The sequence below is a fragment of the Seriola dumerili genome, unplaced genomic scaffold, assembly GCF_002260705.1.
Source record: "Seriola dumerili isolate Sdu_G_001 unplaced genomic scaffold, Sdu_1.0 BDQW01000432.1, whole genome shotgun sequence".
Classification (NCBI taxonomy): Eukaryota; Metazoa; Chordata; class Actinopteri; order Carangiformes; family Carangidae; genus Seriola; species Seriola dumerili.
This window is the reverse complement of record NW_019174687.1, coordinates 6,148,347-6,436,704: the sequence shown is the minus strand read 5'-3', so window position 1 is coordinate 6,436,704 and position 288,358 is coordinate 6,148,347. Positions and strand designations below refer to the sequence as shown.

At 39.2% G+C, this 288,358-nt stretch overlaps 8 protein-coding genes across 14 annotated transcripts in view; 4 read left to right on the top strand and 4 right to left on the bottom strand.

Annotated features, from left to right (window-relative positions):
* The first annotated feature begins 53,280 nt into the window (after positions 1-53,280).
* On the top strand, positions 53,281-58,615 carry pold3 (DNA polymerase delta 3, accessory subunit). 2 transcript variants are annotated; one of them, XM_022761840.1, is made up of 12 exons: positions 53,281-53,379; positions 53,926-53,981; positions 54,812-54,911; positions 55,009-55,048; positions 55,249-55,381; positions 55,520-55,760; positions 55,864-55,936; positions 56,301-56,445; positions 56,545-56,648; positions 56,983-57,068; positions 57,190-57,268; positions 57,984-58,615. In XM_022761840.1, exons 1-12 carry the CDS (start codon positions 53,323-53,325, stop codon positions 58,184-58,186), a joined length of 1,317 nt encoding a protein of 438 aa, XP_022617561.1. In that variant the 5' UTR covers positions 53,281-53,322; the 3' UTR covers positions 58,187-58,615. The 2 variants fall into 2 exon arrangements, with proteins under 2 accessions (XP_022617561.1, XP_022617560.1); XM_022761839.1 differs by having other exon boundaries at positions 57,187-57,268; positions 57,984-58,613.
* A 702-nt stretch (positions 58,616-59,317) lies between these two features.
* Positions 59,318-68,914, bottom strand: LOC111233858 (sodium- and chloride-dependent GABA transporter 2-like). Its single transcript, XM_022761758.1, has 22 exons — positions 68,908-68,914; positions 68,415-68,519; positions 68,091-68,168; positions 67,924-68,005; positions 67,035-67,164; positions 66,305-66,408; positions 65,673-65,745; positions 64,490-64,616; positions 64,240-64,374; positions 63,927-64,064; positions 63,665-63,675; positions 63,519-63,580; positions 63,209-63,341; positions 62,977-63,111; positions 62,199-62,302; positions 61,916-62,040; positions 61,703-61,815; positions 61,480-61,617; positions 61,293-61,395; positions 60,552-60,652; positions 60,239-60,409; positions 59,318-59,422 (listed from the first exon to the last, which is right to left on the bottom strand). The coding sequence occupies exons 1-22, from the start codon at positions 68,912-68,914 to the stop codon at positions 59,318-59,320; spliced, it is 2,280 nt and encodes a 759-aa protein (XP_022617479.1).
* Positions 68,915-70,000: 1,086 nt separating this feature from the next.
* LOC111233856 (sodium- and chloride-dependent betaine transporter-like) lies at positions 70,001-75,089 on the bottom strand (the record flags this gene model as incomplete). The annotated part of the gene is made up of 14 exons (XM_022761757.1): positions 70,001-70,108; positions 70,226-70,396; positions 70,642-70,742; positions 71,326-71,428; positions 71,523-71,660; positions 71,754-71,866; positions 71,982-72,106; positions 72,185-72,288; positions 72,761-72,895; positions 72,993-73,125; positions 73,288-73,390; positions 74,412-74,549; positions 74,679-74,813; positions 74,963-75,089. Coding segments are annotated over 14 exons (1,734 nt in total), but the record flags the coding sequence as incomplete, so codon positions are not given.
* Positions 75,090-76,870: 1,781 nt separating this feature from the next.
* Positions 76,871-82,699, bottom strand: LOC111233855 (sodium- and chloride-dependent betaine transporter-like). Its single transcript, XM_022761756.1, has 14 exons — positions 82,543-82,699; positions 82,259-82,393; positions 81,942-82,079; positions 81,252-81,354; positions 80,561-80,693; positions 80,311-80,445; positions 79,722-79,825; positions 79,437-79,561; positions 79,209-79,321; positions 78,979-79,116; positions 78,790-78,892; positions 78,330-78,430; positions 77,096-77,263; positions 76,871-76,978 (listed from the first exon to the last, which is right to left on the bottom strand). The coding sequence occupies exons 1-14, from the start codon at positions 82,697-82,699 to the stop codon at positions 76,871-76,873; spliced, it is 1,761 nt and encodes a 586-aa protein (XP_022617477.1).
* Positions 82,700-84,658: 1,959 nt separating this feature from the next.
* LOC111233854 (sodium- and chloride-dependent GABA transporter 3-like) lies at positions 84,659-89,737 on the bottom strand. The gene is given in 14 exon segments (XM_022761755.1): positions 84,659-84,769; positions 85,030-85,197; positions 85,588-85,688; positions 86,035-86,137; positions 86,244-86,381; positions 86,471-86,583; positions 86,708-86,832; positions 87,412-87,515; positions 88,125-88,259; positions 88,358-88,490; positions 88,806-88,887; positions 88,973-89,110; positions 89,296-89,430; positions 89,581-89,737. Coding segments are annotated over 14 exon segments (1,743 nt in total).
* A 3,311-nt stretch (positions 89,738-93,048) lies between these two features.
* LOC111233863 (kinesin-1 heavy chain) lies at positions 93,049-108,438 on the top strand. Its single transcript, XM_022761765.1, has 26 exons — positions 93,049-93,401; positions 97,961-98,048; positions 98,224-98,297; positions 98,416-98,520; positions 98,746-98,794; positions 99,305-99,360; positions 99,471-99,558; positions 99,664-99,788; positions 100,020-100,124; positions 101,536-101,681; positions 102,015-102,163; positions 102,363-102,550; positions 102,771-102,839; positions 103,307-103,513; positions 103,868-104,011; positions 104,206-104,397; positions 104,518-104,635; positions 105,030-105,085; positions 105,244-105,353; positions 105,491-105,592; positions 105,765-105,825; positions 106,031-106,102; positions 106,367-106,471; positions 106,811-107,027; positions 107,656-107,788; positions 108,256-108,438. The coding sequence occupies exons 1-26, from the start codon at positions 93,276-93,278 to the stop codon at positions 108,257-108,259; spliced, it is 2,889 nt and encodes a 962-aa protein (XP_022617486.1). The 5' UTR covers positions 93,049-93,275; the 3' UTR covers positions 108,260-108,438.
* Positions 108,439-112,834: 4,396 nt separating this feature from the next.
* LOC111233935 (rho GTPase-activating protein 12-like) lies at positions 112,835-171,164 on the top strand. 6 transcript variants are annotated; one of them, XM_022761865.1, is made up of 19 exons: positions 112,835-112,990; positions 121,098-121,863; positions 155,889-156,158; positions 158,531-158,737; positions 159,247-159,327; positions 160,178-160,306; positions 160,546-160,608; positions 161,135-161,209; positions 161,939-162,000; positions 162,583-162,664; positions 164,267-164,368; positions 164,777-164,875; positions 165,312-165,414; positions 166,125-166,244; positions 167,024-167,122; positions 167,401-167,478; positions 167,648-167,782; positions 168,631-168,736; positions 169,674-171,164. In XM_022761865.1, the coding sequence occupies exons 2-19, from the start codon at positions 121,171-121,173 to the stop codon at positions 169,846-169,848; spliced, it is 2,679 nt and encodes an 892-aa protein (XP_022617586.1). In that variant the 5' UTR covers positions 112,835-112,990; positions 121,098-121,170; the 3' UTR covers positions 169,849-171,164. The 6 variants fall into 6 exon arrangements, with proteins under 6 accessions (XP_022617586.1, XP_022617581.1, XP_022617580.1 ...); XM_022761860.1 differs by lacking the exons at positions 160,546-160,608; positions 161,135-161,209; XM_022761859.1 differs by lacking the exons at positions 160,546-160,608; positions 161,135-161,209 and having other exon boundaries at positions 166,122-166,244.
* A 63,669-nt stretch (positions 171,165-234,833) lies between these two features.
* LOC111233853 (contactin-associated protein-like 4) overlaps positions 234,834-288,358 on the top strand; it is a 128,481-nt gene continuing 74,956 nt past the window's right edge. The window contains exons 1-5 of the mRNA XM_022761754.1: positions 234,834-234,968; positions 264,097-264,207; positions 274,366-274,559; positions 281,405-281,552; positions 286,044-286,250. Of these exons, the coding sequence (XP_022617475.1) occupies positions 234,878-234,968; positions 264,097-264,207; positions 274,366-274,559; positions 281,405-281,552; positions 286,044-286,250 (751 nt within the window). The 5' untranslated portion in view covers positions 234,834-234,877. The remainder of the gene's footprint in view (positions 234,969-264,096; positions 264,208-274,365; positions 274,560-281,404; positions 281,553-286,043; positions 286,251-288,358) is intronic.

Below are 288,358 nucleotides of genomic sequence, written 5' to 3'. Positions count from 1 at the left end.
ATACTTTGGTGGTATATATTCCCTAATAAATTTGCAATTATTCAAATTACTAAATCCAACTAACATGCAGTGAACCTGGGACCTTTTGGGGCAGCCGGCAATCTCAGGTCTGAGAGTGCAGTTGCCTGCAGTGCAGTCAATTTTAGAAAGTGAAGGTAAACTACCAGGAAAAAGTCAAATCTGCTTTTTTAAAAAGTCAAATACGAAGTTTGCACAGAGCCTTTAAGAGGAACTACGACTGTCTAACACCCCATTATGGTCATTTTCTAAGAGTTGATGCACCATTATTTGTCCCAGTCTTTAACGTTTACAGTGAATGAATCTCTGTGCTGCATCTTTGGACACAATGAAAGCTGTTGATGAAGGCATTTTTATTATTTTAGTCTTTTCTCTGGCAGCTATGTGTGAGGAAGTTGATAGTTAGGGAGACTTGGAGCTCGCAAATTGATATTTCTGTGTTGTTTAATCCTTACCTGACAGGTGGTGTGAAATGCCCACAGGCTGAAAACAGCAGCAGGTTTCCTCAGAGAGGGCACTTCCTGTCCTGCATCAGATCTGAGAGAGGAGAGAAATTCGGTATTTGAAGGTTTCCTATCTCTGTCATCTACATGTCTTGACAACTGATGGATACTATGGAGACTCTGAGCTGTTATATGCAGGTTAGCACTGTAAGGACAACATCTATAACACTGCAAGTGACTGTGAAGTGGAAGCACATTTTGAAAGGCTTATTTCTATGTTTGATCAAAATGCACATGTTCAAAATAAACTAAAATTCATACTCTGTTTCCCACAATGTGTGCATATTTTACTGTTTTATCTCCAGGCACAAAAATAAGAAAACCCATTAATGTCTGTAGTTGATTTCTTTCTAATACCAATCTGATGATCTTATCAGTTGTCTACTCAACTGAGGATGTTTATTTCACTCATTCTTTGTTATCTTAAATCTCCACTTTCGTTTCTAATCTACAGGTGTGTGCTTGTGTAATATTTTCTTCTTCCCTTCAAGTTTCTGCTCAAACAATAAAATGAACACACAGCAAACAGGCATTCCCAATATACAACATGATGAAAAGTGGCTCCCACTCTCTGACTTACTGCTGATAGAAAATGTGGAGCGAAGCCTTCCTGCTCCAGACTTTGCCTTTAGATTTCAGATGTGGGTGAAGCCATGAAATGTCATCTATTTATTTTGCTGAACAAATAGCACAGCAATAATTGCATCAATACCACAGTGATTCTGATATATCATATCACTCATTTATATTTACCCAACAATGGGATTTTGTTCACTGCTTTCAAGCTAAATGCCAGCTGTGGCTTTCAATGTTTTGTTAAAGGCTGAAACAAACATTTTTTGAAGTGGTGTTCTTAGAAATAAACTGTGATCATCTCAGTTTTTGAAACCCAACCAGCTTGCCCCAGATGTCAATGTAACATCAGAAAGACGATGGACTCTAACGGTTCCAACGACTCTAACAACTCTAACATATATGAATGATGAATTTTGGTTGGAAATGAAGATGGGGTTGATGTCAAAACCCAACATTGGTTAACTGATATTGTGACATTTAGAAGACAGTGAGCAGATGTTTAGCAGACGATGAGTTTTGCTCATTGCTAAAATGTCTGTCTTTTATATGTCAAGATGGCACTGTCAAGAGACATTTGGAAGGTATTGGATTTTGGTCACTTAAAACCAACATGATATCAACATGAGCTTTCGTCAGTATTCTATGTCAAATTGACGTTGGCATTAGACATTGAATTTTGGTCGCCCGACATCACAACACACATTCAACCAGATATCCACGTTTAATGATGGTGGTGGCCAGTGGTGTGCTACAGCAGCATATCTAGTGGATGGTTCAAGGCAATCCTGAACCAGCTGTAACTATAATCTTTATCACAAAGGAAAGTTTTAAGTCTACTCTATGTGGAGAGGTCATCTGCCTCAATAGTGGAGACGACAGCTGAAGGCTCTGCCTCCCATTGTACTTGTGGAGACTCTAAGAATCACAAATAAGCTTGCATTCTGGGAGAGCAGTGTACCAGTTGGGTAGTAGGGCACTATGAGCTCTTTAAGATATCATGGTTCTTGAGCATTAAGGGCTTTTTAGGTGAAGAGGAAGATTTAAAATTTGATTCTGGATTTTACAGGGAATTATTAATTAAATATAATCCAGCATGGACTCGTTTTTCTGCCTCTTTTTGAGACAGAATGTGCCTTATTCCTTACGGTAGTGCTGGAGGCCAGGGCAATGCCATGTGATGTTGCCTAAAGTAAACATACATAAGGTGAATAGAACTGGTACAAGCATAGATCCTTGTGGAACTCCATGTCTAACTTTTGCTTGTGTAACCCTGATTTCTTGGTCACTAGCGTTCTCTAGTCTTTGGGCTGCAATTTTCTTTTAGCTGTCTTCCATAATCACAAACAACACAGCAGGACAGTTGACTCAACTTTATTCTGCTCTCTTAGCATGACATGTGCATCTCATAGACTGCCACATTCAAACCTGTCCCCCTGCAAACAATGTCAGGTGGGAACCAAAAGTGCTTAAATGTTACAACAACAAATTATATATATGAAATAATAAAGTACTGCAACTGATAATGAAATTATATAATAAACTCAATGAAGTAGTATTAATTCATATAATAAACTCAAATAACATTGCACCACTTAATATACAGCACATATTAATATGGTAAACTTATAATTAAAATAATTCAAATGTGTACATTAATTAAGGTTACACTTGTATGGAGGATTTAACGTGTACAGACTGAAATTGAGCTGATAAATAGGACTTAAACCAGTTTAGTGTGGTTTCTTTAATGCCAATAAAATGTTCCAGTCTCTTTCATAGGATGAGAGAACCTTTGTCTGATACAATTACAGTAGAACGTATTTTGTAACTTTCACCAGTGCTGTCTCTGTGCAATGATGCACTCTAAATCCTGAGTGAAAATCTTCAAATAAACTATACTATACTATAGTCACACAACTTATTGTCGACTGCTCTCTCAAGGACCTTAGAAAGAAAGGGAAGGTCATATAAAGGTCAATAGTTGGCTCACACACCTGCATCAAGAGTAGGCCTTTAAAGAATTTAATTACAGCTGCATGAAAGGACTTTGGTACATGGACCTGTTATATTAACAAAGCTTGCTCATATCATTTACACAACACCCCTGCTTCAATAACAGTTAGAAACAGCCTCAAGGTGTTTTATAATCCTGGATTTATGAAACCAGGTCAGAGAAAAATGGAGATCCAATGGCATTAAAAGTGAGTAGTGAGTATATAACTTTTCCTCTGTTTAATCCATGAAACACTGATGTTAGACAACTATAGACAGCAGCTTAACTAATCCCATTGGCTTTTTTCTTTTAGTGCAACTCAGGTTTTTTTTGTTGTTGTTGTTTTGGAACAAAGCTGATCAAACTAGCAACAGCCTCCTGAAGCTTCAGATGGTTGAGTTGCTAGTCGGTTCACATCAGCTCGTCTCTGCTAGGAACAACATGCTTACTACTGGATTACACACTCGCAGAAAGTCTTACATCCACATCACACAGTAAAAACTTTTCAAACATCAAAATAACAAAGCAGTATATACAAGCAAAACTGAAAAAGCTCTCTTTGATCGTGGCATTTAATGGGACAGACTCTGAATGCTTTCATCTACATAACAAAGAAGATAATCTAAATCCACTTCAGTGCAATAGTTAGCAGAAGAAAGTATCCAACAGTCTTTTTTTGTGTTGTTTTATGGCAAATGTTGCAAATACATAATGTTTAATGTTGTCTTAGCACTAAAATTAACAACAATGTGGAGCCTAAAATACAGCTGAAGCCATATCTTTTCAAAGGGTTCATAAGCAAGATTAAGTATGTGACATTTACTGCACTGTGTTAGTTTTAGAGAAAATATACAGAACATCTATAGCCATTCCACTGATATTGTTACAGCATTAATCCACAAAATTGTCATTTAATATACTATAAATGTAAATTTCCCTGCTCTTTACACACAGTGGATATAACACAACTTTGATTCAGGCTATGTCGAGAGATCTTTTACTCATCTGCCCTTGCTGTGACTGGATTAGATGTGCTCCAGCATAATTTTGATTATTGGCTATGTCTATGAAGTGCATTTGATTGTTGTTGCTGGCTGTTATGATCAACATTATGACTTTACAGGAAATATTACACAGTATTTAGTCAAGTAAACAGACCACTACAGTATAGCCCACTAGAGTAAAGGAGAAAGTAGTAAAATGCGGAACATTTAAGTAATGTTAGCCAAACAATTAACAGTTATTTAAAATGCTGTATTAGCAACACATTAGCATCAGACAGTTAGCTTGACTAGCAGTAACCTGATCACAGAGAAAAAAACAACAAAAAAAACAGCTGTAACAAAAGATTACCAACAGATACTGCTCCAATAGTTTGGGGAGCAGATTAAAAAAAAAAAATGGCAATTAATGTTTACTTGGTCACAAATCTGACAAAATGAAAGTAACAATGTCAGTTACAGTAACTGTGTCAGTAGTGGTTGCTGTAGCAACAGAATGTTGAACTGAAAGTAACTGCTGATGGCAGACAGTACAACCTACAGTAACATTTACACTTAGAAACATTCTTACTCTGGTGAGTGTCTTTGCTAAAGAGTCAAAGTTTTTTATCCACATTAATAATGAAAGTCTGGTTTTACTGTCACCCTGTATTTATTGTATTGAATTGACAGTGACGCACATAACATCCATTTACTACTGTAAGACAATATCCTCCCTGCTAATCCATTGATCAGCCCTGGGCAGTTACTGGAAGACACATGGATTTACCTTGACTGAAAATACACCGTTATCAACTACTATATTTTCACATCAGTAATCTAAATATGGAGGTTCGGGAAGTTCTGTGTTTTTGTGAAAGTAGATTGTCAACCTTTCTCTCTGAAAACAGTAGCAAATCGATTGATCAGGACCTTGTGGCTACTGCAACATGATAACATACAGTTTAGGCACTAAAAGTGAAGTGAAGATGCCGTGAATATTTTTTATTTATCAATTAGCTTCATCTAAAGTGCTGTAAACAGCCATTATTTCCCTTTGCCTTTAAAACAGCAGCAGTTCTCCTTGCATATGCACACAATATTTCAAGGTACTTGGCAGGTTGGTTGTTCCAGCGTCTTGGAGAAGTGGATTGAGGATGTCTCAGTGTCTTCTGTCTCTTCATGTGATCCCAGACTGACTCCATGATGTAGGGATCAAGGCTCTGTTGCAGGACTCCTTGTTCTTCTTGTCTCTGAAGATAATTCTTTGTGACTCTGTGTGTATGTTGTTGTGCAGAATGATTGTGGGACCAATCTGACGCCTACCTGATGGTGTTGTGTGAAAAATCTGAAATGCCTAAAACTCTTGCACAGGACTATACATGGATTTCACCTCGACTAAAAACACAAAAAGGTCTTTCATAACCATTGATTCCCGTAGCTAACTGAAGAGGACAATGATTTCACCTGAGCCTCACTATTTTTATCCATTAATGACCTCATTTGAGGAAAAGAGGGAAATAGGTTCTCATTAAACCTGAAAATAGCATTTCAATTCACCTCTTTCATTAAAAATGTTGTTGAAAGGAAATTCATCAGAGCCCAAATCATCAATTATTGTAGAGCAGCAGCTCAACTATAGTGAGGAAATTAATCACACAAATTGTAATTACCACCATGAATATTTGCTGGATGTGTCTCCAACCTTCAGTCCAGAGACAGAGAGTACTGAGTGATTATTTCTACTGGCGCACAAGTTTAATATGGATTTATTTGGATTGATTATTTGGTTGTTGCTGTTGTACTCATTTCAGTTACTGCTGGCAATGCGCAGTTCATCCTCACTATCAGTACAACTATGCTGTAGCAGAGAAGTGGAGGAGAAAATGTATCCAAAATAGCACAATTACCCAGTATATTGGCTGGCTAACACGGTCTGCAGGCAGGAAGACAGAAAAGAAGCCAGATAGGCCGAGGGATTGATGGCGGCTGGTCGGCCAACAGAGTCAGAGGAAGATAAATTTATTCGGAGGGAATTCATTTTAACCTCCTGACAAAATCTTATCATTACTTCACACATACAAGTAAAATACTTCGTCCAGACAGACCGGCAGAGCAAAAAGCAGCCAACCACACCAAATGTCATGGTTTGCCCTGACAAGATTGTTTATGTCGACTCTTGGTTTGGACTTTTTGAACTTTGACTCTTTATGTTTGGACATTTGTTCATTTCCTGGTTTATTTTGTAATCACTTCCCTTGTGTGTCTCATATTAGTGTTACTTCCTGTCTTTGTCCTGTTTCCCTCCAGCGTGATTGTCTGCTCCGCTCTAATGTGTTTCACCTGTGTTCAATCACACTTTCCTCCTTTGTGTATTTAAGTCTCTGTCCTCCCCTCTGTCTTTGTTAGTTCATCTGTTTTAGTTCCTGAGGTTTTCTGTTCTGTGCTCCCTTGTGTTTTTGTCATAGTTTTTTTTTTCTTGAGTCAGATTTCTGGTGTTTGTTTCCTGATGGCCTTGGTGCCTTCCTGCCTTCTGTGTTGCTTGCGTTTGGGTCCAGCCATCCTTCAAACCTGGCACAAAACCAGACACACACAAGAGTTAGACTCATGCTGGCACCACTGGATATCAGCCATTCATATATGCAATTGTAGGCTTGGAAATGATTAGCATTCATTTGTGAAGTTAATAATGAGAGTTGACCCAACTGGTAACTTTATAGAAAATATGTTAGCAGCAAGTCATCAGTTTAGCATCTGACCAACACACCGCAGCATAGCACTTTAGCACAGAGGAATGCTTTAGGTTGCAGTGACGTGCAATAACACTGAATCAGTTTAAATGACACTGGGACACTGAATATAAACCACAGCTGAATCTAGAGCAGACCTAAGTCTTAGTGGTGAAGTTTTAGAGGCTTTTCATCCCTAAAAAGTGAATTTAAAGATGCTCAACATATAAACATGTAATGTCCTGAAGAAAATATCTCGCTCAGCTGATGACAACCCTGTCCCCTGAAAACAACTGTTACTAATCTGGAACAGCAAATGCATTATGACAGAAACATGAGGCCAAATGGATCTTATTTTCTATTAACACAATGACGAAATTTTGTTAATTAGCGTATCTGGCAAATCACAGGAGTGTTGATACTGAATGAATAATGAATCACTAACATGTTTACCGACAGCGTACCAAACTTAATTTGTTTTCTGCTAAAATATCTGATCTTGCAGTACAATATGCACTTTTGGTGACCATGCTTGATACAATGAATGAGGTTGTTGCCATGGTGACTGGATGTGGTTACTAGGGTGTACTGGCTGTGTGTTTATAGTCGTCACAGAGCTCTATCATCTCTTCTGTGCTGTCTGTATGCGGTTTGTGTAATGTTGCTTGTTTTGAAGATGTAAAAACTTGTTTTAACATGAGAGCAACTTGTTCTGCTTCAGCAGCGCCGGGGCTGAAGAAATGGAGTAGAGGACCTAACACATGTACTTTGAGTCAGAATTAAACTCTTCTGTCTTCTGTCAAATAGCAGATAAATTCTTTTATGTTTTTTTAAAAAGGGCTATTTATATTTTTTGAATTTATTCAGTCTTCCAAGAGAAATGTCTGAATAAAGCATGAAATTTGAAGTGTATGTGATTTGAGCTGAACATCCCCAGAAATGGATTTGTTCTTCTTTTCTTTCTTAAAGTTGTGTATCCGATTTCTACTCACTTTCCTTACATGACATTTGTCAACACAATGTCAGATAGGAGCAAAAATGTACATGAAAATAGATTGAATGGTCTGAAATTAAGAAGCTGCGTTTGGTTTATCTTCTCTGACACACCGACAAGCCTCAGAAGTGGAAATACCTCTTTCAAGATAAGAGACATCAGAGATCTGAAGGATATACTATTATCATTTATTTATCTGATCAGGTGGTGAGAAGTTGTGACAAAGTGCCTCACAACACCTTTGACTGAAATGTCATGTTGATCTAAAAGCTTACCTCAGTGTGCATACAGTATTCCTTTCATCTCTCCTGGTATGAAGGGCAATAGGATCCTGAATTGAGTTACTCAACATGTGTTTCTGCATCATCCTCCAATGACACTTTTTTTTTTTTTGCTTTACCCTCCATTTATTTATTTGCTGAGGGAATTCATCTATTTGGATCGGACAACGCATTATGAATCAATCGTTTTCATTCATTAGCGCTCTCGTCTGAGGTGAATACAGAATAAAGAAAACATCTAATTTGTTAAGAGACACTCAGAAATAGAGTAAGAGACATACTATACTATTCTGTTTTTCATAGAAGAGAGATGAGATGCGGGAATAATTTCACAGGATTTTCCAGAGAGCCAACTGCAACAGAGATGTGTTCACTGACTGCTGAATCTATGAGAACCGCTGGCTAATCAGGCAGTGAATAGAGGATTGATCAGATAATGGACTGTGGTAAACAAACATTCTGCTGCAGGGACAGTGTATCCATGTGCAGTTACTCTGTGGTGTGTTTATGAAGTGGCAGGGTGGCCATTTTAATTCAAGCAGATTTATGGCAAAGGATCTAGTCTGAATCTAGTGAGACCGAAAGAATTTCTTTGAGTTAGGCCAAGAAGCCAGACCAACCATACAAGGAGCAGGCAGAGAGGGAGGGACCTCACATCAATCTACAGTCAGTAACCATGCCTGACTGCGAAATGTCTGTTTGAAGCTCCAATTAATAACGATGCATGTAGAGAACAAAAAAAAGATGTACCTGCACTTATCTTAGTGTCTTTGCCCTATAGTGGATTTAAGCCAAAACCAAAAGACATGCAGCGTGGTTTACTGGGGAGCCAGAGGTCCGCTGCTACACTCCACAATATAAAGTGATGTCACTAACGCCACAGGAGGGATGTTTATGTGCACAGAGGGATTCACAACTACATGCCAAACTCTGGTCAACATCACTGCTCTGTGCAATGCAGAGCAAAACAGAACATTGTCAACAGGAAACAATCCTGTGGGAAGAAGTGTGTTTTAGTTGACTATCGTTATATCACTTTGATTGATCAGTAAAAACAGAGCTAATTGTATTCCATCAGATTGAGGTGATGTGTTTGTTTGGTGCTCCAGGCCTAACCTAACCACTGCTTTTACTGGCTGATGAGCTAACTGGCTATGTTCATGACTGTGAGCTACTGAGAGTGTTGCGGAGCATGACATTAGCCCAGAGCTTCACTGCAGGACTGGATGAATGACTGAGCGGGCAACTGACTGTTTGACTGATTCTAGAGGTTCGTATCCAGCTGAGGAGCCCTGAGGGGTGTTGTGAAGCGTGATATTACACTCTGAGCTTCACAGCGGGAGGCTTCAGAGTCCTGACAACCTCTGAGCATCTCCGACCCGTCAGCTGTGACTGACAGCCGCTCTCATCTGGAACGAAATGCTGCTAAAGGAAAGAAGCTGCCTCCATAGTGTGAAATGATGAGGAGAGGGTCAGCGGACTAAACCTGATATTAGGGCACAGTGACTGTCTACAGATTACTGAGCGCTCTGGGAACACAGATAGATCTGGACAGGACAAGACCATGTGATCCTCCTAATAGGACAGAGAACTAACCACTGGACAATATCCAGAAAGCAGCACAAAAGAAAATATGTCTATGACCTCACAAAATACATGCTGCTGGAAGTTTGGTGGTATAGCGATTACTTGCAGGTCGTGCAGAGGTTGCCTTTAGTTGTCAGTAGATTTATTTGTGGCAAAAAGGAAATGAAGAGGTTAGTATCCAGCTGTGGAGCCCCAAGGGGTGCTGTGAAGCGTGATGTTAGAAGAGGAAAGCTCAGTGGGTGCTAATGTGATCATTTTCTCTATCAAAGGTTATTACTGTAGACATGTTGTGCTGCCGGTCAATGGTGTAAATGCACAAGTGAAAGTTTCTGTGAATTTCAGTTCAGGATTTTCCCTGCTAGAAGAAATGCTGCCCTTATTCTGTGACCTCAGAGTTAAGAATTTGCACCCAGATCATTTGTATTTTATCGTATGAATAGATATTACAGACTTTCACCTGAGAAACAACAGGAGTCATGAATTCACAACGCAGCCACTGAGAAAGGGTTGAGAATTGCCTCGCTCTGTGATTGTTGCTGTTGTAGGATGTGTTTACTTTTAATCTGTTGGATTCTGTTAAAAAAGGAACCTGGTGCCTTTGCCCTTTTAGTGTGATTAATTTAGGTCTGTCAATCAAACGCTGGTACAGAATAACAACCGGACCATGACCTCTTGCTGAAGGAGTATCTCCGTCTTCTTCCAAGCAAACTCTTTTAGAGCAAACTCAAAGTAGATTTGTGCTTAATTAGTAAAACTACAAATAAATCCATCTGCTCTTCATGAATTGATCAGGTAGCAGTCTTATTGATCTGTGTGTATATTCATGTAAACCACAACCTCTCATCAAACCTCTTGGTTTGTTTGTAAAAAGTCTGGGTGAACATGAAACGGACCAAAACAAAAATTCAACAATGTGTACTTCTTTTTCCTTGGTCTGAACCAAATGAAACAAACTACAGGTATGAAAGTAGCTTGGTCAAAAACAATACAGTAAAAAAAAAAAGGAAGACAAAAGTGATGGCTGTAAATGTTGATAAAGAAGTTGCTAAACTGGATTTGGTAGCATCTTTTCAGGAAGTAAGTGGTGAAGTGTCTATTTAACAGGTTTGAGACACAACCAAAGAGACAGAGTGGTGTAATAATGATGAATGGATTTTTCCCAACCTGGAAACCCAAACGTTACTAATGAACTTCACCATATCAGGCAAGTAAATTTCAGTTTTGGTGCAACACTGTAAAATCTAAAAATATCTTAAAAGTCAATTGCTGGTCTGGTCTGAGGGTTTTGTTCCACAGGGCGGTTGGAGTCGTTTTATCAAATACTGCAGTGCTGCTGTTCTGGACTCAGGGCTCCAACCTATAAAAAAGGGAATTGCTCACATATACATTTGGACAAGTATGAATTTCTAATAACCTGCTTCACACTTCTTGGTAATAACATAATTTCCTGCTCTTCACTAACTCTTAATGCATTTAGCGCTGCCTCAGGCTACATTCTCCATTTAGATTAGGATTCTGCGTCTCATGTGAAAATGTCCTCCTCTGCCTCTCCCCCTCTCTGCCTATAATGTCCAACTTCTGTCTGTCTCTCTGTCCATCAGCTCTTTCTCTCTCTTCTTCATGTCAATCTTCCACTGTCATTCTTCCTGTCAGTGTTGGTCATTTTCCTCTGCAGGGTTTCTTCCTCTCACAGCTGACACTTGTTTCACATCCACTGATCTCCTGCTGACAGCAGCAGGGCTGATCTGAGCAAACTACTTCTGCCTCCATGTAAACATCCATTACTGAACACTGAGAGAGAGAGGCAGGGAAAGAGGAGAAAAGATGCCACATGTTGTTGGTTCATCCACAGCTGATGTGTTTCAGGTCTTCAACAAAACAAACCTTGTGAAAACTTTGACCTCAATTCCACAACAGGTGAGGACGTTTCTATGCAGCAATCTTCTTCTATTACAAACACCCTGAGAATCAGCTGCTTCCAACAGGAGAGGATATCAACAAAAGCAACAGGAAATGTGACAAACAAGCTGATATGACCAGCACATATCACTACTGAGCTCATTGCGCATTTGCAGCCACAACAATGGCCAATTGAAGCATCAAGCTGGAGCTGCATTAGCATTCAGCCTGAGTCGAGTTTGTGTTAACTTCCAGAATGTTAAGTCCAATATTAAATCTGCTTTTAGCTCCACTTCAGTTCCTCAACTTCAAATGTAGCCTACACCAACTCTTATCCCTTACAAACACATTTCTACAAGATGAAAGTTCACATTATTCTCAAGCTGATGTCACAGCTGATGTGAGCACAGTATCATTGCATCTTACAGTATAGTGAGCATCTTCAAGAGGTCAGCTTTTATTCTTTTCTCGATTTAAAAGCCTCTGAAACATTATTCACACCTTTAAATGGACAGAAAACATTTCAAATGAAACCTGCACATATCTGTCTCTCCAGTCACTGAATTATCTATATGTTCAGTGGCTAGTTGCTGCCTGTCTGCTGCATCCGGAAACAACACTGATAACATAACATTGCAACTAGCTAAAACAGCTGCACAGTTAGTGATAATTCTCTGTTGGTTTGTCACAATAACTTATACATTAACACACATTCATCTGGCTGAATATAAATATTAACAAGCTAATGTGTTAGCTAACAGCTGCCCTTTTTACATCTGGAGTCATGTTTCTGGCCATCTGCTGTAAGCTCGTCTTTTAGCTTTGGTTTGGTTTCTACAACTGTGAGAGAATGAATGTGCCATAGGACGAAACTGTTAATTCTGAGTTCATCACCATGGTGCCCTCTTTCACATTACATACAGTAATGTGATTCACTTTTAATATAACAAATATTGATCAAACATATGAATAGAAATGGTGAGAGTAGATCATGATATCCTGTGGAACATCAGAAACACTTTTGACTGCATGTGATAGAATCTTGGAGATTATAAAAAACACTTTTTAGATGTTCTGTAAGGTTCAGGTGGTTTCAGCTTTAATGTTTCCTGACAAAAAAAAAAGGTCTACATCCTCCGTGTTGTCCATCATTAAAGATGTAATGCCAAACTGAACAATATGTAATAAAGCCTTGGATGATGAAACCTTGTACAGCCGTTTCCATGTAGAACAACACTTGAGTGTAAATCTGCCAGCTCCCTTTTTTTTTAACCTCATGTCAAATTCCTGCTCAGGCCCAGTCAAAGGTCAGACTCCATCTACACTGACACTAATGCTCAGACTGACACAGAATAAGTTAAACACCTCATTTCCCATCAGCACCTTCCCACTAAAGGTCACGCAATCATCAGACAATTCAGTATTTTTATGGGCAAGCTGCTCCGTTCCTCAGAGCTCAGGACTGTCTCAGTGCTCACCATCAAAATGTCACCAATCAAATGTTGAGTCAGTATCTTAATGTTTGACCTGCACAGCTGTATTTGAACTGTGACTCTCCAAGCTGAATATTTGGAAGAAGTGATGTACTCTGCTGTAAATGATCTTTTTCAGTAACTGCAGACATGCTTTTTTAGTCCACGGGCTGTTTGAGTTGTTGCCTACAGGAGCTGAGCTGCTGAATGTGGAATTAATGGAGACGCTAATGACTCTGCTGAATCAGAGTGGAGCTGTTTGTGCTTCAGTGGCTGCAGGTTCAAAGGGTTAATGGATCATTTCTGCTTTAGGGGCGGGAAGGCAAATAATGTGGTAATATAATAATCAGAGGAGACGAGAGGATTTCTGATTGGATGTAGAGATTTAACGAGATCATGAAGGTGTGTAACTGGTCTTCTACTTTTATATCTTCCCTCTGTTTTACCGCTTTTTCTCGTGCAACCTGAAAACACATTTTAATTCTCCTCAAAGGTGTTAAGTAGCAGCAGTGATTCAGTGGGTCATTTATTCATAGTTACACTCATTTATGTTCTGCCAAGACTAATTAGCTGCTTAATATTCCCATTTTGTCACAGCAGAATGAATTAATGCCCTGACCCGACCAAAGAAAAAAAAGAAAAAAATCTCACACTACATCATGTTTTTTTTCTCTGTCTCTTTCTATAATGAATAAATATTGAAGTGAAAACTGACACTGTTGTGTTGGCATACAGCAGTTCAGAATCTTAATAGTGATTAAATGACTGCTGTGTTCAGTAATTAAGAGCTCGTTTGGGTGACACTGGAATAAAGTCCACCCTCTTGCAAACCTCTTTCACTATAAGCATTAAAGGGCCAGTTCAGCCAAATTACAGAATGCAGAGTGGTTTTATGTGGTTTTATTTGTCTGAGATTTCCACCTCTGTCCCATTTAGAAACAATGGGGTAAATGGAATTTGGTTTGTGGTGTTCACTGAATTTTCTTAACAAAATTCAATCTTCATCTTTTTTTAAAAAAAAAAACAAAAAAACAACTGCTTCCTCTTTGCTCTGGATAAGCCAATTTGTTTCTCCCAAAGAAAAATTCACCTTTGGGTGAAGTGACCCTTTAAATAATAAAAGAATGAATAGTGTCTTCATTTTAGTGTTCCCAGGTTTGACGTCCCATCTCTTAAACAGACATTTCCTGCTGCACCTGCAGATTTAAAGCTGCACTGATCAATATTTTTATATTAACAATGGATCAAAGGATTGCATATGATGTAGTGACAAGATAGTCAGATAATAATCTCCAGCTACACACTTCCTGTCAAGTCTACACAATGGTTTGCTCACAGCTTTACTGTTTTGTTTCCAGCCTTCAGCCAATAAAGCTAAAGTATGTTAGCATCTAGCTGGTGAACATAGCAGAACATTCAGCTGCTAAAGACTCATTTATTCTGTGTGGACCAAAAACAGAGTGAATATTGGACTTACATTCATCAAGTGTCCAGAAACACAACTCCAAATGAATTCTAATGTTCACCTGTGTCTGCTGCATGTGTAAATAGCACACACGCTGCTTGTTAACACATAATAAGGTGATAAGAAATTTCTGTTTTTTGCAGGTTTAAGGATTTCAAGGTGATCTTCAGATCATCAGGAAATAAAGAGCGGATGCACAGAAAACACCATCTGATTGGCTTTCTAACACTTGTTACAGAGGAATATTGTTCTATGATCAGATCAATTATCAATCAATAGAAGGCAAAAAGTGATTCTCCACAATATCTATTAAGTTACACAGTGAAGACTGGGATCACAGAGATAATTGGCTCACAGCGCAGGCATTCCAGTCTGCCGCTCTAATCAAACAGAGCAGTGGATTGTGGGCCACTGCTGTCCAACCGCGCTTCCCATCAGCAGATTTGGACCGGGCTCAGTCACATCACATTGCCTGAATAAGTGGGACTCTTTCAGCTCTGTGTAATTATCACCCATTTGACACAGTCTGAGCATCTCGTCTGGAATGAGAATGAGGGAGATAAAAACACTGACATCACAGCGAACCGGAGCCTCGTACCTGAAAGAATGATCAGCGCCTCGACTCCCTCACTAACACACAGCTATCATCTTGTTTGTGGCCGCTTTGCTTCCTCACATCTTCAGGCTAGTAATTCACTTCCTTTTGAGAAGTGAATTCTTGCTGTAAATCCTAAATATCAAAAAGTGTGTCGCAGGTTTGTAGAGGCTACATGGCCCAAAGCCAGGACCTACTATTGATGTGGACAGCTTTTAGTGATGCTGCTAATAAGAGCTTAATGATTTGTGTGTTTGCGTGTGTGTTTTCAATGATTACTCTGCTGGGAATCTGTTGCCCAGATATCAGGGGTCGGGTCCAGGCAGTTTGTCCTTGCATCCTGTTTACTGACCTTTGATAGAACAAAGTAGAAATCGGGCCATTCAAACATCCTCTTTAGCCTCGACCTCCTGAATTATGCTAATCCTAAACACACAAAGACATCCTTGTAAATTAAATCCAATCCTCTCGTTTCATTTCCTTCCAAAGGCTGATATGTGACAAAAGAGACTAAATCACCTTTGAAGTAAGTGATGGAAAGTGTGTTAATTGCTGAGACTGTTTTGCTGAGTTGAAGGTTGAAAGACACGTTTTAAAAAATACCTTGTATCCCTCATTGATTTCCACTGTAGACAGAGGAGGCCTCTGTGTTATGAGCTGAATTAGTATCACTGTCTAAAAGTTTGTTCTAAATTTGTGCATCCCTTCTTTTTTCTTTTTCTTTTTTTTTTTTTACTGAAGACCATTATCCTATGTTTCACCAAAAGATAAGAACATTTTCTCCTGACATATTTTCATCAGCAGACATAATTTGTCAGCTCTGACTGTAGTTTCAAAGGAATAAATCGTGTGGTTTTCTCGTGTCAGTTGAGCTGCCCTTGGCCCTGACAAGCCTCATTAGACGTTGCAATGAAAAAACAGCCAAAGGCCCCCGCCAACTCAACTCGTCAAGGCCTGACTGGCAGGCTAATGGCCCTGCTGGCTAATTGTACCTCATAAGCTTCTACTTCAGAGATTGAAAACCACAAGTAGCCTACATCATGTCATGCATTCAAGTGCATTTAGTTGGCAATAAAAACAAAATGGAAAGTACAAAGAACATCCATAAATAGACAGAGCTGCACTTTTTGTGTGAAAAGAAGGTTTTAAGTGTTTTACACTAAGAAACAACTAAATGTAAAAGAAAGAATACAGCTGTTTTTTTAACTGTTACCCAAAAATAAAAGAAGGAAAAAAATCATTTTGAAGACTAAAATCTTGTCCTAATTTATTTAATACAAATACACAAAGCTTTGTCTTAATAAAATTAATTAAAATGATTAAAGGAGCTATCTGTAAGTTTTAATGCTACATCGCCCACTTTAAAATTATCAGCTGTTTACTTACCAGTCTTGCCAAGAGCCATCATTGCGTTTACAAAGGGTTATAATATGTCCTCTGAGCAGCGCTACTTCCTCAGGGCAGGAGGATGCTACAATGACTCGGTATTGGAACTAGCTAGCTGGTTAGCATGCTAACTTCAGTAGAAGAAAAGCTGTGACAGAGGCTGATGACAAATAAAGGAATGAAGTTTGATGCTGAACTCGCAATGTTACTTCTAGACTGGTATGTAAACAGCTGTTAATGCTAACATTGGCTAATATAGTAAAACTTACAAATAGCTTCTTAAAGTGCTTCATGGGAAAAAAGTTTTAGTGTGTGATAAATCAAGGAAAAACACACCACTTACTATTTTTTTTTTCAGAGTCAACTGCTCAGTTGTCATGAATAAATGAGTTGTCTGAGTAAATTCCATCTGCTGATAATGGCTAAATGTGTTTGAAATCTCAAAAAAAAATGTAGTAAATGGACCTTAAGTAGAAACTATTTTGTGAAACATAATTCAGATGTTTCCAAACCTGATTTGAAGTCTATTGTTGAGGCCTGGTTGTCTCCAACCACAACATCACTGTTTATGTGAAATCTTCTTCACTGCTGGAAATATTGACAGAGCTGTTAGAGGCATTTACACTTTGGCTGCTTATCGTTCACACTGTCAGTTCTGTGGATTTACATTGATCTGACTGTCCAGGCACTAAGTGACTTACACTGAGCTGATGTAAATTATACAGAACTGGATGTATGGTAAACATATCCAGATGATGGACGTAAATGCAGCACGCATTTGACATAAACACGTATTGGAAGTGTAACAAATGAGTTTTAGAGAGTACATAAATTTAACAAACAAAACTGACTTGACATAAACTTCTTGAGGTGATGTAAACCCATTATACTGACTTATTAGAGGAGATTATTCTAGGATTGAACAGACTTTGAGACAGACAAATGTCTTTCTAATTAAGAAGCTGAGAAGTTTGCAGCAGCTCTGACGAGAGAGACGACTTCTTCTGTGGGAGGAGGAATTAAAATAAACTCATCCTCAGAAAAGTAGAATGTGTTTCAGAAGCAAAACAATCATTAATTATTTGTCTCAGTCATGACCTTTACCCACTAACTCCTGCCCACACAGCACTGCCTGTCCTTAACTGTCTGTCTGGAGCATGGGAGGATTAGACTAGACACTAAAAGTTTGCTGGGAGCAACTGTGAAACTTTAATGACAGTATTTGACAAAACAAATGAAATGATTTTCTTCTGCCTAAAACTTTGACAAAGCCAGTTTTTTCCCCAAAATATTTTGGATATAAAAACATTGCTCCATATCGCCACCAGTGGTCACACCTGTACAGGGTAATTTTACATTGTGCAACAAAATTAATAAATCATATGCACAAAAATAAAAAGTAAAAAGAGTCAAATATACACTTGGCAAAACGAAACAGTGAATTAAAAGTCACCTAGATGTTGTATTTGTAACACATTAGGCTACAACAGCTTGCATTATGGCTAGCTTGGATACCTCTAGATAATGCTCCAACGAGGGCATGTGGAGTAAACGATGTCTCTTCAATTTGATGTTTGTGCTGGTTTCATGTCATGTAGGAGGCAAGGTAATGATGGGAAAGGTGATGACAGGGCGTGTTCTTATTGCACTATATCTGTTACATTTGGGATGTTGATATGAGCGTTATTTATAAGTGGGTATTTATGGTAACTCTGATTATGACGTGAATGCAGCATTAGCAGGGTTAGAGCTTATGTCCAGGACTTATTGGGAAATGCTGTTCATTAAAGGCAGCTAATAAATATTGAATTAACAGCAAACATAGCCAAACATATGAAGCAAGCCACACAACATACTGCTACATGTCAATGGGATTTTGAATGCAGTTTTCTTACTTCTGGAACAGAGCCATATTATACTGTACTCCGGCTTTTTTAAATACTCATAGCTAGGAAAGAATATAAGGAGTATTTCAACCTCATTATACAAACTCTGCTGTTTGAAGAGACATCCAGGAGGTAATTTCAGCACTTTTCTGGAGAATAGGACTCAGTTGAAAAAAGTGGTCTCCAAACAGATCAGAGAGGTAACAAAGACTTTCAATGCATTCACACTGCTGTCAGGTGCAGTGATGTGTTCCAGGCGTGCAGGAATAAGAGATGCAGAGAAAGAAAAGATAAGGGACAGAGTGAAAGGTAATAAGAAAAGAGGAGACAGAGAGTGAGAGGAACAAAGATATTCAGATGACTATAATGTAACATATTCCAACATGGAAAAGAGGGAGCTAAGAGATAGACGGAGAGGAATAAAGGCAGTTTTTGTCCGACACGTCCGCCTTCAAGGCATTTGTTCAGAAATAAAAGCGTGAGCAGGTTTCATCTGCTGGCAGCAGGTCAATGAAGTGAGACAGGACACAGGAGCTGTGTGTTCAGCTGGTGAATGCAGCTCCTCAGGGAGACCCACACATAAACACACTTATTCTCTGTCTCTCTCTCTCTCACGTTTATCAAGGTTGAATCTCAGTCATTGAATCCTCTGATGAGGTGCTGAAGAGCCCGTGAGCAAGGCAGTCATTGTGTCGCTGTGAAAGAACCTGAGATCTGATCCAGTCTGGCCTCCAGACATCAGTCGAGCTACGGTCATAAAACACCTTTAAACACATCACTGGCTGCAGTTACATGAGACATATTTTATTCTCTTTGAATGACACCAGATTCACAGTTAACACAAAAGAACATATGAGCATCATGAAAAAAGATGGTGTGATGTGTTCTGACCACATAGATATAGTGTAGATAGAATAGACAATACTCGGTTATTAACTGGGACGTGCAGCGACACGGTGTACTCGGTATTATGGTCCTGTACTTCAGTGGTTTTCAACCTTTTCAAGTCACGAGCCCCCAGAATAATCAAGTTGTTGACCCCCCACATGTTAAAATGAATACGATACAATGCATAAATAATAAATAATGCTTTGTTTGTGATGATAGTTCGGTGCAATCCTTGACATTTCTCCCCATGACCTGCTAGAGTGATATCTGATATCTAAAAACTTTTTTTGTGTGTGTGTCCCGTCATAAACTCATTGACTCTCTCTAATCTGCTCTAAAATCTGCTCTAAGACAAATTATATCACAGGTACAGGTGATGTATTGTAAAAAGCATTCCCCATTCTAAAAACATAATATTTTATTTTTGATATATTGTTTTAATTTTTTCTCCACAACCATCTGGCAATCCCCGGAAATTATCTTGTGACCCCTTCAGAGATTGAGAACCATTGCTTGACTTAAAAGCACACTGTAAAAAGATGAAGATACTCATTTAAAAAATCCTTGAAACAAGAGAAACCTGGAGGCTGCAGACAATTTGTTCTTCACTCGATGCAGACTGGGGTGAAGCGTTTAAAGCAGCACAAAGAGCTCTAATTGGACCATCTATGTCCATGTCCTCACTGTTAGGATGAGGTGACAGAGCCTGTTTAATGTATTTGTTCCTCTTTGTAAATATTCATTTTGTTGCATTTGAGACAGCTGGCTGCAAAGGATGATGAGGATCCTAAGAGAAGGAGACTTGAATCTTTTCCTGATTGTATTTTAGATCATTTTCTTCTCTCTCTTCGTCCTCCTCCTTGTTAATGAGGAAGTTTAACAATCAGAGACAGAGGAGGCTCTGTGTCGGTTTAGATGCTCGACATAATCAGATCTCTTCAAACAGAGCGCTGATTATACTTCATTTACATTACAACATACTCTACAATAAATACTTAAATGAAAACAACCTTGCGAAAACATCCTATAACATGTGTGTCACCGTGTGTATTTAGATGCAGGCCTGGATCAGGATACAGATTACAAATTTCTCTACAATTTCTATTTTCTATTATTAAAATAACATAATTAAAAGATTGTGTATGTTTTCATATGCATATGTAATATGTCCATATACTGAGTTTCCATACATGAAATATACATATCTATTTTATATGTACATATATGTACAAATTTTACATGAAAGCTGTTAGAAATTAGAACAATTTCATATATTGACATATATATCTACCCTATACAAATATGTATATTTATAGATGTGCTTATATTGCAGACAGATGTTAAGTACATATCCAGTCCTGTCAGTATATGTTGATATTATATACAGTAGGGTCCACAAGTCTGAGACCGCTTTCCCAGAGTTTGAAGTTAGACATGTTTAAAATGAATGAGAAATGAATAAGAAAAACATATATAAACATTTTTTTTTTTTACATGTGTCTTGTTTTAATAAATTGCATAAATAAATTAATTATATAATGTTAACACATATTAAAACATAATTTTTACATAGAACATATAGATATAGATATTTTTAATATATGTATAAAAGTTTTTATATGGGCATTTCAGACATGTTATAAACTTATATCTTCATATATTCAGAGGATTTATATATGTGATAATAAAATATCCCCTTATGGGTGACATATATGGCAACAACACTCTTGATATAGGGACATATATGTCATATATTACATTTCTGCATGGGTTTTGACAGCGGTATGTACTCTGGTCTCTTTCTAGTATTGTGTCTGTTATTTTTCCCACCCCCCATGAGAGCTTAGCTGTTTCCAGGACACTATCACTGCCCTGGAAGGAACCTGGTTGTGTATAGAGCAAAATGACTGTCGCTGTTTTCTAGAAAAAAACGCAGATTAAGACAAGCTGAGCTGAAATTCAAAGCAGCACTGCAGATGTTTTATTACATAAGTCATTATCCGCGTGTTTGAAGTCATACAATATATGACTCACATTTAACCAATCCTGTTGGTGTGCAGGAGGATGTCAGCAGCCGGAGATGTTATCTTTCCATTAATGCGACAACATTTATCATTATCTACCATTTTAGCTTCTTGCTCTGCAGATTATCCAGAGATGACACTGAGAACAGGCTGAAAGGGGAATGAGAGGGAATTTGTTTACAGCTGTGTTGACAGATGTTTTCACTGCAAGCTCTGGTTTACTGTCATGTTGACTGAATGTCTCTGTGGTCTGTCCAGGGAGGACACTTTCTTCATGCAGCCACTCTACACAGCATCCAGACTGTGAGAGGCAACACAAGAATGAATTTGTTTTTTTATCGTGAACTGTCCAAAACCAAAACTGACTTCTGTCAGCAAGTGTTGAATAAAATAACACAACCAGAGTGAGGTCTTTAAATAAGCTATTTGTAAGTTTTGCTATTGTTACATAGCCACCGTTAGCATTAGCAGCTGTTTATGTACCAGTCTAGAAGAAATGCTGCGAGTTCAGCATCAAACTAAATTCCTTTACTCACCAAGACCTGCCTCCAGTGGTGTCTATAGAAAACCTAATTTGCAAGGTGACATAGATTGGAATATATGTATATTGTAAATAATGGGTAACTATGTAACTGCCATATAGTTCACACATTTTGAGTTTCTAAACGTATATGAATATAAGAAAAATATGTGATAGATAGTGTATGAATAATTAAAAATATATATTATTTGCAGTACACTGAAAATATTTAAAGATGTCTAATAGTGGCCTAATGTACACTTAAATGAACTGTTGTTGCTATGCCATTCTCATTTCAAATGGTTCTGGTATGTCTACATTTTTTAAGAAAATTAACAAATGTATTTTTTCTCTCAAATTGAAAAAGATTGTTGCAAATGATCAAAATCAGATGGAGAAATAGCTCCACAGATTTTTCTTTGCTGTAACGGGGCATCTAATATCTCTCATTACTGGCTCACTGGGTGAGTTGTTTCATCAGAAAAGGAACATTCATGAATTTTTGTCATGTTTTTTAATCTATTTTTCTTCTTTATCAGCTCAGTTGTTTAATAATTCCTAAACTATGTATCTCCTAAGGGCCCAGTCTTGCAAGCATTTAATTCATATTTAATTTATACAAAAAATATGTAGCAAAAATATGAAAGGGATTCTTGTATGTGTGTTTAAGTAGAAAAAATCTACAACAGCCACAACCACAGTGAAGTGTAAGAAGTCATCTACAAAGAAATAGAAACCAAAAAACGAAGCAAAAAAATTCCAATGATATACATAAAGATCTTACAAAAAGATGAAGCAGTGTTGAAGAAGAGATCATAAACTGTCACATTACAGTTCAGTGCCATAACATCATGAATCTCAGTTTCCGCTTCAGCAGCCTGTGAGCAGAGAGAGGCTGTTGTTGTTGTTGTGTTTTCAGAGATGGGAGCCCTGTCAGGTTTAATTCAGGGTACACTGTTAAGTAATTTAACAACATTTCCCCCGTGGAGAAGTTGAGCTTTCTGTCAGCGAGCTTTAAACACCAGAGCTCAACATGGAGACCTCTTTGTATGTTCAGAGCTGCAGGGTAGAGCACACACACACATACACACACACAGACACACAGACACAGACACACACACACACACACACACACACACACACACACACACACACACACACACACACACTGGGCTCTGTGGGAGTAGATTTGATGCAGGCCTAATTAATGATTTGATAACTGTTGAGGCGTTAAACAGCGCATGGGGAAAGGCGAGAATCCCAGATGAGGAGTGAAAGCAGAGCTGAACTGGCTGCTAATATGATGTGAAAGGTTTCCCTCCACCTGCTTCAGCACACGCTGCCTCTCACTCTCCTCTTTTAAATTCCAGATCAAGTCAGGCTTATTTGTACAGCCATTAAACACTGTTCCAGTATTAAAGGGCCTCTTAGCACCCAACGTTTGAAGCAGTAAGGAAACACTCCAGCTGTTACTAAACTCCCAGGAAACCATAGAGAAGAATGGTGATTGGTAGAAGCTAAAAGTGGGAAGATGAAGACGCTGGCTCAGGAGGTAGAGCACGTCGTCCGCTAATCAGATGGTGGTTTGATTCCCGGCGTATCCAATCCTTGTGTCAAAGTGTCCTTGGCCATGACACTGAATCCCAAATTTCCTCTGATAGCTGTTCCATCAGTGTGTGGGTGTGATGTATGAATGTGTGAGTGAATAGGTGAATGTGCTAAAAGTGCTATATAAGTGCAGTCCACTTACAATGATTTCTGACAGGACTGTTTATATCTCTTTGTTTGGACTTTTTTGGACTTTGACTCTTTATGTTTGGACATTTGTTCATTTCCTGGTTTATTTTGTAATCACTTGCCTTGTATGTCTCGTGTTTTACTTCCTGTCTTTGTCCTGTTTCCTTCCAATGTGATTGTCTGCCCCGCCCTAATGTGTTTCACCTGTGTTCAATCACCCTTACCTCCCTTGTGTATTTAAGTCTCTGTGCACTCCTCTGTCTTTCTTAGTTTGTCTGTTTTTGTTGAGGAGGTTTTCTGTTGACTTTTAGTTTTTTTTGTATGTATGTTGTTATAAGTGCTGTTCTTGATTATCCTGTGTTGGATTTCTGGTGTTTGCTTCCTGATGGCCTACTTGTGAGTTTTTGTTCGGACATTGTTTTATTTAGGCCTTTTAATCGTACCTTCCTGCCCTCTGTGTTGCTTTCATTTGGGTCCAGCCATCCTTCACACCTGACCAAATTGAGCTGGTTTGGCTCCTGTAACTGCAAAGATGTCAGTAGGTCGGCTGTTCATAACCGTAAAGATCTACTACAAATAAAAATATTACACAACAGCACCTCTGCCACTTTATTCTATTACAAAATCATCACTTAGGGAACCAAAACATTTCAACACACTTTTCATCAATATAATGTTTTTCAGTTGTAAACCTTTAATTCAGTCAATCATGAACCGTGAATAATAGTGGACATCATGTGGATGCACCAGAAATAGACTGAACACACCACTGACATATCATCACCGTTCTAAGTTAAATTATGAACTTGTTAGCAAACAATTACCTATTTTTCACATTCAGCATTTAAAGAAAAACATTACTATTTATTTGGAGTTGTTTTTCTGGCCACCCGATGACTACGAGTCCAATGTTCACTCTCTTTAAATGCTCTGTAAATGCTCCACTGCGCTCACCACTAGTCACTGTCTGTCTGCCATACGTCTTCTAACATCATGAGAGCAGTGAGAGTGAACCAAAACAGTAAATCTGCCAAACGTTGAGCTGAAACTCACTATAAAGCTCAATAAAGCTGAAGGAGCTGCAGGTTCAGGTGATGATCCTCTATTGTTATTACAAGAACATTGATTATAGTTGCTTTAACACCCTGGCTCCAACTTTTAAATATTTTATAATTTACCTGGTTATACTTTAGCACATATTTACAGAAAGACATCAGAAAGACTGAAATGGGAAAACACTTCTACTTTACTTTTACTGACTGACTGGTTTTATCCATTAAAACTGTCTTTTCCATCAAATGTGATGAATTTGTGATGAAGGTGAACTGATCCTTTGACAGTCTGTGCTTCGTGGGTGATTTTGTGACGGAAGCAGCTGAATTCAGCAGAAACTGAGTTCCCTCATACAGTGCCTCTTTGTACTCTCCCTCTTATCCGACTAATATAAATTACATAAATTTACATGATACAACTCTGTACTCTTCTGATCTTTATTGCTTTTTGCTTTCTTATATCTTCTGTTTTATCTTGTTTTTAGCTTTTATCTGCTTGTTTTGTTTGGCTATTTGGCTGATTTATCTCATTTTTCGATTTGCCTCATCGACTGTGTGTACACCATGTCCTTGTGTCTGACATATTGTTGCTTTTTAAATCTCTTTATGCTGTTGTTCTCATCATAATATACAGCATATCTTGTAATTTTATTTATTTGTGGCACTTTGCTCAAAGCTATTAAATCAAATAACATAAGTATTATTACCAACTTCACATGGCTGTTACAATCCATCGTCTTTTCACACTTCTGTTCATATACAAAGCACGACGTGTAAAAGCTTTGAGAAGTAAAGACAGTGGTTCTCAGGCATCCAGGAGGACAAATGAACAAGGTGCAATTGGTTTGTCAGTTTGTCTCCTGAATCCTCAGTCTGACTCTGTTTCTTGCCTGCTGTCATTAACAACCCGGCTGCAGCTCTGTTCTGCTCTGAGCTGCGGGCAAAGTCTGCCAATAAAGAAACAGGACAATTACACACATAATGAACACTGCAGAGAGGAGAAATTAAAATTTTAACTGAGCCAGGTGTACTGCCGAATGAAAGAGAGTCAAATGTGCCACGAGGGTTCATGAAATTAGACAGAAGGACAAGAGGAAAAGGTGGGACTGAATAAATAATCAAACTGAAGTCAGGTGACAATTAGTCTGAGTCCCAGTTATGAATTTAGATTTCTCTTCATCAGCACGTGTGGTTTAACAGCAGTGATGATACAAAGAGATTAAAACACATAGAGAAAGCTTTTTGTTATTTCTCTCCATATTTGTTTTTCATTCTTATCATTGGTGGTGAAGAAAAGAGCGCTGGAGTCCAGGATGTCTTATGCTGAGGATGTTTATTGAAGCTTGAGCCCAAGGAAGAAAGGAAGATTCATCAGTACAGTCTCCTGTGCATGATGTCATCTCAAATCTGAAGCAGGAACCCCTGAGGATCGTCTTTACACACTTAGAGAGATTACTGTAGATAGTTTACACTCCATAATTGGTCAAATATCTAAAAGAAGAGGGAGAAGAGGGATGTGTTAATACACTGTTGGTTCATTAACCATAAAGAAGGAAACATGACTATACACGCCCAGGTGCTGATTCTTAGAGCACCCAGCTACTTGTTACTGACCATCCAAGGTCTGCTGTTATCAGCCCAAGGCACCAGCAGTATCAGCAGAAAACCACAGCTGCGTCTGGAGGAGCCGCCTGAGCGTCTCAAGGCCTGTAAGATTTAATGCAGTAGCTGTGGCACAGAGACCTAGGGCCTCACTCTGACCTTTCACCCTGAGTCAGTCATTCATTAGGTGGACAAGAGAAAATTCCCTCGCAAAATTCAGTGCAGTTAAAAAGTAGACAGCTGATTTCATATCATATTGGTTCAGTTTTAGAGAAGGTTTAGAAGTTTTTTAAAGTCTCCTCTTTCATCTTCCATGGTTTTAAAATCATGTAGCTGCAGACTTCTGCCAATCCTCCTCATTTGTTGCTCTTTTGTCCTTCCTACCTCTCATTTCCTCTCTCCTTCTCTCCTCTGGTCTTCTCTGACCATTTTCAATCTTCCTTTTTTCTTTCATCATTCCCTCTCTCTGCCTCTCCTCCCCAAATTTATTTTGAAATATGGCGGGGGTTTTTTTACCATTTATTGAAAAGTGTACCTGTATCCTACATAACTTGACAATTTTCACTCAGCTGATACCATCTGTTACCTACTTACTTCCTGCTTCTGCCTGCAGAGGAAGCTTGTAGTTGCCCTCGAGAACAACACATAAAAGCATTTTCAGATTAGACAGACATATCAGCAAGACAACATTTTTAACTGCCTTCCAAAACAAATCAAATTGCAAAAACTAAAACCATTTCCTGATCTGACACCACTATGGGTAAGGCTTGGTCAGGTTTAAGGCACTAAAACAATTCGGTTAAGGTTATAGGGAAACATCATGTGGACCTTGTGGTTCTATAACAATGACACGCTACTTCCTCCTTTGCACCAGATGGACTCGAGTCAGGATTCGGTTGGCCACTAGAGGTCTTTGTCACTTAAGTGATTACAGATGGGATTTGGCAGCATCTGATTCTGCTGTTTTTCGTGGGAGGACTGTATGAGAAGCAGTGTGTTACTGTTACTGCCTTAGTGCCTTATTAATGCATTTCAGTCCTCTATCCTTTTGCCTCATGAACACACTCATTGCTCATTTATTTAAAACATTGGCAAACTTTTTAATGATATTTATCCAGAACAGCTTTCATGTCCTGCAGTTGCATCTGATTACTTTCCCTGTGCAATTTTATCAGTGTCAGACATGCTCAGCACCCTGAATTGACACCTACAGGACCCTCCTGAAAACCTCACAATAAAATTTGGGGAGTTTTCAAAAGTAAAATTAATTATTTAGCATGAATTGTTGTGTTTATTTGTGATGAAACATAAATTCTCATTTACAGTGCAGCACTTAAAAACTAGAATTACCACCTCGTGGTTGTCTGCCTCCTCCACTCAGACTAGTTTCAGATTGCATCCCTGTTTATCCACATATATTTGTGTGTTTTGTCATAATTGCTCTGTGAAGTCTTGAATAACGGCTAAAAATTGTTTTCTGAGGTCACCGTGACTTTGACCTCTGACTTTTGACCACCAAAGTCTAATCAGTTCCTCCGTGAGTCAAAGTGGAAATTTGTTCAAAATTTGAAGGGATTCCCTTTAGGGAGCTCCGGAGATATTGCATTCACAAGGCCAAAATTTGTTTTGTGAGGTCATTATGACCTTAATCTTTGACCTTTGACCCCCAAGAAGGTCAGTCGAGGTGTATGTATTTTGTCCATGAGATGGGACGTACGTACGTATGTATGGACAACCCGAAAACAACATGCCTCCGGCTCTGACTGTCGCTGGCGCTGAGACATAAAAAAATATTTACAGTATTAGAAAAAGGTGCCTCTCCCTTGCTCCTTCGGGACAGTCAGCATGATTTTGACTGTGAGCCTGCTGTTTGACCTGAGTAGGTAGTTAGTAGTAGGCCAATAGTTTTGGCCTCATCTGCTATTAGCCCTTTAATTTCCCTTTTTGCTTTGAGTGAGAAATCAAACCTAATGTAAATGTGCCTTCCTCCATCTGTATACAAAAAACTCATCCTCTAACTTTTTGTGTGTGTCGTGATCCTCCCACTTGACCAAGTCTCTGCAGCCCAGCATCTGTCAGGGCAGCACTGAGCATCTGACCTGATAACGAGAGGCTGTTAATGAAATTTTATGAATGCTGTTCCGGATTTAATTGGACTTGAGGCAGTTAAAATGTCTCCGCACTTATGAGCTAAGCCTGTGAGTCAACAGTACATAACACTGGCTTCTTTTTCTGCTGGTTGTTGAAAAGGTCACAACATTCCCCTCAACACTCACATCTTTGTCATTTTTAACTCCCGCGACACCACGAATAATCCATTTACATGTTTTAAATTAACTTTAGGAAGTGGAAAGGATGACTGAACACCACCTACAACAACACCGGGTGTACCTCACACATATTAATCATTTGAATTTTAGTTATATCCATAAAGAGTATTGGCAAGAGCTCTTTTAAGCCAATGTCTAGTAGTTTGAACAGGAGCACCACTCGCTTTGCTTTTGTAAGTGCATCAAACCGACAATGCTGTTATTTTTCCCTGCAGGTTCCCATCTGATTTATCAGCTAAAAGATGCAGCAGATGTGGGACTGAAAGACGAGTTTCTCTCATGTTTAACATCACAAAAAGGAAATTAAACATTAAACCCGAAATGAAATGTAAAACTCTGATAATAGCATTTTGTTGAGCATTTTTGATTGCTTGTATATGTGAGAACTGATAATGAATTACTATTTGAGTGTACAGTAATTTGGGCTGCCTTTGTATGCTCATTATCTGCAACCTTTCTGCTTGTGTTGATGCCGGATGAAAGAGACTTGCAGCCTCAGTGGGACAACATGGTTAAAGAAGAATCTAAATGTGGGGGGGGGGACTCTTAAATGTATGCATTTCTGAGGCACATAGACACACACACACACACACACACACACACACACACACACACACACAAAGAAACACAGACAGTCGTGTGGCTGCTTTGTTTGGTTTTAGAGACAGAGTTCAGACCAGAAGGAACAGAAGAAGACATCCTCTACCACAAAAGAAGAGAAGAAGAAGAATAGGAAGGTCTCCTATTTCTCCTCTGGCCGTGCACCTGTCCCTACATGGTTTCTATGGAAACAGAGTGGAACCAATCACTGCTGAGTCACAGTGAAACAGAGCAGAGTGACCCACCCAAAATCTCTGAAGTTTCATCTTTTCAATGTTTCCTGTTCAGAATGGTTGTTGTGGAAAAGCTGAGATTAGATTTCAGGTACTTTTAGGGTGAAACAGCTTCACCTCCTCCCAGGACAGTGAAAGTATCTCCCTGCCAGGTTGAAGGTTAGTAAACAAGATGAAAAAAAAACAACACCACTACAATTCATAATGCATAATTCTCTACACCAGCCATGAGGGAAATTGGATCATGAAAATGCTGAAACCGCAAAACAGCCGATCAAAATTTCTGACCTGCCAGAAATCCAACTAATCATCCGAGAGCAGGCTTGACAATCATTCATTGGTGCAGTCAGTCAGGCTTCGTGGCCGTACAGTGTCTGACCATCTTAAGAGTTTACAGCCATACTAGCAGCTCTGTGAGGCTGTGCCTGTACACAGTGGTGCTGTGAGCTGAATGCTAAATCAGCATGCTATCATGTCTGTAGGTATGTTTGGTATGTTCAACAAGGTTTGCAGGTATTCGGTCATGAACCGAATCACTGGACAAACAGAAAGTTTGACCTCGCTTTGAGGGAGCGAGGTTGTTGAGACATCTCATTTAAAACTATAAATATTAACCTCATGGTGGTGCTGAAAAGTCAGAGGATCACCAAAGACATTAGGATTCATCTTCTGGGAACCACCAATGTTTGTACTAAAACTTCAAGACAACCCATCCATTAGTTCAATATTTCAGTCTGGACCAAAGTGACTGAGTTTTGACGTACACAAATCACTGAAATGAGCAAATGAAAAGTCTCCTTTCAAAACCATCTTAAATCCTTTAATTTAGTTTAATAGATGTACTTTTATGTCAATGTACCACACTCAAAACCTCACCTGGTAATTTCACATAAAAGCAAAAGTCTGAAATAGAAGCAGAAATACTGGGTATGTCAGCGTGAAGTCAGACTAAATGTCACAGTATAAACCACCCGAGTGAGTGTTAATCCAGTCACAATGATTTCTTTTATCTTTAATCATCTACTGTGAGAAAACAAAACATCAATTACTTAGAGATTATAGTAGGGACAAAGAACTGTGATCAAAACATGATTTATCACATTGAATCTCATCCACTCACACACACACACACACACACACACACACACACACACACACACACACACACACACACAGTTAACTGTCCATCAGCAGCTCCATCATGCACAGCTATAATCATGTTGATCCTCCTGTGGGAGAATTTGTCCTGAATGTTTGCTTCCTGTTTACTTGCCTGGCAGAGCAAGTGTAAGAGCGTCTGTTTGGAGCTGCGCACACAAGCTCCGAGAGCCCTCTGCTACTCTTTACTCTTTACTGTTGGCTACACAGCCAGCAGTAACTAAAAATCATCATTAACGTGCTGTGTAAGATGAGCGTAGAACCAGCCAGGAACACACACAGTGTTGAGGCTCAGCTGAGTCTGTTTTTAACACTGTCAGCACAGGTACAAATACAAAGTGCAGCTTCAGTCCAGGAGACACACAGGAAATGTTCAGGGGTTATAAATTATAATCTACTCTCTAGTATAGTGTGTTTTTTGTCCATTTATCATATTTAAGAAATTTTAACTTGCATATCTTTACAATGCCAACATGCTGATGTTTAGCGGGTGATCGTTACCATCTTTAAAGTCCCATATTTTACACTTTTCCTGTCTTTCATTTGAAGTGTTGATCCATAAGAAGATATATTTGTGGTTTTAATAACCAAAAACCATCTCAGTGTAGTTTTACATCTCCTCTCTCAATCTTCTCTCTGGAACTATAGAAACAACAGGTCAGTGAGCCAATCAGAAGAGAGGAGGCTCTCAGAGAAACCAAATCCTGCACAGTTGGATGGTGGGCCCAGGTGGGCGGGGCTTGTGGGAATGGCTGAGAGCAGTGACTGCTTTGTTGTGACATCACAAAGTTAGTGAAGTCCTGACGGCTGGTTTTAAGGCTCAGTTTGTGAATACAGGATGTGTGCATTTCTCTGTGGACTGAGGCTTTGATACTTTCACAGTATTAATATAGAACCTAGACCTGATCTATAATCAGAGAAGACATGGTCATTTCACTTTATACAAAATGGAACCTTTAATTATAGTGTTAGCATGTTGACATTTGCTAATTAATGCACAAGTACAGCTGAGACTGATGGGAATGTCTTGAAATTTGCAGTATGGCTTAAAACACATAGTTTAACCATTGTTGACCAAAAAGGGACAAAATATTAATCTTAGGAAAAGTATTTTATTCAGATGTGAAAATGCAGCACTTCATGTTTTTAATCAGAGCGGGTTAGACCTTTCTGTTTTGAGATGACACATATTGTAGACACAGTTTTACACATGAACTAATTATGAGATAATGATTGTCCCCCTGCAGTAAACAGTAACATGCCTCTGGCTTCCTTTAGGCAGACAGCAGGTCTGGGATATGTAACCATCCTCCCTCTGTTCTCCAGAGCCACAGACTCAGAAACAGCTTTGGACCACAATTAAAGATTCAAAAATACAGATTGAATTGATCTTCTGTTCAGAATATTTTTCTTATCTTCCAGAGTTACAGTGGTACAGAGCTCATGTGAATGCTAAGTGACTGTAAAGAGACTCTATACCCTGTCAGGAGTTTTAACAGCTCCTCTTTAATCAGAGCTCACTGTTCATTCTGTCTGCTCAGACACTGAAACTGGAGTTTAGCCAACGATGCCCGTCCACCTCGACAAGCTCCAGTCACCAAATAAGTCCAACTCCCACAGGACAGAGACACCTCCTGTTGTTGTTGTTGTTGCTCTCGCTGTGGTGAAATGACCTCAGACTTCTGCTGTGAAACATAGCCACGACATGTGTGAGGATTTGTGATTACAGACACGTTTGTTTGGAAAGCTGCTGGTTTATTATTTAGTATATGAGAGGAACAGTTGTTTCATTAGCTGCTGACCAGTGTCCCCCATGACATTATTATCTGTTAAAGAGAGGAGAGGCAGGTGTGTCTGCAGCAGCAAGCAGTCAGTGGTTACAACCCTGCTGCTGAAGTATCTGACAGCTTCTTATTGCATTCTCACCCGCAGCCCTTTAGGAGTGAGTGTAAGTGATGAACAGCTAATTAACCGTTTGCCACCTTCTTGTAACGTTTCATTCAGTTAATTGATTTCTTTTTATTGCCTTAAAAAAAGAAAAGAAAAACACTTTAATTGAAAGAGGTACGTCAATGTTTTAGTGTTGTACATTGACAAAACAACAGAGGACGTTATTCTGACTTTTGGTCCTCAGGATCTGTTAAACTCAAAAATTGCTGGATACATTCTCCATATTGCAACCAATTGGATCTTTGCATTAGACCCTCCCGGTCTGGTAAACAACAACATCTTTCAAACCTCCCTCAGGTTGCATCACTAGCTTTCTTTTATTAATTTGTAGCCTTCATTCCCCAAACACAGATAACCCTGAGCCAAATACAAATGGTCTTTGTTTCCATTGAGTGATGCTATAAGAATAAAGCTGGGTTTTCTCCAGTTCAACATGGCGACGGATTTCCAGCATCTGCTACAATTTCATCCATTGCAATAGCCATTGTAGTAGGCGACGAGGGCACCTGGTGCATGTAATGATGGAAAGGCAAACCTGTTATATCTGGCAACGGTCAGGTATCAGGGATTTTTGGAAAATAATAGTCAGCAAAGTTTTCCATTTCATTTTTGAGATATATTATTATTATCATTATTATTATTATTATTATTATTGTATATTATTGTTACATATAAATATTAAATATTATTATTACTGTTACGTCCCTTAGTTGGAGCTAGGGGTGACAGGAATTAAACTGAGTCAATGAGTACTAGAAGGTAGTTTATTGCACCCTGAAGGTCTCAACAAGGAAGTCCAATGAGGGGGAGGAAGGGACAAAGGTGGGGTGCCAAAGAAATGAACCCAATAAAACAAAATGAGGCCTAAGATATCTTCATCTGCTGAAACAAAAACACACAAAAGAAAACCTATCTACCTAATCTAAGACAAGAGCCTCCAAAACAACACAGTGGGTGGCACCCACCACTAACCTCATGTTTCTAGACAAAGGAAAACTGTGTGTTGAGATGTACAGGGTACCCCAATTTAACTCTCTCACCACATACCTTCAGTACATCCCTTCTATACATGAACACAACTGGCAGGCTTATCACTATCCAGCAAAATGAGAGAGAGATCTCCTCATTCAGGCTCCCCTTTTATTGGAGGACTCGAGGCAGATGATTGGCCACTGGGACAGCCAGGAGCTCAATAAGCCATCGTCCCCTAGTCTGCTCAGATGGAGCCCAATCACCAATCAGCACCTGGAGGGAAACCAAGTGAGAGAGAGACAGAGAGAGAGAGAGAGGGAGAGGGAGAAAACAAAAACAAACAGTCTGCCCTTGCCTGGCACATAACAATCACATATATACATCCATATGATGATAAAAGTTCATAACATATATGAAATGCCCAGAGTAAAATTCGTATATGTACATATATTAAAAATATCTGAGTTTAATTTTTACATAACACATATGCTCAAGCATATAACATTAACCTTAACATTATATATTTTATTTATTTATGAAAGTTTATTAAAACAACATACATGTTAAAAATCGTAAAAAAAAATAAAAAAAATGTTCTTATTAATTTCATTTTTATTTCATTCATTTTAAACATGTCTAACTTCACATTCTGGGAAAGTGGTGTCAGAGTTGTGGACTTTACTGTATATAATAATAACAAATACTGACAGGCTGGATGGATATATACTCATGTGACATCTGTCTACACTATAACAAACATAAATGTATATTTGTATAGGCTAGATATATATGTTAATGTATGAGATTGTTATAATTTCTAATAGCTTTCATATATAAATTTTACATATACATTTTTATTTTACATGTGGCCTACATATATTTCATATATGGGAATTCAATATATGTACAGTACAGTATATTACATTTATGGGAATACTCGTTTCTTAATTTGTAATGTCAAATTGTGCATTAAACAGGTTAATGGAAACGCAGTTACTATCAATAAGGTGGGTTGTGTTAAGACTTGCCTGTAACTACAGATCCCTTCCTGTCACATGTCCTCACGTCAAGTTAACTGTGCAGTTTGTTTCTGACGATGATGATGATGATGATGATGATGATGATGATGATGATGATGATGATGATGATGATGATGTTGATGAAAATTGCAGACTGGGCCCCAATAATGTGTCCTTTTTGGAGCTCTGTTAGTTATCTCATACTCTCTCTGAGCACTTTATTAGGAACACCTGTGCACTTGCTCATTCATGCAAATAACCAATCAGCCAGCCATGAGAGATAAGGACAGTAAAACTGATTTTCTAGAAGAGACGAGAGTGTTCATGAGTTGCCATTAATTACCCTTAATGACACTGTTAATGGGCTTGCATTAGCTTCTGCTCAGCAGTAGTGGCCGTTTTGATCCAATCAGCTACGACCACATCAGCCGTTAATGGTCACTCTGCATCGGCTCATGAAGAGTCACTCCTCTGAAATGATTCACTGACTTTAACAAAGCAGCTCCATGTGAAATCTGCAGTTCACACACATTATATATTGAAACTTTTGAGGGCTGTTGTTGCAGAATATTAGGTACAACTGCAGGACACAGGCAGTTTCTCTTGGTTCAGATAAAGTCTGTGCCAGTGTTTTGATACAGCTTTATTGAAGAAACAACAAATTCAGATTTTATGACCCCATTTATTCATGTCAATGCCAACACAACAACAACAGCGAGGACACAAAACAGTTGGTAACAAATAGACAATGACACTTAACATCCTTTATTAAACACTGTGAACATGATGCTCCCTCGGAGCCTGAGGCAGCTTTTTGGCTTTCAGCCCCAGCCTCATTTTAAATGAGATCTCATTCCCTCTATTTAATTTTTAATTTGTTTTTTATCCTTTTTTTAATTTGTGTTTTTAACGTCTTATGCTGTATTTCTTATCAAGCGTCTCTTATACATTATTAAACATTAAACTGCCTTTGGGTATGAAAAGTGTGGCTCGTCGTGCTTCACTCTTTGCTACAGAGAACCACTTCACAATCCCTCTTGTTTCCCTCTGTTTTTAATTTTACATGTAAAGTATTTCCCCCACATTTTATGAGCTTCATCCCCTTTAAATCCTTGAACACGGTGGGGTAAATCCTCTTAGATCACATTCCCTGAAAACTTTATTTCTTTGTGTTATTATCCACCTTTCAGGGTCTGTTCTCGCATAACTCCTGAGAGACTCTCAGACAGTCCTGTGGAATAATTATAAATCTTCATTCGAAATGGCTTCAAGCCACAGAGTCATCAAACAGCTCTGTCCTCTTCACTACGCCTGAGTAAACTGAGCAGACATTTATTTAGTGAGGGGGATTTTCCTCAAAGCCTCTGATTAAAGCGTGTTGGATTTAAAAGTGTCTAAATGCATGAAAAGGTGAGGACGACATTGTGAGCAAGTTTCGGTTTAGGGTGGTGAATTAAATACCAGTCAATTAACATTTTAATCATTAACATTTTCACTTCATCTGCATTGGACAAACTAAATTTATTAAGCTTAAAGCAAATACATGAAGGAGGTTGTTGAAGTATTTGCCCTTGAAATGAAATCAGAGGAGGAGATCCTCAAACCCACTCCTCAACCAAACAATCTGTGATACTGGATTTTAAGGATTTGGGGGAAGTTATGCAGCTTCACTCCTCATTTGCAGCATTTTTAGGACACTGCTTATTGACTTCACACAAGTACAAATTTCAGCAGCAGCTGCGTTCACATCCTTCACCTTTAAAATGCTGCCAGTCATGTCCACATAAAATGAAAGAAAGAACTGAGAACAAGACAGCACCGTGCAGGTGTTATTCTGTCCTTCTCTTGCCAGATTTCAGACATTACTGGTCAGTTTGATGAGGAAATTATCTTTCCACCTGACTGAAATGTTTTCAGTGTTTCCAAATGGCTCAAAAGCAGCATGTTTATGCCAGGTCATGCTGGTTTTTGATGGGCCAAGACACACACAGAGAGAGAGAGAGAGAGAGAGAGAGAGAGAGAGAGAGAGAGAGAGAGAGAGACTGCATAATTCAGGATAATATTCAATCAAACCTGCATTAATTTGTCTTGCTGCAGCCACAAAGCAACGTTAGCATTTTGTGTGTGTGTCATATTTTTTGGTTACCTGGCAAACACAAGTCCAACCCTCTCTCTCTCCTCTTGGCTCTGCAGCTTAAAGCACCACTATGTTCATTAGTAGAGTCACTAACTTTGTCTGTCTGTTGTTTGGTGCTGGTCAGTGTATTTACCAGCTGCCTGTTATGAACGGAAACAATGCTGTTGTGCAAGTGGTGAGCCATGAGACCAACACAAAGGCCCTGTTCAGGCCTGGTATTAACATCTGTCACAGGTGATCAGGTCACAAATGGACAGCTCTAAGTTCAGGCATAAACGCACCCGAGAGGCATTGAGGACGCATTTGAGATCCGATCCCTCAGACCACATTCAGAGGTGGTCTGGACCACGAGTGGCCACTTTCTTTTAGGAGTGTGAACGTGGCACATCGGATATTTATTTAATTGCCCACTCATTTCATTTGTGTTATTTTGCTCTTTAAATTTGTTGTTTTATATGTATATATAGTTTATATTTTTACACCCCCCGCTCACTCAAACTGTCTTTTTATTGTATTTATTATAACAGAACACGCACTTATTTTTAAAGTATGTCGCCCCTGGACTCAGCTTGAACTCTATGGGCGTTACATGAACGCATTGAAGGGCCGCCTGCTCTACTGACGTCCTCTGACACAGCCTCATTAGTCAATTTCATAATGAACAGAAAATGGTTAAAACCTTATTTCATTGTAGAGCTGTGCACAGCGCAGTGATTCGCTCGACCACTCCGTGCCCTGCTCTCTCTCTCTCTCTCTCTCTCATGCATACACATTGACAACAGACCTGTCTGTCATTGGTTAAAGACAGCAACAAGCAACAAAGAGCTAAGAGACAAACTCCAGATTGTGATGATCGTTCTCACCTTTCACATTACATGTAGCTATTGATTCATTATCTATATAAAAATATTGATTCATACAGCTTTAGAGGACTTGTTTTTGCTTCCCTCAACCACAAGGACTCAAATTTAAGTACCACACACTTTATATTGTAGTTTTATAGATAATAAAAATCATAACTTTTGTCAAATATCTGGATTATTTCCCTCTTTGCCTCCATTCAGCCCTTCAGTTGGTGAAACTTTAAGTAGAAATCAAACTGTCAGAAAAGTTTTTGATGGAGCCACAAACAGCAGAGAAACAGACACAGAAGTCCTGTGAAGCTCAGCAGGTGGAGCCTCTCCTCCACGGTCAGTGGTTTTATTTCCACTGGGACCATCTAAACTTAGAGTCTGTGCACTCGCTGTACACTGAGCTGCTGCAGATAACAGAGTCCAGTGAGCAGCATGTACATATGATGACACTGAGGTGTCGGTATCTGTTTATGTCTGCTGCTTCTGTCTTCTCTTCACATGCTGCATCATCTTGTTGGTGCAGAGACAAAGAGGAAAAACTACTGCTACCAACAAAAGCTCCTGGCTGCCTGTTTGGGCCAACACTTCCTGTCTGACGGCCTCCTGATAGAATCCAGTGGAGACCGGACTCTTCCAAAGGTTTATCAGCAGCAAACAGCAGCACAATTACACCACCATCTACAATGGAAACGATTACTGGAAACAGTTTCTGGAAATGTACATGACTCAGAGTGACTGCCTCTCTCTCTCTCTCTCTCTCTCTCTCAGCATCTCTTTTCATTTTCCTCTTTCAATCCTGCAGCATCCCAGCATTATTCTCAGCTCCACAGTTAAACCTGTTAACTTGCATTACACGGAGCACAAGGATTCCCCCACTTTAATTCACATGGCTGTGATTTCCAGGACTGTTGTTGTGTTTCTCTCTGGAAGGATTCAGTCATTGTGATTACAGTGATTAGTGATGGAAACATGGAGAAAACATTGTCCTTTCCTTCCAAAGCAGCTCAACCAACACAAACATCTCCAGGTTCTCTGCCAGCACGCCTCCTCCATCTTCACAGGCAACAGGTTTCAGCCTCCATTTCTTATTTGTTTCAGGAGAGAGCAAATCAGACAGTCTTCTATATTCTACACCACAAGGTTTGAAATCACAGGAAAGAGGAAAGAGCAAAAGAAACTGGCTTTTCTCCAGTGGCTGATAGTGACAGAGAGGCAGCTATTATGCAAACGACTGCAGAAATCAAAGCGTGGGATATTTTTCCACAGGAACTTGTTGACAGTAAATGACTGGAGAGGTGGAACTTGTTGGGAGTAATCAGGCAAGACAGCGAAGCTCGAAACCGACACGGTGGACAAACTTAACTGAGCATGTAAAATCACAATGTGCCGTTCCTCCTGCTTTTATTCGACAGTCTCCCTGCGGAGCAGGAAGCTCACTGATCTATCCAAGCATGCTGTGTTAGCAGATGCTGCAACGATCTGCAGAATTTATTTAATGATTTCTGATGAGGTTTAACTGCTCCCAGTGTTTTTAAAAAACAAAATAAAACAAAAGCAAAGCAACCATTCAGCCTTGAAGCCCCATGTTTAGGAGGACGTGTTTTTCCCCGTGTTATTTTATGCACTCAATTCATTCACTGCAGACAGTGTGCAGGGGAAATGTGGCGACTAATAGCTGAGCTGATTCTTGACACATTATGCTAATCTCCTCTTTCATTTGCCCTTTAAGGAGGCAGCCACACCCTCAGGCTTGTTGGGAGAAATGTTAGCATTGATCTGACGTTTTGCCTCCTAGCAGCGATTTGTGTCAGCGCTGCAGCCAGCAGACGTTTGTGAGCTCTGCAATCCAAAACAAGAGACTAACAAACAGCTGCTGATGCTCTCATTGATAGTTTCTGTGGATAAAAGCGTCTACCAGTGTTTAGAGTGTAACAGGAAACGTCTACACTGTTTTCAAGTTAATAATCCATACGCCCGCAAAGCTGCAGCGTCAGGAGGTGCAGAATACAGCTGATTGTAACTCCAAATAGTTTTCTACACTTAGACTTCTGGTTTACATGTTGTCCTATTGGCAAAAAACATTCTGACTTCAGCTTATGAGTTATTAGTATTAAAGCTTATGGTGTGACTTAAAATCTCTATTGTCATTTTATTCTGTCATTGGTTATACAGTATTATTTGGCTTTTTGTTGTATTTTGTTTACTTGTTTTGTTTACTATAAACTGTATTGTCTTTGGAACGACAGCTTCCTTCCTTCCGTCATTCCGTCCTAACCATCAAATCTCTGCAGAGAAACAGACAAGAATCTAAAGTCCGGTGCATGAAGTATACAACACACCGGTATGTGATTATATGATTAAAGAAAATGAATCAGTTACACAGTACAGAATTCATATAGAATGAAATTTTGATTTATATGATTTATTCAGTTGTCATGTCTCAGTGTGCGTCAGGAAAGGGCAGAACAGACTGTGTGATGGTGTATTTAATCTGATATAATGTCTCTTTGTATTCTGAGTATTAGGTCCCTGAACATAAACAAGCCGAGGACAAAACAGCGAAGACAAGTAAATAATAATTCTAAAAGGAAGCAAATCAGTTCTTTCAAGAAACGTGCTGTGATGAACAATATGTGGGTCTGACATCTACAACTCTAATCTAAACTGCAGTTTGGATCAGTCATGACATTGTTAACATTTGGAGCTGCTCCACATCGGAGAAAGGTAGTAGTGATAAGAGAGATTTAATTACCACAAAGTCTTCTGGTCATATCAGGTACTAACAGGCCACAACATACAATCACTGACATATACTTGAACCTACACCAAAATAATTCAAGGTCTCAACAAACAAGACAACTCTCGTGTTTCCTCCTCCCTCTCCTCCTCTTCTCTCTGGCATCCGCTCTCCTACAGGTAAGACCCATATTCTTGACGTTTGGCAAACAATCAATTAGTCTGATTAGTCCAATTAGCAACCTGTGACTGTTACAATAGAAACACAGTAAAAAAGGACCCTAGAGTCCTCTTGACTCCCTTTCCTCAAGTGCAGCAGGGCAGCCAGCACCAAACTGGTCTGGTTTAAATGTATGTAATTGAATGAAGCATTAGAAAAAGCATATTTGAATGTTTCATTCAAAACACACATGCTATTGCCCTCTTGAAAAAGTGGATAAAGAGGAATAAATAAGAGAGGAAAACATATTTTATCTCACATTAAAATAAAATAGAGAAACAGTGAGTCATTTTATTATACAGCATCATTCCTGGAAGCAACAGAAATTACACTGAGGGCATTTAATGACACACACACACACACATGATTGGAGGTTCAGCTAATGAATCAGAGGTCACCAGATTTCACGCTGAAGTAAGTTTCAGTTAGCAAAGACGGAGAGTGGAGCTACGCTGAGCATTAAATTACCATTTATTAAACAGAGAACTGAGACCATGAATTTCAAAGACTCGGGGTGAGTTTAGTCAGGGTCAATTTAGTCTTTAATAATCCATTCAGAAAATGAATATTCAAATTTGCAAATTGCATTCAAGTTAAATGCCTGTAATATCAAATTCTTTATACAGAAGCCTAGAGCGGTCCGAACCTGTCAAACATCCAGCGGAGATATTACTCTACTGTTCCATCTTGCGGATTCCAAATGTCACATCTGACAGCACTGCATTCAATATACAGTAGATTATAGTCTTATTGTTCATATCAATATAGTGCCAGTATAACTCTTGTGTTTGGACTGTTGCTTCATTTCAAGTCAGTGACAGATCTTTTCCAGATGATTAGTGTTTACTTAGTGTTCTATAACTATCACTTATTTCGTCCGAATCCTGTTCACGTGGATGTCTTTAAATATTTCCAATGATCTGCTCAAGTACGACTGCAAAGCCATTGCAATGCCACAGTCAGTTTTGGATGACTTCGATGATGTGTTTAGGCCCCAACGGCAATGACAAGTTACTTCAGCTCTGATTCGGGCCCTTTACTGGTCTTTTCCCCGTGGTAATGAGGCTCATGGGTATCGTGGTATTTGGAAGCATCTGCCACACCAAACCGACAGAAAAACATGATTTGAAATATTTAAACTAGTGGTCATAAAATACCTTCAGTATTATTCAATTATCCAGGAGACTTTCACAACTCTATTCCAAAAGAAAAGCTCCATCATTGACAGGTCCATCTAAAAAAAAAAAAAAAAAATCCAATATTAACATTCATGTCATTGATTCATATTTTTTTTCTAGGTGCTTAAATACTAAAGAGTCTGACAAGCAAGCAAATACTGATGGCTGCCCTTTACCACCTAAAGCCAATCAATCAAGGTAAATACATCTCATTTAATGCAGTAAATGTGAACATTTTTGCCCCACAGCTTAACATTTAATATTCACTGAGTGTGGAAATTACAGTCATGATCAGTTACACTGGAAATATACATGTTAAGTCCTCAGATGGCATGAACACATGAAGTCATAAATGTCTTCCCCGTCATTAGTCTCCATCCCACACGATGTGAACGCCACATGAGAGCTGCATACACAAGAAAGGACACTTGGCAGATTTGAGCTGTGTGTGGGGCCTCCCATGGTGCTTTGCATCAATAGTATGAAGCAGTTGTAGCCACACTGTGGTGTGTGCAGCAGACAGACCCAAGTATCTGATTCTCCCGTCGTCATTTGATGAGGCTTCTGGATGAGTGAGCTGCATGTCAACACGCAGAGCGTTGACATGCAGCTCACTTTGGGGAGTGTAATCATCATGCAGATCTGGTAGCAGGAGTCAGAAGAGAAGAAGCCTGTCGATCTCAAAGTGTGTGTGTGTGTGTGTGTGTGTGTGTATGTATGTGATTACCATGCAGAAATGGTAGCATCAGAAGAGAGGTCTTGTGTGTGTGCATGTGAAGGAGTTCCTGTGTAGACGGGAAAACACACACACCCAGGAGTGTGTGTGTGTGTGTGTGTGTGTATGTGTGTGTGTATTTACTGTCCACCATTAAGATTATCCTTTCCTTTCACTGTCATCTCTCTGAGGATGTTTTTAAGCACCACATCTTAATGAAATCTAAACAAATATGGAAATATTACATTAAAGACAAACAGAAAGATGACCAGCATTCATAAAGAGATGATGTTAATAATGACTTAGTGTGACTCAGTGAAGCTTGACACTCAACCTTCATGGTTGAAGGGACAAGAGGTAATGACATGAGGAGAATGCCTGCCAGGAATTAGCCACTTTAATCATTTCCTACAAATATGAAAATCTAATCAAGTGTGTTTCAGGTTTTCAGCTCCAAAATACTTCATTTTTAATTTCATTTAAAAATTGCCACAAATTGAACAAACTTGTCCAGTTTTCTGAATATGTATTTTATATGTATAATACAAGCATATTCAAAGTATACTTGGGAGCTTTAGGAACTTAAGTCCATTCAGATGGAATTTAGCTCATTGTTACAGGTTGCATTTTAACCATCTTGTAATTACAGGACGTGGTCGATAATGGAACTGAACATAGCAGGACAAAGTCAGAAGAGAATTTAAAAAATAGATTCAGAACCTGCCTGAGATTCATCACGTTTTTAAGTTTTCTTCAGTGTCGCAGTAATCCAGTGAGAGTTATCTGCACATTCGTGGGTACATTGCAAACACAAAGTGCTAATAATTAAGTTGGCATACTTATTTAATGATGCCAATTTGCCAAAATATCAACAAATGCAGGCTAAAAAATGGGGCCTCAAAGAGAATACCACTACCAGTCTGACATTACAACAGCACATCTGGTGAGCTTTTGTGGGTTCTTGTATTTCTGATTGCTTTATTTTTTACTTTTTTTAGGCCTTATATGTTGGTGTCAGCTCGTGTCCATCCAACAGACTAGCAGGAACATTACTCCATTTTCACACAATGTTAAATTTCACACTGAGCTGATAAAAAAGCAGCTTTTCATGCAGAACAAAAACTAAAAAATACAAGGACAACACACCTTTTTGAAATCCTGTCTTCAGCCCTGTTGGCAGGGTAGTTTGAAGGTAAAGTGAAATGTGTTTGGACATAGTCTTAATGCATTTTGAATTATTGTTCTGAAACTGTTCAGAACAAAAATATAAACGCAACACTTTTGTTTTTAGGATTTTTTTCTATAAACATAAAAGATATACACACACACACACACACACACACACACACACACACACACACACACACACACACACTTTGAGATCGACAGGCTTCTTCTCTTCTGACTCCTGCTACCAGATCTGCATGATGATTACACTTCCCACAGTGAGCTGCATGTCACTTTTGTGTTTAAGATTTTTTCTATGAACATAAAAGATGCACACACACACAAACACATATATGCCATGACGAGATCCTGAGGCCCATTGCCGCGCCATTCATCCTCCGCCATCATCTCACGTTGCAGCATGATGTACACAGTTCCTAGAGGTTAAAATATTCCAGTTCCTGCGTATGGTCACCAGGCACGTCACCCACCGTGCATGTTGCATGTTGGAGATGCTCTGGATCTGTGTGTACAACAGCATGTTCCAATTGCTGGAAGATTTGTTGCTCTGCATGAGGTAAATGGTGGTCACACCATACACTGACTCGTTTTCTGATCCACAACCATGCCCCCCCCCCCCCCAAAGAAATGAACAGCTGTTGTCCAAGTCATGTTTCACGATAAACCCACCGTTCAGTGTCTAATAAATGTCTTTTTTCAAAATAAAACTGCACAGTTTAAAGTGGCCTTTTATTGTGACCAGCCTGTGCAATAATCATGCTCTGAATCAATATCTTAATATGCATGAACATGGATTTAAACACATTTGTGAATTAAATTTGAATGAATGAAGCCTTTTGTGTGCTTAGAAAAACTCTTGGATCTTTAATTTCAACTCGTGAAAAATGGGAGCTAAAACAAAAGTGCTGCGTTTATGTGTTTTTTCAGAGTAAGTTTGAAAAAAAAACGTACATTTTTACATTCAGTCATTCTTACTTTGAGATTGTCTTGTTAAAATGGTAATCAGTTGTTTGCTCAAATACAACAAATATAAATACAACTTGAGCGATTTCAGGATTTCCAGAGAGATGAGTGTGATGATAACAGGAGGACAAACAGCAAACTCATGAATGCAGCCAAAGCTATTTCCTCCTAAATCCCTGCGTCTTATTCTGCTCCATAAGTTGTCAGCATCTCTTCTACCTGTTATGGCCCTGAATCCCTGAATCTGCCAACTAAAGTATAACATAAGTGAGGTGAAGAGCGAGAGGGTGCGGTGTCTCTGTATCCTCTGAGCAGATCCCTCTTCTTTTCTCTGCGGGAATCTTAAATCCTCTGACGGTGAAGCCTGCAGGTGTTAATTCCTTCACTAACGCTTCACCAACTGATTCCTGTGAGTCAGTCTCAGCGAAAATAAAACGTTTTTGTTTATTAACCAGGCTCTTACTTATCATTTCAACTCATTTAATTAATGTAACAATACAAAACAAACAACAGAGAGCTGGAGCAAAAGAAAAATCATTTGTCAGCCCAGCGTCAAGGCGAGGCAGCAAAATATTGCAAAGTCAGATTTCACTGCGTTTAGTTCAACAATATCTCAACAGCTTTGGTTTTAAAGTGCATTGCAAGTTCAGATCCCAGTGGGTCCTCAAAAGGAGAAAGCAAGAAACTTTTTTTTTTTATCTTTAATGTTAAACCCATCTGTGCACTGTAAAACATCATGCAGGAATTTAGTGCAATCAACTAATCTTGTCTCATTACATCAATGTAGAACATTGTTCATTTCAAGCTAATTCAACTTGAAACTTTTTCTTTCGACTTGAAACAGCGAGTTAAATCAATGAAATGCTGACAATTCATTCAACTTATGAAATAGCGTTTCTACAGAAACATCATCAGCATATCAACAGATATCCCAGCATGCACTTTTGTGTGAAGTGTCTCCAGAGATCCCTGTGTTTTGTAGTTTGAAGAAAATCTTTGTGATGGAAACTCGCTGTGTGTCTTTAATGCATCTTGTCTATGTTCTGGCAGCTGCAGCTGTAAATCCCTCATAGCCAGATGAAGGATTAACTCTTCAAGCTGAGAAAATCTAAATGTAAAGCAAATCTGTAACATTTGTCAGCATGACTGGTGAGTTGTTAATTCAACTTAATAGGAACTTGTTTTCTGAAGTTCTGTTAAGTTGACTGAGCTGATTTTACATTTTCCAAACTTATAAAAACCACTTTGAACTGATTGAGTCCAGTTACCTCACATTTTCAAAGCAGCAGGGAAAATGTTGTTCAGTTGTATTTCTGTCAGAGTAGCCACACAAATGTGTGTTTGCTGCCCCAAGTGACTGACGTGCATCAACAGAGCTGTGGGTCCAGTAACCACAGGTGTCACCATGACTGAAATCCTAAGGGCTGTAACTTTAAAAACACCTATTTGTAAATCATCTGTTTAACCTGTGGTGGGTTAAGGATTCATTTTTGGTCCTATTGGATTTCCAGCTATTGTTATCCAGAATGATGTATAATGGGAAATAACCACTTCATTATCTTTCTCAAGGACATTTTCAGAGTCTGGACACTGGCTGTTGCTGGGCTTGCAACCACTTGAAACCACTGAACCAATCTCTCACCTTTTCACTGTCTGGTGTTTTGTTTCAAGCACCCGACCAGGATTTCAGCTGTGCATACACTGTCCTTTAATATGGACTAACAATAACCTGAGGGAGGCTAGATTCCAGTTTCTATTGTCCTGCTGGAGTGGACAGCAGCTCAGCCTGTGTTTAGCATTTCCCATGCAGCCAGAGACTGAGCAGATATTAGCTTGGCCTTATCAGCAGGAGCCACAAAGGGCTGAGGGTGAAGCGGAGCAGATGCAGAGGGGAAGGGGGGGGGGGGCAGCTCCTTTAGGGAGGCAGCAAATGATCGTCCCCTCTGACAGAGCCTGACACTCTTGGCTCGGGGCGCTGCCACCACAGCCTCTCTGTGGAGGACCAACAGTGCCAGCAACAGCCACTGTCTAATTTCAATGTTAATAGAAGAATCTTCTCATCATATAAAGAGTGCGCAGAGTCTGTGACATCCAGACTGCTAGATTATAATTCAGGGTGGAAGCAGCCAAGTGGTTGGAAAATGAGGCGGATGGTTGCAAGGTCACTGGATCAGATTTGCGGGGAAAAATCAAAGCTGCCACCTTGAATGATTCCCATGAATATGCTGAATATGCCGTTGACCAACAGGTGGTAGTTTTGCACCTAAAATGCAGCAAAACACCAGCAAAAGTCAGAGATGAAGAAAAATGCAAGCTAGTAAACCTAGATGTAGAAATGCTGGATTTAAAATACTTAAAAAATCAACTTTGCAAATATTCTATGAGGAAGAAAATGCATTGATCAAGTTTGTTAGATTTCATCACAATGTATATTAGTGAATTTAAACAGAAACTTTGCAAGAAACCCAATCCAAAGTCTGAGCATCCAAATATCAATCGAGTAAAACAGAGTGAGAACATTTTATTAGCATTTTATTTTTCTTATCTTTATTCTTCGTGTTGCTGTTTCCTTGCTTTTATCATTCACCTTTTATTTTATTGTGAATTGCATTCACACTGCCAGCATGTGTTTATGGTTCATGTATTGTTTGAAGAAAAATCTTTGCAATGGAAACTTTGGGGGTTTTCCAGGCTTGTCAGACTGGGAGGAGACCCCGGGGTAGACCCAGAACTCGCTGGAGGGATTACACACCCATCTGGCCTGGGAACGCCTGGGGATCCCCCAGGATGAACTGGAAAGCTTTGCCAGAGACGGATGTCTGGAACCGCCCGCTTATCCTGCTGCCACCGCAACCCGACCTGAAGAGAATGGACGGATGGATGGATGGTTCATGTTTTTGTGCTGCCAAACGAAATTCATCTTGTGAGACAATCAGCTAAACATGAAGTTTAAAGAAATAGAGAAATCACAGTTTTAAAACATCAGCAATCAAAAATAAATGAAATATATTCATGTGACATGTTCACATTTTATCTAGAATGACAAGTTCAATATTGACCACATATAGCACCTTTTAGGTTAGCTTCACCAGATTCTCAGTTATCCTTCTCTGAGGTCCCAATACAGTAAAGATAATTGGAATTTAAATTACAACACACTGCCAACACACTGCCAACCAGTCTGTTGTGGATTATCCTGTGCAAATAAGGAAAAAACATTTTTGAAGAAAAACAATATTGTGCTGGTGTGGAGGCAAAAACCTGAGAGACAGGTGTCTTAAAAACCTGGACAAATCAAACCAAAACTATCACCTTGTATGTAGATGAAGTAAGTGGAAAATATGCTTTTTGTAATTTGGGTGAACCACGGCTTTAAAGTGGATTGTTCATTTCCAAAAAAGGGGACATCCTTGAGGGGTTTGTTGTTCACGCTGCTTCCTTCACAAAATGATAAACAGCTGTATATTGTTATTTTTCACTGCTCAGTAGGAGCACGCTGAGAGAAACTATCAAAAACGTTCTGATGATAAGTTTCACCTCACTCAACATGCAGTGAGGGCAGTTACAGTTCAGATCTAACGTCATATCTAATGACAACAACCGTCTCAGCTGGTGTTTGTGAGGAAAACATCTTATCAAATGGTGGTCTGTGGTCTGAAGCGGATCAACGTGGGGTTCCTGACATGAAAAACAGTCTGAGCCTCTGAACCAGACATTTGTAGGAGGCTCCACAGCATGTCACTTGTTTGCTGTGTTTCTGCACGGATCTATCTGATCTCTACATGTTATTTCACACGTCTGCTTCTGCGATTGCTGTGATGGACAGTGTGACTGCTGCCGTACAGTGGAAGAATTCGGCAGCTACGGATTTAAGCAGATAACTTCCCCTCGGAGCAGCTGGCATTTGGATGTTTTGAATCTTAAAGCCAATCAGACTTTTCTGTTGAGGGAATCCTGAAGCCTGTTGGAGAGCAAAGGCCCCTGAAATGCATCTGCAGGCAGCATGAGAGATATCTAATACATTCCTTATGCAATTCTCTAAAAGCAGATATCTCTCTGTGGATCTGATGCACCAACAGTTTAAAATGTGATATCATATACCAGGTTAAAGGAGAAAATGTTGCAGATTTCTCCAGCAAAGGTATTTACACATCAGAATAAAAAAACTCTTTCCCTCTGCCAAATGCTTTGCATTTGCTTTCTTATACCAGGATATCACTGACAAAAGAATCCATTATCAAGGTTTAACCCAGACCGGACATCAAAGATTTCATGAGACTCATTTCTAGGAGGAATACTGCTGCTTTTCTTCAGCATTCAAAAAGAAAAATTCAACTTTGTGCTTTTCAATGTGTTTCTGGCTGCTATTCTCCTTTGGAAACTGCTGCATAATGTTTGTCTACAGCTTCTATAACGTGGTCTTTGGATTTTAGATTAGTGGGTCAAAACAAACAGGAAAGATAATCAAGTTCACTGTCAAGAACTGGCACCTACATTACCCACACTGCAATTCCACTCCAATAGGTGATTCTAGTGTGTTATGCTAGTAGCAGCTAATGTAGCCATGGGCCACTAGCTTCAAGCAGTGGGCTGCGGAGGTCTGGTGACATCATTTCTTTCTATCTCCACATCCCCATTCATTTTCAGACTGATGGTCTTCAGTCGCACCTGACGCTTCCACTGCAGCCATGAAAGGCTTTATACAACTTTGTTTCACATATGCAGTATTTCTCAAGACCTGTAAACACACTTAAATGTGTAAAATTGGTGGAATATCCCTTTTTAAAACTGTCACACAAATCATCAAACAGTGCTGAAAGGTTTGCTGAACACCAGAGAAGTTTGAAGTCCACGTTAAATCTAAGATCTTTCTACATGTGACGATGATGGCAGCACTCCCATATCCATGGTGTCAAAACCATGTCTACGTGTGACAACTTCAGGTAACACTGGCTCTCATCAACATTTCCAATTGTGACAAGCTGTTTACCATTTCTATGTGTTCCCTCAACATGCTGTAGTCAGCAGACAGCATCAGCAGATACCATCCTATTGTGATGTTGCACTGGTCACATTTGGAGCCATTTTGTCTCATAACATGGTGATAACTCAGTGTTTTCTAACTCTGCTGGGCCTTAAGGCTTCAGACACACCGAGCATGTGCTGACCAAAGAAGAAGTGATTAGTCTGAAGTTACACCAGGCAAATCTAACTCATGTTCAATGGCAGAAAAGAAGAAAGACAAAGTAGATCAGACTGGCTTTGTTCCCTTGTCTTAACCAGCTCTGATCCATCTGAGGATTTTAGTTTTAATCTGTGTCTTCGAGGTGAAATGATCGCTCTCCCACTCTTTCACCATTAGGGGAATATTTTTCCCTTCTCTGCTGCCATCGTTGCCCTTCTGTTTGACATTTCTATTAGAAGCTGTCATGCAGGCTGACCGGCCTCTCAGCAGCACACAGCGAACTGCAGATCCAGAGCTGCCTCACTCGACATGTTGTATCAGATCATCTGAGAGAGCACACGTGAATTAATCATCGTATGTACAGAGTATCACAGAGGTGGACTCTGTCCTCCTGTCACATCATTAACAAGATAACAAGTGTCGGATTTGCTGGTGGTTTAGTGCTGACTTGTTTTTCTCTCACCTGCTCAAATATTAATAATATTGAACCCGAGGAGACAAAAAAGTCTGAGGAGACAAAAGCACAACATTAATTAGCATAGATACTGTTTGTCTCACAAATAATTAAAGACATCTCAGGACGAACAGCAACTCTTGTGTCTGTAGCAGCACACACAGTTATACGTGACACTCTGCTTGTTTACAGGCTTCATTTGGAAAGGAGACTTTGACCAACTCCTGTCCGCACTTAACTTTGTGCCTTAGATTATGTTTCCTGCATATGTTTCATATTTGTTTGCTGCTCCGCTTTAAAGAACTACTCCACCCAAATTACAACAAACATATTTCCTCATCATCTGTTGCCATGCAGATATAGTTTGGGGTTTCATGCTTCCAGGTTTGGAGATGCCTCCACCTCAGTACAGTGGAAGTTAGTTTGAGTTGATCATTGTCTAAGAGTCGCACTCCTTTTTTGTCCCCCTGATCGTCACATGTCAGTGTCCCTTTTGTTCCAGGTAAGATCTGATGCTTGCAGCCCGATTTACCTGCCTGCAGGTTTAGTTAATATTGTACTTAAAAACAAAACTGAAATTAAATTAAGCAGTCTTAGAATCGGTGAAGCTTCAAAAACATTGGATACTACATTTCCCATAATGCAACATGATAGCATCTTTGTCTGGTTTGGTAAACAACCATATCTTTCTTTCTTTCTTTCTTTCTTTCTTTCTTTCTTTCTTTCTTTCTTTCTTTCTTTCTTTCTTTCTCTAAGCCCAAACTGAAATAACCTTGGTGGCAACTTTAGAAACAGACCTCTCCAGAGCCAGAGAAAACATTATCAAACTGAATAAATTGATCCTTTGTGTATAAAAATGGAGGACTGCCCCTGAACTTAGGTTTATAAAGAAAATTCAATCCACAGACCTCACACACAACAGTTTTCTTTGGGACAATTTCTTTCATAGAAAGACTTTCCAGTGAAAACCTTCAGGGTTTGTGTTTTGTGATTTGGATGACGTGACAATTTAAAATGTTCTGCTTCTGTAACAGGCACACAGGCAATTTTCAATCAATTCCAGATGGTTTTACAATGTTGTATTATGATCATCTCATGGTGGCATAGGTAATAGACCATCAATGCTAAGGACAGATGAGCTTTGATTTAACAGAGGTTGCATTATTGCCTTGGCCTCAAATGGCATGCACATCCCCCAAGGTGAGAGATGTGAGCAATCAGGGCTGTTGCCGTTGTTCTGCTCAACATCGTATTCATATTTCTAAACACTCATGAAAAAGATTCATGCTAACAAGTGATGTATGAGCACTTCCACTGCTCTCATTTCCAGTCATAATGAGCTTCACCTGATGCAGACAAATGGTGACAAGCAGTGGAGCCAGGAGGAAGTCGCCCTCATGTTGACCAGTGATTTGTTTGGAAACCTACAGTTGATGAACTAAAGGTTTAATATATCAGCATTGTCCTTCCTGAATATCTCTGTCACAGCAGCTCATTAAAATTCAAAATTTACATTGACTGTGTTTGGATGTGCTAATAACTGCTACCACTCTCTGGCCTGCAGCCTGCAGAAGAGCCTCTTTTTCTCCATTTATAACAGCTGATGACGCCTATTCCCATTTCCTGGCCGGTTAGTTTCTCCATTTAAAACACATTAAAAGTAGTGATAATTATCCATGAACCACTTTACAATCTTGAACTCTTCTGTCTAAACTCACAGTCAGCATTTCTTTGTATTTGAAGAGTTTGGCCACAACACAACCTGAGCAATTAGTCTGAGCAATTAGTAATGAAATGTGCCATGAAAATACATTCTTCTATGCCTTGTCAGGGAACTAAAAATGACTTCAGAGTTCACAAACCTTGATCAAAGTCCGTCATAATGATTTCTGTTTCTAGAGTTGACTAAACTGTGAGCCGATTTGAATGTTTCTGGCATTAGTTTCATTTCTTTTAAAAATGGTTTCACTTTAGTTCAGCTAAGTTGCATTCAAAAGAAAGTTCAGTTTTTTAATTCAAACACTTGACAAATCTACCACATGCATTTTGTATAGAAATGGAAAATTATAGAGTAAATATTCCAGCCTACTTTTGTGTGTTAAAATATTTACAAATATGTAGGTCAATATTTGAATGAATGTAGCTCCTGCTATTCCAAACTCTCAGATGCTGTCTTCAGAATCATTGATAATGAATGAATGAATGAATGCATATTTGGGGGGGTGAATGGGAATGGGAATTTGGGAATTATGAAGGCTCAAAGATATGTCTGCAATGTGCAGACTGAGGTTAGAACTGAACAGTGGATACCATGCCTTCTAATGGTGCAAAAGCTGAGATATAACACCAAAAGCTGTTCTTAAAGTGCATACACATCATCACACCAGAGCGTCACCAGGGAAACAGATTTAGTGTTTATACATGTTTTCATGTCATCGAAAAAAAGAGCAGTCAGTTAAACAACAGACCACACCACACACCATTTATCTGATGTGAATCTGATGTCATTCCCTGTAGGGTTGTTTTCATGCAACTTTCAGCTCATTAACCTCAGCATATCTTGCTATATTAAGGAAATAATGTAATGCACTGCGCCCAGAGATATTTAGAAATAAAAAACATTTCTTCAAGTGCAGTTCATATATGAACTATAAAGAAAACTATCAATTACTTGTAAGTAACCTATAGTTTCAAAGGAGCATAACATAATGAAAACAAACCTTCACCTCCAGTTTAGATGTATTAAGGTAATCAGTGGGTTACATGCTCCTCTATAGGCTGAGTAAATTCTCTAAAACTAGGTTTGACAATATCTAAAATGCTTCTTTTAAAAAAAAAAAAAAAACTTTTTCCATAGTTCCTGAAAAGCTGACACAGTTCTTACCTGAACTTTTCTCTTGTCTTCATCTACAATACACATCTATACAAATTCCCTTGTAGACCTAAAGGACAGCTACAGATAGAAGTACACCAGTGCACATCTCACCATTGGTTCTACTTTGCAATACACCTGGGAAAAAATCATTTTGCAGCCTGATGCATCCTGGCAGTCTCCTGGGGTGATGTCCAGACAACGGCTAACCGACTGACGTCTGTAGCCCCTGTTGGCCTGTAGAGGGCAGCCTGCAGCCTCACAGGAAAGAAGAACAGACACGTGACATTTCACCGGAAGTAAATAAAGTGCATTCCCGCGCAGTTGAATCGGTTGAACAAGACCCCCACATTCACGGGTAATCTAACAAGATGGATGAGCTTTATTTGGATAATATTGACGAATTTGTCAATGACCACGACAAGATAGTAAGTGAGCTCTTAAGTCTCTTGTCTCGACGCCATTCTCGGTTAGCTTTGTAACGTTCGGACTGAGTCAGCCTTGATATAATTAGCCGTTGAATTACATGTTCAACGTTTGCTTGCTCTTAAGGGCAGTATACGCATCTAGCCTGGTATAATTCACAACTATATACGATTTGTTCGGGTCCTTTGGGCAATTCGGCATATGAACTATATAGATAATAGAATTTATATTCGACAAACTCAATATTTATAGTTGATTAGTTTCTGTTACTGCTGTTAGCCGCCAACGGCTGAGCTTTTGAAACAGACAAACGTTGAGGGATTTATCAAATGTCTAACAATAGTCAAAGGTTGAAATATTACTAAGGTAAGTGGGTTGTTGGAAATGATGGAAACAAAAAAAAAGCTAGAACGACTAGCAGGTTAGCTCAGTAGGTTTAGGACATACTGTACAGTAGGGTTATTGTGGTTAATTAAACATTAGTGTTTTCTCCTAGTTCCCTCATTCATGTGGCAAACTAAAAGTTACTTATGTTTTCTGTTTACCAGGTGACCTATAAATGGCTGAGTCTAACTCTTGGTGTCCATGTCAACACAGCAAAACAGTAAGTGTCTCTCCTCCTCCTCCTCCTCCTCTTCCTCTTAAGGCTTTTGGCATAAGAAATATGCAGAAATGGGAACAAGCCAAAGATTTATTTTCAGTCTTTCTTTTTTTAATTCTGGCACTATAAATAACGTTCTTTTAATCAATAAATAGTCAAGCCAAACTGAAGTTTTAACTCAGGGCAGCTGTACAAAAACCTAAATAAACTACTGTGTTATATCAGCAGCACTAAAAAAACGTGAACAACAATGTTTTCAGTGCAAAACTTCAGCATCAGACATTTTATGATACCGATAGGGACACATTTTTCTGTCTGCCTGAGGAAAAACCAGCTGTACTGGCACCTTATAGGTTGTAATAGTATGCATTGGCATGTTGTAAATAAAAACAAGCTTATGTACACTGTAAAAATAAGTTTAGAGAAATTTTAAGAGTAGAGCTGCAAGTAACAATTATTTTCAGTATCGATTAATGCGTTGATTTATTTTCTCAATTTTATTGACAAAACAATTAATTAATGAATTGTTTTGTCAATAAAATGTCAGAAAATTGTCCAAAAGGATGTCTTCAAATGTCCAAAATCAAAATATATTCATTTTACTCTTGTGTATGACAAAGAAAAGCATCAAATCATGACATTTAAGAAGCAAAGGTTTGACATTTTTGCTTACGAAGGATTAAAGCAATTGTTTGATGAAATAGTTGCAATTTCATTTTCTGTTGATTGATTCATCCCATCCAAATGAAGTATTGATGAATTCAGTGTAATGTCATTTAAAGATGTTAAAAACCCAGTAGTAAAAAGATTAAAATGTGTGTCTTGTCCTGTAGAATGCTCTACCATTACCTGGATCACAAGAGGAAGGAAAGTGCAGCTCAGCTCCATGCCACCTATCTTGTGTCGGGGAAGTTTGTGGACAATGGCCAAACAGTGAGTAATGAGACCTGTGTGAACATGGTTTGAATCCTTCTGGACATACAAATCTGCTGTTGTGATTGTTTTTATTGACACTGTGTTTGCTTTTCAGAGCCACAAGGTGTCAGTTGTCAGAGAGGACCAACTGGAAGGTGTGTGAAGAGTGTTTCCCCGAGGACCATGCACTATTTACTGTTGTAGCTTCTCTTTTTAGTCTAATAGTAAAATAATACTTTTGGCAATTTGCAATGAGAATCACTGTGCTCTTGTATCCCTGAGTTTGATTATTTGTTTTCATTTTGTTTATTTAGGGTTATCTGAAGTGTCTAACCTCAGGTGTTTTATTTTGCAGATTTCAAAGCTAAAATGAGCTTGATAGTCAGTGTTCACATCTACAGCGTCCAGAAAGCTTTACTGAAAGACAGCGGCCCGCTCTACAGCGTTGACTACGATGCCGTGAAAGACAATCTTAAGAACTGCAGCAAGTATGTAAATCATATAGTTGAACAATGTGAGAAACAATGGAAAGTCTGTCTTGTGGCAGTAGAAAAAAAAACAGCTATCCTGTTGGATTGTGGGATTACCAATATTTAGTTGAATATTTCCTTTCACTTGATTTGTAGATACAGTGCGATACGCTGTAACAGTGCCGTGCCCATGTCATCTCTGGAGCTGCAGCAGTCGAGAGAAATACCTGAGCCTGTAGTAAAAAAACCTGCCATGAATGGAGAGGCTAATGCGGCTTCAAAACCATCCACCAAGCCGCAAAAAGGCATCATGGGAATGTTTGCAAATAAAGCTACTCCTAAGAACCAGGACAGCGGCAAAGAAGTTAAATCGGAACAGAAGGAAGATGCACCTGTGGTACGGTTTTAGTGTAGTTATTTCTTCTTGCAAAAAAATAAATGAATAACCAGAGTACTACAAGGATATAAGAAGATGTTTGTAATTGTGTTTTATATTTTAGGTTGATGCCCCTAAAAGCAAACCAGCTGCAAAAGCCAATCCAGTGTTGAACTTCTTTGGGAGTCAAACAGCAAGTGAGTAATATTACCTGTGATGTACAAGAACATAGAGAGGTATTTGCTCCAAATTTAGTTTAGTATATTTGTATAAAATAGGGAATACTTTCACATGTATTAAATTCACTGACTGCTGCTGTTTGATTCCTGCTTCAAGTCTTGTTTTTTCTGACGAGACTGTTGTTTCATTGTGTAGTATTGTTAGTATAAAGTTACACTGACTGCTTTTTAAGTTCTGTTATATACCTCTGTATTTGTTGAGGCGGGTAATCTAATAATCTTAAGCCTTAGTGAAGTGAGGTCTGCTGCCAAGTATGAGAATATTAACCAGTGCAGTTTCAAATGTTACAATCAGTCGTGTTTTTCTCTCTTACTTCTCCAGAGAAACCTGACAAAACTGTGAAGGAGGAAGAAGCAGCTCACTCATCCTGCACAGCAGAGCAGCAACATCAGAGTTCACAACCTGAAGAAAAACAAGACACTGCTGCAAAGGAATCACCAAAAGACATTAAGAAAGATTACAGGAGGTGTGTGTTTGTTTAGTCATGTGGGAAATCTGCTGAAATATCCCTTTCAAATAATCAAATAGTAATGATCTTGTGCTCATAATTTCTTTTTTGATAAAGCAAAACCAAGCGAATGGAAGATTCTGACAGTGAGGAGGAAAAAATGGAGAAGAAAAAGAGGCGAAGGATTAAGAAACCTGAACCAGACAGCAGCGACGAAGATGGTTAGCTGTCTACTTTCACTTTATTCTCTTATTTTTTTATTTTCAGTCATTTTGTATTAAATGAACAGTATAAATGAAAAAGGTCCTGCCGATGTGTGACAAGTGATGAAATGGGAATAAGGAAATATGAGTTCATTTTTAACATAATATCTTCCACAGTGTTATAGTGAGTGAAGATTAGTTCCTGACTACAATGTAGGAAGATATAGTTTAGTTTATTCATATTGTAAAATCAGAATATTCAATACCTTTTTTAAAAAAGAAAGAAAAGGAGAAATTTTAAAAGCCCTTCCAAGTTTAATGTTAGAAAACTTATATTTGTTTATCTTTCCAGTCATTCCAGATTCTCCACAGCAGAAGGAAACAAGAGAAGCATCACCAAGTCCTAAAAAGGAGGTTGAGTCTGTTTCACATTCACATGTAAGTGTTTGACATTGTAGTGCTGATGTAATAATTGATTATCAAATCCATTTATTCCACCAATACAGTATTTAACACTGAATGGCTTATTGGACATTTATATGTTTTTATTTTACAGCAGGGTTCCTCTGAAACGAAGACGAGGAAAAGGAGGCGGGTCCTAAAATCTCGTACCTTTGTGGACGATGAGGGATGCATTGGTATGAAAAACACAGGAGTGAAAACTCGTCGTCTGATTGGATTAAATGTGTTGAATCTTCATTTTACAAAAAGCAAAATAAACTTAACTGGAATTTACATTTGTATCTTAACAAATCTGATATCTGATGACAATTTGTGTTAGTAATAATCACAGTGGCTCACAAAAATATTTACTACCTTTTCAAAAACCTTTTGAGTATAAGCTTTTGTTTGCTAAGTGTCTGAGAGGTGATGGTTCTACTTTGGGATGAAGCTTTAGAATTCTGCCACCTAAATATTTTATCAATAATTATCTGCTCTACAAAACACTACATAAAAATGTGCCAAAGTGAACAACGTAATATCTAAATTAGTTTTCAGATTGCTGTCTAAAACAAAAAGTTTTAACTAATAAGCAAATATTAAATATCAAATATTCACAAATATTCCTATAGAGGAAAATGGAATACAACTATTATTTGATCAAAAAAAGTCAATTGACTAATAATCAAGTATTTATTTAAACTGTGATTCAGTTCCATTGAAGTTTTGTGTCTGTAACTTTCACCCATGTGGTATTGAATTGTATTTAAAGAGGCTTCTGATTTTGTTTCCACATGTGTATGAATGGGATTTCACAAAATACTTCGAAGACCTGTCAGTATAATGCAGTTTATCATCACTGTTAATTCTGCATTATTTAATAACTCTGGTTTATCTTTTGTTTTTCCACAGTGACAGAAAAAGGCTATGAGAGTGAATCGTACTCTGAGGGAGAAGATGATTTTCAGGCCACCAAACAGGTTCTAAAGAATCCCGTCCCAAAATTACCAGCAAGAAACAAAGAAGACGAGAAGAAAAGTCAAAAGAAAACATCTGCTAACGCAAATAAAGGAACTAAACAAGCTTCCATTATGGGATTTTTCCAAAAGAAATAATAGACACTATCAGACACTTGGATCGGCACTGAGGGACAACAAGCACTGTAACAGACTTTCTGTTGATGATCATAACTGACTCTTGGCTGAAATGTATCATATGGACAGTTTAAGGGAAACAAAACACTTTTCAAAAGTACTTCAACACATAAATATGTCCAGTTCAGGATGACAAACATTTTAATTTTCTAATGTAACTACCGGTTTAAAATAATATGAATACGAGACCTACTTAATAAACATTGTTGGAAACTGAAACTAAACAAAAGTCTTGCCTCAAAATAAACACAACAGATTGTTAAAATCATAACTGTAGGAGGTTGACTGGAATTCAGTGATGATATCATAATTATAGAACAAGATGTTACTTTGTCTTTGCTTTTCAGTTACTATAGCCTGAGAACTTAGAGGTGCACCAACATTTTTTTTCATACATCAGGAGGACCTAGATAGCACACACTATTTCTGTTTGAATGGTTTTACAAGACAGTCATGCTCTAATTTATGTCTAAAACCTAAAATGTGGAAAATCAAAGTTGGTGCTTTGCAGTGCTTAACCATTTCAAACCTTGTATTAGCCAAACATGTTAACTCAATAATCAAGTGCCATGGTCAAATGTGCCCCAGTAATATTAAATAGTTGTCTTTAGTATACATATAAATATAAGTAATAATTGTAATTGTAATAAAAGACTCATACTTCAGTGAAGATCTAAACAGACAGTATCCACACAATCATATAAGAGCTAAGGATGCAACTAATGATTATTATCATTAGCAATCTTTAGCAATTCTCAATCCTTATAAAGGATTGTAAAATCCTCTTGACTAGCTCCTAGAGCATAAGATCACATCTTCAAATTGCTTAATTTTTTCTGATGAACAGTCAAACCCCAAGGTATTTGAGTTACAGTTATATACTATTAAACTGTAAAAGTCAAATGAACCTGAGATGATTGTTTGGCTTCTTGCTTAAGAAAAGGCTGAAAGATAAATCATTAAAATTGTTGATTAGTGTTATATTTTTGTCAATTAAGTGGAACTTTAAGATTGTAATCACTGAATTATCACTGATTGGTAGAGGCTAATCTGACAGCTGAAATGTTCTATAATATTAAATTGCAGGTCATATTAAACAGTCACTGCAGGCGTCCTCAGTTCAACAGTCGCTCCCTCCTCTCTGTTTTCCATCTGCCAGACTGGAGCTTCAACAGGACGACAGAGGATGGACAAACGCTGGAACACGTGGAAAAAAGACAGTGAGTGACTTTCCACAATACTGTTATCACGACACTCCCAAAGCATCTCAAAGGATTTGGATCTCTTTACGACTCCCGAACCAAATCCCCACCAACATAGTGCTGAAGCAATCCTCTGAACTCTGCTCGTTTTCACACTTTTTTTGAGAGATTGGTTTACAAAAATAGCATTATCTCAGGACTGAGAGGATGTTGCCAATTATAATGGTACTGTATATTCAGCTGTTAAGTGGTTGTGGTAGGTCATATAGGCTGTAAATTATGCTTGGTCTGACATATGACCTCTCTATGAGGATACGAGTATGTGAAGAAGAAAACAGCCTCAGATAATGATGTTTAAATTTTAAAGGGGAACTTTACATCAAAATCTGTTTACAAGTCTTAAGAAATACTGCTACTGCATATGTGAAAAAAGTTGAAAACTTTTATAAAGCGTTAGGAAGCTATGTGAAATATATATCAGCTCCTCATCTCTGCTTGAGGTTAGCAGCTCAGGGCTACATAAACCAGTACTTGCATCAGACCCCTCAATCTCAGCCCAAACTGTCAGTGGTCAAGTTGAATTGTGGGTAATATAGGCACTGGGCTTTGACAATTTATTTAATTTAATGATTTAAAGGAAAAATCATATCTGCGGTTCTGATGAATGAATTTTCTCCATTGCTTGTCTGACAGTGTCACAGGAGTGCAATGCTAATCGGTGGTGTACACTGGAGTAAAGTGAGCACTAATGTGAATGATTTACTGGGGACACAAGTGATTTTAATCAATAAATTCTTCATTGAGCACTGACCTCTCTGAAGGTTCCTGGTGTCAAACACATCTGTCCAGCTGCCCACAGTGGCACCATGAGAAGAGAGGAGAGTGTCATGGTCCATCCCAGTGTGTATGCCCAGTCAGGGTAAATGTACCAGCCGTTAACCTTGAGGTGTTGGTAATCAACCAGGTACAAGATGAAGGAAATCTGTGAGGATGAGAATAACAAAGCAAAGACCAGGGACACACATAAAAACCACAATGTGCCATTCACTAAAAAATTATGTGAAATAATTGGCAGCCAGTGGGAGATCCAAACTGTTTTGTGTTTTAATTGTTTTTTGACTCACCAGTGTCAGCAGAGGAATTATGTATTTCCAGCACAGTTTAAAGAAAATACATGGTCTCTCTCCTGCCATGTCCTCAATGATGTTAGAAAAGCGATCAGCCCCTGAGATATTTCAGATTCAGATATTTCATTCACATTTGAAGTAATTTGAATTATACTGCAAAAGATAGATAGAAAATTACATAAAGATAGATAGATATTTATTTATTGATAGATTTTTATTGCCCCCAAAGAAGAAATTTGTTTACACAGAGTGTGCGTTGCATTAAAACTTCAGATGTTAAAATCTTTTTTCAAATGTTATTGTGGTCAGTGTGATCAGCTTTGGGACCTTTTTATTGTTTTGATTTCATACAAACAAAAGAATTAGAGTATTTTAAGTACTTTGGCACCATCATGATTATGGAGGTCCTCAAAGAAGCATCCTGGGCCCTCTTCTATTTTCTTTGTTTTCTATGTTCCCCCTTGGCAACATTACACTCATCGCAATTTCAATTACCACAGATGATACACAATTGTACTGTATATCTCTGGTTTATTTGTCAACCTCAGTTCTGTGTTTGCTCTTACTGCCTTTGAGATTCTCCATCTACAACTAAAATAGAAAGGAAGATGCTGCACTCAGTATTTGGCTTTCTGACTATCAAGGTATTTCTTTCCATAAATAGTCAAATCACAACATTAAAAAGGCAAGTTAATTAAATTAAATTAAAAAGTTAATTGGTAAGAGATTTTTGCTCACCAAAAATCCAGCCCATTGCCAGGCATTGACATACAGCCATAAAGTCCTGGCAGGCTCTGGTGCAACCAAAATAATCAATAAGCTGAAATACATAAATGCCTCCCTAGAACAGACAAAGACAACTGACGTTATTCACAACAATGTGCTCATAAGTTAAAATATGCTTTTCTGTCAATATTCGCTTTACCTCAGTGACAAGGATCAGGTGTATGAGGAAGAAGAATGAACAGACGAAGAGGACAAAGATCTCGTGCCTCACTTGTGTACGCAACAGCTTCGGAAACAAGTCAGTCACAGAGGTGATAACACTCTCTACCGTCACAAACTGGGGACAAAATGAAATTAGCTAACACTGTGATTGAAGTGCGCCTTCAGTTACAATTAATTAATGGGTAGTGCAGTAATCTTACATGTGTGTCGACACTCAACAGAATGAGCATCAGGAAAAAGCAGACACTCCAGAACTGTGGCAAAGGCATCATAGCTGCAGCCTGAGGGTAGACAATGAAGGCCAAACCTGGGCCTGTGTATTAGAATTAAACAAGAAGAGAGTCAATATTGATATGCTATATGTATATCTCTCTGTTTGGTTTTTCAAACATTACATTTTTTAGGAGTTATACCTGACTCAGCTACATTATCAACAGTAACACCCTGTTTCTGTGCCATGAATCCAAGCACAGAGAAGACGACAAATCCAGCAACAAAGCTGGTCCCACTGTTCAGTAAACAGATCCAAAAGCAGTCTCTAGAGGTCAAGGTAAGACAGAGAAGAGACCCTTGTTATTTTTGTTTTGACATTTCAACAGTTGCCTTAACAGGATAGAAAAAATATTAAATATGATCGCAAAACCTTCCTGTAGCCTCTATAGGAGAAAATTCACGTGGTATCCCAATAACACTTACTTGTAACAGTTGTTGTTGTACTCATTGTAGCTGCCCAGAACATTTAGAGTCCCTATTGTCAGGCTATAGGAGAAGAATATTTGAGAACCTGCCTCTATCCACACCTGTAATGTGAACAAAAATACACACTCTCATAATTCTTCAGATGATTGTACTTTTAGCCACACTCCTGGTATGGCTCTAGGGATGGTAATGTTGGCTGAACAGTCAGTCAATTCACCTCTTTGGTCAGGAGTGAAGTATCTCAACAATACTGAATGGATTTGCATTAAATTTTGTATAGGCTTGTGCCCAGAGGATGAGTCTTATTGACTTTGGTGATCCTCTGACTTTTCCTCTAGCTCCACCATGAGGTTCACATTTGTGTTTTTGAGTGAAATGCTTGAAAACTCTTACATGGATTACCATGAAAGTTGGTACAGACATATACGTATGTTCCCCTCAGAATACATTTTAATTGCTGTTCATCCAGCACCATCCCATCAGCCTCATGTGTTTAGTGCTACTTAGCAAATATTAGCATACTAAAACACTCAACATAGATGGTGAACATGGGAAAAATTATAACTGCCAAACATCAGCATGGTGACATTGGCATTGAGCTCAAAGCACTGCTGCAGTACTGTGTAGCCTCACAATTGGGCTAAGATCTAATACACATATCTGTACTAGTGGTCCACACAAACACATGAAAGCATCTAAAATATAATTAATCCAAAAAACGTTGTGTTCCACTTTAATAATACCCAAGAAAATCTAAAGTCTTCAAACTGGTCACCTCAAGGTTAGACAGCTGGTTCAAATCTGGATAGAGGTAAAAGTAGATTCCTTCCCATGCTCCAGGTAGAGTCAGTCCCCTGATGAGCAGTATGAGGAGCATCACGTAGGGGAAAGTGGCTGTAAAGTAGGCTACCTTTGAGAAAAAAACAAAACAAAGAAAAAACACAATTTCCCTCATCTTTTTTTTAATTATGCCTACAGTTTAAAATGATTAAAGTATTTCCTCTGACCTTTCCAGAAGATCTGACACCTTTCCAAATACTAAAGTAGCAGAACACCCAACAAGCCAGCAGACACAGAGCCAGCTCCCATCTCACACTGCCCAGCTCCTCAATGCCTCCAGACATGGCCAGCACACGTCGTCTGAGAAGAGAGGAAATTTGAAAACAAAAAATATCGGCATCATGCTGTTTTATCTTTTTCATATCAACTCTGACAGATTATTGGATACTGTCTTTGCATAAAAGACATTTTTTCACTCCTGCTCACTTCATAGTGATACAGTAGGCTAATTTACATTTCATTATTAGTTAGACTCACTCCCAGAACTCGATTGCAGCAGATGTGGTCTGATTGGCTGTCAGATTAGATGAATTGAAAGGCTGAAGACCAAGACAGTGAGCTGGGTTTGGAAACAAAGATTAAAGATTTCATAATGGTTAATGTGAGAAGAATGATTTAGATGCAATACAATCATCTACACTACATCATGAAACTGAGAGAGACAAATTTATCCTGTAAGAGGACAATTTTTGAAATAGGTAGATATGAATCACATGATGAATTTACACAGATTACAGAAATGTCACATATCATAACTACAGTTATTAGTATTACCACTGTCCCAACAGAAGCCATACACTTGTACAATTTACCAGTCAAGACACTCGAGGTAAAAAATGTTGCTTGCAAAGTTAATTTTCAGTAAAATCTATACAGAGAATTTACCTGTGTTCCAGGTGTTGTCACAGTTGGCCCATGGAAGCTGAGATCTGAATGAGAACACCAGGTAGAAGAGAGCCCAGACTTGAACTAATACATAGCTGAAGTCATAAAGTTTCATCACGAAATATCCATATCCAATTCCTGAAATAGAAATTTAAAATATCGTTTAAAATGTTCATATCCGTGGAGGTAATTCAAATTTAGCTTTGTGACACGTCAGACCACCTTGAAATGTCTATTATTACATCATTGAATGTGTGATTTAGGCTTTTTCTCCTGTTGATCTTGCATTTTATCTCAACACGCATCATCTCACCTTGTGCCAGTGGACACAGTTTCCTCCAGCAGGTGATGAATCCTTCCTGGGTGTACTGACCACTTGAAGTCTCCAGCAGGAACAGAGGAATCCCACACACCACAGCTAACAGACCGTATGGCACCAGAAAAGCACCTGTAGTAAATAGAACACATGTCTTAATATTGAAATGACAAATTAAATTACAAGTTTTAAGTCACTCATCTCTCATCAACCAAAAAAAATCCCATTTGCAGTGTATAATATTCACCTCCACCGTTCTTGTAGCAAAGGTAAGGAAATCTCCACACATTACCCAAGCCGACCACATTTCCTGCAACAACCAGAATATATTCAGTTTTATTTGTCCACTGTCCTCTGTCTCCATCCTTCCTCTGATTTTCTGTTTTTCTTCTTTCTCTGTTCATCTCAAGATCAAGAACTTAATTCCTGTGTGTTTTTCCGTGTGATTTGGTTATTCCAAAGTACCAAAAACTGAACTTTGCTGCTTTTATAATGTATCTCTTACTTAATCTGTCTACACCCTGCCCTTAGTACATAGATTACAACAAGGCTGATGATTGGTTTTTGTTTTGCCAAACCCAGAGGAGCAATCACAACCTGATTACAATAACCCTGTTTAATTCCTGGTCCCTCAGAAATTCAAATTTATTTCAGTTTTATGTTTGTGGAATGTTAGGGCATGTTTTGAAATGGGAAATAGATAATAGTACAGGGCTTTTTATCAAATGTTACACAAAAACTAATTTCCCCCTCCATGTGTGGTTGCTAGTGCAGGTGAATAAATTTCAGGCTTCAAGTTATACATAAGGTAGGGAATGTTGGGTTGAGTGACAGGTGACGTCACAGTTTGCGAGTTGCTCGGTGTCTAACGGCTGGTCACATCACCTACTTCCAGTTAGTGACCTCCCACCCATGTTAGAGTTGCTGGTTCCTTTTGGAGAATATTTCATACAAAATTTTCACTAATAATATGCTTTGCGGTGTGGGTAGTTGACTAACAGAACGTGGGGAAGTCTGTGCTCCTGTTTTATGAGGTGAGTAAAATTCGAGTATTGTTTCGCTCTAGTTAGCTCTAATTAGCAGGTATTCATGTGTGCGTTCACCATACCTGGCTTGTTAGCTTAGCTTGTCAACTGGCTAATTAGCCAGCAAATAGATTAGCCCTTGAGCACGACGCCCAGCTAAGCTAATGGAGGAATATGTTTGACACAGTTAAACCTACATGACATGCACTTAAGTCTCAGCTCCAATCCTTAGTAACATATGAGTGACGTCACCAAGGCTACGTCCATCTTTAATCAGACTTCATGATTGAGACCTATTGAAGTCTGCTCTAGAAGCTTATATACAGAATGATAGCTGAAGTTTTTATTAAAGTTGACTTCTCAGGTCACACTAAGCTTTCATGGCAGATGTCCTCAGTTCCACACTTGTCCCCTCCTCTCCCAGTTTTCTCCTCTGCCAAGCTGGATCTCCAGCAGGACGACAGAGGACGGACAAACGCTGGAAAGTAGGACAAAAATGAGATAAGTCAGTTTCCATACTAACTGTGCAACTTACAGGAGACATTTTGAGTCCTTAAGCATGCTGTACCTTCACTTAAATGCAGCAAGTAGGCTAAACATTCTTATCTCCTTATTTTTATTTTTCAGTTTGAATTTCTATTTACCAACTTTTAAGTTTTTTTTGTCGCAAAAATGTTCTCAAATTCCTCCGCAGACTTATCTTCTGGTTTATGACTCGTGAAAACTCATTGAGGACTGACCTCTGAAGGTTCCTGGTGTCAAACACATCTGTCCAGCTGCCCACAGTGGCACCATGAGAACAGAGGAGAGAGTCATGGTGAATCCCAGTGCATAAGCCCAGTCAGGGTAAATGAACCAGTTGTGAAACACAATAAGACTCACAATTCGCAACACCAACTCAAAACCTGTCAAATATATAGGATAGCTCTGTAATTGTAATTTCTTTAATATCTGAGAAAAGAAAACTCTTCACAGTTCAATCCTCTAAGTCAAACAAAATAAAATAAAAGTGGAATGAAGGTCACAGTCATGCTTACTTGTAACAGTTGTTGTTATAGTCATTGTAGCTGCCCAGAACATTCAGAGTCCCTGCTGTCAGGCTATAGGAAAATAATATTTGAGATCCTGCCTCTATCCACACCTGTAGTGTACGAAAGAGAAGAAAAAGTCTTCAATAGATGACACCACAATGCAAGGATTGCACTGACCCCACATTAGAAGATGAAGGAAGTCACCCAAGAGCAAGCCAGCCAGTACACCAAACCCAAGACATTAAAGCATCCAAATTACTGCTTCAGTATGTTGTCAGTGTCAAACCCCTGCATTTGGGCTGCATTTGACAAATTTTGTAACTTTTCAAAACAGACAGTTCAACAATCACTCCTCCTTGATATGGCATTTGGCCAGGTGTGCAGAGGATCTCTCACAACATGAAAGCCTTTAAGTGTGTCCAGAAGTGTGTGCCCTTATCCCCCATTTGTACCATTCATCATGTCAAGGCAACACACAAAAGACACAGGGCTCTTGCAGAGATCATGGAGGCAGTGTGATGTAGCGTGAAAGAGGCAGTGACTGCAGGCTTTCTGCCTCTAGCATGTCCAGTCAGAACAACTATAAATACTTTTTCCTTTAGACATGTTTGGAAGACACATCGTACAGGTATGACCTAGTTTGGTTGAAACCCTGAAGAAATGACTTTAAAGGAGTATGATTTGAATTATTTTTCTCTTTAGTGATTCTTAAGTTAGGATAAAATGAACTGATCACCTTAACGTTAGCCAAACGGTTCAAATCTGGATACAGGTAATAGTAAATCCCTTGCCAAGCTCCAGGTAGAGTCAGGCCCCTGATGAGGAGGACCATGAGCATCACATAGGGGAAGGTGGCAGTGAAATGTCTGAAGGAAAAATTGTCATGGGATATTGATGATTGATGATTCATCTATTGTAGACCTTTTCTTCTCTTTAGTACATTACAGGTGTGGATAGAGGCAGGATCTCAAATATTCTTCTCCTATAGCCTGACAGCAGGGACTCTGAATGTTCTGGGCAGCTACAATGAGTACAACAACAAGTAAGCATGACTGTGACCTTCATTCCACTTTCCACAGAAATATAAGAGGTACACATGATATAACTTGGCATGACATTGAATCACAACAGCCGGTGACAGTTTTGCAAATATTAAAGGATATTTGCAACATAATTTGAGTTTATGCACAATGTAGAAAATGTTTAAATTTTTTAACATTTTCTACATTTTCTATTGTTTTACTTCTATCTTCCTTTGAATAATCAATTGTGTTAGATCTTCTTTTAATATTGTTTTCTTTGTCACAGTCACTGAAAAATGGTAAATTTGAAGTCAAAGCTGCCAAAGTTGCAAAAGTGCATCAGAATGCTACTACCTTTTAACATTGTACGTTGCAACCAATAACAAAAGTGCCACAACAGATTTCAGAGTCCTTGAAATTGTTCTGAGTACATAAACTTTCAGAAAGTTTTTTTAATTTCAAAGTGCTTGAAGAAACAGAACAAGTGAAGAAGAAATCTAGCGTAAAAACATAGAATGAAAAATAATAAATCAAAATTGAAATATTGAAACAATAGTATATATTTTATTATGGTGCGTCAGACAAAAGGGAAATTACACTTACTCCCAGAACTCAATGGCAGCAGAGGTGGTCTGATTTGCTGTCACATGAGATGAATTGAAAGTCTGAAGACCGACACAGTGAGCTGAGTTTGGGGAACAAAGAAAGATTCCATTGAGGTTAACTGGAGACTCTGTTGGGACCCTGGCGGCTTAACTTCAACGTCTCACCTGTGTTCCAGGTGTTCTCACAGCTGGCCCAGGGGATCTGGGATCTGAACGAGAACACCAGGTAGAAGAGAGCCCAGGCTTCAATTAAAATGTAGATGAAGAAACATAGTGAAATCACCAGTTGTCCAAATCAAATTCCTACAGTGAAATAAAAACCACATTTTTTTTTAAAATGGCACCTGCTGAGCAATAAAACATTAGCAAAACTCATTTCTGGAAAATATTAATTTCCTATCTTTGTGTAAAAGCCTTTTGCTTAAAGTGTGATTTGTGGCTTTTTCCCCATTTTGGCTGCACATTGTAGTTCGACTCAAATCATCCCACCTTGTGCCAGTGGACACATTTTCCTCCAAGACGTGATGAATCCTTCCTGGGTGCACTGACCAACTGAGCTCTCCAGCAGGAACAGAGGGATCCCACACACCACAGCTAACAGACCGTATGGCACCAGAAAAGCACCTTAATATGTGCACAGAGAGATATGTGTGCTCATAGTAAATTAGACAAATTAGATTTGTTTAATCAAGCTTCTGCTAAATTCATGACATGTAAGACTCATCTCCACCATTCTTCTAGCAAAGGTAAGGAACTCTCCACCAGGCCGATCACATTTCCTGCAACAACCAGAATAAATTCTGTTTTTTTTTCCCACTGTCCTCTGTCTCCAACATCTCTCTGCCTTTCGCTTTTCCTCCTGGCTTTGGTCCCCCAGAAATCAAGTAACTGGTCCATTGTGTGTTTCTGTTAGGACTCCAAAATTCTGCTGCTTTTATACATGTTTCTCCTAATTTGACTACATCCTTCCCTCAACCCTAACCTGTCATCTTTAAAAACAAAATCAGTTCTAGCTTTGAGGGGGCTACCTCCCTGTTTTGCAAGAGCCAGTGGAGCTCATCAATAACAAATTCAGTCACAACTTATTTCTGAAAAGACATTTGCGAAGTTCTGAATTTGTATAATTTACCCCCATCATTCTTGTTGCAAAGATGGGATAATCTCCAAATGCTGCCAAAGTCATGCACATTTTCTAAAACAACCAGCACCTAAAATACATGTGATATACAGTATATAAGGATTCCACTGTGCTGTGATGCCAGTGTTCCAGATGTTTTGTGTCTTAAGTGGTCAGCTTCTTTAAAGATACTTTATATGTTATGGAGAAATAGACAGTTTGTAGTCTGTTTTTTACTGCTACATGTTACAATTACAGCATATGCACACAGAAAATTGTTCTTTGCCTGGATAGTAATTAGGACATGATGTAAATTTGCTGAAACCTTTCATTTTCTGGCCCATAGCCCTACATCACAGTGAAGATGTAAATGGACTGGTTTGGTTTTGGTAATAAGTAAATTTTATTTATATAGCTCATATCACAAATTTGCCTCAAGGGGCTTTACAATCTGTACATCATATAATACCCCCGATCCTGAGACCCTTGATTTGAAACAGGAAAGATTATTCAAAAAGCCTTGAATGGGGAGGGAAAATGGAGGAAACCTCAGGAAGAGCAGACATTCTGTGGATAACCAACAATGTAAAATAGAGTATCAGGATGACAAAATTATAGATAGATTGTAAACATGCAACCCAACATTACCATTTTCATTTTATAATTTATGACAGCTAGTAGATGCCCTGCGAGATGGAAACAGGACTTTTATTTTACAGAAGCACACCAATGATTAATGATTGAAGTAGTAGTAGTAGTTAATGTGACTTTTCAGTTAAACTGTCACTGCAGACGTCCTCAGTCCTCTAGAGAAAGTACACTAATATTTGATAACTGAGATAACTTTAAAGGTTTAGGGATGCTGCTACATAGAAGTGAGAAGTAACCAGCATGTGAACTTACTTTATAACTGACCTAATGATTGAACTGCGTAGTTAATGTGACTTTTCAGTTAATATTAAGCTGTCACTGCAGACGTCCTCAGTTCCACTGTCGTCCCCTCCTCTTCCATTTCTCTTCTCTTCCAGGCTGGATCTTCAGCAGGACGACAAAGGACGTACAAACGCTGCAACACAGAGACGAACAAGATGAGTGAGTAAGTTTAACCACTGTAACTATAATGACACTCAGACAGGACATTTTGACCCACAGAGTTGCAGAAAACTCTGATTAAAGCCCTGACCTGTCTGAAGGTTCCTGGTGTCAAACACATCTGTCCAACTGCCCACAGTGGCACCATGAGAACAGAGGAGAGAGTCATGGTCCATCCCAGTGTGTACGCCCAGTCAGGGTAAATGTACCAGCTGTTAATCTTGAGGTGTGTGTAACCAACCAGGTACAGGATGAAGGAAATCTGTGAAGGTTTGAGGAATTATGGTTTAAGGTTAAAGAAAAACAGATTAATAATAGAGTTTAACTTTGAAATCGTAAGTTGTCTGATACTATGTCTAGAGTAAATATCTGCCAAAGTAATGACATCCCTATTATCCTCTGCACTGCTGTGCCAAACTGATTTGGAGGCATGGCAGCTGACTCTTAGTCTTTCAATTAGAGCAATACAGCTATATTTTGTTTCTCTTTAAAACTTATTTGACTCACCAGTGACAGCAGAGGAATGATGTATTTCCAGCACAGTTTGAAGAAAACAGATGGTCTCTGTCCCGTCATGTCCTCAATGTTTTTAATAACACGGTCAGCACCTAAGAAGTTCAGATTTTACATTTAGTCACATTATCTTAAAACATTTTTATTATATTTAATCATTATTGCAAAATGCTAAGACAAGAGTTCGATCCAAACAACTGGACGACCTGTTAAGATAAATATTTGCTGATCAGTATGAACAAAGCTAGACTGCACATAAGACCAATTTTAAAGTCATATTAAGTTTTATTTATTCGTATTTCAGAGTACTGTGGCTGATATATGACTGTAATTGAGGTGGGAGGATGAACAATCTGATCAAAATTGTTGGTTACACTCAAATAGTCAGAGGATATGTATTGGACATCCCTGGCCTGGTGTCACTCACAAGCTATTAAAGAGTTCATAGTTAGGACATGTTAAGTTTACAGACGCAAAAGGATTTACTTTTTCAATCTTCCCACCATCAAACTATCAAATAGATACAAAACAAAGACAAAGGATCGTTCTTTCATGAAGACACCAGCTATTATCAAATTATAGAGAGATGTATGACCAGGTCATGGGTCAAACAGTCAGCTCCAGAGGTTCAAGTAAATTAACATAACATCAACAACAAAAATCTCTATTTTCACTTACCAAAAATCCAGGCCAGAGCCAGACACTCAGATAAAGCCATACAATAATGACAAGCTCTGGTACAACCATAATAATCATAGAGCTGGAATATGTAGATCCCTCCCTGCAGCAGGAAGAGAGAAGATTTGAACGTGAGAAATCAAACATTTAGTGACAAACGTTTGGAAATATTCTTGGATGTGGGAATATTTGTTCACCTCAGTAACCAAGGTCAGATGTATGAGGAAGAAGAGCAAACAGATGAAGAGAGCAAAGATTTCAGACCGTCCTGCTGCACGCAACAGCTTCGGAAACAAGTCGCTTATTGAGGTGATAAAACACTCGACTGTCACAAACTGGAGACAAAATAAAACAAGCAAATTATTACTTTTTTGTGGCCACAAAGCAGCAGTTATTATTTATGCAGTAATAACAGCAAAACATCTTACATGAGGGTCAACACTGAGGAAAAAGAGCATCAGGAAAAAGCAGATGCTCCAGAACTGTGGAACAGGCATCATAGCTGTAGCCTGAGGGTAGACAACGAAGACCAAACCTGGACCTATGAATTAGATGTTGACAAGAAAGACACATTTAGAGAGTATTTATTTACTCTTCCTGTATTTGGACCTAAAACCAGACTTAAGTTGTTTGTCATTGTAAACCTATTTATTTACCGGACTCGGCTACATTGTCAACGGTAACACCCTGTTTCTGTGCCATGAATCCAAGCACAGAGAAGACGACAAATCCAGCAACAAAGCTGGTCCCACTGTTCAGTAAACAGATCCAAAAGCAGTCTCTTCATAGAAATAGAACAAACGCATTTTAAAAGTCAAGCACCCTTTGAACGTAATTTTGTTGTGCAGGTTATACTCACTTGTAACAGTTGTTGTTGTGCTGATTATAACTGCCCAGAACATTTAGAGCTCCTATGGCCACACTGTAGGAGAAGCATATTTGAGATCCTGCCTCTATCCAGACCTGTCATGAGACAAAAAAGTATCTTATATACATGAGTGTACAGGAGTCTCATAGGGGGCATTGCTTACAGTAAAAGTAATACTGAAAGTGTCTTCAGCAGATCAAAATGGTCATTTTTGTTTTGCTCTTCAGACTTAGAGTAAATGTTATAGTCATACTTTGTGACTTCACTTGCAGAAGTCTTTAGAAGAGATTTGTTTGAGGTGGTTCCACTTGGCGCTCAAACCTGAAGCCAGCACAGAAAACTATTGTAGCCAAGCTCTCCTCAGAGACTCAAACACTCATTAATTTACTGGAAGAATGTTAGTGCTTAGACAGTTTTGAACTGGTTTAAAAATTTCATCAATAGGACAACTTGAAGGTTGTTGTGTGACCAGTGGATTACCAACCATGCAGTCTGGATGGTCCATCTCCAGTGTAACATGAAATGACTCGATATACTGTACATGGTAATTGTATCATAATAAAATACCTCAAGGTTAGCCAGACGGGTCATGTCTGGATAGAGGTAAAAGTAGATTCCTTCCCATGCTCCAGGTAGAGTCAGTCCCCTGATGAGCAGTATGAGGAGCATCACGTAGGGGAAAGTGGCTGTAAAGTAGGCTACCTTTGAGAAAAAAACAAAACAAAGAAAAAACACAATTTCCCTCATCTTTTTTTTAATTATGCCTACAGTTTAAAATGATTAAAGTATTTCCTCTGACCTTTCCAGAAGATCTGACACCTTTCCAAATACTAAAGTAGCAGAACACCCAACAAGCCAGCAGACACAGAGCCAGCTCCCATCTCACACTGCCCAGCTCCTCAATGCCTCCAGACATGGCCAGCACACGTTGTCTGAGTAGAGGACAAGTTTAAGAGGTACATAACGTGTCAGTTTACTGCACTATACTAAGGGTTACCAAGCAAAAGAAAACGGTCATGTCCACTAAACTCTTTAGATGTTTTATATTTTATGGTAATTGTTCCCACTTTGCCACAAAATAAATTTGGACTCACTCCCAGAACTCAGTGGCAGCAGAGGTTGTGTTGGTCAACATTGTCTGGTTTGTTGTCATGTTTGGTGAAGGGGAATCCAAAATCTGAAGACCTATACAGTTAGCTGATTAAAGGGGACACACAAATGATGGTGATTAATATTAAGATTAAGATATGGTGATTAAGTGATACAGATTAAGAGTGGATGTTTGCAGTTACCTTGTGAATCATCCTGAAACAGTTATAGGCTGCACAGTGCAATGAAAGATCACTTACAAGTACAATTGGCAGTGCACAAATGTCTGGATTTATAACAAACAGTATGGAAGCCCTGAGAGGCGAGTGGGAAAAAAAATAAAAAATTCTGTTAGGATTTTTCTAAAAGTGTATTTGTAATACTCATTTCAACCACAAGAGTCTGAAGTGCACCTCTACCCCAGTCTTAATAGGACTAAAAACAGTCATAGTTTCTTACAGGTGATTTTTAATTTCTCCATCTACTGGAAACACAAGCTACATGTATTGTGTGTGAGCTAGCTATTTAACATTGCTGTCGTGGCTTTCTTTTAGGTGGAAACTTATTTTAATCAGCAAAGTCTTTCTGACAGGAAGGTTTTAGGAGGTCAGATGAGATAGTGTAAAGAGCTAAAAAACCCATATAATGAGCCAGCCACAGTGTATGTATGGGTAAAACATCAGGCTTTCACCTAAAGAAATTACAGATAAATTGCAAGTTTTTGTAACAAACTTAAAATTGATCAGTTACTGGTAACAGCCTTTTTGAAAATTAAAGTTTATCAAGTAAAAATGTCTCTAATATTTGCCTTTATTGTACAATTGGTGAGATTTACTATATATGATATTTTATAATTTATATTAACTAAATGCTCAAATATATGCAGTCCCTATGATTCCTGCATTTCCAGGTAACTATTTGTACTATATTATTTATTTCCAGTTAATCTCTCCTTGCTGAACTTGCAGATGTAGACAGAACAACAGGGTAATACGTGTAATTTAGAATTACTGTTTCACCGCATTACATGATCGTGTTTAATCTAACCGTGGCCACTGTAATGCTCTGTTTATATAACCTGTTTGTGTGCTTTAGAAATTGAAGGTAAAATCCATAGTGTCACATTTACCTGTATTCCAGGTGTTTTCACAGTTGGCCCAGGGGAGCTGAGATGTGAATGAAAACACCAGGTAGAAGAGAGCCCAGACTTGGATTATGATGTAGCTGAAGTCATAAAATGTCCTCACCAAATGCCCGTATCCTATTCCTAAAACACAGAAAATAATTGTTAACGTTTTCTAGGGTAATAAAGATTGAGGTCTTTCAAATATTTATTTTAGCCACATATTGAAGTGTGACTTTTACGTTTTTTTCTCTTCTGCTGACTGCATCTCACCTTGTGCCAGTGGACACAGTTTCCTCCAGCAGGTGATGAATCCTTCCTGGGTGTACTGACCACTTGAAGTCTCCAGCAGGAACAGAGGAATCCCACACACCACAGCTAACAGACCGTATGGCACCAGAAAAGCACCTGTGGTAAATACAGGGACATATGTTGTCATGGAAATGACAAATTGATACAGCGATATCCTTTAATTGCCCGATCTCACTATTAATTTTCCAATACATTATATGACAAATAATGCAGCTCTACTAAAATACAAGGTTAGTATGATTCACCTCCACCGTTCTTGTAGCAGAGGTAAGGAAATCTCCACACATTACCCAAACCGACTACGTTTCCTGCAACAACCAGAATATATTCAGTTTTATTTGTCCACTGTCCTCTGTCTCCATCCTTCCTCTGATTTTCTGTTTTTCTTCTTTCTCTGTTCATCTCAAGATCAAGAACTTCTTGTGTGTTTCTGTTACTCCAAAGTACTGAAAACTGATCTCTGCTATGGTGTGTCTATATACCTTGCTGTCAACACAGACTCGGGTTCATACATATATATTTCACACAAAACCAGTAATTCCAGTATTAAGGGCTGAAGCTTGGGGGAATATATAAAAGAGGGAAAATGAAAAAGTGACAGTAACATTTGTTTCTAACTTTGGCCATTAACATAAATTTCCTATTAAAATTAAGCCTTTTTAATGACTTAGCTGCTAAATTCGGCCTCCAACAATCAAATGTTTAGATAAATAAAAAAATGCCATTAGCCTTAGCTGTTTCCTTTGTGATCAAAGATCCAGTGACAACATAGGATGAAATATTCTTTGTTACATTAACTTTTTAGTTTGAGTACAATTCATGTCCAGCTAATAACCTCCATTTTGTTATTTTGTGATTTAATTTTAACGCAGGATGGAAAATCTATGTCACAATGAAAAAATGTTGAGGAATCAAAGCCAAAAGCTAAATAACATTCATCTAACATATGTTGTTCATTTAACCACCAGTAAATGCATCCATAAAAACAAAATACATGTGGCAACGTGTGTTGTATTTATCTTTATTTCAGGCATTTCAAATTTTCCATACAAAGGAGTCCAAACCATGAAAACCATCCAGGGAACAAAAAGTATGAGGACACAATACACACTTTAGTTTATTTGTTGAATGTCTCTTTTTGAAACTGAATTTTAAAATACAATGGATTATTTGATTCTCATTGTAACATTTTCTTTTCAAAATACATAAAGTGATTTCACAGGCAGGGAAACAAACAGAAACCCATGTACTGTAAGCACACTTTAGTCACAGCTGTAAGAACTACGACACCCAGCAGCCACTGGCTTGATGCAGACTCAGTAGCAGCCTGACGACTGTCTATCAGGATGCAGCCGTGTGTGTTGACAGATTTACTTATTTCTTTTCTGTTGTTTCGTCTCCACTTTTGTATTTTCACATCAGACACACCAAGGAGAAACATCCTGGACGAGACGGTGCTTAACGGTGAGTTTATAACTTTTTACAACATATAACAACAACCTCAGCTAACCGAGTTAACTTGAGTTCGCTTTATGAATTACAACTAAGATTGATGTCCAAATAAAAATGATCTTCTTTTGAAATTCACTCATCACTGAAAAGTTCCATACAAACTGTTAATGCACATACGTCTGTAAATACCATTTCATGTAAACTATCTGAAGACAGTAAATTGCTCTTTTAGGTCTTGAAAATTTCAGGGACTCTGATATTAAAAGATTTACACACACACTATTGTCAGAACAACTGACTCATATATATATATATGGAAGTTTATTTTTAATATGTGCATATACAATGAAACTAGAGAGATATGGGAAACTAATGCATAGTCAAACATGGGATATAATGATGAAGTGACATGATATCAAAATTCTCACAATTATGTTGGCTTGCTTCGTCAAGACATTCAAATAGTAATGATTAAAATCCAATTGTGGGAGAGCAAGACAGTCGTCAGTGACTGAACCACTAAGAGCATGTGGAGGAAGTAAATTCTGACAAAAGAAAGTACACTAATATTTGATAACTGAGATAACTTTGAAGGTTTAGGGATGCTGCTACATAGAAGTGAGAAGTAACCAGCATGTGAACTTACTTTATAACTGACCTAATGATTGAACTGCGTAGTTAATGTGACTTTTCAGTTAATATTAAGCTGTCACTGCAGACGTCCTCAGTTCCACTGTCGTCCCCTCCTCTTCCATTTCTCTTCTCTTCCAGGCTGGATCTTCAGCAGGACGACAAAGGACGTACAAACGCTGCAACACAGAGACGAACAAGATGAGTGAGTAAGTTTAACCACTGTAACTATAATGACACTCAGACAGGACATTTTGACCCACAGAGTTGCAGAAAACTCTGATTAAAGCCCTGACCTGTCTGAAGGTTCCTGGTGTCAAACACATCTGTCCAGCTGCCCACAGTGGCACCATGAGAACAGAGGAGAGAGTCATGGTCCATCCCAGTGTGTACGCCCAGTCAGGGTAAACGTAGTTATTAATCTTGAGGTGTGTGTAACCAACCAGGTACAAGATGAAGGAAATCTGTGAAGGTTTGAGGAATTATGGTTTAAGGTTAAAGAAAAACAGAATCAAGAGTTTAACTTTGAAATGTGTAATTGGTAATTTGCAAATATCTGCCAACATAATGACATCCCTGCTTCCTCTGCACTGCTGTGCCTATGCTGAGCCAAACCCATATGGAAGCATGGAAGCTCTCTCTTAGGTTTCTGTCTTACACCCAGCACGAAGAGCAACACAAGTGTATTTGCTAGCTTCAAACCAACGCAGTTGTCATTTTTCTGTCCAGCGCCCATGTTGTTTAAATAGCAAACACACTTGCGCCTATCTGAGGAAATTGATTGATCAACCAAAACCTGGTCTTAAATCAGTGGCACAGAATTTCACTTTCATTTTAAGGGTGCACTCTCAAGAGAGTAATATGTGCCAACATACAGGGGCGCACAGAGCATATACACTCTGCCAGTTACGCACAAGCAGAATGAGCTGTCATGAATGTCTCATTCATCACCTAAATTTGTCCACCAAAATTTCACAACGAACTGAAGCTTTATTCACATCTTCTGATCATATCACATAAAGTATTTCTAACATTGTGATTTGTGCTTCACTATAGAGCTGTGCGCAGCACACTGATTCTCTCAACCCCTCTTTGCCCCTAAGTGTACACAGAGCTGCTGTGTGCATGTGCCAGGACTGGGCTCACTGGTCAGTCACAATATGTGATCACCTGACCACAAATAGAATCTGACAGTGGGACACACTGCGCCGTTGTAATAGCAATATGCCAAGGTGCAAGCGCGCTCTGCTTTTAAAGGGAATGGGAGATGGCACTGTGATTGGTTTGTTGGATGTTACGCCCAAAACACTCCCATGAATAATTAAGAGATTAACCCTTTTAGAACCAGGCAACTGGAGCAGCGACTGTTTTTTCCATCATTAAAGAAGTAAAAGTGACATGGACAGGCCCAAAATGCATTGCGCCACATGCTTCAGACTATGTGCTTTGGATCATTATAATAGAGCCCTTAGTCTTTCAATTAGAGAAATACAGCTATACTTTGTTTTTGTTTAAACTTATTCGACTCACCAGTGACAGCAGAGGAATGATGTATTTCCAGCACAGTTTGAAGAAAACAGATGGTCTCTGTCCCGTCATGTCCTCAATGTTTTTAATAACACGGTCAGCACCTAAGAAGTTCATAGACTGTACCTTAGACCAATTTTAAAGTCATATCAAGTTTCTTTTATTCATATTGCAGAGTACTGCTGCTAAACTAAAACTGTGATTGAAGTGGCAAGATATACAATCTGGTCATGGTTACATTCAGGTAATGCAATCAGTCTGACCCAACCTTTAAAATCAAATCATGGACAAAAACATTCAAAAACACCATTTTATTCATCCTATATATCCTGTATAAATTAAAGAAAGCATAACCCCATAACTAATTATTCATAAACAAAAACATATGCATAAATTCATGCTGTACAAATAGTCAGAGCATATCATGAAAATGAGATTGACTGTGAATTAATTTTTAACTTACCAAAAATCCAGGCCAGAGCCAGACACTCAGATAAAGCCATACAATAATGACAAGCTCTGGTACAACCATAATAATCATAGAGCTGGAATATGTAGATCCCTCCCTGCAGCAGGAAGAGAGAAGATTTGAACGTGAGAAATGGTTTTAGAAACATTCAGAATATTCTTGGATGTGGGAATATTTGTTCACCTCAGTAACCAAGGTCAGATGTATGAGGAAGAAGAGCAAACAGATGAAGAGAGCAAAGATTTCAGACCGTCCTGCTGCACGCAACAGCTTCGGAAACAAGTCGCTTATTGAGGTGATAAAACACTCGACTGTCACAAACTGGAGACAAAATAAAACAAGCAAATTATTACTTTTTTGTGGCAACAAAGCAGCAGTTATTATTTATCACGCAATACATCCAAACATCTTACATGAGTGTCAACGCTGAGGAAAAAGAGCATCAGGAAAAAGCAGACGCTCCAGAACTGTGGAACAGGCATCATAGCTGTAGCCTGAGGGTAGACAACGAAGACCAAACCTGGACCTATGAATTAGATGTTGACAAGAAAGACACATTTAGAGAGTATTTATTTACTCTTCCTGTATTTGGACCTAAAACCAGATTTAAGTTGCTTGCCATTTTAAACCTTTTTATTTACCGGACTCGGCTACATTGTCAACGGTAACACCCTGTTTCTGTGCCATGAATCCAAGCACAGAGAAGACGACAAATCCAGCAACAAAGCTGGTCCCACTGTTCAGTAAACAGATCCAAAAGCAGTCTCTAAAGGTCACAGAAACACAAACCACCTTTGCATTAGTATAATGTTGGGTGATTATGCATTTATTTTGTAGTTTTAGTGCATTTTAAACTGCATTTGTTTTATTTTTGTTTGTCATTTAAAACATTTTAAAAGTAATTCTGTTTTGCATTTTATACTCACTTGTAACAGTTGTTGTTGTGCCGATTGTAGCTGCCCAGAACAGTTAGAATACCTGAGGAAATGCTGTAGGAGAAGCATATTTGAGATCCTGCCTCTACCCAGACCTGTCATGTGACAAAAAAGTATTTTAGGGGCGCCCCAGTGGCTCACCTGCAGCGTTCAAGGAACTACAGTTTATCTAATGTTTTAAGTTGTATCCCCCCCAAAAAAGCAAACCCATTGCATTTATCAGTTAAAAGGAGTTCGATTTGTGCTGAGGGGTTGGTCAGCTCATCAACTGGCAAATAAAATGTGTGCATTATTAATGTTTTTGTTAATGATGTCTGAGAAGAAAGATTTTCTAGCATTTTCCAATTCCAGATTATAGGAGTAAAGACTCTCTTGATAGATGTCATCACAGTGAATGTGCAGTTTAGTTTTTTGGGACTCTTTATTATGGATTTTTTACAGATGCAGCGTTTCACCGTGGTCCTTGAAGGTTGTTGTGTGACCAGTGGATTACCAACCATGCAGTCTGGATGGTCCATCTCCAGTGTAACATGAAATGACTCGATATACTGTACATGGTAATTGTATCATAATAAAATACCTCAAGGTTAGCCAGACGGGTCATGTCTGGATAGAGGTAAAAGTAGATTCCTTCCCATGCTCCAGGTAGAGTCAGTCCCCTGATGAGCAGTATGAGGAGCATCACGTAGGGGAAAGTGGCAGTGAAATATGCTACCTTTTTAAAAAAAAAAAAAAGATATAAATTCCCTTATCTTTTTTGAAACTAGAATGAATGGTTTCTGAAATGCATATATATGTGTAACACTTTATATAAAATATTTCCTCAGGACCTTTCCAGAAGATCTGACACCTTTCCAGATACTGAAGTAACAGAACACCCAACAGGCCAGAAGACACAGAGCCAGCTCCCATCTCACACTGCCCAGCTCCTCAATGCCTCCAGACATGGCCAGCACACGTCGTCTGAGTAGAGGACAAGTTTAAGAGGTACTTTAAAATAATGTGACGGTTTACTACACTACACTAGGGGTTACCAGGCAAAAGGAAACGGTCACGTCCAGTACACTGTAGGGTAAGCTCCTTAGGTGTTTTATATTTTATGGTAATTATTGTTCCCAGCTGTTATTGACTCCTGATCAGTGAATGAAAAGGAGTTAGGTCATCAACACAGTCAACACATCATTAATTTTCCACTGATTTACATGGATTTCTTTGAAATATAATGAGCAGGCAAGTAGATATACGACTTTGATTATTATTTTTAAAAAGTTTGTATCTGGTTGTGGGCTGTTGGGAGAAGTTATACATTTCTAAACTAAAAATGGGTTGTTGCGACAGAAGATGTCTGTTGCTACTGTTGGCACAGACACAACTATTTTCATAGGCTAAGCAGTTCCCCTCTTCAAATTGTATAATTACTGTTTATTTAAGGTTGATATAATATTTACTATCTTAAATGGGTCACCATTATACAGTAATATTTAATCAATGAAAAGTAATTAAAACTGAATTTGGACTCACTCCCAGAACTCAGTGGCAGCAGAGGTGGTGTTGGTCAACATGGTCTGGTTTGTTGTCATGTTTGGTGCAGAAGAATCCAAAACCTGAAGACCTATACAGTTAACTGATTAAAGGGGAAACGAAACAAAAACAAATAATGAAATGAAAAGAAAAGAAAAAACAAATAATGCTGGAAGTCAGGTAAGATAGTATAAAGAGCTACAAAGCCCATTTAAAGAGCATTGGTTATAGGACTTTTACCTGAAGAAATTACAGCTAGAAGTTTTAGTGACAAACATAAATGTGAGCTGGTATTGGTAACAGCTTTGTGAAAACTCAAGTTAAGCAAGTAAAATATGTCTCTGTAATATTTGCCTTTATTGTGCGATTGGATTTGGAATTTTACTATATATTATATTTCATAATTTATATTTACTATATTCAGTAAATGCTCAAAAGTATGCTATCCCTAAAATTACTGTTTTTCCAAGTAACGTTACTTCTATATTATTATTTATTTCCAGTTAATCTCTCCTTGCTGAACTTGCAGATGTAGACAGAACAACAGGGTAATACGTGTAATTTAGAATTACTGTTTCACCGCATTACATGATCGTGTTTAATCTAACCGTGGCCACTGTAATGCTCTGTTTATATAACCTGTTTGTGTGCTTTAGAAATTGAAGGTAAAGTCCATAGTGTCACATTTACCTGTATTCCAGGTGTTTTCACAGTTGGCCCAGGGGAGCTGAGATGTGAATGAAAACACCAGGTAGAAGAGAGCCCAGACTTGGACTATAATGAAGCTGAAGTCATAAAGTTTCATCACGGCTTGACCATATCCTATTCCTAAAACACAGAAAATAATAGTTATGTTTTTTCGGGTAATAAAGATTGAAGTCTTTAGATATTTATTTGAGCAACTTTTTCACAGCTATTTGAGTTTTTGACTAGAAGTGTTTAATTTCTGATGTTGATGTTATAGGAACATGTACAAAGTTTTTTCTCTTCTGCTGACTGCATCTCACCTTGTGCCAGTGGACACAGTTTCCTCCAGCAGGTGATGAATCCTTCCTGGGTGTACTGACCACTTGAAGTCTCCAGCAGGAACAGAGGAATCCCACACACCACAGCTAACAGACCGTATGGCACCAGAAAAGCACCTGTGGTAAATACAGGGACATATGTTGTCATGGAAATGACAAATTGATACAGCGATATCCTTTAATTGCCCGATCTCACTATTAATTTTCCAATACATTATATGACAAATAATGCAGCTCTACTAAAATACAAGGTTAGTATGATTCACCTCCACCGTTCTTGTAGCAGAGGTAAGGAAATCTCCACACATTACCCAAACCGACTACGTTTCCTGCAACAACCAGAATATATTCAGTTTTATTTGTCCACTGTCCTCTGTCTCCATCCCTCCTCTGATTTTCCGTTTTTCTTCTTTCTCTGTTCATCTCAAGATCAAGAACTAGATTCCTGTGTGTGTTTCTGTGTGATTTGGTTATTCCAAAGTACCAAAAACTGAACTTTGTTGCTTTTATAATGTATTTTTATTTATTCTGTCTACACCCTGCCCTTGGTACATAGATTACAACAAGGCTGATGATTGGTTTTTGTTTTGCCAAACCCAGAGGAGCAATCACAACCTGATTACAATAACCCTGTTTAACTCCTGGTCCCTCAGAAATTCAAACTTATTTCAATTTTATGTTTGTGGGATTTTAGGGCAAATCCAGTTGCTCATTTTGAAATGGGAAATAACAGTACAGGGCTTTCTTATCATCTTTCACTTATTGTTTTGGATTCATTGCATATATACTCTGTGCTGCTCTCATGATAACCCCATTGTACGCTACCTGCACAGAGCTGAACAGCAGGCGGACAAAGTGGCTGGTAGTGGTTGTATAAAAGCAAAAGTAGTACTAAAAGTATTATTTTTCATATATTTCAAATATGACAGCTGCCCTGATTTAGTTTTTTGAAGGAAATGACAATCCAGTTTAATTAATCAAAGATATTTCAAACTCAGTAATTCTTCCTCTAAAGAATAAAGAGAACAAAGTTTTCACAAGAAAACTTCTGCAAATATAACTAGACAAAATAAAAAATACTTCATAATAGGATTTGTCTGACAGAAACGATGGAGGATGGTGTTATTTATTTATTTGTATTGAGGAATAACAAACACTGCTACAGACTTTATATGATGATCTTTATATTTTTCAGTGTTGCCCAGTAAAACACATGACAGAGAAGGGATTTCAGTTTGAGAACAAATTACAGTAGAAAATCTACACCCACATTCTCACAGATATATTTACTTTTTAAAATTTAAATTATGTTGTACATCATTTGCACACACATGGAAACTCACTGTAAATTGCTATGTGTCTAACCTAATATGTGGAAAATGACACTGTACTTGTTATGCTTAACTAAGCTTTCACCATCACAAAGCAATGTAACTAACCCAAACTTTGTCGCAGCCCAACATGTTAACTTTTATTCAAAACTTTTAAGTGTAAGACCCAAACAATGTGCAAATCAGAAGGGTTGCTTTACCACAATCATACATGAACTAAGCATGCAGCCAGTGGTTATTTTAATTATCAATTCAACATGTTTGATTAACATATTGGATTTGCAACTAACAAAATATCAAAAAATAATAATAATAAAAAAATACTGAGAAACACCCATCACCAGGTCCCAAAGCCCAAGTTGACATCTTAAAACGACTTCAGCTGTCATCAACAAAAAGTTGTTTGATTTAAAAACGTTTTAAAAAGTAAAAGCTGTTAAATTAAAAGTGAATAAAACTGCATTTCCTCGAGTGGCCACTTGAGGATGGCTCCAAAAGCTAGTCAACTGTTACAAAAAAAATTAATTTCCACCATAATGACTGGCAGGGGGTAAATAAATTTCAGGCTTAAGGTTATTCATAAGGAAGGGCGTGCCAGTTTGAATGACAGGTGATGTCACAGTTGGTCTAACAGCTGGTCACATCACCTACTTCCAGTTAGTGACCTCCCAGCCATGTTAGAGTTGTTGGTGCCTATTGGAGTATTTTTCATGTAAATATTGGACTAATAATATGCTTTGCTATGTAGTTAATTGACTAACAGTCTGTGCTCCTGTTTTTTGAGGTGAGTGATATTCGAGTATTATTTTGCTTATGCGTTAGCTCTAATTAGCACGTGCTCCACATGCCCCAACTCTGCCAAGATGGCAACGGCTTGGGTCCCACTCTGAGCTGAGCTTTAAAACCACTCTTCAGTAACATGAGTTATGTCACCAAGGCTACGTCCATCTTTAATGAGACTTCATGATTGAGACCTATTGAAGTCTCCTCTAGAAGCTTATATACAGAATGATAGCTGAAGTTTTTATTAAAGTTGACTTCTCAGGTCACACTAAGCTTTCATGGCAGATGTCCTCAGTTCCACACTTGTCCCCTCCTCTCCCAGTTTTCTCCTCTGCCAAGCTGGATCTCCAGCAGGACGACAGAGGACGGACAAACGCTGGAAAGTAGGACAAAAATGAGATAAGTCAGTTTCCATACTAACTGTGCAACTTACAGGAGACATTTTGAGTCCTTAAGCATGCTGTACCTTCACTTAAATGCAGCAAGTAGGCTAAACATTCTTATCTCCTTATTTTTATTTTTCAGTTTGAATTTCTATTTACCAACTTTTAAGTTTTTTTTGTCGCAAAAATGTTCTCAAATTCCTCCGCAGACTTATCTTCTGGTTTATGACTCGTGAAAACTCATTGAGGACTGACCTCTGAAGGTTCCTGGTGTCAAACACATCTGTCCAGCTGCCCACAGTGGCACCATGAGAACAGAGGAGAGAGTCATGGTCCATCCCAGTGCATAAGCCCAGTCAGGGTAAGTGTACCAGTTGTGAACCCTGAGGTGTTTGTAATCAACCAGATACAAGATGAAGGAAATCTGTGAGGATGTGGAGACAGTTTTTTACATAGATAAATACCATTATTATGTTATTTCATAAAGATTTTTAGGAGGCTATAATAAACAAATCAAGTCAATCTTAGTTTCTTTTTTTATCAGTCATACCTAACCATTAGTAGTTAGGTCGATTATAAATATTATCAGCTAAGCTAGATAAGACTGAATAGATATACAGGGTTCAGAGACCATTCACACAACTTGTTATTTCTAAATTTTGTTTTATTGTAGGATTAATTTCACACAACTCCTGGAAGATTAATATGTAAAACCTGCATGCAAAAATCCATTGGTACCAAATTCACCCATACTGGGAGATGAATCTCACTCAAATTTAGTATACCTAATGGAATTATGTAAAATCTGACTCACCAATGACAGCAGAGGAATGATGTATTTCCAGCAAAGTTTAAAGAAAACAGACGGTCTCTGTCCTGTCATGTCCTTAATGATGTTAAAAAAGCGATCAGCACCTGATGGATGTTCAGATTGTACATTTAGTCTAGTTTCACATTACATGAAAATATTTTGATTATAATGCAAAATACTAAGACAAGAGTTTCATCCAGACAACTGGATGACCTGTTAAGATGAACATTTGCTGATCATTCCTAACAAACCTACTGGATCCTTTTTTCTAATTTATTTTATTATTTTATTTTATTATTTTTTTAGCTACAGACAGGGTATGGAAGTCAGAAAGTATTTAGAGATGATATAACAAACTTGATGATGTTGTTTTTATAGGATTTGTTGACAATAACAAAAATATAGAATAAAGCCAGTTATATACATTTTTAAAAAATAAATGATTTTTACCAAATATCCAGCCCACAGCCATGCACTGAGATATAGCCATGAAATTCTGACAGACTCTGGTCGAGCCATAGAAATCAATAAGTTGGAATACGTATATACCTCCCTAAAGCAGGAAGAGACAAGATCTAAATAATACACATAATGTAGAAGACGGTGTATTTATTTTAATACAATAATATACATTTCTTTGTAAAATATTTTTGTTTTACTTCAGTAACCAGGGTCAGTTGTATGAGGAAGCTGAATAAACAGATGAGGAGAACGAAGATCTCATGCCTCACTGGTGCACGAAGCATCTTTGGAAACAAGTCGGTCACCGTGGTAATAAAACTCTCCACGATCACAAACTGCACGAGATATTATGAGTAAATTTGAGTTCTTCATTCCTGAAATGTGCCTGCTATTAATCACTAGGTAATTCAACAAATGATCTTACATGTGTGTCAACAGTCAGCAGAATGAGCATCAGGAAGAAGCAGACAGTCCAGAACTGTGGTAAAGGCATCATAGCTGTTGCCTGAGGATAAGCAATGAAGGCCAAACCTGGACCTGTGATTTGGAGAAAAAGATTGATACATTTCTTCATTTTGAGACCTGGAAACATCACATTCAACTGTGGTTCAATTGCTGTCAAGATCTTAACCATTGCAGACAAATTAATGTTGATATTTACCTGATTCAACCACAGTGTCGACAGTAACACCCTGTTTCTGAGCCATGAATCCAAGCACTGAGAAGACGACAAATCCAGCAACAAAACTGGTCCCACTGTTCAGTAAACAGAGCCAAAAGCAGTCTCTAGATGTCAAGGTAAGATGAAATACCCTTGTTAAAAATGGGAAATTCCTATGGCTATAGAGCAATGTAAAAGTAAATAGGTATTGGTGTAAAGTGTAGTATTTACAGAAATATTGTATTCATTCAAACATTTCACAGTGTTGACTGTAGTCTGTTATTTGATTTTTGACAAACTACCTCTTTACTGTTTTATTTATTGCTTTATTGACATGTGTCTATAACAACAAAAATGTCTTGTATAACCAAACTAGTAGGACATCAGAGTTGTTGTGATATCTGATTTACTGTTTACTTTCTTTCTTTTTATTAAGATCCCCCTTATCCCCTGTATTGTAACAGTGGCTATTCTTCCAATAATACTTCAGTGACAACAGATACATCAAGACACATCCATATCATTCATACTCACATTAAGACTCACAATACACAACACCCAACACCAACTCAAAACCCATCTAATACATACGATAGGTCTGTAATTTCCTTAATATCTGAGAAAAGAAAACTCTTCTCAGTTCAATCCTCTAAGTCACAAACAAAATAAAATAAAAGTGGAATGAAGGTCACAGTCATGCTTACTTGTAACAGTTGTTGTTATAGTCCTTGTAGCTGCCCAGAAAATTCAGCGTCCCTGCTGTCAGGCTATAGGAGAAGAATATTTGAGATCCTGCCTCTATCCACACCTGTAATGTACGAAAGAGAAGAAAAAGTCTACAATATATGACACCACAATGCAAGGATTGCATTGTAAAGACCCCACAATAGAAGATGAAGGAAGTCACTACACCAAACCCAAGACATACAGCCTCAGTATGTTGTCAGTGTCAAACCCCTGCATTTGGGCTGCATTTGACAAATTTTTTATCTTTTCAAAACAGACAGCTCAACAATCACTCCTCCTTGATATGGCATTTGGACAGGTGTGCAGAGGTTTTTACAATGGATCTCTCACAACATGAAAGCCTTTAAGTGTGTCCAGAAGTGTGTGCCCTTATCCCCCATTTGTACCATTCATCATGTCAAGGCAACACACAAAAGACACAGGGCTCTTGCAGAGATCATGGAGGCAGTGTGATGTAGCGTGAAAGAGGCAGTGACTGCAGGCTTTCTGCCTCTAGCATGTCCAGTCAGAACAACTATAAATACTTTTTCCTTTAGACATGTTTGGAAGACACATCGTACAGGTATGACCTAGTTTGGTTGAAACCCTGAAGAAATGACTTTAAAGGAGTATGATTTGAATTATTTTTCTCTTTAGTGATTCTTAAGTTAGGATAAAATGAACTGATCACCTTAACGTTAGCCAAACGGTTCAAATCTGGATACAGGTAATAGTAAATCCCTTGCCAAGCTCCAGGTAGAGTCAGGCCCCTGATGAGGAGGACCATGAGCATCACATAGGGGAACGTGGCAGTGAAATATGCCACCTGAAAACAAAAGGAAATTGCTGAAGAAAAAATTGTCATGGGATATTGATGATTCTATGCACCACAAGTAGATAAAGAATTCAGATATTTCCACTGACCTTTCCAGAGGATGTGACACCTTTCCAGATACTGAAGTAACAGAACACCCAACAGGCCAGAAGACACAAGGCCAGCTCCCATCTCACACTGCCCAGCTCCTCAATGCCTCCAGACATGGCCAGCACACGTCGTCTCAAGAGAAATATAAGAGGTACACATGATATGACACAACCACTCAGGTCTACTTAGTGATAATTTGGCATGACATTGAATCACAACAGCCAGTGGCAGTTTTGCAAATGTTAAAGGATATTTGCAACATAATTTGAGTCTATGCAAATTCTTTGAAAGTTTTTTTAATTTCAAAGTGCTTGAAGAAACAGAACAAGTGAAAAAGATTCTTTCCTAACATAGTATAAAAACATAGAATGAAAAATCAAAATTGAAATTGAAACAATAGTATATATTTTATTATGGTTCATCAGACAAAAGGGAAATTACACTTACTCCCAGAACTCAATGGCAGCAGAGGTGATGTGATTTGCTGTCACATGAGATGAATTGAAAGTCTGAAGACCGACACAGTGAGCTGAGTTTGGGGAACAAAGAAAGATTCCATTGAGGTTAACTGGAGACTCTGTTGGGACCCTGGCGGCTTAACTTCAACGTCTCACCTGTGTTCCAGGTGTTCTCACAGCTGGCCCAGGGGATCTGGGATCTGAACGAGAACACCAGGTAGAAGAGAGCCCAGGCTTCAATTAAAATGTAGATGAAGAAACATAGTGAAATCACCAGTTGTCTAAATCAAATTCCTACAGTGAAATAAAAACCACATTTTTTTTAAAATGGCACCTGCTGAGCAATAAAACATTAGCAAAACTCATTTCTGGAAAATATTAATTTCCTATCTTTGCGTAAAAGCCTTTTGCTTAAAGTGTGATTTGTGGCTCTTTCCCCATTTTGGCTGCACATTGTAGTTCAACTCAAATCATCCCACCTTGTGCCAGTGGACACATTTTCCTCCAAGACGTGATGAATCCTTCCTGGGTGCACTGACCAACTGAGCTCTCCAGCAGGAACAGAGGGATCCCACACACCACAGCTAACAGACCGTATGGCACCAGAAAAGCACCTGTAGTAAACACAGAGACATGAGTTGTCATGGAAATGACAAATTAATTCAGTGATATCTTTTAATTGCCAATCCTCAATATTCATTTTATCCAGTCCACTATACAAAAAATAATGCAGCTCTACTAAATACAAGGTTAGTATGATTCACCTCCACCGTTCTTGTAGCAGAGGTAAGGAAATCTCCACACATTACCCAAACCGACTACGTTTCCTGCAACAACCAGAATATATTCAGTTTTATTTGTCCACTGTCCTCTGTCTCCATCCCTCCTCTGATTTTCCGTTTTTCTTCTTTCTCTGTTCATCTCAAGATCAAGAACTAGATTCCTTGTGTGTGTTCTGTCATTCCACTGTACTGAAAACTGATCTTTGCTGCTTTTATAATGTGTCATTTCTTAATTTGGCTTCACCTTTCTCTCAAGACAGCAATTGGATCATAGATTATACACAAAACCAGTAATTCAGGGCTGATGTTTTTTTTAACCAGAGGCCTGTACCACGAAGCAGGATTTGAGGTTAGCAAGGTAACCTCAGGTTTAACTCTGGGTTTTCTGTCCTACGATGGAGGTTCACTTCTCACTGGGGTAAATCACCATGGTAACTTAGGCTGAACTCTGAACCTGCTGACTTTAATACTTCATTTCTACTGTTTCTTTTCTATTCTAATTATGTGATCATATTGTTTACATATCACCTTGTTGAATAAATGTGTAAATAAATGTGTCAGTAATTAATAGACAGTTATGTTGTAAAATATGTTATTCTGAAATTAGTCGTCCTGCACCGAAAGTAAGAGTACTCATTATTACTCTTACTTTCAGTACATTGTGATGCTAATTAATACTTATGTACTTAATTTTGAATGCAGGACTTTTACTTCTAATAAAGTGTTTCTACACTGTGGTACTGCTACTTTCACATGAGTAAAAAAAATGTGAGTACTTTATCCACCACTGACCAACTGTATGAATTCTGCTTTATTCTTCAACTTCACCTCAAACCTCCCTGAGGGCCCCTGTTGATGAAGTGCCAATACTTTTACAGACTTTATATATCACATATTGAATGATGATTTTTTTTCCCCCTCTACCCATTGTGGAAATAATATGAATGACATGGAAATTAAATGGTTATTTCCTCATCTGTAAGCACTAATCAAACATTACAGACAATGTAGATGAATGTATTTGCATTATCCAAACAAAACCATGCCTGCAGCCTAATGCATTAACAATGAAAGTAAATCTACGTGCTACAAGATTATAATAACTAAGACAGCTGTCAAGTAATAGGCTTAGATGGATGCTGAGCCCTTTAGTACACAGTTAGGATGGGGTGGGGTGGGGGGTCTGAAAGAAACAGCTCACTACCATCAATTAACACCTCACGCTGTATTCTCATTCTAAAGCATCGAACTATGAAGAAGAGTAAGTATGAAACTAGCTCATACTCATATTACTGAATAACCTTTCTTTTATTCTTTCAGACCCATATGTGTGGAACAGTAGACAATGTGGTCTTTGGGGACTTGTTGCTCTCTGACAACCAGACTACCCTGTTAGCTCACACAGCAGCACCACGCCCTGTCGCTTCCTCGGTGAACACACAAGTGGGCCAGTAGAACTGGTATTTGGATTAGCTAAGCACTCCCCACATGAAAAATGATATCCCTTAGTGTTTCAGGGAGTGGCCAGAAAATGTGTTCAGCCACTAGTGGTTTACTGTGGCTTTTGCTCCATTATGACATCTGTTGAATGAAGTCAGACATTATGCATTTTTATTTAGGAGGAGGTCTCACAGCTGCAGCTCCTACAGCATACGGTCTTAAAGACAGCTGAGTCACAGGCTACAGTTATATCCTCTTTTGGGTGTAACAATAGCACTAATATTTTCCTTACATTTCCCTTAAAGCGACATAGATAAAACATGTCCCCCCATAAACTGTGTCAGCTTGCTTCACTGAAGCTTTATAATACTTATACTAAATGAAACATTCAAATCTAATTGATAGTTTTTCTATATTAAATGGAAAATTCCAGTCAACTTGTGCTTCGTTGCACACATTTTTTCCAGTAATTCAGCGCAGCGTATTTGGTATCCTTGAAAACCCTGGTATCTTGAGTAGGAATTATTTTTATGGGTTTTAAGCTTTTCCACACAACGTGATTTTGTAATGTTTGACATGCAAAAGTTTGCTGTGGGGTTATAGAGGTTATAAAGCATGACAAATAATTGCAGGCACGTTTTCTACATTTTCTCCCTAAATCTGTTGTTTTCCTTCCTAGAAGTGTAAGTCAACTAAATACTTTTATTCTAGTATTTTGCTGGAGTCCTTAAAAACAGCATATTTTCATCTTGTTGGACTTCTTATTTTGTGTATTGTAATGTTTACAAGCATGGAGTAGATGGAGTAGTCAGACACCTACAAAAGCTATAAAATGGGTTCAAAAGAGCAAAGGGCTTTTCAGAAACTTTTCAATAGACTTTTTCAGTTAATTATTTAATTCGTTTTAGTGTTCATATGACAAATTCCCATTTTAGATTACAAATTCCCCAAATTAAATGCCACACATCCTGGCTCCATTGGCCTTTCAAGAGTTAGAAAAACTTTCATTTTGTCAGTTGTTTGCATATTTTATTAAATGGGTAACACTTTATTATGAATTTTACATTGTAATATTCACTGAATTCTAGCCACTGAATGGGACACTTTTACCTAGTGTCCTCTGTGGGAAACATGGGGACCAACTTAATCTGCTTTTTATGAAATTCAAGGTATTTCAGGAAAAAGGAGTAATTGTACATAGTATTGATTTATTGTATTGATTGCTTTTTAACTTTTAAACATACTAATTGTTTGACACCAGGCTCCAAGTTCCTCCGCATGAGCAGGCCAGTGTCTGTGGTTTCATTGCCTCAGGTGTGTGCATGGTTGAAAGTAAAGCATTGCAAAGTACTTTGCCCTGTTCTCAGCTGAAAAGTGTAATACAAGTGAAGCTCTTTAATTATGTCTATTGCACTTGTTTCACTGGGCAATGGGTTGTATTTGTACTTCAGCTTCTCAGTGCTATGGTGAAGGGCTCTGAGCAAAAGCTTAAAGTTAAAATCAGTGTATTGTCATGGAGTTATGTGAAGGTTTTGCTTTGTGTTTGTTTAAAATTCATTTTGCATTTAAGGTCATTTTTGTGTAAGGGCGTGATATTCTTACTACAGCCTGGAAGACTGAAATGAGTCTACTCAGGCATGTACGATCCCAAGACCTTCTCTGTAACACAGGGATCTGAGGCTAATTAATTTAATTTATTCAAAATTTAAGTGAATATTATTTAATGAATTTTAATTTATTTTATTTGTTTTACACTATGTAGTTGTTTTTGTTTTCGTCCTGATGCAATATTGCAAAGAGGAGAGATGAATAATGACCTGACAACGAAAAATAAAACACTTTTACACGTGTTTTTGATCCAATAAACTTATTTTATCTAAAAATGGCTGAACTAGACACACTTTAATGCAATGCTATATTGAGGATTTCTGAACAATAACACAGTGAGGAGGGGAGCGCCGGGGTGACGTCATGGTGATCCACATCCACAGCAGCAGGAGGGGTGAGGTGGCCAGCCGCTGATCCACCGGTATCATGGCTTCCTAACAGGAGGGGGAACCGATTGAGAGGAAAACAAGGATTTCTGTTGAATGCCCGACAGATTATTATCGCCCTTTCCAGAACCTGAGATTGGGACAGAGGGGCTCGGCCTCCCTTTTAGCCCCCCACGGCCGCCCCTGGGATCCAGGATATACTTTTTATTTTATTGGTGAATTTCCATTCGTGAACCGTGGAAGATGGCCGACCCGGCGGAGTGCACCATCAAAGTGATGTGCCGTTTTAGGCCCCTGAACAGCTCCGAGGTGACGAGAGGCGACAGATACATTCCCAAGTTTCAAGGGGAAGAGACCGTTGTGATCGCGGTGAGTTATTTTGTCGAGGGGCTTCGGTTACCTGTGTGACAGAGTCCTCTGGCACAGTCAGCAGTACGCCATTTTTGATTGTCTTGTAGCTACGGTAGTTAGCACCTTAGCTTGTTAGCTAACGTTAGCACGGGCTGACCTGTTCACCGCTGCGTTGTTCCGCTGGCCCTCAACTGCAGCCAACTTCTGCCGCCACCCAAACATTCAGTTACATATAACTTGGTACATATTCAGTCCAGCTCGTGGAAAATCGACAGCAGCGTTCAATTCCACATTTCTAAAAGCTAGTCAAATTGCTGTTACCGTAAAATGTCACTATTCGCAGTTGCCCTGTCATGGCTAAGGGAGCTGTCATTCAACAAAGCCACAAACACATCGGCTGGAACGGGTTAAAATGTCGCCAGCGTTAGCTGTACAATCCTGCACGCTATTTACTGCATTTATATCACAGTAATTCATAACTAACTCTGCATCTGTAACAATAAAGCTATTAATTATGAACAGTTTGCGTCAGCATAAAGCGTAAGCCAGCTTTGATTTAGTAGTAGCTAACAGACTGTTGGCTAGCAGGCTAGGCCAGCTGGTAGTTGACAGATTAGCCGGCCTTGGCTAGCTGGCTAGTTTTAATACTGTAGCTTAATTAAAGCTAACATTAGCTAGCTGACCAGCTGGCTATATATACCAACCCTTATGTAGACCAAGTAGAAATTACTCTTGAGTATTGAATATAACATGAAACTGAAAATATGCTTCCATTCAAGAATAGGAAACAGACAATAGTAACGTCAAAGTAATGTGAGTGGCAGTAGAAATGTCAGATTATTTGCAGGCTAGAAGTAGTCTGTTGGCCTTCAGTGACTGGACGTTTTACAGTTAATAACCCAACTGGTTCAACTACATTTTGAGTAAATAGGTTATCTGTTTTCTTTTAACCAGGACGTTCAGTTTGGGATCAAACCAAAGTTTGGTGTCTTTGGTTGAATTGTCCCTCTAGTGATACAGACCCCTCCACCACCTGATAAGGATAATTGCATGGGCACAATCTCAATTATAACAAAAGAAGGAAATGCCTTTACTAATGCAGTGCCATGTTACCTCCACTTTACTGAATCAACCCAGAATTTGCCCTGAAGTCAGTTTGCAAATGATATGCACTTGATGCTTTGTCATCAAATGCCTATACACTGTCTTCACAAGTCACTGTTTACACAGTCTGGGTTCATGCCATTACGTGTCTCTGCACCATATCTGCATGGCAGGATTGAAAATTATACACAAAAGGAGAAAAGTTGTTCTTTTCATATGCTTTATGACTGTAGTAATTTACAAACATAGCAGCGTAAAAGCTTGGCAGTCATATGAAGTTTGTACATGCTAAATGGGCAAAAGTCATTGGTCTATCCATATGAAAAAGATCATGGTTAAACATTACTTTTCCTTTCCAACAAACTGTCGTTCTCTATGCAGACTTTGGTATCTTTATAATGTGCGCACCTGTAAAAATACCTCTTTAAAAGACTTTACAAGGCAATAGAAACTGATCTCGATTTCCATCCATGAAGTTGCAAATGGATATGAATCACATCCCCTTTACAGTTTAACCACTTATTTAGGTGGTGGATTTAGAATACAACAGGACTATTCATTTTCTGTCTCGCAAAACAGAGAAGACTATTATAGCTGTGGTGACTTCTTGAATGGTTTTGCTGACACTGACTTCAGGCCTTTAACTAATAGCAAGCATACTGTCTGTGTCCCTCAGGCATGATGTGGCCCTGCCCATTTCAGAATACCAGTCAGTAATAGTGCCAAAATACCAGTGCGCATTGTGAGAGCCACAAGTGTCGCAGGCCAGAGCCTAGTCACCTCTGCTGGTGCATCTGCTTTGAGAGGTACAACACTTACAGTGCCCATAAGCAGCAGCTGAGGCCTCCTGGGTAATCCCCCTGTGTTTTCTCTCCTGGTTACCAGCTGTTGGACCAATCAGAGCAAGCAGTTGGCTGGGCGCTGGGCAATCTCTCCGGTTGGGGAGGGTAATTATTATGGTGATGTACTTTGTTTTGCAGATGCTCTTATCCAGGGTAGCTGACTCACTTAGCTCATATTTTTATCCATTTTAAAACAATCCAGGGCGTGGACCGTCTATTAGAGCTGAAGCCTTGGTACCAATGCTTCATTGCTCAGCCTGTGGTGGAATTGACCACACTGCGTGTTGTAAAGACATCTGACAAGCAGCTTTATCATTGCAGGCCTTGGTGATGCTGCTTTGATGCCTTCTTATATTCATGGAGGGTCACTGATTCCCTACATCAGAGATTTTGTTTGTGTCTGGAAATAGAGGAAGATGAAGTTTCCTGATGAGGCAGTATGAGTGTCATAACTAGCTCAGTTTGCCAAGCCAGCCTTGCCAGTGTAGTGTGAGTGTGCAGCAGGTGAATAATTCATGCATCCATTACGTCCCTGTCAGCTGTGCATATACATGATCAAGTAATTTTCCCATGCTTTGCTGTCACATCTCCTATTTGCACATAGTAGCCTGGGTTGTCCCGTAACAACACGACTGAGCTACTTTTAAATAGTGTTGCGGTGGAAGTGCGTGAGAGATAAAAAGGGAAGAAAAGGATTAGAGAGATAAGTAAAAGTTCTCCTAATGCATTTAAACAAGTAAATAACATAGAAGCAATCAACTCCTGTTTTTTCCAGCCCGCTGCGTACCAGGAAGCAAACCCAAATTGATAAATTTTGGAGGGCTGACCTATTTTGCCTAGCAACAAAATCCAATTAGAGTTCATGCATCATACAACTAGACTTACAGTATATGGGTGGTGCAGTAGAACCTTGGACTGTGTGTTATTGTCTCTCCTGAATAGCCTACCCTTGGCAGTATCATAACAAGGCCATCAGGAAGCAGGAACATGACAGAGCACTTATGAATACTCTAACAATGCATTTCACTGTAATTACATTTTCAGCAAGTAATCCCATTAGAGAGAAGTGTAGGTAACGAGGCCAGTGGCAGCAGTAACAATGAGGAGTTGAAACCTGGGCTGTGCCATTGTTTGCTGACAGTGTCTGGGTGGCCCGATAGTGGCTCAGCGCTCTTGTTTTGGCCAGGGTTAATTGCCAGGATGTAGCTAGCTGGAGTGAATTATCAACGTCTTAAGATGCTGCTGGTCTGTGCTGCACAGAGCTGTGCTTTAGATGTGACCGTTATTTTGAAGGGGTGGCGGATTATGAGCCAGGGTGCAAATTGAGGGCATCTGAGCTGTAGTAGTTTGAATAATTCTTGCACTGCTAAAGGTGCTGTAGCTTTCAATGTCACACAGTGAGATAATTTGTGTTTCACTTTAAGTTACGAATGTGTTTACGTGTACAACTGGTCCTAAACAAGTAAGCACCAATCAGTGGCATCTCCAAGGTGACACCCGCATTCTCAGCCTTCTCTTGCTCTTACAGGTGGGAACACTGAACCTGGCAATAACTAATCTTCTGCCACTCAGGCATGTATATTTTGCAACCAATTGTATTGCATGCAAATGGGGCCGTCTTGTTCCTAAACCGTTAATACATCAGAGGTAGGACCCCACCCATCAGACTGGAAACGAGATGAGTCAACTGGGACTTCAAACCTCCCAAGATGGAATGCCATCTCAGTTGAACCTCAGAATTGCTTGTAGCATCAGTTTTATTACCCTGTGGGGGCCTTCATGAGTCTAGCTATTGATTTCTATCTCACTGGAATTGTGCTTTGAAGTTTTGTCAAGCCCATGGGATATCACAACCAGCTACACGCTGCTTCTTTGAAGCAGGCTGGCTCTTAAGCCACTGGTAAAAACTCAGGGTCAATTTTAGTTCGTTATAAATGGTGTGCTGAGGTCATTGGAGGGAAGTTCAAATGGGATGAGAGAAGCTGTATCAGAACAGGGATACTGCTTTTCTGAGGTGAACTAGTATGCAGCCAGCAGAGGATGAATTAGATTGAGAACATCGAGTTTGATCATTTTGGGCGTACTGTTGGAAAAACAGCCCCATGTACTCGCACCATCCCCTGTTTGAGTACAGCTAGGAGTTGTTGTCATGTCATCCTTCCTATATACCCTCATGTGTTGTCACCTCTGTATTGCTGCTATTAAACAAATGTGTGGGGGCTGCATGCATATGTTTTTTCTGGTAAAGAGTTCCTGTAGGTAGATTTGTTATCTTTGTTACCTCAGCCATGGTGGCTCGTGCTGCTCACGTTCATTTAAAAGAACATGTTATTGCTGCTGGTGGTCATATAAAGTGCATAGCTTCCTTTTTGCAACAACTTTATTTCACAATTTAAATGCAAAATGCCAAGAGGAATACAATAATAAACAAATGTAAACTAAAACAAATAATAATTCCTAAAGACAGATGCAATTTTTATTCTTTAACGCCTTTCTGTTTGAGTAGAGGTCGAGTTCCTCTCTGATACAAGATTTTTCTCATGAAACACTAATCAGATCTTTTTTTATGTGTTGCACTCATGTTGAAACACTTGTATCCATCATTCACTCTTCTCCCTCTGTTTATTCCAGGGTAAACCATACATGTTTGACAGAGTGTTTCAGTCAAATACAACACAGGAACAAGTGTACAACGCCTGCGCCCAGAAGATTGTAAAAGGTGAGGTCTCCCTTTTGCATTTGTCAGCATGTTTATATCCCAGACTTAATATGTAGAGACATGTACACTACACATGAAATGACATCAGCTCAGCCTTTTTTAAAATCTTGACTTAAATACGACCCTTGTGTCCTTGCTTCAACATGATCTGGGTTTTTTTTATTTTTTTTTATAGATGTTCTGGAGGGATACAATGGAACAATTTTTGCATATGGACAGACATCATCTGGCAAAACACACACCATGGAGGTAAGGATTACTTCTATGAACTGGTGTTTTTTTTCCCCGAAATAAACTGCACATTGTTTATGAATACATTTTTTCTCTTGACTTGATAACATTACATTTATTTGCTTTCTGCTTGCAGGGGAATCTCCATGACACAGATTCAATGGGCATCATCCCCAGGATAGTTCAAGACATTTTCAACTACATCTATTCCATGGATGAAAATTTGGAGTTTCATATCAAAGTAAGCAGAGCGGGCAAGCCAGTGGTTTTTCCTCTTATCTGTTCATTAATAGCATCTATTCTTTTCAGTGTGTTTTTTTTTTGTTTCTTTTAGCTTTTGTTTCTTTGTTTCCTTTTTTCTATTCTGTACAATGCAGTAAATGAAGCAACTCCCAATTTTATTTGATTTTCCAGTCTTATCTCTTAGCTGGATTGTAAAATAATGAGGTTCTTCCTCTGTTTACAGGTTTCATATTTTGAAATCTACTTAGACAAGATCCGGGACCTTCTGGATGGTAAGTGGCTGAGACGGTGGAGTGAACGAGCTGCTAAAATCCTGTGAATCGTGGAGAAAATGAATGTGCATCAGTGTCAGGAATATGATTGATGAGGGTGTTAGCTGTAGTCGGTATGTCTATATGGACATATATGAAAATTTATTACATTAATTTGACGACATGGATCTTATAATGCTTGGTCCTGATTAGATATCAGGTTTATCACTGGAAGTTTTCCAGTTCAAATGCTCAAAACTGGCCAGAGTGGAAGAATTTGAGAAGTTATTTCCTGTTGGGAGCCATTGAAGTCAAAGCCTGTTTGAAGTGCACTGACCACAGGTTGTCTAAAACTGGCTGTATTAAATATTTGAAGCTCAAAGAAGGACATTTTAATCACCATCTCTTAACATTTTATGTTTAAATTTTGAAGTTTTAGAGTATTATTTAAAAACAACAATATACTGTCATATGATATGCGTTTGCAGTGCAAAGTCGATCTCTCACATATTATTTCCTTCTCATTTTCAGTGTCAAAGACCAATTTGTCAGTGCATGAAGACAAAAACAGAGTACCCTACGTCAAGGTTAGACCTAACCTCCTTTCACATGTCAAAGATCTGGTAAAACCAGTTAGAGTGGATCATTAATCTAACTCAATGTTCTTGGGTTTTTTTTTTGTTGTTGTTTTTTTTAGGGCTGCACTGAGAGGTTTGTCTGCAGCCCAGAGGAGGTCATGGATACAATCGATGAAGGCAAATCTAACAGACATGTAGCAGTTACAAGTGAGATGCCATTCTATTCTTATCCATTAATCTGTGTCATAAATCCATAGACTTTCCATTTGAAGCCGATATCTTTTGGTTACATGGGTGTTATTTCTCTCACAGACATGAACGAGCACAGCTCCAGGAGTCACAGCATCTTCCTGATAAACGTCAAACAGGAGAACACTCAGACAGAGCAGAAGCTCAGTGGCAAACTCTACCTGGTGGATCTGGCTGGAAGTGAAAAGGTAAAGAGAATCAAAGGACAGTTAAACCATCTGTTAAACATATTGGTAAAATTATGCATATTCATTCTAGTCCAGGAGTAGTTTTGTGATAAACTTCTGTAATCTACATTTTTGGAAGAGCCATTTCCCCATTATGGTCTACTTAATTCAATTGGGCCAGCCTCGGATGACAGTTTGTTCTTTGTCAGCTGCGCAGGATCTTGCTGAGGTTATTGTCCATGTGATTTTCAGGTCAGTAAAACAGGAGCAGAGGGAGCTGTCCTGGATGAAGCAAAGAACATCAACAAGTCTCTGTCGTCCCTGGGAAACGTCATCTCTGCTCTGGCTGAAGGAACGGTCAGTAACTCTACTTCATGTCTAACTCAGTGAATGTGCCTGTTGATGTTATCATGGAGATCCTTTTGTTGAATGTGTTGTGGTGTTCTTCTTTTTCTGGGTTTTGGTCTTTAAATTTGCACCTTAAGAAAAAGTGAATTGCCTTATGGGATAATTGAGGTTACTACGACACGGTTAACTGTCTTGTCTGTTGATCTTTAATCTTTACTACAGATCGTAATGTGCCCCAATCTGTTTTAGCATTATCATCTAGCTTATTCAGCTCAGCAAATGTTAGATCAGTTATGACCTCAGGTGGATTTCTTTCAAAAAGCAAATTACTGTTAATGTAGCAGACAGAAGTGAAGTCTGGTCTGTTTACCAGCTGCACAGCCCAGAGCTGTGCACCGGTCTATCTGGAAAACCAACATCTTGTTCAGTTATCTTAGTGTGAAAGTACCATTTTTACCCGTCTGCAGATCCTTTTTGCTGCAGAAGTAACTTTAGCAGATAAAAACTTAACTCCAAGCAATGTTTTGCTTTAGCTGTCTCACACTAATTTCACACTTTTCACTTTGATCAATGATTGGTTTGTTCTAGTGCCCCTTCGCTCTGTAAACAACCTGGGGCGGACAGCTGCTGTTATATTTGTGATGGTCTAAAACAAATGAGCAATTGTACAGAGATGTCTCACTCCCAACTGAGCATAGTGGTGTCTGAAGAATTACAACAGACTACTACAGCTCAGCTTCTTGTATCAATAATAATAGAATACTGAGGGATCAAGTTTTCATTTCACTGGCATCTGACTTTATTCAACTCGGGAGAGCTGTAACCGAAGCCATCACATCCTATTGGCCTATTCTTTGGTTTCAGGGCAGAAGCAGAACATTACAGTGAATCATCCTGGCTTAGAGAATAACACACTTTGTTTTGTTTGTTTTCTTCTTTCTAACTCTCAAGTCTGATATATATGTTTTTTTTGTTTTTTTTTGATGACCCACAATTACAGGGTTTTCTCCTAGAAAATTGTCACTCTTGACCTCAGATCTCTACCCATCTAGTCTGATGGTCAATATAGTTACAAAATGACGCCTTAAACAATAGCCACACTTATTTAATATGACATTTTTGGTGTGAAAGTTAAAGTGTAAAGTAATTTTTTCATTATGTCGGCAGAAGTTGTCTATGTTTCAGGAGAGTTTATACAAGTAATATAAAATACCATGGGAAACCCTTTGTTTTGTAACAAGTGTTTCAAGTCAAGAGTGCTTTTTGTTGAACTATTTACTGTTGACTAGAAAAAAAGATTTCATCAAATTCTCTGTTTCCTGAATTGTCATGGGGCCCATCACACTTCAATTTATGTAGTGCATTTCTCTAATTTAATTTTCTAAATATATATATATATATATTTGTGTGTGGTTTCCAGGCCTACATCCCATACCGAGACAGCAAGATGACCCGTATCCTGCAGGACTCGCTGGGTGGTAACTGTCGAACCACTATTGTTATCTGCTGCTCGCCTTCCTCCTTTAATGAGGCCGAAACCAAATCCACTCTCATGTTCGGACAAAGGTTAGTAGGCCAGCAGAAGGAAACAAGTCATACTGCCCTATGTATTTTAGTTTGACATATAAATAATGTTGTTTACTGGAAAAAAAAAATTAAGGCAATTTTTTAATTAATAATCTAAATTAGAGTTTAAGAAGTCCACATACAGGTATAGAAAAGATTTGAAAAGCCATATGTAACACAGGAATTGTATTACAATCATTGTCACAGTTGGTCAAGTGATTGTTCAAACCTGTTTGTACATTCAGGTGCCGTTTTTTTAAGGAATAGTGTTGCGTAACATTTGCTTAAAAGGGTCCTTTCAGTGCAATAAGATAATGTTTTTTCTGCATCCAGAGCAAAGACTATCAAGAACACAGTCACTGTCAATATTGAGCTGACAGCAGAGCAGTGGAAGCAGAAGTATGAGAGGGAGAAGGAGAAGAATAAGACCTTGAGGAACACCATCACCTGGTTGGAGAACGAACTCAACCGCTGGAGGAATGGTGAGGGAGCAGATCTATGTCTTATTCCACTGTTTCATCCCTGCCCATCCAGATTCTAATCTAATATTTTTAATGTGAAGAGCTGGTTTTGGTCTATAGTGTATAAGGGACAATTTATTTGTTCGATAGTACAGATGGTGTACAAGAAGCTCTACACCTTCCACACACACTCAACATAATTTATAAACTCCCACCCCAGGTGAGAGCGTGCCAGTGGAGGAGCAGTTTGACAAGGAGAAGGCCAACGCCGAGGTGCAGGCCCTGGACAACGTAATTAATGACAAGCCAGCCTCCACGCCCAACGTGCCCGGTGTTCGCCTCACCGACGTGGAGAAGGACAAATGTGAGGCTGAGCTGGCCAAGCTTTACAAACAGCTGGATGATAAGGTGAGAAATAGATGCCCCTAACAACATCTTATAAGGTTGAATTAGAAGAGCCGGGGATGAAATGAATGAGAACCGTATTCTCAATACAAAAAACAAACATGCTGGTCACTTTATTTCTTCCAATGATTTTGTCGTTTCAACATGTACTGTCTTATCTGCAGTGAGCCCTGCGGCGCTCTGTGTGAATACTAATGTTGCTGTGTGTCTTTGCACTTTACAGGACGAGGAGATCAACCAGCAGAGCCAGCTGGCCGAGAAGCTGAAGCAGCAGATGCTGGACCAGGAGGAGGTGAGTACTGGAGGTCCAATATGTAGGGGGGGGTTGGTGGGTGGTTGGGGGGGTGTAGTCTCAGAGATGTGGGAAGACACATGGAGTTGTCAGAGCTGTCAAGTCATTATTATATTTTACTTACTTCAGTCCTGTTGTCTCATTCAGAATAGCTATTTATAAAAAAATTTATTTTGTGGAGTTTACTTTCATGATTCTGTCTCATTAGAGTAAGTCTTTCACACATGCACACATCGTTACATTACTGCTGAATTCCCCTAAATCCCTTGTTTTACAGACGTGCTTTATGGCTTCTGTCTGCTGCATGTTATTAGTTGTAAAATCAGTAAAATCCTGTTTGATATCAGGCCAAATAAAAATGCAACTTGCTTATTCATTCATATTGTATCAAACACTGAATAATTGCTGTAGCCCTAATACATTTGAAAGCAAACAGCATAATTACACTTCTCTTCCTCTGCATACAGCTTCTAGCCTCTTCCCGCCGTGATCATGAGAATCTACAGTCAGAGCTGAACCGCCTGCAGGCAGAGAACGAGGCCTCCAAGGAGGAGGTGAAGGAGGTGCTGCAGGCTCTGGAGGAGCTGGCTGTCAACTATGACCAGAAGAGCCAGGAGGTGGAGGATAAGACCAAGGAGTTTGAGGCCATCAGCGAGGAGCTCAGCCAGAAATCGGTAAGCCGGGGACACATATCAGCACGCCCAAAGTCACTGTGATGCTTTCATACTAGTCGTGACTTTTATTTGATGTCCCTCATTTTGGCTATGTTAACACACACATGCAAAGCTATAATGAAACTCATACAACCTGCAGAGATAAAAAGAACCACTCGCACATACAAACATTTAGCGCTGTAAGGCACAAATTAAGAATGTAGCAATTATGATTATGTTTACCGCTAGTGACAATTTCAGCACTGGGTAATAATAAAGTTAAAGTAAAAGTGGGAAACTGAACTTTGAGTTTTGTTAGTATGTGAAAATAAATATTATGTATATTTGATATTTAAATCTTCTCTTTCCCTTCAGTCCATCCTGTCGTCTCTGGACTCTGAGCTCCAGAAGCTGAAGGAGATGTCCAACCACCAGAAGAAGAGGGTGACTGAGATGATGTCATCACTGCTCAAAGATTTAGCCGAGATCGGTATCGCAGTGGGCAGCAATGACATCAAGGTACTGAGATGGTTTTTCTACACTGTTACCATAGCAACGCAACACCAATGCCAGCCTCTTAGAAAGTATGAAGAAATTTAGATCTCCTGTTCCACTTCCCTCTATCAAACTTTACCGTCTTATTGGTCTATGTTGCTCTCCCTCTTCCCCCTGCTTCCTCTGTATGGTCTAACCTTCCTCTTCGGGCTTTCCAGCAACATGAGGGTGGCAGCGGCCTGATAGACGAGGAGTTCACGGTGGCTCGTCTCTACATTAGTAAGATGAAGTCAGAGGTGAAGACCATGGTGAAACGCTGCAAGCAGCTGGAGAGCACCCAGTCAGAGAGCAACAAGAAGATGGATGAGAACGAGAAGGAGCTGGCTGCCTGCCAGCTGCGCATCTCCCAGGTACTGAACATTTACATCTGAGTGATATCTGTGTTTGCATCTACAGACAGAGTCATATTGTTTCTGAGTCCTCATAAGGGTTATATTAATAAACATCTGCATTGTGTCTTCTGTCTCCAGCATGAGGCTAAAATCAAGTCGCTGACTGAGTACCTGCAGAACGTGGAGCAGAAGAAGAGGCAGCTGGAGGAGAACGTGGACTCTCTCAATGAAGAACTTGTCAAGCTCAGTGCTCAGGGTATGTTGCTGTTCATGTTGCTGTTCAAGGACAGAGCAAGAGATACAGCAGTGAGCCCAGCACCTTACTTCAAGTCAACTTAAATACTGCTACTCAGGGAAATTAATCCTGGAAAACATCAGCATAGTTATCAGCTCAAAAAAACGTGTTAGAGTCAGGTTTTAGGAGCTTGTTCTGTTCTGTTTACAATATAGTAGATCAGAGTTAGTGCTGTTTGCGCAAGACTACAGCAGCATGGTGAAAGTTATAGCAGAATAAGTCTAGGAAAGCCTGAATCAGCATAAAGTCAATTTGATCGTTGCTTTCAGTTTATTTTGGCTTCTGTTTTTTGTGACAAAAGTCCTGGATTTAGCAATATTGCATGTGTTTATCCCTCCACTTTTCTGTTTTACAGAGAAAGTCCATGCAATGGAGAAAGAGAATGAGATCCAGACTGCCAATGAAGTCAAGGTATGTTCCTCTGCCCCATTAAACATTAGACACAAGAGCACACTTTGAGCACATCAGATTAGAGTCTCGATCAACAGCCACTTGAAAACTGTAACTTTTGAATTTGCATCAGCATGCCTCAGTGTGTAAATTTTGTGTATATGTGTTTGTGTGTTCAGGAAGCAGTGGAGAAGCAGATCCATTCCCACCGTGAAGCTCACCAGAAACAGATCAGCAGCCTGAGAGATGAGCTGGACAACAAAGAGAAACTCATCACTGAACTGCAGGAGTAAGAATTCAGTTTCTGTATAGAAAGCTCTATACTGATGTCTCAGTACTGTATTCATTCAAGATGTCTGTCATAGCTCCAAATCCATGCACAAAGGATGGCCTCTTTTAACCATTATTGTAAATTATTTCTTCCAGTCTGAACCAGAAGATCATGCTGGAGCAAGAGAGGCTCAGAGTGGAGCACGAGAAACTCAAATCCACCGACCAGGAGAAGAGCCGCAAGCTACATGAGCTTACGTATGTTTCACACACAAACACATGCACACACTATTACTGGTCATTGTCTTAACTTTGTTGACCCAGTCTGGTTCAGTGCATTGGTCAAATACAATAAAAGAGCCGCCATTTATCATCATATAATTTCATACCGCACCAAGTTTGAACTATGTTTTTTGTTGTTGTTGTTCAGGGTGATGCAGGACAGAAGGGAGCAGGCCAGACAGGACCTGAAGGGTCTGGAAGAGACAGTGGTGAGTTGTGAATACACTGATTGACAGAACTATGTTTGGAGCAACTATTAGGGACAATCCTCTTAATGTTTGGTCTATGTCTTATAAACCAGTGTGGTAAGCTCCCCTTGCTACAACTTAAATTCATCATGTTAAACTTAAACACACATATCCAGAATTATTTTTATGATTGAACTTAAAATTGACTTGTCCTTTCCCACTCCAGGCCAAGGAGCTGCAAACTCTGCACAACCTGAGGAAACTCTTTGTCCAGGACTTGGCCACCAGAGTGAAAAAGGTGAACCACATTTTCATAGATCAGCAGTTGATAGTCTGGTAGTAAAGAAAAACTTTCATTAAGGGGAATCTGTTTTGCAAAGAGTACAGCAAAACAGACACAACATACAAGGTCCCTCCTTTCATAAGTAAAACCACAACTAATGAGTATATCACAGCAATAAATTATAATAATGTGAATCATTGAAGTGGCACATATGGCAAGGCTGTATATTGATCTGTGATGAATGAAGTTCTCCTAAACAGTTGTGTTGTTCTTGTGCAGAGCGCTGAAATGGACTCAGACGACACAGGTGGGAGTGCTGCACAGAAACAGAAAATCTCCTTTCTTGAGAACAATCTTGAGCAGCTCACCAAGGTTCACAAACAGGTACGCAGTTACACATGCAGCCAAAGATCACTCCTGTCCCTTTAGGATCTCACACTGCTCATCTCTGACTGATCTCTTTTTTTTTTTTTTTTTTTTTTTTTTTTTTTTTTTTTTTTGTAGTTCTTTCTCCCTTTTCATTTAATTCTCTACTTTTTTCCTGTTTGCGCTGCCATCTTCACATTACTTTTCTCCTTTCATTATAATTCCTCAAGCGATTTTCCAAAGTATCATTTAAACGTTTTAATAGCCACTTTTTCAGGGTGTTTTAAGTTCATGACCACAAAAGAGCACATTGCAAAATATGAGTGATGATTTAAAACGATGTAAACTGTCTTGCAGCTGGTGCGTGATAATGCAGACCTGCGCTGTGAGCTTCCTAAACTGGAAAAGCGCCTTCGTGCTACGGCTGAGCGGGTCAAGGCCCTGGAATCTGCTCTGAAGGAGGCGAAGGAGAACGCCGCCCGCGACCGCAAGCGCTACCAACAGGAGGTGGATCGCATCAAGGAGGCCGTCAGAGCCAAGAATATGGCCAGAAGGGGACATTCAGCCCAGATCGGTTAGTAGTGACGGATGAGAAACACACACCTACATTATACTTATTTTTATTCAGGGAGGAAAAACAATTTCTGAATGAATTAAACATGGGTTGGTTGTCGACAGTAAAAAACAGATCATAAACATTAGTCTTCAAACTATATATAGAAGTGGCGAGGCTCACATTAAAGTTAAAATGAGTAAATGTGACTTCAGGCCAGGAGTTCACGTTTAGTGATGTAAGTAATTATTAGACAAATAATTCAGACGTACAGTATGTACATGTTTCATCAAAGTAAACCTCTGAAGACACACTGGCTGTGAATCTGTAAATCAGCAAACCAAACTCTTTGTATGAGCAGGTGCTCTCTTTCTTCTGCAACAGCTTCTCATTGACAGAGACATTGGCAAGTCAATATTGTCCGAAATGAAATGCAGATCTCTGCCTAGTTTTGCACAAGATCATCAAGCATTGTTTTTCTCGTGCTGTTGCAAACAAACAATTAATCCTATTGGCTTTGGTATGGATTCATTTCAGTGACTTGTTTGGATCTATATACAGATATTAGCCAGAGTCTCCATGAGTTCAGCTATTAGGATTCACATGATAAAAAACACAGTCCTCAGTCTCGTCTTCATCCCGTCTGCAGCCAAACCCATCCGGCCTGGGCAGCAGCCAGTGGCATCTCCCACCCACCCCAACATCAACCGCAGCGGAGGAAGCTTCTACCAGAACAGCCAGACGGTGTCCATCAGGGGAGGCAGCGGCAAACCAGACAAGAAGTAAGTGGACCGCCACTGTTTGTTTTTCGTGGCGCTAACGAGATAATGTTGTTATTTAAGAGATGCAGTGAACATGCTGTAACTAAAGGGAGGATTTAGCAAGTCAAGTCACTGAATGATGTACTGATGCATTCCCTTCATTAAATACAGTAACAGAGATGATTCAGCTGAAGGTAAGAAAAGCGGGGAGGGCAGTAAACTCAGTAAAAAAATTAGAATAAACATACGTTTCACTTTTTAGACAGATAAATTAAAGAAACCTCTGTTGTAAATAAGCATTTTTGGCTAAGACTAGTGGAACACACAAAGTTTGTGAAACAGCATTTACGTCAATTCAAAATGTCAATTCTAACTTTAGCTGACGCCGCGTTGATATAACTTGTCAGCTGCATGATGGATGGTAGCCACCTTATGAGCAGAATGTTTGACTTTAGCTAACAGCGTTGTTTCTTTCTGTTCCTCTGCAGCTGAGGAGCAGCGGGATAGAAGGACAACACCACAGAAGAAGCCAATATGACACCCCCCTGCCCAACCTGACAACCTGTCATTCCATTACAGCGAACAGGCTCCTCGTCGCTGCTTTGGAGCCAAGAAGGAGTTTCTGAATTATAAATATATATATATAAATATTCCGGCCTGCTACAGCTCCACCCCCCCCCCCCACCCCTAAATTTCCCCCTCCCCCTCACCACCACCTCCACCCACTCTCCCACATCCCCCAACTCTCACCATGACTTATCTCTTTTTCTCTTACTGGATATAATTAAAAGAAAAAAAAAACAACAAATTTAATTTACAAAAAGGCAAGATAATATTCTTATCCACCGAACCAAACGCAGTCTTGAGCGCAGCCTCGGCGAGCGAAACCGTGTGCGACTCAAATGTGTAGCTTCGGTTTCGATTTTGTTTTGCACAGTCTGTCGTCATCTGTCGTCATCGTGCGAGTAGTTCTGCACTGTGCCAAGCTGAATGTAACGGTAGCATCCGAATAAAAAAAACAAAAAAACAAACACCTTAAACAAAAAAAAAAAAAGGAGACCCTACCAAGAGAAATAGCTTGACCCTATAGGCTAACCTCTGTACATTTCACGATTACTATTATTGGTTGTTAACCACACTTTTCTCTGGCTAGATTTTACATGCTTCTTTAAGGAAAAAAAACTACAAAAAAACTGTACGGTTTTGAATTGACTAGGTGGCGTTGAGCACTACTGTTCTGTCCGGTCTTGTTGTACAGATGTAAAATTGGCACTACTGCACAAGCCTCCCTGGAGAGAGAGCTGAATGGAAATCAGGGAACAGCTGAAGAGAAGGATTAAAAAAAATGACAGCCAAGACGTGCGACAGTGTACTGTAGTATGTATTTAACTAAATACCTGTGGAGGCCAATTGTTTTTATCATTAAGTTAAAATAAAACCTATACTCGTTATTGGTGACTTCATGCGAAGGATGTAAAGAATGTAGGAAGGAAGGAAGGAAAGAAGGAAAGAGGAGGATGATCCGGTTGTCAAAACAAACTTCCACCTTTTTTAGCATAGCCTATGCTAAGTAGCTAAATGTACTGTTTTTACTCCTCTCAGTGGTTGATAATGCTGTGTTAATGGACGCTATTTATATCTCTCTGCGCATTGGAGCACATAGTCTGCAGGCATATAGACTGAGATAGCACACACAATGCTTGTCCTGTCCTAGCTGGGTCGCTGTCACTCATCCCCATTCACTCGGATATTCAGGATCTTTTTGTTTTTTGTTTTTTAGTTGTAAACCTAACCTGTCAGGAACTGTTTGATCCCTGCCGTATCACGATATCTTTCTCAAGGGTGCCTCGCTTCGATATATATTTTATTTTTGTTCTTCCCTCCCACACCCTTTTTTTTGTGGTTTCTTCAAAGATTTTGGACCTGTAACTGTATGTGCCCCTTTGGTTGTAAATTTGCAGAAAGCAACGTGTTTTGCTGGGTTTTATGTACTGTATCTTTTCATTGTTCCATAGATCACGTAGATGCATATTTGGAGGGGAACGGCGGGCAGGGGGGTAGGGTGTCAGACGATGGGTCAGACCCTTGCCGCTGATCAACCAGTCAGGAGAGCAGGGTCTGTAATTGCACAAAAATTTTCTGTCATCATCTGGAGGAAGGGTTTATTTAACTATATCTAGTCAGGGGTGTAGGATTTATTTTGTGTTCTGTTGTCTCTGTTGTAATTTTTTAGTGTTCTTCATGATTTATTTTCTTTTTAATTCCCACCGCAGTTTTTTTTCTTTTGTTTTGTTCTTAACCCTGTGAAGCCCCAGTGCATTGGCGAAGATCTTGTTGTGATTGTAACCCCTGCATGAGAACCCTAACATCTTGTGCAAGTGCAATATACTGTAAAATACACTGTATATCAGTCGACTGGCAGGTGTGATCAGGGTGTCTAAGCAGCAGTGGTAATCCTGCCATACGACGTCAAAGCCCTGCCCCTCTTCTCTGTTAGCTTCAGTTTCACTAACTTGGTGTATTGACGGCTTCTTTTGTTGCTGTTTCTGAAGAGCTGAAATCTTTTTCTGCCAATATTCAGAGATTAATGGGTATCTACTGATGTACTGGGCAGTAAACTCCCTGTAAGATGTCAATATGGTAAAACTTTACTATTGAGTACAGTATTAGATAAGAATAAACATATATATTTCTCTTTTTAGACAGATAAATTAAAGAAACCTGTTGCAAAAAAGCATTTTTGGCTGATACTAGTGAAACAAATCTAGCTTGAAAAGGGGGATGGGAGTTTGGCTTTCTCTAGTAGGATGTCATACTAAAACCTGTCGTCTTGTAACAGGAAAGTTGGGTTTAATAGCACTTCTTCACAATATCTGCACTCAGAAAAACACTCCATATGTGGCTGTTTTTGACTGGAGGAAAAAAGACGTTTCCAATGTCCTGTAAATGGAACCGTTTGTTGACAGCAAATAATTTAAATGGTAAAAACTACTTTCTACAGACTGCCGGGAGGAGTAGCTCCCACGCATCTATGACAGGACAGTGTTTGGTGTCTATCGAGATGGTTTATTCCCTCTGTGTTATCTTCTAGATTAGTTAAGCCTTTGCAGCATGGACCTCAAAATGTTTATCCTTTGACCTTCCACCAAAACTTGATTTGAAATGGGGAAAAATGGTTAAATACAAACGGCAAAGAATATTTGTGGTGTTTCCTAAATTGAAATGAGTTTTGCATTAATTCTAAATTTGAAAAAACAAAAGTGAATCCACTTTTTTTTATTACTGTGTAATAGTTGGTCAGTTTTTAAAGGACAGTTTTGAGGATCCATCAGTGGACAAGGTACTGGATCATTCCTGGAGAACTGGGGCACAAATAGCAGGGCTCTGATATGGACAGAGATGGGAAGTTAATGAGATCACAGTTTTGGATTGACTGCATGATGTAAATGTATGTGTGATTAAATAATTATGAGAAAACTCTTCTACCCCTCTGTCCTTCTTGTGTTTGGCTAAGATTTACTAATTGTTTTTGCAAACAAATTATGAGTCATTTAATGCTGGACTTTTGTCATGCTCACAAATGTATTTTCTGTCTTTTTGGTAATGTTAATGTAGAAAAGTTAATTTATTAATAAGCACTATATAACCAATATTGATGCATACATTTGGTCTGGTTCTTCATGGTTTGGGTTAGGCCCCTTGAAATCTGCTACCACTTTTCTGAGACTGCACCATTTATAGAGGGTTTAGAAGCTGTGATTAAAGGCTGTATTGCTGGTTAGTAAAGCAGTTGATAATTATTTATAATTCAGTTATGAGTCATTAATAAGAACCACTGTTGGGTTGTTAGGTTGTGAAAAATCTGTGTGTCTGAGAACTATTTTATTCACTAGAAAGACCTCTCAATTGGACTGTTTGACCACTTCTTAAAAAGAGCTGTGAGACATCTGGACCAAAATCCATTTATAGACTGCTCATTAACATTTGACAATGATGTATTAAAAGTCATAGGTGACTAACTTTTGCTGATGACTCATTACAAATTAAGGTGTTCATTTCCCTTTACTGATGGCTTACTAACATTGAAAACCACAAAGCAAATGCAGACTTGCTGGCTCACTAGCAAACTTTGAAACTGAAGAAAGACTCTTTTTTTTAATACCACCAAAATATATAATTTGCCTAGGGGTGCCCAAACCTTGGCCTACAACTGCAGTTATGTCAAAATAAAAATAGATCACAGTTTCACTACATCTGCATTCTCAGAACAATCATCAAAAGTAAATCATTAGTAGAGAAAACCTGGAAAAACATATCTAGAAAAGTGTTATTGTACTTCTTTGCGGTTGTACTGCAGCAGCAAGAATGAAAGACAAAAATGACAAATATAAATAAAAAAATAAAAAAATAAATGCTGAAATAAATAAATAAATGCAAAATAAAAAAATGTTGGTAATAAAAGAAATACAATTTCTGTATTTTTCTATTTATTTATTAATTTATACATTTCTACATTTATTTTTTCTATTTATACTTATGTCACTTTTTGTCCTACATAGCAAATTGACAATTGCAATGTAGTTGTATCTCCACCACATTACCGCCAGGTGACGCTAGTTCCCAGTTTGAATCCTGAACACCTGCGGGCTAGGACCATAGAGCAGAAATTAGGCTAGAGTACTCACTCTGAAGGTTTTTTCCGCTCAATAAAAACTTTGCGCTGCTTTTAATGGGTTGATGCTGGTTTACGCTGACTAAACATATTTAGATGTGTGTTGGTTAACACGAGCTAACGGTTGTCAGTTATAGTTAACGGTTAAATAAAATGGTTTTTGTTTAGTTGCTTGACATTTTGATTCATACCGTGGTTGCTATGGTAACGCCAACGTTTACTCGGGGTATGTACCGACCGGAAAGCGAGTCAGAGTTTCTCCTGGAAAAAAAGTAGAGTAATGCATCATTCTCCATAGACGGTCTTTGCTTGAAGGTAGTTGCCAAAGTTATGAGGGCAGGCGTGAGTCCACGGGAACGAGCACTACTGTGGATTATTACACCGGCCTGGGAAGAAGAGGAGAGACGGGAGCACTGCCGTCTGACTTAACCTGACAAGTGGAGAACTATTTTCACACGGTTGGTCGGTCGACAGGAAAGTGTACGGGAATTTAACCTCACCCAGGAGTGTGTTTCCTTTTCCCCACGGACTGTCTCACTCCCGCAGAGAAGGTAGGTGAAGGTGCGGCGGTGTTTGGGACACTAAGGAATGTTTTAGCCAGAAAGCTAATTAGCTAGCTAACGTTAGCGACAGATTAGCTCCACGACAGACGCCCTGCCAAGAACTTTATGTTAAGATCATAAAACGTGACTATAGTCGGTGATAGGTAAGATTTGATTTTTGCATCCTTATCGAAAGTGTACATAAGTACACACGAAGCTAATAAAGTTAAGAGAAAAGCTTTACAAATATCAAGAACTGTACAGTTAATCCGTTTAGGAATACTGCCTATTCCTAAAGCATAAAAAAATAAACACCGGATAAAGCCTGACAAAGGTGTATTTATTCTCCCATAAAGTTGCTGTTAAGCCGCTGGCTGACCAAGATAAAAAATGTTACAGCAAATACTTGGTTGTGGGTGAACTTCCTGAGCTGTCAGCAGTGAAATTACACTGTCATGGTGCAGCAATCCTGCTGTTCACAGAGCAGGTGAAATGTCATTTTTACCTTTTGAACTTGATAAAGAAACAACGTGTTTTACAGTCAGTATTACAGGTTTGAATGTCACAGTTTTCGGTCTAAATAGTATAAATCACAGTACAGACACTGTTGATTGATCTGTGTGCAGATTTTTCAATTAGTTGAGCCGTAATTTAGCCCACAGCAATAAATTATAACCCCAAAGTGAGTGACAACAACTCAAAGTAAAGGACAGCAATCTTGATGGTCGATTCATAATTTAATTAATTAAGCTAAAAATGCCAAACATTTGATTATGAAATATGAGGATTAGCTCTGTTGTGAATAGAATATCTCTGTGTTTGTGACTTTTGTTGGGGAAAAATAAAGCAATTGGAAGATTTCAGAGCATGTTTTGTGACATTTTATAGACTTGTCAAGTCATTAAAGGAAAAATTAATATGTACCCTTATTTGAAACTCTAAATTTGATTATTAAAACCGTTATGTGTAAGTTCTCTGTTGATTAAATCATCCTCAAGTTGTTTGTAAACCATAAATCACACCATTCCCCACATGTGTTATACAGCTGGTAGCTGGTGAACTGGTTTATTTACCAGTAAGTGTGAGGGGAAAGATTTACTGGTTGTTGGAGGATGAAGTCATAATGAATTGCATTTTCCCCTGCCTGCTCTCATTCCTACTGTGGGTGCCCTAACTGCCTTTAAACATGTCCTTTTTGTGTCTTATTTATATTGTGTGCTCACATGTCTCTCCTTTGAAGATGCCCACAATCAGTGAGCTGTAGCTGTGGTTAGTTGAAGTGTGACAGATTGTGGTTGTGACAGTGGCAGGGGACCTTGGGGAGTTGAGTTCGAGGAAAGTTATGGTGAGAGGAGCCTAACTGGGACAGCCTGTGCTGAATTCAAGCTGTTCAGGGGCAATGTGGACCTATATTTGGCGTGGATGCATGTGAAGGTCGCAGTGCACTGCTGAGTGCTTCTGCTTGTTCCTCATGAAAAAAATTGTTCATCAGTTTAACTATATTAAAGGGTGAGTGCAGTTGCCCCCCCCCAGGTTACTGAGCCATGCAGATAGTTTTTTTTTTTTTTTTTAGATGTTTTTGTCCATGAGATGTCTGCTGCCACCCCAATATAATGGAGGTGGAAGGTAGAAGCTGTTTTTACCAAGTTGGTATGGCAAACTTGTTGGCAAACGTTTGGTTATTTACACATCCAGCAGTTTCGGAGCAACTTTATCATTCATTTGGACCTATGTTTTTAGGTACCTGGCAAATGTAAGTCCAATACTCACTCTCTATGAGCTCTGATTTTGCTCTCCACTCACTCCTCGGGGGGAATACCTGGCTCTTAAGCTGCTAAATTCTGCACTATGTTCACTAGCTAGTTGCTAATTGTGTCTGTCTACCTGTCAACCTACAGAGCAGTTAGTGTCTAATGAGTTTTTTATTAAACTAAAAACAGCTGCCTGCTGTGGCCCAAACAACTCTATGTGAGCGTTGAGAGTGAACCAAAGAAGTAAAGTTATGGCTGGGCAGCTAAACATAGGGTGGAAACTAGCTGTAAATCTCTGTAAAACTGAGATTTGGGTGACCACATTGTCACATTGTTTTCACATTGTCTTTTGATTTTGTTATAGAAAATATCTATTATAGTCACTTTAAAGGCAAGAAACTTGACAACAGTTCAATCATAGCTCTGTTTCTGAAAAGTTAACATATAGCCCTCAGCAGTACTATGTGAATAGTGAGGCTGATATCTCTCCAACCTCCTTTCCCCTCACTTTAAATGTCTCCATAATGTGAAAGAAATTTTCTCCCTATGATGAAAATAACTCTTTCAAAGTAATCACTGGCCACCCACTCCAGATAGAAACGGTCTGGCTAACAAGAGTCATGTGAGAGCTGATGCAGAGTAATGCCTCCGCTGCCTCACTTGTCCGTGTTGTCCATGTCAACATTTCATGCTTTTTCAGTGAAAACCCCTTTCTAAGGTGCTGTTTTCTGTGTTGCTGAGGCGGGAGAAAATGGAAGGGTGTGTTTCCTACATGTGCTGACAACAACAGATTTTTCAACACAGATCAGTCCCAGACACATCTCTTCTGTCTTCCTGACACTCCCAACACATCCACCAAGGCCCTATCTTCATGTCCGTGTAGCTCAGGATGGTTTCATCCTTCCTACTCACTCATCCACCCCCAAACACCCCCTTGTAAATCTTATTACCATCACATTAAATTAAGGTGCTTCCTCTGATTTTGCTGATTGGACTCTGAGAAGATTTGTGCTGTCTGCTAAATGGCACTGCTGATTCTGACGCTTAATCTAGAGTGGGATAAGTGAAAGAGACAACAGCCCCTAGGTACTTAACCTTTTAAATGCTTTTCAGTATGAAGAATGAGAGTACTCAGGAAGTCTTAATTAATCTGTGTTATTTGTAGACTTGCCTACCTTAAGTCATTTGGATAATGGCTTTTTCAGAGCATAGTTTTCCACTAATGCAAGGATTTTATTTGGAAAGAGCCTTTTTTTTCTGATGAGAAGGGAGGAGGGACACGATTGTCAAAAAATAACTGATGCTTCATTGGTTTAAAAATGATGAGGCTGTTTTCATCATTGATCAGTCTCAAACACAAGACTTGTTTGCTCTGTAAATGGCAGAAAAGTTCTTATCCTCAAATGTCTTGTTTTGCCAGACCTACAGTCCAAAATAAAAATATTCAGTTTACAGTTTTGATTTTTACTTTAAAATAGTTACAATAATAGTATTATATAACAGCTGTAGGTTCTCGTGTCAAGTTTTGTTGCATTTATGTTTACATATGAGCTGTAATTGCATGGGGCATTTGTCAACATTGTGTAAAAAAAGTTTAAAATGTTTTAATTTTGCAAGTTGTTTCAGATTTAGTTCATCATGATTCAGTCTGAGTGACTGAATCCACAGCTGTCAGAATGGTTGGTGATTTACCCTGAAAACTTTGGCAGGATATTAAAGGCAAGTGAAAGAGTGAAAAGAACAACCAAGGGAAACATTGTGCAAGGAAGACAGGAAATTAACTCTTGTCTAACTGCTGTAGTGACATAAGTCCCAGACTTTCCAAACCACTTTGACAAATTTACCAGCCAGGTAATTTCTCTAGAACTCACCCACTGAAGAATTTGCAGCTAGAGAAAGTATTTACTCTTAGTTATTGCTCCCAGAAGTGGAGAAATACAGGAAAGATAGGGCCGAACTTGTTCCAGGCAAACCACAGGGTTCTCGTATGAAGTGCATCACAGTGACCGAACTGGAGCATTCAGCATAGCAGATTGCACAGATAAAATCTCACACCTACTGTAGATGAAGTGAGTGCAGGCCGGTTGAAAATGGTAAAAAATGCTCCTCATTGTTTTCATTGAAACTTGATTATTATTACAGTATTTATCAAAGCTGTTAGCCTTGATGATTTAAGGAAAATAAGTATTTTCCTGCATTTGCATTGTGGTTTTTGGCTTCAGTTATATATCTGATTTCATTTTGTGCCTACTTCTTTTATGATTACTCTACCTCATTGTGTACAATAAACTTATTTGAAAACTATTATAAATTAGGCTATTTATTGAGTAAATATTACTAGAGTTGCATTGATTAGTTGGTTAATCAATTGTTATTGTTATTTTCAGCCTCTTAAATATTAATATTTTCTAACTTTTTCTGTTTTGTATCACAGTAAACTGAATATCTTTGGGTTTTGGACTGTTGGTTGGACTAGAGAAGACATATTAAGACATCACCTTGTACTGTAGGATGTAGTTTTCTTTTTCTTTCTAGATATATTTTCTAGTTGAGGGAATAACCTGCAGATTAATAATAAAGAAAATAATCATTAGTTACTTGTTGTTTGTGGTGCTCTTGAGCCCAAATGTCTTCAGTGCAAGGATTAGATGGAAATAGAAGAAACTGTCTTCTTCCTGTCAGGCCAGCCAGCTGAATTAGCAGGTCACAGGTTAAATAGGAAGGCTGCCAGTTCTTGTCATGACACGGCCCTCACCCAGTCTAATGCATCGTTAGTCAGCTGTACTCTGTGTGTATTGTTACTGTGAGCTGTGAATTAGCATGTGAGGCAGTTCATTTGGCTAATGGATGGTCTGAGCAGCTGATAGATTTGGTGAGATTTCCCTCAGTGCCTGTTAGCCTGAACCAAAGAGCTAATCCACGTTGATATTATCCCTCCGCTCACTGCATCAGGAGTAATCCAGGTGCTGTTGGCGTAATCACGACTGATCACAGATCTTTATTAAGCTAATGCACCACCGAAAGTATGCCACAGAAATGCTAGATAGTGGCTGCCTAACCCCTGTTTACCATTCAGATGCTGGTGTGATGGTTGTAAAAGCGTGTAGCTCATGTTGCTTTATGTGTTTGTAATGTGGATGCTTCCCATGCAATGCTAATTATAGATTACGAACAGTTTGGTACAATAATTGTCTGAAAATCTGCTTCCCAAATAGATCCATCAGGATGTTGTCTGTGTGACGACCACACTGACTTGGCAGTGGAAGTTATTTGTAGTGTGGTTGGTTTGGTGCCAAGTCGACAGCAGTGGGGTTGGGCTGAAAAAGAGATGTGACTGAACTCTGCTGATAGAAGTCATCATGTGTCATTGTGTGTATCATGAAAATAAAACCAAAATAAATCTTGGTTTTCAAGGCAATAGTTACACTGGATGTGACTCACTGATGACTGTCACTGTAATATTCTCTAACTGCTACTGACGTAATATCCTGCCACCTCATCTAGTTCGGACGAGGCTCACACCGCACCACCAGTGGGTTGTTGCTCAGCTGGGGTTAAAAATCTACAGAAACTCATTGAGTGTCCTGTGTTTTATTTTAGACCTCCGAGTATAAACACAGTTGAGGTCCGAGTAATGATTGGGATGTTTGAGATGAATTTAGCATTTTCATTAGTACCAGGGCTACAAATAAAGATAATTTTCATCATTGATTAATCTGCCAGTTATTCTCTTCTGATTGTTTGGTCTAAAAGATGTTAAAACTTGTAATCTGCCTGATCAACTCAAAACCCAAAGACATTCAGTTTGCTATCACGAAAAGACTAAACCCACACATGGGCACATTTGAGAACCTGGAAACAGTATGTTTTTGTCATTTTTGGATCACTTCTCTGTTGTTTGACAAATCTGTTAATGAACTAATTGTTTGAGCTCTAATTATTACACTGATTCATGGAGTAAGATTTTATCAATGCATGTGGAAAATTATGTATTTCCACTCAATTTTAAACTTTTATGAAGTGCTAAACCTTCAGTCCATGTTTTTATATTAAAATGATGGGATGTTAGACACATAATGTCTCTCGTCATGAATTTGCCTATTGACTGGCTGCACCATTTATTGTTGGTGGGTCTGGTATGTTAACTTGCTTACAGTGTACATTCAAATCATTTGACTCACACTCTCTTCTATAGTGATTTCCTGGTAGTAATGCTGGAACAGTTGCAAACATTTCAAATTCAGAAGTCAGTCATGTGATGCCTAAATCTGTATTTTAGTTGTATAGTAGTATACAACTAAACACTGACTGATTTTACCCTTTTTAAATACTCATGTAAATATCACAGAACCATGGATAATGGCTTAAATTGAACAAGACACTTGTACTGTTAAATGTATAAGCATGAGTTACTTAATCTCTATGAAAATACAGGACATTAAATACACAATAAAAAAAACAACAACTCTAAGACTCTTTATTTTTACATTTCCTGGTTCTTACCCCTCTTGTCCATAAGCTTCCCATATGTCAGTTTAATATGTAAAAGGTTTTATAGGGTAGTTAGTAGGAAGTATAGGCGTCTTATTGTGTGCCATACCTCCAAAACCTCTTAACAAGAGCTGAAATGTACTTTTTTTAAACAAATAATCTCAAACTACTGACAAACATATTTACAAATAATAAAAAGCACAAAATGAGGGAATTTCAACTTAATATATGAAGTAAAAGTCTGACACTAAACAACTAAACAGAGCCACAGAGATAAGATACATGATTAAGATTTGAACTCCTAAACTTTTTAGAGGATGAAATATTTCTTTTCCTAGGACTACTACCTGAGTCCTTAAGCTCCAGCTAACACTAGTAGCAATGTGGTACCTTTTTTCTGTCAAAACGGTGTATGCTCAGAGGTAGCCTTAGGCAGTATGTGACAAGATATCATCATGTCACACTCGTACCCACCGGCAAAACATGTACTATAACTTTAATGAAACATTTAGCGTAGCTCTGAGCTCTGTTTTTGTCATCATTTGGCTGTTGGATAATTATTATTATTATTGAAGTCAAGTTTGCCCTGAAAGTTCACTTCACATAAGACAAACCATGTAAACTAAGGCTTGGCTCCATCACATGCTTCGTGTTGTCAGTTGAGTTTTGCACTTTTTTTAAAAAAAAAAAGAAAAAGACACTTCAAAATTTAGGTTGGTCAAGGTGTGTTGCAGCCTCACCTCGTGTTGTGTGTGTGTGTGTGTGTGTGTGTGTGTGTGTGTGTGTGTGTGTGTGTGTGTGTGTACAGATGTGACTTCAGCAGGAAAGTATTTGTGTGATCTGACTAATCTCTCTGCTCAGCAGCAGCATGCCTCAGCTGCTGTCATTACCAGACAGTAAGAGAAAGACAGAGTTAGCCAGAAAAACAGAGATACTGTAGTGTAAGAAGACCATGTGATCCACATTAATGTCCCCCCTCCTTCTGTCTGATCTTATGTGCTGCTCTGGAGCTCTGAGCCGACTGCTGTATATTCAGCCTCTGAAGAGGATTAAACCCCCTTTGTATCTTATTCATTTGTCCTGATTGGGTTAGGGGGTATTAGGCTTTAAAAGACATGGTTGTCTGTGTCTTTGTTGTGGTATATGTTGTGTAAGAGAGACAGGAAATGAAGAGGAATCTTTTCCAATTACTGTATATTACCAAGGGATAAATTATACTATTATCAGTTTCTTAAACTTTTCTTTGAGTTGTCATCACAAGTTTTTGTCATTACTTTAGTGCCTTTTTCCTTGGACTTTTCAATTAATTAAGTTTTAGTTTCTTCCTTGACTGTTGATGGTTGATGTTGCTGCGAGTGTTTACCACTGTTTTTCCCAGTGTTCTGCGAAAGCTTCTATTCCCTAAGGTGTAAAATTAGGTTTTTAATGGAAAGTAAACTAATGTACATCCTGATAACTCCCTCATACAAAAGGCCACTTTCATTGTAATGCCACTTTGCCATTTTTAAAAAAATGTCTTATGTTTGAAAAGACAATATGACATTTTTTAACAGAGGTGGATACTAATATCTTTTCTCATATGATATTAAGGAAAATGCTGTTCAGTGAATTTGCCTTTTTGGAGGAAATTAATTCAGCAGTCAGAAGCAGAAAGAATCACTCAATATTTTCAGTGTGCTGCTTTAATTTGAAAAATTGGCCTGATTACAACAGGGAACATGGTACATACAATGTTTTAAAGCACTCAGCCAACAAGGCCCAGGTATGATTAGATCACCATTATGGAATATGAACTGATATTAGAAAGCAGCAAAATGTAAATTTGCTCACATGCTGATATTTACTTAAAGCCCTGTTTGTTTTTATTTTTTCAGGTCTGCTCATGAAGCCATGCTAATAAACATCTGCTTGTTGCGGTGAGCTGCCTGGTGGACAGTCAAAGGCGTCATGGCGGAACTGCCCATTGCCCCGGGTCAGGTCTACATCGAGGTGGAGTACGACTATGAGTACAAGTCCAAGGACCGCATCATCACCATCCGGCAGGGGGAATGCTACATGCTGGTCAAGAAAACCAATGATGACTGGTGGCAGGTGAAGAAAGAGGAGGGGACTAAAGCTTTTTATGTACCTGCTCAGTATGTCCGAGAGGTCCGCAAAGCTCTCATGCCACCTCCTAAACCCATCCCACATCCACCTGCTGCCACTGGCAACTCACCTTCCCAAAGTGGGGGTGCACTCTGGGTAAAGCCAACCAATCTGGACCTGGGATACCAGGATCGGTCTGCTGAGAACCTTCACAGACACGAGTCCAGCTATCGCCGCTCACCCTCCGCACATACTGCCTTTTCAGGGCACTTTAGTCCCCCCACCCAACGCAGGGACAGTAACCACCATCACCCCACCACCACCCCCACAGACCATGACCGAGCTGAGATTCTTGTCCACGGTGGAGGTCCCCAACCTGTCCACAGAGGAGGGCACGGCTCTCTGCCGCGTACCCGCGCCCGATCCCCAGAGATGGCCCGAGCCCCACTGGATGTGGACAGAACCCAACACTGTGACTCTGCAGGGGAGGAGAGACCCACCAACGACTCAGAGTCTGGAGATGAACTGAGCAGCTCTTCCACTGAACATCTCCAGGTAAAGTCACACAGATTTAAAAAAACTTATTTTGCTGTTGTCGAAATATTTTAATTTTGGTTCTGGGACCCTGTTTCAATATCTGGCTCCATCTAGTATCTGCACAGGTCATGCAGTGGAGCCGTCTGCATCCATCTGTTGATTTAAGACAATTGTCAGTATCTGCAGACAGCTGTTTTATCCACTGGACTGTAGTATACTTACAGTGATCTTTTTTTTTCTTTTTTTTTTACCAAAGTGGCATCTGCATTCTGGCAGTGGGGATCATTTGCAGCTGAACAAATGTAAAATAAATGCTTACAGTGAAACTCTGTGTTCACCTTCTGCCTGTTTCTATAATAGTGTTAAGTGTCTATTGGTGCCCACATTTTTTATTTAATAGTACAGGTCATAGTTCAAATCAAACATTTTCTGTCAGTAGATGGTTCACTAGGTCACAGTGAAATTGTCACTCCATGGTTTGTGCAGCTTATTTTTCTCCTGTTGAAAAACCAGCTGCATTCAGGAAGCCTCAGTGAAATGACGCAGCTCTTTACATGTGAGTTTGGTCAGTGGGGGTGTTTGTTCCTGAACTTGTTAGCTCAGTCTGCTGCTGAACAAAAGCCAGTGAGAAAATAGAAACCGGGTCTGTGTGGTGCTGCCACTGGGTGTAGACCTCTTTTTGTGTGTCACTGTGGGAGGGAGGGGATCGGAGTTGTTATTGTTGTGTTCAAGTTACACACGTATAGAGTAGGACTTTTACAGTTTGTGGAAATACTAATATGTCACAAAAATCAATTATGCCATAGTATCATAGTATTTGCATTGGAAGACTTCACTTGAAGAGATTTGCATAGTTTTATATGTCATTTGTTGCTCTGTGATTCCAACTTTGAATCACTTGTCAACCAGTTTAAATAAACTATGACTGTTACAATTGTATGTTATAATTGCTGTTAAAATGTAGGGCTGCACGATATGCAAAAGAAATCATATTGCGATTATTTTTGGCAGATATTGCGATTTCAGCGTGAATGGTCATTTTTGCATTTAATTTTCACTGAAAAAAATATGAAAATGATGATGTAATTTTTTTGCTGCCAAACAAACATGTTCCTTTACGTCTGGAGAAGTCATATGACTTGTGGGCCAGGGCGTCTCTGTAGCACTACAACACTTATGGTGTTAACAATGCACAACAGTGTTGTGACATATTTTACCTTGATCAAAAACTTGCAGCGATTTCGATATTTCACTTGGTCATATCGCTATTTCAATTATATTATGATTAATTGTGCAGCCCTATTAAAATGCATATTTTCTTTCTGTTGTAGCATAAAATATACAAAAGAAACACTGTTCAAGAAATTGAAAGCACAGCAGCAACCTATTCTGAAATGGACACACAACACTTTGTTCAAAGTATTAAGTAATTAAAAATATTGTATTCAGTCTTTCTCACTCACACCAAAGTACTCCTAAAATTTTCTTTCTGCTAGCATTGATCTAACTAAAAAGACTCACTTTACATCTTTTTCTTTTAGACTTTTTCAGTGCAGCCATAACAAAGTTAGCAGGGACAGCAGCCCTGTTAGTTACTCTGTCACATGCTTTTATTCAGAAGCACTGATTTCAGAGTGATACATCACACAATGACGTAACTGTGATTCAGTATGATGTATTTGTTAAAGGTTATCTGAAAGTGAACATGCACACTTTCAAAGTCAGTACAGTAAACTCTCTGAAAGCCGTTCAGTCCACAGTGGTGTTCCTTCCTTTCTCTGTCTTGTGTGCCATGTAAATGGCAGGATAAAGGTCAAAGTTGTCAGGCTTGTTTTGGTTACGTATACAATCAGTCCAGCTTTGTCTACGAGTAAATGATGTGCTATTTTTCGCATACTTAGGGTCATTAGATCCACAAGTGTAATTATCACAAAAGTTTAATCTGGTTCTCCCTCCTGTAGACACTTTTCCAGTGAATGAGTGAAGCAGTTTTGTACCATGGCAAGAGAAAATATGTAATTTAATCACAGCAACAGTACTAATGCTTTATGCTACACTCATTTAATCACAAATGGTAAATGGCACAATCTCTAATCCAAATATAAAACAAAGGGTAGCTCCAGTGCCAAAATTAAAAAGTTTGACACCTGTTGCCATGTCTGAATTTACATGGCAGTAACAACTAAACTTGAACAAATAAATTTAGACTTTTCCATATGTCATAAAAGTTTTATTTATGTTGCTAATTTCCGTCAATACAAGAGGAAAATAGTCATATTCACTTTATAAACTGCCTTGGTGTCATAATGCACTGCACTATAGCATCCTGCTATAGGAAAGAAATTATGTGATGTGGTATTCCTCATCCCCAACTCATCCAGTGTGTATCAGGAATGACATGTAAATGACAGAAATGTAAACCCTATCTTGTTGCTTTATTGATTCACTGTTGTTTGGTCAGGTGTGGATCGATAGTCCTAGAGAAGGTGGGTGTTGTTGATGTGAAACTGTCCCGGTTCCAGTGGGTTGCTTGTTTGTTTTTCCACTGTCCTGGCTTCGTGCTGCTGGTGATGACAGTACAGGTGTGAGTCAGGACCTCCTAAAACATGCACACCGTGCCTCTCCTCTTACCTCTTATCTCTTTTCTCAACTTTTCTCTGCTCATGTATAACCTTAGCCTCTTTTCCTTTTTAAAGGGAACAGAAAAGAGACCATTAAAATGGGAGATTCACTGCACACAAAACCAAAGCAGCAGTGTAAATGCAAAGAGTAGAGCTGTGTGTTTGTGTTTCCAGCTGCCAGGCCTTGCTCCTTATTGCCAGCTCATGCAGCTCCTTGTGATAAGCTACTTGGTCGGGCCGCGTGCCTACACAGTTGCACAACTCCTTGCCAGGTTCCTATCTGCTGCACTGGGCCTGGCACTGGAGGACTACTTTGTCACTACTTGTCCGACTGGTCCACTTTTAACAGCCACCACTGTCTCATCATGCTCCAGGCTTCATTCCTTTGAACTATTTGGATTGTGTGGCTGTGATTATGCCATCAATTCCTTGTTATCTCAGATAGTTTGGGGATGTTGTATCTTGTCTTCCTGTGATCTTTAAAAAAAAAATATATATATATTAACCAGTGTCCCAAAATGGGCATTTATCTCTTTGTCATTTGCAATATCTCAGATACTGCTGTCTGAATTCTGATGATGGAACTGATTTGGAAGATTTCTCTCCCATTTATTTTCTCTCCATCCGATAGCCCTGCCACACCAGAGCTTGAAACGGCAAAATTTCAATAGTAAATCAATTCATTTCAGTGGAATCAGTATCATAGCTTATTAGTTGTGCTGTACAGGCCAGTTTTATTCATCCCTCCTCCATAAATGAGGCACTGCAGGCAGGAGACAATTGTACAAATGTGTCTTCTGAATAAACTTTATTCCTGTTGCGGCCAAGGTAATGAGCTTGCAAAATCACAATTAGCAAGTCAGCTAGTTCAGAGAGCTTTTTTCCACTCTTCAGTAATTCTATTTAATGAAATGATGTAAAACACCTGAGAACAAAATCCCAGGGAGGCAATTGTTCTGTGATCAAAGGGACAAACGTCTGCTGTTAATGCCAACTCCACACTTCTTCTCAGTTGCTTCTTCAAAGTAAAAGGGGTTTGATAATAGCATTTTCTGTGAAGTAGCTCCAGGAAGTGTTGAGTTATTTTCTGTGAAGTAGCTCCAGGAAGTGTTGAGTTGAGTCTTTGCCGGCAGTTCAGTTTGGGTCAGGTCAGGTTTTAGCTGAGGTTAGACATTCGGTCCACAGTTGAATTTGGGCGTTACTGGGGATCAGTATGCAAGGGAAGAAGTTTGGTAAAAAATCACATGCACGAGACAAAGACATAGTCAAGGTAAACGATGCTTTTCCCATACCATTGTCCCCATCTCCTACCCCATTTGTTTCTGTTTACTGCATCCAAAGCAAAAAACCACGTAGCTCAGAGGAGTCATGCTGCAACACAGTACCGGTAATAAAGAAACTAGAATTACCGCCTCATGGTTGTCTGCCTTTGCCACTCAGACTAGTTTCAATTTACATTTCTGTTAATCCAAAGTCATATTAAATATTAACCATTTGTGTGAATTTTTTTCATAATTGCCCTGTGAAGTCTTGAGTAAAGGCTAATGAGTTAAGTCTAATCAGTTTGTCCTTGAGTCCAAGTGGACATTTGTGCAAAATTTGAAGGGATTCTATCAAGGAGCTCTGGAGATATTGCATTCACAAGGTCAAAATCATGTTTTGTGGGGTCACTGTGACCTTTGACCTTTGACTTTTACCCACCAAAGTCAAAGTCCTCGAGTTCAGGTGAACATTTTTACCAAGTTTGAAGAAATTCCCTTAAGGCATTGCAGAGATATTGCCTTCAGAAGGCCAAAACTGCATTTTGTGAGGTCACTGGGACCTTGACCTTTGACCTTTTGACCCCCAAAATTGAATCAGTTCATCCTTGAGTCCTAGTGAATGTTTGTGGCAAATTTGAAGAGGTTCTGTCAAAAAGTTATTGCAATATCGTGTTCACGAGAATGGGATGGACAGACAGACGGACAACCGGGATAACAATATTCCTCTTGCTCTGGCTGTCTCCGGCACAGAGTAATGATAATAGAAATAGTGCAGGCATGTTTGAAAACCCTCAGAGAGCTGTCTCAACATTTGTACTGAGTTTCTTTATAAGCCCATCAGCCATTGATCCTTAGTTGGAAAATGTTGAAGTTACCAGCTGAGATATCACCTGATAGTTTCAGTACGTCTTCAAGCCCCCTGGCCACGGTGGATTGGACATTGTATCTACTGTAGCAGACGTTTCCCTCCAGCCACTGAATATAATGGTTGTCAAGGTCTCAGTGTGTTTTAATTTGCTGCTTCACTGCACTGCCTCATCCATTCTGCTTTTCATCATCTCTCCTCCCTTTAGGATCATAACAGTCCAACAGCACTTGTGAGAAACACAGAGTATATATATACTGTGAGCTCTATATGTAAGAACCTAATATAATTAGTTTAGGAAATTAACACTCACCCTCGAATGTCAACTCGTGGCTGCTGAACCCTGACTTTTTCTCTTGTCATGTGATAGCACGCCTTAATCTTTGGTCTTGTAACTGTTGGAGTGGATGAGGATAAATTTACAGGGGAAGTATAAAAATATTTGAACCTCTAAAGAGCAGTCCTAGCTTTACAAAGATAATATTAAAAAAGCAGCTGGAGACATTGGCTCTTAATGTGGGGAATAACTAAATCTAAAATAAATCTACAGAATACAGAATAAAAGAAGACACTACCTTAAATTAGTTTATACACTATATGCTAAACAAACAAGCCAGTGATTATTTAATGTTAATGTATGAATAATACAATGTTATTTGGTTTCCTTATATTAATTACAAACCTTTTACTCACTTCAGGCGATGATGAACCACAACAAATGTAACCATTCTGGACAATAAATGAGCAGGAATTTGAATCATTCATTTATACAGGCAAACAGATCATACTGACACATTACACTGTATTCCTCATGTAAAATGTCGGCCAGTTGAAAACATGCCTGTTTGAACAAGATGAGCTTAAAGGCCACATTAGAGAAACTTGCTTGTTAGTTAAGTCCACTTGTTGATTGAAAGTCTATAGCATGTTATGATTGATTAGAAGACTCGAGCACCAGGCTAACATGAGTGTGTGTAAAAAATAAAAAAAAAGGGAAAAGCATTAAAGCATTAAAACATTCTCTAAACAGACAAAATCCTAATCAAGGTTTCACAAGCTTGTTTTCTTTTCCATCTCTTCTCAATAACATTAGTACAAACATAGGCTCAGATTGATAACATCACCTAACAGGCATGTAACACTTTGTAATTCTTTGTAACTACACAAAAAAATGGTGCCTACCATTGATATTGTTTGAGTCTGACCTTTAGCATGATGTTTTGGTACCTTGACTGTGTTATAGCTCAGCCCTAGACTAACCAAAACTCCCCTTCTACTTTTTTGTCTTCATCATTAACCTAGACAGTTATTCTGCAAAAACTGGACTTAACTTGAACTTCTGTCTGTCTCTTTTTTTCTGTGTATTCGCAGGGTATTTGCAAGTCTTGAGAAAGTTTTAAGTTTTAATATAGAAACAGTTTTTTAAAGTCTGTAATTACCAAAAAAGCAGATCATCTGAAACATGAAAATTTGAATTTCGTAACTCAGTTGTTCATTTACACACTGTTTTTAGCTGTTTTTAAGGGCATTTTCTCGATTTCTACATTATTTCTTAAACCCACCTTTTAAAGGGTACTTGCATGTAACATAATAGTCAAGTGTTTGATACCACAGTTTTCAGAACAATCTCAGCTCTTTCTTTAATGAGGCCCCTTTTTTTGTTTCAGACCACTGTGCAAATTTTGCCCAAATACTAAGAATTGAAGCCTGGTTTTTGAAATTCTTCAAATATCATGTGAAAACATACCTTTACTGATGATGCTTGAAATGGATTTACCAAAGTCTATAGGTTCATAAAAAATAGTGCAATATATGAGTAAAATAGTAGATAAATTGATAATAGATGCCTAATATGAAATTTTGTAATATCACTGAGTCGTAGTGAGGTCTGTCACTCCACTTTAATCAAATTTTAGAGGCTATGAGTCACAAATAATCTTGCAAGAATATGTAAGGTAAAGTCTACAGATTCTTACAACATTTAAACCATATTTCTACACTGTATTATCACAAAGATATTAATAGAAACATTAGTGTCTCACTTGTGAAAGTAACCAACACTTTAGAGTTGGCCTCCTCTCTGTACCCCACATCTTTGATTGTCACAGTAAGTGACACTAACTGAACCCTGCAGTGTGCCATCGTTCTTTCTGACAGCTGTAATCAACTAAAAACCTCTAATGACTCTCAGCAGTATGATTGATTGGAGGAAACACTTCCTCATTTCTTGATTACTTAGTGTGGCAGGAAGTGGAGTTGGCATGTGTGTTTCTTTACATTGCCACACCATGTTGTACATTAAGTTGTTTTAACACACTGATGCAAAAAACACACATGAGCAGACATATCAATGCACATTTGTTCATACACACACACACACACACACACACACACACATACATACACATGCTTCTGGTGCTGGCTAATGAACAGCAACATTGCAACAATTAAATGCGTTGCTTAGGGGCACTGTGATGTTAACTGTTGACAGAAGGGGAGTGTAAGTGACACTAAAATTATATGAGCAGTCAACACACTTTCCCAGACTCACCACTCTTATTATCCTCCCTACATTTGCTGAAATTGTTTTTATGATTTTTTTCTAACCTCACGTCTTTGTTTATGTTCTTTCATTTTCATCTTATCTCACTCCGTCATGTTTCCTGCCAGATTGTTTGTGGATTACAAGAGGTGCCCTTTTGTCACAAACCTACTTCTCTCACATGTGGGTCACTATTCAGCCAATCGGATGACTGTGATTGTCAGCACAATGGCATGCTGTGTTATTTAGGGTTGCAGCTAACAATTATTTGCCTTATTCTTAATCTGGAGAGAGTTTTCTTGAGTAATCAATTCATTGTTTGGCTCATGAAATGGCAGAAAACATAAGTAATGGCCATCACAATTTCCAAAAGCCCATGGTGACATTTTTGAAGCAAAGAAAGTCAATGTAGTATCTTGTAAGATGAATGTGAAGACAAAAAACAAATACAAATTGTGCATTTTTGCCTAAAATAATTTAATTGATTTGTTAAAAAAAGATGTCTGTTTTAGCCCTTAAATGTAATCTTTGGTACACATATTTCACTGATTCTGTTGTGGGTTCAGATGTGTTTTGGGATTTGAGCCTCAGAATGACTTCCCAGATGTCTCCTTTCAGGAACGTCATCGTCAGCAAACAGCAGTTCATTTGGGATAAAGCAGGAGAGTCTCAGTGGAGTACTGCAGTCTGTGGTAGTGCCTGTTTCTGTGCTCATCACCAATGTTATGAAGAAGCCCAGAGGGGTTTATAGTACTGTTCTGTACTCTTCTCAACCTGACACACACACACACACACACACACACACACACACACACACACACACACACACACACACACACACACACGGCTTCAGGCGGTCTGGCAGCTGACCCACTGCTTTGCAGTGTGTTTGGCTGTTGTGTAACAGAGCAGGGCTCAAGCCGGGTTTGACACCCTCACTTTGTGTGTCTGTCTTTCTTTATCACTCTCTTCTTTCATTTTTTTCCTGCCTTTATTTAAAATTCACAGGCTCCGGCACATAGTCTGATAACTCAGACCAGAAACATTTTGGCTAATCCAGAGTATCAACTAACTGTGTAATTGTGGTGCTTACTTCATCACCGCTCCACAAAGACAGTAAAGCCATTATTGCCTAAAGCTGTCCTGCTTATTGCCAACACTACATGTAGTGGTGCAATACAGCCACAGCTTTTACAGCGAGAGCTACTTATAGCTATAACAGGTATATTTGTGATCAGTGAAGGTGTGTGCTTTTCTTTGGATAAAACACTAATATTAACATTAACAGACATATACATGATGTAATGAAACATACACTTGTTGTTTATTCGTAAATTTGCACCTTATACCTTCCCTGGATCCAACTTTTCTGTCCCAGTAAAAGTATAATCTTAATTTCCTCAAAAAAAAAGAATTTTATAATGACGCTGATAAAGAAACTATATTTAATGTGGATTGGTCACATCATAGTCTGTCCCCGATCCACTTAATAAGGTCAGTATTAGTCCAATATTGATCCAGTGTATCAGATTAGTGCATCCTTAATACTATCACGTATCACCATTGACAAAGAACCCAGAGGTGTTGTTTACCATCTTGTGACGGCCCAAACTTAATCTGCATTTGAAGATAGTGGGAGTTTTGTCAGAGGATTTGTAATTCAGAAATAGACTTTGATTAGGGAGATGCTGATCAAGCACAGAAGGCTTTACTTGTCACACTGTAGGCTGATACCTTCCAGAGGTGCAGGAGGGATAATCCTCATCCTGACTGAGGGAAGTTAGACTCCAGATGAGCAGGAAGGTTTAAAAAACACAACTGTCAGTAGTATAATAAATATCCGTGGTACTGATTATCAGGGATAATCCAGTGTAAATCGTTACTATGTCGTGTATAGCTTCTTTGATTAGAGACAAAGAAGAAAAGTGTGTGTGGGGGGCAGGGGGCACACAGTTCCTCACTTTATGGAGCTTTCCTTAATCCCTCTGGGCGCTTCAATTGGATATGTGTGTGTGTGTGTGTGCGCGCACATGGACATGCATGTTGGTTATTATGTCAGCTGGGGTGTCCTGCCTTGTGTGTGTTATGCAGAGCAGCATTATGGGAGCGCAGGTCAAGCAGTGTGTGTTGTGGCAGCTCAGGGAGAGCGAGCATCACTGTGCTCTCTCGCTCTCTTGCTCTCCTGCTCTCCCTCTCTCTCTCTCTCTCTCTGTTTATGTAAGAACGTGTGAGCGAATAACAGTCAGTTTGTGTGTATGAGTGTGTGCAGGGCCTCAGAGTGACATTATCTGGTTTGCCACAGTGACATGTCAGTCAGGGAGAGAGTTTGTGAATAGGCAGAGGTGTGCTGTGTTTCTCTGCATCATCAGCGTCCTCAGCGTCAGCACTGCTGGCTACAAGACTTATTCCTCTGCAGCGGCAACTCAGCCACAGGACAGCATGTACCCAGATGAGAATGAGACGGTAAGGCAGCTTCTTTATCTGTGCATGTGTGCTTACAGCAGGGACCCTCAAAAATAAAGAAACAGTCAACTTCAGATGCCTCACAAGTCGATCTGTTCTTACAGCTACATGTGCATTTTTTTTTGCCAAGTCAGCACAGCCCTCAGTCTAATGTATTCTGTTGTATCAAAGTAATGCACTGCACAGCGACCAATGCCTGTAGATATTTCCAACAAAATGCAACTCATAGCAAAGCTTTTCAGGCTGCAGGAAGCTCTTTAGCACACACATGCACACATGCCTGGCACTGTTGCATTCAGTGATTGTTGCACTCTAAGGGAATTATCTTAAAATGAAATGCTGACTGTTTTAAATTTTATTAGGCATGCTACTGTATATTGCACTGATATTTTGATCCCAGTCATGCAAGCAGAGAGTGTTGAGCACTAAAGTTATCTACTGAAGCTTTCAGTCATACACGCACTCAGAGCTTATGTGACTATTTTCTCTCAGCTCTGTATTTCTGTCTCTGCCCCATTCTTAGTCTTTGTCTCCCTCCATCCCTCCCTCTCTCTCTCTCTCTCTCTCTCTCACACACACACACACACACACACACACACACACACACAGCAGCTGATCTTGCAGCTTTTGTTCACAAGCTCAGGGCAGACGTGTGTTTATTATCCATTCGTTCAGCATGAGTGCCTGCAGTGATCCATAACATTGATTGCCGAGAGCCCGGCTACTTTTTTACCGAATCCATAAAATCCGTATCCTGAAGGAACAGACGGGAGGTTCAGCTGTAGCCCGAGATGTTTGAACTGGTGATGGCATGCGACAGGATAGCTAAGAGGATGCGCTAAGCACTTGCCATGCTTCATTACATAAGTGCTGGCTACGTAACATTTGTTTAGACAGCTGGCTGGTGAGACGAGCTCAGGGCAGCAGAGATGATGGGAGAGAGAGAGGAAGAGGAGGAGGTGGAGTGGCAGACAGGACAGAGTACTCTGGGATGTTTATTTGGATTTCACTTCTACTGTAGCTTTCATTCTACACAGGTAGAATAACTGTTAACATATTAAGTGCACAGTGCTTTATTTTTCATAGACAAAGGTGCTGAGTGTAAACTTACCTCTTTGTTTTGAAATATGGCTTTACTCACTTAAAGGTTCTTTTTAGGAACAATATTATTATTAATATTTTTTTTTCCACTTAATGTTGTACACCATTTTCTGTTACATGTCTTCAACTGAAGAAAGTTTGGCAAACCCTTTCCCTACTTTTTCCCCCTTTTCTCTCTTATTACATGCCTGCAAAAAACTTAAAGTGAATGCCCACACGAGCACCTAAAGAAACAATATACCTCTTAAAAGATATACCGGTACCTTTAGACTCTTAAGTTAACATGACACACAGATCTTAATACATGTGAAGAAGGCTCTTTGTTATTGCAAACTGTTCAAAGACTCTTTGTAAAGTGAGATCAGTGCTTTCCAAACCAACATGTATATCTGAGCAGCCACTAAATGACAGAGAACCGTTTGCACCGTATAATCTCCCGGTCCAATATAAATAAAGGTTTGCTTGTGGCCCTGCCCATGTGTACTCATGCTTGTCTGGCTGATGACAGTGCAGTCTATAATTTCTCACTTGCCAGTAGAAAGGACTGTCTATGTGTGCACTTTGCCCCGAGTGACATTCAGAGTCAGAGATGATTAACTTGGCAACATGGGAACTACCTTCCTGGTCTTACGTTTAGTCTAGTTTTGATCTGATTATTGTGTCGTACCTCTTTCAACAAAGCAGATGTGGCTTATAGATGTGGAAAAGTTCAGGAAATGAATTTGATCATTCAGATTATAAGAAATCTTAATCTTATCTGTGCTTAAAAAGATATTAAAGAGCTTATTACTGCTACAGACAAGATATAGTTTTATCTTGTTTCACTCAATTATTCAGTGGAGCTTTGGTAGCTAGTCTTATTTGGGTGGGGGTTGACATTTCTTTCACCCTAACCAATGACTAGCCGTTCATGGCATTTTCAATTGACACAGAAGCAGCTGTAACAGTTGCAAGGAACGTTTCACAGCGAACAGGGAAATGTACCGAGGTTGTATTTTTGCAAGTCGACTTACTTACATACAGCTGCATCAATCATACCGACGCTTCTGTTGCAGTTATTTTGTGGATGTAGCCATTGTTTTGGCTCTGGCACAGAAAAATTACATTCCCATTCTTACCTCCGTCTACAAAGCTCTGATTGGTTGGTTACTTTTCCAAACGAGGAAACTGGCATCAGACTTACTTATGCTGCCTCGATTTTTGCCCGTGTGTTTTTATATATTGTCTTGTATTTTGTAAATCTTTTTTCTATCTTTTTTGTTTTTGTAAAACACTTTATACCATCTGTTTTGAAAACTGCATGCATTTCATTCATCTGTGACATGTAGATAATTTTTTCACACGGTGTCGTTGTCATTTTGCCGTACCATTACTAACATAAGGAGAACAAATGGTGGAACACATAGAGAATGTACAGTTGGGAACATGTGAAGTTCTTCATATGTTGTGTTGGTTTCTGCAGCTAGAGCTCAAAAGAGGACAATGCGTGTTGGGCTGGTTTAGTCTTCAATTACATAGACCTACTTTCTTGCCAGAGCTTACAGTGGGTCACAAGTTCAAGGTTTGATGTCAGTGGGTCACTGCATCTTCAGTAAATGAGGTTTTTTGTTGTTTTTTTTTTAAACCCTTTACATGGAGCTCTGCCGTATGGCTCCAAGCTTGGTCATTACAGTGATGTTGCAATTACACAGGGCAGAGGATAACAGTGTGTAAATGGTAGTAATATGAACTGGTCAGGGATCAATGACAGGATCATCTGTGCTTAAGCTTTGTTCCAGCGCTGGTGTAAGCATGGTGTAAGGCTGATGAAAGCTTCGGTTTCTGTTCAGTGTCCAACGTACCATTTTTCTCCACTTGGTCCACTTCCCACTTGGCCACTAGATCTAAGTTTTACTGGCCCCTTGTATATTTTCAGTGACCCAGCAAAGTAATTCTATTTTCCATATTTAATAATTCAATAGTTTATGATAGTTTTACAGCAAATATGGATGAATAGAACAATGTTCACTTTTTATGGTGTGGTGGGCTGTGTTAATAAACCTCTCCATTCGCTGGTGACTATCAGTATTTGCCCATTTAGCCCAGATGTTAAGCGGGCTTGATGACAGGTTGTCCTCTTGGCTAGCGTACATTGTGGTTCCTACTTTTGTCATGCACGTCAAGCAGTTGTTTTCAATAATCGTCAGTCCCTTTTTAAAAAAACGAACCCCTTTGATTGGCCTTTGCAGGGGCAAATCGGCGGCAAACTGTACAAAACATATCACAGTAGCTGTTTTCCAGGAGAACTGCTGCTTCCATGACAGTAGAAAGCCCATCTGTTCATAGCCTTGTATGTGTCTCTCTCAGACATTTTTTTGCACAATGCACAATTTGTGACATATGATGGATGAATGACGCTAGGGTGCAAATGTGTATGACTCAACTTGAGACAACTTGCCCTGCATAAACTTTTAATGGCCCCAGGCCATCACATCATTATGTTGGACCCTACTGTTTCTCATTTTTCATCATAAATAAACCTCTAGTTACATATAAACCTGTGATTATGTATAAATCATGTCATCAGAGCTCATGTGCACAGTCCTGTTCCCCGGTTTGAGCAAGACTCCAACACTGTCAGGATTAGTGAAGTGAGGTATTGACACACCTTGTCTCCACTCCTTTAAAATTTACACCTTTACAATCTAATGCAGTCCAATATAAAGGCCTGATATTACATTCATCTTTATGAAGTTTATAATGGTCATTACAGTCCTCATGGAAGTAGACTTAAAAAGGCAGAACAGTTGGATTGCATGAACTGAACAGGTGTACCTAATAAAGTGGACACTGAATACAGGTTGAGAAATTAGAAAAAAATACCGACCCAAGTGACACATTTCTCACAGTAATGTGTCACTTTTTATGTTTTTTTGCAACAAGATGAAAAAGTACCTGCATCCTGCCAGTCGTGTCCATGTTGAATCAAAGTGGAGCTGGGAAAAAGATGTGTGGCTACTTTTTCATCTTTCTCTGCATATTATTGCTTCTCAGCACTGGCAGAGAATTTATAGTATAATTTATATACACTAACTATAGTTTATAGTTAGTGCATGTGCTTCTTGATTGTTGGCACATTTTTTTTTAGACAGTCGGGTGAAACCCCAAGAGCTGATCATCTACATCTACTGTGTTGTTGTGTTAGCATATTAGGGCCGGAGTGAGGTTGAATGTGTTTAAGATAGATATAAACATTTGGCTCTTTGTGGATGACAAGTTCAAGCTGTCAAGGCTGTTTAGATATGATGCAACTACAACTTAATGACACAGCTGCTTTTCTCCAGATTCATCATAACCTTACTGGTCTGAGCCTTTTCAAGGGTTTGATGTACTTGACATGGGACAGGCTTCAGTGTTTCTTCATAGCTCAAGGCCTCTTCCTTTGGAGTTTAATCATAAATTAGCTGAGACATGTTTAGGCGAGTATTAGAAGTATTTGCTCAAGTGTTCACTCCTCTGCATAATGGTAGTAACTTGAAGTGTGGTGTAATAGCTGAACCTTTAACTGCATAGCTACAAGTTCAGACCTAGCTCGGCAGCTTTTTTGTTTATTTGTCAAACAGCCATCAAGCAGCTGTGCTGCCATGAGTGTCTGCTACTCCCCACGCTGCCTGAATCCTGAACGTATTGCGCATTTCATATGATCTGTAAAGAAATCAGCTTTCACATGCACTGTCTGGAACACAGTGATTGAAATTCTGTGGAAGAACAAAGAAGGACAGAGATTACAGAATGAGTAGATGGAGCTGCAGAGTCATGCTGGGGAATTGGCTGCACATTGTCAGCTCTCCTTGGTTTAATGTCTGCTCCTCTCCTGCAGGGTAAAAGCTCCTTAACTTCCATTTTGGACTGTGCCCCTGGGATAATTCCATTTCAGATTAGATTAGTAGATTGTTCTAGGAGACTTGCCTGTCTCTTTTCTTTCCTGCTCCTTTTCCTCTTCCTCCTACTCCTGCCATCTGATAATTTACAACAAGTGTTAAACAGAGGTAATAGACCATTTCACATTATCTCCGTAATGTTGTGCTGTTGTAGTTATCTGTACAATCCACTTAAATCCCAAAGAGAAACCTCTGCGACCCCCACCTTTGTCTTGATGAACTGGCTGGACGTGAGCAGGTTTCTGTGCCTTGCTCAGGTTTGCTGTCTGAGAAACCAGAGACGTGATGTACACTTTTGTTCATTTGCATTCACGACCAGAAATACAGGTTCAGGCCCAGTGAATGCCTGGTATTCTGAATAGGAAAAAGCAAGCATTTTGTTTCCCAAGGACAGTGGGATTTTAGTGTGCCTTGATGAATACAAAGTCCAATCACACAATGCGTGTTGTAAACTGTCAGTTTCACAAACCCCTCTCTGTGCCGGGCCCTCTGCTCACTGTATTCTGGTCATTTGTAATCATTAAAGTGTGAGCTGAATCTGATCCATGTCCTTGCTGCTCTGCTTCACACAGTAATAGAGTAAAGGTGCGTCGAGACCGAGACACTAAGTCTAACCAATATGAAAAATCTACAGGTCTGGTTTTGTCTTTTTATGAGCTTTGATGAAGGTAAAATGTGTTCAGGCAGAGAGAAGCTGCGAAAGATCATCCTGACTGAGTCCTGTAACTGAGGGACACAGTCAGAACAGAGATGCCAGCATTTTATTTTAATTTTTCTCAGTAAGTAATGAAAATAGATGACAAGTGTTTTAAAAACCATCGGCATCTAAAAGGTTATCATCAAGGTCAGAGCACAAGTATAACTGGGTCAATGTCAAATAAAGCTTTTAAAAAGGTATTTTTTGAAAGTTTTTTCAAAGTAGATAGTCATGAGGGATGAGTATGAGGTACCTGCAGTAGATTCCGCTTTTTTCGGTTGGCATTTTTTTAAAGTCTCGCCTGTTTCCCCAGTGCACCGATCCAAATCTACTGCAGGTAAAACACTGACTATGTATATTTGCCTCACACAACCCGATGTCAAAAAACCCAAACCATCATTTTAACAACCTTTCAGATTGTCTGTCCATCGCGGCTCGTGGTTCTCGGCCCACTTTGTTATAGATACTGTTGTTCCCAGTCTGGACAGACAGTTTGGGATCTTTCATGGAGAAAACGAACACTTATCAGATTGAGTTCACAATCTCTACCAGCCCTTTGTTGTGAAGAACAGTACGTCTTAGTCAACGAGACAACAACAAGATACACATTGTGATGTAGGAGTTTGATCTGTTCAGGTCTGCTCAAGTTCAGGGCTGTGCACCAAAAATCCTCCATGTATGTTTCAGCACAAAAATTGACTTTTTGCTGCATCTGTATTTCTTTTTCATTCATGGGAAGCTGTTTCCTCAGCAGCCTAGTGGATACCCTTTAGGTCTGTGTTAATCTTGGGTTTCTTTCACTAATGCCATGTTTTTTTTTTTGTTTGTTTTTTTTGTTTTTTTTTTTGTTACACCATCCTAAGTGCTTCTTTGGCAAATTCTCCCTCTTCGGTTCAGGCTGGAACATGTTTGGGGTGAACAGCAGTCTGGTTCAGTGTTTTCTCAGAACTCCCTGTTGAATTGTTCTCACTGCTGCATAACTGTTGGAGACTTTTGTTTTTCCCTTTACCTCCCTGCCTCCCTGCATTCCTATCAGAATGACCTTGCGAGATTTGCATGGTCATTGAAGCAATCACAACCGGCAGTTTATATCTCAGGCTCCTCTCTCCACGTTGCTTCATCCCCGGAGTGGAAGCCAGTGGATGGAAAACTGCCAGGAGTCATTTTTGAAGACAGCAGCTGACAACGCCTGGGCAATGCAGTTTTTTCCCCTTTTTGTTCATTTTGTACCACTTTCACTCTATTCCCCACACTACTACTTTTATTTATCCAGGGTTGGCTGTCTGAACACACACCCTGCTTCACATACAGAATCTTCCCAGTACAACCAGTGTCCTTTGTTGGTTACTGAACCGCCCCAACTGGAACAGCTGGGATGAGGTGCTATTCTAATGTTGTAATCTTATAATTTTACATATGCATTTGGATTAAGTGATTTTTATAATAATACAACTTCTTTGTGTTTCTCCATGTGGCGTTGTAGCTCATATTAATACATTCTATATGTATTTTGTGACACATAAATATGTGAGACATTACATTATCATCATCACTGAATATGGTTACGACAGTGGGATATTAGATAGCTCATGTATAGTTGAATAGTGTTTACTTAAATGTTTATCTTATAGTTTTTTTTGCAAACACCAGTGTTTTCCTTGTCAGTGCTTTTCCTTGCACAGAACTGTAGGATCATCCTTAGCCAGGGGGATCTGTCTTCCTGCCTCTTGTCTTCCTCATACCTGCCCTTTTACTCTCCTCCTCCTCCATAAAGAGGTGCGCTGTCGAGGCATGCGGCTGCAAGGAAACTGGGACACGTGGCCTCTTCTGTGTAGCTGGAGGAGGTGAAAAGTATTTGAGTGCATTTACTTTTCTCTCTCTCTCTCTCTCTCTCTCCCTCTCCCTCTACACCACATTCTTTAAGTTGTGCAGAGACAGGTCGATACATGATTCCCCAGAGTGTTTGCAAAATTAGCTATAAAAGATAACATGGGAGAGAAGATGCACAGAGAAGGAGACAGTTTGTGCTGTTATTCACTATATTTAACTTCTCGGGTTTTCACACCAGCTTTTGTGAACCACAGTTGCTGACCACACCTCTTAATTAGTCAAGGAAATGGCTATGAAATGAAATACAACTGTACTGGAAACATTATCCAGCTGCAGCACTTTTGGAAAAGTCCACACATGACTGAATCCTAACCAAACTGAAAAAATAACACTTGCAAAGTGACCTGCCTGAGAAAATACTGTAGTGTTGGCCTGTTTTCTGGAGGCAGCTCTCTGCACTGCCCTGTGGTTTAACTGGGATACATGATGATCCACACAAGGCTAACCTACATGGACTGACAGAGATACAGATTTACTCACATCTACTTCATTATAGCAGAAAAGAGCAATGAAACGAGTGCAGACAATGTAAGAAGAGTTTCCATTATGTGTAGTTAAATCAGGTAAATCAGATTAAGGCGACTATGTGTTAGACTGTTTCTGTCTCTACATCAAATCCGAAGAGTTGTTGTATCTTTGGCTCCAGTTGTACAACTGCCAATTACCTTCCTGGTCCTAAAGGCATGTAGTGCTCTGCTGGTGTTCCCAGTCTGTTCTAGACTATAAACTAACAACTTCTAACTTACTTTTTATCTGCAATGGAAGTATAAGAAATGAAATTGCCTTACCTCATCCCATATCTGCCTGTTCGTTTCTAAATAAACCTGAGCTTAAAATACAACTGGGTCCATCATTAGGAACGTCCTATATAAATGTCAGGCCAGTAACCTAGTTAACCCAATCAGGCCAGGGCTGCTCTGACCTCTTAAATACAGACAGTTTTTCCACTGAAAGTGCAACAGTGTAAGAAACGGAGATTAAAGTTGGTACTGAGCTATTTGTATGTATTTTGGCTTTTAATTACTGTTGCTATGATGTTTGTTACAATTCTGCCTATTTAATGTTTTTATCATGAAGCACGCTGTAACTTTTATTTTTAAAAGTGCTATATAAACAAACCTTAACATACCTACAGTACTTTATCTGTTATCTGGTTTTGCTCTAGGCTACTGAATTGTGAGATTAATACCAGGCAAATGAAGAAAAAGTTGATTTTATCTGCTTCTGAAGCTTTTTTAGCTGCTGCTTGTAAACTGGTCTCAACTTAACTTGCCAGATACCATGGCCTGTAGACTACTTTTTCTAACCTCTTTCATTGGTAATTCGATTTGTTTCCCAGTATGCCATCAGGGTTAGTGCTGCTGTAACTTAATTCTCCCTCTTCTGTAATATATTCTTCTCACATACAGTAATCCTTTAATTTCTGGGTTTTGCCTTGATTTATGGTGTCAGTGAAAAAGCCACTTGTGTCATGTCTCAAGCGTGACTCACTCTTTTCCAGTGCCCACTCATTTATGAGGTCCGGCTGCTGCGTCTATGCCTTGGATACATGACGTTTAGTGTTTCCATTGTTTGTTCAGCCATATAAAGCTTTTTTTCAGAATCTATTTCATGATGTGAAAAGAAAACTCCAGTTCATTTCTATGAAGAGAACAATATTCTCTGCTTGAGTCTTTCAGCTTACATCTCCTGTATCCCATTTGTTTGTCCATTTCACTCCTTTGATGTCACTTCAATGGGGAACCATAATGTCAAAGTGGAGTCATCACATTGTATGTAGGCCGCCCACAGTCCCTCAGACCTTCATCTTCTTTCATCTGCCCTGCAGTCATTTGACCTGTCACCCACACGTTTGACCTCACAGTCATTATTAATGCAGTGAGGAAAAGAAAGTGGCTTCTTATGAGTCCAGAAGTGGAAAGAAACAGTTGTGGGCAGTGACCTAAAGCGTTAAGGCTGATGTTGGAATGGTGTTTGTGTTTATTGCTGTGGGGCTCTGGACCTACAGGGGTCCATGATATTGTTCTAGGAAGAATTACAGATCTTCATCTTTTCAGTAAACAAAAATGGCTATTCTGATTATAACTTTACATTCCCCCTCTTTATGGTCAGATAGCAGCTCTGGACTGAAGTCTTGGGGGTCTAGGGCTGCAACTAACAATTATTTTCATTGTAGATTATATTGTGTTAATTTATTGAGTAATAATTTGGTCTATAAAATGTCAGAAAGTAGTGAACCAAACAGACAAAGGGAAACAGAGGTCCCTTAAAACTCTTGATAGAGGCAGCAGATTGTCTTCCGCTAATGTGCTTTCTATATGCAAATGTGTGGGAGTAACCAGGCTCGAACAGCAGAGATTAGCCTTGGCTTGCTGTTTGTAAACTGTAAAGCTCCATGTGTCATTTTCAACCTTCTGTGTTGATTGTGATTTTACAAACCTACTGTTTTGTTTACTCAGGCTGTAGACCAAAAGGCTCAAAGCAAAAGGAAGTCAGGTGCTGCAGTAACAGACTTTGGAAATAATGGGCACACCGTGTGACTTTGCAAACAAAAAAGGAGGTTGGTCACATTAGAGTTATACTTTAGAGGGAGGAAGTTGCATATTGCCCAAATAAAAGGTCACTCAGAGTTTTTATTTTTTTTGGATCTTGGTCACTGTTTTGTGTGTAGGAGCTGTGGAGTTTCTGCCTGTCAATTATTTCTAATAACCCACTTCCTGTCAGTGGACTATTTCTTTTAATTTACAGGTCCGTTATCTTCTAGAAATTTCTTGGAAAGACCACTGTCATTTGGTTCTAATTACAGTATATGGAAAATAGAAAAACTTTTCAGTTGTTACTTTCTCAATGAATCATTTCTATTTAAGTGCTAGTGTAACCCAGAGATGTGAAAATACAGATTTCACATATGTTTCACAAGAATTTCCAATAGTATTTATATTTAATATTAATATAAATTAATTTTATTTAACTTGAGCTTTCAAAAACAGAATTATTGTCCCTTTTGTAGTACTAAATTACAAACTTATTTCTGGTAAACTACCTAGGAAATTGCAGACCTGTAAAATGAAGCATTACCAAGTTTTTATTCAGCCGAGTTGGTTCCCGTTGTCATTATGTCATTCTGAAGGAGGCACGGCTCAGAAAGCAGCACAGCGGCGACCATTTAAGTTCACAAAATGTGTCTTAAGACATTTCTTGACAGACTTTGTTTCAGCCGGTGGCCTCCCTCAAGGCGGTGTGGTATTTTTGGAAAAATAAAGTCCACTTAGATAATTACTGCTCCCCACTTAGTCTCCTTTTATCTCAGTCAGTTACACTGGGCTGAACTTCAGAGCATCATGGCTGTGTTGTTACCTTGTTCTCTGGGTTAATGGGCAGCTAGCCTCATTCATGCCCATGAACGAACATCACACACATTTGGACTGATGGCCTTAAAGGACCCATGTCTGTGTTCGAAGGAATAACACTCAGTCCTGTTCCTCGCCGCTGGGCTTGGTCTTAACTCATTCACTGGATCCAGCTGGGTCAGGCTGCGCAACAGTGAAGCTGTGTCTGCTGTAATGTGATCTGACAAGAGGAAACTAACGTTTTCAGCCCCTCAGTCGCCTGTTTTTTTGGGGGTTTTTTTCAGCTTCTTTGAGCAGCCAATTAAGATTTGTAGAATAAAAGTAGAATTAATTCATTTTGTCTTGGTCACTAATCTGGTTGAATGAATTCAGCTGGATGTAACATCATGTTTTGGTCAGTGCAAAGGCTGATGAACTTAAATTGAGTTTTGTTCATAGAAAGGGAGCTGTAAAGCTTGCATGACAGAATTTTCACTTGTGTTTACAGACAACAGTTGTGATCAAATTCACCTGTCTTAATCCTGAAAGCCATTTAAAAATAAGTGACTTTGATGTCCCCAAGTTGTATCAAAATGCAATTATCTAATCAAGACACTAGCAGAGTCTCCATCCAAATTTAGTGCGAGTTTTAACAGTGGCTGTATGGAGCTGATGGGTTTGAAAACTGATGGTACTTGTATAAGAAGTCAGTGTCTGGTTAGAAAAGTAACCTGTTGTTCATAGACTCCAGTGGAAACCAAGCCCGCTTGTGTTCTCTTAATGTGCCGCTGAATGGGAAATGAACTGACTGTGCCCTGCCTGCCTGCCGCAGAGGGATTACAACACACTGGAACATACACACACAAACACGCACACCCACATATGCAGCCATCTGTATCATCGTTTTCAACAAATCAGAGGTCTGGTGTTTCAAATTCCAAAAACAAAGGTTAAATGGTATCAGGCAGAGAATTCATTACTTTTTGCTTTCAAAAGCCTGTCAGTACCTCAGAAGTTTATCTTTTTTAGGGGGGAACGATCTACAGTTGGTATTCACACACATCTAACTTCTGAGGTAAGTTTCAGAGGTCATGGGGATAGCTGCACTGGTCCTATATATTGATTAGAGCTGCACCTAAAGAATTTACGAACAACAATTTATTTATGATGTGTGTGAAACATAGAAAAACAGCAAAAACTCAAATTTGAGAAGCTGGAGACGACAAATATTTGGCGCTTTTACTTGAGAAAAGATCAAGAACCAGTGAGTGTAGTATTTTTTGCAGGTGGACAGGTGCATCAGGCTGCAGGTGTTTTCTTTCTGTTTCCTCAGCACTCTTACCAACAGTTTCATATTTCCACTTCAGTGGGAAATGTGTGGCATGCTGTGTGAGCTGTTCTGTAGACATTCACTGCTGCTGAGAAGTAAATGTTGTTGTGTTTCTTTTTGTTTACTTCTCTGACTCCCTCTATTTTCTTTGTCCATCACATTTTCATATTTGTCACTTTGACTGTGAAAGTGTATCTTGACAGAAGAAAAAGAAGAAAATGCATTTTTTTTTCATAAGTAGGCCATTCATTTTAGAGGGATAGCATATCACTACTGAAAGTTATACATACATTAACACACAGTCCCATTTTTTCAGCTTGTGACCCATTATGACAGTACCTACCCAAACAGGTTGTATATGTTGATGAACTTTTGACCAACTTATCTAGAAAATGAATCAAGAGATATTCCTTTGCCAATATTCGATGTTTAATTTTGATGTTTTTGTCCTTCTCCTTTCCTCTCATTAAGGACCTTGTAGCCCCTCAGATTTATTTTGTGACTCCTCCAAAAGTTCATCCCATAATTGCTCTCTGTTGCAAAAACAGTTCTTCAGTCAGAGCAGGAGATCAATGTCTTCTTCTTTTTCTTTTCAGTTTCTCTGCTCACACAGTTACGACTCCTTTGGATTTGTAGGTCAGCTTTCTGGCTCAATCCCAGATGCTGGAGAGCAGCTGTAGAGTAGTGAGGGTCACCGGTTCAAATCCCTGGACCAGCTGGGATAAATCTGGGTTGAACATAAATAAAAATATCATTTGCTGAGACTGAGCCCACGGCTCTTGAGCAAGGCATTTAACACCCAGCCGCTCTAAGGAAGTTTCTCAGCTGCAAACTGAACCTCCCGCAGGTCTGATAGTTTCTAACTTCATGAATGTAAAACAGGGAACTTCTGAAAAAGAGCCTGTGTGCTGAGCCACACCATCCCAAGATCAATAAGGTGTTTCTCAGTAAGGTTTTCATAACGCTCTCTGTGTAATACGTATGGTATTGCACAGTCTAAAACAGATTCCAATAACTGATGTATGAGCCTGTGGGAAGATGTTGAGACTGGCATTAACAGGACAGGACAGATATGAAGACTCTCTATATCTCTGCTTCATATCTTTATCCTCCTCAGCTGTGTTGGCTCAACAGAGCTGGATTAAGATAACAGCTGTCTAGATGTAAACATCCATCAGTGGTGATTTAGATAGTGTCTGAAAGCCTGTTGTGATGTGGTCAGCCATTTATGTCTAAGAGATACAACTACTGGGCAGCAGATCGGCTCATCTCAGCTCAGTCTTGGGCTTCTCTATTGTGAAAGTGAAAAACTTAGTCTCTCCATTTAAGATGATTTTGTTGTTTTTACTTTTACTGAAGAATATAATTTGTTCATTTTGGGCTTTTAAGAAAGTGTATCTTTTCTCAACCATTGAAAAATTTGCCATTTTAAAGCAGCTATGTGTAAGTTTCGCTATTTCTACATAGCCAACATTAGCACTAACAGCTCTTTACTTACCAGTCTTGACAAGAGCTTCAGCCATTGTTACTTTTACAAGACAACAGGTTATAATACATTCTCTGAGCAGTGCTACTTCTTCAGGGCAGTCTGGACGCTACAGTGACTCTGTATCAGAAAGTGGTGAGATGGGCCAACAGGGTCAGGATAAGGAAGTTAGCATGCTAATGTCAGTAGAAGAAAAGAAGTGATAGAAATAGAAGTAAAACTGGAGACAACTCTTGGTGAGTAAAGGAGTTTGATGTTGAATTGAACAGATGCTTATGCTAACGTTGGCTATGTAGCAATAACAAAACTTACAAATAGCTCCTTTTTAAAGATCCATTTTCTACCTGGCAACAGGGATTTATAGCACAGTGTTTGTGCATTAGATAACAACATTAAATCCTCCACAGAGCCCAAGTTGGAAGGGGCAAGCCACACACAGCCTGCATCTTCCTGAGTCATATCCCATTACATTATGTGTCCTGAGCAGTGACCCTACCTGTCCCCCTGCTACCCTCTTACATAATCCTACACACACACACACACACACACACACACATATATATGTATATATGCCAGCTGTCCTTAGCAGACCCTTCCAGCCCCCGGCAAAACCACCATGCTGGAGAATTAGCGTCATTAGCTGTGACCAGTCAGGTAGATGGAATAAGAGGATTAATCATTTGGTCAAGGCTGTCAGCTGCCTTACTGCTCTGTGACTCTGAGAATATCATACAGGCCATTTTTAGACTTTATTTAAAAAAATTTAATTAAAAAAAAAGCTTGCGTGGCTGCGGACAAAGCTTAAGGCTGGAGAGTGAAAATAATGTCATCGAGCTACACTGAGTCCCTTTCTCCGCACTTGTTTTTAAGTGTCTCTGGTTATAAATGTCTGTAAGGTGTCTGAAGGTCGAGAGTGCTGTTTGGCAAATGAGACTTTCCTGGATTCATTAAAGGGTGAAGTGGTCTCAGGCATCATGTCCCAGCCTGCAGGGAATACCTCTCGTCCCCTGTGGTGAGGGCAGAGCAGCATCCAGACAGCTGCTGTCCCAGACTCACAAGCATATGGTCATACACTCTCTAATCTAAACACACACAAACACACACATCTGGAAAAATTCAATTACTCCAACATTTGAGCATTGCCAACACTAATCACTTTTTACTCTCCGTGTCACTCTTGCTTGCGTAGTTGTGTACATTTAGTCACGCAATCGAGTTAACTGTATACAGTCCCCACAGAGAATCATACAGTGTAGGGGATTTTACATATTGTTTTGAAATGATAGTGGTGGGCATGAAATTCTTATTCAGTTTAGTTTGTCCCATTATTTAGGGACATCAGACCAACAAACCATAAATGACCCTCATTCATTTAAATGATTTCTTACACAGAAGGCTCCAGCAAAAAAAGTTGAACCTGGCTCAACTTCTGCCTCAACGTCATCTAACAACGGGCTGCAGATTATTGCAGAAGCAATAAGGCACATTCAGGTAGATTACAGCATGAATGGTACATTTTTAAACAACTTTCCAGATCAGTAAAATCCTTTGTCATAGTATGAAAAATCACTGTGCAGTGTTTTCTTCAAACAAATGGATTCATTATTCCAGCTGAACTTCCTTGATTGCACTCAGTTGTCTCAAGAAGGGATGTATCTATAGTGGGTGCCAGTACCATTCAAATTCCATGATTCTCAGTTCCAGTTTGTTACCTTGACATACACACAACCCTTGGTGTGGGAGCAGTGCTCCCACACTTGCTGTCAGACCACTTCACCTGAGACCACTTCACCCTGAGACCACTTCACCCTGTTACATATGTTGTTATTGTGTATTGTGTTTTGCAGTCCCAAAAGAATCACATCTCTCATACCTATGACACCTACGCTACCTTCAGTGCCAATAGTACCATTAAAAAAAAAAAATCAAGTGCCATTAAGTTTTGAGAGTTTTGGCATTGACTTGGTTTCAAAGTATTGACTGTCATGACATCACTAGTCACAACAGTACCTGAAAACCCCCCAACAACTTCCCAGGCCTGTTTTTGGCTGAATGGCCATTAAAACACACACAGAGCTCCAGCATGGTAAATTATTGTAACAGTATAGTGATAAAGTACTGTGAGCTGCTCAGTTTATTGGGGTTATCTCCAAAAGAATTGTGCTTATAGACGATTAAAAACGAGAGAATGGGACTCCAGCTGTAGTTTAGATCAGTTATGTATTTTTCTTCTCATTTATGTGATTTCTAGACACAACCAGACCAGGCTTCATCAGAATTTGAATCACTGTTTCTCAGTGGCACATAACCAAATCTTATATGAAGTAAATTTCACCGTGTGATATTAGGAGGGTGTTTTTCAATATGTTGCACACGTTTTGTAGCATAGACGGTGATTTCCTCCATGAACGTCTTCATACAGCTTTTTCCTCCATCACTTCCTCCATTGCTTTCTCTCCCTCCTGCTGCTCCTTGCATTTGACCCATTTGCAGCTCGTGTAGAGACACGAGTAGATCAGAGTTAGATTCAGAACAAGATCAGGATTCCTCTGTGGACCTCCTTCTCTGACAGACTTCAGTGCTGCTGCACTCAGCCAGGATTATGTAAAAGAGGGCAGTGTACTTCACTTCTCTCTGATCTGTAACTGTGTAGACCCTCTTGTCCCACAAAGAACCTTTTTTTCATTTCATAAATGCACTTCAAACAGATATTATTACATATGTAGATCAAACTGTCACAAGATGTTATGTTACTGTACCAAACACCCAGACAGTCTCTCTACAGTCTGACAGTCTCTACACACTGGTAAACATAAATCTACTTAGTGCTGAAATGATGAGTTGATTAATCAGCTTCCTTGATTGACAGAAAAGACAATTGAATATTGTTAGTTAGCAATTTACCAAGCAAGAAAAGACAAATATTCACTGGTTCCAGCCTCTCAAATGTCAAGACTTGCTGTTTTTCTCTGTTTTTTATTATTCTATATTAAATAACTTTGAGTTATGAACTGTTGATCCGATGAAACAAGCAATTTGAAGACATTATTTTGGCCTCTCATAACTCAGTTATATCCAACAGTGATGGGAATTTCATCACTTATTAAAAAATAAGTACAAACAAATCATGTCAGATTTATTTCCTGATTTTAAACGCCCTTAGCTGTTGGTAATAAACAGTATATCATAAGTTATTTCAAGCACAGAAGATAAACTAAACAGTTCCTGAGGCTTTTTCTTCTTGTTCCTCGTTTTTGTCTCTGTTATTCTTTTCTTTTCTCCTTTACTGCATAATTAAAAAGCATCTACTCATTTTGTGATGCCTGTCTTTGTCACTGTCTGTGCTGTGAAGGAATGTGTCAACAAATGGATGTTTTAGCAGCTTTGTTGATGGTTAGTTGGTTTCCTTATTTAAATATGTGCGGCATGTTGGAAGCTTTCTGACTTCAGCTTCAAAAGGTCAATCAGAGCACAAACTCACCGTGTGTTTTCGCTGCATTGCATTGTCTACTGTTTTCTCCTGTTCAAATGTAATTACACAGCAGTTGCGTAATTGCCTTGGGTGGTGCCACTGTTTAAAGAGCTTTTTGTGTTGACTTGCAGCGTGCTTGTTGGTGGTTTGCTTTTCTTCCCTGTTATTCATTTCAGTCAGATTTACTGAGATTTACCTCAGACCTCAGACCCACCAGGCTGCAGTGGATGTGAGTTTTATATGGTTCAGGCTTTTCAGGATCTTTTTTTTTTTTTTCAGTCCTGAATCATGTTTGTGTTTAGTCTTTCTCTCTTCCTGGTTAATTCTCAGTAAACTGAACATTTATTTTCAGTTCCAAGTTTCTTTTTCCCTCCCTCTTATTTACCCAGTCCTGCACTGTACCTAAAGACAAAAATATATTTGGGGGAAATTGACAAAATTCACACGGATAAACTGAAGTCATAAATAAAAACTTGCATATCAGGAAGTAGCCAATCAAAATATAGAAATCATACAGAAAATGCCAACAAAATGACCCTTTCGTGTGATTCACCTCATTACCTTTCAGGCTTTTAGTGTGTTGTATGTGATTTAATCTTATCAGGACTGACAGCCTGATCCCTTTCCATGTGCACCGCTCCTCCTCTCTAGTATAACCTCCTTTCTTCCTGTTTCGATCAGGCGCTGTCACGCCTCATGACTGGTTTCACTTGTCGTTTGTCCTACATCCACCTGTTAGTGGAGCACCTTTAGGAAGGAACTTCACATCTGACATAAATTCACTCAAAATTACTTTAAATACATGTTACGGTATGAATCTTAAAGATGAATTTAATTGAAGTCAGTTACTTGTAGGGCTGCAACTAACAATTGTTTTATTATTGATTTATCTGCTGATTATTTTTTCAAGTAACTGATTAATCGATTGTCTATAAAATGACATTAAATGTTGTCAAATGTTTTGTTTTGTCTGGTCAGCAGTCCCTAATCCAAAGATATTCAGTTCATTATCATGTGTGACAAAGAAAAGCATCAAATCCTCATATTTGAGAAGCTGGAAGCTGCAAATATTTGACATTATTGCTGAAAAAGGATATTGATAATGAATTTGATTATCAAAATAGTAGCTTTTCTGTCAATTGGCTACTCAATCAAATGACTAATTGTTGCAGGTCTAGTTGGTATTTCTTGGCGTCCATTATGCTAAAAGTGGCTCAACAAAGCTGCCAAAGTTATGATAGCTGTCTTTGGTTACATTTAAAGTGGATGTACATTAGACTACCTTCCCCAAGGATCTAATTTATTATTTTGCAGCAGTGTTGTCCAGATCCAAAGTTAATTAAAAAAGTGACTCAGTGTGGCTTCTTGCTGACTCATCAAAGCAAGATCAAGCCTTGTCAAGGGAAAAGTCTGAATTTCTGCCTTCGTCAGCGACATTTGAGTTTTAGCCAAAGAGGGAAATATTAAGAAACATTTCCTACTTCCGTTATGCAATGTAGTGGCTGACCACAGCCGTGACAGGTGGAGGCTCCACAATATAAACACATACAGCTCTGGAGTGGAAGCACTTTGTCGCGGTGAAACTTAAAGACTGAATGGACAAGAAAGTAAAAGAGAAGTAGGAGTTTATTTGACATATCTGTACACGTGAAAACTTGCACATTTGTGTATATGAAACCCACGCACCTTAAAGGTTGGCAAGTTCTCCAGTGTGTGTATATTTACAATTGCAAATGTTTTGTGTTTGCTTGGCCCAGATCCCTGCGGTATGCAGCAGAGCAGGTTCATCTGTGTCAAACAGAAAAGGGGAGGAGTGAGGAGGTGAACATGTGGAGCCCCTCCTCCTCCTCCTCCTGCTTCAACACTGGCCCGTCCCTCTAAGACTTCACAAACTTTGTCAGGCTGCGTTCTAAAGGACGCTGCTGCCTGTCTCCCTGCTCACCTATGATCTTCTCTTTGCTGTTTCTGCTGTTGAAAAAACTGCCATTATAGAGCTCTGCCTCCACTTACAGTCATATCCTGCGATGATTAGTTTTAATCAGGGGAAGGCCCAACAGCTTAATCATATTGACTGTGACTTTGAAATAGACGCATGATGCTGCAACAAATCTTTTTGTTTGTTTTACGTTTTTTTTTTTTTTGATTAAACATCTAATCAATAAAATACCATTAATTATTATTTTGATTGCCGATTAATCTCCAGATTATTTCCTCAATTTTTCAATTAATAATTTTTCTATAAAATGTTAAAAAAGAGCAAAAAATGCTATTTATAACGTTCCACATCCCAAAGTGATGTCTTTCATTTAAAGACATCACTTTGGGATGTGGGAAGTTATAAATAAATCTTGTTTTGTCCAACCAGTGGTCCCAAACCCAAAGATATTCAGTTAACTATCACTTATGACAAAGAAAAACCTAAAATATTCACATTTGAGAAGCTGGATACAATTCTAGTGATTGATTCATTGAATACTAGTTTATTTTGTAGCAGAACTATGAAACGTGTACTTCTCTTAAGGAAAGAGATTTGCTACATTTTTCTCTGTCTCAAAACAATATAGAGGATATTTTTGTGTTTTAACTGCTGGTCAGACAAAATAAACAACCTGAAGTCAAGAGCGTTGAATCAAATGATCCATAACCACCGAAACAAACCAATGAAACCACAACTGAAACAAAACCTGGGAAGGAGCCAGCAGACTTAACCTTGTGTTAACTTTTGAAAAGCAACCCTGAGCTATTTTAGAGTGACCGCAGCATTTTGAATCTCCCACCTGTCTAGTCTAAATATAAACTGATGCTTAAACATCTGCAGCCATTTCTGTCTAATATTAGCTATGATGTGTTCACTGCCTTAAAGTCCCAAATCTTCTCCCTTTTCTTTCTATTGCTGTTTCTCTCTGGCTCTGATGTGGTTTATCTCTGGCTGAAGAACACTGGACCGGCCGATTATTCTTCCACCGCAGAGCTGCAGGCGGTGCAGATAAGACTATGCGCGTCTTCTATCAAGAATTGGCAGTGTCATTCTCAGGCCCTTTCCATTCTCTACCCATTAACCCCTGTTCTGGCCTGAAATAGGAAATTAAGAGTTTGCTGAGCTGCAATCAGAAGGGTTAATTGGCTGCTGCAGTCCAGCGTGACCTCAGGCTCAGAGCCTCTGTCAGTAGACTGTACAGTAGGTGTTGTGGTTACAGTTAGCCACTGGTGTGACTGAGGCTTCACTGGTCAGTGTTGCGATGGTCAGATTGTGTAACCATCAGTTCAGTTTGAGTTCTCCAGCTCGTGGCCTGTTTCCTCCTTAAAGGGGAGGTTATTGTCAGATGTCCTTCTGTATATTTATTTTGCATGTTTGCAAGAGTCACCAGTATAAACACTGTTGGCTGTTTATCTCCATACAAATTTAAACAACTGCTGGTTCAAGAAGCATTTTTATCCTTTTCTATAGTAAAAAATCAAAGTTTTTAATTAATGAAATCCTCAAAGTACTTTCCTAGATAATTAAACACTACTGGAGGTACTGTAGGTTTATCTGATTGCCTTTTTTTTTTTTTTTACTAAAACGTCCCATGTTTTTGTAATTTTTTTGTCACATTGTGATGGCCCACAGATGTAAACACTGTGATTTGAATGAGCTATCTGCAGCCAGTCATAGGCACAAATCAAAGCAGTGGCAAGTTTAAGATGTTTTATTGTTGCAGTTAGGAACAAACATCACACCATATTTGCTGAATTTGTCAAAATTGACCCAGGATCTAAAAGTGAACTGGGTTAAACAGCAGAATTTTATTGGACTTCAACAAAGGCTAATCTTTAGCTTTAGGTCATTGTTATTGGTGGAAGCAGCAGAATTTTAAGCGCAGGGATTGGACGTTTTGTACTGAAAGGATCACGACTTGACTCGGTTTTATGTACATTTTGACTTTTTCGCAATCAACTGGATATTTACTATATTATACTGCTCATCTTCTCCATTAATGATTCAACCGGGAGAGTTTCATGTCCATTCAAGCCTCGGAAATGCTCCAACTGTTAGTCATCTAACATTGTCTTTGTTGAAAATGAACAGGACTTTTATTTGTGTAACCCCATACACCCAAAACAATTCCCCTCTCTGTGCTATGCTGCAGTACACTGTGACACTTGTCCACCTGGCAACCTTTACTTAAAGCATAGTGTACTATCAAAGAGAGCAGCTTCCTCAGCACAACAGGTCAACCTCTTAATGTCCCACTGTGGCTCGGTGGTTTTAGAGCTCAGTATTGATTAGGTGGTCAGTCTGTTCACACCAGATGTCCCACACCAGCTGCTCAGGAATATACTGCTACTATAATGGAGTTAAGCGACGACTTGTGCATTATTAATGAGCCAGCCTGGCAGTGCAGCCTTTAGTTACATAATGAGAGCTGTTATTTGACTTAGCTCATATTGCTTCAGTCTGTGGAAGAGCATCAGCAGTTTTAGTGTTTTTTTTTAAGTTTGAGTTATACATCATCCCAATGCTGAGAAGGATTTACAACCTTGTGACCCAAACCAAAACTAATGAAATAAAAATGATCTCAGCCAAACAGTAACGCTCAGACTTGAAATCAGTTTTAAGAATCCATTTGAGGATGTCCGATATCTGTCTGCCAGCAAAGCAGTATAAAGCTTCCTGTTTATTGAGCTTCCCGCCACTTGAGTGATGTTACATTTCAGAGCAGACTTGGGAGGAAAATGTGGTTTTGTAGCTGGCACACAAGTGTTATAGAACCCAACTGGCTTTTTAAGATTTGATTGACTATATGGACTTCCCCTTTGACAGATTCATGCATGGTATCACATGTTCACTCAGTATTATACAGGAAGACCACAGACCAGTGTCACCAGGGTTGTACGCTGCATGCATTAAAAGAGACTGACGACTCAAACTCTAAATATCAAGCAGGGACGATGGCACTGATCCGCTGGAGGAGAAGTTTCCTCAGAGCATTCTCAATGCCTGAAAAGGATGATGTGTTTACAAGTTGCTCACCACCAGAGGTAATGTTTGATATATTTTTATTACTGAGCACAAGTTAACTTTTTGAGCTGCATCTTGCAGGTTTGCACATTAGCACTGCAGAGTGGTAAAAGCAGTCTTTTACTTTGGAAGTCTGACTTTCCTCAATGGCAAGTTTTCCTCTGGGCTTTCCAACCAGTGTGCCTTTCTGTCAAATGCTAGCCTCTCTAGTGGTAGAAGATATATACATTATGTATTATATATGCACTCACCACCTTAATTTTGTGATTTTGTCATGCTGTGGTTCTGTAACAGCAGACTTCTTGGGCTTCCTCTAGTCCGCTGAATATTGGATTCTCCTGGGTACCTCCAGCTGTTTGCTCGGCTACTGCATATTTCATCCCTATTGATCCCTGTGCAATAAAAACATCACAGAGCCAATGTTAGGAGGCCTCGGGGCACCGGCATTATTTATGACTCTCTTTGCCCAGTCGCTGTGCAGCCTTTGTAATACCAGCTTGAAATAATCATGACAAGCCGCCCATTGACTGGATCAGTCATGCGTCCAGGTTTTGAAGAAGGATACTCTGTCATTAGAGGCAGCATTCTGGCTGCTCTACAGCAGTGGAAATGTTGTTCAACTCACTTTTTGTTCACTTGTCAACAGGGTTGTAATTTATTAACCTGCAGTCAATGGCTTATTTCCCTCTTTATTAACTTACATTTTTTTAAAATCATGTTTGGTCACCTGACTAAGTGACTGTACAGTCGACTCTCATCTTACCAGTAACGGATAAAAACATTTGGGTTGTGGTTGGTCAGGTTTCCCATCCTGTTTAACAGGAAAATTTCTGCAGTGTTTCAGTAACTTGTCAGAGGTTTTGTTTTGCCCAGAGACCTGATTTGCAGGTCATAAATTAACAGGACCTGAAACATAATTCATGTTTTTCCTCGTGATCTGACAGGTCTGTCAGTGTCAGTCCATACTGTCTGAACAGAAATAAAAATCTAATTTGACAAGTCCAGGATTCAAGTCGATCCTTTCAAAGAGTAACAATGAACAAATAGTTGTTATAAATCTGCAATGAAGGGTTTAATTTTGAAAATATTTTGTTTATCAAAATGGTCAATGCCAAATTAGAGATGAAATTATTATCATTCAATCAAGTAGTCAATTGGCAGAAAATGAACATGATGATTTTATGATCATAATCAGTTGATTGATTGAATGCCAAACCTCTGATGGTTCCATTTTCTCAAATATGATCATATGTTTGAAGATGTTTATTTATTCTATAGACCAATTAATCAAGATATCAAAATATTTGGCAGGTTAATTGATAATGATGATAACCATTATTTGTGGACCTTCCTATCTGTAGAAGTGTAGGGAATTTATTTTGGGATGGGTCTTTTTTGTTTGTGAAAACGAATAGGCATCCACATAACTGCCATTTTGATACCCCAATATTCTAATAATATACTCGGGCCTCTATTGAAATTGTACAAAAATGATCCATATTTACACATTTCCACAGTTCCAGGGCTGTAAGGATGAGCCTGGACAAACTGTCCAGATGTTCAGGATGCATCTTGTGTGCCAGTTTTACTTCCTTATTTCTACCTGACATGGGTCCCTGCCACTCTCAGTTATATAACAACTGCGCTTACTTCCCTTGTCCTCCTCCTCGTGGGTTCAGTCTGCTCCTCTGTGGTCAACACTGGCTGTCAGCTTCAACGACAGACATTTCACAGTCATTTCTTTTACTTTCCAATGCTGCTTGCTGCTCAGCACAGACACAAAAAAGACTCTGTGATTGAGTACATGTGGAGCTCAACAGGAACATGGCATTAGCAGTGAGGGGGTGTTGAGATGGAAGCACTGAAGGTGTTTAAAGGTATTTTTGATGAAGTGTCCACCAGCTTGCATGTGCAGCTGTTGATTTACACTCTGAAAGCTGTGAATTTCTTACATCATGCTGTCCAGGAGCTTTTCCCTGATTATATAACAGACTCACTGATGACTCACAGGTCTACCTCTCTCTCTCTCTCTTTCTCTTTTTCTCTCTGTGTCCCTCCAACAGACTGTGTCTTCGTCAGGCCAGGGCCGCTCCGAGTCGCCTGTCTACACCAACCTCCAGGAGCTGAAGATCACCCAGACCAACCTGCCCCCTCTGCCCTCCGGCTCCCCCCTCCACACGCTGGGCGACTGGGAGACCTACAAAGACCAGAATGGCAGGCACTTCTACTACAACCGCTCCACCCAGGAGAGGACCTGGAAGCCGCCCCGAGCCAGGGACGCCAGCACCGGGAACTCCAGAGGAGAAAACCACAGTGCAGGAGAGAGCTCTGAGGTACAGATCATGCACTGTATAAAGAGTTCAAAGAAACACACACACACACACATGTAAACACATTACTTTAAATCAATCTTTAAAAAGAACTTCCTATGACAAAACTCTGAGTCCTAAATGAAAAAGTGCCAGTTGCTTCTTATAAAAGCAATAATAATCACACGTCACAATTGCTTTTTGTAACAATGATCAATCAAAGCAAAACAATAATTGTGTATCAAACAGGTGGTTGATTGGATGCCTGGATTGCCAGGAAGCCTATTACCAGTATATAAAAAGCAGTTAGGCTGAAAAAGCAGACTACCGTTAAAGGTACCCTTAAAGTTGAGGCAAGAAACCAGTCATCAAAATGAGGGGGAGGGGTTTCAAAATGCAACAAGAGGTCGCAGGTAGAAGCTACAGAAATAGAAAACATGGCATTTACAGGTAACACACAGGTAGCCACATTCTTTTGTGGCCTTGTGATGTTTTTTTAAACATGGAGTAGAGGTGTAGGGAGAGTCCTATTGGCGAAGTTGTTAAAGTTTTGGTCCTGATTGACGTTTCTTCACTGAAAGCCAACCTCCTCTCTGTGACTGCAAACACAGATACAATCCAGTCAGCTCATAAATATGTGAACAACAGCAGAGGAGGATATAAGAATTTGAGAAATGAGTTTACGAAGCTCGGGTCTTTGTCATTTCACACGTGAACATTTGCTCAGTCACTGCAGAAAGCAGATGTGACTGTCTATCACTTTCAGAAAGTCTCATCTGTGAACATCTGAAACAAGGATCTCATTGTTTTCAGACTGTCTGAGCAGCTATTTTGAGAGGATCTGTCTATCAGCCATTAACCCGTATTATAAAATAAAACCTCAAATTTAATCTTACTTAATTCAGAAACTTGTTTTTTTTTCAGCACCTTTATTAAGCAGAAGACACAGTTGAATTCCTCCACACTGTCGGGAGTTAAATAAAGATATTGTGCAATGCTTCGGGCATAGACCTTCATCAGGCACCAAATTCACAATGCGAATATTAGACCCACAGTCAACAACCACCAGACAAAAAGGAGCCAAATCATCAACACCTGAGACAATTACATCATTACATCAGTCATAAACAAAAACATACTAAACATGAGATAAACAATTCACTGTATGTCAAGATCCATAGAATATAAATGAAAAAAGAATAAAAATGTGAAAAAAGAGGAAAAAATACTTAAAATAGATAGGCAATCCAATAGAAAGTGTGGATTAGACAACTGAAAAACTGAAAGTATTTCCATGTACAAAACAGATGAACAGGTGAGGGTTGGCCAAAATGACCTGGCTTTGCAAAAATGTCATCTCTCTGAGCTCAAACTGGTTTTCACAAGAGTAGAATTTACAATAACTCACACACACACTTGCATACACTCAGACAGTGTTAAAGCATAATGAGTCAGAGACATTAATTACTGAATATTATTAGATATCAAATAGATAACAACACAGCATAAAAGCCAGAAGTCATTTCACATTGTGTCTTCCTCATGATTAACAACGGTGTGCATGTAGACAGAGTGAGACGTCTGCATAATTGTTCTTTTGGCGATGACCGGTTGTGATGGGAGAACTCAATGTTTTGTTTAGTTTTCTTCCTGACATGCAGCTTTATTAGACATCAACACCAGAATAATTCGTTCTTGAAAAACTGTGATTAAAAAAAACCACATGCAGACTTCTTTCATTTGGAAGATTCACATGTAAACACTGACTATTATGACAATGTAACTGATTATATTTGTGGTCAACTCTCTCTCTCTCTCTCTCTCTCTCTCTCTCTCTCACACGCACACACGCGCACATACACACGCACACACTCTCACACACACACACACACACTCTCACACTCTCTCTTACACACTCTCTCACACACTCTCACACACACACACACACACACACACACACACACACACACACGCACACACTCTCTCACACACACACACACACACACACACACACTCTCTCTCTCTCTCTCTCTCTCTCTCTCTCTCTCTCTGACATAACCAGCCTGAATAATTTGGAAGTCATCTCTGATTTTGAGTCAGCCTCTGCTTCTTTAAATGGCTGTACCACACTGCCACCTACAGGTGAAAAGCTGCTACCGTCACTGCAGCAGCCACCTCTAGATTTACACCATAACATAACATCCAAAAAGAAGCATGAACAGTGGTGATTGTTTTACTCTGATGGGTTTTCTGGTTTTGTCTGTGCTGTGTTAAACTGTCGGACAGTTTCTCATGATTTATTGGTTGTGGGCGCATGTCTGTCTTTTCTCCTCTGTAACTCCATGGTGAAAGATTCCCTCTCTTTTGTCTCTCTTTCATTTTTATTCTAATGGTAGACCACTCCTCTCTCGCTCTCGCCGTCTTTCCTTCCATTCCTCTCGCTCTCCATTGGTCGACTTCAGCCTCTGTCGTCGGAGGACAACTGCTTCAGTACCTACTCTAGCCAGTCAGACAGTCAGTATGGCTCGCCGCCGCGTGGTTGGTCGGAGGAGATGGACGAGCACGGCCACACGTTGTACGTCAGCGACTATACTAACGAGAAGGTACCGACTGCACAGGGCTGATCTGCTGTCTCTTTACTGTGGTGGTTTCTGGGGATGCATGGGGGAATGGATTTTGGGTTGATTTATGGTGATTTTCTACCTGTATTGCGGAACGGAAATGTTATCTCCACACTGACTAGGCCAGGTTGTAACACCACAGCATGAGAGTGACTACTCACCCCTACGAGAGAAAGGATGTAAATACTGAACTGTTCATTTTCTCTCACAAGGCAAAGCAATTTCCTCATTATCTAGAAATAGTTTTAATCAGAATAATTACAGAGGCATGTCCACAGAAATGGATTTATTGAATAAATTCAAATTAAAGTGACATAATTTACATGTGGCGTGTGTGTGTGTGTGTGTGTGTGTGTGTGTGTGTGTGTGTGTGTGTGTGTGTGTGTGTGTGGTGTGTGTTGTCGTGTGGTGTGTGTGTGCTGTGTGTGTGTGTGGTGTGTGTGTGTGTGTGTGTGCTGTAGCGTGGCGCTGCCACGGCTCTCGCACACCAGTGGTTAAAACACGTGGATGACCAGGGCAGGCCTTATTACTACAGTGCAGACGGCTCCAGGTCAGAGTGGGAGCTGCCAAAGGTAAGACTCTGTAGCAGTCCTTACAGTTTATCAGACAGATGAAAGGAAATGCTCAAAGTGACTGGACTGACTGTACTCAGAGATAATATGGTGTGAAATCTATATACTCATGCTCCGTTATCAACCTGGCTGTGTTACAATGGGAGGTGAGATCAGAGGGGCTGCAACTAATGATTGTTTTCATAAATTATGATAAAAGGACTTGCACTTATATAGCGCTTTTCTAGTCTTACTGACCCCTCAAAGCGCTTTACAATACTTGCGACATTCACCCATTCACTCACACATTCATACACCGACGGAACAGCCATCAGGGGCAAAGTGGGGTTCAGTATCTTGCCCAAGGATACTTTGACACACAGACTGGAGGAGCCGGGGACCGAACCACCGAATAAATCAGTTATTTCCTCATTTATCTATTAGTTGTTTAGCGCAAAAATGTGAATTTTTGGTATTTTTGCTTGATAAATTACTGAAATGATTAACTGATTATCAGTTGTTGACAGTTTTTTTTAAAGAATCAAAGTGCTAAGTTAGTTGAATTAGTTTTAGCACTGAAATGCATTATTCTGAAGATGAAGCTGCTCTAGTGTGATTTGTCACTTTTTGCAGAAAGTCGTGTAAATATGTAACATTAGTCCACAAATGTCTATTAATGGGAACTTTTCAGATGAATTTTTAATTGTAACATTGTGCAAACATAGGCAAGGATAAGGCACACTTGATCAGTTTTAAGTGAGAATGGATACTTGCCATATTCCGGTAAAAAGCCATGTGTGAAAATTCTCATTTTGTAAAATTAAAAGTATTGTATATTGATGCCGTATGATTCCTCGTTCCCTCCCGCCAGTACAACCTCTCCCCTCCACAGCCGTCCGGAGATGCTCCAAAAAGTCGCAGTCTGGACAGGAAACACATGGAGCCCATCGTCCTAACCAAATGGAGACACAGCGCCTATGTCCAAGAGCCCAATGACAAGGTCTGACACCCAAATCTGCAAAGCACAGACTAAAGACTGGTCCACTGTTCAATACTTTATTTCTCTACTAGCAAAAAAAACAAACAAAAAAAAACACCAAAAAGTACATTTTACAATCCACCTGCCAGTTGTGCTTAATGATTCCTATTTCACAGAATTAGTTTGTTGCAGGTGCAGCTGTTCTCTGTTGTGTTCGTTGGTCAGTGCAGAGTTTCAGTTGTAGACTTGTTTCTTTGCAGCGGCTGTCAAAAAAAAGGCGTTTCCGCGCATTCTCCACCCGCCTACACCCGTACAAACACAAAGTCAGTAGTCTGTCGGACCAACTAATCAGAGCCTTGTCCCTTAAATCCAAGCAGACAATCAGCTTGCATGAATATAATCACACAACAGCAGCACTAATTACATTACTGTCTCCAGGTCAAAATCATCTTTTATCTCACATGATTCACTGAGTTGATTGAGTTGAGTTCATTTAAATCATTTCACTAAGAAATTCAGTCAAAAAGTCAATTATTAACTTAATGAGCTTAAACTTTCAAGTGTTTGACCACAAAAATGATTTATTTTCAAATAATACTCATGATACTAAAAATGAAAAAGTTTGTAGGTGCATGAGCATTCTGGGAAATATTCTACTTATATCCACATCTAATTGATAATTCTTTCGTGCCTCCTGGTCATCATGCAGGTACTTGACACACCTTATGCATTATAATCTCACCGCTAATTGCCATCTTCTTAACCTCACATCATCTTCTCATTAACCTTCTGTTGTTATCCCATATGACAGTGTTTTTTTTTTTCTCTTCATCCCTGTCTCCTCACTAGGATGCTCCTCTGAGCCCCAAGCCCCCCTCTCCTGACTCTGACTCCTGCCCTTCGTCTCCCAAGCCCCCCGCCTCTGTTAGTACTCACCCCTGCTATAACCTCGCCTCCTCACCTCGCCTCAGCCTGCAGGAGTTTAACTTGTTCTGAGATTGTGAGCAGTGGCACATGTTGCAGCTCACTGCAGGGTTCCTCCACAGGTCTGGAAAATGTGGAAATAATTAGAGGAAAGTCGAGAGTTACAGCAGACAACAAAGCTGCAGCAAGAAAATTTGAACTTGAACCTGTGTAGAAACACTGTGCTAATAGGTCCTTAGGCGTATTGCTTGGGTTTGTTTAAATTATACACTTTTTGTAGTCAATAGACATTAAAATATTTTTGGGGTTTGCTCCTGGTTCTGTTTCCCAAAACTTTGCTTCTTAATCTGAAAAGGCAACAGATCACTGGCTCAATGCTGCAGGAGCTTTGCCAAGAATCCAAAGCCTTTTCTCATGTGTTTTACTCTGATGTCTCTTTACACTCTCTCTCGCTCTCTCTCATGTTTAGTCTCTTGCCTTTCCTGAGCGGGAATAATGACAACAGTCTGTTTTTCCTCCAAACTTAAAGCTGCAATTGTTCTGGTGGCGGTGTATTTTTTGCGGTGGCGGTGTTTTACAATTGATTGACACATGCTTATTGTTTACCAATATGTAGTTTTGACAGCAGCTTTCTCCTCTGTGATCCTGCAGTGGTTGTCAGTCATAGTTTGTGTGATGGATGTGTCTGTAAAATGATGCTGCTTTAATGCTTGTTTTTTTTCTCTCCAGCCGTCTGAAAAGTGTGGGGTTCTGAATGTGACAAAAATCACTGAGAACGGCAAGAAAGTACGGTGAGTAGCTCTGACGCTTTAGTTAACTCTAGTCCAGTGTAATAATCCTGCGTCACGTGGACGTTAGTTTTGCTTGAAGCTCATTTTAATCGTTTAGTACTTTTTTAAACATCCTCATTTTGGTTCCAGTTATAAACACTTGGTTTATTCTTTATCAAAATTAATAGATTTTCTTTAGCATTAACGACCATTTAGAGGGATGTTTTTTAAATTTCACAGATACACTCTTGAGTACAGTTGTGCAGCCTTTAGTCGCTGTGCCAGTGTGATCCTAAAGTTTCAGGACGGATACCAAATTATTCTTTGTTGTAAATACAGTTAACTTCTCAAATGCATAAATGTTACATCTTAACACAAAGAAATGTACAAGAACTTTGTCCAAATTATTAAATTATTCAAATATGTCATCAAAGAATAAATGAACAGTAAGAGTCTGACCAGGCATTTGATGCAGCTTTCAGTACTTGACTGTTTTTGGTAGCTCAGACTCAAATTATAACCTGCTCTATTGCTGAACAAACACACAGAAAACTATACATTTACTTTCCACACTCAAGAGTTTTTATCAACTATCTGTTGCAGGAAGAACTGGACTTCTTCCTGGACAGTCCTCCAAGGATCCACGTTGCTGTTTGCCAAAGGACAAGGAGGTGGAACCAGCTGGGTGAGTGACAGAAACATTTTTCTTTTCTCTTTTCAAGAAAAGTTATGTCTCATCAAGTCAGTAATTCTGTGGTGTTGCTGTCTAGACAAAGGTACATACAATAGACTATTGTTATCAATCATTCAGGGCCGTTGAACAGAGGGCGAGGACGAGTCTGTTATCTCTGTGTAGTTATTGTTGCTGCTGCTCTTTTATGTTAAAAGGCCTCCTCCATTGAGTTCAAACCAAAAGGAAAGTCTGATTATCTGAGCCCGTCTAAAAGAGGCTGCTGCCTTTTTTATTCTGCAGGATTCAGTTTTTATGCCCTCTATGATTTGTCAATGCAGCACCTAAAGTTTTTGAGTAATTTGTTAGGTCACTAGAGGGAAGTTGGGGTTGAACTTTCTCCTTCCCGGATGTTTCCTTTCCCTTCTCTTTCCATGCCTCCATCTCTTTACCTTTGGCTTCACCCCCCTCCCCTCCCATCTTCCTTTTCTTCGTCCCCCTCCATCCCTCAATGCAGCCATTCTACCACAGTGGCTCCCTCCCTGAATTTCTCCTGTCACTGTTGAGTAGCTGGAGACCGTCTGCTAAGAAACGTCCTGCTGTCTCCTATGGCTGCTCAGGGCTCGACCGTGCCTCCTCTGTATGTGCTTCCTCCTTCCTTCTGTGTGCTTCTCTCTCTCTCCTCCTCTGCACGACATCTCCGTCCTGTCTGTCATGCTCTGACCCCAACCCCTCTGTGTTATCAGTCACTAGCATCAGGCAAAGACTGGGGACAATAAACAGTAATAAGTATTTTACATTATAGGCATTTGGCTAATGTTTTTGCCCCAGAAGTCAGGATGGAGTTCATGAAACACCTTTATCAGACAGTTGTTTCCTTGTTCTAAGTTGTAAAGTTCAGCCTTCAGATGGAGGTCTGCTGTCATGCTTTCTGATTACACGGACAGAGCATGACACACAGGAAGGATTACTTTCATTTTTTACTTGCATGTGTGTTGGCTGATAGAGCAAAACTGAACAGACTCCTTTAGTCTTTTAGAGTCTGCAAAGTTTTTTGTTTTTTTTTCCTGCAGTTAATGAGCTCTCAAGGTAAAAGAAATGGTAATGAGGTTTGGTTGTGTAACTGGGTCATTTTTCTTCACCTTGAGATCTTAACTCCAGCATGCATACACATTCAAAGAGGTAGATTTCAAATAATTTATTGGAATTACCTTTTATTTCAATTCTGAATTAAACATATGCATATACACTCAGTTGTCAGTTTATTAGGACCTTGGAGCCTTCATGCACGCCGATTTACTGCAGAACTGTTGTATTAGTTTTAGCTAGGTGTAATAAACCAGCTGAGTGTATATATGGAACATAAACATGTCTTTTAGTTAGTTTTCTTCATTATCCTTTCATAAATTCCTTCTGTGTCTGTGTCAGTTGTTAAGACTAATACAACTACAAGACAGTTAAGGGCAGACAGCCAACAGGATAGTCCTCCACAATAGCAGAGCATTTAACAGAGTGGTGAAAGCTGAAAAGAGTTGTACTGGAAGGTATATCTATATATGAGCAGGTCCTTTGTGTGTTAATCTGCCTCCTTTTGATTCTTTTCTTGTTTCTGTCTAGTTTGGAGGCGGTCAGTCCAAACCTGAGTTCACTGTAGATCTGAGGGGCGGCTCGGTGGAATGGGCCTCCAAGGACAAATCCAGCAAGAAGCACGTTATAGAGGTGGGGCAGAGCTCACATCAAGATTATGTGCTCTTCAGTCTTTTGCTTGTTTTGAATCAGCTTTTCTGTTGTTTTTTTTAATAATATCTTATAATTTAATAGCTTGAAAGCCCTGAAAGGTCTTAAAAACAAACAAAACAATCTTTCAAATGTAGTCTCAGAAATTTTCTTTATACATTTTTGCTCGTTTTTCATTCCAAAACTCTAAAGATTAAATTTGTTTCGGCTTCCAGCAACACAACAAAATTATCATATTTTGGATGTAGATATGTAAAAATGACGGATACTTTTAATTCCTGCCACTGAAACACTTCATGAGCCCACATACACAGAGAATACATAAAGAAAAAAAGCAATAAAGATGATTTAAAAAATACAACATCCTTTGTGTCTCTCTCCTGGTTGCAGCTGAAGACTCGACAGGGCACAGAGCTGCTAATCCAGTCAGAAAATGACGGTGTCATCAATGACTGGTACCGAGCGCTGCAGGACACCATCAGCACCCATGTGAGTACCAACACTCACAGAATTTGTATTAGTTTAGGAACCAAAGGTCTGCAACAAAAGCATTTGTCGTGCAGCATGGAACAACATGTCAGTCAAAGTAGGGTTTGAGAGAGTGACTTAAATAACCACCCTAATAAAACACCATGCATAAAATTATTCATTCATGAAAAAGCCAAAACATTCAACTCACTATTAAAATAAACACCAAATTGAAACAGAAATAAAATCAAAAAACAACATAAAAATGACAATAAATAAGCCTGGGAGTTAACTTGCTGTTTGTTTCAAAGGTTGAATCAGTTTGGTTTCACTTGTAATCAAAATATTAAGTTTATTGTTTCCATGAGAGTCCGAAGGTGCAGCAGATAGAGGCTTTTACAACCACTGTCTTATTTCCGTGTGTGTGTGTGTGTGTGTGTGTGTGTGTGTGTCTTAGGCCTGGGAGTCTGACGAGGCCATTGAAGAGGACATGCCTGATTCGCCTGGTTTTGACAAACATGACAAGGATAAAGAACACAGAGACTCAAAGAAAAGCAGAGGTGTGTGTGCTGGTTGATGGTGTTTAACGGGGCTGTATTACCTATCTCAACTGTTTGGTAACCATGGTTATTAGGGTTGGCGGCTGATTTGGGCAAAAGTTTTTTTTGTTTGTTTTTTTGTTTTTTTGCAAAAGGAGATTTTCAGAGTGAAAATGGCTGACATAGCAAAAAAAATACTTCAATGAGATGAGATGGGAAAAGTAGCCAGTCAGTTGGTAGACAACAGATAAAAGTTAGATTGAGTATTTAGGATTTCCTAACCTGAGATAAGAATGGATAGCTAAAGTTAGTTAGGATTTGCTTGTGTAATACTCTTCCTGTCTTAACTGAAGACTTACGATAGGAAGTTTCTGTAAGCACATACCATTTTGGGAAAAAGTGAAATACGACATCAACATTTTGGAGAAACTGATAATAAATCTTGAAAGGTCAAAGCTTAAAGTGAATGAATTGGAAAAAAAAGCAAATATGATAGCAGGACTTATCTAAAAAGAAGAAAACTGAACGGGATACTAATCAAAGCATCAAGTACAAAAACAACTAGAGGAGTTATCTGTGTTTGGCTCAGCATGTTGACAGCCTCATTACCTGTCGTATAAAACAACTGCTTATCAGTTTCATTGCTCCAAAACATCGAGCGGCCGTCATGGCGATCAGTGTTCTCGTACGAGTGCTGGACAACACCATCCTGTCTCATCTCTCCTCAGCAGCCATGAAGACGTCCACCAGCATGGACGCCTCCGACAACAAAAAGACCAGACACAAGCTGAAGAAGTTCCTCACCCGCCGCCCGACCCTGCAGGCTGTCAGAGACAAGGGCTACATCAAAGGTAACGGAGACAAACACAAACTTCTCTCACATCTGAAACACGCACATGGTGTCCCAGCAGCCAACTTTTTACAAATGGATCATCACATTGTATTGCAGTTTCATACATTCATTGGATTAGCTGGTGGGAAAAATCATTATGTAATTTTCCAGTGGAGATCATGAATTCAAATTTGGTGATTTTGAATTTTACTGAACTGAAGGTAGATCATTTATGGGTTGAGAGCTAAGTCAACCATTTAAAAACTATTTAAAAATGAAATGTGGAGATGATTGTCACACATGTGCAAACTGAGCTTTTGTTTCCTTATCTTAAGAAAATTTGACTTTTTGGTGAAACATTCTTTAACTGGACAGTGTCAACTATCAAATCAGGAAGTTGGACATCCCTTAAATCACAGAAACAGTCCAAGTAGTTAGTTTTGAATAGTAAAGTCTCTGCATTAGGTCACTTTCCACATGCTTTACATCATACAATACTTTCTGTTGGAAAAATTAGTGCTGTATCTTAAAATAGATCATGTCGCTCTGACCTTACTGACATCCTGTTCTTCTTTGTATCATCAAACTTTCATAATGAGAATAAACTTCTATATGTATTGCATCAAGCTTTTAGCCCACATGATTTTTAAAAGGCACACAGGTAGAAAACCTTCATCTTTATAAAAGAAATAAGGCACAGGGAGTTTTTGGAAGCGTGAGTGTTGACAAAACACTCACTGCTGACTCAGGACTTTGGACTTTTTTTGTGACTTTGTTTTTGTCATCATGTGTCTTCAGATCAGGTGTTTGGCTGCAGTCTGTCCAGTCTGTGTCACAGGGAGAACAGCTCTGTGCCAGGCTTTGTAAAGATGTGCATCGACCATGTGGAGAACAGTGGTGAGTTTGGATTTAAGTCACTTTACCAGAGCTGAGTTAAGAGGAAGTGATACTGGTTTATTTTAGTAAAAAAGGATGGCGTTTACTGCCACTTGATAACAACAGGTAATATCAGATATCACTCACTGTAAAGTAGTAGAGTAGTAAAAATACTTGACTGTGTCTGAAAGCATATAGTACTGCCTTGTGTTGGATGATTCAAAGCAAATAAAATCAAAACATAAGAATAATTTATAGATATTACTGAACAGGTATTTTCCTCCCATCATCCCCTGCAGGTCTGTGTGTAGACGGGCTGTACAGAGTTAGTGGAAACCTGGCTGTCATACAGAAACTACGCTTTGCTGTCAATCATGGTGAGTCACATCATTTCTCCATTATTCAGGAGAAAATAATAATAAAAGACTGAAAGGTTATTAGAAATATTCTTAGGTGAATTTCTTAGGTGATAGTTTCTTTTTGATATGTAAAGTGTTATAAGAGTCTGTGGACTACTCTTTGACTGGAAGGTTTGTTTATGTCCAGATGAGAAGGTGAACCTGGCAGACGGGAAGTGGGAGGACATCCATGTGACCACCGGAGCTTTAAAGATGTACTTCAGAGAGCTGCCCGAGCCTCTCTTCACCTACGCTCTCTTCCATGACTTTGTCAGCGCCATCAGTACGTGCTGCGTATAGCTGTGGCGCACACATACCTTTATTTATTCATGCATTCCCTCAGTGTGAACTTAATGCACTTTCTGTGTTACTAAGTATGTTGTCAGTGGAAGCCTCTTTATGTCAAAAGCAAGACTGTGCCTGGAAATTTACTGCTGCAAAACCCGAAACCAACGATTTATTGATCTTCTTCCTTCAGACCTCAGTTCAAAGTGTTTTTTTCCAGGAGCTTCTTATGGAGAACTTTTTGTTTCACTGATTTTTGCTGACTCAAAGAATTTAAACTGAATGCAGAGAGATATTAATTAATGAAACAATTGATTTGAACTTTTCTTCTTCTTTCTTCATTCAGTCAATCAGTCAAACTTTATTTATAAAGCACTTTTCATACAGGTTACTGCAGTTCAAAGTGCTTCACAGATGACTGATAAGCTAAATAGAAAAGAACAAATCAAGTAAGAAAGCTGACAATGAGATGCAATAGAATAGATTTCAAAAGCTATAATAACATTAGCAAACAAAAAAGCATAAGAAAATGAATAGAAGAACAGATAAAATAGAATAAAATACAATATATAAATACAATGATATCTTTTTTATATCTAAAATCTTTTTTATTGTCCTGTTGAAAAATGAAATGAAATTACTTTGCTTGGAAACTTAGAAAACACTTACATTATGAAATAGTACCAGTAAGGTAGTCAGGGAAAAGTGATCCCATAGACCTCTAACATCAAGGTTCACTTTACCCGACTTTGTATCAGTGAAATAGTAAAAGACTGTTGCACATCACTCAGTGACCGGTCAGGTTGTTCACTCAGACTTTAATATACTTTGTTTTTTGTTCTGCAGAGATACCAGACTACAAGCAGAGAGTCCACTCCATCAAAGAGCTGGTCCGACAGCTGCCCAATACCAACCATGACACTATGCAGGTCCTCTTCAAACACCTCAGGAAGTAAGAAAAATTGATCCACCTCCCAAAACAGAAGTTAAAGCTTAAGAATTCTACAACAGAATCACAATGGATAAGAACTGCTCTCTACACATGGAAACAATGAATATAAGAAACAGGGATTTAGGGCTTCAACTTTCAGGTTATTTTTTCACTTGATTAATCTCTCGTCCAATCACACATTTCCCAGAGGCCACACTCTAAAACCCAAAGATATTTAATTTACAATGATACAAAACAGAGAAAAGCAGTAAATCCTCACATCAAAGAGTCTGAAACCAGAGAAACTTTAACACTTTTGGTCTGATAAATGGCTTAAATGATTCATTGATTATCAAAATACTTCTTTTGTCAATCAAACAATTGATTAATCAACTAATCGTTTACCACTACAGAGATTACAATGAGATTGCTACGTAAATCATTACTCTACATTTTTATGCCCCGAGGGAATTTCTTCAAACATTCAGACACTTAGACTCAAGGATGAACTGATTCGATTTTGGTGGTTAGAGGTCAAAGGTCACTGTGACCTTACAGGTTCCGTGAACTTAACTCAAGAATTAATTTTCTTCTTATGACACAAATGTCTAACAGGATGAAGTGATGAAGTTTTATGGCCAAAAGGTCAAAGGTTAACTTCACTGTGACATCATAATGTTCTGCAGAAACATTTCTTGTCATTATCCAACGCTGTAACTCAGGAGGAGGAGATTGTGACCATATGTCATCCAACTTGGCTGATTGGCAGAGGCAAACATTTGAATTTGATATATTTGATGATTCAGTTTGTCCGTTTTCAGAGTTTGCCTCTACTTTGTGTTTGAATGTATGAGTGATTTTGTGAGAAAGAAATGTTGACTGATGATAATTGTTCTTGTCAAGGTTCAGCCTTTAGAGTGATTTTATCTGACTATCTAACACTCCTCCTTCCCTCCAGGGTGATCGACTACGGTGAGGAAAACCGTATGACCACCCAGAGTGTGGCCATCGTGTTCGGCCCCACGCTGCTGCGCCCTGAAACAGAGACCTGGAACATGGCGGTCCACATGGTCTACCAGAACCAGATAGTGGAGCTGATACTGCTGGAGTACGAGAACATTTTTGGCAGGTAGACTGAGACGCCAGTCTACCTATTTTCTTTCTCTCCAAACGCAGAGCTCTTCCTAACCCAGCATGGCCCTGCCAAAAAGAGCCCGGCTCGGTCCGGGGGCAGCTTCTCTTCATCTCAAACCAACCCGCGGTCACTGGCTTCTCCAATCTTGCAACCTCTGGACCAAAGCCAAATGTGTCTCATAAACCAAAACATAGATGTAACTAACTAGCGACCAAAAAGTTAAGACTCTTTGCACTTTTCAGTATCTTATTTTCTCCTGCAGCTGCATTTGTGCCACTTTACTGCAAAGGTGACATCCTCCTGTCCTGACACTGGATTCCTAAAACTAATAATACATGGGCCAAACAAGCCTCTACTACTGCACAGACTAACTGAGACCAAAGGAGCTGCAGAGGAGTGAGTATCAGTAAGCCTCTATTACAGAGGAAGCAGCAGTATTGGAGGTTTATGATGTTGGATGTAACCTGTCTGTACTGTACTGTAAATCTCATCACTTATATAGACTCATCACTCCTGTATGTACCACAGTGGGGAATCAACAGAAGAATCAAAACTGCTCTGCACCCTCAGCTTGGCTTTAGAAGTGTAGACACTAAGAGGTGAAATAAGTTGGAGCTAGAACAAGGAGAAGAAGGGATTTGGAGTTTTTTTTTTTATTTAGGAACTATACAATTTTCAAGAAATTTTTTTTGGCTCTTTCATGTTCTTTCTTCTTTTTATTTTAAATGTTTTGTTCCCCTCTCACTCTGCATCTGCCCCCCCCCCTCTTTCTCTCCTCCTCCTGAAATACTGGACCGGGGTCCTCTGAACACTTGAGAGGTTAACACCACTCTGTATTATCTCTGCATGCCACCTCCTCCATTTGGCTTTTAGAACAAATCATCTCACAGCGCTCAGAACATGAACTTGAAAACAAACAATGGTACTCAGCTCTTTCCTTGACTAATGGATATTAAATGTTAAGGCAAACAGCCTTTAAACATGTCTCCATTAATACAGTTGTACAGTGTTTATGTGTATGCATGTGGATGGGTGGGGCAGGTGGGTGGATGGATGAATGGATTTACTGACAATATATTGTACAAATAATAAATATAAGTGCATATGCCTGGAGTGTTAAAAATATGATAAGAGGGAGAAATCACTATTTTGTGATCATTGTGTAACCAACATGTGAGGAAAAAAGTTGTGAAGAACTGGGGATGTGGAGGTTTACCTGTGAATCAGGTTAATGGAAGATTGTGAATATAAAGAAAATGCTGTTGGCTTTATCAGACTGGAATAAAGGCCTCTAATAAGAGGAGATATTCTTTACGTTGTTTTAATACTTATTTATACATTTAGTGTTCAGTTGCACCAGTTCCATGTTGCTTCAGTGTGACGATAAGACACTGACACTGCCAGAATTTGAGGTTTGATACACACTAAGATCTTTTCCACTATTGAACTTCCAGCAGGCCATTTTGGCCAATAATTAATAAACCAAACTGAAAGGTTAGGACTGATATAAAAACTTATTTTTTAAAAAGTACATCAAAACAATGAGCCACCAAGTGAAAATAGTTGATAAAACCTGACATAAGTTAATGTTTTCAGATATCAAGCCAATTTTTTAGTCAAAATTATAAGATAGTAAGTTTGACTTTGATTTTCAAAGTTTAATTTACTAATCTCTGCTGATTTAGATAGTAGAAATTTTCAATTGCTTTACTAAATTTGTCTTAGTGTCTCATAATTGATATACTATGTGATAATTATACACTTGTATACTATGTAATGCCATGTCCACTATCTAAGTTAGGTGCGAGGGTAGACGGTTTACACCAAATCATTTGGGTCTATGTAATTTGATTATTGGCAAATTCTACCACTAACGTTAAATATCAGCTCTGATTGAGCCACTTGTACTTCTTTTAAGACCTGGGGTAAATTAGTACTAATCCACCACAGGAGAACTATGAGGCTGGAACCAACATTTATCTTCATTTTCAATTATTTTATTTAATAATCGACTCATTAATTAGTGTATAAAATGTCAGAATTATTATATTATTATATTATTCTTATTTCTTGTTTTATCTGAAACAAACGTGTTGAATTTATTGTCATAGAAAACTGTTAAATTAGCAAATTAGGGCTTAGGGGTAGTTTAAAGTTTAAGTTTAAAGTTAAAGCTTAAACTTCCCTAAATCTGGAAGAAGTTAGAAATAGTGGAGAGGACTCCCAACTCACTATGAACAAATCACAAAGAATCTTAAAGGGCCGCTGTCATTCCACGTCACAGCGTTTTGGAAACATTATAAACGATGCTGAATTACTTAAAAGAAACGACTCAATTACGAGGGAATAATGATCCTTGTGGAATTTGTGAGGGATTAAATAACATCTCCTTCCAACTGAAACAACCTCATCAGTGCGGAAATTAAGTGTTTATCAACGCTGCGCTAATTGGCAACAGAGAAAAGCCGATATATCCACCAAACAATAAAGCGCTCTGACATCATAAGACAATTCATATGATTTATTTTAGATGTTCAACAACTACAGAGAAATAAAGCAGCTTCATGGCAATTGCCAGTCTACCCAGTGTGATTGGTGCCATAGATGGAACACATTAATTATTGCACCATCACAAGGTATTTGTAAGCAGGAAAACAAAATCACACCATCAACACACAGGTTGTAATCGATGCTGCCTGTACAGTTTTAGATATTGTTGTACAGTGTCCAGGATCTACACACAATTCATGGATCTTAATGAAGAGTGACCTGAGACAGAATCATCTTCCAGCTGGATGTCACCTGGTAGGGGACAGGGGAAATCTTCACACACTTCAACCCACAGCTGGGACCACAGCTAGTTTACAACAGGTAGGCTGCAGCTACAACGGACTGTGGCTAATAGGCTTTAGTTGGGTAGTCTAGCACAGGTTAGTTTTTTTTTCTTTTTCATTGAGAGAAGTGATCCAAGTGTTTATAGTTAAATTAAATCCTCCTGGGTCGACACAAACCTTATCATGCGGATGCATTTTGAAGAATGCACTACTTTTGTAAACAGAACCTAATCCGTTATTATTTAATTTATATTCGTTTATTTCTCAGTGTTTTTTTTTTTTTTTTTAATCATTATTGTTACATCGGGATGTTGCGCATGTGTTTTCACCAGCACACACCGGTCTTTCATCAACCAATCGCTGTGGTTCCAGCAAGGGAGCTCGTTCAGGAAAATTGACGTCAGCCATAGCAACGCAGTCGCACCTTTAACTCAGGAGTTTTCGCCTTTCCTTAGTAAAAGTTGGTCTCAGCAGCTTTATGATTAGGACTTAGGAGAAAACTTTTAGTTAAAACCTTTTAGTGTTACTTAGGATTACTCTTAAGTAAGATAAAATGCTCTGTGAATACCGGCCCAAATCTGGTTTCTGGGTGCCAGGGGAAATAATGAAACTGCCATGTATAATAGGGGTCTACAGGGGCTACCTATGGGGTTAATCCAGCCATGACCACCAGGTAATGGAACTGAATCCTAACTGGGATGCTGCTTTGAGGTTATTAAATACACATGTGATTTTCCTGCTGATGAGCTACACCTGTGAATGTGAAAGTTTTCTCCCTCTGAGAATAGAGCAATCTATGCATGATTATAAACTTCATGAACTTTAAATAACCTGTTTATTGATACCTACTTACATGCAGTATTGACATATTCTGTCTGATGCAATGCTATCAAAGGCCAGAGTGCTGATTTGACTAGAACATTAAGCCTATATGGGGCTGGCATGGTTCCAAACCCATCAGTAGACAGGATGGTCTTTACATGCTTATGTGTATCCAACCAGGCATAATCATAACCTGGGTATGAGGTTATCTACTTTACTCTAAAATGGGATAAGACACCACATTAAGTAAGGGATATTCCTGATACCAATCAAGCTCATATTAATGCTCACCAACAATTTAAAAGAATAAATTGACAATTAAGAATTATTTTACCACATTTTGCTGGTATCTTCATATCTAGGCCTTAAGTGTGTGTTTAATGTTTTTGTTTGTTTGTTTGTTTTAAATCAACTAGCAGGAACATTGTAATTTTGTAAATTAAGAAAGTAAAACTACTCCAAAAATGACAACTGGACTGTAAAAAAATTGCACTCCATTCTCTATATTAGTTTTACTTGTATATAAATGTTTGAGGTGTGGCGTTACCTATTCTTAAAGGATTGGTGCCAGGAAATTCATGGATTGCTATTGGAAGCTACAGGCAACTTTTAAGGTGGGATGTTTACTTTCATGTTACTCAATGCATGAGTGTTTAGTGAATCAGTCAACGCACCTTAAATATCAATATGATAACTTGGAACATTCCATTTGTTGTCATTGGCTGTCTCACATGACGTACGTTTTAGTGATGTCTTCAAGCCCTTTAAAATTGTGCTAATTAACTGCTATCGCCATGTTCCGAGCGGCCCTGTACACTCAGTATGTAAGTTGCGTGGGGCCTCAATTTTCGCTCAGAAACCCGCCTTCCTCTCAGGTTAAAGCCATAGACTGTATATAAAAGGTCAAAGCAGTTGTCGATGTTTACAACTTCGGAGAGGATGAAACGGGACTTTCTGGTCACGAAGAGGAAAAAAACACCACAAGTGTGAATGGCGGGAACAGCAAACAGGTAAACTTGTTTTCTCCTCCAACTTTGATGTCAAATAAAGGTTGGCTAACGTTTAAGTGCTAGCTTGCAGCGTATCTCTCTCTAGTCTGTCTTGCTAACCGAGCCGGGTAGTTTGTCTCTGTTTTGCTCACCAGCTGCTCTAGAGTTGTTGTGTGACTTTGTGGCAAACGTGAGAGTGAAATACAACTAATTTTTACGTTTGTTAAACGCCAACGGTCAACGCTAGAAACAGCAGGCGGTGTAAACGATAACCGCGTCGTGAACAAACGTCGATATGCTCGTGCACCAAATGGAATTTGGCAGCAACCTCTGTGGATACTAGTCCAGACAAAATATGGCGCACATCTTCTTAAAACAAAACAATGATGATTGGTTACAACTCTGGCCTAATGAAAACAACGGATTGACATTGACTGTTGGTGAAATATTGAATGTAAAATACTGATTTGCTGGGGCATACTAGGCAATATGAATGCACATCTCGCAGTGAGTAATATGCATTAAGTATTGAACCAAGCCACAGTATCAACAGTATTTTTATATTTTAAAAAGGTCTACATAGCTGACAGGAAATATAGGGCTGGAGGGCTCCTTAGCAGAATTTTACTTTGGGCCCCAGGGAGGTCAGAACTGGCTGTGTGTGTAATGCATTCAGTGTTTGAGGTAAGTGATTAAAAAATCAGTTATGAGTTTGACATACAGAAATTCCATCACCAACATACTGGATCCATTTCCAATCTGCAATATCTGAATATAGAAGTCCATTGTCACAAGAAAAGCTAAAATATGTGGCAAAGAAAATATGGTCCCAAAGTTCTGACTCACCAAGTCAAAAGAGTCTAACTGAAGAGTTAGTTTAGAGTAATACTGAATAAAATATTGACCTGTTTTTTTGTTTTTGTTGTGTCTTCAAAGCTAGCTGTGTGTCGTGTGCCACTAGCAGAAGCTGTGTTTTGATATTGAGCATGTGGATGGAGAAGAGAGAAGTAGATTTTTCCATGGATATTCTGATACTTTTATTTTGCAGAGAAACTGCGGTGAGCCGCATTTTCCTCAAATTTTGACCAAGTGGGGAAAAAAAAAAAAGCTGGTGTAGTTTGGATTTACTTCCAATGTTTATAACTTTTTAAACCACTTATGTAATGAATTGAGACTCAATAAGCTCAATTATGATACTTTTATCCACACTTTGTACATATTGTAATATAATTAGAGCTGCTACAATTAACTGATTTTGTCAATTGAAAAATACCCTTAGTTACTTTTCTCATTATCAAATAATTGTTGTTTTTTAAAGCAAAAATGCCAAACATTTGATGGTTGAGCTTCTTAAATGTGAGAAATCAATGCCTTTCTTTGCCATATATGACAGTAAACCAAATGTTTTAGGGTGTTGGGACTGTTGGTCAGACGGAAAACATGACTTTTGAAGAAATTACCTTAAACTGTAGGAAATTGTAAAAGGGATTTTTCAACTATCTTCTGTTTTTATACACAAAACAATTAATCACTTAATCAGTAACAATAATCATTAGTTGCTGCTTTTAAAATAATTACACCAGGTGTGTTCTCACTGTTTTAAGGGTCTGAAACAAAATGTAGAGTGAACCAGCTCTGGTCTTCAGTTCACTGGGCTGCAGAGGAGCTAATCAGCCTGTATGACAACTTCTAATAGAAATGTCAAACAGAAGTGCAACAACATGCAGCAGAGAAGGAAAAAAAGTTCCCCTAACGTCACAAAGTGATCTCAGGAATCACTTCACAGCTCAAGGATGCAGAACAAAACTAAAATACATACCACAAGGAAGCAAACTTTTAATGTAAGGCTTATGTAAACAGATAGCGACATCATTCAACAATTTAGAAGAGGTGATTACAATCAAGAATCACAGTAAAGGCAAAGCACAAAGTCAGATTTTGTGATGCAAATGTTTAAGAAGGCAGCAGTATTGTGCATGGATTTTAACAACACCTTTGATGCCTGGTCCAGGTTAAACCTTGATAATGGATTATTTTATCAGAGATTTCCAGGTGTAAGAAGGCAAATGCAAAGCATTCAGCATCGGGCAAAGGTTTTCCTTTATTCTGCTGTGGAAATATCTTCAATTTTTGAGAAACTGCCAATATTTTGACTTTCCTAAATGCTGTTTTCTGGCTTCTGCTTTCACATCTGGCTGCTCTGGTGCATCAAATGCTCAAAATAGGAAATATCCGCCCTTTAAGCTTTATTAGTGATTGCTCTCCAAAAGGCTTTAGGACTTCCACAACAGAACACACTTATTTTTATAATGCAAAACCTCCAAATGGCAGCAGGCTTGAGGGGTAGTTATCTGTCAAAGCTCCAGGCTTCTTCAGCTGTACATCATCAGTCACACCTTCTATCACAGGACTCAGAGAAGCAGACATGTGAAATCACATGTTAAGATCACAGGGATCCATGCAGAAACAGGCTAAAAACTGTGATGCTACAAATATGATATGATGTACCACTATGAAAACTTAAGTTAAAATAATGCTATGTTCATTTGTTATAAAGGTATGTTGTCCAGTCCCTTTTAGTTAAATTTATGACTTTGGACTCTACAAAATAAAATTGACTGAGTGTCATGGTTGCTGTCCGAGGTGCTGTTCCTGGGATCCTTGGTTGTCAGTTGGAGGCACTGATAGATAGCATGTGCAATAATGAAGGACAATATGCTTCAGGAAAGATTTAAACAAAACTTTTATCTGCATAAATATTGCCTCTTAATAGACACAGACAGTAACTGTGCCCGATTTAATTAAATATTAGATCATAGTGGGTCTGAGCCTCTATTATTTTGTTACGCTGAAAGCAAGATATTGCTGTGATTTTTTTAAAGACTATACATGTAGGTATGTGTTTGTCGTAGGTATGAGGTTGTAAAAGAGCATATTTTTTCTATTTAGGCAAGATAAGTTGCAAAAATATAAATTAATTGATAAAGTAAGTTGGAAGTAGGTTTGTTAATAATTTGTTTATAATGAACATGTCAGAACCACTGACAGCATTGAGTGAGTGTGAGAGAGAGACACTTGAGTGGGCTAGCGAGAATGAGCACACATATGGACAGAGGGAAGGAAGTGTGAAACTTAAACTCCAGTTTATTTAGACCCTGTCATATAAAGGTAGAGAAGAAATTTGTGCATATTCACATCTCATCTGTCATAGCATGAGCGATTGATATCAGCAACAGATGGTGGGGCTGTCTATTTTTCTATTTCATCCATGTGTTTTTGTTTTTTGTTTTTTTTGGTGGTTGACCCAATGGAGAAACATCACCTCACTGGCCAGATCAGTTCTTCTCAGATAACATCTTAGATATCCAGCACTATGTGGACTGGTACAGGAACCCTTGGCCTTAATCAATCACTGGTGCTCAGCTTATAGATAGTAACAGTGCCACAAAAGATGGTGTCAAATTGTAACAACTAACATTAAAACCAAGATTTCTGTATTGTCGGCTTCTCATGGAAAATCATTGGGCTGAATGCCCCCAGAACAGGCAGTCACCTAAAACTTATTGGACGAGCAATAGAAGTGTCCGGTATCTGTCCAGACTAGTGTGTGTTCTTTAGACTAGGATAAAAGATGGATCTTCTAAAAAACACAAAAAAGCATCATTTTACAAGACTTGAGGGTCTCTAATGTACATAGTTAAGTGCCGTTATCTCATGGGCTGCACGGTCCTACAACAGTGTAAGTGTAAACCTTCATTCATCTAGGAAAGAATTTTGCTGAGCATGCATGTTCTTGTTTTTTAGGGCTGTCCTAATTTAAATTGCTCCAGTTACAGTTACACCTGAGAAATGAGGTCAGGACAAAAGCTGTTCCTCTGGTTGTTGCTGATTGAATTCTAGATTTCCACTTAAACTGCATTTTCTGATCAATTTAACCTGACTAAAAGTAGTTTAATCCAGTTGAGATATGTGGCATTTTCTACACCTCAACCACATTATGGCGTGTTAGCGCACAGTCAGCAATCAGACTACATGAAATCAGCTGAATTTATTTTTAATATCTACAGTGTTATGTTGTGCGTAGTTTAAAGCCTTTTTTTATTTCTGAATTAAATGTTTTAAATTTACAAAAACTCATGTTGCAAGGTGAAACCACAGAAAAAAAACATAAAAGAAAAAATGGGTTTGAGGTTGTAATGAAAATCTAATGATGCATTTTATGGATTATTCTAATCAATTAAAATGTCATAAAATAGTCAAAAACACCCACCACAAAGGCCAAGGTTTATTTTATTAAATTTTTTTATATTACCTTTATTTAGCTAGGCAAGACATTAAGAACAAATTCTTATTTACAATTATGGCCTGGCAGAATGCAAGAGTTAAAAGGGTATAAAGTTAAAAGACAGCAACACAGAGAACAAACATTACATAAAAGAAATACAGTCTAACAGACAATGGCATCATGTAAAAGTAGCATACACATCCAGCAAGAAAAGCATGCAAGATAAAAACAGTAGATAAGAGGCACAGTGGTAAAAGCTAAGCAAGCACAGGAACAAACAACAAAACAAAAATGAAAAGCAAGCAAGGCAAAAACAAAACAGAAACAAACAAGTAAAACAACAGCAACAAAAAACAAATAGGAAAAGCAGGTAAATAACAACAATAAACTAACAGGCAAGCAAGGTGTTGTTACACTGCTTTTTTTACTAACCAGTTACTTTAAAAAGATAAATGCAGCAAATCTCCGCACGGCAGAAGGTAAAATCCTTAGATAAGCAACCAATAAAAATAGTTTCATATTCATGTTAAGAGATTATCACAGTTCATGTAAATATATCTTTGATGGTACAAGCTGAGGATCCGAGCTTGAGGCACTGAAGAGAGAGCAGAGAGCTTCATGTTCCTTAGTGAGGATGTGAACACTGACCTTGCAGTACGGCCTCTGAATGCCAATCAGCTAAATTTTGAAAGTTAATAGCAATACTTTGTGAACTTATGCTTTACAGAGTGAGGAGATTCTTCTGTTAACATTGAAATTACATGGTAGCTGTTGCTGTCGCTGTTGGTCCTCCACAGAGAGGATGTCATGGCGGCACCCCGGGCCCGGTGTCAGGCTCTGATCATTTGCTGCCTCCCTGAGGAGCCTTTCCCCCTCAGCATCTGCTCCACTTCACCCTCAGCCCTTTGTGGTTCCTGCTGATAAGGCCAAGCTAATATCTGCTCAGTTGCCGGCTGCATGGAAAATGATAAGCGCAGGCTGAGCTGCTGTCCACACCATCAGGACAGTAGAAACTGAAACCTAGCCTTTAAAAAATGCACTGGGGTTTTTGATCTCTTGACTTGATCTCAAAACAATTAAGTTATGCCTCAGCCTTTTTTTCTGATGTTATCTGAGACTGTAATTAATAGCACCAGTACCAATATGTGCAACAGTGTTTGCACATATTGATGAGGTTAAATCCTTGTTTGAATGAAGTACTACATGGTAATATGAAGTGATTAAGATTCACATGTGGTAGAATCAAGGCTGAAGTGTTCACAGCCACTCTACAGTATGAAAATGCTTCAGGGAGACTTGACTAGAAAATAAATCAGGGTTGCAACAAAGGATTACTTTTTTGTTTTATTTTGTGGAATAACTGATTAATCACTTCTCAGAGCCCAATGTGATTTCCTGCTTGTTTATTCCACCAACAATCTCAAGCCCAAAACTACAATTTATGATATGAAACAACAAGTCCTCACATTGAAGAAGCTGAAACCAGTGTCTGTTCATTCATGCTCGATAAATCACTTACAGAACAGAAATACATTTAAGTTCATGTTTGCTGTTGAATCGTCCAATAAAATTTGGTAAGGGGCAGGCGAAGGGAATCCAAAAACCAGAACTCCTTGGCAGGAAAACAAACAGAATGCTGGAAAGCTAGGTAGAAAAAAACTAGACAATCTGGCAGGAAATGAGTAGAGATGGGCCGATACATGAGTTGTTTATGTGGTTGGTAACAGGTGAGTAGGTGGGCAGGGAAAAGTCAGGTGGCTGCAAGGTGGGAAGGCAGGAGGGAGTGGCAGGAAAGTTAGTGATATTGCAAAAGCAGGCGGATAACAAATGAAAGAGTGAATTAACTGTGACAGCTGTACCTCCACATCCAATTTGGTTTAATTTAATGGCAGAGTGTTTTCTTAATAAGATGTCTGACTGACTGTTGCATTAATTAATAGAATATTTCCACTTTAATTAAGGTTTCATTAAACAGAGCTGACTGACAAACTGCCTCAGCGGACAGGAAGACGTCACCAGCTGAGGACTGATGGAGAGACATGAGAAGCATCAATAGGAGCAGACACTGACAGGTACACACACACACACACACACACACACACACACACACACACACACACACACACACACACACACACACACAGTCTTTTATATCATTACAGAGTCTGTTTGAGTGTGTGTGTGAATGTGTGACCACCTCTGAGGAACTCCTCTTCCAACTACACATGCAAATCCAGACAGGACCTCCTCTGTGACTGCTGCTACCAGTTCTGCATGGTAATCACATTCTCCTTTGCAACTTAAACACAAACACACACTCACACTCACTTAGAGGCTGTTCATCTCTGACTCCTGCTAGCAGCTCTGCATGATGATAACGTTCCCCGCAGACATTTGTGTTGCCAGCGCTGGCACACCTTTCTGCTCTTAACCCAGACTGAATGCGGGAATAGCCAGGTGGGCTGAGTGTGTTGACATGTAGTTCACTTCACTCAGAGGCTCCGGTGAATGGAAACCAGAGAACGAGAGAAGCTGAGACTTCACATGCAGCACAAACATTTCATCCTGTGTAGCTTTGCGCTTTTGAAAGTTCCTTGAAGATACTTCAACTAGTTTGGTGAGTGGATGTTTTATGAAAACTGGTTGACATCACACAGTAAAAAATAATAGCATTTTCAGGCTGTTTCCCACAGCCTGAAAATGCTATTATTTTTGGGATCTAACCTGAAACTAGTCTGAGTGGCGGAGGGATACAACCGCAAGGCGGTAATTTTAGTTTTTGTTGCAAGACCACTGGCACATCTGACTTAAGCAGGTCAGACACTGAGCAATTTCATTCATCTTGTACATTGTGTGAACTCACACTACATGTTTTTCTCCTCGGCCAGAAGTGGGCTCACACTGTACAGGTCAGTTGACTGGCCTCAATGTGGAGCTCACACTGGAAGTAAGCACTGAGCCCCTGGTTGGATTTGTCCAGTGATAATTCCAATAATGTAAACTAAGTCAAACAAACCAGCTGTGTCATCAACCTTGACTAAAAGAGTGAAAGGCAGCACTACTTTGTGTTGGTCTATTGTAAATGGAAAGTGAGCAGTAAAAAAGAATAATATGGAGCGGCAGGGGCTGGAAGTTGAGTGAAGTCAGTTTTATATCACGACAGGATAGTTTTACCACAACATGTAAAATACTTCTCCATTAATATTAAAGCAAACCCTCTACAGTTCATAAAAGAGATTTTGACAGCAGCCATGTGGGAAATTAGACTTGGAACTGCTCATACTGCCAGACAGCTGCCCAAAATTTCTGACCTGCCTAAAATCCATCTGATTGTCCGGGAGATCGTGCAGGTGATTAATCGGGCGCCTTGACCCCCCTCCAACTGCACATCATCATATTTCTGTGGAATTGCTGTGATGAGTGGATTTTCTCATGAAGATTAAGTAAAACAGTTTTAGTGAAATGCAAGTTTGGGACTTTGGCCAACTGCAAATAATCTGAAAATCTTTAATGTGTTGACCTGTTAGGGCACGGAGGGAACCAGAGACCTAAATTACAGGAAGATATACTAGTTGTGTCAGAGCATCCAGTTTGATGATCTACTCAGCTAATAAGAAGCAGAGATCATGGAGCTTACCTCTTTGTTTGTATTAGTGACTACACAGTATGACCTGTCAGATTCTGTCACAAGCGATCTCATGAGGACTTGAAAATGAATTTTGCTGTCCTGCTTTGTGTAGCGAACAGACACATGTGGAGGAGTTTGGAGTGGTTGCTTAAATGTACAGTGTGTGGTATTGATACCGTAGGCTGCAGATCTAATACCAAGTGTCAGGATTTTTTAATTTTTTTTTTTAATTTGACCTTAGTCTTTCCCTAAACTTAACCAAGTGGATAGGTTGCTGGAACTTGACCAGACCTTAACCACAGAGATATCAGACCAGAAATCATCTGGAATAGTCAACCTTGTCTTTTTGGAGTGCACCGACAAACACCTGCTTTCCTTTGAAATCCAGTGGCCTTCTGACTGAACAGCTGAAGCTTAGCTTGTTTGCTTTAAAGACATCCACCAATAACTACAGCTGCCTTATGTCTTACAGCTCGTGGCTGGTTTTTGTCAGCTTCATTGGTTGCAGCAGGCTGTGAGAGAGATCTCCATTAAGATTGACCTGAGCGACAAGAGCTCCAGGTGGCTAACAGTCTCTCACTGTCTCTCTCTGTTTGGTAGTGTAAGTTTGGTAGTCTGTACTGGGATAAAAACCAGCTAACCCGCAAGATAAAACCTGCTGAGAATCTTCTCAGCCTCTCAGAACACTGCTCCGAATTTCTACTCTTTTTTTTTTTTATCACAGGCAGGAGTGAAGTCACTTCTTATCTGTCAGAATGAGCTGAAAACACAAAATATATTTCAGACCCTGCTCCTTCCTACCCAGATTATCACCCTGAATCTGCTCTCCTGTAGCAGAAAGAGCCAAAGTGATATCTATTGCTGTTTTCAAGTGGAAGTTATGAGGTTGTATTTTCCAGAAAAAAAAGTATTTTCAGGAAATGAAATTTAAGTGGAACATTGTTGCAAGGTGACTGGATGAAAAATCAAAAATACAAAGTAAAATTTCTGCAGAATCAAGGACCAGTAAATGTTTAGATAACAAAAGGAAACACAGTTAACATCACTGCAATCACTGTCTTTAAAAGGAAATTGAGGGTTGTCCGTGCTCTAAAGGGCTAACAATGGCAGTTGTGGACGACAGGTATAATACTCCCTGTGTCATGTTTCTGACTTTCTCCTTCATCATGTTGGTCAAACCCAGACTGAACTCACACGTCTGTATGAATGTTCAACTCCACTCAACCATCTGTTATTTTCTAATGCATTGAAGCTAAGCATCACTGAGCAGATGGCCTAACTCATTTGGCTCTAACTCCTTCCAAAATGAGAGATTCAGTCTTTGGGGCAAAGTGACGTCTACTTCACAACTTGATTGAGAGTCTGAAAACATCCAATTTGGAAAGGATTTAGTTCTCTGAGGCAGGTTTGATTATTTTAACATTGCATGCCCTGAACAGATATGCATGTGTCTATCCTCCCCTGACCCTGGTATTAACTACAGACCAACAGATCTTTTTTTTGTTTGTTTGTTTTAAAGTGAAAATTTAAGCAGTCACATGATTTTCCTGTCGAATATTCTTTGGAATATTTTTTTCTATCATGAACAACTTCATGTAGTCTACAGCTAAATTGTTAACATGGGAAGAATGCCAAATATTTTATTACCCCCGGAGATATCACGCACAAATAGAGATTTAGCACATTATGTTCAAGGAGAGTAAGAAACAAAGGTAATAATATTATTAACATTTACCATGTGCAAAATACTGAAATTTTAGGTCATAAACTTGAAATAGTTATCGTTATCCAAAATAGAAAATGTGTTATTCACAGAAATGTATTTGAAATGAGTAGACTCTCAGTCTGTGGATACATGAATTCATTTTCTATTACTGTATGTGTTTAAGCAGTGTAGTTGCTAGATGGAAGAAAATGGAAACAAACATGGAAGCTTTACTTCCTAAATGTTAGAATTCCCTCACCACTCGGAGCAAAGGTGCCAGTTTTCTCTTGACATTTTGGTTTGATGACTGACAGCAGAAAAGCAAGGTTACCAAGTTAATGAGATTTATCCAGAAAGGCCAATCTGCTGATCCACTGCGACGCTGTGACATTTCTCTCGCTGTAGATTGATCGATAAGTGGCTAGACCATCCCCACAGGCGAAGCATTAAAACAAAAACACAAGTGACTTTAAATGAATTTGCTGACTGGAACCAAGCAAAACTTTTTCCTCTTACAGAGCACATTGAACAAACTCGGATGAAAATGTGCAATATTTTAAAAATGGGAGATCTGCAACGCATGTTGATGCCAGGTCTGAATAGGGCCTTTATGTTACTTAAAAAAAACAGGGGATCACGTAATGCTTCACTAAAAGTTTGTTTCATTTTAAGAGAGAGTGGCAGTGGCCTTAATGTTAGAGAAGTCAGCTCCTGTGTAGATTCACAGAGTGGCCAGACCATTCTGGAAATGGAGGTGGAACATAAGTAGTTGCCCCTTAGATACCCTTCATCAAGGCCAATAACTCCCAACTGCTCCACCTGACCGTGGGTGTAGAGAAAGGCTGAACGATTTGGGAAAATAATGTAATTGTGATTTTTATTTAATATTTATTTTCTTACCAATATTGCGATTGAATATGCAATTATTTTTTTAAGTTCCATATCTTCTGTATTATTCAACAAACACAAGCAATAAATCATTCTATATTATGACTAACACAATATTAGATAGATTAAACATAAACTGTTCTTTCCTGTAGGCCAGGCCTATATGTCATGATGAAATTAGATGATGCATGAATTGATATGAATGACATGTTTTTATGTCATTTTATGTCATGTTATTGATATGAATGACATTTTTATTTAACTACTTCAATCACAGTAGTAAATTGACTGATTGGTTTAACTTACAGCCTTGTGACCATTTAAAGTTGTCCGTTGTTATGCAGACAGGGTTCTCTTCATGGAGATCCCAGTTGGCAAGCCCCTCATTTGCCGGCTGCTATGTTTTCCCCTGTGTGGTCGTCTGGGAAGTAGGTGTTTTTTTAAGTGCTGATACAGGTTATTAGTGTTACCCTGTGAGGTAGCAACAGTAGCAAGGCAGGTTCTGCAAGTGTGCCAAGTTGTTGCTTACTGTAATCACAGCCTTTGCGGTTAGAAAATTGCCTTTTATCATATCGCAATATTACCGTAAAAGCAATTAATCGTTCTGCCCTAGTGTAGAGGGTTGCTTCTGGGGGTGAATGTGTGACACTGTTATCTCCATCTTTTAGTGAGAAGAAAAAAACAAACAATCTGATGTCCTCTGCTCTTAGTAGGGATTCAGACCGAAAGCAGTGCATAGGGCTGCATTGGTGAGACAAAAAAAAAATTAAAATACCATTCAAGAAGTCCAGTTGCAGTACCAGATGAATGTGTTTAAAGGCTTATCAGACACCAAAAGTTTTGTCAGCCAAAGCCCATGGTAGTTTTAGTTACAGTTAGTAAACCTTATCCTTTTATTTTTAGTCATCAGATTAGTTGACTTAAATTTTCCTGCACTTTTATGCTGCCTGTTAAATGTTCATAACACTTTTGTCTAGTTCATGAAGACATATCGTGAGTATTTTAGTAAAACTTAAGCAAACTGCTTTCAAATAAGATTTCATTCAACTGATTTACAGCCAAAGGAAATTTGAAGTGAAAATAAGTCACAAAATGACAGTTTTCAATAATAAGAATCCAGCAATTATTCTGTAAATTTGTAGGCCTTAGCGTTAGTGTTGTACTGTGTTATACTCATACAGTATTTACAACAGATTGTACACCACCACTTCATGGACAGACTAGCCTCATTCAAATGAATGAGAGGGCTACTCATGCAGGGCTGAAGTTGGCCTGAAAGCAGCATTATCATTTAGTGAAGCAGTGTTGTTCAAATTCAGATAAAATTAAAAACAGAGTGTAAAAGTATGGACACATATAGACATCTCCAATTGTGTTTTGAACTCAAACAGATGCTCTTATCCACAGAAACTGTTGTGGTGTTTTGGATGACAAATTTCATAATGTCTGCTGCCTGTAGTGGTGACACAGATCAGTAGCGAAAGTCACAGAGTCAAATCAACACCAGCTGTGTGTGTGGGTGTGTGTGTGTCTGGGTGTGGTAGGCATTAATCCAAAAATTGTTTCTCCAACATGCCTGAGGGTACAGCTGTCTCCATCAAGGGCAAATGGAGGCAAATAATAGAGCAGATTAGCATAAAGTGTCAAGAATTAGCTCGGGGATTTGTCACATTTCTCCTGCACACTGTCTGCAGTGAATGAATTGAGTGCATAAAATAACACGGGGAAAAACACGTCCTCCTAAACATGGGGCTTCAAGGCTGAATGGTTGCTTTGCTTTTGTTTTATTTTGTTTTTTAAAAACACTGGGAGCAGTTAAACCTCATCAGAAATCATTAAATAAATTCTGCAGATCGTTGCAGCATCTGCTAACACAGCATGCTTGGATAGATCAGTGAGCTTCCTGCTCCGCAGGGAGACTGTCGAATAAAAGCAGGAGGAACGGCACATTGTGATTTTACATGCTCAGTTAAGTTTGTCCACCGTGTCGGTTTCGAGCTTCGCTGTCTTGCCTGATTACTCCCAACAAGTTCCACCTCTCCAGTCATTTACTGTCAACAAGTTCCTGTGGAAAAATATCCCACGCTTTGATTTCTGCAGTCGTTTGCATAATAGCTGCCTCTCTGTCACTATCAGCCACTGGAGAAAAGCCAGTTTCTTTTGCTCTTTCCTCTTTCCTGTGATTTCAAACCTTGTGGTGTAGAATATAGAAGACTGTCTGATTTGCTCTCTCCTGAAACAAATAAGAAATGGAGGCTGAAACCTGTTGCCTGTGAAGATGGAGGAGGCGTGCTGGCAGAGAACCTGGAGATGTTTGTGTTGGTTGAGCTGCTTTGGAAGGAAAGGACAATGTTTTCTCCATGTTTCCATCACTAATCACTGTAATCACAATGACTGAATCCTTCCAGAGAGAAACACAACAACAGTCCTGGAAATCACAGCCATGTGAATTAAAGTGGGGGAATCCTTGTGCTCTGTGTAATGCAAGTTAACAGGTTTAACTGTGGAGCTGAGAATAATGCTGGGATGCTGCAGGATTGAAAGAGGAAAATGAAAAGAGATGCTGAGAGAGAGAGAGAGAGAGAGAGAGGCAGTCACTCTGAGTCATGTACATTTCCAGAAACTGTTTCCAGTAATCGTTTCCATTGTAGATGGTGGTGTAATTGTGCTGCTGTTTGCTGCTGATAAACCTTTGGAAGAGTCCGGTCTCCACTGGATTCTATCAGGAGGCCGTCAGACAGGAAGTGTTGGCCCAAACAGGCAGCCAGGAGCTTTTGTTGGTAGCAGTAGTTTTTCCTCTTTGTCTCTGCACCAACAAGATGATGCAGCATGTGAAGAGAAGACAGAAGCAGCAGACATAAACAGATACCGACACCTCAGTGTCATCATATGTACATGCTGCTCACTGGACTCTGTTATCTGCAGCAGCTCAGTGTACAGTGAGTGCACAGACTCTAAGTTTAGATGGTCCCAGTGGAAATAAAACCACTGACCGTGGAGGAGAGGCTCCACCTGCTGAGCTTCACAGGACTTCTGTGTCTGTTTCTCTGCTGTTTGTGGCTCCATCAAAAACTTTTCTGACAGTTTGATTTCTGGCTACTTAAAGATTCACCAACTGAAGGGTTAAAAATCAGTGATAATATAATTTTTGATCAAGTCGTGTAAATAAATAGGATCATACTCAACAATTTGAGTGGAGGGGCTTCACTTAGATTAGACAGAGCAAAAAACATGTTGTCCTGGATGAATAATATAGCCCTGGACAATCAGGAACTCTACGTTTTGTATTGACCTGTAACAGTTTTCCACAAGGGCTGCAACTAAAGATTATTTTCATAATTGAGGAATCTGCCAGTTATTTTCTCATCAATCAATTTTCTATCAATTGATTAATTGTTGAGAGGCCTCTAATGTCTTCAGTTGACTCAATTTGTCGGACTTACAGCCTAAAACCTTAAGATGTTCAAATTTCTGTCATATATGACAAAGAAAAGCAGCAATTCATCACACTGAGAAGTGGGAACTAGTGAATGTTTGGCATTTTTGCTAAAAAAAAATCAATTGACGATCAATCTAGTAATCGTTGCAGCTCTACATTTCACATTGGGCATATTAGTGTGTTGAATACACAATGTAGAACAGCTGAACTCTATGTACAGAATATTCAGTGACATTGGTAGTGTTGGTTGAGCACATTCTTAGAAATGATCGCTCCATGTTCATGAGTTTTCAGCCAGGGATGATTAGGTCCTTACTCCAGATACACAAGGAAGCGTGAACAGAGACTGCCATCGCAGCTGTATGTTCTCAGTAAAAAGCTAGTATATCAATGACCTTACATCAGCCTTCTGTCCAACAAAACTGAGGCATTCATCCCCAAAAATGTGAAGTCTGGGTTTGTGTGTTCAGCTGTAAATAGTGTATGATAGTGATGCTGCACTGCTAAAATAATGACCTCTCCCTTTTCCACCAAATCAAACACCAAACACATGGTTGAAAGTATCACTTACACAGGCTTTGATTGACTTGAATGGGAGATGGAGACGGGAGAGTTGTAACCACAGCTCAGCCAGTCACTTTAAGAATAAAGCATTAAACTTTGGTAAATGATCTTTGGCTTCTAGACTAATGTATGTGTTTGTGTGGTGTGTGACAGACTGAGTCGATCCACAGTTTTTCCCCTGGACTTATCTCTTAATGCTTCCTGTATTTACTGTAAGATGAATTAGTTTAGATCAATTGTTGAAAATAATAGTCAGTTATTCATAATGCGAGGTCTGTAAATTCAGTGAGCCACAAAATCCTCACAGTTTCCTCCTGAGCTCTTTATGCAGTCAGTCAATCTTTAAAAATCCAGCATGGTTTAATCAGAAGGTTTAAGGGAAAATCCTGCTCACTAAATGGCTTCCTTTCTGTTTGCTCAGGCGTGGTGCAGGACAGAGCTGTTTGATAACTATAAGCCACTCAGAGTGAAGATCATAATTACTCCTCAGGACTGTTGCAGAATGAAGCAGAAGCTCAGACTCCACTTTAATGCTTAAGTATCAATAATTTAATGCACTTGTAGAAATATCAAAGACTTTATTCTTTTCTCTAATCATTCGTGTTGTAGTGATATAGTGTAAGTAGATGGAGATGCAGGTGACTGTCAGTAATACCTGCTTAGCTATAATTTATTAATTAAAATGATCTGTCAAGGTTTTTGAGTGTCCCTGATATTAAAGCTGCAAAATGTTTTCCTGTTTTCTCACTTCTGCTTCTATAGTTTGAACAAGGTGAGGTGATAAATGAGAGCCAGCTTTGTGACTCAGGGCCGCTGCAGACACACCTGACTCTCATTACTTATTAACCTGATAACTGTCATTAGGGAAAATCATCGGCAACTAATGAGGCATCTGTGCTCTAGACTATTAAATAATAAACAGGAGCTTTCCACGTGAAGAGAAAAGCTCCAATCAAACTTGCTGTGGCTGTGGATGTCTGGCTCTCTGAGGACTTTTTATCTGCTGCTGCTGCTGCTGCTGCTGAATGTTGATGGTAAACACTGCTCTTCATAAGCTGTGTTTCTAATTCTTCCTGCACAACAAGACCAAGGTCATTTCATCACAACAACAACACTAACAACAACAGGAGGTGTTTCTGTCCTGTGGGAGTTGGACTTATTTGGTGACTAGAGCTTGTCGAGGTGGACGGGCGTCCTTGGCTAAACTCCAGTTTCAGTGTCTGATCAGAGCTCACTGTTCATTCTGTCTGCTCAAAGAGGAACTGTTAAAACTCCTGACAGTGTATAGAGTCTCTTTACAATCACTTTGCATTCATATAAGCTCTGTATCACTGTAAATCTGGATGATAACAAAATATTCTTAACAGAAGATCACTTCAATCTATATTTTATGATCTTTAGTTGTGGTCCAAAGCTGTTTCTCCTTCTTAATCTGCAGCAGAATGGAACAGAGTCTGTGGCTCTTGAGAACAGAGGGAGGATGGTTACATATCCCAGACCTGCTGTCTGCCTAAAGGAAGCCAGAGGCATGTTACTGTTTACTGCAGGGGGACAATCATTAACTTATTATTACATAATATTTGTAAAATTGTACGCTGTAACATGATTGTATGCGTTTTTGCAACGCTTAAAACGCACAAAAAATGACAAATGTTCATGTACTGGTGTGGAAAAGACTAATTTGTAGATTAGTACTTTTTAATTTAGTTCAAACATTAATTATTACCAATGTTAGTCTAAATGCATCTAATGGCAACACATATTTTATGGGTCCTGTAATTTCAAATAATTTACTGGAAAGGAACTAATATTTAACCATAAATTCATAAATTCAGAGGACATTTCCTGGAACCAATTATATGTAAAATGGAACCAGTTTAGATGGTTCACTTCAGTTATTTAATACCAGTGAAATGCTTGTATAACAGAGAGTCTTTTAGTCAGTGTCCAGCAGGTCCACAGTACGTGCAAAATATGATATTCTTCTGCAGAAAAATGGACAAATCAGGTTAGGAAATGAAGATATAAGATCAATTATTTGTTCCTATAAAGTGTTGAAATCAGACCCAGCTGAGCCTGCTGTGTGTGTTCCTGGCTGATTTTACACCTCATGTTACACAACATCTTAATGATGATTTTTTCTGCTGATGAAAAGTCACTGTGACAAACACCAGTGACAGAAACAGCAAAAGGAAGAGGACAGTGCCACACAGATGCTCTTGCACACTGCCAGGCAAATGCACAAACAGGAAAGTAAAGTCTCCATCAGGAGGGTTTACATGATTACAGCTCTGGATGGTGCAATCACATGATCAGCTTTTGAGTAAGCACTTTTTTGCCAGCTTCATAGCAGGGTGAGGCTTGTATTTGGTGTCAGGCAGTTTTTTGTGAGAATATTTGAGCAGACGAGTCTACAAGCCTCTGACTATATTACATTATGTTACATTTTGCAGCTTTGTGGTAATAACAAAGACATGCTGACAAAAACAAAAGAGGAAGACTTGGTTGAGATGTTTGCTTTTGTGGTACATTAAAAGTGCATTTTTGCATTGAAGCTACATGTATGCGACTCATATACTGACTGAGTTTGAAGATGACTTGAGGTCATCATTAGATCTCACTTAAGCAGCACAACACAGGCCTGTCTACCTTCTCTGCTCTACAATTGGCTGTAATTTTAGGTTTATACCTGTTGTACATGTTTTATTTTTTTTGTTAAGTGATAGCACTTATTTTAAGACCCCCCAAAAAACTGACATCATAGAAAACAAATAATTGCTTCTGGCTCCATAATGAGAGTGCATCATGAACATGGCAAAAGGACTATGTCTTCAAAATAAATCCATTTAAACAATCAAAGAAATTGTATTTCACATTCTATAATGAATTTGATTATCAACTTTTAAGAAAGTAACCACCTACTTTATGTTATAAGAATAAACTAGTTTGTATGTGAAATAATGTCTAAACAGCTGCAGTTGGCTGTGGGGTTTATGGGAATACATGTTCTACAAAATGTATACACTCCCAGTACACAGAAAAACTTCGGATGAAAGCATCCACTAAACAGTTTTTGTGGGGTGGAGAAAGCTGTTCTTTATCCTCCTTTGAGGCCATTTTTGTGCTCAATCGCTCAATTTCCCCCTAAGCAGATTTAAAACATGAAAAAATAATTAAAGCACATGAAAAGAAAAATGGAGAGGAGGGTAAGGAGAGGATAGTAGAAGTAGAAAATAAATTAGGGAAAGAAAGGAAATGAGAGCAGAAGACAAAAGGGCAGACGCTGAAGGGAAAGAGTGCACGGCAGGAGGTGAGAAGAGAAGAAGAAGCATGTTGACTCCAGCCCTCTCATTATAAAGGTCATTAGTGGTTCCTCTCCTCTGGGTGCTGATTAATAACATCATTTGGATCAAAAGGCCGCTTAACTTGAGACCTCTGAATTATAGTTGCAGAGAAAATAAGGTCATCAGAAAGAGAGCGAGAGAGGCAGCTCTGCAGTGAACACAACTTCTGCTCTTAAATAAAAATACTTTTATCTTCAAACAGTCAGATTGGCAGAAGTCTGCAGCTACATGATTTTAAAACCATGGAAGATGAAAGAGGAGCCTTTAAAAAACTCTAAACCTCTAAAACTGAACCAATATTTGATATGAAAGCAGCTGTCTACTTTTTACTAAATATGGAGAGAAATGCTTTCTCTATGTATTTTAATCTCTTTGTATCATCACTGCTGTTAAACCACACGTGCTGATGAAGAGAAATCTAAATTCATAACTGGGACTCAGACTAATTGTCACCTGACTTCAGTTTGATTATTTATTCAGTCCCACCTTTTCCTCTTGTCCTTCTGTCTAATTTCATGAACCCTCGTGGCACATTTGACTCTCTTTCATTCGGCAGTACACCTGGCTCAGTTAAAATTTTAATTTCTCCTCTCTGCAGTGTTCATTATGTGTGTAATTGTCCTGTTTCTTTATTGGCAGACTTTGCCCGCAGCTCAGAGCAGAACAGAGCTGCAGCCGGGTTGTTAATGACAGCAGGCAAGAAACAGAGTCAGACTGAGGATTCAGGAGACAAACTGATGTTACTGTACCTGGTTCACTGATGACATCAAACTAGGACAGTCAGAGTTTCTCCACAGCAATAATATCTTCTTCTCCATCAGTTAGTAAATTCCTACATTTCCTAGAATGACTTTAAAGAATCACCATAAAAAGGCACCTTAGGATTTCAGCTCTGGGGTTTACGTGTCAGTAGAGACTTGCAGTGATATTCAGACTAATGTTTGTGTAGAAATCTGTCTCTGCGTCTTCAGTGAAGGATTTATCTCTGTATGGTTATTTGATTGTTGATGTAAAATGGCGAGTCCAGGATTCTGAGGGACTCACTGCAAAACCAGAAATGTATAATTTACATTTTAGCTTGTTTTACTACATTGTGACTTATCAATATATCTTTATAATATAAACATTAGACCAGTTTTTGTGGTAATGGATATAATTGAATGAAAGAAATCTGGCATTTGTCATCTGTCATTGACACTGTAAAGGTGTTTTTTTTCTTGACTTTTCAGACCCCTTTTTTTTTTTTTTTCAGACCTTTTTTTGTTTTGTTTTTGTAAAGTACCTAGCGACAAATCTAGTGACCTTTTGAACAAACCTTAGCTACTTTCTGTAGAAGACAGTCACCAGTACTACTTTTACGGATACTGTTTATCGATCCGGTACTTTAACGGTACTCTTATCAATACTTTTTGAGGAAGAAAAAAAAACTTGAACATACAAAACATTTGTCACACTTGTGAAAATGGGCTGTGTTTGCATCCACTCTAGTAAAGTAGAGCCACACTTAAGACCGTTTGGTTCTCTCCGCCATCCTTATCTATCTAAAGGTAGGCTACAAGCTTGAGTTGGTGTGTGCACTGCACTGTCTGGTGTGTGTGTGTCATTGGAACAACAGCCCCGCCCCCTGCCCTCCGCTCACACAAACAGCAGGCAGGCAGAGAGAGAGAGACAGATTTCTCGTCTTCTGTGAGAATAGCGAAATATACTCACATAGACGGATATTTGACGGAGTTGGTGAAATAAATGTGCAACATAACGTTTATCTAGTGGAGAAAAAAAATCATCAGTACTGCTCCAGTACTGATAGCAGAACCGTTAAGGTTGGAGCTTATTGATACTGCGGTCTTGAATAATGTAGTCCTGGGGCCCGTTCAATACCGGGGCTTGGTACCCATCCCTATATCTGGCTGCTACACTATATTTACCCACTAGTTGCTAATTTTGTCTCTCTGTTGTGTGATGCTTGGCTGGCAGTGTACTGTGGGTTTTTAATAGCTTTTTGAAATATAAAAACTTAACCAAAACAGTAAATCTGTAGGCAGTAAAACCAAAACAATGAGCTGACAGATGCTTAAAAGCTCTGTAGAGCTCCCAGGAACTGCAGAGTCGGGGGATTATTTTCTGTAAGTTTGTCCCTAAAAAGTGACACCTCTCTTATGCGCACACACAAACACACACACATCAGTCTCTGCAGCCCTCCATTAAGAGGCTGTGAAATGTGGCCGGTAATGTCAGTTATGATACAGAGCTCTGCTGAAGTCATTTAATCCTTTGTTAATTTAAAAGTTATTGAATGGTGCAGCTTAAACATCTGTTAGTTTTTTCATCATTTTCATCATCATTCATAATTCATGATTCAACCTGTACTCAGTTCATTACCTTTTATACTTACTGAACTTAGTGATGCATTGCGCGATAGTGTTTTGTTTGGAATACATATAAAAAATCCATTTTAATAAAGATGCTGTTGTTTTATCTACAGCATCTGGAAAACAGTAAAGCACTGACCACTTAAATTTAATTTCCTCTTTAACCTCAGTAACCTCTGACAACAGAAGAAGCTGCCTCCAGAAATGATTCCTCTGACAAAAGTTTAAGCTGAAACAAACTTTAGACTGAATCTGTCCCCTTGAAATGACAAGGTTACCTTTTCTTTCAAGCTGACTCAAAGATTATTTAATTAACAATCTGACTCTGTCCAGGTAAAAAAGAACTACTGCTGCTTTCTAATGAAACAGCAACCACAGAGAACACACAGTCTGCAGAGATGAGAGCTCTCCTCCTCCACATTTACAGTATCACCAGCAGCGTGCTGCAGGCGTCCTGCTGCACTGATCTGAGGCTGAGATCAAGGCAGAGTGGGAGGGAGATGGGACTGACTGAGATAAAGAGAGGCTGATTCAAACAGAAGAGAGATAGAAAGACACTTTGTACCAGCAGGTGGAGAGAAACCTTTCACATTGTATTAACAGACAGTTAAGCTCTGCTTTCATTCCTCATCTGGGATTCTCTCCCCATGCTCCGTTTAACGCCTCAACAGTTATCAAATCATTAATTAAGCTCGCATCAAATCTAGTCCCGCAGGCAAAGTGCGTGTGTATGTGTGTGTGTTTGTGTGTGTCTGTGTGTTTGTGCATGCGAGGGGTCTGCAAGCATTGCCACCCTCTAGTTTTTCAGATGCAAATATGAAGAAGAGAAGTCATCATGTTCTGCAGGCATGCAAACTTCTCACGTTTTGGTGAAATTCGCCATTGTGAAATCAAAATGGATCACCTCCATGATTGGCGCTACATGCGAGACGCAGATCAGGCAGCACTTAATAAATTCATACTTTGTAATTTATTTTGCTCAATCTTGTAATTCTGTTACATGGTGAGCAGCACAGGAGTAATCCAAAAAGTCATTAGAAATGAGCATTCTCTGGGGGAGCATACCCCCAGACCACTGTAGTGGGTCTGTGTTTTTCTCTGCTCATGCATCCTTCTAACCTTTTTCACCCCTGACCAGTTTACATGCCTGGTTCTGAGGTGTTAGCTTCTCCACAGGAAAATTGCTGGAAGACAAGACAAGGATCCTACATCTGCATGAAAACCAAAAAATATCTTTGATTTATTGTAGTTACTTGCTGACTGCAGGGAAAAGTTCTTGTACTTGGAAATAGTCATGGAGTAGAATTTTGATGCAAAAAAATTATTTGATTTAAAGCAGAGAGGTGAATACTTTAAAGGCATTAAAAGTACCCTGTGGATTTTTTGACCACAGGGGCTATGGAGCAATATTCTAACAAACAACTTCCTGTTTTGGTTGTATCCCATGCATGCTGAAGTGAATGATGTGATACACTTACCTGACAATGATTTTTAAACTATTCCACTGATCAGCAGGTGGCAGTATTGATGAATGACTGATCGAAAAACACTGAATGTAAACAGGGAACGGAAGAAAACTTAATACTTGCAAAACTTATAGGGACTGTGTTGGTGTCTAGTATCTAGTTTGGAGCACTGTTTGCACACATCTCAAAAAATCAAATGTTTTCTTAGATCCTACTCTGACAATTTCCTCCTGAGCTGCTAAGGCACCAAATCAGATTTTAACAGTCATCGTCTAGTCGAGTGTGCTGAAAAGGTTATCATAACTTCACATTATAGTGTCTGAGAAAGATGCAGAGTATGTAAAGCTTCATTTAAACTTCATTTAAAAGTTTGGTTGGGAGTTTGGTAAAGTGATAATAGTTTGATATGTAAGAGACACAGGCAGGTGAAGGTGTGAATCATTACGATTCAGCAGAGCTCTGTATCATAACTGACATTACCGGCCACATTTCACAGTCTGAGTGTGTTACATTCCATTTCACAGCCACATTATGGAGGGGCTGGCAGGACTGTGTGTGTGTGTGTGTGTGTGTGTGTGCGTGTGCGTGCGTGTGCGTGTGCGTGCGCATTTCCCAGGAGATGATGATGAGAGGAAATCTTCCCAATCAGAGAGTCTTTGGAAAATAATCTCCAGCAGTTGCTCAGAACATCTCCTCTGTGAGTCAGACAAACAGCAGATTTTTGTTTCTAAAGTGTAATCAAAGTTCTGTGTGGAGAGCTTTGATTGGGCTGAGTTTCTAAACCAACACAGAGCCTCCTCTGTCTCTCAAGACACAAACTGAATGTTAAACTCCAGAATGAAAAGACCGGGGAAGTAATATCAGGAACAACTGGGAACAGATTTCCTCCCTTTTATTTTAGTTTCATTATCATATTTTTGCAAGTGATCATCTGAAATGCGCAAAGAAGAAATACATCAACCAGGCTGTTAGCAGCCCCGGCTGAGGCACAATATTCCCCTTCAGGGCTGCTACGGTTTCAACATCACTCACTGATTACTACTTAGTGACACACTTACTGAGTAAAAAATGGAAATAAATGGATTTAGTTACACTTTAATTTTATTGCCTTTCATCTATATGCAAATATACACTTGGACAAAATGTCGTTCCTGTCTGGTGCCAAGTAAAAATGAAGTATAGCATGGACAATAATAGAGATGCAACAAACAACAAATAAGAAAAAGTCAAAATTATAAAGAAGATAATGTTAAGAGCTTTCAAGTGGCACCTTTACTCAAGGGGAATAATATTAAATATTTAATAATATTTATTATTAAATAAAATGTAAGCAGAATAACAAATAAAACAATTACCTATATGTTTGAAAGAAATTATTGAATACATCCCTCTCTCTAATACATGTGTGACATGATCTAAACTCAGAAGATCTCAAAGTGGTTCAAAGCCACATCTTTGATGTGCTTTGCCTGGAGCCCCACCAGGGTCTAGGATCACTACTGGAAGTGTTACCTCCAGATGCTGCCACCTTCATCAGACAAAGTTCGCAGATTGCTTCACCATGTTTCCTTTTGGCATTGGGTTTAAATCTGAAATATTGCCAAATACGTGCTTTTGCTTTTTGCTTTGACACCAAATCCTCCACCATTGTCTTGTCGGCTGACTCGGCACATGATAAGACTTCACTGCTCTGAGATGTGACTTTGCTCTGCTGCTGCACAGAGCAGACACGTTCACTTTATATTTGTAGCATCCGACTAGTATTATTAACTAGTATTTCACAAATTAGAGTTTTTATTTGATGAATATGGGCGGTACCGTTGAGACACAAAATTGAACCAAATGGGTTTTATATCTTGGAAAAAAATGCAATAGGGCCAGTGGGTAAGTTATGTAATCAGTGTGTGCCTTAACACTGTGTAACACCAACTACCATGGCAACCCTATAACTGCAGCTTTTAGTGTATATGTTTTGTTACACATAGTGCTCCCACAGATCCAGAATGAATTTCCATGCTCATATATAAACAACTTGTTTCTGGGTTATTGTCCTTCTCACTGAATGCAGTCTGGTGTGGACTGGGTCAGATCCCAGGCTCTTTTACACTGACACAATGACTGCCTTGCTCGAGGGCTCACCAGAAGAGTCTCTGTGGATTGGATGACTGAGATTCGACCTTGATAAAAGTGAGAGAGAGAATAAATGTGTTTGTGTGTGATCTCCCTGAGGATCTCTCATTCACCTGATGAACACACAGCCCCAGTGTCCCGTCTGCTCCATCTTTTATTTCCACACAGACACCTTGAAGGCTGGTGTGTCAGACAAAAAACACCTTTATTCTTCTCCTATCTTCTCACTTTCTCTGCTGCTCTTTCATTTTGTCCATGTTGGAATACATTACAGGAAAGTTGGCGAATCTTCCAAATGTCTCCCTCCTCTTTCTTCACTTTCTCTGTCTGCCTCCTTCTCTTATTACCTTGTACTCTGTCCTCTATTGCTTTATTTCTCTGCCTCTCTTGCTCTCAGTTGAAATCCATTACTGCACATGAAAGCAGTGAATTTCTATACTGTCTTTGTGAGCTTGGTTATATTCCAAAAGAAGCTATTATAACCTGCAGCCAGACGCAGCCAGACACTTACAATACCAACAGACATCATTCATACATGTAAATTAAGTTTATGATTTTAAATTTGCTCATGACACAACAATCATTGTCAAGAATGAAGATGACAATAATTATCTTGGGCTGGTGGACATATTTGTAGTTCTTAACAATGATTTTTGTTATCTTTTCAAGGGACATGAGTTTTGTTCATGCTTTTTTGCACAAATCACTGTGACATGATGGTTGTGTCTGGGAGTGTGAAGTTGGATTTCGTTGTACTTGATTCTTGAATCTTGGTGTTAGTCAGAACACCCCGTACTATTTGTCTTTGAGTGGATCTATTTGTATTATTTTTTTAGTAATTGTCTAACAACTGCCACAGGCACACAATGAATTTCAGTTGACGCTAAACTCAAAGACTCTCAATGTGGCTCTCACTACCAAATATATTAAAATGTATAGCAGCACGTTAACATAGACGTGTTAATAGATCTGTCTACACTGCAAATCTTTGGAAAATAAACAGGTTTTGTAAAGTTTTTTTTATCTGCGCTCATTGCCAGTAGGGAGTTTAAAAAGAAATTCCATAGCCTCTTGAAACTGAAAATATAATTTTTTCTGGTAGTAAATAACATTTTGACCCCTCAAGGTTGGGTGATGATAGAGAAGCTGTTATAAAGGAACTCCTGCATTTAGGTTTATTACAACTTGAGATGACCATCATGTCTGTTGGTTTGGATAGCCTTGTTTGCACACAAGAAATTGCTGACTTGATGAGACATGGTGACATTGATACAACATAGCCAGAGGATAGACTAGATTATTATTCTGATATGTATAACTAAATCTGTATACTGAAATGTCACCATGGTATGGCATCTCAAATTTGAAGCATGGAATCGGTCTGTAAACAGTGTGGATACAGAGTGTCAATGATTAGTTGATTAATCAATTAGTCAGTTGTCAGAAAATGAATCTGAAACTATTCTAATAATTGTTTAAAATAACAAATATTTAATTGTTCTGGATTCTCAAATGTAAGAATTACGTTATATGCATTTCTTGCATTAAATATTGTTGGGTTTTCAGCTTTTGATAAGACAAAATGAGACTTTTAAGGAAACTGTGATGGACATTTTCCTCTGGTCCCTCCCTGACTGTGAGCGTGATGGAATGGGAAAGACTTTGACATTGACCACCCCGCCTGTGATACCTAATGCAATTCTCTTAATCATCAGAAAATAGCAGTGATACTCTATCAAAATGTTATGGTTCTGTTAAAACAGCCATAGCTATTGTCACAGTTTCCTTAAGTTACTTTAAAAGCGATTTAGTCTCTTTTGTCACATATCAGCCTTTGGAAGGAAATGAAACGAAAGGGTTGGATTTCATTTACAAGGATTCTTTGTGTGTTTAGGATTAGTATAATTCAGGAAAGTCGAGGCTAAAGAGGATGTTTGAATGGCCTGATTTCTACTTTGTTCTATCAAAGGTCAGTAAACAGGATGCAAGGACAAACTGTCTGGACCCGACCCCTGATATCTGGGCAACAGCAGAGTAATCATTGAAAACACACACACAAACACACGAATCATTAAGCTCTTATTAGCAGCATCACTAAAAGCTGTCCACATCAATAGTAGGTCCTGGCTTTGGGCCATGTAGCCTCTACAAACCTGCGACACACTTTTTGATATTTAGGATTTACAGCAGGAATTCACTTCTCAAAGGAAGTGAATTACTAGCCTGAAGATGTGAGGAAGCAAAGCGGCCACAAACAAGATGATAGCTGTGTGTTAGTGAGGGAGTCGAGGCGCTGATCATTCTTTCAGGTACGAGGCTCCGGTTCGCTGTGATGTCAGTGTTTTTATCTCCCTCATTCTCATTCCAGACGAGATGCTCAGACTGTGTCAAATGGGTGATAATTACACAGAGCTGAAAGAGTCCCACTTATTCAGGCAATGTGATGTGACTGAGCTCGGTCCAAATCTGCTGATGGGATGTCTGGTTGGACATCAGTGGCCCACAAGCCACTGTTCTGTTTTATTACAGCGGCAGACTGGAATTGGCTGGTTACAGATGAAGTTGTAAACACATTGTCTTTGTGTTTCCAGTCTTCACTGAGCTTCACAGATGTCTGTATTGTCAAGATTCATCTTCCTTCTGTTGATGATCAGTGAAGCTCAGTTGACACAACAAAGACATATGAAGGGTAGAGTTGTGTGTTTGTCTGCCCTAACATTAGCATGCCTGGCTAACTAGCGTGCTACCAACAGTAGTAACCTAGCTTTTCCAAGCTAACAACATTCTTTTTTTTTTTGCAGGTTATTTAAGAAATACCTCTGTTCAGGACCAGCACATTCACTGGGAGCTGGTCCTGGATACTGTCGAGAGCTAGCATCCGTATAGTGCTCTTTATTGGATTCGGGGAGGTTTGGATTTGTAGGAATCAAACCTTTTAGGGATGCCCCAATTGATCGGCTGCTGATCATTATCGGCCCGATTTTCATTAAAAAAACTTGATCGGTAGATTGGAATTAATGCTTTTAGTCTCTGATCACCTGTGGTCAATACGCTGGTGTCTGTGAGAGAAGCACTGTGTGCTTTTTAGTCCCACCTCCCACCTTGTTCAATTACCGTTGCGCGACAGGCCACCAAAACGAAACATGTAAGCTGTTTGGAACTTTTACAAAGCATGTGATACTGATATAACGTATGCCATCTGCAATGTATGCCAAAAATGATCGGTATTGCCCATGGATCGGCCGATCTAACTCATAGGTGATCTGTATCGGCAGCAAAAAATGTGATCCCTAAAACCTTTTTAAAAAGATATTGTTCCTCTTACAAATTGAAAGTTTCAAGAATTCATAAGCAATAAAACACACACTGATTTCAGTACTCAGGGAACATGCTGCTACAGCTTCACTTGGTGTTGTATGACCAGTAGATTTTGGCAGCTAATGTTTGTTAATGTTACAAACTTGAGCTAGATATTGTTGTTTAACTGAGTCAGAAATGACAGTTTGTGTTTTCACTGCATGTTATGCGCGGGACTGTTTCGTAACTTCCTGAAGTTTGGTTACTTGTTGCCTTGCAACCTCACTCTGTTGCTTCTGGTCAAGAAATAATCTGGTACATGACCCCCTGTAAATCACAATTCAATCTTTTTACACTTTAATTCTTTTGCGATAAACAAAGAATCTAAAACATGTTATTTAGTGAGCTTTAGAGGTGCTGGTAGGTACATCTTGTTACTGTTGGACAGAGTCATGCTAGCTGTTTACCTCATTTTCAGTGTTAATGTTTTGCTATGCCAACCAGCTGCTGGCTCAAGCTTCATACTGAATCGACAGATATAAGAGTGAAAAATCTAAAAAAGTATCAGACTATTCCTTTAATCTAGGTAATACTCTTCTTCTTTTTTTTTTCCTCGTAAAAGTAAAACATGCTATTTAAATAGGGAAAAAAAGTAATAAAGTATAAATCATAAAATTACTGCAGTTTTTAATATGTACTTTGACAGAAGTACGTAGGTCACTGTTACGGAGCCAATCACTTTCATCTTGAAATAAATAAACCTGCAAGTCGAGGGAAACACTCTGTGCAGCAGTGACTTTAAAAAAACAAAAAAACAAAAAAAAAGCAAAACAAAATGAAGCCTTAGAGTGTAACATCACGATAATGAATTTAGAGCTTTACAAACTAAATAGTTCATTAATTCACTCTATTTAATTTAGTTTGGCACTGTAGTTATTAGTTATAGGCCCTGAGTTCATAAGAGGCCAGAGTTTATTTCAGCATCACGTAAATTAGTTTCTAATTACTGTACACTATTAAGATTCTGAACTGCTGTATGCCAATAGTGTCGGTTTTCACTTCAATATTTATTCATTATAGAAAGAGAGAGCAAAAAAAACATGATGTAGTGTGAGATTTTTTTCTTTTTTTTCTTTGGTCGGGTCAGGGCATTAATTCATTCTGCCGCGACAAAATGGGAATATTAAGCAGCTAATTAGTCTTGGCAGAACATAAATGAGTGTAACTATGAATAAATGACCCACTGAATCACTGCTGCTACTTAACACCTTTGAGGAGAATTAAAATGTGTTTTCAGGTTGCACGAGACAAAGCGGTAAAACAGAGGGAAGATATAAAAGTAGAAGACCAGTTACACACCTTTATGATCTCGTTAAATCTCTACATCCAATCAGAAATCCTCTCGTCTCCTCTGATTATTATATTACCACATTATTTGCCTTCCCGCCCCTAAAGCAAAAATGATCCATTAACCCTTTGAACCTGCAGCCACTGAAGCACAAACAGCTCCACTCTGATTCAGCAGAGTCATTAGCGTCTCCATTAATTCCACATTCAGCAGCTCAGCTCCTGTAGGCAACAACTCAAACAGCCCGTGGACTAAAAAAGCATGTCTGCAGTTACTGAAAAAGATCATTTACAGCAGAGTACATCACTTCTTCCAAATATTCAGCTTGGAGAGTCACAGTTCAAATACAGCTGTGCAGGTCAAACATTAAGATACTGACTCAACATTTGATTGGTGACATTTTGATGGTGAGCACTGAGACAGTCCTGAGCTCTGAGGAACGGAGCAGCTTGCCCATAAAAATACTGAATTGTCTGATGATTGCGTGACCTTTAGTGGGAAGGTGCTGATGGGAAATGAGGTGTTTAACTAATTCTGTGTCAGTCTGAGCATTAGTGTCAGTGTAGATTGAGTCTGACCTTTGACTGGGCCTGAGCAGGAATTTGACATGAGGTTTAAAAAAAGGGAGCTGGCAGATTTACACTCAAGTGTTGTTCTACATGGAAATGGCTGTACAAGGTTTCATCATCCAAGGCTTTATTACATATTGTTCAGTTTGACGATTGAATGGATGTAAAATATAAAAAGCTGCTCATATGGTTTTTATCTGCTGATACAAAACATCAGGTTTTATTATAATATACAGTTCTATCAATAGTGGTCAATGCTGTGTTCAGTACACATCCAACTCAAATTTGGGCAGTTATTTTCTGATGGATTTAAAGTTACACTAATCTTTTTTTTTTTTTTTTGTCTGCGAAGTCATGTTTACCCACACAGGTGATTTCACTTATTTTGGTTGATTAGACCTGTTCTCGGGTGTGTGTGGACACAGACAGAGACTGTAATTGATTGACATCTTCTTCACTCTTTTGTCCACTTTGTTGCTTTGCTTTGTTGGCCTACTGGGCCAGAAAAAAATCTATTTTTGTCCATTGAACTTACATTATTGCCAGAACAGCTGTATCCAGTGATGGAGCAGAGGATTATCAGGAACTCTGCATGTTGAAGCTGTTTATCCTCTTTTATCATTGTTTTGGTTGTTCAACCTGCAAATTTAACTTCCATGAACCATATTTTCAGCAGAAGTAAACCACTGTTTTCCCTAGATGAGTTCCGATAAGTCACATGTGTGCTACCAGACATCAGGCTGTTACCATGTTTATTTCTGCTTTGACATTTAAACATGGGAGTTTATGGGGATTGACTTGCTTTAGGAGCCAGACTCAAGTGGTCATTTGATGTTTGATGAACTGCAGTTTTTGGCACTTCCGTGTTGATAGATAGATAGATAGATAGATAGATAGATACTTTATTTATCTCCTAGGGGAAATTCATGTGTCCATTAGCTCATTGTTGATAATAACAATAATAATAAAAAAAGTTAATAATAAATAAACAATAATAATTAGATTAGTCCACATCCTTTGGCTGAGGTGTTGTATAGCCTGATGGCAGTGGGAACAAAGGATCTCCTGAACCTCTCTGTTCTGCAGTGCAGTAAGATGAGACGTGTGATTCTGTAGCTGCTTCTCTGTCCTGCCAAAATGTTGTGGAGAGGATAGTTGGTATTGTCTAAGATGGCCTTCATCGTACATTGCATGTGTCTATCCACAACAGTCCTGAGTGAGTCCAAACTCCTGCCAAGCACAGACTGAGCCTTTTTTACCAGCTCTTCCAGTGTCTTTGTGTTCATGTCGGCCATTCTGCCACCCCCAGCAGGTAATCCACAATCCAGGAAGAGAAGCAGGGATCCAACCCCATCCCTTCCAGCTTGTCTTTAGGAATGGGGGGTTGGATGGTGTTAAATGCACTTGAGAAATCAAAGAACATAATCCTCACCCCACCTGGCTCATCCAAGTAAGAATGGGCCCAGTGGAGCATGTAAAGGACAGCATCATCCACTCCAATATGTTCTTTGTAGGTGAACTGTAGGGGGTCTAGTGCATGTTCAACCTGTGGCCTCAGAAGGTGGAGAAGCAGCTGCTCCAGGGTCTTCATGATGTGTGATGTGAGGGAACCGGTCTGTAATCATTTATCTCAGCTGGTCATCCTACTTTAGGTACTGGAACAAGATATGATGTTTTCCACAGGACCGGGACCCTCCCTGTTTGTAGACTTAAGTTAAAGATCCTCTGGAGAAGCTCAGCCAGCTGGGCTGCACAGTCCTTTAACAGCCTCGGACACACACCATCTGGGCCTGTTGCCTTACCAAGGTGTAGCCTCTTGAGCTCCGCCCTCACCGCCTCCGCTTTGAAGGACAGGAGACTTGACCCCAGTGTGGAGGGAGTTGCAGCTGCAGTGTCAGGTTGTGGAGAAGATGCCATAGGAGAAGCTGCAGCTGAAGCAGTGGGAGAAAGAACAGGTGAGGCTGTGTCAAACCTGTTGTAGAACAGGTTGAACTCATTGGCCTTGTCCATATCACCTGATGTTGCCTGGCTGTTCTTCTCTTTATAGCCACGAATGGTCCTCATCCCCTTCCACACCTCTCTGGTGTTGTTGTGCTGCAGCTTCCTCTCTACTTTCTTTTTGTAGTCCTCCTTTGCCTGCTTCACTCTCCTCTTCAGCTCATGTTGCACACACCTGAGCTTCTCCCTGTTTTCATCCTTGAAGGCCTCCTTTTTCTAGTTGAGGAGGGTCTTGATGTTACTGGTGATCCAGGGTTTGTTGTTTGGAAAACAGTGTACAGTTCTTGCTGGTATTACAGTGTCCATGCTCGAAGGTTCTTCGCAAGTGCCTCCAGTTCATCACACTCATTTGCCTGGGAGTTGACATTTCCCATGAGGGTCGATGGTAGAAAAGGTTTATCTCTATCTCCTGGCCTTTAGCTTAGCCCCAACTCTGCATCCATGATATGGCTTCTTCAGCTCAGCCAGTAAGGGATGTTTAACTCCATATCTGGTAAACTTTAAAGCCAAAAGTTCTTCCTTTGTGTACATTATTTTCTCCATCGTCAGATGAAACAACGACGTAGAATAAAAAACATCAATCGACAAAAAATATACTAATATATAGAAATATATTGCAAAAAACTATGAGCTATGCGGACTTGCTGCCACTTGTTGCCAGCGCATCATTTGAATGCCAGCTTGTTGTTCAGTTTTTCTGCTTCCCTAGTGGCAAGGAAATAAATAATTAACATACAGTATATTTATGTGGAATTTCTTTTATCATGATGAAGATATCAGAGGTACCTTAATGTCACTATCCAATCATTTACTGCTGATTTTACAATTGAGAGAGAAGCTGGAGAATAATTAATTAATTGGTGTTCGTGTTCATACTGTAGGACAAGAGTTATTAGCTTTGTTGCGCAGGTTCTTGTTGTCTCACTTTACTTGGTGCAGCCATGTGTGTTGCTTTTTACTGATGTATTTTCTTGCAGTGAGCTGCTGCTGGAAAAAAACTGTTGCTCAGGGTTTTTGTAATAGAAGAAGATTGCTGCATAGAAACGTCCTCACCTGTTGTGGAATTGAGGTCAAAGTTTTCACAAGGTTTGTTTTGTTGAAGACCTGAAACACATCAGCTGTGGATGAACCAACAACATGTGGCATCTTTTCTCCTCTTTCCCTGCCTCTCTCTCTCAGTGTTCAGTAATGGATGTTTACATGGAGGCAGAAGTAGTTTGCTCAGATCAGCCCTGCTGCTGTCAGCAGGAGATCAGTGGATGTGAAACAAGTGTCAGCTGTGAGAGGAAGAAACCCTGCAGAGGAAAATGACCAACACTGACAGGAAGAATGACAGTGGAAGATTGACATGAAGAAGAGAGAGAAAGAGCTGATGGACAGAGAGACAGACAGAAGTTGGACATTATAGGCAGAGAGGGGGAGAGGCAGAGGAGGACATTTTCACATGAGACGCAGAATCCTAATCTAAATGGAGAATGTAGCCTGAGGCAGCGCTAAATGCATTAAGAGTTAGTGAAGAGCAGGAAATTATGTTATTACCAAGAAGTGTGAAGCAGGTTATTAGAAATTCATACTTGTCCAAATGTATATGTGAGCAATTCCCTTTTTTATAGGTTGGAGCCCTGAGTCCAGAACAGCAGCACTGCAGTATTTGATAAAACGACTCCAACCGCCCTGTGGAACGAAACCCTCAGACCAATCAGATTTCGGCTCTCTCTCAGCTTTTAAACATTTAAAGGGGCACCCCACTGATTGTACATGTCAAAGTGAACCTACTAACCATGAGGCGTGTCTCTGAGCCTGTGAAACAGTATAATAACAATATAATGTCTTCTGTGGATCTGGAGGAGCTTTGTCAAATCTGAAAAAAAATTACTCAAGTGCTTGGGTAGGTCTACTAATTTATAACAGATAGAGTGTCACAAATCCGGGGTGTAGAGCCTGAAATGTGGAGTGGCATTTCAGGATGAGAAGAATCCAGTGTTTTTGATTGTTCATAACAAGGAGTGTTATAAACAATCAAAGTGCAGCACAAATCAGTTGCTTTTGCTCATGAGGACAGAAAAAATCGTCAAGGTACATGAGCCAGGATGCTCAGTCCAGGTAGCACATGTAATAAAGTTGCTGCTCTTTTGATGCCTGTACACTGACTCAGAATCCTAAATGTATACTACATACTGTACAATCCATACTATCCCAAAGAGTAAGAGTACAGGAACAATAACTCAGCAAATGCGGTGTCAAAAATAGCTAAAAAAAATTTGAAAAAGAAAATTAAAAAATTTATATTTTTAGATTATATTGATATGCAGTTAATTATTTTAGTCATTTTTTGAGCATAAATGTGAGGATTTGATTTTTATTTGCAACACACGAGAGCAAACTGAATATCTTTAGGTTTTGAACTGTTTCAACTCAGATATGACCCATAGGAACGTACCAGAGGTGTACCATACCTTCGTCGTCAGGCTAATGGTAATAAACAAGGTGTCAAGGCTGTGCAACAGTCATGGTTTGGTAGCTTTTGGCAAAAAAACTAAACTAGGTTTAGGAAAAGATCATTTTTTGGTTTAAAATAAGTTCTTCTTTAAGGTTAGAGGATGTTTGACATCATGGTTACAATAATAAACACTTGTGGAAATGTCATGGATAAAGAAAACAATGACCACGGAAACGAACAGCACTCTCCTGTGTGACGGTCTTGTGTTTTGTCATCCCATCCATCCACCACAACCTCCTTATTATGCAAACTTTGCTGCACTATAAACAACATCACCTGACTTCCTCCTTTGCTCCTGTCATATTTACTACGAACGCTAGAGGTCAGCTAACAATAAAATGTAACAGGGCAGGCTTTATTCACAGTGTTCTTAAATTTTATAGACAAAAGGATTAATTGATGAATCGAGAAAATTCTCAGCTGTTTAATAAACATTGAAAATAATTGGTTGTTGTTGTAGGCCTACTCAAGACTATGCACTCATTTAAGCATCTCATACTGTGAAGCACTGCAAAGCAAAGATGCACTTCAATCAGTATCTTCAGAACAGATTAATCCCCCTCTCTGATACTGGCTGGTCAAAATTTAGCAACTGTGGATTGAGCTTTGAGAGATCTGTGTATAAGAGTTGGCAAGTGCATCTTACCGCTTTCCTCATTCAAATAAACATGGTGCGAATTCTGCTGTGACTTCATGTTCAGTCTTTTAGTGTTTAACCAGCGTACACCGATGACACAGACAGGGGTTTGGCATCATGGTCAAATCAGATGATGGAGCTCTAACGGGGATTGAGTTTTTGACCTTCCACTTAATCTCTTTACTCACACTCTCTGTCTGAACCTGCACTTGCCGTATTGTCATCACATTGTGATCTGTGGTTAGTTCTCTGTCCTATTTGGAGGATCACTTTTTGGTCTCGTCCAGATCTATCTGTGTTCCCAGAGCGCTCAGTAATCTGTAGACAGTCACTGTGCCCTAATATCAGGTTTAGTCCGCTGACCCTCTCCTCATCATTTCACACTATCGAGGCAGCTTCTCTCGTTTAGCAGCGTTTTGTTCCAGATGAGAGCAGCTGTCAGTCACAGCTGACGGGTCGGAGATGCTCAGAGGTTGTCAGGACTCTGAAGCCTCCCGCTGTGAAGCTCAGAGTGTAATATCACGCTTCACAACACCCCTCAGGGCTCCTCAGCTGGATACGAACCTCAACAATCCAGCATTTAATTGTACAACCAGGTATTTAGGGCAAGATGAGAAGACTTAGAGCCACACAAGTCTGAAAGCAACAAAATATGAACAAAAGTCAGTTAATGAAAACACCACTGTAAAACGAGGAACCAAAAATGTAAAGAGAGAGACCAAAGAGCTGCAAGTGAGCACTGTTAATGGTAAGTTAATGGTAGTTTTATTATGTAAAATAGATTTTTGGGGACACATAGTTGGCTGAGGGGGGGGCAATAGACCATATAATAACTCATTAGCGCATCCTTATCAACTTGTGTGTCAGCACACGTTGACACACAAGTGTCCAAAAACCTACATGCTGTTTACAAACTAATAAACCAAACAGTTACATACAAGCAGTGATTCCTCAATCAAGTTAAGCTTAAGAGATGCATGGTTTTCAAGGCGACACATTTCCATTTGTGACACAGGAGCACTCGAGGCTCATCAGTGCTTGCCCTTCATGTACACATCCTGGCCTCACTCCCAGATGGTCTGGGCTTAGCCCCAGACCTTGTCGACTCCTAGAAATGCCCCTGCTTTAAGTGATTGCCTACATTTTGCCAAATCACAGCTCTTGTCAGTGTGTTTCCAGACTGTGAGAAGAGTCTCAGCAGGAGGAGTCTGTGCTATGCTTCCTTGCTGTGAAGGTTCAATCACTGCTTTCCTCTGGCTTCTTTCCTTTACCCTCACATCCTCTTTTTGTGCTCCAGCTGATTCTGACATTTCTGGTACAGCGCTTATTTTACACAGTTCTTTGCTTTATTTGCCTGCTTCTTATTAACAGAATGTAATGTAGTGAAAATTACTGCAGTTTCTCTCAAATTACAAAGCCATCAGCACCGGCAGTACAGGAACTCCTCGTGAGAGCAAGCCCATTAAAACTTTTTAGCAAGCAGCAAAACTGTCTGGTCTAAATTGAAATTTAAATAATAAACCAGGGAGCACTTAGAAATTATACATAATGTATGATAACTTAATAAGCCCCCAAAATTGTAAACTTTGGAACATGCAAATATTGACTGCAGACTTCATAAAAACTTATAACTGCCCCCTCATGTTTTTTTTTTGTTACTGGTTATGGAAATTAGAAATTGGCCACTGAGATGTTCCTGCGCCAGTCCTGACTTTGAGTCTGCTTTCACCATGCTGCACTTACAAAATGATTCACAGCTATAACTAGGCAAATGCACAGGGAATAACTCCTGCAGCAGTTTGTTGCAGATAAATCTCAGCAGCAGCACAGGCGTCATGTTAAACAGCTCAGATGGCAGCTTCAGTGACTCATCTGCTGTTTCATCTCTGTAGAAGTCAGACTCTTCATTCTTGCTGAAACTCCTCTGAATCTCCTCAAAGTGTCTGTTGACGGAGCTGAAGTCAGCAGCAAAGCGCCAAAGGTTTTGTTGGCTTTCAGCAACACGCTCCATTTTAATAGTGAAGAGCAATAACCACCAGCACATACAAAATGTGACCCCAGCGTTTTGCAATGTATCAGCAATTTACTTACAGAGCACATTTTAAAGGAGCTATTTGTAAGTTTTGCTATTGTTACATAGCCAGCATTAGCATTAACAGCTGGTTACTTACAAGTCTTGCCAAGAGCTACAGCCATCATTGTGTTTACAAGACAAGAGGTTATGATATGTCTTCTGAGCACTGTGACTTATTAGAGGCTGCCTGGACACTCCAGTGACTCGGTATCTGAAAGTGAGTAGACGGTCTGGCAAGACAGGAGTTAGCTGGTTAGCATGCTAACTTAAAAAGAAGAAAAGAAATGATAGAAGTAGAAGCGAAACAAGAGGTTGTTTTCCACACTGCTCTTGATGAGGAAAGGAGTTTGATGCTGAACTTGCAACGTTTCTTCTTGACTGCTAAATAAACAGCTGTTAATGCCAATATCAACTATGTAGCAATGGCAAAACTAATACAAATAATAACAAATAGCTCCTTAGAACAACAGTGTTGACTAATGTGCTTTACAGACCATCCAGTTAAAAGAAGAGTAAAAGCCAACACCAAACAAGAACCAAGAAGACAACAAAGACAACAAAGCAGCATAATATCGATGTATGGAAACAAAAGAAAATAGAGTTGACAGTTAAGTCAATATATAAAATGTTAAAAAGCAGAAGCAAAATTTGAATGGCACTCAGTAGAGCGCATACCGCCACCAAAGCTAAGCAAAGCAAATACTCAATAGATCTTAACGCCATAAATATGTCTGATTTTTTTTACATCAAGATCCATCCATTGTTTCCTGAGACACTGATGAAAACGTGAAAAAATGCTGTATCTCACAATGTTTTAGAAAATGATGAAAAATTTCTGGATCCGCCCTTTTAACCGGATTTGCACCAAAATTTAATGGGTTCTTCCCTGGTCCCATCTGCCCACCAAGTTTGTTTCAAATTGGTTCCGTACTTTTCGCTTCATCCTGCTAAGGAACGAACAAACAAACAAACTTACCAACTAACTGGTTGGATAAAGCTGAGTTATACGACGAGATTTAAAAACACAGAGAGGGGGAGAGATCCTGATTGTAGTAGTAAATTAGTGGTTTAGGATCAAAAGAAGAAAAAGATTGATCCCCTTTGTATTTCAGATTAGAGCCAGGGACACTGAGGAGGAGCTCATCAGTCTGGAGGAATTTTCCTTCATTAAGTCTCCTTAATGTCATTTAGGCAGTGTTTCCACACAGGTCACTCTCTGGTCATTCACTATAAGCAGCAGTTCACAGCTGTGATGACACATCTGCCCAATTCCCGTCTGCAGTTGCTATAGCAATGGAGGTCGTGGCACAGACCCTCAGAGATAGGAGACAGACAAAGCCTCTGGTGGAGGAGGTAACAGGCATAACAAACAGCCAATGCCTCAGTGTCAGTAAGTTACACAAGTATTCTCAGAGTAGGACTGACAATGTGACGCATTGACATTTGAGTAAATCGTGGGTTGATATTTAGGATTAGGAAACCAATAGAAGTATAACCTAATTTGGAAATGTAGCTTGTATGATGAAGTATAGGTTTAAATATGATCTACAGGAAGAAGGATTCCTTCAGAATCAGATGGCATTGCACAATGTCAACTTGTAGTATTATTTCTTTTCTACTTGCATCATGCTTCAATAAATTCCAGAAAATCAGAAGATTGTAAGGGCCTTGAAGAGCTTTAAAAACAGATTAAAAAAAATTGACAGATAGGCAGTGCAGTTGAGATACTGTAGTATGGGTGAAATGTCTTCTCTTGTTCTTGTACCTTAAATCTAGCTTCTGCATTTCGAACTGATTGTAGGTGATAAAGTGATGACTTTTTTTCTTTTTTACTACAAGGAGGGAATTACGCTTATTGATTTTGGAGGAGATGAAAGCTTCATTGATAACTTCCAGGTCTTATTCTTCATGAGAGAGGGACAGTTTAATTTAACTTGCATGAGTATGTACGCTCAGAGAGAGAGAGAGAAGTTCAAGAATACTGGAAGAGGAATGTGAGGAGTCATAATGAGAGGGCTCATAATAGAAATTGTATAGCTCCAGGTGTTATAAAGCCTGCACTGTATAGATAGTATGGATGCCTCACAGTTGTTTGAGATTCAGAGAAACCTTTGAGCCCCTCAGATACTGTGTGAGTGATGCTCTGGCTGTATCAGTCAAGCTTCAGGAAACATTTGAGCTGAGGAGTTCAGAGATATAAATGTTATTTTTTAAAAACTTCTCATTAACATAGGCTTGTAATTTATTGTGGTTCCAAAAGTTAAAATATGACTTGGCTTGCCATTTACAGCTGAATCTACCTACAGTATAGTAGTAGTAGTAGTAGTAGTAGTAGTAGTAGTAGTAGTAGTAGTAGTAGTAGTAGTAGTAGTAGTAGTAGTACAGTAGCTCTGTGTCAGGCTCTGCATCTTAAACACCTTGCCTCATTTTTTTAACTTTTTTTTTTGGCAATGTGACTGCTTTCCCAGATATCGGCAATTAAATTTCAATTAAAGTGATATCATAATAGATAGAAACAATGGTTAGGAATAACTCTTTAATGCTCAAATGTCAAATGAAAATGTAGTCTTTGACAGAACAGTATTGTATCCTCCCAGATGATGTCTTTGTGGAGAGGGGTGATTGAAATGTTGGCTGCTGTCTCTCTGGAGACAGAAGTACAGGTCTAAACTCTTCTGTTAGTTTGCTGAAGGTCTCTCCTGTGGACTCCCCGCTGAAGATGTCCTTGCTGCTCAGCAGGATGGATCCAGGCTCTTTGAGAATTGCTATATGAGTAAAGTTTACTTCGTTACTCACTTCCACATTGGCAGAGCAGCTCTGTGACCAGCAAATGCAACACAGAGGCTTTTTTTTTTTTTTCACAGCAGTTTTTATCCTTTAAGTTCCCCTGAAAAGATATGCATGCAGAGTTTTCTTTCTTTGAGAGAATTGGTTACAGTATATGAGCAATAATTAGAAGAAGCACAAGAAGCTTTATTGGTGTTGCTTACACCACATGCCTTTTCAGCCACCTTTTCACCTCACAAACAACTGAAGCTTCTCTGTCTGCATGTAAGTTAGCGTGCATGTGTGTTTGGAGACATTTACATGGCACGGATTGGGAGGTGTACACTTTACACTGGTAACTGCGACAAAAAGGTTTAAAATCTATTTTGTTCTGACTTACAACAATTGGTCAATTAATCAATTAGTCAATCGACAGAAAAATAATAATAATAATTTCTCAGGTTTGAGTATTTGCTACTTTTTTTTAATTTGTCTTATAATAAACTTTGGTTTGGCTGTTTGTCAAACTAAAGAAGCCATTGACATCATCTCGGATTTTAAAAGACTGTAGTGGGACCATTAATTGACATTTTATGAGCAAAACAATGAGTTAATTGAGAAAATAATTATCTGATTAATTGATAATGAAAATAATCATTAGGTGCAACCCTGCTGTACTGTTAACAAAGGTGCAATTGCACAACAACATTGAACAGATCCAGTGATGGAGGGCTGCAGCTGCCGCTGTGCTGCTGTCACTAAGCAGCTGGTTCTGTACAGGTATATGTACACCACCTCGCTGACATGATAGGTTGTATTTCAGAAACCAGATCAAATCAAGAAACAAATCAGATTTTTCTTGGTAAAATTTTTGACTTTAACACAACAAAGCACCCTCAAAAACACACTCCATCTCTGCAACAATTCAGAAACATGACCTTATTATCTTCCACCTCAGCCTACCTCATGACCAACATCCCCTCTGACTACCGTTTCACTAAAGTTAGTGTCTGATGAATAAATTAATAAAGGAATTGGGAACAGCCAATGCACTCAACACAACAGTCAGTTCAGCTTGTCACTCAGTGGTTTAGAGAGTCAGTAAGTGGAAAATTACCTGTAATTTGCTCCAGTAGATTCAGGTTTCCCATCATCAAGCTCATGGCAGAAATTCTTCCTAACAACAGAACCCTTACTGAAAGACATTTCAGTCCTGCACTAGCTTCAGGTCCTGAACTTCGTCTTCATGTATGGCTTCTTGAATTACAGAATTGTACCCTGCCTCTCCACCAATCATTCTGAAATCTGAACACATGTAATTACAACAGAATATTTCTTATGATTTAAAGTATTATAATAGAGTTTTTAAGTTTCTATTAACCTCAGTTCATTTCTCCTGTGCTTGAACAGCCAGGGGCGTTCGCAGCTTTAAAAGCAGGTAAACACGTCTCTGCTGACTCCGGTATCTGTCTCACTGTCCTCAGTGAAATTACTACAGCATTTTGATCTCAGTGGAAAATATCGGCAGACAAATGTGATTTTACTGACTCTGTTTCTCTTTACTTTTATCTCTTTCTGAGTGTCTCACAATAAACAAGACCGTTATTCAATTGTTTTATTCACTTGAAAAGACAGAGATAATCAGCAGAAACATGATAGTTTTGTAGTGTGTTCTCAGATCCATAGAGGCCAATTATCTCAGCCAAAAAAACAACAAAAAAACATAAACTTCATACTAAAATTGAATAAGTGTCACTGAGTGGGACTTTCTGTTGTGTTTGTCTCAGTAAAAACGCAATTCAGGATCTTGTTTCCTTTCATACCTGGGGAAATGAAAGGAATATGCACACTGGGAGATAAGCTTTTAGATCAACATGACATTTCATTTCTTTCGAAAGGAATTTACGAGACACTCTTGTCACGACTTCTCGCCACCTGATCTGAGATAAACGGTGATTGTATATCCTTCACATATTTTAGAAAGCTAAAGAGCTCTGCTGTCTCTTATCTTGAAAAAGATTGTTCCACTTCTGAGGCTGTTGCTGTGTCAGTCGAGATAAACCAAACACAGCTTTTTAAGTTCAGATAAGTGACTCTGTTTTCATGTATGCTTTTGCTTCCGTCAGACATTGTGTGAATAAATCTAATCTGAAGAAAGTGAGTCGAGATCTGAAGCGTGGCTTTGACAAAGAAAGAAAGAACATTTCCATTTCTGACGTGGGTTCAACTTAAATCAGATATACTTCAAAAACTGCAGACATTTCACGCTTTGCAGTCATTTTTCTGTCCAAAACTCTGATTTGTATGAATAAATTCAATAGAAAGAGCCCCACTCTCTTGTAAAGTTTTTTTTTCTCCTTTTATTTCAATTTTGATCATGTGTCTGTCTCTTTGTCACTCATGATTTTAAAATTCCTCTCCAGACATGTTTTAAACCATGTAAAAATACTGCTATGATTTAATATTTTGTTTAACATGGTTTATCCACATAAAAAGTGAAAAAAATGGAAAAGTTGGGCTGAAAACACATCTATGCTTACTTCCTCATTGAGAAATTCTGGAGAAGGCCTTGTGCCCTGCCCACCACCGCTGCCCTAGGTTGACAGCTGAGCAGTGTGTATCAAGATGGTTAGCAGAGGACACATCAGAGAGACTCAGCCACAGTTTCTGGCTGACCGTTCTAGTAGCTGTGCTAATGCAAACTCTTGATCTCTGTACTGACAAGGTTTCGGTGAACGGTGAAAGAGCAAAGTGTATCAAGATGGTTAGTGTTAGAGGAAATATTGTTGAGACTCAGCCACGTTTGAGCCTCAGTCAGACCCAGACTCAGATGAGGAGTCTGATGCAGAGGTATCAGAATGGTTGGCGCTTGTGATTAGTGGTTTGTTTATGTTGTTTGATCGCAATTGACAGTGGCTGACACAGTGTTTGTGGTTATGCTAATGCAAACTCTCGCTCTCTGTACTGACAAGGTTTCAGGTTTATTTAGCCTCGTTTATCGTGCCCTAGTGCAAATTGACGGGATTGGTTCCAAAGGTATGTGATGCATGAAACCCTGGCTGTCTTATCTGTTTTTATGAGACTGTCATTGGTTCACCTCAGTTCCAAGGTGGAAATATGCAATCAGGGTGTTTACTAGAGATGAAACCACGCTATATCAAATGCCAGACGGTTAGTATCACCATTCAAATTTTAACTATCACTATAACCGTGGTTAATAACTGGTTAATTTGACTCACGTTAGGTTCTGTATGGCATCAACCAGCAATAGTCTCCCAGACGCATGCGCGGCAAGCAACGTGAGTTTGTTATATGTGAATCAAAACATGGCGGAAGGCATGACAGCGCTGTTCCGGAGATTTTTCATCTTCTAAAAACCTTTTACACCAGTTAGCGGGTGTAAGCGGTATAAGCGACTAAACCCGCTAAAGAGGCGATTGACTCCGTTTACACTGCCAGACGAGTTTGCCTTTCTGTTCGGAGCGATGTCACATGACCACAGATCGCGCACACAGACGCAGGAGAGAAATAGTGATCTGTAGCCGCTCAGCCTCCGCGTGAGATACTTCGATGGGTGATGATGTGTTTTAAAAAGGGCTGCAGCTCACTGTCATCCCGGTGCAGTGTTGCCGCAGTGTTTCTGGTTGAACAGCACCGTGCAGGACAGGTGACAGGTGTGTCTACAGTGTCTGTGCTCTGAATGACGTCACAGCACGAAAAATAAATGATACTAACTTGTTTAGTTGGCTGATGCTAATAGATGTGTTGGACATGATATTATTTTAATTATTAAATACACATATTCACTTGGTGAAATGATTTCAGGTTGTGTTTTATTACTTTTTGAACATTTTCAGCGCATTTTACCAGTACCATGATAATACTTTTAACCATGATTACTTTGGTCACTATGATCGTGATACTACATTTCTATACCGTTTCATGTCTAGTGACTGCTTATTTCTTGTGTTATAAAAAAAAAACCCCAAACGTCATATGGTCATGTTAACAAGGTTAAACACTTGATTTTCCTCGGTGGAGGTCTTTGAGAAATTAAAAAGTAAAAATCAAGTGTTATAGTCATACTTAAAAATCCAAAACGTGACATGTCTAATATTCTATATGTGGAAAAGAAGATGCAGTTTTTTTTAGAGTTTAACAATGAAGTGATATAAAGTAAGTGTACATTCATGATATCAGTGAAATTTGTCTACTTATTGTGAAGTTTTCATTTTTTTAAAGAGGTTTCTTAGTAACCCACAACCAGTGTTGTGTCAGTTCACACTTACAAAGAACTAGTTCAAAGTTCAGTTCATACAGATGAAAATGAACTAGTTCATGTTCATAGTTCTTTTTTTCCCCTGTTTTTTCAATAGAACCTCCCTCTACCCATCCATCATCAGCCCCAAATCATTGCCACTCCCAAAGTAAATTAATTATTGTATACCACTGAAGAATCACAGAGATGAGTTACATTTAAAATCCGAATATAAATGTAATCTGTCTAAGTCTTCACTTGTTTATTCATAAAACTGCTTCAAATGCTCAAACAAACTGGCTACAGCAGTAGTAGATGCATCTGTACTGTCTGTACGGCTAGCACCAGCCAAGCTGAGCCGTGTCTATGGAGACGTCATGCGTGAGCGGCATTCACTCTCGTTCATCATTTGTAAACTGATAAACATAACATAAAAAATATAATTCATGCACAACACTGCCCACGACCAAACTGAATGCTGAACTAAAGTTTCAGCACACTGGCTCCTACAATTGAAGTGGTTATCACAATAGGGAAACATTTCCATATCAATGTTTTCTTATGACAGAAATGTTTACAGGAAATGGTGTATTCGTGGTTTGTTATGGCAGGGCCTTGTGAGGTGTCTCATAAGTAAAACTTTCTGTCTTCCACTGTGACACGGATAAAAGGACAAAAATTGTTGTGTTCACCTGCAGGGAGAGGCATGCAGGAATATGCTGATGGATCTCACTGATGGCATGGGGCGGGCTGTAGAGAGAGTTCCTGGTTAATCTTGTAGTTTTCTGTCTTGGACATTCATAATGCATGAAGGTGTGAAGGTGCTTGCAGACTGCGAGCGGCTGTCTGTTGCCAGCAAGGTGCCAAGCCACCGCTGTGGTCTCTTGCTACCTCTGATCCCACCAGTCTGCACAATATAGGCTGCTGCTTCCCAATATCCACTGACTATAATCTCATCATAAAGCCTATAGCAAGTTTTGCTAACTAGTATCATAAACTAGTTGTCGCAGACCAGATAATCAAACTTTGTTGCTCGTTTACAGTTTTTTCTTCATTAATATAGTTACCAGTGAAGAGTTGTGTCATTCAGATAAAATCAGCTCCTGTATTGTTTCCATGCTGTAGTTTCTGTGGTTATCATGGTTACGTGACGACCCACGGCGGCAAATTGAAAGAGTTGAACCATCATGAGCTCTAACGGCAGCGGCACAGAGCTGTGTGCATTCACGAGAGCAGCAGCCAGACTTCTCAAGGCAGCAGCAGTATCTGCTTGAGAGAGCCTTCAGTGAGAGAAGTGAAGGGGTTACCGTTCTGTCTGCAGGAACAGGGGAAGTACACCTCAATTTAGTTCTGGGTGATATATTGAAATAATTGCACACTATTTAACTCAATGCATAGATAAACTACATCATGGAAATTGAGTTATTACAACAATACACACAATACAGACAGTCATACAGACCTGTAAACTGTGAGTAGTTAATCAATAAGAAAACCCACTGCAGTTTACAGGACTGCAGAAGGCTCACTAACTGTACACTGATCTAGACTTTCAGTTTGTGTTTATGTTGTATTAAGTCTGGTTAAAAGAGGTATAACCCTGGGAGTTGAGTGAGGAATGTGCAAATTGTACTTTGTTGGCTCTGCCATGTTCTGCAGCTGGGTAGTTAATGCTGATGCCCAACTCTCCTGCTGTGACTTTGTACTGAACAGAAATCCTTTAGGCATGGCAGGACACTGTACAGCCAAAGCATGATTTTCTGTATACAATATGTTTTACCTCCCTAGAGGTTGACCTAGCAGATATGAGGTCTCTTATTTTCATTGGTTATTAGCTTTTTAAACTAAATATAGTTTGTCCTGTTACTAATTGTGGATTTGTTCCTCTAGTTTTAGGCTTCCTCTTTTTCTTGCTTTTCTCACATTTGGCGATAAGAATAACACCAGTAACGGTGGCATGAATCTGTGAACTTTTTCATACTCACTAATGCAATAATGATCATTTTCTTTACACAATCTATAACATAAATAAACCTTTTTGATAAGGTTACCTTTATTTTATTTTTTATTTTTTTTACAATTGTGACCAAAAATGACATTTTACAGTTGAATAATAAACTACACTTTTGGATAAACTATAGAATGATGATGATGTTTCAAAACTTATGTTTGGCACATCTCTACTTCAGTTTCTTGTGATTTTTTTTGTCTGAGACAGAAGCTGATGCTGATAAATCTACAATGAACAAATATTGTCCAGTATATTGTCCAGGCTGATTTATCAGTCGGGTGCCTAGTTCCACTCAACCGCCATGTCCTGAGAGCCAGCAGGATTTGTTTGTGTGCTTCTGGATCTTCATCTAGCTGGGTTTAGCTTATCTTAAAAAGCACTGGAATCTGAAGGTGTTCCTTGTAGCTCCTGGGTCCCCAGCAGGCTCATCCTCGAGAGCCTCTGCTGCAGGCAGACCCTGCAGTCATCCAGCTGGTTTGACAAAACAGGTTTGTCATCCTGCTTTCTCATCAACCAGCTGCTCTGCGTTCAACTCAGTTTTTCTTTAAGTTTCTTTTAATTTCAAGTTTTGTGCTTTAAATTGTTGGTGTCAAATAATAAGATTTTGGCAGGAAATTAAACTGCACTCAAATGAGTTCCCCCAGAATAATTTCATCTTCCCCTGACTGCTGGCTGACCAGCCAACCATCCCTCAGTCTATCTGGCCTCTTTTCTGTCCTCCTGCCTGTCTGCACACCACATTAGCCAGCCAATTTTCTGGGTAATTGAGCTATTTTGGATAAAGCTTCTCTTCTTATTCTCTGCACTACAACATACAGTGGTTTTACTGATAGTGAGGATGACCTGCATTGGCAGCAGTGACTGAAAAAATGTCACATTACAACAACAAAAATTCAATCCAAGTAATAATAATAATCAACTCTTGTGCATAAGTAATTTATGAACTACATATGATTAATTTCCTCAGCATAATTGAACGGATGATTTGGGCTCAGACAAATTTCCTCTCAAAAACATTTTTAATGAAGAAGGTGAATTGAAATGCTATTTTCAGGTTTAATAAAAGCCTTTTTCCTCTACTCCTTTAATGAGACCATTAATGAGCCAAAATAGTGAAGCTCTGGTTCATTTACACGCAAATTATCCAAGAGCTGTGACTGACCAGTTGATTAAATTCCTCTCAGCACTCTTCAAATTAAAATTTGATGCTTTACCTTTCAGAGTATCAAGATTCCTGAACTTCCATATTTAGAGTAAGGCTTAGTTAAAGACTACTACATGTACAAACAGTCAAGGTAAATCCATGTGTCTGCCAGTAACTGCCCAGTGCTCATAAATGGTTCAGCAGTGAGGATATTGTCTTACTGTAGTAAATGTATGTGCGTCAATGACAGTTCAATACAGTAAACGCAGGGTAAGAGTAAAATCAGACTTTCACATGTGTAAGTAATACCTTTAAAATCAAAAGAAAGCTACGTTTGAGCTATTTATACACCACTTATTTGTAAGCTTTGCCTTAGAGTCCTCAGAATTAGTTATTTGTCAATAGCTTGCCCAGTGTTAGTCACCATATAAGAGTATTGTACCCTCGCATATGAAATTAATACCAGAGGAATGGATGAAGGGAGCACTGGTATGTATAGGTTCAGCTATGTTGTTTTGACTTTGCAACACCAAACACTAATTATTTGCTCCAGAAGATTAACTTGCTGAACGGATTCCACTTTCCATTAGTGCTTCCGGCTTAATTAAAATATTACCACAATACAGAGGAAAACAGAAAATGCTGTTTACTGTTTAATCTAATGATCGCTGAGACTTATTTAAGCTTCCTTATTCTGAAGTCTAATTGAGTGTTGAGAGAGTAGAGTGAGTGAAGGAGGAATGCTGTCTGTGTCTGTGTAATCCAGTAGTAAGCATGTTGTTCCAGGCACAGACAAGCTGCTGTGAACCGACCTACACCTCGGCCGTCTGAAGCTTCAGGAGGCTGCTGCCAGTCTGATCAGTTGTGGTACAAAACAACAACAAACCTTAGATGCCCTGAAAGCAAGCTGAAAAACAACGGCATTAGTAAATTTGCTTTTTGAGTTGTCTAACATAAGTGTTTCAGGGATAAAAGAAAGGAAGAGATATACTCAGCTCACTTTTAAGGCCATTTGGATCTCCATTCTTCTCTGGCCCGGTTCCATAAATCCAGGTTTATAAAACACCTTGAGGCTGTTTTAACCGTTATTGAACCAAGCGTGTTGTGTAAAAACAACATTCATATTTATAGCATCAGGCAGGAGTCACTACAAAGTGAGAGAAGGTCAGACAACAAGACTCCTGGGATGTGTTCCAGAAACAAAGTTTGAGAAATCTTAAACTCAAACTTTGACTTGAGTTAGCAAAACAATAAACATGCTGGATTTTTTTGTTCCTGAGCAGATTCATCCATTTCCAGAGTTTGGATAGACTGAATCTGAACTGTAAATGATGGATTCTGACACAGAGAAACGTTTTTCACAGCAACAGAGCAAGAAGTTGTCATGACAGTTTACCAAGACAAATATTCTTTGAAGAGAAGTAATACAGCAACAGCAGCAAAGGAAATAAAGATGGTGTGGCAAAAAATGCTGACAGTTATAAAGAAATTAAATAAAATGAGAAGAACATTATAACCTCATCTAACAAAATGTTTTCTCTCTTCCCAGATGCCAGTAAAAGATCTATATCTGGAGAAGCAATAAAAGAAAAAAAAAACTGATCTGCTTAACTCACAAATCCTGCTCTCTTAAACACACCCCTTGTCCCTGGTCATCTCTATGCAACAATCTGAGCATGGGCAGAGACAAATTTCCCTGCCTTGGTCTGTCTGGCATTGTGTTGCCCTCTGTTTGAATCAGCCGTCTCTACATCTATCACAGTTAGTTTTTTTGGTTCAGTCATTTGATTTGTAAAGTTTACAGCCTGCCACAGTGTTACTCCTGCATTGCACTATTTACTGTGCTGCGAGTCCACTTGGGGTCTTCTTGATTGATGCATCAACTTGACAGTTCTACTAATCACCTCCTGGCTCTAGCTACATGCTTAAAGCAGGTATTAATTTTGGATTTCCTCTCCTATTGATTTTGACAGGTGGAACTAATCTAATACCATACTCGGTGCCCATACATAACTATACAGACCTGAGAAAGTTGTCTGCAATTTGTGAAAGGTGGTACTGACACTATTTGCAATCTGTGTGAAAGCATTGCTCACCTCACATATTGCTTTCATGAAAAAAGCCCCTTCTCAAACCAGCCCCAACTCGAATCTTTCAAGCCAAATATGACAGCTGGGGGTCTTCTTGGTGGCAGAGAGTTTAAGATGTGTACCAAATACAGTAAACTTTAATGTTTTGTTTTTCCAGCCAGGGGGACCTTGTGTTGCGTGTCATCTTTCCCTCTCCACTCCTCTTTATAGTTGAGTTCTGTCACTGTCAATAAAAGTATTTTCTAGTGTAGTCTTGTATAGGATCTATCTTAATCTAATTTTCTAGTCTTATGTATTGGTAATGAATGATTCAATATCTTTGAAATACAAAAAATTGATCATTTCCATGTGTCACACAAGATAAGAAAAGAGACAAGTAAAAACTGAATATGTGAGTCTTAAATTGTTGTAACAGATACACCAGGACATTACTTTTATAAAACTGACCAGCAAATATAGAAATTTGTTTTTCTAGGAGCCTGTAGTAATAAAGACATGTAGCTGCAGACAGATAAGAACCTGTTAGCTCAACAAAACCTCACTTCTTCCCTCTCAGATCAGATGAAGAGCAGCTCATCTGTAGTCCCCTCAGCAGAGACAGGAAGTGCCCTCTCCGAGGAAACCTGCTGCTGTCTTCATCATCTGACTGGCAGCCCGCGGGCATTTCACACCATCTGTCAGGTAAGGATTAAACAACACAGAATTATCCATACCTGAGGCTCTCTAACTCTCGCTAACAATCTACCTTTTCATACACAACCCACCAGAAAAAAAGGCAAGTCTGGTTCGAATAAGCAGGAGAATTTTTCTGCACTTTTCAGAGATTTTTTTTTTTCACTCATTAATTCTTGCTGAAGTTCATTAAATCCAGACAGCAGAGGTAATTATAAGAGTCGTTGAAGTGCATGGCTCGTAGGTGTTTTTGTCAATCCCTGATTAATATTACATATTCTTAGATTTAATTTCTTCAGATAAGGACTTGATTAATCATTGATCGTCAAAGGATTGATGTCAGAAGGACTTGGAGATAATTTAAGTGCTATTCATTTGTTTTCAACATATAATGGATTCCTGTTTGTCCCAGATGAGTTCTTATTTTATCTTATCAGGGCTCTAACTCTAATTACACAGTGAAGAGAATTATGATCAGCTGCCAATCACTGACTTCCTAAACTGTGTGAAGTTAATCAGATCTGGCATGTGACCCATGTGGACTTCACTCTTGTACATTAATCCAGATTCAGTCAAATATTGCTTCTCTTGCCGTAAGTGAACCAGAGTTAATACACCTGTGACCCATTTTGAGTACTGACCCTTTTTAAACCCTCTGGAGTACGAGGCCAGTTTTCGCAGTGCATTGAAACTGTTAGAGTGTTTATATCTTATACAAGTGCATTTTATAAAATAATCCAAAAGAGAGAAGGAGATCAATTGATTCTGACTAAAGGATTTTTCTCATTAGATTTTATAACTGAAAAGTTTCATTTTAAAATGACTCCACTGATACTCGACCTTGTCTCTGGGTACCCATCACAGACAACATGAATACATACATTGGGACACTGATATGTCATAGAAAACCTTTATTAGTTTCAGAGCAAAGAAAAATTATTTTTATGTACTTAATACCTTTTACTTTTTTTTTACCTTTAAAACTCATTATAGCACCTGTGAGTCAGTCAATACAAATTCGTGCAGCCAAACACTGTTCAAACCCAGATATATTAATTTTAAATTTTAGTGTAGATCCCAGTGTTTCCAAAGACACCAAATATATTTGGATGAATCTGGAGCAATGTGTATAAAATGATACACAAGACATCTAGAATATTTCTATTTGATAGATTGGTGCTGCCACAAACACCATGGGGTCTCTGTGTGAACATCATGTAATTTTAATGAATCATAACTTCGATGAAGAGCTGGAACAAGCTGTTACAGAATATCTGTGATACGGTCAGGCAGAGCAGAATCAGCAGTGGGCATTTGTTCCAACCCTAAAAGCTACTTAAAAAATAAAGGGTGGAAAAATGAATGTTAAAGTCAGTTTTGCATTAATTCAACAGTATACAATTCCTGTATATTTTGATACAGCCAATCACATCTGGCATGAAGCAGTAAGGTCAGGTTGTATTGCAGGCAGAGAAGACGGTCACACTGAGCCGCTGCTACACAACACAACAGCCACATGAACACTCGTCTTGTCCTACAGCTTATCACCAAACTATCACCAAACAAACATTCAAAAAGTTTCAAAGTTCACAGCTAATGTCACTTTGTGGGCCTGTTAGATAATTAGGTGCTCTACTGCACCACATTAAACAGCATGTAAACGTACCCACAAATGTTACTTGGGTGCAGTTTTATGCTGATGTGATCCTTACCCTTCACAATCGCTTTGGAACAAGTTTGTTTACTTGGTCTCTCGCAGCACTTTCACAGCCTGCTGCAGGAAACCTTTCCATCCTGCTGCTTGGCCCGTGTTGCATAATCAGACATTGCATTTTTAGAGAATTAATAGATGCGCAATTTTACTGAACAGAAAATGTTTTGAGCATGTGTGAGGTCTCAGAGTTTAAATGTAACTGCAGGTCTGTCCTTTTAAGAGACTTCTTCAGTCCAACCTCAGTCTCTGAAAGCTGAATAAAATGAGACATAAAACTAGAAACAAGGCAGTGCAATTTTATCAAAGTGTGTTGGCAGCCAGCGCAGCGTGACTTTGATAGCCCAGTGGAAACCTTCTGTGTTGCTCTGCCAGAATAAAATGTGTTATGTGGATAAATTAACTCTAAATAGAATTGGAGCTAGACAGTGTGAAGGTTCAGTGGAAGGGGACAAAAGTGGTATCAGTTGCGTCAAAATCGAACTGTAGTCGAATTTGTCATCTTTCACATGTTCATGGAAGTTATTGTGTAAAAACAGGATGTAAATCATGTTATTTCAAAAAATATTAGTATGATATAGTATTTTTGATATTAAGAATGTGAAGCGATTTACATGAATTAATCGCTTTTTCATTTCCAATGTGCGCGCGGATTGTGATGTAACTTAAAAAATTAAACCTTCCCTGACTTTCTTGGTTGCCTATAACAGCCTGTGGACTGATTTGTAAATAGACTCTTGAGGAATTTGTAGGAAAATCCAAAGGATGTGAAATTTATGCTCACTCCCAAGTGCTTTGTCTCAAAGCCTCTCTTCTACTCCCCTACAGCTCCAATAATTTGCATAACACAAGCTAATGTTAGCTTAGAAATGGAGGTTGCTAAAGTCAACAAATAACAAGCTCCCACCATTAAACAAAATTTCTGTTCCTTAGACCAGACCTTACTTTGTAGATTTTATGTATATTAACGCCAGTCTAATGTTAGTCATCCCACTCCTATCATCTGTTTATAACTGATGTTATTTTAGGATTGTCGTTTACCTGTCAAAGCCTCGACCAAGTTGACCGACGTCTCTTTTCCACACTAAAATATGAGGCTATGTTTTCAGAATTATCCACTATGGAGAGCAGTTGATATCAATGCTCATTTCATGTGGAATGTCTAACATAACATTTAAAGTCTAGCTCCATCTCCCACTCTATGATGGCTCAGAGAGGTATTTGACTTAAATTGGTCTTCAATTGACAGCATACTGAGGAACAACCCTCTTATTCCAACCATCACTACCCAGAATGCATCAGTGTACAGTACACAGAAGACCTCTGAAACTCGTTGATTTCTCTCCCTCTTCTCTGGCTTCCAGCAGCTTGATCTCTGCTCCGCTCTCAAAGAAACTCTGAGTGTCTTTTCTGTTTCAGCCAACTGGCCGGCCGGTCAGGCAGCAGGCCTCCAACAGCCTGCAGCTGCTGCTGTGAATATAAAGCAGAGTCAGAATGCATTGATCACCAGCTCCCTCCATCTGGTATTCAGCATAAATACGAGTGTGGACAAAAAGATGAGGCAGCAGCTCACATCATTCATCAGCAAACTGACTCATGTCAAAGACACTTAAAGCCTTTAATGTCTCAGTTTACTCCATTATCTACTAATAATTGTTCTACTGAGAGCTCACTGTGGCTTTGACTTCCTACAGTACATCCTAATGATTACAGCTTTCACCTTCGAAGAATCTGTGGTTCTAGATGCTTGATGATTAGCACACTACTCACAAGGCTGGTTAGTGAGCTAACCACCAACATGCTATCCAGCCAGGTACATTCCAGCTCCCGTCAGTTACAATAACTCTCCAAGCTTGTGTTTTCTTTGCACTGTGCTGGTTCCCCCTCTGGCATTTTGTTTGCCGGATTGTAGCTCATTTCATTCAATATAGAGTTTCACTAAAGATGGCCAGCTCTCTGAGCTAACTGTCACCAGTGAGCTCATTAGGTCGGTCACTAAAATGACAATAAGTTAGCCCAGATCATTCAAAAGACATGTTTATACCATCAATTACTGTCTCATAACTGTCTGCAAACCGTTCTTTTGTGGAGTATTAATACTCAGACAGAGTAAAAGCAGAGCTGAAATAGGTAATAGGTAAATAAATTTACTTAGCATGTGTGAGTGAAACTGTCACTCATGATCGTGGTAGTTGATTTTTGCCATGAAATGTCACTGTTTTAAATGCTACACCTGGCTCTTGCTCTGCTGTCAATATCATCTCCAGGAGAATGTGATAAAGATAGATTTGCTGTAAAATGTCAGCACAGTGAAGACATCACAATTTATCTTAAAACTTACCTTGAATTTTAGAAAAAGCACAGCAACATGATAATGAGCTGATTGGATAGGACACTACAGTGAATTGACTCAGTTGTAGAGCTGATGTTTCTTACCAATATTCATCCAGAGAATCACACAGAATTACTAACAAATCCTGAGTCAGTGTTTTCCCAAATATTCATATTCTGCTTGTACATGAATATTCAGCTCTGCCTCATTAAGTATGAAAAAATGTTCCTAAATGTGCTGGTAAAAACAGTGTTAAGTGAATGAAATTAACAGAGCAAACTAAATGGAGACAGTTTTATTTACACTTAAACCAGCCTCTCTCTCCCTCACTGCTCATTCTCATGCTTTTGGCTCTAATTTTCAAAAGTCCATTCAGCCTCTGTTTAGTTGTTTTGGAGGTTGCCACTGCAAAGGAAAAAACACTTCATTGGTGATTAATTGATGCCAAAGTAACGCATTGCTTCTTTCTCGGTGATCACTAGAATCACTGGTTCAAAATCTGACGCCCGCTTTGATCAGCTAACTTGGCAGGTCAGAGATAGAAATTCCTCTGAACACTTTTATAAAGAAGAGGAGGAAATGGCTGTGGATAGTGGTGAGAGACCCATTTGGGAGTCAGTGGCTGAATGAGCTCTCAATCAAATAACAGCAGGCTTTGAACAATTGATTCAATCTCTGAACACTTTACGACTTTAGTGTGGTTCATTTGGCTGAGTGAGAGTGAAGACATCTGGGCTCTAGGGGCACTAATTAACTGATGAACCTGAAAATTCAACATTCATCCCTCTTCCAACAAAAATGTGGCGTAATCTGAACAAAATGTGGGAAATGAACCCAACTAGCCAGGTGTTATATTCAACATTTTGGAAATACACATATATGTTCTGTTTTTTTTTCCGACAGTAAGCTGAGAAGTTTGAAACCACTCTCATGTCTATATTTAAGTGGAGTCAGGATGTGGTTAGCCTAGCTTAGCATAAGATGGGAAACAGCTAGATCGGCTCTGTCCAAAAAAACAATGTGCCTACTAGCACTAAAGCTCTCTAACACATTAGCTGTGTCCCAATTCAAGGGCTGCATCCTTTGGAAGCTGCATTTGAAGACGGATTGTGTCACAGTGCCGAGACCAGGCCGTCTCATTTCAAAGGCTCCTTCAAATGCAGCTGAGAAATGCGGCCTTCTTATCCTTGGCAACGAATGATCCAACAGTTGGATCCTTTGTTGGCTCCAACCCCAACCCCCTATCCCAAGATTCATTGCGTGCCAGTAATGAAAGAAAACAACACTGACAGATAGCCTGAGGATTACACTTCTAAATGTAAATATTGGGTTTCAGGTCAGTTCAACAGCTAATGAGACAACTGTTAAAACTAAGGGCCTGAAAACTTCAAGTTTTGGTGAAAAAAAGTTATGTGTTGTCAAGGTTGCTAGGTGACAGTAGCTGCATTTTGCCAGACAACACTAAGGGGGGCACAGCCGGTGATGCGATGCAAAATTCCTCCGTAGGCCAGACTGTCTCATTTCGATTTGGCCTTCGTAGACCCTGAATTGGGACAGAGCTATTGTATCTCATTTATTTAATCCGTACAGAAACAAGAAAGATGGAAATGTTAAGCACCAAGAAATAGTTCCAGCACATAACCCCACATTTCTTCTTTGTGTAAGGATTAAACAAATGACATCTATTAGTGAGCTTCATTTGGTAAATGTATTTTTGAAATACTGAGAAAAGGGGCTGTTTCCCCCTGCTTGCCATTTTTATTCTAAGATAGACTAAACACATCCTGACTGACATTAAAATACTATTGATCTTCTTATCTCACTCTCTAGTCTCCATCCAGTCTCCCATTTATTTCAAACAAAGCCCGTATGACTGACATATCTAAGCATTTGTTTCCTGTTTCAGTTTGATTTCTTGGCCAACTCTGACAGATTGCAGAAGTTATTATTCTAGTGCTATGCCATTACCCTGTTTTGCACAGCAGCACACTTAAAGACTGTTAACTCTGTGCTCTATAACTATGCACTCCACACTATGTTCAATGTTTATTTGTTACCCACATCTTTCTGGGTAGAGTGTGGCAGCCTTTGACATCCGATAATCAACAGATTTTTTAATGCTTGGGGAAAAAAACCCACAGTCAGGTCTGTGTGGTTATCTCCTCATGATCTCCTACTGGTAACCATCAGCACAGATATGTCCATGCTGTCATCACATTTTGGTTTTATTTGACTTTTTACTGCAGCCAAAAATCTCCAGCCTCATACGATAAGAGGTGAAATGAGCTCCATCCAGACTAACTTCAGAAAGAAACTCCACCAAGGTCTGCTCTGTGTTTGTGAACGATGGAGGCTGAGTGGCTTTTAAGTGTTTATTGATGGCTAACTTCTTGGCCACAGTTTACTCACTCTGTCTTCAGCTTCACGGCGTTCATTAATACAGAGCTCACACTGACAAAGACTTCTAAATTTCTTTCTTCAACTTGTGGAATAGAAATTTTGCACACATTTCTATGAAAGCACAACTCACACACAAAGGACTTTTCTTTGTTTCCTCTCATGCCCTCTGTCGCCCAGTTTCTCTCATGACTGCCAAGTGATTTTTATCAGACCTTTAAGATGCAGCAACAAGTAATCTTCACTTTAAAATAGGATGATTCAAGTTGTGCAGTTTCTCTTTTTGAGCATTTTTCCCATCATCGAAAAAACAGAACTTAACAAAAACTAGAGAGAAAATGGAATATTAGCATCCATTAATCTCTTTCTCGTTTCTGTTTTCCATGTAACCCTAATCTCTCTAACTCTGTGTGTTTCAATGTTTGTATTTGACTCTCAGGGTGTGTTGTTAAGTTTCTAATCTTTTCTGCAACCAGAGGCCTGCTCTTTCCTCTCGGCGCATCCCAGGTTCAGATAATTATAAAATCTCTCACCCATCTGATTTAAACATTAAACAACCAGCTGGTTTCTCTGTGTGCGGCGTGTCCACAGGGGCCACCGGGGTGTGTGACGCTCATGTTGAGTATGTGTGTTAGTGCACGGTGTGGTTCCTTGTTTCTCGCAGACTCTGGCTTCAGTGTTATCCGATTCCCCTGCTGTCCATGCTCTCAGTAGGGTTTCATTATCAGATTCCCCTGCTGACTCTCTGCACGCCTTCCCCTCTCCTCTCTGCTTTCTGTTTTCTTGACCGCACATCTTTGGCTCAATGAAACCAAAAGCTTTTCTCTCTCATAAATGTATTCAGTTCATTTTCGGACCGGTGTTGATCTGTTGAATGTGACACCACAGCCTCATACCCAGGCAGTTCTGTGTTACACAAATTGGACTGAGACTCCTGCTGTGTGTTGAATCATGGTTGCTTTAACCCACCTGTTGTAATTATTAGTAATGCTGCATTCACTCTTGGAGAACAGCCTGCCTAGTTTCCATCCTAATAACTTGCAAATTTTAACAGAATTTCCATAAAATTGGCAAAAGAAAATGCAAATTAGTGCATTTTTCTATCCATCACTGTTATGTGAGTTGGGTGCATCAAGAAACAGATGGTGGAGCAACAAGATGATGTCATTAAAAGAGCGACAGTCAAATCTCAAACGCACGAAAACTGTGGAAACATACCGGAAATATGTCATTTAAAGTCTGTTTCGTATATTAATTTGAGGAGTGTTTCACAGATCTGATGTTTTGGTGTTCTCAGTGGAAGCTTAAACTTAAGCACCTTTTTTGCATTTTGTATTTATCGATACACCAACTTTTACATCTCAGGCAATATTTTTTTCATCTTTTTTTTTTTCTAAAAAAAACAGGTGGAAGGACACACACTTAGCGTTAGTTTTTCTGTTGTAGAAACTCGATATTTGTTGATTTGTTGAGCCTCTCTGGCATCACATGATAAAACAAATATATATATATGTATGTTTAAGTATTTGCACTTGTACTGCCATTAGTCACAGATTAATACACTGTCAGTAGAAAAGAAGAGCACTCAGTTAAGATGCCTTAATGGGAACCATAAGACTATAAATTATTTAATCTTCATACCCACTAAATGAAAGCTATTATTATAGCATCCATCCTGTATGCTGCACATATGACTCTGGTAATCAGCCACTCAGAGCAATGTGAATGTATTAGACACTATGCAAATCTTATTTGACAGATAATCCATAATTTATATGTGTTTTTGAGATTTAGAATAAATTGTGCTTTAACAATCAAAGAGGAATTGGACAATGGCTAATATCCTATAATCGCTTATTTCCAGAAAGCCCAGAAAGCAAAAATGATATTATAGTATTTTGATGCCAGTAATTAACCTTTGTTAATACTGCAGCGTTATAATTACCTTCCTTCTTAATGGAAGCCAGATGCATACTGCTGAAGTCTTGGTTGTAAATTTTACCCTAAACCATGCTCTCAGTTTAGTAGTCATTGCAGGTTATTAATCAAGAACATTTATATCATTGTCTACAACATTATCTCCTGGGGGGGTAGCCTGCTAGTCAGAATTGATTGATTAACTTTACTCTTCACTTTACTCATTCATTTACTGTTTGAATCACAGGAAGAAAGAAAGAAAAATACGCGATGTGGGCAGCAATTCAGAGGTCTGAAACTGAGCTACCCATGGGGCTTTATGGAAGAAAATGTGCCCAAAGCCCCCTTTGTATTAAGTCATGAATGCATTACATTATTTATAGTGACTGAAATGCTCTCTAACCTTTCATACAGTAGGTCCAGCTCCAGGTCTTAATCATGTGCCAAAGCAGACATTCAGGAAAAGTCAAAACTGATAAGAGACTTTGTAGTGAATGCTATTTGACATTCCCATGCTGAGAGAAAACCTGAAACTAAATCAAATGTTTGTAGACAGTTGGGTAGTGCTTTAGATTGTGATAATTTAATGTAGGTAATTTAAATTACTGAAATAATTTGATGTAGTGTTTGTCTTTCTGACTGGTTTCTTCATTTCCGTTTTCTCCTAGTCTGCTTCATCCGGTAGCACTTGATATCCCTCAGAAATGTATCTGAAGTAGAGACCATCAGACAAATAGTAGCACATGATTAAAATTAAATAAAATGTTGTATACAAATAACATCACTTCCTTTCTCCAGTATCATTAAAAGCAGAATGAGGGAAGCTGCAAAAGCAACCACAACCAACAACCATCTCTATTGACTTTCCTGGCTCTAAAGTGGGATATTAAACTCTATAATAGCAGCATAGGTGATTGATATCATCTCCTTACATTGTGGGATGCCAGAAGTCTCTCCTATCATGTTGCGTAGCTCTATTTCTTTCAGCCTGATCAGGAGCTCACACATCTCATCTTCCTCGCTCCACAAAGCTGAACCTGGATCCTCTGCAGCTGTCACACTGAAGTCTTCCAGAGGTTGGTAATCAGCCACCACCAAACATCCTAATGTTGTCAAGGCTCCTGGAGCTTCAACCTGCTGAGTGGTTGAGCTGTTGTTTTTGTTGGAAGCATCACTCCCGTCCTTATTAGAAGATTCAGCAGCAGGTGTGGTCCTCAGAGAGCTGAGCTGTTTAGGTTTAAGGTCAAAATGAGCCCAGATTTCCTTGTTTTCTGCTGCATTGTCGTGGATAGAGGGGAAATATCTGACAGCAGCCATTTTGCTCAGATTGCATTATTCTTATTTAGATTCAAAGAGGAGGGTATCCTCGACTACTCTAGAACCAGAGAAGTCGAGGATACTCTAGAACCTACTATGCATGCCATATCATGCATAGTAGCAAAGATTAGCACTTTGATACTTTCAACAAAAGATTAATCAGCAACTTTTTTGATAATCATTAATTATTTTAGTTATTTTGGAGCAAAAATTCCAGCATTTACTAACTGCAGATTCTCATGTGTGATGATTTTATGCTTCTCTTTGTTCTTTTTGTACATCACAGTAAACTGAATATTTGGGTTTCAGCCTGTTGGTGGGACAAACGAGACATGAAGACTTCAGATGTCTCTGAGAAATTTTGACAGGCACATTTCAGTAGTTTTTTTACATTTGTCTGGCAAAATGGTTGATGAACTAATCAAAAAAGCTTATATGTAGCCCTATTCTACAGTGCACAGAAAGTTCAAAGGTATTGAACTTTGACCTGAGCTGCGCTGACCTTCCAGGGTTCAGCCAGTGGCTGTTGCCCACAGCTTGAAAGACGGGACAAAAAATAAACAAGTCTACTTGTGTTTTCCACCAGCAGTGTCGGAGTGGTAAATACTGAGCAAACCAACGCCTATCGCACAAGGCTGTTCTGCTGTAATCTGAATGTGATATGAAATATGAAGCTGCAGGCAGTAGTGTAGTTTATCTTAGCAGGAGAGGTGACTTCCTAGAATGTAAATGTCACACTGAGGGTGTCAAGTAGTCTGCACAACTACTTAAAACACAAAATTTCGAAATTTCATTGAGCTTTTTGAGATGTGAGATTTTTTTTTAAGGCTGTGGCTCAGGGGTCATCCTCAGCTCCTCCTGTCCACGTCACATAGAGCCAAAATAGCTGTGATGGTCAGGCACAGCAGCACACTACATGGGAGCCTGCTGCCGTTGGTATATGAGTGCTCCTGTGAATGAGAGTAAAGGACTTTTGATAAAGCACATACCCTCTGTTTATATGAAGCCTACCTTACATTATAAGTTTGTCGCCAAAAACGAGATTGAAGCAAATCCTTTCCAACATTTCTAAAGCGCAATGAAATGCACCGATGAAAGAAAAAATGTTTTTGTGTGTGTCCACGTGTAACACAGCGGTGACTAGCAGCGGTGCCTGGCGGTTTATTTATTGCCCTGCTGTAAAGGGAGATCAGTACGTATTTATCAGGCAACATCAGACTGAAGGACTCAGTTTGGCAGAGGTTCTTTGAAACACTGAGAGGCTTAAGAAGAAAGGGGAGCTTTCTGGAGACGAGGAGGCGCACTGAAGCTGTGGTACTGTAGTACAAGCACCCCCACCCCATCTCTCTCTCTCTCTCTCTCTCTCTCTCTCTCTCTCTCTCCCTCTCCCTCTGTCTCTCCCTCTCTCTCCTCCTTTAGTCTGTGGGGTTTGAGGAGATCTCTCTTGGAGCTGGAGAGGAGAGGTCCGCCGTCTCTCTCTCCTCCGGCAGCCACTGGGCTTCTCTGCATCCTCCCGCCGCTTCATCATGGATCTGGGGACTAAAAAAAGAGTCGCTGGGATTATTATCGCTCAGGTCGCCCTGGTTCTCTCCAGCTCATACGGGACAACCGGAGAAGGTGAGCAGGCTGTGCGCGCTTCTTTTTTTACTTTTCCTGGAGGAGACGCAGCCAGTCCGGGCAGCTCCAGACCCGGAGAGGAAGCTTGCTTGCTTCTGTCACCCTGCCTGGATTGTGTTATCCGGATGCAGGAATATTTAGTTGTTTGTCTCATTCACTCGTTATGTCAAATTGGACAAAGTAACCTACAGGGATTTCTTCTAATGTGGGATTTAGTGCGTATCGGTTGCGCATCAGTGCTCAGTTGTATAAAGACAAATAAAAGAAGATTTGAAGCGGTTTGATGTGAATGATGATTTAATTTGTGTTATACGAGAGAACTGGGTCAGTTTTAACTACGATTTTCGTCGTTATTCTCACAGTATTAACGTGTAAGCCGAACATGTCTTGTGCGTATTTTTTGGAGCGACTTTTACACAGCGTCCATCCCTCTTTCATTTATGTCACTACATTTGAAACGGGTGCATATTGATTATCAGGCTTCCTGTGATAATACCTAATGAAAAGCTTTGCATTATTTGCTGCTGCACAGAGAAGTTGTCTAATTCACAGAGCCAAAGGTTGGCAGTAAAAGGTCTCAGCTGTGTGTTTTTACCTTTCCAGCCTGACTGAAGCAGTTTATCCACTGTGTGCATAAAACAAGGTTATCTCTTTGTTTTCTGGTTAATTGGGTGCTCAGAGCAGCATGATGAGCAACCTGGGACAGAGCTACATTTATGGTCTCACACTCCAGAAAGCAGCTGGAGTGTGAAGGTGTGTGTGTGTGTGTGTGAGAGAGAGAGAGAGAGAGAGAGAGAGAGTGGAGACATGGGTTTTGGGACTGAGAGGTTGCCGGTTTGACTCTGTGACTTGTGTGATGTGAAGGAAAAACAGTCTCTTTTTCCCTCTAAATACCTTTGAACACTGTGCCAACTGCGCTTGGCAGTGTTCTTGTCTAGAGCTGTGTGTCAGTGTGTGAATGTGAAGCGGGGGTGTTGCTGTTACCCCCCTGCTTGAGAGAGGAGGAGAGCAAGAGAAAGGAAGGGAAATCGAAGAGGACGAAGTGAAGAGAGAAATGGAGATGACGTATGTGTGTGTGCGATCCAGACTGCAGAAAAAGTCCTCCATCGTCTTCCGCAACACAACACAATGATCTCGTATCCTGTTGGTTGTTGTCTCCATTTTCTTTTCGTTTGCCTGCCTTTTTGCATCCTCTGTGCCCATCTCTTCTTACTTCCACCTAAGTTGTCTGTAACCTCTTGCAGCAAAAGTTTCTAAAGATACCAGATATGTCAGGTGGAATTTTGCAGGAAATCTGACAGAGTGGTGAAAGCACGGAGTCTCAGGTTTGAATTCTTCACTCAGTGTGAACATCATAGAGCTTAAATTAACAGCTGTGACAAGTGGGTACAAAACACTGTGTTTATGATGGTGTGGAACAAGATGATTGTCCAACCTTAAAGCTACTAATGGAAACTAAAGGGGAAAACTGGATGTCTGGTGTTTCTGGTGCAGTTTAATGTCACTACAATCAGCAGTAAGACCACAAGAGAGAGAGAGATATTGTTGTTCTTCATCCTTCCTCTGTGACGGAATATCTACAGCTTCACCAGAACATCTGAATCTCCTTCTCTTTTCCTCCTGCTTTGTCTCTCCTCCAGCTGCTTCTCCTCTTTCCTGCTGTTTCTGACTCAGATCTGCTGCTGACCCTGTCCTCTCTTCCCCGACTCGTCTTTCTGCTCCTCTCTTTACCTGCTGTTCCCCATCAGCTTCTTTCCTCCTCCTTTGTCCTCCTGAAACATTTGTGTATTTGTCTTCCTCTTCTCTTTTGATGATCTCTTTCCATACCTTTTTTCTCTTTCTTCTCTTCTACCTGGATTTGTGCCCTCCTGCATTTGAATCAGAGAGCTGCTGCTGTGTCGCTCACTCTTTCATCTCCAGTTTCCCTGTTTACCGTCCTCCCTCTTGCCTTTCTAGTCTCCCCTCTTTACCCACAGTCTTTCCCTCTGTTTCATGTCCACATTTCTTTATCCTTATCGCTGTATTCTCTCTCCTGCTGCTCATTTGCTTCTTTCACAGTAGTATCATAGTTTCCATCTGAAGGTGGTTGTAATTGGTTCCATCTGATAGGGTTTGGCACTATTTTGTGAAACTGTTCAGTTTATAACTGCTGGTATTTAACGTCTTGTAAAAGGATACTAATAGATTGTTTGCAGCATCGCTCCTTCTCTGCTACTTGTATTCTTCCGTCTTGCAGTTATAGAAGAAGAATATAAACAGTAATTTGTGACCAAAAGTCTCGCTTTCCACATAGACACGAATGGGAAGCAAATTTAGTTATGACTGCTCCAAATGACAGACTGTACATGCCGACACAGTCCGGAGGAGAATTCTTATCGGGCAATGCAAGTGAAAATGCCTGTTCCGTTCTTTGAAAGTTATCAAATGTTAAAACATATAACACTTTAACACTTCATTATTGAATCAGGAACTGTTTGATCAGAGATGAATGATGATCAGACATTTGATGCCAGCTTTCAGCACTTCAGTTTTTGATACTCAGTCAGCTTGCTTGATGCACAGGTCCTCATGATGCATTTTCTTGGACAACAAGTCCTCCAAATTATACATCAAAATATGTCAAACACATTCAAGTGTTTTCTGATCTGATTCCACTATCAGCAGTATAATACCTTGTGTCTGTGCCTTTTAAAACTGTTACAGTGACTACTTTGTTAAGGTAAGGAGATGGATTTTTATCATGGTTACAATAATACATACTTGGTTACGATCATGGTCATGCGGTCAGCTGTCCCCTGTGTTAAAGTCTGATGTTTTGTCGACCCAACGTTCGAATCATACGACCTCCTCCCCACGTGGACTTTGTCGCTCTATAACAATGTCACCTGACTTCCTACTTGGCTCCTGTCATAATTACTACAGCCGCTAGAGGGCTTTGTCACTTGAGCACACAGTCACTTCCTGAAATGATGCTGTCGTTCTTCTTTAGAGTTGAGCGGTTCCTCTGTGTGCCTCTGAGACCTACTATTTCCCATTACATCCTTCTTTGAGTTGCTTTAAAGAGACATTTATTTGTATCTTCGCATCAGTATAATTCCAGCTCTAGATTTCAAAGATCACTGAAATCCAGACTGATGCAACTGTTCCCCCATGTTTTTAGAAGAAGTTGACCCATCAAGACCGAAAAGGTCTCTTGTTTAACCTTTTAAATGCACAGTATGTCATTTTCTGCTGCCAGGGGTCTCTCAATCAAAACAACAATAAAAGACAGGAGTTTGGTGACGTTGTGAAGTAGCGTGAGATCATGGGAGTTGCTGTCTTCACCACCATTGCTGTCATTGCAGTCAACTTCTTCTGGATTCCTTTAGTGTCAATCATTCAGGGGTTTTTCCTTTTTCAGTCTATGCTCATGCAGTTATGATCAGAGAGAAATTTCCATCATATTAGATGTGGACAAAACTACATAAAATTAAAGCTGGATACAGGTGGTGTCACTGGTGCTATTTTTATCGATCTCAGAAAAGCGTTTGACACCATCAACCATCAGATACTGTTGACCAAACTGTCAAGCTTTAATTTCTCTCCAAATACTCTGAAATGGATTGAATCATACATATCTGCAAGATCTCAGTGTGTTAGGATACAGAACATGAAGTCACCTTCACGTAACAACAATCTAGGGGTACCGCAGGGGTCGGTCCTAGGTCCACTGCTTTTCAGTTTGTTTATAAATGATCTGCCAAGCTTTTGTCCTTCGCATGTCACCTGCCAAATGTATGCAGATGATGCTGTTCTGTATGTCCATGCAAACGATAAAAAACATGCTGCACAAGAACTGACGGATGCTATGACAAATGTGTACAATTGGCTTGAGAAATCCCAACTGTACTTGAACATATCCAAAACTGTATGTATGTACTTCTCAAAGAGAGCAAATTCTGACAGTGATCCTAAAGTTTTAGTACATGGTAAAACAATCGAGGTGGTACAACAGTTTAAATACTTAGGAGTTACTCTTGACTCGCATCTTCTTTTTAAACGACAGATAAAAAACACTGTGAATAGAATTAAGTTTAACTTGTCCAGCTTCAGATTTATTAGAAATAACCTAACCCCTGAGGCAGCTAAAATGTATTTTGACAGTATGATTATGTCACACCTGTCCTATTGCGTAACAAGCTGGGCGTCGGCTTGTAAGACAACACTAAAGCCAATTGAAACAGTCTATAAACAAGCCCTGAAAGTATTAGACAAAAAACCGAAAACGTACCATCACTGTCAGATATTAAAAAAACATGAGCGCTTAAGCTGGGACAATATTGTTAAACACACTGACGCAATTTTGATTTATAAAATTTTCCACGGCAAAGCACCTCCTCCATTACAGGAATTTGTGAAAAAAAACTCAAACAGATCAACTAGAGCCGGTTCTAGAGGTGACTGTGTAGTTCTTTAGAAAAAGTACCTTTAGTCAAGCTGCTTTTTCTCTTTGTGCATCTCACACCTGGAATTCAATACCAAGCGTGATACGTGAACTCCCGTCTCTGACTTCTTTCACCAAACATGTTAAAGCTTGGCTACTGGAAGATCAACATTGTAACCACATCTTAGCCTAAAACTTGTATAGTTGCTCAGTGTTAGCCAATTGTTGGGGTACCATCCGCAACTCCCAATGAGTGCATACCCAGTATTGTGCATTCAAAATAGCAATTATCTACTGTACAATTGGGCAATCTGCAATATAAGTATGCACTTAACACTTTAACACTATAGCACTTTGCACTTTAATCAGCTCTCTGATATTTATCTATTTAAGTTTTTAGCATCTAAATACTAGTGAAATACATATAATACCCCGACCCTTGGGGTATTATACCCTTTTTAAATAAATAAACTCCTAAACTCCTAAATTATCAAAATTGAATATTTAATTTAACATTCGTATTGGCTCAATATATCAGTTGGTGCAGTTCTAGTTGTAATCAATGTTTTCTGTTATCTGTGCCTTACTTGTCTTGGCAACTCTCTCTGTCTGTATTTGTCTATCTCTGTTTTTCTCGCCCGGCCTGACAAAGCAGCACACTCATCATGCACGGACCATAAACCACAGCAGCATAATAAGTTAAGGCTGCAGAGGTGGAGGGATCCCAGCTGCAGTTTTCAGACTGAGCTTCACATCTCCATCCCCCCTCCTGGAGACAGTTCACTGTTCATTATGGAGGTGGTACAAAATGACAACAAAGTAGAAATACATATTTTAAAAGCCACAGATGGTGCTCCGATGACTTGTTAGTCGGAGGAGTGAAATGCTGGGGTTTATGTGTTGAGATTCAAGGAAATCAGTGTGTGAAACAGCTACCCGCCAGGCCATAAAGTCACTGTGCATTTAATCGCCTTCCAGTATTACAATCGCCTTCCAGTAGTACGACATTAAAGTCGTTTAGCAGCTCACAGAATGGCAGCCAAATGACTAACATGTAAATGTAAATGTGCCTTTCAACTGCCAGAAGCAGTGATTTGCTGTTTAGTCATCGGTGCTGCAGGTTAGTTTAAGTTCAGATAGATACAGATTTCTCTCTTTTGCTGGTTTATTTTCCTGTTTGTGTCGATTGAAAATAATAAGTGGCTTAAGATAAATGCTGTAACATTTTATTAAAATAGGATGTCTAGGCAGCTGCAGCTCAGGTGAAGCAAAAGGTTCGCCATTAATCATAGTGTTGGTGGTTCAATCCCTAGCCACTCCCGTCCACTCGTTGAAATGTCCTTGACCAAGATTCTGAACCTTAAAAAAAAAAAAAAACAAAAAAAAAAACAAGCATCTGTTGAATGCAATTCTGTAGAAGGTTAAAACAAGACTAACATACTTTTCACACTGCTCGTAGCCTGAGGCTAAAAGCTCCCTTAGCCCCAGGCTAAATTATTACATTTCATCCTACAGGGTCATGGCATCTGTAGCACATTTCATGTCAATCCTTTGAATAGTTGGTGAGATATTTCATTGATAGCCAAAAGTGTCAACCTGCTGGTAGCGCTAAAGGAAAAAGTTTGAGGATCAAAGGTAGGTGGGTCAGATGGCTTCATCCTCCGTGGACCATGAATGTTTGTACAAAATGTCATCTAAATTGTACAGTAGAGCGCCGGCGGAGGTGCGACATCAGAGTTTTAAACATTGTTACCATGAGCCATGCTGTTTACCCATTTCTTTATGATTGTGACTTTTTGGGGGTTTGTGGATTTTTGTTTGAGAGTGAGCTGACTAAATCGACTTTGTTTTGAGTTTTATTTATGGTTGCTGAGAAAACCCGTAGAGGATTTTAGTTTTTATTTGAATTGAGTTGGACATTTGGACAGTTGTACTTCAGGTTCTTTACTTTACTTACTTCAATATAATCTTTGAATTCATTTAAGTGAAGTGTTTTTTTTGTTTGTTTGTTTTGCTGCTATTGCAAACTATTATCACTGTGTGTGTTGTAAGGAAAAATAAGCAGGGCTCATGTAACTGCAAACATGAAACCTTTGTAGGGTTTGGTCAGACTTTTTAATCTAAGCTGGTAGGGATAGAACGGTTCATGAAAAAAATCTGTCCCGTTCGGTTTTCTTGTCTCAGTTCGGGGCATGTGTGTATGGTTCGGTTCAGGGCATGTGCAAGATATGCAGCCTTATGCCGTGGTGGATGATGCGGGATTTCAGCATATGATTAAAGTACTCGAACCACGGTATAGTTTCCCCTGCCACCGACACTTCAGCAACACGGTAATTCCCGAACTTTATGAAGAGACACGACGAGGAATTGTCAAGGAGTAGCCCTTACTACTGATGGATGGACCTCCAGGGCCACTAAAGTTTCCTAACTGTGACTGCTCACTACATTACTAAAAGCTCCGTTTTGCAGACCATTTAGCTGTACCCAAAATCTCACCTAGCTTTAATCTAAGACTATCACAGTGATGTACCTAATATCAAACTGCCTTATTCTTTTTTTTTTTTGCATGACTACATGACATCTCCTTGAGAATAACAGATTTTTTAAAAACTATAAATGGTTGATTATTAAGCTATATATCTTATGCTGATGTATGGTATTGTAGTGTTAAAAAAAATATAAAAAAACAGAAAAAACAACAACGCATACTGAACCGAACTGAAAACTGTGATGCCAAAACTGTTATACAAACCGAACCGTGGATTCTGTGAACTATTCCAAACCCTTCAGTTTTGCTGCTGTAAACTGATGCTCTGACCTCGGTCTGTCTGCTGAGAGGTGCAGGTTGTTTCCAGCTGCTGAACATGAAAAGCTTCAGGAACTTTGAAGTCTGTGAGAAAGTAGCAGCTGAATAACATAAAAGTCATTATTGCAGAAGCAGTTTTTCAGCTGAAAGACCTACATGTGTCAGTACAGGCAGATATTAATTTTTGAAGATCCTCCAAAACCCCTGAATAAGTCCATTAGTGATTTTTCACATCCTTGTTACATAAAGGACACACTACTTCCTGAATTGATATTGAACGTTTGCATTGGCTGTGAATCAGGTGCAGAGGTGCAGAATTATCCAACATGAATGTAATGACTTTGAATATTGGGCTGTTCAATAACACGATGGGGTGTTTAGGATGATCTTAAATTTTTGTTAGAAAAAAAGATGTTCCTACTCTCCCTCTTCTTGCATCTACTGTTAATGTGGCTTTATGAAAGACCTTGACTGTTGAAGACTTTGTAAAGATTGCGAGTTCAGTGACGCAGTCACTGTTAGAGACTGCTGGTGGTCTGCAGTGTCTCTGATCGCGACCTCGGAAAGTTTTATTGTTTTATGACTTGTTTTGTTCTGATTTATTTTGCTGCTCCTTCGAGCACTGCGCTACTTTGGATTTATTTCTGTATTCATTACTGGATTTAATTAGCTTTGTTGTATTGTTTGTTGCTGGTTTTTTCAGATGCCTTCAGAAATCCTCCTGATTCTTTGATGAATTTGCTTTTACCCCTTTGGATAATTCATCTGCTTCTGAAGATATAAATTTGGTGCGTTCTAAATATGTCAGGTTTGAGGATTTTTGTTGTTTGGTTGTTAGAAAACTGTGCCTTAAGTGTTCCCTTTGTACTCTTCAAAGGATTTTTGTATTTCAACAAAGTAAAATTTGGACTAAGAGGGCAGTAGTATCTTGTCAAGCTATAGAAGGATTTTACTTTTCTTGAATTGAAACTGAACAAAATATTACATGATGCATATTTGTACTTCTGCCTTTATGAGGACCCTAATTGACACAATTAAACCTTTTCTCATAGAAATTGCAACTGATTTGCAGCAGCCAGTATGTTCCTAGGGAAACAACTGGATTACTTTCTCTATCAACATAATGAGAAAATCCGTAAAATCAGTAATGGGAAGATGTAGCAGCCTGGAGTGAAAAGACACATCTGACCCGCTGCTAAACACAGTAAAGTCTCTCTGTTACTGCTTCATTGGGTACAGGCTATAAATGATCAAACAACATACTCCCAATTTAAATTCCTGTTTGAAGACTTATTCTTGCTGCTACATTTAATCCATCATTGAAGTTCAAGGAGTACATCTCTGAAGCGTGAAGTCTAAAATCATACACTTCATTTCCCAGAATGCCTCTCAAGATATTTCAAAGGAGGTTTGCTTCTGTGGTGCACAATATAGTGTGTCGGCGGATGGAGTGATTGTGATGGAGTTAAGAGTTTCCAGTGAAGAAAAATTAACAGCGTATAGAGAGAGAGAGCGAGAGAGAGAGAATAATGTCACAGCATGCTGTTCCCAGTTGTTCAGATAACAATAAGGCTTTTAGAGAGGATACTCTGGGTGTAAAATTGGTCTGCTGCCTCTTCTATGATGAATTTTTCTCAGTGTGATTGTTGAATATTGGTGCAAAATAGCAACTTCTGAGAGAAGCTCTAGCTGTTTAAGTGTGGGATGCTACAGCAAAACCTCTCCATAATTGCTTATGTTTGCAATTGCCAAAACATTTTCTATAAATCCACTTTACATTCAGCCAGGTATCCATGGGAATAAGAATACCTGCCTACTCCAGAGTCCTAAAAAGTCTCCTGGAACTGAGAGGAAGTAAAGATTTGAATGATGATTCTCTTGGAGCTCATCACTATAAGCACCTCCTCATATTACATGTAGTCATCAGACCAATTTCTAATAAAAAAAAAAGTGCTGGGCAATGCAGCTTTAAAAACCTAATCGTACCCAGGGGAAAATGATATAAAAAAATGAAGGAAACAATTAATTCAGCTTATTGATCTTCATAATGACACATTTTTCTATAGCCATTACATCATACTGTCAAATTTAGTTTGTTAATAAAATAATGAGGTTGATATTACACATGTTAGAACTTGAGATACACCAGTAGTAAAGAAAACTGTGGAGAAACTTAAGGCTCAAGGCTATTGACAAAGGTGGATTCAGGATGGATCAATAAGCGGAGGAATTATTGTTCTCCCTGTGAGGCAAGAAAACTGGTATGAGATGAGAAATGGGTCACTACAGTTGGAAAAAGAAAAACACATAAATAAAAAAGACATATATATATATATATATATATATGAATCAAATATGAGAAACACTAAATGCTGTTGGCTAAAGTGGTGTCTAGTTCATATATTAGTTGTCGTTAGGTTTGAATATTGCCAGATTTTTGGTTTAAGATGGAGAAGAAGAGGAGGGATGGATAGTGCAGGGAAAAAAGATAATCATGATTTTGAAGTCACATTTGCAACCAGCTTACATGATTAGATAAGAATAAGGGTTAAAATAATGTTTGACCCTGAGATTTAGCTAAACTGAGGATGAATCAAGACTTAGCAGAATAATGAGGACTTCTTCAAAGGTGACAGGCGAGCAGATAAATAAACTCTTCAGATGATAGTCTGACATTTTACATCATTCGAGAAATTGGATTAAAAGGACAGATGATTGAGAAGTGTTGTCACCAGGAGCTACAGGGAGCCAAATTAGAACCAAAGAATTCATCACCTTGATATGAAAGCTTTTGGACCCAAAGGGATATCTGCCATTTAAAAGCCATAACCAAAAAAACACTGCTCCCTGAAACCAATCAGTTGTCCTTCAGCCAGTTACTCCCCAGAGAGCTCACCTATAGAACATCATTCACTTAATAATCGTGCACACCAACTTTTCTCTCCAACATTTCATTTGTTTCAGCGCTTTGCCAGTGCCAGGGGCAAGGTTGGGCTAAAGCTGTTATTGAGAGTGAACTGAAGGTACTAAAAAAACGTCCTAAGAGGTTTGACTGTGTTTATTCACTCATAGTAATTCAGCATCTGAGCAGCAGACCTAAATCAAGTGGAGATGCTTTTCATTCCTGTTTAATAGAGACACTGTAGTAAACAACAACTGAAAACTGAGCAGTGAAATATGAATTTCTCCTCAACACCAGCAATTAAACAGAAGCTCCTTTATATCAATGAGTGTAGGCTAAATAACATAAGCACCTCTTTGTATAATGCAATACAGTTCAACAGCAGCACGGACTGCATCCTCCGGAAAGATCACACAGTTGAATCAGCACCTTTGTAAAAGTCTTTCAAGAAAAACCTGAACATTATAACCTTCATGAAGGAGGATTTATTGCAGGACTGCAGTGTAAGAGAGCACTAGTTTAAGCTGGGCGATAATAAACTGCCAATTATTATCATTATTAGCTCTGCTCTTTAGCTATCATTGTTACACAAAGGCGGCAGCATTTTTCCACAGGCATTAGGCTACAGAAAACTGCCATCAGCCTCTCTCCGGTATCTGTTTTGTTCAATTATTTAGTTGATAATTTGGCGTCTGTACAGGGGCCCTCAGAGTGTAACGCGCTGCAACTTAAGAAAACACATGCTAACAGACAAAACACAAACAAATTCAGAAAACATCATCAATTTGACAACACACACGCTGCAAATACTCACAACACTGAAAACATCAGATGTTCTGGATCGACTGGCTAGGATATAGAGAGAGTGGTGCTGCATAAATTCCTTGATACTGACGTCATCATTTCACACAACAGGTAATAAAACCATACAACTGTCTTGCATAACGATTAAAGGAAATAATATAGTATAATAAATAGACGTGTAGGATTGTTTGGCCCTGGCGGAGTTTTGCTCTATTGCAAGTCATTCTAGTTCACCATGTATTGAGCCTTACTCTTACTGTTACTGACACGGGCATAACATTAAAGAAATAAAAAATAAAGGATGGTAGAGAGCAGCCACCACATCCAGGAGAAAGATGGCACATGTTTTACTGTAAATGCTTCAAACCTCTTAATGATGAAATTAAATGTTTTTTTATTTAGTTTAGAAAATGTTATCATCTATACACAGAGGTTAGAAAGTAGGGCTGAATTTATAATGTTTTCAAATTACAAAACATAATCATGATCACTGTCTTAACAAGCTGTAGCAAGTGACAGTTAATGCTGGTGACTGCTGATTTCACCAGCTGTGATGACAACTGAAAATTGAATCAACTCTACAGGAGTTGTGACACTAATAAGCCTAATATGTTATGTATGTGATAATGCTTGGATCAGTCATTTATTTTTAAGTAGTTATTTATAACTTTCATCTCTGACATCGTTATTAATGGAGGGTTTGGGTCTTGAAAACTGCTCATCCAAAAAACTTCCTGGAGTCCTCTGCAAAACACAAGCTGAGTTTGAAGTTGATTGTATGAGCAGTAGTCAAAAAAAATTGAAGGACAGACAGACAAAAAGACTGAGATTTCTCCATTTATTAGTATGATAAATCACAAATGGGGGCTCATAGTTCAGTCCTCAGAAAGTAATTGCTATTTAAATAAGAATTGCAACACTGATCAGAAAAATTCCCATTTGATATTTTTTCAAATAGTTGAGGCCTATCAGAAGGTTTCATTTTCAGCGTACTTTCTATCTCTCTCTCAGTCTCATCAGTCTTCCTTGAGGGTTTTATCTCCCCTCTGAGCTGATTTAGAGCCACAGGAGTGTGTGATATAATCATACCCTAATGACAGATAATCTGAAGAACACTAAATGACTTTAATCCTAGTCTAATGACACATAATACCACTACACTCCTACTGTGTGTGTATGCTGATTTACATTTTTGCCCACATCCCTGGGTGTTTAAATGATGGTGACTCATTGGTTCATCTGAGTCACCCCATTCCCAGTCTGGCTAATAAAATTAAAACTTTGCTGTCAGTTTACTTTCTGCTTTGCAGAGAGCGATAGACCTTCCTGCCTGAAGGTCAAAGTTAAAAAAGTTTCTTCTGAGTCAGATTTGTAGTGGAGTTGAAATTCTTTCATATTCTAAAAGGTTCTGCCCAGGTGCTCTGTGGTTAAGCTTTAGAAGGGCAGACATTATGGACAGGTTATCATATTTTCTTATCCTTGAACTTGGTGACCAGTGTTTTAGCTAATTAGGCTGTGAGATCTGCATGGTTCTGTTATTCACAGGCTCTGTGTTGAAGGAACGGTTTGATTATTAGGCTGCTGCGGGCTGTGGAGGGATTTAATATGAGTTACAGTGAATTATTGAGATGCTGGAGGCTGGATGGCAAAATCAGGGGTGTGATTACTCACCCAATGAAGGCTGGTGGATGCCTTTAGACAATGTTGGTTATTTAAGCTGTGGGAGCTCCAGGGGAATATTAAGGGTGCTTGATTAAATATCAGAGCTCATGAAGAATCCCTCAGCTCTTCCAGGATTAAGTTGGTAAAGAAAATGCTGAGGAAGGTGTAAATTCAGCAGCCTATTTCAGGTGTGGCAAAGCCCTGTCTCATGGGAATTTATTGCCTTTTAGTGAGTTGGCTGTTTGCACTGGATATAAAAAAGCCTTTACCATTTGGTGTGAATGTGTGGTGAAACTCCCTGCAAACCTCCCAGGCCCTTATGATTCATGAGAGGACAGCATCAGTGTGAGCTGGGATGAGGAAAAAGGGAAGTAGCTGAGGGTAAATCCCCCTTCATATTTCTTCTTTAGTGTCATTTATGGAAATGTGTGCAGGCAAAGTGGAGCCATGAATGGGATCTGATGAAGTCAAGGTTACAGACCCAACGTGGAGCCACCAGCCATGAATCTGGGGTTATTAACCCAGGAACAGGTAGTTAAGTGAGGAGCTGACAGACGACTGCAGTCCATCCATTTGATATTAGGACCTGCTGGACTGCTGTATTTGTTCAAGGCCGTCCCCAGAAGACGTCTGGTTCCCAAAAAATGAAGCCATTCATCATGAAGAGCTGTCGTCATCAAAGATGACTTGTTGTCACTTCAAATATCAGCTCTCATCTGCAGAGGTCATGATACTCCATCATATTGAGACAGTGGACTCAAACAATAAATGGATTTTACACTTACAACACTATTTGCAGCAGCTAATACAGTAGTTATGACTGTCATAATTTCATATTAGACTGAGGACATTAAACTTACCAACTGTAACTGCATTAGTTACCAAGGTCACCATGCTCTTTCATTCTCTATTACAGGATAGATTAGATTTGTACTAGACAGATTCTCCATACAGAGGGAAGTCTCTGCTTTCCCTTTAGAGCAAACACAATATGTTATTGTAAAAAATGACACAGTCACAATAGTCAAAACAATACAAACCATATATTAACATAAATCAGAAAAGGTAAACATTGGTAATATACACTGTGTGCACAATTATTAGGCAAGTGAGTATTTTGACCATATAATTTTTATGCATATTTTCCAACTCCAAGCTCAATAAACTTGAATGCTTATTGGATTTAACCATATCAGGTGATGTGTATTTGTGTAATGAGGGAGGGTGTAGCCTAAAGAGATCAACACCCTATATCAAGGTGTGCATAATTATTAGACAGGTTCTTTTCCTCAGACAAAATGGGCCGAAAAAGAGATTTAACTGACTCTGAAAGGTCAAAAATTGTAAAAAGCCTTTCAGAGGGACGCAGCACTCTTGAAATTACTAAGATATTGGGGCGTGATCACCGAACCATCAAACGTTTTGTTGCAAATAGTCAATCAGGTTGCAAGAAACGTGTTGATGAAGATGCAAATTAACTGCTAAAGATTTGAGAAGAATCAAACGTGAAGCTACCAGGAAGCCATTATCCTCCAGTGCTGTCATATTCCAGAACTGCAACCTGCCTGGAGTGTCCAGAAGTACAAGGTGTTCAGTGCTCAGAGACATGGCCAAGGTAAGGAGGCTGAAATTCGACCACCATTAAACAAGACACATAAGTTGAAACGTCAAGACTGGGCCAAGAAATATCTGAAGACAGATTTTTCAAAGGTTTTATGGACTGATGAGATGAGAGTGGCTCTTGACGGACCAGATGAATGGGTCCATGGCTGGATCAGTAACGGGCACAGAGCTCCACTTCGAATCAGACACCAGCAAGGCGGAGGTGGGGTACTGGTATGGGCTGGTATTATTAAGGATGAGCTAGTTGGACCTTTTTGTGTTGAAGATGGACTTAAAATCAACTCCCAAACCTCCTGCCAGTTTTTAGAAGACACTTTCTTCAAACAGTGGTACAGGAAAAAGTCTGCATCTTTCAAGAAAGCCATGATTTGTATGCAGGACAATGCTCCATCGCATGCATCCAAATACTCCACTGTGTGGCTAGCCAGCAAAGGCCTTAAAGATGAAAGAATAATAACATGGCCCCCTTCCTCCCCTGACCTAAACCCTATTGAGAACTTGTGGGCCCTTCTTAAACGGGAGATTTACAGTGAGGGAAGACAATACACCTCTCTGAACAGTGTCTGAGAGGCTGTGGTTGCTGCTGCACAAAAAATTGATCGTCAACAGATCAAGAAACTGACAGACTCCATGGATGGAAGGCTTATGACTGTTATTGAAAAGAAGGGTGGCTGTATTGGTCACTGAATTCTTTTTTGGAAATGTCAAAAATGTTTATTTGTAAATTTTGAGTTGTTTGTTTGTTATTCTCACTTTAACAGATAAAAATAACCAAGTGAGATGGGAAAATTTTGAAAAACGTTTTTCATTTAGTTGCACAAGAATTCTGCACACTAATAGCTGCCCAATAATTCTGCACAAATGGATATTCTCCTAAGAAAGCCAAAAATTCACTTTTACTGTCTTAAATATTCAGATTTGAGGTTTATTAACATTTTGGATCGACCGAGAGCACTGTATTTATTCAACAATAAAATTAATCCTCAGAAATACAACATGCCTAAAAATTGTGCACGCAGTGTATAGGGAGCATGAATATGTTCAGCAATGTTCATGTCAATTAACATTCCCAGCAGATTTTATGAAAACCTGGTCATTAGTTTCCCATATTTTGTCTTTACAAGTCTGCAAATCAGACTTTATAATAATATAATAAACCATGAGAGTTTGAGAGTAGATGAACCCAATTACTGTAATGTAACATGAAATAAAAGAAAAAGAAGTAAAAAGAGTGAAATGAAAATAAAAAAAGAAAACCTCAGCAAAATCGGGATGTGTGATTTAAAAGATGTTCCTGGTGACTTTAAATCATGGCAAGTTTCGATTCAGCTGGGTGCATCTGTGTTTGTATTATTTCCTTTGTGAAAGTAGAAATTTTGGCTTGATGGTGGCACAAGAAGGAACCTGAGACGGTCATCAAAATCATTAGAATTCATCCTCTGGAGACCTTGCATTTTCTCAGTAAATTTAGTAGAACTCTTGTGGCAAGTAAGAAAATGTCGTGGATTTGTAGAAGTGTGGTCTGTATAGTAGCACTAGACACCAGCCCCTCCCCGCAACCCTCAAAGGATAAGTGGTGTAGCTAATGGTTGGATGGACAGATAGTTTTATTCATTTCTTTCACTCTCTTGCTCTCTCTCACTTTGTTTCCTGCTTGTCAGAGGCCCAAAATAAGAGCTGTAGTGAATTCAGAACATTTTGTTGTCAAATTTTTGAGTAAAACATAGTCATTGTCACTGAATTAGTCCAAAATGGTCCCAGAGGTCAAGCTGCAGATCCATTTTCTTTACACAATTATCTTAAGCTTTTTTCCACCATTAGCCTGTGTAACTTGGCACTCGTAACAGAAATTTAAGCGCTGTCATTGGATGTTTTTTGCCTCAGTGCATCTTTTAGTTGTAGTTAATTCCGTGCTTGAAGTTATAGGCTTGTACCTTTGACTTTGACACATTGGTCAATCTTTTGTTCTGATGAGTCAACTGGGAGAGTTTCATACCAATCCAAGCCATAAGAGCAGCCCAACTGAGAGTCATGCAACACTGTCTGTGGGAGAACTTTTACTTCCGGAACCAGGAGCGCCTCCCACTTTTAAGATCTATGTCATAGATTTTACATCAATGAGTTATTATGAAATGTCTTTCACATCCTTGGTGTCATCAGTAATTTAGCATCAATGAAAACATTCTTGGAAAAGGTTTACCCTGTCAGAGTAGAACCTCATATTCCATACTACGCCTCATTATCTGCTTTCCACCGTGCTCCCTGCTCCCCATGTTAATACCAGTCTTCAGTGAATAAACCAGTGCATCTTTATCACTTCATACACCATAGTCCAGGCTCTAAGTTGTCCTCTTTACACATTGACATAGATGTTGGTCACACTTTAATATTCTCTTTGTTGTGTATTTCGTATGAACCTGGTGACCACAGCTCTGCAGCGACTGCTGATGAGAGGAAGCAGCGCTGGTCAGTTTGTATCAGAGAGGAGGACAGAGCTGAGTCAGTGGCCATTAAAGACAGAAGGGTAAGGCTGAATTTCAACACAAGATAAAGCTATGTCAGAGCACTTTGAGGTGAAACAGAGGAGGAGGAGAAAGAAGGTGGACAGAAAGGGAAACAAGGGTAGGAAGAGGAATATAAAGTATGAAGGGATAAACTCGGGGGTCAGGCGTCTGTAGGCTGTCTTGTAGTAGTATCCCCTCTGTGTTTCTCACGACTGCAGTGACATTTTCAACTTCCTTTCCCATTTTATCCCTCACTGACTTTTTGTAAGTGTGCACGGACCACCATCTGCTTTTCAGCATAAGGCAGTGAAGGAGGATGACTGCGAGGTTTGAAGGAAAGTGAGGAAAGTAGACCGGGACAGAAATGAGCGGGGGGAGAGAGAGAGATGTGGGAAACAAAGTGGGGAAAAGAGTAAAAGCCTGAAGATAGACAAGAAGAAGATGAGGATTAGGGTGAGAGGAGGAATAAGGAAGAGGAGAAAAAGAAGGATGATAAGAAAGGGTGTCAAGCTAATAGTTTCCCCTGCTGTGACATTCTCAACTGCCTCTACAATTTCACCCCCGCAGGCTTTTAGGGAAGTGTGAGTGTGTTCATGTTCAGCCCTCAGTTTTGCAGAGCCCCAAGGGTACTGGGTTTCTGCAAGACTGCACTGGTAAATGCTAATGTCTGCCCAAAAAAGTGAAAGTTTAGGGAACAGCACTGGTTGGATCCGTCGTCTTTTTTGTCAGTGCCAGTGCTACTTCAAACAATTATGATGGACAGAGCTCCGGTTTAAAGAACCTGGTGCTCATTTCTTAGTTTTTCTGGCATACAGAGGATTTGAACACAAAGACTGCATCATACTGTTTAGTACAATATCATTTCCCAAAGCCCCTGGATTTTTGGCCTCAGACTGGTTTAAACAAGCTTAGTTTCACTCACTCGTGAAAGTTACCCACTTACATTGCAATGGTCCAGTGAATTTCATTGCAAATGGAAATATCTTAACCTATAAATCAGCTACATATGTGTGTAAAGTGTACATGCATGACTGAAGTAAAGATCATCCCTGCAAGTAAAGTGAAAAAGTAGTTATGAATACTGTAGTTTGGATCACTGTGGTGGTTATAGTAGAACAGCACTTTGCATTACAGCTCTTTAATAAAGAAGAATTGATTTAATAATATCATGTGATATCAGGATAAAAAATGCACAATATAGCGTAATTACAGATCTAGTGGCCAGATAAAATATATAATCAAAAGACATTGGTAATAACATGGTTTGATTGGACAAAACGTGGGCAATAATTGGAAGCAACATCATCATTTCATTTACACTGTCATTAACGCCATGGTAGTAATGGAGTAACAAAAAGCTACACTGCTCTTAATAACCACATTATATCAGGGTAATATTCTCTAAACTATCATAAGCTAATCAGTTGCAGGGTAATAATGGGAGTAATATTAAGGTGAAATAACATTTTAAGGGGTAAGAATGTGTATAACAAGACTTTTTTTGCCAAATTCAGTTAATTCATAGCCTTTGTGTGATTTCCCTTTCTATTCTTTACCATATTTATGTATTAAAAATCATGTTTCTTGTGTTTTTGCTTGCTCTCATCAATTGTTTGCTAATGTTTTCAATCCTGTGTGATGGAAAAGAGTCTTTTACAAACTCAATTCTTGATTATTTCATCACATGTTCACCCATTATTAGGCCTATGTCTTTGTATTTCGATGCATCTGCTTTTACCAAAATATTGTCATTTTTACTAAAATAATAATAAGTTATATTACTCCATTATCACCTTGTTATTTTCAAGCTGTAATGTAAAGTGTTACCCAGCTCATATCTGAACTCGTGTCACTGCTTTCTTCAGAGCGGTCTGTCGTTGGTTCTTGTGGAGCAGTGTGTAACTCCCAGAGGTTTTCAGGTCTTGACCGGTCATATCACAGCAGTGTGATAAATTATAACCCCAGCAACCAAACAGCAAAAAATTGAATTTCAGTGAAGTGCGTTATCACCACAAAGATAAAAAACACTTCAAGCTTCAGCCAAAGATTAAATTTAAGGCAGGCAGAGAACAAATGTGTATAATACTGGTCCGGAACAATGCTACCTACAATCCTCTGCTCTCAAACCAGCACAATCCCTACAACCAGCATCTTTCTGAGGGAGTGGTGTGTCTCTTTGCTGTGAAGAAGATAGTTTCTCAGTTTTATGTGTTATCAAGTGTAAAGGTTGTGATCCTCTCTGTTTTGTTCCTGCCAGCTGAAAGTCCTCGTGTTTTTCTATTCAACATTTTCAAATTGGAAAAAGTTCTTGAACTAAAGTTTTTGTTCCACCAGATTTCTCACTATCATATCTGTTCAGAGGAAGATGTGACCAACAAGCTGTGAGAGGAGATATTCACCACCACATCCTCCATGTCTGAGCAGTGCACTAATTGGGGACTGTCCAGATTTTACCCCCAGCTTCTCCCCAATTCCTCTGCTCTTTGAAGGTTCAATAGTTCAGGCCAAAAGTTCGATGTTAACACTCGTCTCAACAACTTTGGTAAAGGATAGAAACTCTTCCCTTGGTTAGTTAAAGAAATCTGAGCCTTTGTGTTTCCAGCCTCAGGAAAACTGAGCTGTGAGTGTGTGAGAGGAAGATGGAGAACATCAAATTCGCTGCAGAGAAGTTTTTTAAAGAGCACTTATCTTCTAATGTCTCCTGAGGGAGGATGGCTGTAAAGTAAAACTAAGTAGATGCTGCGACTGCGGCTCCTGTTGTGGTTTAGTGAAGGTGTGAAGAGGCTGCACACACACACGGAAAGAGAGCGTGCCTTTGGTCACGCTATCCAATTTCTCTCTTTGGAGCTGATACAAAACGTTTGTGTGTTATTGCAGTGCCGGCACGGAGAGGTTTTCTGGTCTCCATAGACCAGCTGTTATAGTGAAGGTGTAAAGGGGCCGTCTGGCCATCTTTGGTTGGGAGTTTGATCTTCATAGCTTGGCTATTCCAGAGGCTGCAGCTGGCCTCTGGTGACAGGACATGTTTCCCTTCACTTTAACAATATTTCCCAGATCGATCTCTTGTTCATGTCCGGCTCTCTAGCCGACCACAAAGTCGACAGCTGTTTGGTTTATAGATTTGTGAGTGAGACATCTGAAAAGTGTTTTAATAGATGAGGTAAAGTGTATTCACAATACAGCATCCTCTTGTGAAGATTTGAGGGTTAATGTTTTGTATTTAAAATAATAGTTGTATGAAGTACTTAACCATATTCAGTGTATTACCTGCAGTAGTTCTGGGTCAGCGTGCTCCCATTTTGGAAAAGCAGGCAGGAATACTGGCACAGAAGCTGATTGGTGTACTGCTGTGGACGGGCATAGCAGAAAATATGTATAATTGTATAATAAAGATATAATATAAACACTTCTAAATATGTACTTTTTTACCGCAGGTTTAGTTTCTCTTCAGAACGCAGACTTTCCCATTTGTGCTGTAGAAGACATTTCACTTTGTTCATGGCGACCCCAGCTTCTCTCTTCTTTAAAATAAATGTTGAGCGAATGATATACATGTATATTTATATACAACATACACACACTGTACATAGGTTTAACTTATGTGTCAGCAGATTGGTGTAATTAGTTTCGCTTTTAAATTCCTGCTAAAAATTACACTACGTTGTCAAAGAATCCTGTGGTTGGTCTGATTTGCTTTCACATCACAAACAGAGTTTTCTTGGAAAAGGACTGAGACCCAACTATTCAGGAGGTGTAGGTGCAGTTGTTTGGTTCACACCAGAGTTTGAATGACAGCTTCAACACCAGCCAAAACAAACTGAACTAAACAGCCAAATGAGTCAAGAGTTTGTTTGAGCTAAAACCTGCGCTAAGAGGTCAGGTGTGAAAGACCAAGAGAAGACCAGACTGATGCTGTATGGTGGTGTGATACCCCAAGTCCCAGACTATATCCAGTCTTATACCACCGTATAGGTATTGCATTAATATATCACTCAACTCTCACTGCTCTGAAAATTCATTTGAGCAGCGGATTGCCCCCAGTCCCTATAAAAGGACAGAAGGTACATGATGTTGTTCTGGCTGTTACAATTTGCATAAAAACAGTTTGCACTGGTGCAATGCAGAGTTTGGAGTTTTATGAATCCCCCATGTCCAATTCAGTCTTTCATTTTTTAAATAAATTAGATTTGCAGAGGTGCTTGGATGATGTGAATAGCCTTGTACCTTGTATTTGATCTTATTGACAGAACAAAATTATATTTTCTGCTGAACATTTTTTTTCCCATGGAGACCTGTTTGTCTGTTGTTCTTTATTAAGAGACATTTACAGGCAAATATATTCAAATTATTTACTTGGTGCAGCTGGTGGATAAGTAGATATTTTATTATACATATCTTCTCCTGAAGCCATTAGTACGAGTGATGTAGCCTGCAGCATTCCCTCTAAAATCTGCATAATTTCTTGCATTACGCTTCACAGTGAATGTTTTTTGGGCTTCAGCAGTCTTTGAACTGGGCTCTGGTGAAAGTCTTGATTCTCAGCAGCTTGTTTCAACTGTCTCTGTGTTTATGTGAGTTAAACCTGGCAGTTTAAAGATGAAGAGATTTTAAATGCTGCCGTGATGTGGCTCGTCGCTATTGTGATCACTTCATTTGGTTGATGTCTGTCTCCCACTCAGCCACCCACATCACTGCTCAGTGTGATGAGCCTCAGTGAGAAGGATGATTGTTCTCTCCTTTCAAAGGCAGCTGCGTTATGCAGAGTACTGTATGCATTAGGATGCAGTTTTTATGGATTTGTGTGTGGGCCGTATTCGTGCATGTATAGATATTGCTGTACATAATTATCTATTTTTTCTTTTGGAGATGGATAATGCTTGAAGGCCATCAAAATTATACAGGACTGTATTTGACAGTCAGACGTGGAACAAATATTCTTCTTGTTGTTAGCTGCTGAAGTGTAAGAGGCTGAGCTTCTCAGTTGGGTAGCTGTCAGACAAACAGACTGTTTGTGTCTGTTGAGCAGAGGGCTGTCAGAGAAGAGGAGGAAGGGGAGCTTTAAGTATTGAAGCTGTACAGCAGAGGTAGTTCTTAAAATCATAGAGAAAACACAAAATAATAGCTGCTTATCTTAAATGACCAGGATTACAATAATGACAAATCAATATTTGTTGTGATATTTTTGCTTTCTATTCAGTCTTGAACTTTGACAGATTTCATGTAAGATAGGTAATGATTAGCTGTTTTGCTATTGCTACATAGCCAGTGTCAGCATCAGCAGCTGTTTACTTACCAGTCTTGGCAAGAGCTTCAGCCATTGTTACGTTTACAAGACAAGATATGTATGTCCTCTGAGCAGCTACTTCTTCTGGGGAGATTGGAGGCTACAGTGACTCGGTATCGTAAAGTGACAAGACAGGCCAACCAGGCCAGGGCTAGCTGGTTAGCATGCTAATTTCAGAAAAAAAGGAGAAGTGGGTTGCTCTCAACCTCTGGAGACAGCTCTTGGTGAGTAAAGGAATGGAGTTTGATGCTGAACTCGCACCATTTCTTCTCGTCAGGAAAGTAAACAGCTGCTAATGCTAACATTGGCTGTGTAGCAATAGCAAAACTTCATATTAGCTCCTTTAAGGGTACAGAAATATCTGAAATAGCCTCTAGACCATCATGCTCTTCAACATGTTTTCATTCGTAAATTACTTATGAATTAAATTAATTATGGTTTCTGAATTTATTAGTACAAGCATTTTCTCATCTGCTGCATCTATGGTTGAGGTCTGGTTAACTACTTGTTTAACATTAGGGAAAATATTAACTTTGTGAAAAAAAACATTGGCAGGAAAAGGGACATGACCTGTGGTCTCCAGTGTTGAAGTTAGGCACAAAACCAACCGTTTTCTCCAACTCAACTTCCTACCTAAAACTTTTTGTGGTGTATAACATTGTTCTGACTTTGATACTGAGAGTCATGTTTGCACACCTACAAGAGGTTGGTGGTCAGGAAAGAGCAAACTAAAGTCATACTTATTTACTTACTAACTGTGATCCTCTTCATCCGCTGTGGGCTATAAAGTTATAAGAGCTTTCTTCGTCCATGCAACCTGCCTACATTCAAAGCACATGACCCAGTCTCATTTTCTGTACTTGTAGAAACAACTTGTTTACTATTATTTAATCACTTATAGCCTTAAACTGCGCTTTATCTTGACTTAATGGACTTAATGGTTTTTTATGATTGATTAAGATTAGGCAATGTGATTATCAATATCATGAACAATAAAATTATAGTTGAGTTAAAATATGTACAAAATTACAGGCAGCAGAACACATGAACTTCACTTAGCTTTTCTGTGGGAAGCATCCAGCACCGTCTCCTGCAGTGAATGAGACTGTCACAACCTGGGCTTGTATTAAATGATACACTTTTAAACCATGTACAAAATTTGGTGCAAGCTTGACACTTGATGATGAATAAGGTTTTTACTTTTTAAGTTATTTTTTGGCAACAGCTCCTGAAAAACCTTACCTGGTGACTCAGAATGCAGTTTTTCAGTTTATCTTATTTCCTATGATTGTGAGAAAACCAGCTGAGTGAAAGAAAAACTAAACTCAAAGTATTTCACTATGTTCTATTTTTAATGCTTTCTTTGTTTGCGTATAAATGGGGAGGAGGAGGCCTGAGCCCCTTTGGGTCAAACTGGAGGTAGAAGTTGTACAGATTAGTAAAATGAACATTGATGTTTTCTGCTTGAGGAGGATTATTGGAGGTCTGGAGCAACAAGGAGCCTCATTATCCTTACTGCTTACTGCGATGTGCTCTGAATGGGTAAATAAGTCTGCTCAACTCACACTAAGAGGCACTGAACTCTGGGTCTGTGGGGCTTATGGAGCTCTGGAGTGCAGGACCTCCTGTTCACTGCTGTTTGTTGAGGTGATGGATGGAGCTCATCAGTATTCAGGGTCTCCGGTGTGTGCACTTTGTTTTGCAGCAAAACAGTAAAGAAGTGGACAATGCAGGTGAATGAGCTGTGGCCTTCCTCCCTGTCTCTGGTATTAGTGTGCCATGTCAGTGCTGATTAAATATATTTGATGGTGTGTTTTTTTTTAATGCTGTCAAACTCTCCATTTGTCACTTGGCTGAATGATAAACCTGACACTGTGCGAATGGATGGATTGGCCAGAGGGTGATGGATGGGTTTCCCTGAGGATATTTGCTTGGAATGAAAAGATATTTCTTATCGCTCAGATGTCAGCATAACAGTTTCCTGTCCTTGCTGGTTGAGGTTTGTGCAACTTCCCTTCTTTTATTGTTTCACCTGAGGCAGAAACCTCTTTTTTGTGGGCCAGTATTAGACCAGTTAATGCTGTTAATCCGTGCCGCAGTAGAAATCAGACAGTAGAGTCAATCCTTATGTCCTATTAAAGATTGACAGATCATGTCCTCACTCATCTCTTCCCTGAATGACATCTGCTTTTCATGAATGTTGCTTGTTATTGAGGAATTGCAGTTTATTCACCTGTTGACCTGGATGCCTAAAATGTAAACGCCAGGAGAAAAAGGTTTTTTAGTGAATTCACCCTCGATCACACGTTGAGGCCAACAGAAAGAGAAAGGAGGCGCGTTTGTTTTTGTGCTGTTTTTGCTGGGGAGGACGGTGCAGTAGTTTAATATTCAGGAAAGCTCTCTCAGCCGGGGTCAGTGTTGAGGTTCAGCGGCTGCAGAGTCCAACAGGTATTCAACATTTAGCTCCATTTTCCTCTGAGCTGTCTGTGTTTGTGCTCCGCTGGTCACACCTACAGCGGCGTCCACTCTTAAATGCCAAACCTCCGCTGAGGAAAAGTGGCCCGGTGTTTTTAATCTGCGGGTTCTTTCTCTCTCTCTCTCTCTTTGTGGAGTGTTACCTCAGCGAGGTTGTGCTCTCACCACACATTATCTCCTCAGGGATTACAGCACTCAGCAGTGGAGAGCCGTGCCTCTCATTTCACCTCTTCAGATTCACCTGCTTTTCACGCTGAGGAGTCCCACCACCCACAGTAACAAGTGTCTCCGAAGCCAAGGCCTGCAATGACAAAGATTATCAGGAGGAGTTTCAGAGGACCAAAGAGCTGGAGGCCTTCTGATGATTGTCAAATAGCTGGACCACATTTAAAACAGTGAAATTGAATATGTATGAAGCTCAGAACCACTCTGTTGACTAATGATGGAATAGTTAAAGTGTAATATGACAACTGCTACAAGAAGCTGTCCTGCACAGAGTTTAGACTGAGATAGATCATTTTACCATCACAAAGAGCTACGGTGTCACTGAGATTAAGATTGAAGCATTCTGATGTTAACAAGCAGCTGGACTAAATATTAACAGACTTTAAAACTCTTAATTTGAATATCTGAAACTAAAGTTATAATCCTTAAAGCTACTTTAACTGATTTTCTCTTCTGACAACTAATATATTATTACCTCATAAAATTGTTATGCTGGATTTGTCTCAAACATTTGCCTGTTTGGATATCCAGCAGATACAGAGCAACATTAACATTTATTCATTCATTTTCTGGCCAATATTTAGCTCTGTTTTTGGTCTCCACCACCTCCTTTGGCTGGTTTTACAGCTTTTCCCTTTTTGTCTGCTGCTCCTGTAAGCCAGGTTGACGAGAGAAGTGAGACTGAACTAAAAACATTAAAATTGTAGTAAAGCCAGCACCAACAATTATGTAAAAAGAGGCTAAAATTCTCTGTAGAGCTGAGGGGAAGAGCTGAGTTTGTTGATCATTTATTTACTGGTGTATTTAATAGTGCACATTAATAAATATTGCTATAAATGCCTCCGGACTAAAGAGGCCATTTTTCATCTGTAGTCCCCGGTTACAAAGTTACACTAAAAACAGAATATCATTCTGTTTGAGGTCATTACTATCCATGACCTCTTTCACATTACAAGTAATCATGCAATCCTTTAGCAGCTTTAATATTTTAATTATATCAAACCCCATGTCTGATGCTATTTGTGGCCAGCATTTTTTTTGCAGTAGCTGTCCTTTGTATTTGCCTCTATTTTTCATTGTTACTAGTATAGCAGAGTCTGGGAGTTAAAAAGCATAACCATACAGAAGGGATTCACAGGAAGTGATACATATACTGGATGAGAGATGGAAGACAAAAGCTGATGCAGGTGGTTATTGCACATAATGTGGAACAGTGGTCGCACAATGGCGGTGACTTTTTTTTAATCTTTAGTATTCTTTATTTATAACCAGTGTGACATATCCTCTCAGCTGATCCCTGTCGCTTCTCCCTGTTTGACCCATATTTGTGTCATTTCAAATGGAACTGGGACCTGTACAAAATTAAGACACTTGCTATAACCACGAGTAACCACAGGTGTCATCATTCATTGGCTTATCGCAAGCATTTAATGAACACAGCTTTTTTTTGTCACTTGCATATTGCTGATAAATTTGCGAGTCCATCGAGGCTCTCACATGCTTGTGTGTGGGTTGCGAGTTGCAAATTTGATAAGCCGGGCACCAGGGTGAAAATGGATGTTTAGGATGTTTGTCTTTAAAGGTGCTATGTGTAGTCAGTCATTACCACATCTATAATGAGACATAACATAACAAGATAAAAATAACTGTTAATGTGGACTGTAGACTGTTATTTTGAGGGCATACTCCCGCCTCTACAATGTGTTTAATTGCCTCCATATTGGCAGGAAACCAGCTGAGAGACTTTTACAGTAACAGTTCTCTGAACACTGTAATTATACCAAGATATCACAGTTCAGCTAGTGAAACCACATTAATGATTTAAATGAAAAATGTTGCAATTTTAATTTCATGCCAGTTACTTTAACTAAGGATAAATAACAGTGCTGCTGTGGAATCTGTCTGATCAGCTTGTTAAAGACCCAGGTTAAAAAAAGTGCCCAATAATTGGAGTGTTCTTCCTCTTTAAAAAGTGAAATCATCAGTCTGTGGAGGATGTTGAGAGGCAGATGAAGACCTTGAGTTGTTGAGGTGAAGTACACTAATGTTGACAGAGTAATCGAAGCTAAAGCCTTGTTGTCAGAGCTGTGGGCCGAGATCGGACCGCAGTGTGAATCATAGTAATAGGCTCTTGTCTCAGCGGTGGAGAACAACATCCATTAACAGAGAGGCTTCAGATGGAGGCAGCGTTAGTTTGGCTTTAACTTACAGTTCGGAGCTGGAGAGGAAAACCATGAATATTTATTGAGCTGATGTTCATGAATCTGTGTGTGTGTTATTGTGTGAGATATAATTACACTGCTCAGACCTCAGAACATCTCATAAAACAAGCATTCATTTCTACTGTGACTTTTTACTGTTTACTGTGTTTTCTCAGTGTAATGTAAATTTAACAAACAAATGAAATAGCTGCTCCTGTGTAATGCGGTGCAGATGCCAATTAAAACAAGCTAAATTACTGTTAATCATTGTGGTATGTATAACATATAATGGGTTTATTTTTTGCAGCCGATCGTCCATAAACCATTAAAGTGTGTGAACATGCAGGTTTCCTCTGACAACACTGATCCCTCTCCATCAGTATCCGACCTGCAATGAGCCAGTCAGGACGCCATTCATCTCCACAACATGACATGATTACAATGTTCATTTATCCATCTAGGCAGAATTACACCATTAATTCATCCAACTGCACATTATTACACTGTTCATTCATCTAATATGGTGCCATTACAGCTGAAAGACCTGTTTCCACCAGGGGAACATTAAGCTTCCTTCTCAGTGATTAGACTCTGCTCTGCCACTCATGTTGTAATAGTAAGGGACTCAAAAACTGTTTTTTGTTAATGTCACTTAAAGGATTAAGAAAACTGCAACCTTTGCTCTCATGAAACAATAAAAACCTGACTGAATAAACTCTGAAACCTTGCACCTGAAAAGCTTGGATAATTTGGAGGCACAAGACTTTCATCTCACACCATCAGTGAGCTCCCATCCTGCTGTTTCTACCAATGCAACAGTTTTTCACTCAGTGTAAGAGACAGAGAATAATCCATCTCCTGCTGTGTCTGATATTGTGGTATCCTCAGTGTGGTTTTTACTGTTGACCTCTGCTCTGTAAACCACTCAGCTCTCGAGAAGAGTTTGGACGCTTCGCTTCAAGTGCTTTTTTGATTTATGATTTTCTCTCATGCTAAGAGACGAGACGTTCCTGCATCAACCTGTTGTGAACTTACTTACTGCTCAATGAGAGACTGGAATGTAAAGTCAAAGGCCAGTTTTCACTGAGCTGACCTGCAGCTGGAAGATAAAAATGCACGACTACTCTTCTCTCAGCTACTCAGAGATTTTTCCTGAGGCTAAAAGATGTGATGCGCCTGCCCAACAACATCTGCTATTCTGTTTTTCTGACCCTCTAAGCACTGTATCACTCAGAGGAAGTGTTGTAGTACCTCTATCCAACTATTTATACTTTTCCGAGTCTCTTAAATTAGTTTCTTTCCCTCTGAACGGATGTATCTATGAGGTTACAAAGTTGTATGTGGTCTCAAATATGTGAACATTTGCTTGAAATCTCTGCAAACCAACTGGTTTCTTATTATTTCTTTTTATTGCTAAAAACTCTGCAGAAATGGCTGAAACAACATAGCTGAATTGTGACTAATATGACTAATAATTAATGCTTTTGTTTAGAGCTGAAAAGATTAGTTGAATAATCCGTTTTTTGATTGAGAAAGAGAAGAATAACCTGCAACTATTTTGATAATTAATTCCTTTGATCAATTTTCCAAGCAAAAGAAAAAGGTGAAAAAATGACACATATCAAATGTTTTTTTTGTTATTTATGATTAGTAAACTGAACACCTTTGGGTTTTGGACTTTTGATCTGACAAAATAAGACATTTGAAGATTCTGCAAAGCTGTGATCGTCATTTTTTTTCTTTTTGAATTCACTGATGATTTGAAAAAATAATCTGCAGATTAGGCTGACTCACCAGATGTAGGCTGTAAGTATAAGCCTGCCATTGGCGATTGTTCAAGGCAGCATTCTCCTCCACTTCCCCTGCCTGTTACTGTTTTCAAAATCCGCTTTGCTGCAGGAAACAACAACAACCTCCGAACGAGCAACCTACACGCTGAAAATGGCAAGTTTAGATGAAGATTTGGATTGCGCAATCACACAGTTAACATGCGCCTTTGACTTAATAAGAGAAACTATTGGTGAAGCTGAATTTAAAGAGTGGGAAAGAAACGGTAAAGAAATATTCAGAGCCTTGACAACAGATGTGACAAATTGTCCCAACTCTCAAATTAAAATATATGTGACAGAGAAAATATTTGATTTAAAGATGACAGTTTTAGATAAAGCACTTTTAAAAACATAACTTAACAAGGTGTGTTTTGTTTCTGCCTCTCACAGAGGTGTGTGACAGCGCACTGGTGTCCAATCTGCCGCCATCGTCCTTCAGGAGCTCCTCCCAGCTGTCCAGCAGCCACGCACCGGGCTTCGCCAAACTCAACAGGAGAGAAGGTGAGGAAGAATTTCCATTGTCAAATTTGATGCAGGAGTGGATAATGTTGTGTTTGACCTGGGTAATATAACAGAACTGACCAGACTGGATACATAATTGGGCAGACTGGAATAATGTTTATAATGCTTCTGTATTTTTTCCAAGAGGAGATTGAACTGTTTCTTTACTATGGTTTACATGAGTCTAACAGAGACAATAGAGAGGACGCAGAGCCAAATTTCTCATCTGTCACTGAGGAGCTGCTTTGTGGCTGTGGGTCTCAGGGGAGTAGAGACTTTGTTTAAGCTCAGAACACAAAACAAAACAAACAGGAAAGTTTTTAGTGGATTCACAAAGACTTACAGGTAACTCACAGGTGACCAGTTTAGAGGGAGACGGAGGATCAGAATAATTTCAGAGAGACAAGACAATCTAAAAGAGAGAACAAGCAGTAGTTGCTTTGTCCCGTCTTTGTTCTCTATAGGGGCCGTTTGTATTGAGGGTTTATGCCAGAAGGATAAATGTGAAAGGTGTTTGTTCGTCCAGCATGGAAACCCAGCAGGGAGTCCTGTGCTGGATGCTGATGTGAGCCTTTGACAAAATGAAGATGATGGTTTGTTGTGGAGATTTCTGCAGGGAACAGGCTTCGCTGCTTTATCCTGACATCAAAGCCCAGAATCAGATGGGAGGGTGAGACGAGTTTAATCTGGATCTGAATGATTTTCACCACCTGGGAAACTGAAGGAAGATGAGCCGGCAGAAAACTGTAGTCCTTGGTTTGCTGCTTGAGACTTTAAATACAGTGTATTTGCTGCTAAATGCTGCCAGCCTCTCTCTCTCTGTTTGCTCATCTGACTTTGTGTTAATGGACTGATGAGACTCTTTACTGTGGTAATAATACACGACAAAATTAAACTCTCCAAAGTCTGAAGTGTAGTAGAATAATCAGATTTACATCCAGGACTAGACATTTCATACTGTCAGTGCTAAGAAAAGAAGGGTCGGAGGTTGCAGCGATACTGTAGCTCAGGTAGTAGAGAATGTAAGAGCTAAATTTCATTGGTGTCCTTTGCTGACACTTGCTGACACTTGCTGGTCTAAAGCCACGCTGCTTCAATGCTGCTGACATTTCTTGGTCTTTCATTAACTGCAGTTAAAACTCTTTAATGAAAACTGTGAACTGTGACTATTTTTATAGTATAGTTTTACAAGAAGTTCTTCTTTACTTTTTACTTCTTTATTACTTCACAAAGGCTGACGAACACTTAAAATGCCTTGAAAAACTTCCTTTGAACAAAAAAAAAAAAAAAAGGTAAACGTGTTTTTCTGAAGTTAGAGCAGTTCGTGACACAGGCAAGCAGTCCAGACAGGGAGCAAGTGAAAATTCAGAACCAGAGAGAGCAAGCTAAGTCAATAACCATGGAATCAAACATTAGGAGAAACTGCTAGTGAGCTGCACACACACAAGGTAACAAAGACAATGTGGCAAAGGGGAAGAGGAAACACCAAGAACACCAGGGGCATGTGAGTAATTATAGGCAGGTGTGGATGATGAAGGGCGGAAGACACATGAAGGCAGGAACTGAAATGACAAGTCCTGCAAGTATTTCAAAATATAACAGGTAACAGTGACTTAACAGATGAGACGTGACAACAATAGATTTGAGAGAAATCTATCATAATAGGGACAGAAAAACAATACTCAATAGACCAGAATGCATTTTGAGGAAGTATCTTTCTGCTACCAGGCTTTTTGTACATATACATATAGCAAAGCATGTCAGCAGTAAAAGGACTTAGTTAGTTGAAATGTAAATTACAGTAGAAGGAGACAGCAGTCCACCACCAGGACACCAAGTAGCAGATTGCCAGTACTATGAAAGACTACATGAATATGAACATGTAATATATGTACTGATAAATTAGACTTTGGTGTATCCAGAGGGGTTGATGTTGAACGATTAATAGTGGATCAAATTTTTTACTTTAAATTACCTTATCACAAAATACATGGGACGTAATAGAAAACAGATTGTCAATATCTTACTGCATGATATTTTAGATGGATTTTTGCTTCATCAGCACATACAGTGGCTTAACAGTCACTGCAGAACTGCTGCAATATCCATATATTTTCCTTATCTAGCTCTAGTATGTAGTCTGCAGATTAGGAAGCTGTGTGTGTGTCACATTTCCTCCTTAGCAACATTCATGGTGCAGGATCCTAGGGAGCGATCCCAACTGCTTTGCTGAGGAAATCGATGAATAAATGAATGTCTCCATCTCATTTCCATCTCCTGCTGCTAACACTCTGCCTCCTCCTGTTGTTCTCTGAGGAGTAGCTTCGCTCTCAATTCATTTACCCACTAAGTGAACAGAGATTATCAGAGTCTGGGAATACCACCTACACAGCACCTTTTACAAGGGATTTAATCAGAAAGTCTTGCAGCTGGAATCTATAACTTTACTCACATTCAAACCTCATGGTAATTGATATCTAGTGAGAATCACCCAGGTACTGCGTATATCAACATATTATTAATGTTACATGAGAGTGATATCCTTGTACCAAAATTGATGATATAAAACATACTGATATGAATCTGTAGCAGGAAAATTGTTTGTGTACAAAACAAGGTATAAACATATTGGATGATGGTGGCAGATGAAAACTTAAAGGATCACCAATGTTATTACAGTTAATCCTCAGGTGGGCATAAATGTCATAAACAAGAATTACAGCAATCCATCCAACAGTTGTTGACACATTTCACTGAAAACTACAAATGTTAATCTCATGGCGACACAAGAGGAGAAGTCAGGAGATCATTAAAGTCATGAGGACTTATCCTCTGGAAACCATGCATAACCGTGCAAAATTAGGGTGCCAGTTGGGCTAGTTTATGTTGACATATTTCACTAAATAAGTAAAAACTTTGAACTGGTGTTCTCATCAGTGGAAAAGTCAGAGGATCACTGAAGTCCTGTGGATTCTTCCTCAGGGGACCATGAAAGTCTGTACAAAATTTCATAGAAATCCATCAAATAGTTGTTGAGAAATTTCAGTCTGGACCAGAGTGGCGGACAGACATACTGACATTGCCATCCATAAAGCTAGAGGACTAAAAGGTCCATGGACACTACGAGAATAGAAGATGTCTGAAGACACATGCTGACTAAAAATAACGTTGTAAAAAAACTGACGCCATGCTTGAGGGAAACAAAAACCTCTTGTAACCTATTTTCTCCACAGACAGCAGGCACTTGATAAAAACCCAGCGGTTGTCCAGTCTCTGTCTACAGTGAGACCAGAGGACGTGACATTGTACCTCAGACTTTAACCTGACAAGGCTGATCACAGTGTAGGTCTGATGGCTCTGACACTGACAACAGAGGTGGATAAAAAGCCATGATAGTCTATTGACTGGCGATGAATGGCCTTTTAAGAGGATACTGGAGGATGAATGACTGGACTATTTCACTCTCCCCGATGGTCTCTCTTCTTCTTTATTTTGATTCCCCCTCTGACTTTTTTCTTTCATTACTCTACTGAATTCGTCCTCTCTTTCTCTCAACTTCGTCTGTCCACTTCCACTCTTCCTTTATCTAAATTGTACCTGTCCATCTTCCTGTCCTTCTGTACAGTCTGTCCTGTGTTATAATCATTAGTTTCACTCCGTCTGCAGTCGCTTTTTCATTTTCACTGGTAAGAACTAATTTTGTCAGCTCTGTCTTCTTGCCAAATGTTAATAGCAGCGTCCATGTTTAAACATTTTCTTTCTTTGGTAGGCAACGCTGACAGTTATCAGTGACGCCACTGCAATCATGCTGGAATGGACTTTGAAAGAAGTCCACAGTAATCATTTTGTCAAAGAGTGAAATTTGAAGGTGGAATTAAACTTTAATTGGAGACTGTAAGTTGGGAGCAAGTGTGAAAGAATGACAAGTTATTCAAGAATTGATCTTTATCTTGTGTTATGTTCAGTATTCAGTCATTACAGTTCAATTTCAGAAAGACTCAATTTCACTTTTGAAAACAACACTTGCATTTCTATGGACTATCTTTGTGCATGCAATTATTTTATTGTCCTGGTCACATGATTCCAGTCAAAGTAACTGCAATAAATGACCTACTACCTATTATTACTTCTCATCCCTAATCTCCATCCATCCATCCCTTACCAATACCACTTATCTTTTGGGGGTTGCAGGGGGGCTGGAGACACTCCCAGTTGACATTGGGCGTGAGCCGAGGTAGACCCTGAACAGGTCGCCAATCAAGGTCGCCAATCAAGGTCACCAATCATGCACGCTCACATTTGCACCTACAGGCAATTTAGAGTTGCCAATTAACCTAAACTGTAGCTCCTTTGTCTGTGGGAGAAAGCTGAAGGAAACTCACCAATGCATGAGGAGAACATAAAAACTCCATACAGAAAGTTCCTGGCCAAACCAGGGTTCAAACCGAGCACTTTCATGAGATATATATATATATATATATTCTTAAAAGTACTTGGCCAAACAATGACAATACCAAAGACACATTTTTTTTTAAATTAAATTAGATTGGTTTAATTCTTGAACTGAGTAAAAACATTACGTTGTCTCTAAATATATGTTTGTAATATTAGTGTGCCAACTGTGCAATTACTTTTTCAGTTAGATCCAATGTCCTACTAAGGCATATGAAGAACAGTTACATTGAAAAAAGTTTTATAATCTTTAATGCAAATTTTTCTTTACAACAAAATTTATCATGGATATGAAAAAATAAGATTTAATCATCCTAAAATAAGATATTTTGACTTTTCTGCCCATTTTGCAGTGTGATATTTAGAAAAATGGAAATCTTTCCTGCTTTGTCTGCAGAGAACCTGCAGTGTTCTCCAGCCTGCTGCTGCTGTCAGAGCAGCACTGAGCCCATTAGCTTCCTGTTGGATTCTCTGTCCGACTGACATGTTATCAGGCTGCTGAAATTACCCTCTAGACTTTGTATTCTCATGCAAATGACCAGTGCTCATTCTGGGCCCAGCACTTATATCAGTCTGTCTGTTACATGTCTTTCCAGCTGCCTCTCTCTCTCCCTTTAAGCTGTCTGTCTCTCTGTCCAACTACCTGTCTGCCTCCAAGTTTCTTTTCTGCCTCTTTGGTCTTTTCCTCTCTGCCTCTCTGTCCCTCTACATGACTGTCTCACATTCAGCCTGTCTCCTTCTCTTTAGCTGTCTGATGGAATGTCAGTGCATTATTGATGATGAAACAGTCATTTATTTAGTTATCCATCCATCTGCTCCTCATAGTGAACTGATGAGAAGCAGCCATGCTCGACCAGGCGCTGTGCTGCATCTCATATTATTTCTAAATTAACCTTACACAAAGATGACATGAACACTCAGCCAGCAATAGAAAAAACATCTTTTTCTCTCTTTTTTGACTTTCTATCCACACTAAGCCAAAATTTTTCATAGTCCAAAACTGAGCTTTTCAAACATGATCTCCCAAAGGGCTAAATCTGAAAATATATTTTGGTGTATATATGGAGAAAACAGAAAACCAGACATGGGCTGTGCTTTCATGTCATTTAATAAAGTGTCAAGAGGGGGAAGAAGAAGAAGAGATTCAGCCATTTTCTGATTGTTTAGACCTTTCAGTGCGGACGGAGATTGTTGGGAACACCACCGGAAAATGTTAGTGTGAGATCACGTCAGTTTTACTTTCAAAGGCCCTGCACAGCCAGTCCACCCAACAAGTGTTTTCACTCTTCTCAGGACAGTAGCCAGGTTTTCATCCAAATGTAAATGCACGTTTCCATCCACTACTGTATGCGAATATTAGGAGCTGTATTAGATGTAGCCCATACTTTTTAGTAGTGTTTGCATTTATAAAAATAGCAATCCTGTTTAATGTTTGCACATTTTTGCTTGACTTGGGTAACTTGTGTAGTAATGATACCCATTTAGCTAAATTAACACTGTATTTGCTCATTTTAGGTGATACCGACCCAATAGTGGAACGTTACTGCAAGAAAGTATTTGAGGATCTATTCATGACACAATGTAAATAATAATGAGTTACTTAGTGGAGTAAACCGATGGCCTAAAGTTGAGAGAAGTGAGCTTGTTACTGGAAGGTTGATGGTTAAATCCCTAGACCAGCTGGATAAATCTGGATGGGAAAAGTGAAAAGGCAGGAGTTGCCATTCCCTCATTACCACCACTGAGGTGCCCTTGAGAAAAACCCTTGGACCCAATTGCTCCAGTGCAGCTGCTCATTGGCCAATAGGTCAGACTATGGCAACTGTCAGTGTGTTGACTCTCTGTGAAATTTCCCAGAGGAAACTAAAAGAGAAAAAAAGAGCGAACTCGCTGTTTATTTAACTTCACTGAACAAATGAAACAAAGCAGAACAAAATACTGTATCAAACTGGATATAAAGTGGCCTGAGTCCCCGTCAATTTGGTTTTACATTACCATATTTCGATCAGGACTGTCTCACTGTTCCCTAATTTGTTCGGCTACAGTGATCATTTCTTCCTTTGTTCATTCTTGGCCTCCATTAACTTGTACTTTTCTCAGTGGGTGGTCGGATCTGGTAGCTCGACAGACACTGAGGAGAAAAACAGGGAGATCTCTTTGATGTAAAGTGACAGCCGTGAAACAAAGTATTGAGACCCTCAGCCATCAGTTCACCTCGGTTAGATTAGTTCCAGTTATACCGACAGGGTGGACACAGTAAATCTTTTAACGCCCCTCAGTCTCGGAGTCATTTCCTCTGATCTTTCTCTCCTTTTCTCTACAGTCTAATCTTCATGAGTAAAGGTCAGAGTGTCTGCTCTTTTCCGTTCTGCTGTCACTGGACACGTCTGTTAGTCAAGTGCTTATTAGCTTTGGCCTTTAGTTCTGTAAAGATCAGGCTCCACTGGCCACCAGACCGACACTGATTCGCTTTCACTGCTGAGTTTTTCTCCTTGACCTGCCAATCCACACTGTTCACAGACATTTTTCACTATTAACAATAGCTGTTGAAGGTCCGGCTGTTTCTCTCCTGAACCTACATGATACTCAGGGTGGGAATATATCCTCTAACATCACCGTATGAAACTAATAGTAGTTCAGCATTAGTGAGGGTTTCAATCAGTTATCACAAAGTGGCAATTTCAAGAAAGACAGACATGAATGCTCCAACAGTGTAATTAATGAGAATATTTCAGATGGCTCACGTTAATGAAGATAACAGCAAACAAAGTATAATTGTGTGGCTCATTAAAAGGGTTTGTACTTAATTTGAGTATCTTGTGCCTGAAGTTAATATTTTAGTCTAGGTGTGGTACCGTGTGAAAAGATTTCAATTCTGGAGAGCATGAAAGTACTCAGTGATTTTTATATCAAATTTCCTGTTACATATTAGTATTTACTTATTTATTATATGTATATTATATGTGTAAAAGTCTGGATTTAAACATGATCGTGACTCTAGAGGTAACAAAAAGACACTAGGATTCCTCCTCTGGGGAACATGAATATTCACAGAGTATGCCAATGAAATCTGGCAATTAACATTTTGAATGCCTTGTCATGAACCAAAGTGTTGGTCATGACAGACTTCTGACCTGATATTGGCACTAGACAAAAGATCAGTGGACTTAATAAAAGATGAGGTTAGTTTGGTTTTGTTGTGCTACGGTATTCTTTAGTGGTTTGAAAAGTGTCTGCAATGCTAACGAGAGGAGGCAGTAGGCCAAATCAGCACTTCTAATGGGTAATAAATTGAGAACTATTACATCTTACATTATGCAGAGATCAGACCACATAATATTGTTGTTTCATCTGTCGTGTGGATACTCATTATGTGTCTCAGATGTTTCAGGAGGCCTCGACAGACAGATTAGCACACCAAATGTTTTTTTGTCTACTACATGCTCAGTGACGACACAGTTGTTGGCAGTCCTGTTATGGAAAGTCTTTTCACTGACCCCCACCCCCCCCCACCCCCTTGCCTGAATACCTGTGAACATGATGCAAGGCATGAAAGACCGCAAGCTATGATTGATCAGGGTTCAATGTGTTGTCTGATGTGTCTTTCAGCCAGATCACAGCAGGTGTTTAAATGTTGTATAGTCTGATCCTGGCATTAGGTGAATACCCTGTTCTATATTTTATCATATTAGTGGAGTAGACTTGCAAATACAGAAACGGTTTGCCTTCAGCTTCTAATTTCTGTCTTGCCAAAACCATGTTTACACATATATATACACAATATACCAAGCTTGTAACTACAGTAACTTCTGCATGCAGCAGATGGTGGCCAAAATATTGACATCCTGCTGGTGGAAGGAAGACAACTGCATTGTCTTTCTGAAAGTCAAGTGGCATTTAATCTACTTTCACTGTGTTTGTTCTTTGTAGGGCTCTCTGACACGCTGCCTGTGTGTTTGTGTGTGTGCTCAGTGGGATGCCGGTCAGCAGCCTCCTCTACCAGAATCCGTCCATCTGGTGTTTGAGCTCTGTGTCGACATTTTGGCCTGACAAAGCATTTTCCTACACACGCGCACACACGCACACACAGGCACACACGCATAGGCACACACACACTCGCAAACACACACACACACACGCATGCACGCACAGGCTACTTTTCAGTGTTTGAAGTGTCTTTATTGTGTAGCAGCCCATTCAATCAACCCCAGTTTATCTATCCCGGCAGACTTCTCTCAACACCCACCACCCACATTTATACATGCAATGTGGGCAGTGTGCACGGTCACAAACACACTGTCTGGTACTGCAACAACAATTTACACTACAGTTTTTGAAGACTGAAGCATTTTGAAAACAAGACAATGTCCTAACAACTTTAAATACAGGATGATGTACTACATAATGCTGTGCTACATAATACTGTATGTATTAATCAGTGACCTAAATACAGTGTTATGTTTATTAAATCAAAGGCCATTGTTGATGCTATTTTGCATCAGAAAGGTTGGCACTGAAATAGTGCACCTTTCTTTAATAATTCAACTCACTCCGCTCTACCACATTTTTAATTTGCTGCAGGGAAAAATCTCAACCAATCAACAGAATGTAAGACAGCCCTTTATTTATGATATTTAATATGTGTTTCAACATGAGCCTCTTCAGATATTCCCTCACTTGGGAGTTTTGATGATGATAGTAGTGGAGAGTGCTGTGCCGTCTAATAAGTACGGTGGCCGACAACGGCAAACGCACTGCAGCGGCCCAAGACACTTCCAAAAGGAGAAACAAGCTGCAAATTCATTAACGATGCAGATTCAAAAAGAGATACGAAAATACAAACTAAAGCAACGGGAACGTGCTGCAAATGAAAAAACATGCTGCGGGAAGCCTAAACAAAGACATTAACAGCAAACACGCTGCAAATACAGAAATGATGCAACAACAAAGACACACACAAACCCCCAAAACAAATGCAACAGGAAAAAGCGCTGCATATTCACGCAACACAACGGAAGTGCTCCGGGCCTCTAGGGGGAGCGCTAATTGGAACCGAGTGGAACACCTTGACCATGAGCTTGAGCTATGACCCAAGAGGCCAGACCAGGCCACCGTAAATAAGTCTTATTTAGAGATTTTTACACCAGTAAGGAACTTCAGTGTCCTGTTTTCTTGCCTGACTATTGTGTGGATCTGACTCTAGGTATAGATCTCAGAATTCTATAATTGATTTCTGAATTGATTGACTGTATTGTATTGGTTTGTAAACTATTTTACAGATTTTTGGACACAGATGATTAACCTTTGTTACATTGCTTTAAAAAGTGAAATATGAAATGTTTTGTGTGTTGCATATTTTCATTTCACAAATAAAATGGCATGTGTGTTTCTCAGATGGATATGAAAAGAAGTAGTGTCACTGTGGATCACATAGTAAATGTGCACAATTTACATTCCAAAGGAAAGTTGCTCAAGTATGATTTATATCCCATTATAGCCCCAGAATGGATTTAAAGATGTTCCCCTCGTTCAATCAATTTTCTTCATTCCAGTTTCATGACAGAGCAGATTTAGTTCAGAGTGAAAGGTCAAGCAATGCAATTCATTTCTCAGCATCTACCAAAGCCCATTTCATTTCATCCCAAATAGATGAAAACCTAATAAATCACTTACTGAGTGCTGTTTTTCTCTCATCTCTCTCTGCAGGAGCTGGAGGTTGGTCCCCTCTCACCTCAGACAGGTATCAGTGGTTGGAGGTCGACCTGGGCGAGCGGACCAAGGTCACCGCTGTCGCTACCCAGGGGCGATACGGCAGCTCTGATTGGCTGTCGTCGTACCTGCTGATGTTCAGCGACACGGGACACAACTGGAAACAGTACAGACAGGAGGACAGTTTAGGCGTGAGTCCAAAACAGTCCCATCAAAAATGGTGGCACACCACACTGCACATGCATCAATCACATTAAAGTTTTATATCACTAGTTTGTTCCATCCCATCACGCAAGTGACACAAGTTACAGTTTTATTCTTTTTCCTTCTTGTATTGACTTTATTTCCCCGCAGGGATCAATAGCATCATCATATCTTGTTTTGTGTATCTCGTATGAAGTGATGTAGTGTCGAGTGGTACGTGTCTCTGTTTGTACTGTACCGATAAACTCAGTCATCATGAGTTTACCTTTTCATTTATAATGGATGAACCGTTGCAGGAGCACTGCTGAGTGCACAGACTTGTTGCCAAACATTTAAGCTTCTGTTGTGATATCTTGTTTTTGACCGTCTTTGCTTTTTAACTTTTAAAAGAGGGTAAATGCTGTTTTTATTATGCCTCCGCACCAGCAACAGCCGTGGCCAAAGGCTTTCTGTTTTCAGGTTGTTGATCTCTCAGTCCCATTCTCGTGATATTTCTTCAAATTTGGTAGAAACATTCACTTTGATTCAAAAAATTGACTCATATTTTGGCCATAACTTGAATTCATATGCTAATTATAAGCAAATACACTTAATACTTCTCAGTTAATTTCATTATGTGTATTCACTAGATACATAATTGAGTCTGGACAGACATGGATGTAAACTGCAACTAGACTGGATGGTGGAGGCATACAACCATACAAAGCTGTAATTGTACTTGCTCCACTGGTAGATGCTTTAGCATACAGACACTGGAATACTAAGTAATTTGATGTTGTTTGTGTAGCAAACACAGTGATGACTCCTGCATGTTTGAGTTTCTTACCTGCATGCTCCAACTGAGTCTAAAGCCAAATCACATAGTGCAAGACACATGGGAAAGGTGCAGCAATTCCCTTTGTGTGGACATTATTCATGTCGAAGCCTAATTTGTTACAGTGCTGCAGAGAGGAGCTTCTGATTAGAAGCCAAGCTGAAGCAATTTCCTCATATGGAGAGAATCCAGCTAATCTCAGCACTGAGGATCTTCTCTGAGAGAGCAGCGAGCAGCTTCTCACAGCTTAAAAACGTGTTGATCTGACACTCTACGTAAACTGTGCACAATTCCAGTCACATTTCAAAGTGTTTATGAACTCCTGTGTGTTAGTCAGCCAGGCTTAGAGAGGCTGTCAGAGGGGAAAGTTGATGGCAGAGCTGGTTGATCAACCACAACATGTTTCCCTTCTGGGATTCCAGCTTGCAGGGGTAAAGAGCAGGGGCTGTATTCATAACACTTCTTAATCCAAAGAGTTGCTCTTGGTGATGAAACTCTAAGAAAATTCTTAGATTTATGACTTTTTCTAAGAATTTCCCCACACACTTAAGACAAGATCCTGGTAAAACATCTTAGCCCTTAAGAGGTGAATCACTGTCAGGAGTAGGGAGGAGGATGTTTAAAGGCTGAAGAGTTTCTTTAGCAGAGGAGAAAATGGCGGAACGACAAAGAGGCTGGAGAATATTCTCCAAACACTGAATGACAGTGAGTTAATGAAACGTTACAGATTAGATTGTGCGGAGATAATGTCTGTGGTCAGTCTCATTAGAGATGCTCTCACATCTCCCACCCAACACAATAACGCTGTAACACAAATGATCAAAACACTAACGCTATATGGCAACTGGGAAAAAATGCAAAGGTGCAGCAGTGATGACTTTGGTCTGTCGCAACCTACCGTCGGCACAGTGATCACACAAACGGTAACAGTGCTTTCAAAGCCTCATACTGTGGCGTAGTTTATTTCAGTTCCACTGAATGTTCATGGACATAGTGGGCTTCCCTGTTGTTGGTATAATTGATGGGAAGCACATCCGTGTTATCGCACCATCAGAAATTGAAGACTTTTTTATCGACAGTACCGCACCATCAATACTCACATTGTTTTCAGTGCGGACTACAAGATTTTGGACAATGTTGCAGAATGGCCGGGCTCAACAGATGATGCCATGATGCTCTCTGAGAGTGGCCTGAGACAGCTTCTTGAAGGACATGATGTTCCAGCCAGTTGCCACTTGTTAGTGGACCGTAGCTATCCATGCAAACCATGGCTCCTTACACCATACCTCCATCCAGACTGGGGAGCACAGCGAAATTACAAGAGGTGGACTGAGCAGTAGCTGAGCATAGAAATATTATGGAAATTAAATTTAAAGAGCAAAAAATGTGTTGGGAGTTTCCTAGTAGTTTAAATATTTTCCTCAAACAGCCCACACTGTCATGTATTGAAGGTTATTAATATTATTTGCAGTTGCTTTGAATTAAATTCTTTCCTTTTACCTGTATGGACTTAAAGGGCCAATAAAAAAAAAACAGACAGTAGTTGAGCATCACATGGAGAAGTGCTGCTGAGGTATTTCTATGATTAGGCCTTTTGATTTCACTGTTCATACTATGCTCATTATCACCAAGAGTGCATTTCTGTTTTCTTGTTTTGTTTGATCAACCAATCACACCTTTTAAAAGATTGCATCGTACCTAATAAACAGGTCAACCACACGTCCTCACTAAGGTCAGAGTTTCTGTCCCTTCCTTTCTCCTTGCTGGAAATTTCTAGGCGAAGTTAAGAGCTGTCTGAGTGTTTTCAGAGTGTTTGTGGGGATGCTGTTTGCTGTTTTCCTCTTTTGTCTTTCTTTCTCACTCCATCCTCTTTTTTCTCTTTTCTCAGAATCCTGTGGGTTCTGGGAAATACACTATATCTCTTTCTCTCCGTTTATTTTCCTTCGTTTTCTGACAATGCTGCTCATCCTCTTTCTTCTCAACATGTGCTTTTCTTTGCCCTCCATTTGTCATTTCACTTTGATAATCTCTACTGTTTCTCCTCCCCTTTCTTCCTCCTCTCTTTATTCCTCACTATTTTTCTTGATTTCCCGTTCTCAATTAATCTCTCTCTCGTCATGTTTCTTTCACTCTCCCTCCCTGTGTCTGTCAAACGCTGGTGTTGGAGAATTCACATCATCATCTCTCTAAAAGTAAATGAGATTCTGTCGACTCTTCTGTGGCACTGGTTGAGTAAAAGGCATTTCTCTTTGGCTCAGAGCTTTGAGGAGACGAAACACGAAGCATGTTTCTTTTTTGGTCTTTTGCAGTAACTGTCACACAACCACATATACACAGAAACAATACTCTTGTACACTACCATATGGGATTGTGTTCAACAGAAAAACAACAGCATTGGTCATTAATTCGGGCACTTAAAATGACCTATATTTACATATTCCGGACAGGGACCTCTTGTGGCCATGTGAATTATGACTGTTGTCAATGAGGAGAAAAGGTGGAGATAGTGTGACATTAGACTGGAGGTCAGGTTTGCTGGCTGGACGCACAAAGAGTGTAACTTTGAGGTGACTGGTGACTGGCTGACTAGTCTGCGTGCTAAAAACTTGATTGAACATCCATGTGAACAAAAAGCAGGATATACAGTATATGCAGCAAAAAAATTATAGCTTTACATACAGTTAAATCAGATAATACAAAATAAATACAATTATCCCAAAATCTACTATACAGATACTCTGCTTAAGCACCATGGGTATTCAAAGGGTTAAAAAGTCCCTCAGAAGCGGTGATCTTGCGGAAAAAAACCGTCTCCAATGTGAAATGTTTTGGGGATATACACGAAATAACGTGACTGTTTAAATGTTGAAAAACACTTCTTTTTTACAACAACAACAAACACAATATCTTTAACCCTCTACTTTGATAGTACAGTAAGTCACCTCCTGGTGCCAGACCTACAGTGAGGTACTTAAAGATCTGTTTCAATAACATATCAATATCTGTTTCTCATTGATACTTAAAGCATAGCTTCACTGATCACTGCCTCTCCTTCTCTTTTGCACGCTGCTTTTGTTCTGTACCTGGGGTTGGATGTGCATGCTATCTACTGTCCTTAAACCAAGCAGTTTCAGTTCCATAAATCTAATCAAACTTTAACCACAGAGTTTGCAGATCAGAGCACAGTCTAATTAATCCTTTTTGGCTGGCACTAAACAAAGTCATCCTGCCAATCGAGTTTGCCAAATCAGAGAACCTTATTACCATTTTTTTGCTTAAGCTTATGCTCCACTGAATTAGATTTAACACTACAGTTTTCAGCTTCACATACACAGTACACAAGATGGCAGAAAATGTTCATTAGTGAATAAAACATGGAGAAGAGTTGTGTGAGATGTTTTATTTGTGATATGGATTTGTCAATTTGACTCTCAGTGAGTATTGTAGTGTTTTTTGCAGAACATTGTGATGTCACACTGAAGTTGACCTTTGACCATTTGGATATAAAACGTCATCACTTCATCATTTTATTCTGTTAGACATTTGTGTCAAATTGTGTCATAATGAGCTAATTCATTCTTGAGTTATGGCCAAAAAATGTTTTGTGAGGTCACAGTGATTTTGACCTTTGACCTTTGATCACCAAAATCTAATCAGTTCATCCTTGAGTCCAAGTGAATGTTTGTGCCAAATCTCAAGGAATTCCCTCAATGCGTTACTGAGGTGTTGTGTTCATGAGAACCCGAAAACATGACTGTCGCCAGTGTGGAAGCATAAGTGACACTGGCTCTTTTTCCCCTTTATTACAATCAAACATTTCATATGAGGAGATCCAGCTCCACTCTCATATGATTCCAGTGGAATTAATAAGTTAATTATGTGTCTAAGCTTTTATTTAGCAGTGGGAGAGCCAGTTGACCTGGATGTCAACTTGGAGGGAGGGATGTAATTAGGATAGATAGCCAGATGGGAGAGCTGGAAAGAGATGAAGAGAACGATCCATCAGGTGTTCAGCCCAGAGTCAGAAAGAGACAATTCACTGCTCATACTCTTCATACTCTGCAGAAAGGTTTCAATATGATGCAGGTTAATGAACTTAATTTCCACCAAGGAAAAGTTTCTAAAGCATAAAAGGTGTCAAACTAAGAGTGTAAGAGTTCCTTCTCTTTCATTCTCCATCTGTTTATTAGCTTTTTATACCCAGCATGCTCTGCTTCCACAAACTGTTAGCTTCTGGGAAGGTGGTGTATTTTCAGTGTGATAATCCAACAGGTTGGCAGTGTGGTCAGCTTTATTATACACATCAAGAAACACTATAGAGGCCGCATATATCTCCTGTTGGCTAGATCTGATCCGAATCACATCTTCATATGTATCAGATCCAGTGATAAGTAGATGAGTCAACAAGTGCTCCAGCCTGAACAACAATATAGATCATCTCTGATATGACCCATAGTTGGCTGCAGGCGTACTGGACCTTTGTCGTCATGGTTACAATAATAAACAAGTGGTTAATCTTACGGAATCGTCACGGTTTGGTTAGGTTTATGAAAAGATTGTGGTTTGGGTTAAAATAAGTACTTTGTTAAGGTTAGCCTTAATCTTGTTGTTTGGAGGCCCGACCGCAACAGGCTTGTCGTCATCATGAATACAAAATTCATAGCTGCTGCGTGAAAAGAAGACACTGACAGCGCACGGACAGACAAGACAGAGCAGCACAACATCGGCACTGAGCAGCAGCAACTTGTTCAGACCATTGGGGGGAGAGTGAGAAATATCCACAAATCTGTTATATTGTAATTTATTCTCATGCATGTTGCTCGGAGGAGTCAGCAGCAGCATCTCTCCATCCCCTCTTAGGCAGATGTATGAGTGAGTTACTATGGTTACGGTGACACTCCGTGTCTCTGTCGCTCTGAAACTTTCTCGTCATTCCCAGTAATAGGTTTTATGTTTAGTAGCCATGCCTTTACAAAATCATGAATGTAACTGTACCTCAATACTAAAATCTAAAATCTGACATGCTCTAATCTCTCTCAAATCCATCCCTCAAATCTTACAGCATGTAAGAGGAAGCCTCAAAGCCAATAGGTTTTCTGTGCCCACAGGACAAAGTCTGAACACCAGGCTTTTTTCCAGAGCCCAAAGCACAGTTTGTATGCATAACAGTAGTCCTCGATTTCAGATAATGTGGGGTAAAATGATCTGCCTTTGAAGTTAGGATTATTCGTTCCTGTATAACACAAATGAATTCTGAAGCTATTTGATATTCATTCTGGCGCCGGGCCTGCACCTCTCCAAGATGCTGATCCTGCTGCTAGGAGCAGCCAGGGAGCTATCCAGCACCTTGGAGAGCGTCGTGGCGCAGTCCTGGCAGTCGTATTGCTGTCAGAATGCAGTGAGAATAAATGGATAAAGCTCTTCTCTGTATTGTGTGGAATGACATTCTTATTACAGTTCCATACAGTGATTCGATTAATTATTCCATCAAGTCTTTAACCTGACCCGATTACTAGTAACAAAGCCCTGGTTAGTTTTACATTTACCATATACATACATCTGTTTAGCCATGTTAGTGTGGCTCTACGTATATCAGCCAAATTTATTGCAGATGTTCCCTCTCAGGTTAAACTGATGACACTTTGATGATCCCTGAACATTTCATCTAGCTCCATTATCAAGTCAAATTTTTAATTAGCTGCTCTTATATATTTAGTGCTAATTAGCAAATGTTAGCATGCTAATACATTTGGTAAATTGGTAAACATTACACCTGCTTCAACATCAGCATGTTAGCATTGTCATTGTGAGCATGTTAGCATGCTGATGTTAGCATTTAGCTAACTGCCTCACAGAGCTGCAAGTGTGGCTGTAGGCTCTTAGTCCTGTTATTTTAAAAGCAAACTAGAAAAAAAACTTTCTCTGTGCATGTATATGTCTTTGTAAGATTTTCAAAGTCACATAAATGTATAATGTATACTCAGTTGAGGTATTTCTATTGTGTTTGTGTGTTTTCAGTCTTTTCCAGGGAACAGTAATGCAGACAGTGTGGTTCAGTACAAACTGCAGCAGCCAGCGATCGCTCGCTTCCTCCGCCTCATTCCTCTGGACTGGAACCCCAGCGGGCGGATCGGACTCAGGCTGGAGACTTACGGATGTCCTTATAGTAAGTCTGATCTTCCTTACTGATTAGAATGCTCTCCGCGGTTTTCATCCAGCTGGAAAAATCTCTGGAAACTGGTGTCACTGGTTTCATTCAAACAACCTGCTGAAAGTGTTCACTGACCTCTAGGGAAATTTAGTTTGCATCAAGGATTTCTATGAACCTGAAAAACTGGGAAACCATCATAGAGGAAATGTACATCTCAACATTCAATAGATTTAATTTGGTTTAAATGAAAGTGAAACACTTTTCACTGTGTACATTTTTTCCATGGATACAAAAACCATAAAGGTTTCCTGGCAGCATTTTCTTGATAATATATTCATGTTTCACAATTAATTTACACACTTGCCTTTGTTAACAGTGTTTTGCAGTGTTTATCTTTCACACAAAGCATATTGATTTAATGGCTTCCTTTTGATCCTCTTTAATTTCTCAGATTACACAACCCATTGCCAGTATCAGCAACTGATTTATTCACACACTATGTGTTTTTCAAAGTTACACAGCAGTTTTTCATATCAGCACTGATTACATCACGTCAAAAAAAACCAAATATTGCATTTTTTGTATTTGAGCCAGGGGCTGATTCTGTTTTTAAATAAACAACAGATATGAAACCTGTCACTGCTCCTCTTACTTCAGCCATAAAACATGTTGTGGCTTCCATTTCTCGTTTTCCTGTGATTTAGGATGAGAACATCTTTACACACATTACATCTTTGCTGAATATTACTTCTCTTCATCTTATTCTTTATCGTCTTCATAACTCTGTTGGACTCACAGTGAAAGATAGAATCACCTGCTTGGCCTATTTTGCTGAAAGAGCAGGTGTTTGTAATGTTTTTGTTTCTCTCAGCATTAGTTTCCTGCTGTGTCTTTGACCTGATTTCTGTCCTCTCAGCTGTTTGTTTACTATATTGTCCCTTCATAAAAACACAACATACTCATGAATATCAAAAACAACGGCGCATGTTTACATATGAGCTTGAATATATTGATCAAACAGTAAATATGAATGTGAAAGTATGATTTCCATATAGACTGTCTGGGTTTCTATCCACAGCGGTTAGTGTCAATGTCATTTTTGATACTTGGCTTATCCCTTTATCTGAAAGGTTTTGAAAATAATTAGGAAAAAAGTACATTTTGTTTTGAAAACACATAGCTGATATGGAAAATAACTTTTTTGAAATGTCACTAGTCAGTTGCTGATACTTGACACAAGAAATATTCCAAAGGGTTTTCATACAATAATTTCATTAGTCACTAATACAAATAACTACTTTTACAACAAAAGTCTGCTCAGTAAGGTACCATAATTGATACAGACTATCTGATCTTTTTAAGTTTGTCTCCTTTTGACTTTTTTTTTTGTGCCACAGGGTGAACATCGAATTAAAAAATTTTCTTCAAACCTGACAAAGTTATGTTTGCTTTCAGTGTATCACATCAAAGTGCACCATGTGTCCTTGAGCCTAACAACCCTGCTGAATACCTTTTCTTTCTCTTAAAACATTTCAAGAGCCAATTTTGGTTACAGGTTGTGTATTTTCCAGCCAATTTCCCCGAAACATTCCTCATAATTTCCCAAAATTAGCTTGTATTAAGCTGTTTATTGCGAGGATATTTCTAAGAAAAGCCAATTTGGTTCTAATTATTAGGAAAAATAGAGAAAATTGTTTGTTGTTACGTTTATTGATTGATGGTTAAAAATTTTCAAGAAGAAATAGGGAATTATGTTATGGGTAAATGAAAAATTGTTCATAAACAAATGCTTATATCCACCAGAGTGGACAGAAATTCTGTATTTGCAAGAAGATTAGGCCTTCCTTGGAAATATTGTAGCAATAAACAGCTAAATACCAGACTAATTTACAGGAAATTATGAGGAAAGTTTCCTGGTAATTAGCTGAAAAATAGCTAGCTAGCAGGCTCCTCATAGCCTGCATTTTTCTTGTGAATTGCTACCTTTCTTCACATTTTCCCACCGTAGTTAGCTTGAGTAGAAACTCATTATTTTCATATGTATAAAGATATAAAGATTTCCTTTAAAAGCGCACCAAAGCTTGTTAAAGGTTTCATATGTGCTGAGTTGCTTCTCTGAGTCCAGCATATTCACTCATCAGTTATTCATCATGTTATTTCACCAAGTGTAAAGATTTTTCATGATATAACCATTTTATATCCCTTAAAACTGTGTTTGCTGCTGTCCCCTCCGGAAGAAGATGGATTATGAAAAACATTTAAGAGATGGATTTTGATATATTGCCAGTGGTTTGGAAATATTCTCAAGTTACAATAACATGTTTATTAGCCATTGTGATGGTTGGCAGAGTGGTAAACTAATGTAGCATGAACAGCAGAAAAGCAAACGTAATATACTGAAGGGAGCAGAAATATGGCTGCTCGTAGAAAACAGTTTATCACAGTATGAAAAATGCAGCCAGTGTAACTGCATTGTTGGTATTAGTCTGTGATCATGGCAACGCAAAAGAAAACATCATAATGTGTCTTGGCAGCTATCATTAAAAAAAGATTTCAGACAAAGAAAAAAATTGAAGGAGAACATCAGGTTTTCCCCAACAATGACTAGTGAATACACTTCATCATTCAAATCTCTAAAAAATAAAGGCAAAGTATTTGTTATGAGGAGTATTTTAATATAGAATATGTGTCAAATTTAGGTTTTCTGGTCAGTTAACAGGTCATATAACAGGGATAAAGCTTCTAAGGGATGGGGCCACAGGTTTACTCGTTGTTGTTTCTGTCAGTAAAATGTTTCTTGGATAATGCAAATGTTTTGTTCAGAGAACACAATAGTAGGTGTTGTTTTTCTTTCCGTCCAAAATAATTTCATTTTCACTGCTTGTATGCCTCCTCATCTATCTATACCATTTTAGTATCTTTCAGCTCATTGTTTTGGTATTCGGGGTCGCTACTTTACTGTTTTGGTTGACTTTCACCACTTTCATGTGGGTCATTTCCAACTACAGCAAGCAGCAGTTTTCAGTGAGAAAAGGTAAACTCACTGTACACTACCTGCTCTGAGAGCTATATAGCAAACAGACAAAGATAGCCACTAGCTGGTTAATATAGTGGAGCTTTTAGCAGCTTAAGAGTCAGATATGTCTCTCAAGAGTTGGTGGAAACCTAGGTGGGCACAACACACCTCCAAATGAATTGTGTTGCTCCATATCTGCTGGATGAGGAAATAGGAAAGTGTTTGCTAAAAGGTTTTCCATATTAACTGTATAAGACACGACAGTATGCCAGTGTTGTGTCTACAGCTTATTTCCACCACCAACAAGTGATCAATGCAGGTTTAATTTGTAGCACTGTTAATCACAAAGCTGCAAGAACATTAACGTTTTGCACAGAATTAACCTGTAACCACACACCCCCACAAGTGCACAAGCCCAAAATTAATGTAGCCAAAATAAAGAGTTTACTCTTCTACAGCCATTTGGTTACAGTTATAACGATGGTCTCCTTTGAAAGGTAACTCTTTAAATTTTGCAAACAAAAAAAAAATCATAATTAGTATAAGAGACACTGAACCAAAGTTATAGAGACACAAATATGCTGGAAATTTATTTTGCCTCATTTATTTTATTTTTGCATAAAGAAAGATAATGTAAGGTCTATATTAAGGCTGTTTATGTGAAAAACACTTTGGAGCCGTAGCCACACGTCTGAACCAATTCTGTGTCAACAGGTCTTAAAATGTTTTGCACAGATTGAACCAGGAGACGGTGTATTTTCAAAGGTTAAACACCTTTTCAAAACCCAGTCCATCCTTGGTATACTTTAATTATAATCAGATAAAATATAATATTCCAGGATTTAATCTTGTATTGAATGGAGTGAAAGTATATAGATTATCAGAACAGATTTAAAGTAATGTTTGCAGCTTCACACTCAGAGGATGACTCAGCACTCTAGAGCTTCAGCCTGCTGCCCTGTAATCAGGAAATACACTGTACAATGCAATAAGAGCATTTGTGCAAGCAAAGTGGTTGAGTGATTGCGTCTTGACGTGAGGGAGTGAAAGAATTGCCAAGTTCATTAAAAAGCATTCAGTCAGAAATTAGTTGTACGACTCAGCTGCTGCCCTTTTTAAACAATTCAGTATTTGCAGACTGTCTACCTCACCTCACCTCAGCCCAAATCCCTAACAAGCAGCAGACACTAAAGGAGTGATGTATTGATAACAGAACATAGACTCAGTCCTGGCTGTCTGTCATAACTCTGTAAACCACAATATCACAGTAACAGGCAGACGTTCTGTCCAGATATAGGTGCGTGTGTGATTTTTTTTGATAGGTAGTATGGACATTATTTGAAGACCTTGAATGTTTACATGGAAATAATAGCAACTCTGACACACAGTTATCTGTTGTGATTACTCTGAAGACCACAGTACGTTCCGCCACACTAAAAGAATGAATTAAAGCACAGATTTTTACATCTTTCTCTGTTTTTGTATTTCAGCCTCTGATGTGGTGAGTTTTGACGGCGGCAGCAGCAGTCTGGTGTACAGGCTGAGTCCCGGGCCGAGGCGGATGTCCAAAGAGGTCGTCTCTCTGAAGTTTAAAACCCTGAGGAATTCTGGGACATTGCTGCACGCAGTGGGACAAGGAGGACTCAGCCTCAGTCTGGAGTTAGAGAGAGGAAAACTGCTGCTGCTGCTCAGACAAGGTAGTACACACCAGATACATACAAATACTGATACTGTAACTGACATCTTCTCTTACATACAGTAGTGTGTACAGTGGAGAAAACTCTCCCAACCCACTTATTCAGAGGAAAACATTGTAAAAGGAGCAATTTGTAGGTTTTACTAGTGCTACATAGCATTAACAGCTTTTTACCTACCAGTCGTGCTGAGAGCTTCAGTCATCATTGTGTTTACAGGACTGGTGGGTAAACACCTGTTAATGCTAACGTTAGCTATATTGAAAAATTGACCATATTGAAAGCCAGAATGTTCAGAAATGCTACAGGCCAAAAACATAAGAAACTTAAATGCTGATTAAGCAGGGGTATCAACCAGCAGGTATTTACTACCTACCACTTACACTACTTATTTTTGACTTAAAGTTAAAAAAAAAAAAAAACTTTGGCAAAGAGACGTTATAGAGGTTCTACTCTTTGAGACTGGGAGTCACTTTATGGTTATTTTGGCACAAAAATATCTGTATCAGGCCGAGGACAATATAAACCCTCTGGAATAACTTTAGACTGGTTTTGGTTGGGTGAGGTGGCCGGGAAGCACTCTGCCACATTATTGGTTTAAATCTTGGCTCACACTCTGCTGCTGCATCTCTGTCTAGTTACAGCTGTGATGGATGGTTCCCGTTTACTGTAGCATGTGTTAGGGCTAGGCTACATGCATGGCTTACTGTCAATACAGAGTGGTGTGTGTGTGTGTGTGTGTGTGTGTGTGTGTGTGTGTGTGTGTGTGTGTGTGTGTGTGTGTGTGTGTGTGTGTGTGTGTGTATAAATGGGGTTAAACCAGAGGTTGTCAGGCTGCCATGCTGAATCATCACCATATGGCTCACCTCTCATCAGGAGTCCCATCTGGCTGCTGAAATTCTTTCTCCATCCATCCATCCATCCAGCTATCCAGCCAACCTCTCTCTATCTGCTCCCCTTCCCAAAACTTTCCCTCCTCTCTTTCTTTTCACCTTTCTTTCTGTCCACTTCTCTGCCATCTGTTTCTCAAAAACACATCCTTAATCTTCCATCATCTGTTCCTCTTTCATAACTCTGTTCTACCTTTTATCCATCTGTCACCCACTTCCCTCTTTCTCTTTCTCCTCCTTCTCCTCTCACAGAAGTTAAACTTGTTAACAGATGACAGCACATCCTCAAAGAAATGAACACTTTAAAGACAATTTATGACATTTTATGACGGAGTGAATCATAACCAAAGGTGTATCACCTTTAAAAAGTACCCAGACATATCAGGAACATTGATCACTTTAAGAAGTGGATCAGCTTGAAAAACTGTTTCACCTTCAAGACGAACTGTTTTACTAAAACACATTTACCACCTGTGCTTCAAGTGAAAACTCTTCCTCCTTAAACAGAGTCTGTGCCATCTTATCGACATTAAGATGTTTCCGCCTTAAAGACTGCATCGACTTAAAGAAAAACTGTGTCAGTCACCATAAAGAGGGACTGCAGCTCAGGGAGAGGAAATTAAAGCCATCCATTCACATGAGAAAAGCTCGACTTCTGCTGCGACTGATCAACACTGAGAACAACAAGCATTATTCACTCCTCATCAGTTTCTGTCCCTCTCTACCCCTCTTTGTTTCCTCGCGTGACTCTTTGCTCTTCTGTTTTTCACCCTTTCTGCTCTAATTAATGTTGTTTGTCTTGGTTTTGTCTCGACACATCTCACACTCCTTTATTCTTTACACACCAGAGGAGACCATTTGCCTTTTTTTAGCTGTACTCGCTTCATTTTTCTGCCTCTTTTCTTTATTATCGCTGTGTCCCTGACAAACACTCATAGACCCTTTTGATACACCCCCCCCCCAAACCCTCTCTTCTGTTTTCTTCTTCCTTCATTGTTATGTATCTCTGTCTTTTGGATATGCCAACGCAATTCTTTGCCTCTTTTATTTTTTCAAAGGCTCAACTCAACTCAACTCTCTGTCTCACTTTATTTCCTCTTCCTCTTTCTCTCTTTGTGCATGAGTTTTTTTTTTTTTTAAGGTTACAGATTATTTAAGGTCATCTGCTGTGTGCATCAACCCTGAGCTCATGCATGGTCCGCTCTGCTGTGCTAACACTAA

Coding starts and splice junctions, on each gene's coding strand:
- LOC111233858 (XM_022761758.1), bottom strand. Junction 65,746..66,304: donor TATAACAACAACTGTTACAA/GTAAGCATGACT, acceptor CCTACTTTCCAG/CGTTTGTCCGTCCTCTGTCG. Junction 61,396..61,479: donor ACCTGATCCTTGTCACTGAG/GTAAAGCGAATA, acceptor TGTCTGTTCTAG/GGAGGCATTTATGTATTTCA.
- LOC111233863 (XM_022761765.1), top strand. CDS start 93,276: ATGGCCGACCCGGCGGAGTGCACCATCAAAGTGATGTGCCGTTTTAGG. Junction 93,402..97,960: donor AAGAGACCGTTGTGATCGCG/GTGAGTTATTTT, acceptor TGTTTATTCCAG/GGTAAACCATACATGTTTGA. Junction 99,559..99,663: donor CAGACATGTAGCAGTTACAA/GTGAGATGCCAT, acceptor TTTCTCTCACAG/ACATGAACGAGCACAGCTCC.
- LOC111233855 (XM_022761756.1), bottom strand. CDS start 82,699: ATGAACAGAGAAAGAAGAAAAACGGAAAATCAGAGGAGGGATGGAGAC. Junction 79,562..79,721: donor CACAACAACAACTGTTACAA/GTGAGTATAAAA, acceptor TGTGACCTTTAG/AGACTGCTTTTGGATCTGTT. Junction 76,979..77,095: donor CACCAGGAACCTTCAGACAG/GTCAGGGCTTTA, acceptor TCTGTGTTGCAG/CGTTTGTACGTCCTTTGTCG.
- pold3 (XM_022761839.1), top strand. CDS start 53,323: ATGGATGAGCTTTATTTGGATAATATTGACGAATTTGTCAATGACCAC. Junction 53,380..53,925: donor TCAATGACCACGACAAGATA/GTAAGTGAGCTC, acceptor TCTGTTTACCAG/GTGACCTATAAATGGCTGAG. Junction 57,069..57,186: donor AGTCTGTTTCACATTCACAT/GTAAGTGTTTGA, acceptor TTTATTTTACAG/CAGGGTTCCTCTGAAACGAA.
- LOC111233935 (XM_022761865.1), top strand. CDS start 121,171: ATGGCGGAACTGCCCATTGCCCCGGGTCAGGTCTACATCGAGGTGGAG. Junction 160,307..160,545: donor TCCAAGAGCCCAATGACAAG/GTCTGACACCCA, acceptor GTTTCTTTGCAG/CGGCTGTCAAAAAAAAGGCG. Junction 162,665..164,266: donor AAGGAGGTGGAACCAGCTGG/GTGAGTGACAGA, acceptor GTTTCTGTCTAG/TTTGGAGGCGGTCAGTCCAA.